Source organism: Tursiops truncatus, chromosome 12 (genome assembly GCF_011762595.2).
Source record: "Tursiops truncatus isolate mTurTru1 chromosome 12, mTurTru1.mat.Y, whole genome shotgun sequence".
NCBI lineage: Eukaryota > Metazoa > Chordata > Mammalia > Artiodactyla > Delphinidae > Tursiops > Tursiops truncatus.
In genome coordinates this window covers 87,473,282-87,760,761 of record NC_047045.1, presented here as the reverse complement: position 1 = coordinate 87,760,761, position 287,480 = coordinate 87,473,282, and the positions used below count along the sequence as shown (strand labels likewise).

At 50.1% G+C, this 287,480-nt stretch overlaps 4 protein-coding genes and 1 long non-coding RNA gene across 16 annotated transcripts; 3 read left to right on the top strand and 2 right to left on the bottom strand.

Annotated features, from left to right (window-relative positions):
- Positions 1 to 7,554: 7,554 nt before the first annotated feature.
- On the top strand, positions 7,555 to 23,342 carry LOC141275970 (uncharacterized). The gene is made up of 5 exons (XM_073789319.1): positions 7,555 to 7,578; positions 8,965 to 9,137; positions 9,362 to 9,658; positions 10,159 to 10,279; positions 23,082 to 23,342. Exons 1-5 carry the CDS (start codon positions 7,555 to 7,557, stop codon positions 23,178 to 23,180), a joined length of 714 nt encoding a protein of 237 aa, XP_073645420.1. The 3' UTR covers positions 23,181 to 23,342.
- A 6,599-nt stretch (positions 23,343 to 29,941) lies between these two features.
- Positions 29,942 to 46,097, top strand: FRMD1 (FERM domain containing 1). Its single transcript, XM_073789318.1, has 12 exons — positions 29,942 to 30,064; positions 34,145 to 34,235; positions 39,492 to 39,571; positions 39,866 to 39,942; positions 40,868 to 41,054; positions 41,158 to 41,313; positions 41,602 to 41,667; positions 42,087 to 42,155; positions 42,731 to 42,905; positions 43,434 to 43,808; positions 45,210 to 45,289; positions 45,876 to 46,097. Exons 1-12 carry the CDS (start codon positions 29,942 to 29,944, stop codon positions 46,095 to 46,097), a joined length of 1,701 nt encoding a protein of 566 aa, XP_073645419.1.
- A 10,616-nt stretch (positions 46,098 to 56,713) lies between these two features.
- Positions 56,714 to 73,371, bottom strand: KIF25 (kinesin family member 25). Its single transcript, XM_073789317.1, is given in 6 exon segments — positions 56,714 to 57,570; positions 58,824 to 58,965; positions 60,317 to 60,523; positions 65,652 to 65,852; positions 68,134 to 68,233; positions 73,132 to 73,371. Coding segments are annotated over 6 exon segments (1,032 nt in total). The 5' UTR covers positions 73,160 to 73,371; the 3' UTR covers positions 56,714 to 57,216.
- Positions 73,372 to 93,841: 20,470 nt separating this feature from the next.
- On the bottom strand, positions 93,842 to 232,694 carry AFDN (afadin, adherens junction formation factor). Of its 12 annotated transcripts, none has more exons than XM_033836593.2 (33): positions 232,312 to 232,694; positions 192,320 to 192,515; positions 189,039 to 189,154; positions 187,144 to 187,307; positions 184,504 to 184,664; positions 177,069 to 177,226; positions 170,212 to 170,323; positions 168,900 to 169,067; positions 161,764 to 161,858; positions 160,252 to 160,514; positions 151,040 to 151,109; positions 147,403 to 147,521; positions 144,575 to 144,636; positions 144,243 to 144,448; positions 142,261 to 142,281; positions 141,377 to 141,522; positions 140,954 to 141,048; positions 140,285 to 140,550; positions 138,148 to 138,291; positions 136,521 to 136,719; positions 132,562 to 132,665; positions 130,455 to 130,541; positions 118,222 to 118,287; positions 117,958 to 118,031; positions 117,465 to 117,583; positions 115,844 to 116,038; positions 115,168 to 115,259; positions 114,652 to 114,837; positions 111,545 to 112,471; positions 103,172 to 103,279; positions 99,898 to 100,171; positions 96,617 to 96,701; positions 93,842 to 95,793 (listed from the first exon to the last, which is right to left on the bottom strand). In XM_033836593.2, exons 1-33 carry the CDS (start codon positions 232,414 to 232,416, stop codon positions 95,640 to 95,642), a joined length of 5,337 nt encoding a protein of 1,778 aa, XP_033692484.1. In that variant the 5' UTR covers positions 232,417 to 232,694; the 3' UTR covers positions 93,842 to 95,639. The 12 variants fall into 12 exon arrangements, with proteins under 12 accessions (XP_033692484.1, XP_033692480.1, XP_073645943.1 ...); XM_033836589.2 differs by having other exon boundaries at positions 103,172 to 103,285; positions 232,312 to 232,693; XM_073789842.1 differs by having other exon boundaries at positions 103,172 to 103,285; positions 147,415 to 147,521; positions 232,312 to 232,693.
- Positions 232,695 to 232,714: 20 nt separating this feature from the next.
- LOC117307531 (uncharacterized) lies at positions 232,715 to 234,139 on the top strand. The gene is made up of 2 exons (XR_004521307.2): positions 232,715 to 232,882; positions 233,863 to 234,139. It is a non-coding gene; the product is annotated as an uncharacterized lncRNA (long non-coding RNA).
- The last annotated feature ends 53,341 nt before the right edge of the window (positions 234,140 to 287,480 follow it).

The following is a 287,480-nucleotide window of genomic DNA, read 5'->3' as shown; positions in this document are numbered from 1 at the left end:
AGCAAATTAATAGAAACCAGGAAAGGGGTCCTTGGAACCTCAGATGTATATCCCATGGGCCGGAAGCACAGGTGACGACCTGGGCTTGGAATTGGTGTCTAGAGTGGGACTGAGCCCTTACCTGGTGGGGTCTGACACCAGCTCCAGGTAGATGGTGCCGGATATGAGTTGAACTGCAGGACCCCCAGCTGGTGTTGGGGCATCGCTTGGTGGGGGGAGTTCCCCCAGGGACTGGGTGCAGCTCTTGCCGCTGTAAGCGATGCTATCTAGGTGTTCTCGTTACAGAGACTGCATTTTTCATGCTGAGTGTTTCCACTCGGGCCTTTTTATTTCTTGGTTTTATTTTGTACTGATAAATCTTCTTTATCTGCTTAGATGTAGTTAACATAGTTATTTCTAATCCTTGGCCAATCCACTTTAATAAGGCTGATTTACATGATAATCTTGTCTATTTCAGGGTAGTGACCGGCCCATGCTTCCGTGTGAATTTTAAAAGGCAAAACTCTTTTTTAGTAAACTTTGTCAGATGAGTATACTATTTATTTCTCAACAACTACTACAACACATAAAGTCAGCCTGTATAACTTGTACAAACAATTATTAAACATGAAATAATAAAAATTTAAGTTTTAATCACAATAATTAGAAACTCTATGGCACTAGGATATAATATTTATACAAACATGCCTTGCTTTTGGCTGAGAAAATTTTCAAAATGCATTTCATTACTTCCTGGCTTCAATATTGCATTTTACAACAGGTCCCTGATTTGACAGTTTTTTGTGACACTGTGGATCACAGGCAGTTTTAGGGACATTTTGAGAAGCTACACTTTCCACTAGCAAATGATACCGGCATAGTTGCGTATGTCCTGAGAGATTCGAAATTATTTAGAAATGTATCCAATAAATTACTGCTGCAAATCTATCTTAGGACTTGAATGGGAGTCATCCAGTTTTAGAAAACAACCTGAAATTCCTAGATTCTCATACACTGATCCCCCGCTGCACCCACCCGCCCCCAGCTGATATCACCTTCTTACCATGCTCAGCGGTAGATTCAGTGTAGACACGTTTTATGTGCTGGCAGAATTCAATTCCTCTAATTTTCAGATTTCATAAGGCATCTGGGAAACTGGAACGGCCATAAAATTATTTCAGTCTCAAAACTTTATTTCAAAATTATTATTGTCTCTAACACAGAAAATAAATTATTCTTACATTGTTTTACGTTTCAAAGATGGGCTGAATATAAGTTGCACAGGTAGAATGAGCATTCTTTTTTCTTTTCCTATTATTTTCTTTGTCGGCAAACTTGGCATCAACTGTCAAGAGGCTTTGTCATCTTTATTTTAACATTAATAATATGTCATTTTGTAAACATGATTGCTTTCTTTTTATTGAAATAATTTCTTAATCTTTCAATAACTTTCAGGGCACTGTGTGCATTGAAGTTTGGTTCTTGCATAATTTTGCTACAACATTACTTTTATTTAAAACATTTTTTCACATCAGTACAGAGCAAATACAATTAAAAGTGAGTGAAAAGGTATAATTTTGTTGTGTGCCGTATACTTTCAGTAATATCAATAATTTCCAAAGGAATGTTGGGCACTGCCTCTCACTGATTTCTTGGATATCTCACAAGTATCTCAGAAACAACACATCCTGAAGTTAAGTCCAGTCTCGACACCGTCACCCGCCTGCTTCCCTGCAGGGCATGGCAGCCCGTGTTCACGCATCCCTGACGCTGGGAAACAGCATCCTTGAATCCCTTCCGTTTTTACTTTCTGAATCCTTAGCAGGTCTGCTGACTCTGGCCTTTCCTAGGTTGGCTTCCTTTGACTGGAGGCTCTGGGTTCTCTAACCCTAGAGTCTACCGGATTTATGTATTGATTAACTAAGGCAGTGAATTCACTTACAGACCAGGGGGGAATTCCATTTTCTACAACACATCCAAGCAGGTTCCCCAGTGACTTTCCATCACGGACTCCGCCATTTTCCTCCTCGCTCTGCAAGGAGCTGTAACACACTCGGCAGCGTGTTTCCTGCCCATGTCCCCACTGCAGGGCACGACGAGCTCCAGCAGGTAGAGAGACATGCCAGGTAGTTTGCAAGGATGTCCATCTGGATGCCACTCCTAAATGGATAACATTCCTGAAGTTTTGAATTGTAGAGGCTAAGTATCCACATCTAGGCATTTGCTCCCTTCCAATACCAATTTCCCAGGGGTGCATTTCTGTAATCTTCTAAGTGCTGGATGGGAGGTTCGAGCTGGATTCCATCTGGTTTGTTGTCTGAGGTCAGTGAAACCCCAGACACTGGTCCCAATGTGATGTTAGTCTTTGTTCAATGAGGAGACGGTCTCTCCATCCTTTGTCAGCCCCACACTGGAGACGTGGAAAGCTTGGGTTCATCTCCCGCATGCCGTGCTTAAATTTCACTTTGAAGTCTTTCCCCTTGAACGCCGGCACCCACTGGTATCTGATGGTGCTGATAACGTCGCTGTTTCTAAGCTGGACGCTCACCCAGGCTCCTGGTGGCGCCAAGGGACAAGGTAGCCACACCGCAGACCACTGGAGCAAGAGCAGCCAGCACGGCCGCTGGGCTCCAGGGCATCGGATGTGGGAAACCTCGCGGCTCATCTCCCGGCTCAGGTGGGTTGGAAGCCAGATCTGTTCTGAAAATATTGCCAATTTCGTCTAGGAGAAACCAGGGCACCTAGTTCCTGGCATTTGTGTTGCCACCTCCTAGTTTAAGCCTAAAAATGGGGATTAAATCAAATCACCTGGGAAGCAGCTTTTATTTTGCTCGCCTCTACCCTGCCCTGCCTCACCTTTGACCCTTGTCCTGGTGAGAACACCCGCGGGTCAAGAGAAACACAGAATTAAAGAAGGAGAGATGGGGGATTGCTTTAGGTGTATGTTAGGGATTCAATTGTGTCCCCCCCAAAAAAAAGGTATGTTGACATCCTAACCCCTGAGACCTCAGAATGTGCCCAATTTGGAAACAGGGTGGCTGCAGACTTAATTAGTTAAGAGGAGGGAAGGCCCTAACCCAAGCGGGCTGGTGTCCCTAAGAGAAACGGAGAGAGACATGGGGAAGGACACACAGCCCACTCTCTTTCTCCATCGTCACATGGCCTTCTCCTCCCTGTCTGTGTGTCTGTCTTTGCATCTTTCCTCTTCTTACAAGGACCCCGGTCACGTGTGATCATGCACCGCCCCGCACCCCCCCCCCCACCCGCCCAGCATGACCTCATCTTAACTGAATACACCTGCAAGACTCTACTTGCATATAAGGCCACTTCATTGGCACCGAGGCTTAGGACATCAACATGTTTTTTGGGACACAATTCAGCCCACCAGTATCCTTCGTGACCCCATCCAGGGCTCCAAGTGTCCCCCCAGGGGGGCGGGTAAGCGCAGCTCCATTCTCCCCCCTCCCGCTGGCAGGAATCCTGTCCTGGCTGCTGCCCCCTGTGGTTTCCAGACCACCCAGAAGTCTTGCTGGAGTGTCTGCACCCCAAGAAACTCTCCGGCCCCTGCCCTGTCGGTCCTCCAAACCTCACACAGGCACAGCCTTCCGAAAGGTCGCCACCTTCCAATACATGTCGAGGTCCTTCACGGCGACAGAGAAGGGCCCAAATTCTGTGGGGAGCCAGCTGGAGAGGGTGTGGCGGGGCTGAATGCTTGAGCAAAAGGGACACTGGGGGCCTGGGGACCTAAGTGCTCGGCCCAGAGGGCCTTTCCAACAGAAACACACACGCTGTCATTTCAATACGTAACTGGGATTTTAAAAGCTAATAAGATACTTTGCATTTTTTTCATGCTAAGTCTTCCAAATGTGATGGTGTTTTATGCTTACTGTACATCTCACTTTGGACCAGTTCTATTTCAGGTGGTCAACAGCCACTCCTGGCTGGTGGCTGTCACGTTGTCCAGAGCTCCAAACGCTGCTCCAGCGCCGCCCGCTGAGCGGGGGGAGGACCTTAAGCTACGCCCACAGCACCTCTGCTGCTCCTGCTTCCACTTGGGGTGGGCTAGACTCCCTGAGCCGCTCTGGCCACTAGAATAAAGGGGGACGTGACAGGGTGTGCCTTCGGAGACTTGGTCCTAAAGGGGACTGGGACGTGGTCCTCATTGCCCTTGCTGTCCTTTTGGGAAGACACAAGCCCCCTTCAGAGGCCCACATGAGGCGCGGCGAGCTTGGCTATGAGCCAGGTGCGTGGGCCGTCCTGGAGGCGCACCTCCTGCCCAAGCAGGCCTTCGGGTGGCCCTTCCCCCAGCACCACTGCTTCCCAGCCGCTTTGTTCTTTAAATGGTGCACAGGGCCGCTTGCCTCTCTACCACCTGGAAAGATATCCTACGAATGAGAGAGAAGGGAAAGAATTTTGTCAAAGCGATGGTGAAGAGATCATGATTTTGACATTTTTTTAACTCTTAAGTCTTCAAGAATTCTCTTCTATGCCCGCCCTCCCTTTTAGTACTTATTTACATGGGCACACATCCTCGTCAGCCCACAGCACAGTCCCCTTTTGAAAATCTGTTTTGAGCAATTTTAGGTTTTCAGAAAAAATTGAGCAGAAAATACAGAGAATTTCCATATACCCGCCTCATCCTTCCTCCAATTTCCATATACCCACCTCATCCCTCCTCCAATTTCCATATACCCGCCTCATCCCTCCTCCAATTTCCATATACCCGCCTCATCCCTCCTCCAATTTCCATATACCCGCCTCATCCCTCCTCCAGTTTCCATATACCCGCCTCATCCCTCCTCCAGTTTCCATATACCCGCCTCATCCCTCCTCCAGTTTCCATATACCCGCCTCATCCCTCCTCCAGTTTCCATATACCCGCCTCATCCCTCCTCCAGTTTCCATATACCCGCCTCATCCCTCCTCCAGTTTCCATATACCCGCCTCATCCCTCCTCCAGTTTCCATATACCCGCCTCATCCCTCCTCCAGTTTCCATATACCCGCCTCATCCCTCCTCCAGTTTCCATATACCCGCCTCATCCCTCCTCCAGTTTCCATATACCCGCCTCATCCCTCCTCCAGTTTCCATATACCCGCCTCATCCCTCCTCCAGTTTCCATATACCCGCCTCATCCCTCCTCCAGTTTCCATATACCCGCCTCATCCCTCCTCCAGTTTCCATATACCCGCCTCATCCCTCCTCCAATTTCCATATACCCGCCTCATCCCTCCTCCAATTTCCATATACCCGCCTCATCCCTCCTCCAATTTCCATATACCCGCCTCATCCCTCCTCCAGTTTCCCCTATTACTACCGTCTTCTACTGAATCAGCACATTTGTTACAACTGATGAGCCAATGTCGATACATTGTTATTAACAGAAGTCCACGCATCGTTTGCTTCAGGTCACTCTTGGTGTGTACTTCCCACGGGTTTGGACAAACGTATAATGACACCGTTACGGTATCATGCAGAGTAGTTTCACTGCCCTAAAAATCCCCTGTGCTGTGCTTATCCCTCCCTCCCCCACCTCAGCCCCTGGCATCCCCTGATCTTTTCACTGCCTGCATAGTTTTGCCTTTTCCGTATAGTTGGAATCACACAGTACGTAGCTTTTCAGGTTGGCTTCTTTCATTTAGTCGTATGCATTTAAGGTTCCTTCATGTCTTTTCATGGCTTGACGGCCCACTTCTTCCGACTGCTGAATAATATTCCATTGTCCAGATGAACATAAATAAAACCAAGGTTTATTCTATTCACCTACGGAAGGACATCTTGGCTGCTTCCAAGTTTTGGCAATTATGAGTAAAGCTCTTATAAATATCCACGTGCAGGTTTCCTGTGCAGACGTAAGTTTTCAGTTCACTTGAGTAAATACCAAGGGATGTGATTGCTGGATCGTATGGTGAGAATATGTTCAGTTTTGTAAGAAACCCCCAGACTGTCTTCCAAACTGGCCGCACCATTTTGCGTTCCCACCAGCAACGTGTGAGAGTTCCTGTTGCTCCCCCTTTAAAAACAAAAGCAAATAAACAAAAAACATCTTCTTGATAACTGTTCTCTTTAAGAGGGAAAAATCATTTGGAAAGGCAGTGGAGCCACCAGGGTCCAAAGAGAGAAGTCTACATCCAGAGAAGCTTTTTGAAACAACAGAACAAAACAAGCCTGGTACCAGGCTTCTGGAAGAAGCCCACCCTGAAGCAGAACCAGCAGTTTGTGGGCCGGTTATTCAGGGAATCTGTAGAAACAGCTGATCAACAGTGAGATGGGCCCCGGGTGGAGCTGGAGCTCTGCGCCTTGAGGCAAGGACAGTTCTCCTCACCGGCATCCTTAGGCGAGGCTGCAGTGACAGAGCTGAAATTCTGTTCTATTTTTGCGGCTAAAAAACTGAGGATGGAGAAATCAACCGGCAATGTGTCTTGTTTCCTGGAACTAAAGCATTCCCTCTTCCAACAGGTTGTTGGGTGTTTTTCTTTGTTAATTCTTATCAAGTAAGAAATAATTTGATACTTATTATTTATTTGATACTTATTATTTGCAAATAATTCTTCTTATTACTGTTAAGAATTATTCATTAACAAAAAAGACAAGCCAAAAAACCCTAAAATCTTACTACTTTTGATGTGTATTCATGTATTTCCATCCAGACATTTTTCTCTGTAAATATATAATTAAAAAAAATTATTTTCCTTCCCTCCTCTCCAGGCTGGACATTTTATATCTTTTTCTAGGGAGAGAGAATCATTAAACTCTCAGCTAGAAAGGTTAACAGCCATTGCTCTTTAGCATATCATGTTTATCACATAGGAAATTGCCTTGGGCCTCGGAACTGCATCTCCAGGCTGGTGCTACGTTCCAGCAAGTGCACCAGGGCAGCACCAACTTGTTATTTTAGCACCTTCTAGGAAAATGAAACTGTGCATCTTAGACTGAACTTAGACTAAGTTCACTGTTGCCCAGTTATTGTGACACTGAAAAGGTCACAAAGTAAATTTTAATTTCCTTCGTTAATTATGTAAGATAATTGTCACCATGTGTAATAACTGCTCATGGATATTAACATTGAAACTTGGAATTATATGACAACTTTCACAAAACAACCTCAGACATAGAATTGCGTGCAGGGCGTCTTGTGACAATTTGGAGCTTATGAAGATGTAAAAGGAAGGGAAACATTGAGCTAATTCACTCAGAGAGGGGATCCCAGCCACCCCCTGCTACCCAGTGGAGCATCAGGAAGATGGATGCCCTTCAGCCCCATCTCTGCTGAGGACAGGGCAAAGGAGATGAGCAGATCAAGGCCTCCTGGAGACGGGTATGGACCGTGCAGATCTGGATGGCCAGCTAGGGATTCCAGACAGTGAGCCTGGGCAAATATGGGAGTTGTCACGGCTCCCCTACAAGCTTATAAACCAACACAGACAAAACCAGAAAGCACCCAGACAACGCACATATCCAGGCATCACGACACCTGGACTCCAAGCCTTCTTGAGGTTTCTGGAACATGCTGGTCTGTGCTGCCCTGTCCCCAGCACCAAGGTCTTCACCGTTCATGGCACCGTTCTTGGCACAATGGCAGAGGCCATCCTCATTGACGTGGGTCTTTGCTCTGTCACCGCTGCAGCTAGAAAGGAAGTGGAAGGGCTGGAGGGGTAAGTTAAGACCACCAGAGCTCCTCCCTGTGAGACAAAGGGCCCGGTGCTTTGCACATGTTTTACGTTGTTGATCTGTTCTATCTGCAGATTGTCTTGTTGGGTGGAAAAAAGGAGAGAGGCCAACGCTTCCTTAGCCCTTACATGCCAGGCACTTCTGAATGTTTTACAAATATTAACTCAATTAATCCTCAGACCCCTCTATGAGTAAGTACTATTATCATCCCCTTTTTAGGCAAAGAGAGGTTAAGTAGCCTAAGATCACATAGCAAGAAAGTGACAAAGCCAGGTTTTGGACCCCACAGTCCGGCTCCGGAATCTACGTGCTTAGCCACTGCGTAATACTTCCTCTGCCAGTTTTCACGTTGGGCTGATCCCATGAGATAGTAGATGAAGCTGTTTTGAAAGGTGTAAATGTAAGGGCAGAATTAAATAAGTGTAAGGGCACAATTTATAATGGTTTGCTAATAAATTCATTTATTCAACAAGTTTCTGCCTGCCGACGAACGAGACTCACCCGCTGAGTGTTGACTACATGGTGAAGGGCAGACGCAGCAGCAGGACACGGTGGATCTCTAGGCTGTGCAACGGGGGAAAGCCTTGGGCCCCCTTACCCGAGTTTTGATCTGTTCCAGCCCTCACTGTCCTGCTCTATAAAATAGGAAGATTGGTCCCTGTCTTGCAGAATTCAGCATACTATTGAGCACCCAGTAGATGGTTGGCATTATGAAAAATACCTTGTACCCAACTACAAGGCTCTCACCGTTGAGTGGGGGGGGGGGGGGGCACCTGAAAAATCACACTGCAACTGAGTCTGTGAAGTAATTGAGGTTTGCAGTGCTGAGAGCGTCCCAAGGAAGCCGTGAGTAAATGGAGCTGGGGACAGCTTTACCCCAGTTGTCGGTTTGAGTGTGACCCCCAGGTACGAACTTACTCACTGAACAAATAACCGTGAGCTGCCAGCCACTCTTCTAGGTGTTTGGGTCTCCGCAGCAAACAAACAGAAATACCTGCCCGGGTGGGGGGGACTTGATCAAAATAAAAGAGTAAATAAGGTAATATACTAGAAGCCGACACGAGCTATGAAGAAAAACAAAGCTGGGAATGGGTGAGGTTTAGGGTTCAGGACTGCTCCCTCGCAGCCCCTCCCAGGGCCCTGGGCCTACTTTTCTCTCGACATCATACCCCAGCCCTTCCTCGGGGTCCTGCGGCTGCATCAGCTTCGGGCCCCGCGGCACTGGAAACGGCGTGCATCCCTCCACGCGCGCGCCGGGCTCTCCCACTACCGCCTCGCGCGCGTCCCACTGGTGGGTTCTGGGTCCCCCCGCAGGTCACCAGGTCCCTGGGCACACCTCCGCTCGCCAGGCACCGCGCTCCGCGCTGGCTGGTGGAGGTCCGGCGGGACGTTTCCACCAGACACCACCGGTGCGCCCGGGCCCGTGCAAACGCCGGAGAATGGGACCCAAGGACCTTGCGACCCCGTGAGGCTGCACCCTCAGCAAGGTGCGACCCGGGATGATCAAGCCCCGCGGCCGGGCCGTCCAGCTGGTCCGGCGGGGAGGGAGGGCCGCGGTGGTGGGGGGTGAGGAAGGGCGGGGCTGGGAGAAAGGGGGAGAAGGCGGGGCGGGGGCGGGAGGAAGCGGGCAGTGGCTGGGGCGCCGGCCAATCCCGAGCCCGGGCACCTCCCCCTGGGGATCGTCCCCAACCGCCGGCCCCGCGGGTTCCAGCCTGACTGCAACCGAGCTGCGGCGACGTTCAGTCCGCCGCCCCGGGACCCCGACCTGGACCCTTGCCCAGACCCTCACCCCGACCCGGATCCGGACCCCGACCCCGAACCGGAGCCGGACCCGGAGCCAGGCCCGAAGCCAGACCCGGACCCTGACCCAGACCCGGACCCTCACCCCGACCCGGACCCCAACCCGAACCCAAATCCTGACCCCGATACGGACCCCGACGCCCACCCAGACCCCGACCCGGACCCGGAACCGTGAACCCTGTCTGGACCCCGACTTTGATCCCCGCAGGTGAGTGTGTCAGTCTCCGCGGCGGGGGGCACCCCCTTCCTGCGACCCCGGCCCCGGCCCCTGTCGGGGGTCCCGGGGGTCGCGGGCACCGGACCCGACGGCTGTCACCTCACCACCGTCGCCTTTCCTGGTTTACGCCTCTAGGTCCCACCCAGAGGCGAATGTCAGGACCCTCCCCCGGGCCTGCTATCGCCCCTGGGCGGCTTCTTACTTAGAGACCCGGTCCGGGCCCAGGCTCTGCGCGGAGCGGTCCGGCGCGTCCCGGCCAGCCCTTCTAGAAGAAGCCCCCGGCCCCCCTGGCACCCCCTGGACCCCCGGCCCCCTCCGGCACCCCCGCCCTGCACTCCTTCCGCGGCTTCTCGCAGCCCCATCACCACCACACCCACACCCCACGGTGGCCCGTGCTCCCGACTCAGTCCGGGGCTGCGGCGCTGGTCTGCATTGGCGGCGCGGCCTCCTTTATCCGCCCCCCGCACCCCCCCCCCCGACTCTCCATCCAGGTGCGGCCTGAAACGTGGGCTTTCTGAGCTCCTTTGGAGAGGGCGCGACTCTGAACGTTGCCTGAGGCTGACCTGGAGAAGCCTGGAGGACCTGCAAAAGCACCGAGAGGGAGACACCCAGGTGAGGGGTACCTGCCTGCCTGCAGGGTATGGGATTCCCAGGGGGACTGGAACTTCGCAGGTCACAGGGTCGGGCTGTTCTGGGTGATTTGTGTGTGGGGGGGGTGGCATTGGCGCAAGGCAACAAAACGACATTAGCTGTGAATCACCAAGTTGAGGGCATTCCTTGGTTCAGCTGCGTGGCCACAGCCCCTCTCTTCTTCCTCCCCAGAAAGGAAGGCTGGAGCAGAAAGCGGCTGGGGAGTGGGGAGGGGCTGCGGGGGAGGGGCTGAGGCCCGCGCTGGGGTCAGTGGGTGAGTGTGTCTTCTTCCACCTTCCGAGTTTCCTTGAAAGGCGAGCGGACTTCTCTAGGACGCTGCTGGTGGGGAGCTGGGCCTTTCCATCGGGAAGGGGGCTGCTGGCCACTTGGCCCTGAAACACCCCTGTCTCCGCTTTTCTGTGGAACCTCGGCCCCCTGCCTCCATCAAGTATGGACGAATGTGACTGAAGACAAAAAGGGCCCTGTGTCCCGCGCCCACCCACCCAGTCCCAGTGTCCTTCCAGCAGAGGCAGGCAGACAAAAGGAAGTGGGGGGAAGGCCCAGCCCAGGCCCCGCGGCTGTGCTTACCTGGGGGCCGGGGTGCGCAGGGCCAGCTGCGTGCTTGACACGAGGAGGCTCTGTAAGCCACGCCCCACGTAACATACTTGTGTCCAGTTCATTCCCCTTGGACTTTCAGGGATCTTCTGGTGACCAGGATGTGGTGACGCGAGGGCACAGAGGCCCCAGCCACCTGCTGACCTGGGTTAGGTTATTAAAGTGGTGACCTGGTGGCCCAGGTGGGCATTTTGTGGCAGCCCCTTCCCGGCCTCTGGGCACGGGCTGGATGGCTGGTGGGTATGTTGAGGTCCACGCCCCGACGGTGGGGCTGTAGGTGGGACGTGCGGGGCTGTGTGCGTGGCAGGGCCCTGTGGCCCCCAAGTGAAGAGTGGCTTTTCCGAGAGCAGCTGTCATCAGGTGCCGGTTCTCCCGGACTCCAGCCTGGCACCGAGCAGTCCCTGCAGTGAGCGGGAGACGTGAACCCGAACCTCAGGAAATCCTAGGCCTCCCAAGACCGGGAAGACAGGCCCACTAGAACCTCAATGTGTTTTTCAGCAGGACACGGCAGGGTTGGGTGGCCTGCCGGCTACTCAGAGGGCAGGGCCTGGTCGCCTGTCACCTCACCCCAGCCCCACTTTAGCCAGGACTGGTCTGCCCCACGGGGACTGTTTGGGGCACCCTGCCCTCCTCCTAACAGGGGCCTGCGGAGGGCCCCCATTTCCTCTCTTCTGGAAGCAGTAACTCCCCAGGAGCTTTAATCCGCCAGCCGTCGCTGCGCCATTTTACTCTCGAGAAGGGCGGGCTGAACGCCAGCCAGCCGTGTTGACAAGGTGCAGGCCTGCGGGTTTCCCGTCTCGGCCGCCTGATCCCGCCAGGAGGGCCGTTTGTGCATCTTCTTAGGCGTGGCTGCCCCCCCCCCCCCCCCCCCCCCCGCAGAGGTGGCTGGCACCGCACAGATGCGCCCTGTGCTCAGGGCGAGCAGAGCTGCTTCTTGACTCCTGGCCCATTGGTTTCGAGGCCTCAGCCTTTTCAGGAAGGTGGTTGGTTTGGAAAAGTACAAGACTTGCCTACACAGAATCGCTGGCTTCCTTAAAGTTTGAAGTGTCCCTGACGCAAAGACCGGGTACTTTGTACTTGACAAGAACTGTGCCTTGTTTTCGAAATGACTGGATTTTGAGGAGCTGGTCAGGTCTCTTCCGTGGCAGGACCGCGGGGCTGGGATGTTCTCAGATGACACCTGCTGTCTGAGGGTGGCTGTCACTCAGGAAAGTGTCGGGGTCACCTGAACCTTGTTCTCCCCTATCCGTAGAGCACACAGTGTGACCCAGGCACCTGGGCACGGCTGAGGGTGGGCGCCAGCAGGGAGGGAACGTCTCTGACTACGGGAACCTTGTATCTCCCTACACCCTGCACTCAGCCCCTCCCCAGTCCCTGCACCCTGCGCTCAGCCCCCTCCCCAGTCCCTGCACCCCTGCGCTCAGCCCCCTCCCCAGTCCCTGCACCCCTGGGCTCGGCCCCCTCCCCAGTCCCTGCACCCCTGCGCTCAGCCCCCTCCCCAGTCCCTGCACCCCTGGGCTCGGCCCCCTCCCCAGTCCTGCACCCCTGGGCTCGGCCCCCTCCCTAGTCCCTGCACCCTGGGCTCGGCCCCCTCCCCAGTCCATACGCCCCTGGGCTCGGCCCCCTCCCCAGTCCATACACCCCTGGGCTGGGTCCCCTCCCCAGTCCCTGCACGCCTGGGCTCGGCCCCCTCCCCAGTCCATACACCCCTGGGCTCGGCCCCCTCCCCAGTCCCTGCACTCCTGGGCTCGGCCCCCTCCCCAGTCCCTGCACCCCTGGGCTCGGCCCCCTCCCCAGTCCTGCACCCCTGGGCTGGGCACCTCTCACCCTGCAGTCCACACCCCCCTGTGCCCCTGCTGGGAGGCCCAGCGGGAGGCTGGTGGATCAGTCAGCGAGGCGACTCAGTGAGCAAGTGCGAGAGCGACTGTGGCCGTCACGACACAGATGTGTGGACTGGGGTGGGGAAAGGGGGCCGCGCGCCCTACACCAGTGTCAGCGCCCCAGGGACCCCGCCCTCTGCTCCCCACACAAGCCCAGACGCGGCCTGCGTGACCATGCTCCCTGTCCTGTCTACAGAGCACGACAGGGCCCAACACCTGAGGCTCCCTTCTCTAGGCACCCGTGGAGGGACCCCTGGCGGCAATGGGCAGCAGCCCCTCTGGGTGGGTCTGGGTGGCCGCTGGTTCCCGGGGCACCACCTGCACACACGGGCCTGACTGTGATGCTGACATTAAGCTTCTGTCATCACCAAGGGGGTCGTTATTCCAGTTACTTCGCTCGACAACATAATGGATCAGGAAGCAGAGAGGTTTACAGGGTGCCCGCAGGCCCCAGGGCCCCAAACCCTGGCGGAAGGACACCTAGAGTGTGATCCTGACAGCACGGCACACGCAGGAGGGAGGCTGAGCGCCGGCAGGATGAGCCCTGAGGCCGCGGTGCCTGCCTGTGCGCCTGGATGCCCAGGGGACCCTGCCCTTGGCCATTTCGTCCTCGTTCCCTGAGGCCACGGCCAAGACCCCTTGTCGGCGCCTCCCTCCCGGCCCCACCCAACAGGGAGAAAAGTCTGGGGGGAGCGGGTGAAAGTCAGTCCTTTCTTGGAGGGGATCTTCACAGGTGCATGCCCTGTGCCACGAGTCGAGCCCCTGCCAGGACACAGGGCTGAGCGGACCTGCCTCTGCTCTTGTAGAGGAAGCCACGGGTGACCCTGCAGCTTGTTCTCTGCTCCCGAGAGAGGGACGTGGCCCTGGGCTTCTCATGCGTGTGCACCGGGCAGCTGGCCCCAGGGGCAGCGAAGCAGCCGGTCACAGACCTGCCCTAGGAAGTATGGGGCGCAGCACGGGAGACCAGCCCGAGGACACGGCGGGCACAGAGGTCTGGCACACAGGAGTCCACGTGCCCGGGGAGATACAGGGTCGGTGCCAGGTGGCTGGCGGCCAGAGGCCAGTGGACGGTGGGAAGGGGCCTTGGCCTGAGGTAGCGCATCCCAGGCGGAGGGAACGGTACTCAGGACGGCGCAGAGGTGGGGTCCCCAAGGTGGGGGGACCCTGAGGTGGGGAGCCCGTGCGGGCCGTGGTGGGAAGGCCCCGTAGAATTCTGGACGCGGAGAAGGTGAGGGGCTGGGCAGGAGAGGAGGAGGTGGAGGACGACAGAGCCCGGCCGCTGCGCCAAGTCAGGGGGAGACGCCCTGAGGGGCAGGGGTGCCTTTGGAGGACTTGCCCTGGGCGGGCGGCAGGCGCATCCCACCCTGTTTCCAGACGTCTGTCTGGGCAGCTGTGAGGAGAGGGAGGGAGGGAGGGAGGGGCGGCAGGGGAGCAGGCTGCTCTGTTGGCCCAAGCGGGACACGTGGGCGGCACAGGCCAGGCTGGTGGGAGGAGAAAGGAGGGGAACGCCAGCGCGTGGCACAGGGCAGAGAGGAGGTGGGACGGGTCTGCTCCCCTGGACCCAGCAGGCGGGGTGCCCTGGAAGGGAGGGGGGCAGAGGACCGTGCAGGAGCCCCCGGCCTGCCCGCGTGTGTTCCGTGGGGCGGCACCAGGATGCAGGAATGTGGGTTTAGATAAATAGAATGGGTGTCGAACATGGGGGTTTAGTCGTGGCTCTCCGGGAGAGAGCTGCATTTTGAGGGGCTGGATCGCGACTGAGGGGCGGGCCAGGCGGCAGGGCTGCAGACCCAGGAAGAGCTGACGCAGCAACTCGAGTCGAAGGCCGTCTGGAGGAGAATGGCCTCCTCCAGGGACCTCAGTCTTTCCTCAAGGCCTTGGACCGCTTGCGTGCGGCCCGCCCACACTGCGGAGGCTCACTGGCTTTGCTTAAGTCAGCTGTTTAGACCATAACTTCACCCCAAAACCCCCTCCGAGCAGCCGGACACCGGCTACGGGGCCCAGCCAGGTGGACACATGAGGGCTGGGCAGCCACGAGGCCGCACGTGGTCCTCTAGGCTGGGCACGGGCCTGTGGGCCCCTTTCGGGTGCTGGGGCCCTGGGGCCTCAGGAGCGGCCAGCTAACTCGTGACTGGGACCCCGATAAGTAAAGGTTTCCCCCGAGCCCCAGCACACACTCCCAACGCGGGAACAGCGATTTCAGGGAGCGGCGCTCACCACGACCCACCCAGCTTTGCCCCTGGCCGGTTCGCAGGCTCGGGAGTTTCCCGGGTGGCATTTGAAGTTGGCTCCAAACGTGGAGGGCGGGAGAGACCAGGAAAGAGGCAGACACCCGGGCGGCAGGTGCAAGTTTACTAAGCAGGGACTTGGGTGCGACGCCCATCTCGGGCACCCCGCCCGCCAGAGTCTCAAGTTCACACGGAGGCCCTGACGGTCCGGCTGAGTTCACCTCCAGAGGGCCTCAGCCGCGGCTCTGACACCGCCTCTCCTGCGGGAACCGGCGGCAGAGCCTGCGTCCGAGGGCGGGTACGGAGCGTCTGGGTCCGGCTGGTGGTCAGCCGGGGTCACGTTCTCTCGATGGCCACCTTCACCGTGGGGCGTCCGCTGGAGGCCTCGCGCTTCCTCCGGGCCGACACGCGTGTGTGACCCCGATCACAGGTGAAACGCGCTCCTCCGGGGCCGTGGTCGATGAGCCGGTGCAGCCCTGGGGGCCGGCAGGCAGGGGCTGGGACTCGGGGCGGGGGCACCAGGCTGCTGGCCGAACCCCTCCCAGTGACCCCGCAGGCCACGTGCTGGGTGCAACATGAAAGGTGATGGAGACCCTTCGGGGGCCCCCGTGTAGGAAGCCTCTGCTTCCCCAGGAGGTGCCCCCCGCTGTGGGCCTCAGGCCACTGCTCCGTGAGGTTGGGCCCTGGACCCTCCCCAGTCTGGGGACCTCTGTGTCCTGGGCTGACCCTTGGCTTTGCCTTTGAACGCGCAGGGGTCCCGGGGCTCACCCTCCAGGCAGAGGGAGCACTGGGCAGCGCACACCTGCAGCAGGGTCAGGGCCCCAGGCCAGAGCGGCCCCTCCCCCCACGCACCCCCTCCCCCCCCGCCCCCGCCCCCGTAACCTGAGGAAGGTCTGGGAAGCTCGCAGGCAGCAGCCACTCCCCACACCAGCCAGGGCCCCCCCCCGCCCCCCGGGGTCCACACTGCGTCAGGCCTGCCCCGTGCGGCCTGGGCACGTCCTCGGGGCACATGAGGCCCCGTCGGCGGAGTGGACGCCCACTCATCTTGGTGCTGGAGCCCCCACTCAGGCATCTGTCCATCTTCCCGCATCCGCGCCTTTCCCAGAGCTCTTGCCAGGTGACTAGTTGACCAGATAAGCTGGTCGCTGACAGGGGCGCTCCCCTGGGCCCCCAGGACGGTCTGCCCCCGCGGCCTCCCTTGCCTCCTCCCAGGGCGCCTCTTCCCCAGAGCAAGCGTCTCTCACCCCGATGCTCCTTAGGTCTGAGCGGCTCTCTCTCAGCTTCGAGGGGTTTTTGCCGTCGGGATTCGTCCTTTGGGTTCTGGAAAGAGAGGACGTTTACTGGTGCTGGACCCTGAGACCGGGCTCTGGGGTGGGTGTCTGTGCCCCGCCCACACGTGGAGCGCCCTCAGAAAACACCCAGGGTTTGGAAAAAACATTCCTGCTCCCTGGGAAATAGGATCGGGCTGTCGGCTTCGGATAACTGGTCACCACACCCGCCATTTCCCGCCCACCACGGCTTTGCCCTTAAACCAGCGCCGTTTCATGAATAATGGTGCGTGTTTCAAACTGGAACTGTTGGTTTGCTGCTGTTGGTGTGAAGTTGGTGTGTATTTGAAATCGTTCTCGATTCTTTGCCATTAACAGCAACGTGGATGAGTAACGTCTTTGGAGACGCGCGCTATGCAGAGGCTCCCGCCCTGGCTCTTCCCTGGTCTCCCGGAAGCAGGCGCCAAGCGCGGCTTCTCCGCTGGGCCTGGGCTGCTGCAGGGCCGGGAGCTGGGTGTTCTGAGGCTCCATATGACAGGTGTCAGGACCCGCTGGGCCTGGGCTGCTGCAGGGCCGGGAGCTGGGTGTTCTGGGGCTCCATGTGACAGGTGTCAGGACCCGCTGGGCCTGGGCTGCTGCAGGGCCGGGAGCTGGGTGTTCTGGGGCTCCATGTGACAAGTGTCAGGACCCGCCCACTCTCAGCAGCAGGAGGACGAGCAGAAGAGCCGGGCGTCGGAGCCGCGAGCCCGGCGGGCTGGGCACCCCGTCTGTGGCCAGCCTGCCTGTACAGGCCCAGTGTCCTGGTGCCCAGGGGAACGGGCCCAAAGTCGCCTGGAGCTTGGGCCGGTCTGGCCTGAGGCTCAGCCTTTCCTCAATACCATGCTTTCCTAGCTGCGGGCTCAGGTTTTCGTTCCACTTCTCAGCCGTCCACAGCTCTCAGCAGGGGGCGCCGCTGCCTCGGCGGAAGGGTCCCCCCGGGGAGTCATGCAGCAGGGAGGGGCTGACGTGGGCGTCGCTGTGCCGCGTGCCGGGCGTTCTGCCTGCCTGCGGGAGCTCGGTCTGCGGTTTTCTTGCTGCTCAGGACCCCGTCTATAAGCTTCCACCCCTGGCCTGTAAACTCATAACGTGAAGTCGAGGAGAAGCAGGCGCCGTCCCCTTTCACTAGAGCCGTCTTGTTCATTCTCTCGGGAATTGCAGGACGCCTCATTTCCTGCTGCAGGGGCTGGGGAGGCTCTGCCCCTCTGTGCTCCTCGGGGAGGTCTGCACTCAGGACTTCTGTGGTCCAGAGCGAGCCAGGGCCCCTCAGAACACACGGAGGACCCGCCCGGGCATCCGGGCTGGGAGGCCCCTGGCCTGGCTAGCCCTGTGGAGGCAGGGTGAGAGCAGCACCGGCCAGGTGTCTCGGTTCTGGTCTCGGTGATTGGTTCTGTTCCTGGGCGCTTCTCTCGTCCCTTTTGTCTTACGGGACGGCGTACAGAAAAGCGTTTGCAAAAGTTTAAAGTGTAAATATACAGAAGTGAAATGTAAAATGCATTATATTTAAAGAAAGTATGAAAGTGCAAATGTGAGGCCTCAGCCAGGCTCCCCGGAGGTGGAACCTCGCTGGGAAGGGGCAGGAGGCGGTGACAGGCGAAGGTCAGGCTCTGCTGAGCAGGGAGCGGTTCAGGGACTCCTGAGTGGGAGGGGCTAGCTAGCTCGCCAAGGTCCCCTGCCAGCAAGTGGCTGGTGAGGACACGCGTCTGTAGAGCACACACACCTCTTACACTGAACGAGGGGCGCTGAGGTCACAGCACACGACACATGAGACAACAGCCTCGTTTCACTCCACCCGCCAACAAGAGGAGCTTATGTGTTGGATCCCCCGGCCCCAGAACTCAGCTTCCTAAGCGAAGAAGCAGAAAGTTCTGGAAGAGCAACACTTTAGGTGGCTGTTCCGAGTGTCTCATCATGAGGGAGGGTCCAGATCTCGTGAATTCCACTCCCAACACGTGCCCTTAACAGCATCTCCAAAGACTTCCAAAGACCTTTTGGCCTCTGAATGCCCTGGTGTGCTTCTCCGACCTGAGAACCCATTGGCGGTTCTGAGAAAAGCCTCAGTCCACCTTGGTTTACATTTCTCGGGTACTGCTGTGACCTTGAGCAGATGGAAACCTTGGGGTTGGTCCAGGGAACCTGAGCCACCTTGTAAAAGTCAGACAGACCTATAAACTTGGAAGGATCCTTGTCAGGGTCTACAGTGACACTTCCGCCTAGGAAATGGGCTTGGTCGTGGCCAAGTGTAATACCAAGTGCACTGGTCCACCGCCACTGACAGGGCTTCTCTTCAGGCCCGGAGAAGGGGGCGGGGGGTGGTATGTGGGATGGCCGGATGGCCATGACCTTGAGTTCTCAAGGAGGGGGGGCGTGTGATGGCCACGGCCTTGAGTTCTGAAGGGGACACAGGCCAAGGTCCAGGGGCTTGAAGGCCGAGGTAACTTTCAGGACTCCGGTCTCTCCTTGGTGGGAGGTGTGCGCCGTTCTCGGGCTTTGAGCTGGAGTGTGTGATCTGCCCCGTGTTTTAGCAAGAACTGGGGGCTGAGATGTTAAGAGCACAGGGCTGGGGGCTGAGAGAGGAGACTTTGGGAGCCCCTGCGCTCGTCCAGGCTAAAGATGAGAGGGGTGTGGACCAGGCAGTGGAGGGGGCGTGGCCGGAAGGTGCTGGGCGTGGTTTGATGATAAAACCGTGAGGATTTGCTACCGTCTGGACTTGGGGTGGGAGAAGAAAGAAACCAGGCCATTCCCAAGCCTGCTGTCCAGAGCAGAGGGCGGGAGGGACGGAGCGCGTGGCTGAGGGGCTGTTTTTGTTTCCCAGGGACTCGGGGGCACCTGGCAGCTCGTCTGTGGGCTCAGCAGACGCCTCCCGGATCAATGAAGGGATGGATTCCGCCAAGCACAGGGGTGACCTGCCCCACGCTGCCCGGCCGGCACCGCGTGTCCCGTGACCTTCTGTCTTGGCCGAGGTCCTCACGCCTGTTTCAGGGCAGAGTCCTGCTTTCAGATGAGCAGGGCCGCTGTGGCCAGGTCTGCGTTTGGGTCTCCGCGGCCCGCACGGGACCCTCAGAGGCCTCGGGCGGGTCTCCCCCGAGCGGGTGAGATGCGCTGCCCCGTGTGTAGAGGATTCAAAAGAAGCAATAAAACGCACTGGACAGGTCTGCTTTCCTGCCACCGTCCACGGCGAGTGTCAGCCGCACACCCGCTCCGTGTGGGGTGGGCCGTCCCCACCTCGCCCCTCTGCCCCGCGCCCGCCAGGTCTCTTAGCACAGGATCTGCGGAGGTGCGGAGACTCGGGGACCCCTCCCCACGTCACCCCGCTGCCAGTGGCCAGTCCGGGGTGGAACCCGTAGCCTGGCGCTGGTGTCAGCACCTTCCCTGCCCCGCGCGGCCTCCCAAGGGAGACAGCCCCAGCGTGTGGCCCTGGCACCTGGACAGCCTTTTGCCAAAATCCACTGTACTTTCCAAAGTGTGTCTTTCTGCTGAGCTGCAGCTCCAGTGTCCCTGTGCGTCAGAGCAGTGGGACAGCGTGGGCTCCCAGCGAGGGTAGGCGCTTACCCAGGAGAGCCGGCAGGCAGGCCTCGAGGGGCAGAAACGAGTCACCCAGCAGCAGACAGACAAATACGTCACAGGCACCTTGGTTCGGACCACTCACAAGTGGGAAGAAGTCAGCTTCGCTAGACGGGGTCGAAGGCAGGCGCTCCTGCAGCTGAGCTGCGTGCACGGCCGCCCACTGGCCAGGGCTGCAAGCGTGGGTACTGAGCTGCTCCCCAAAGCCCTTGCCCTCTGCTCCACACGGCCGGGCAAAGTGCCACCTGTGCACAGCCAGCTTCGCTCTTCTGGGCGTGTTGGGGGCATAGGGGCTCTAGTTCCTAAGTTCACAGTCATGGTAAGTTCAGCACAGAGAGGAGGCTTCGCTCTTCTGGGCGTGTTGGGGGCATAGGGGCTCTAGTTCCTAAGTTCACAGTCATGGTAAGTTCAGCACAGAGAGGAGGCTTCGCTCTTCTGGGCGTGTTGGGGGCATAGGGGCTCTAGTTCCTAAGTTCACAGTCATGGTAAGTTCAGCACAGAGAGGAGGCTTCGCTCTTCTGGGCGTGTTGGGGGCATAGGGGCTCTAGTTCCTAAGTTCACAGTCATGGCAATTCAGCACAGAGAGGAGGCTGGCGGGGAGGGAAATCCAAGAATCTGCTCTCGGGGCAGAAGGGGGAAACGGGAGCTGGGGGTGGGGCCTGGGCCACTGCCCAGCTGTAGTAACTGGCCGAGTCCTGTCCTTTCCTGCACTCCCTCCTCCCATCCTGGGTCGCCCCAGAGCAAGACTGAGGGTTGATGCAGGGCAACCCCAGGGCTCCTCTGCTGACCTTACGGAGCTGGTGACCGCGACAGGAGGTTACAGCTGGAGCACAGAACCCCGAGTCCCAAACTGGAACAAGCCCCAGTGTGCCCAGCCAAGTAACAGCTGCAGCCTTTGGACGAGCCCCCGGCTCCTCCAGCCTCAGTGCTCTTATCCCTGCAATGGGAACAAGGAAGTCCTTGCCCCCGGCTTGTCATAAGATGGGGGGGGGCCATCAGCGTGACTCAGAGCCAGCTCTCCCCAGGGACACCCCAGCCCTGCCGTCCTGCGGCGGCGGGGGTGGTTTCTGCAAACACCAAATTCTGTCCACCGCCAACACCCTCCGTCTGTCTGTGACCCACGCTCCCTGCCCCGTTCCCAATTTCCAAGTTTGTGCTCTGGGCGCACAATTTAAAGCCCGGTGCAGGAGGGGTGGAGGGCCCCAGCGGGTGACGGGGCCACCATCCCATCCACAGGGGAGACCCTACCAAAATGGAGGGGGTACGAGGACAGTGTCTTGCTTCACCCCTTTAAGTGACGTGACCCAAGGAGAGCCGACATTAGGGGGAAAGTAACTGAGGGCCTCAGGACCGCTCCCCCCACGCTGGCCCCAGCTGTCCCGTTCTATGCCTCCGAGGGGTTGGGCTTAGGGTTCCCCGTCTTGCTTGCTGGCAGGAGCCCCGCTGGTGTGCGCAGCTCTCACAGTGAGAGGTGAGATGAGACCCAACTCAGTGGTGGGAATGCAGGGATGAGATGGAAAATGGGGGTGGGGATGTGCTCCAGGGCGGCTCAGGGGACTGTGACCAGAGATGCTGGGACGGGCAGTCCCCCCAGCACCCGCTCCCCTGAAATAACACAGTCCCAGCTGGGGGGGGGGAGGGGAGGTCCGAGGCAGCTGCAGGAAGACGGGGGGCGGGGCCTTAGCAAGGAGGTGGGGGGTTGGGAGGATGACAGGAGGGCGCAGTGAGCACACCGCCACAGGCTCCATCCAGGACTGGGGCCCCGGCTGGGGGCGAGGTTCACCCCTAACAGCAGGGAGCCCTCTTTTCCTAACTGATGTGACCTTTACATTCTTCCTGATGTTCGAAGTTACCCCCATCCACCGCGCCAGGCGGAGATTTCGAGTGATACGCTGTTCTGGGGAGGTGGTGTCTGGAGGGGGAGGGGTGCTGGGCGCTGTTCTGGGGAGGTGGTATCTGGAGGGGGTGGGCGCTGGGCGGCTGGGAGCCATGGAAGGTCAGGGAGCAGGTTTGCTGGAGCAGCGGCAGCCCCCCTGCGTTTCCCACACCCCGTTGTCATGGTCTTCAGGGCCGGGCCACGCGTCCCTTGTTCTCTGCAGAAGACTCGAAACCTTCGCCGGAGTCCCTGCAAATGACAAGCGTCCTGCAGGACAGGCTTCCTGCCTCGGGCTCACATCAGCTTCCTCAGCACCCCGCCCAGCCTCGGAGCCCACGTACCGTCCCGCTGGGCCCCGCAGGCTTTCTGCGTTCATTCACAGGCACCGCTGACCACAGCCGTGTGTGCGTCGGTCCTGGGAGGACAGAGCCCCGTCCCCAGCCCCCTGCCCAGTGGGACCTTAGCTGTGGCCTCACTCCCAGCCTTAGCATCCAGCCCCCTAAGACCAGAGGCGGCTCTGCAGCCCCGTCTGCGCGTGCTCAGCGCGTGGCCGTGGTCTCTGCTGGAGGGTGACCGTCCCCCGAGTCAGCCCCGTAATGAGGTGGGAGCTGCGGAGGCGTATCTCATGGGGCTGCTCGCACCTCCTTCTTTCCGTGGACTCAAGCCCTTGGCAGGAGTGAGCTCGCCTCGACCTTGTGGTGGGCGCCACCCTGTCGCAGAGGCCCCGCTCCCCTCAGACGGGGAGAAATGAGGCTCTGGCCCCAGGGGCTGCCTCTCAGGTTCGAGACCTTGTGTCCCTGTGCCTTGCAGAGCTGGGTCCCGGGAGGCTGCTTTGTTTCTGCAGGGCTGTGCACTGTGGTGATCTAAAGGGCACAGTGACTGGAGCTGGGACTGACGCAGAGGGAGGGTGTGGCTCCTGTGTGTGGGGGAGCGTTTCCTGGGGGCGGGGGACGGGGATGGCTTCTTGGGGCCGGGACAAGCGCAGTCTGTTTCCGGGGAGCCTTGCTGATGCGGGGCACCGCACACACCTCCACCCACGCTCCCCCTTCCTGCGGGCTTCGTCCTCCTGCAGCCCACAGGAAGGGGCAGCGCGTTCAGGGCACGTTGTGAGCATTTGCTGCCTTGGGCTTTCTTAATCCAGGGGATATGAGGTTTTCACACTCGTGAAGCACAAACACAGCACGTGTCCCAGCCCAGGGTGCAGATTTAAGGAATCTTTGCTACACGCATCGCTCCGATATTTCCTACTCAGCTCCATTCCCGGCCCGGTGACGGTGGCAGCAGCAGTGTGACGGGCTTGTTTTAATCTGACGTCCGTAGGGGCTGGTGGTCCTGGGACAGGCTGTTTCCCGGGGGAAGAAGCAGAGGCCTGAAATAGAAGTTTCCTTCAAATCTTGCCAAGGCAAATTGAACACGTGAGCCAGCTGACCTCACCAGCCACCGTAGTCCTTTCTGGGGCTGCCGGCTGGCCCCCGCCTCACCTGCTGCTTGGGGTGAAGGTCCCCGGGCACCCCCTGTCCTCATCCCCTCCACAGGGCTTCAGGGCAAGTGTGGGAGACCCTGGCTTAGGGAGTCTTGAAAATAAAGTGTCACACGTAACACACGAGTTGATTTATATTAAAGACTAGGAAGGACTCGGGTTTCACGGAAGAGGTGTTTCACTCTGCTGCCCCCCCAGTGTGTCCCCATGGGGGCCGGGCGCTGGCGGACTTCCTGCTGCCAGCCCGCACCCTAGTGTGGGCGTCCAAACCTGCTGAGCCCGAACTCCGGGGCCCAAACGGGCCCCCAGCCATGTCCACGCCCTACACGGTCGGCCCTTACGTGTTCCCATGTCTCAGCAAATTCTTCCAGATCCATCTCTGCGCCCAGGGACGCGGGACAGGGCAGCCCCTCCCACGATCTGACAGTTTCACTGTCCTTCCCGCCGTGCTTCTCAGATGCCTTTACTGTTCGGGTTAATTCATTTATTTAATTTCTTGTTCAACTAGGTTGGCTAATTTTCTGACTTCATAGAATTTTGTTCGCTATGGTTCATTTCTCTGAAATAGAAACCATTCTAGAACACACGAGAAAGGCACTCGTCCTTGAGATGCGCTTCTCTGCCCCGAGCTCTCGTTTTCATGCCTCCTCTTCCTGGGAGCTGCGTGGGCACTAACAACGCAGGTGCCCCACAAACGGGCAGTGGACCCGGGAGCTTTGTCGCACTGGCATCAGGCCCAGGGAGCGAGCCCCGAGGCAGGCTCCCTCGCTCACAGCAGCTCCCCGCTGGACTGGGGACCGGCAGGAGCTGCGGTGCCAGGGCGAGTTACTGGGTGGCTTGGTTTTAGAGAGTTGCGTGAGAGGGACATGGGAGCACAGCCTGGGGGCAGCGGTCTCCGGTGAGTGCTGGGAGGTCCCTCCCCAGGGGCCGGGGGCCTGGTGCTCCTGTAGCTGTGGTGGGTCTGGCCCTCATCCCACTGTGTCCGCTAACGCGGTCCCTCGGCCCCCTTCCTTTCTTTGTCTGTCACCATCGTGTCCCTGGATCTTAGCCTGAGAGTAGGGCCCAGAGGCGCCCTGCGATGTGCCGTGTGAGGCCTGTGGGTGGCAGGTGAGCCCGGGAGCCCTGCTTCCAACTGCGTGGCGGGCGGGGGGCGGTGCCAGCACTTGCTGTTGGCAAATGAGTTCGCCAGGCGCTACTCCCCGCAGGGCGTCGCTTTGGAACCCTGGCCAGCTGTCAGCTGGAGGAAAAGCAGCTGGCGCACCAAGGGGTGGACGATGGGCTTGCACGCCGCCCCGCACCCTGCTCTTGGGCCCTGGGTTTTAATGGAGGTCAAGAGGTGGAGGGGGCGGCAGACGCAGCATGGCCCGCCCGCGTGGGCAGCAGGCAGCGCTCCAGCCGCCTAGCCTCTCCTCTGGGCCTGCTCTTCTCAGCCCCACAGGCACCCGGGCCCTGGACACCCGCGGGGCGACCCCTCCAGTGTCTCCGTCACCGGGCTGGCGCTGTGAGGGGTCCTCAGTTCCCGTCGCCCAGCAGAGGCACATCGGGGACCCCCCAGCGCTCCACACCCACCTGCAACTCCCGACGGCAGTCAGACCCCTGCGCTTCCCCAAATGCTGACGTCTGTCATTCCTGAGTGCGGGAGTCACCCTGGACGTGTCCGTGCGAATGAGCACTTGTCACGTGACTCTGGGGGGGTTCTTAGAGACGCTGTAGCCAGGGGCCCTGCGCAGCATTTGGTTCTCTGTGCCTCACGTTCCCTAAGGATAAAATGAGCAAAATACGCTGCATCTGGCCAACCGCCTTTTCAGGAAAGGTGACAATAAAAGAAGCACTTTAAGAAGCGGTGTGAGAACGGCCCAGGGCGGCTGGGCTGGGATGGGCGCTTCACTGAACGCCGGATGGGTCAGGCCGGAGGCGCACCAGAGGGGGCGGGCAAAGTGCAAGTGGGCGTAGCGGGGGGGCGGAAGGCAGGCGGGCCTCCCCTCCCCAACCGCTAACTAAGCAGCTCGACACCTGAACTCCCTAAAATGGGCCATTGCGGCCATCAGAACTGGCTCCGTAAAGGGCAGGCGAGGCACACGGGGAAGGGTCCACACGCGGTACTGACGGTGCAGGAGAGCCTGTCATCAGGGCACTCACACGTGCACACGCCCGTGTGCGCACGCACACGCACACACACACCTGCTGGAAGGGGCATTTTCGGCAGATGGTTGCATTGCATTCTGTGCCATTGACTGATGACTTTTTGTGGGTTTCTACTATTTTATAACATGTATTTTAGTAGCCTTATTGAGGTAGGATTTACATACTGTAAAATACGTTCATTTTCAGTGAACAATTGAGTGAGTTTTGGTAAACTTATGACTGTGCAGCCTCCACCATCTGACTGTGGCACGTCCCCACGCCGTGTGCAGGCTCCTCCCCCAGGCATCGCACACCTGCTTCCTGTCTCTGTGGATGTTGCCCCTTCTGGACATTTCATGGAATCATGTAAGATGTGTTCTTTGGGTCGGCATGACTGACGTTTGTCCACCTACCAGTATTGCTGAATGGTTTTCCTGTGTTGTTTTGTGACATCTGTTCCTTACGGGCTTATGGTTCAGAAGCTTCATTTCTAGAACATTCTTGGCAGGTCCATCTCATGCTAGAGGATGCTTTCTCTCATCCAGAGAAAGGCAGGCTGCACAGAGAAGGGGTCCCGGGGCAGCAGCCCTCAGGAGGGCCCAGTGCAGGGGTGGCCCTCCCCCCAGACCCGGAACCACAGACTCTCAGCAGGTGGCCGCTTCCCACCTGAGCACCCACCCGGCTCAGAAGACGCAAGTGGTTTTTTGTTTTGAATTTTATTTTATTTTTTAAATACAGCAGTTCTTATTAGTTAGCTATTTTATACCTATTAGTGTATATATGTCAATCCCAATCTCCCAATTCATCCCACCGCCCGCTTTCCCCCCTTGGCGTCCATATGTTTGTTCTCTACATCTGTGTCACTTTCTGCCCTGCAAACTGATTCATCTGTACCATTTTTCTAGGCTCCACATATATGAGTTAATATACAATTTTTGTTTTTCTCTTTCTGACTTACTTCACTCTGTATGACAGCCTCTAGCTCCATCCACATCTCTACAAATGACCCAATTTTGTTCCTTTTTATGGCTGAGTAGTATTCCATTGTATATACGTACCACATCTTCTTTATCCATTCGTCTGTCAATGGGCATTTAGGTTACTTCCATGACCTGGCTATTGTAAATAGAGCTGCAATGAACATTGGGGTGCATGTGTCTTTTTGAATTACGGTTTTCTCTGGGTATATGCCCAGTAGTAGGATTGCTGGGTCATATGGTAATTTTATTTTTAGTTTTTCAAGGAACCTCCATACTGTTCTCCATAGTGGCTGTATCAATTTACATTCCCACCAACAGTGCAAGAGGGTTCCCTTTTCTCCACACCCTCTCCAGCATTTACTGTTTGTAGATTTTCTGATGATGCCCATTCTAACTGGTGTGAGGTGATACCTCATTGTAGTTTTGATCTGCATTTCTCTAATAATTAGTGATGTTGAGCAGCTTTTCATGTGCTTCTTGGCCATCTGTGTATCTTCTTTGGAGAAATGTCTATTTAGATCTTCTGCCCATTTTTGGATTGGGTTGTTTGTTTTTTTAATGTTGAGCTGAGCTGCATGAGCTGTTTATATATTTTGGAGATTAACCCTTTGTCCGTTGATTCGTTTGCAAATATTTTCTCCCATTCTGAGGGTTGTCTTCTCATCTTGTTTATAGTTTCCTTTGCTGTGCAAAAGCTTTTAAGTTTCATTAGGTCCCATTTGTTTATTTTTGTTTTTATTTCCATTACTCTAGGAGGTGGGTCAAAAAAGATCTTGCTGTGATTTATGTCATACAGTGTTCTGCCTATGTTTTCCTCTAAGAGTTTTATAGTGTCCAGTCTTACATTTAGGTCTATAATCCATTTTGAGTTTATTTTTGTGTATGGTGTTAGGGAGTGTTCTAATGTCATTCTTTTACATGTAGCTGTCCAGTTTTCCCAGCACCACTTATTGAAGAGACTGTCTTTTCTCCATTGTATATCCTTGACTCCTTTGTCATAGATTAGTTGATCATAGGTGTGTGGGTTTATGTCTGTGCTTTCTATCCTGTTCCACTGATCTATATTTCTGTTTTTGTGCCAGTACCATACTGTCTGGATTACTGTAGCTTTGTAGTATAGTCTGAAGTCAGGGAGCCTGATTCCTCCAGCTCCGTTTTTTTCCCTCAAGATTGCTTTGGCTCTTCAGGGTCTTTTGTGTCTCCATACAAATTTTAAGATTTTTTGTTCTAGTTCTGTAAAAAATGCCAGTGGTAGTTTGATAGGGATTGCATTGAATAGATTGCTTTGGGTAGTATAGTCATTTTCACAGTATTGATTCTTCCAATCCAAAAACATAGTATATCTCTCCATCTGTTTGTGTCATCTTTGATTTCTTTCATCAGTGTCTTATAGTTTTCTGAGTATAGGTCTTTTACCTCCTTAGGTAGGTTTATTCCTAGGTATTTTATTCTTTTTGTTGCAATGGTGAATGGGAATGTTTCCTTAATTTCTCTTTCTGATCTTTCATTGTTAGTGTATAGGAATGCAAGAGATTTCTGTGCATTAATTTTGTATCCTGCTACTCTACCAAATACATTGATTAGCTCTAGTCGTTTTCTGGTGGCATCGTTAGGATTCTCTATGTATAGTGTCATGTCATCTGCAAACAGTGACAGTTTTACTTCTTTTTTTCCAATTTGTATTCCTTTTACTTGTTTTTCTTCTCTGGTTGCCATGGCTAGGACTTCCAAAACTATGTTGAATAAGAGTGGTGAGAGTGGACAACCTTGTCTTGCTCCTGATCTTAAAGGAAATGCTTTCAGTTTTTCACCATTGAGAATGATGTTGGCTGAAGACCCAAGTGTTTGAAGTGTGTTTATCTCACTCCCACCTTCCTGAGAAGCGAGAGGACAGGGGTCCCTGACTGGTGGGAGCGGGCCCCGGGGCACCTGGTGCAGACCCTCTGCAGCCCCTCCGGGAAGTGCACCCACTGCCCTGATACCTGATACATGATTCAAGGTGGAGCATTTATCAACAAGAAGCAGCCTTTCTTTTCCTTTTCGTCACTGGAGGTGTTTGGAGCTCCTTTGCCAACTGTCACCTACGACACAGCCAGCACCGAACAGGCAAGTGAGGCACCGTCACCCAGCGCTGGTCAGAGGAGCACAGCTGGGATGGAGCATCTCGCCCGTGGATCATTGAATGCCCAGCGGGGGCTGACGTCCGTCCCCGACACCTTCCTCGGGAGAAGCCCCACTTCCGTGTCCCTCCGTCCACCACCTCGGGGTTCCTCTGTGTGTGTGTGTGTGTGTGTGTGTGTGTGTGTGCCCACGCTTTCTGCAGCTGCCCGGTCACCTCACGTCCTCCCTGTTTGCTCCTTATAGCAGGAGCGCCAGGGACCTCTTGTCAGTGGGTCACAGGACATCTCGGCCAGTGAATCGAGCAACCAGGGTGCACGTGCAGGGGATCACGGGATACAGCATCTGTTTTCAGGCTCTTTGGCCATTTTAAAAATCATTAAGTTGCCGGTAAAAAGGACACACACATCTCGGAAGAGAATAATTTTGCATTCACCCTGGAGAGAAAAAGATAGGGCGGCAGCCTCTTCAGATTCACGTGTGACCCGTACAGCTGGGCGGGAATCACAGGCAGATAGAGCCAGCAAGAGGTTTCCTTCTCTCTATTGTGTTCCCCACCTTCCAGCCCCATAGGGCCAGACGTAGGGACAGCGGGAACCGAATTCCTTAGGACCTGCCCAGCTGCCCCTCGAGGAGCTTCCTGTGTTTGTCAAATAAAAGCCCCTTGGAGTCCCTCTCAAAGAGGGACAGCTCGGGACCCTTCCAGGCTCACCCCGTAACAGAAACACGGGGGTACCAGCCGGCCTGTGGGAGCAGAAACCGCGTTCAGGGGGCTACAGGGGCCCCGCCCTTTAACACTGCTCTTCCCCGCGGGTCAGAGCTCACGAGCTCAGCAGGTCACCGGCTCAGGGCCCGGCAGGAGGCTGTGACCTCGGCCCGAAGGGATCAGAGCGGGCCTTCAGGGAGACCTTGTTTGGGGACCAGTGTCCGCTACCTCATCTGCTACCTCGGGATTTGTTTCCAGACGCGAGCGGCAGGGGCTGTAGTGGGGACCGGGCGTGCCCAGTGCTCGCGGTGCCCCTCCAGTGCCCGCCACGGCAGCCCTGGGTCCGGGGTCTGTGCCACGGGCCTCGGGTGGCCCTACTCTCGGTCCCTGAAACGGAGAAGGCGGTACGTGGGGGAGTTGGCTTAGCTGCAGCCGGCAGTGCCAGCCTGGCGCGTTGTTTATTTGCATTCCAATCAACCTGCACGTAGCCGGCTACTTAGGACCCTGGACCTTGGCCCGGCTCCACTGCAGGCGGTTTCCCAGCCAGGAGCTCAGCAGGGTGCCTGTCCCCAGGGAGCCCGGAGCTGGGTGAGTCTGGGGGCGCAGGGCCGCACCTGTGTCCGGCCGGTGGAAGAGGGCCCACGCGTGGTGACACACGGTCCTGTGCCTCCGGTGCCGCGCCCCTGACGAGCTCTCTCCCGCAGGGCGGATGGAGGGCTCCTGGTCCTGAGACCCCATGTGCGGCTGGCGGAAGTGGCCCTGGGACGGCGAGATGCCCTCGGAGCGCAGGGACGTCCTGGTGCTACTCCCCACGCGGGAACGGCTGCGGCTGGCTGTGGGGGTGAGCGCGGAGGAGGGCCGGGTGGGCGACAGCGGGGGGCAGCAGGGGCCAGGGGTGAGCCAGGCCATGTGTGTGGGGTGGCCGTGGGGGTGAGCGTGGAGGAGGGCCGGCGGGCGACAGCGGGGGACAGCAGGGGCCAGGGGTGAGCCAGGCCATGTGTGTGGGGTGGCCGTGGGGGTGAGCGCAGAGGAGGGCCGGGTGGGCGACAGCGGGGGGCAGCAGGGGCCACAGGGTGAGCCAGGCCATGTGTGAGGGGTGGCCGTGGGGACCACATGGGGCCAGTGTGCCGGCGGGCCTGCCCCCTGGGACCGCACTGTGTTCTAATCACACCACTGCCCCCCAGCTTAGAGAAACGGACGCTGGCTCTGGCCACCTTTACACAGTGTGTGTCCCTCTCGGTCTGCAGCCCCCGGCTGTGGCCCAGGCCAGACACAGTCCGCAGCGTCCGGCGCCTGCGTGGGCAGATTTTGTTCCGAGGGGCCCATCCCTTCTGGAGCCTCTTCCCATGCCCCGGGCGGGGGTGGATCTGAGGGCAGCTGCGTCCTCGGCCTGGAATAAACACTAAAGCTGCTGAGGTCCTGCCTGGAGGGGCGAGGCCGCGGGTCTGTCCTCCCAAGAAGGTGGCTCCCGCCTTCCCTGGGAAGGGCAGCCCCGAAGCGCTGGGCTGGGGGCAGCGGAGCAGGGGTTCGCTCGACAGTGTCCGTGAGAGACCCTGCTTGGCCTCTACCTGATGGCCACGTGACTCAGGTTGTCCTTTCAGGGGAGATGTGAGTTGTCGCTTAGGCGTCCGTGGCTTCACTCCACACGCAGGATGACACGCAGGCGCAGGTGCAGGACGGAGGCTCTCTTTAGGAAGCGTGTGACTCCTGCAAGCTCCCACCAGACAGTGCAGCTGTTTGAAGTCAGAGCCATTAGCTAAGAAGCTCGTCACCGAGGTGGCGTGTGCCCGGCTTTGAATGCCACCTCGTCTGTGAGGACCAGTGCAGCCCTGGGGACGAAGCTCGCCTCTACCGCCTTCCCCAGGCCCCCGGCCACCCCGGGACAGCGGCTGCCACGCAGACGTCTTCAGGGCGCCCCGCAGGCCCGCCCCGCCTGCCCCTCCCTCCCTGTGAAGGAGCGCCCAGAACGAGAGAGGGGCTGCGCGCTGGCCCCGCACAGGGACTCCCAGCCCCGCAGAGACCCTCCCCGACGGGACCTCCCGGGGAGCGGGGGTACGGTGAGCCGGGGAGGGGAGCCCCCGTCTCTGTACAGCAGCTGTAGGGGTGCGTGGGGCCTGGCCTGAGCACAAATACCCGCGGGGACACACCAGACGAGCCGGCCGTGCTGTGGGTCCGCTGCTGTGCCCCACGGCAACTCAGAGCCTGCACCGCGGGCTGCCTGCGCCCCAGCTCCGGCCCTCGGGACACGGGGCGTCTAGTGGGTCCGTGCAGGGCCAGGTCACTTCCAGCCGGGATTTTGACGTCTTTCCACCTCATTCCAGTTGCCCGAGAGAAAGTGAAGTGGCCTGAGCCCTCCGGTGCCAGGCGGTCTCTGGAGCTCGGTTGTAGTGGCCCTTCCGGGCGTGTCTGAGCTGAGGTCGAGGTCTCTCTTCCCCATCGCGGCCCGGAGCAGCTCCTCCTGCGCTAACTGGTGCCCCCACGTGTCCGGCTCTGCCCCCTCCCTTAGCCCTCTCCACGCGCAGCCGGGGCCCTGCCCCCCGCTGGTCTGATCTCACAGACGGGAAACTGAGGCCCAGGGTTGGCGAGCACTTGGTGCCGAGCTGGGGCTGCAGCCCGGGCCGCCTGGTTCCAGAGCCTGTCTGCGTTCTCGCTGTAGGTGTAGCCCCCCGCCCGCAGGGGAGCAGAGCCAGGGGGGCGGGGGGCGGGTGCTCTGGAGCCCCAGGCCCCTTCTTGGAGGCACGCCGGGGAGGGGTCAGCCCTCCGATTTGGCCCGTGAAGGGAGTGTTCCTGATAGACGTTGCTGACTGTGAGAAATAAGTTCCTGTTTCTGCATCTCCTTTCTGGGAACGCGGGGTGCAGGGTGCGAGGGCGACGGAGAACTCGGGAAGCTAACGTCCACGTGGAAATGTCTATCTCATGTGTTCGGCCATCGCGGACGCTCGGGCTGTCTAGGGCCCAATCAGAGGAAGACGGAATCTCTGTCTGTCTTTCCTTCCTACTCTCACCTTGTCTGCCTGTCTTAGTTGAGTTGAGAGGCAACGGAAAGCGCCCATAAAGTGGGCGGGCCCCTGGGGGAGGGCGTAACCTCACTGAAGGATGACTGCGGTTTGTGAAACGCGGCACTTGAAGTGGGAGGGGTCTGGCGAAGAGCGCTGGACCCTGCGGGGCTGGTTTGGGGCTGCCTTTGGGAGGGGGCGGAAGGGGTCTGAAATGCCCCACGGCTCCCGGGAATGTCTTGCCTGTGTCCTGGGAATTTCTCCTCTGCTCAGGGACACACTTCTGTACTGGAGTCAAGGTCCCCAAGCCTCGGCGTCCCCATCCAGCGATGAGATGCTGGAGCTGATCGATGGGCTTCCCGGGGGTTCGCTGTGTCCTTAGAGGTGCCTTATGCCACGGGGAGGGTGAAGCAAGGGGACCTGGGGCGGGGTGGGGGAGGGGAGGTCCTGGGGCATTGGCCCTGCCCTATGTGAGCCTGGTTCCTCGGTGCAATTCACGGGAAGGTCTTCCTGAAGGACCGTGCAGCCGGAGCAGAGCTGAACCCTCTAGAAGGAGACGTGGATCCTGGCTGCGACGGGGCCCACGGAGCCAGCCTCCAGTGCCCGTGGCCTCGCCCTCCTGGCCCTGCCACGCGGAGCCCAGAGGAAGTTACTTCCGGGGTGTGCGCACTGGGCTAGCAGTGAGGGAGGAGCCCGTATTTAACTGTACCGCGTGCGTCTTCACACCAAGCATCAGGAAGCCACGGGCTGGGAAGCCTTGCTGCGAATACGCGTCACCGTCATCGCGGGCGGAGGGATTGTCCCTCACCAGATCAGACGGACGATGACAAGGCCAGCCTCCCGGGCACTGACCACTAAGAAGTGGGACTCCCCGAGTCACAGGAGCTCCGCCCGTCCCCAGGAAGCCTGCGACCCGCGTCCTCAGGCTGCCCGGCCGTCGCACTCCAGCCCCTCAGCTGCCCCCGGTAAATGGGTCTCCGTTCGGTGAACCCGAGCCTCCACCAGCCGGCCTCACACACACGGACACGGGCGCCAGACGGCAACGTAGGTCTGTGGGGACCAATCACCGGCCCAGGAAGCACAGAGGACAGAGGACCAGACCCACCAGGGAGCTGTGTCGGCCACGGGATAAAGGGCCTGTGTGCCCAACGAATCAACGGCGGGGAAGGTCCCGGGGTGGGGCCTTCCCTGAGTCTGGATTCAAATCAACAAAGCACGAAAACGCTGACGTTTGTGAGACAACCGGAAATTTGAACGTGTGGGACGGCTGCTATAAAGATGTTGTTAACGTTTTAGGTTATGAAGCATTTGTGGATAATGGAGAGCCGACTGGCTAAGACTTGTGGTGAGGGCGAGAGCCCGCCCTTCCATGTACACACACCGACGCGAGAGAGACCTCACTCGTGCAGGCGTGGACGCACACCCAGGACTGGGGCCGCGTGGGAGCGGGGAGGGGCAGGGAGGTGACGGCGCTGGGGCTGGGCCTGGGCCCTGCAGCCCGGCAGGAGGTCCCTGTGGGGCAGGACGGCTGCTGTGGCAGAACTAGGCCGTGGGGAGACATGGGCCTCCCCTGCAGCACACGCCCCTTTCAGGGGTGCCCAGACGCCAGCCCCGCTTTCAGGAGTCGCCTAGCGATGCTGGCTTCGGGTGAGGAGAGAGCCCAGTGGGGTTCCTGGGGGCACGGAGCCTCCCACACCCCGTCCTTGGAGGGAGCAGCCTCCTGTCCTGGGGTTGGGCACGCCGCCCCTGCCCTCGTGAGGGTCCCACCCTCTCACAGGCGGCCTGCTGTGTTGGGGGGACTTCTAGCCGTCAGCCTGGGGAGTGACCAGGGACCCCGAGCCCTGACCCTGCTGAGCGGGAAGCCCGCTGAGCCAGACCCCCTGCCCACCAGCCCGGCTCGGTGGACCCTCCTCTGGACCCCCGCCTCTTCCAGAGGTCGCCCTGCTCAGCGCCCTGAGCACCTCCGATCTCTATCGCAGGTGCAGGCTGCCGGGCACGAGCTCTTCCAGCAGGTGTGCGACCTGGCCGGCATCAGAGAAGCCCACTTCTTTGGCCTCAGTGTGATAAGAAGTAAGCAAGCGTCGCCCGACGACCCTGGGCCCCCCGGGCCCCTCCCAGGGCAGGGAGGGCGGGTGCTTGGGGCTGAGTCTGAAGGAGACCCCAGGCCTCCGCCTGGTGCTGCCTGGTGCCCACGTGTTCCGAGGGCACCAGCGTGTCTGGGCGATTCCCCCTCGCTGCACCGGAGCACAGGCGCGTGCACTCATGCTCGCACGTGCAGATATTTACATAGTTGCACATTGACACACATGCACACTCAGGCACACACACATGTTCAAGTATTCACGCGCACACGAGTACACAAACACACATAACCACACTCGTGCACAGTCTCACACATTTACATACTCAACACATTCACACGCGCGCACTCACGTACTCACACGCGTGCTGGCACGCTCATACCCTCACACACTTATTCACACCTACAGGCACACACTCACACGTATTTACACGCTGTCACACGGGTGCACACATGCACACACACACATATACACTTGCACACTCCCCTCCTCTGGAGAGAAAAGGTGAGCAGGCTGGAAGCTTGCTTTCTGGAAGCCCTGGGCCCTGCTGGTGTGCAGGGCCCAGTTCAGAGCCGGGGGTCAGATGGAGCTCCCGTGGACCCCTGGTGTGAGGAGGGGCAGTGCTGGCAGACGAGGTGGGGCGGCCGCCTTGTCCCCCCGTCCCAGGCTCCCTCCAGGCCCCCAGGCTGAGTGGACGAGCACAGGGCAGAGCAGGGGAGCTTGACCCTCCTCCTGGATCCCCCAGCCTGTGCACCCCAGGCAGGTGTCCAGGTGGGGGCCGAGTGAGATGGGGAGACCCCATGGGGACATGGGCTCTGAGGACCTGGCCTCTCCCTCGGCGGTCCGTGCAGCGTGTCCTGCAGACTCGTGAGCATTTCTCCGAGGGAAACAATCCTGCGGTGGCCCCCACGTGGTGACCCAGGCCTTCGTCCCACATGGGCTCCCTCGGCCCCAGCCACAGCTTGGGCCGCCTGACCTCTCCGGGCCCCGAGCACAGCGGTGGAGGCCCCAGGCTTGTCACCGGTGCGACTCCCGTCTCCGCCAGGCTCTCTTTGGAGCTTGTAATTTCGTCTCAGCGTGACTGAGAGCCGAGCCCTGGGACTTCTGGTGGCCGAGTGCCTAGGGACTTGGGGGGCGGGTGGGGGGCGCGGACCAAGCAGGGAAGAGAAGGAGGATGAGGTGGGGTCACAGGTCAAGGTCCCCATGGGAATTCCTGCCCTTAGACCTGGCCGTGCGCCCCCTGGCGTGGACTTGGGGTGTCCCGTGTGGGACCCCCAGGCTGGCCCGGGGGAGGTGGTAGAGCTCAGGACAACCGCCTTTTCTCCCGTCTGTCAGGAAATCGCTCCCCAGTTCCGGGTCCCGGACAGAATCGGGGACATCGGTGAGACGGTGCTGCAGGCAAGGGGCCCGGCGCCCAGCATGGGGTTCATGTCCTGGAGTAGCAGCTTTGGGTTAAATTTTAATATTAGTGGACTTTTCCCAGTTTGCAGGGAAAGCTCAGTTAATGGGTAGCTTTGCCCCAGTTTACGCTTCCGTCCAGAATCGCCGTCTTAGCCGTTGGCCGCGGCCGCCTTGTGCCTGGCCCTCGCAGACAGCCAGTCAGGACGCGATGCCTGGCCCTCGCAGACAGCCAGTTAGGACGCGAGCGTTTCTAAGAAGCTTGGTTTGTTTGGGGAGGAGAGGGTTGCCAGTGCCCATTCCTCAACAAGTCTGTCGTCTTGTTCTAGAAGTTTCCCGCTTCATGGAAATGAAGTCCCCATCGTTCCAGAGAGGGTCCTGGTGGGCCTGGTGGAGGCTGAGCGGGGGGCTGGGGTAGGTGGCGGGACCGGTCACTTCACGGCACAGGCCTCGTGGCATAGGACCGGGCACACGCGGGCAGTAAAGCAGAGAGAGGGCACGCACACGCGTGGTGACTTCGTGCGGGGACTCGTTGAGACCCGGAGCCCTGGGGGGAGGGGGTCACAGGCTCTGGGGGGCCCCGACCCCTGGGACGCGGTGGTTGGGTTCAGGGGTACCTCTTCCTCCTGAGCTTTGTCACTTGGGAGCCCGGGCCTCTGGAGCATCTGGAGGTGGCTTAGCTGAGGGCGTGTGCCACTCCGGGCCTCTCTGGTCCAGGACAGCCGCCAGCTCTTGGGTCCCCCCGCCAGGGCGTGAGGTGCAGTGCCGCCACCACCTGACCCTCCGAGGCCCCGCTGGGGTCTGGGTGTGGGACGTGCAGCAGGCGGGCTCAGACTCAGTGGGTGGGCACGTTGGGGGCTCCAGACGCGGAGTGAGGATGGACCTGAAGCCCGGCCACCGGCAGTAAAGCAATCGAGGGACGTCGGGAGAGGGGTGGCGGGCTGGCCGCCGGAGCAAGGAGGTCTCAGAGGGAGAAGCAGGAGGCCAGTGGCGTTCACAGGCCCACCCCAGTCTCCCTCTGCCCAGGACGGCGGGCCGCGCAGCCAGCCCCCCATCCGGCAGGTAGCCCTGCAGGATAGAAGAGAGACGCAATGCTCATTTTACTGAAACAGTACTTTGAGGATTTTCCGACATCCCTGGAAGTAGAGACAACAGCAGCAGTTGCCAACCTTTTGCCAAAGCTGCTCCATTGAACCCGGAATGTTCTGCTGATTATTTAAAATAAATCCCAGGCTTCGTGATATTCCATCCCTAAATACTCTTTACGCATCTCTTGAAAGAGAATATTTTCTTAAATAGCCACAATGCCATTTGTACACCCAACAGAATTAACAATTTCTTGATATTATTATTTTATTTTTTTTATTTATTTTTATTTTTTTTTGCGGTACGCGGGCCTCTCACTGCTGTGGCCTCTCCCGTTGCGGAGCACAGGCTCCGGACGTGCAGGCTCAGCGGCCATGGCTCACGGGCCCAGCCGCTCCGCAGCATGTGGGATCCTCCCGGACCAGGGCACGAACCCGCATCCCCTGCGTCGGCAGGCGGACTCTCAACCACTGCGCCACCAGGGAAGCCCCTCTTGATATTATTTAATATTCGCTTGATATTTAAATTTCCCAGTTGTTTCAGAAATGTCTGTTTATAGCTGCTTTGTAAGAATAAGGACCCAAATAGCATCCCCGCGTTGTGTTTTGTCACCTGGTCCCTAAACCTCTTAGGATCAGAACCAGCCTCTGCTCAGCCTGCACGGCCTCAGGTAACAGAGGCCTCAGACCAGGTGGCGTAAACGACAGAAACCTGTTTTCTCGCAGTCCAGAGGCTAGAGGTCTGAGATCCCAGGGTCAGTGGGGCCGTTCCTCCTGAGGCCTCTCTCCTCGGCATGTACTTGGCCATCTTCTCCCCTTGAACTCACGTGGCCAGCCCTCTGTGCAGATCTGTGTCTGAGCGCCTCTTGTTATGTGGACCCCAGTCCCGCCGGATCAGGATCCACCCTAATGACCTCATTTTAACTTAAGCACCTCTTAGAAGGCCCAGCTCTAAATACAGTCACGTTGTGAGGCCCTGGGGGTTTGGGCTCCAACATAAGAATTTGGGGACACATGCGGTTCCTGACACCCCTCCCCTTTTTCATGCCAGTGGCTCGCTGAGGCCGGTGCGTCCACTGTCCCACTGGCAGCCCCACACTCTAGGATCCCGTTTCCTCCCAGCATCACCTAAATTGGCTCTCACCCCACACTTCCCTGCCCCGGAAGTTGGCGGGACCGCCCAGTCACTCCACTCAGCCTTCTGGGTGGGACAGCGTCACACGTACCGCAGGGCTGGCCCTGGGCGTGTCCGTCACCGGACGCCACGTCTGGGCCCTACTTCTAGTGGTGCGAGATTGGCCCATGGGTTCAGGTGGGCAGTGCTGGAAGCCCACGTCCAGCGGGTGGGCTGCAGCTGGGGGGCTAGTGGGCGACTTTGAGAACACATTCGATCCGTTTCTAGCGCCTTTGTCGTCTAGGTTAGTGATGCTGTCGGGACTTTTCTTCTGGAGCTTGAACTTAAGCTGAAGGTGGTTTGTTTCTTTCTGTTCTTTATCATGAACTTGGCGGGGAGCTTGGAAGGAGCAGGCAGGTGATTTGGATAATCACATGCGGAAAAGGACCCTCGCAGCCCTTGCAAGTGGGGCTTGGCTTTTCACACCTGTTCCCACGTGCAGGCTCCTTCGACAGAACCCCGATCCTTTAACAGCGCCGCCAAGGTCAGACGGCACGCCATGGCTAAGCCTGTGGGCTCCAACCACCCTGGGGGAGCCTCCCAGCCACAGAGGATGGTCTAGATGAATGAAAAGCAGTGCTTGCTCAGAGCAGAGGTGGGCACGCTTCCTGTACAGGGCCAGGTAGTGAGTGTCTCTGGCTTTGGAGCACGAACGCAGCTACAGACGTTATGTAGCAGAGGAGCCCGGCTGTGCTCTGCTTGGCCCAGGGCCCTCCTTTGCTGACCCCGGGCTTCGAGGGTCCTTGGCCTGGGGACCCCTACCAGGGTTTTATTAGCCGTGTGACTGGCGTGCTTCCAAGCCTCTACAAGGCCCGGTTTCCTCCTCTGCAAAGTGAGCAGAGATAACAGCCAAGGTGTTGAGGATGCGGGGGTTGGCTCAGGGTCCCAAGCCCAGAGCCTGCACGCGGCAGGCACACCCCCTCCTGAGGCGGGGGCTGCTGAGTGGTGTGGCGGGCCCCGCCCTGGTCCCCTGGCACCGCCCCGTCTATACCCCGGAAGGCTGCCTCGTAGAGCTGGGAGGGGTCATGTTGTCCTGCTGTCCTCAGAGAGGGGCCTGCAGGTGGCGCAGTCGAGGCCCTGAGAGTCACGGGTTCTGGAGCTGAGCCTGACAGTAACGGAGGGAGGCCGGCCCGCCCCACGCTCCTCTCTAGAATAATCTCATTTTTCTCCAGCTCACAAAGGAAACACATGGTTGTAATAGTCCAAAAACACAGAGCGTAGAATTTGGAAAGAAGGGTCCCATGACCATTCCCAGCATTACCACGTTAATGTGACTTGACTTGAAGTTGGGGAGCTTGGTCCCAGGTTTACAGGCCTTTCCAGTTTCGAAGGACTCGGTCTACAGCTGGGAGAGGGGCTGTTGGGAGGAAGACCCTTCCGGACGGTCACGCTCCCGGCAAGGACCAGCTCCAGTGCCGTCGCGCTGTCAGTGTCTAAAGATTCCGCACTTTGGAAAACCCCCCGGTAAAGCCTGGACGTCAGGAGACACGCTCCTCAGCCTGCCACCCCAAGGAGGCCACCGCGTGTGACTGCTCGCACACGGGCCCCTCCCAGCACGCTCTGCTCCAGGCCCTGCTTCTCTCTGTAGACAGCGAGCACGTCTTCATGGATCTGGAGCAGAAGCTCAGCAAATACTTCTCAAAGGACTGGAAGAGAGAAAGGCATAGAGTGAGCCAAACTGCCAGGCGGGGGAGGGCAGGGTGGAGGGGCCCGGGAGGCCCAGCTGCTGGCCCCCGCCCCAGGTCCCGGCGCGGAGTCTGCTGGGTGCAGGGAAGCCAGCCCTGTGGGTGCAGGTGCAACGCCCTCCAGTGTTCTGGACATTTGCCCCGCAGTACAGACCTGAGCTGTGGCCTCCGGCTGGGTCTGAAGCGATGCAGATGGTGCTCCCTCCTGAGCACCAGCCGGGGTCAGCCCCCTCCCCCCAGGTCTCAGCACCGCCTTCTCTCACCCTTCCAGCCCCAGGGAAGCGGCAGGCCCGGGGCCCCCTTCGTGGCCTTCCTCAGGGTGCAGTACTACGTGGAAAACGGAAGGCTTATCAGGTAAAGTCGCTCGCTGGTTCTCTGGCACGTTCCCGGAAGGGTGACCACCTGTCAGGATGCGGTATCGCTGTTGCTTGGGGGGCAGAGGCGCAGCCATTCTTTTTAATTAACCAACATGTAAAGACTAGGGCAGAAACGAGAGTGTTTCGAACACAGGTATTTTATGCCCTAGGGTGGGGTTTCCCAGGTGTGTGCTGGAGGGTCTGCGGATTCCTCTGTAAGCGGGGCCTCCTCCTGCTCTGGTCTGCGCGCCCAGCTGCTGGTGCCCGTCCGGGTGGGAAAGGGCCCCAGGCTGGCACACCTGCAGGGCCTCCTTCTGAGTTCCTGGGCCTACTTTCCCGAGAGAACCCCACCAGAGCATGTGGGAAAATACAGATGCTGGGGCGCCCCCAGAGCGGGGGCGGGTAAGCGGGGCCCGTGTCCCAGGAGCCCCCTGAGCAGGTGCAAGTGGGCCGGGGTCCCCACAAGCCTCCCCAGGCAGAGAGCTGGTGGGGGGGAAGGTTCTGGAAAAGTCTCGGAGGGGCGAACAGGCAGGTTGCGGGGAGGGAGCGTGGCTGCCCCGTGCTGTGGGGCCAGTCGCTGGTGGTAGTGTTAGAAGATCTGAACTTGTTCTTCCCAGGGGCCCTGCTCCCTGTGTGTGTTGGGAAATTAGCAGAAGAAAGGGGCCTGTCTCTTAGGAGGCGGCTATAAACCAGGTCGGCCAGTCCTGGGTCCCAGGAGCCCTGCCCAAAGTCAGGCTCACCTGGCTTCTCAGCAGCAGGGGGGCGGCAGCACGTCCACCTGTACCTCCCCCGCTTCGGGGCCCTGAGGGTCCTGGGGCCCTGGGGCAACGAGACGGGGCGTGGTGGGCGGGGGGCGGTGACTGGCTGGGTGGGAGGCCGCGGGCTGCAGGGGGACGGCGCTCCCGAGCCCGCTCGCCCGCCAGCGACAGGACGGCCAGGCACCTGTACTACTGCCACCTGAAGGAGCGGGTGCTGCGGTCCCAGTGCGCCCACCGGGAGGAGGCCTACTTTCTGCTGGCTGCCTACGGGCTGCAGGCCGACCTGGGCAATTTCCGCGAGCCAGCACACTCGGGCCGCTACTTTGAGCCGCAGGCCTACTTCCCGCAGTGGGTGAGGCCCCTCTCTCCATCCTGGCCGCCACCCCCAGGGGCGGGGGGGACCCCGGGCTGGAGGGGGAGCAGGCTGGACAGATGGCTGGCGGCTCCCTCCTCAGATCATCACCAAGAGGGGCAGCGCCTACATCCTCAGGCACGCGCCCACCCTGCACCGTGAGCAGGGGGGCCTGAGCCCCAAGGAGGCCGTGCTGCGCTTCATCCGGGAGGCCTGCCGGCTGGAGGACGTGCCCGTCCATTTCTTCAGGCTGTACAAGGTCCAGCTGCGGGGACGCCGGGTGGGGGAGGGCGGCTCAGGCCTGGGACGCACCTCCCCAAGGGTCCACAGGGCGGCCGGGACCCCGACCCAGGACAGGAGGGACAGAGTCCCCACGGCTGTCCTAGGGCCGGGACCCCCAGCCAGCATCAGAGGGGAAATGGGAGGAGGCCCGGGGACCCCACCTCAGCCCTCAGGCACCCCTGGTCCACCAGCGAGGGTCTGCGAGGGGGGGGCCACAACCCCAGGCCAGGGGCTCTAGACCTTGCCAACGTCTGTGTCCTCTTAGGATAAGAAGGAGGACCGACCTACCATTGTCCTGGGACTGACCCTCAGAGGGGTGCAGGTCTATCAGGTGACTGGCAGGGGCCCTCCTCCCCCTCCCCTCCCCCTCCCCCTCCCCTCCCCTCCCCTCCCCCTCCTCCCCTCCCCTCCCCCTCCCCCTCCCCTCCCCTCCCCTCCCCTCCTCCCCTCCCCTCCCCCTCCCCCTCCCCTCCCCTCCCCCTCCCCTCCCCCTCCCCTCCCCCCCCTCCCCCTCCCCTCCCCCTCCTCCCCTCCCCTCCCCCTCCCCCTCCCCTCCCCCTCCTCCCCTCCCCCTCCCCTCCCCCTCCTCCCCTCCCCACCCCTCCCCTCCACCCCTCCCCTCCCTCCCCTCCCCATCCCCTCCCCATCCCCCTCCTCTTTCTCCTTAACGGCCCCTCCCCTCCCCCACGGGGGCTGGTCTTGCTGCTTCCCTCTGGCTGGCCCTGTGCACGCGGCCCTGCTGTCTTGCAGGAGGTGAACCGCGCTCCGCAGCTGCTCTACGACTTCCCCTGGCGCCACATCGGGAAGCTGGCCTTTCTGGTGCGTGTCTGATGGGGTCGGGGCTGGGGCCGGGGGTGTCTTAGCCCCCAGGAGCCCAGAGGAGCCTGGCAGACGCTTGTCCTTCGGGACGTTGACCAGGCATGTCAGGGCCCACGAGGTGCAGGCACAGCCCGAGGCCTGGGGAGTGTCCCGCGTGGAGACGGCCCCGCCCCCTGGAAGTGCCCTTCTGCCGGGCTGGGTGTCCTGGCTCTCGTCACCAGGAGGACTTCTGGCTCCTGGGTGGGGACAATAAAGGGGGGCGAGGAGGAGGCCGCAGACGCGCTCCATCCAGACACCCTGGGCCGGGCCTGGCGCTGGGCGGGTGGCAGGGACGGTGGGTCCTGGGTGCAGGCTGAACTCGAGGGCCCAACACGGCCGTGGGCCCACAGGGTCCACCTCCCCCGGCCCAGCGCGGTGGGCGCCGGGTTACAGCTGCCCTGAGGCCCCTCCCCCACTCGCACCCCCAGGAGAAATCTGGTGGCAGGACAGAAACAGGGGAGCCCCCAGCAGAGGGCCTGGCTGATGCCGTCCTCTGGCTTTCTTGGTATGTCACATCGCGTCTCTTCTCTGCTCAGGGCAAGAGGTTTGAGCTCTGGCCGGACGGGCTGCCCGCGGCCCGGAAGCTGGTGTACCGCACGGGCTGTTCCTGGCGCTCCCGCCACCTGCTGCACCTGCTCAGTAGCAGCCACCAGCTGCACCTGACCCTGCAGCCCGCGCTGCAGCGGCTGCGGCAGCTGGAGGAGGCCCAAGGTGGGGCCGTCCCCTCCGCGTCCACCCCTCCTCTGCGGTCTAGGTCGGACGCTGGGCGCGGCAGCCCGCGTCGCACCCTGTTTTCCCAGAGGGGGGCTTGGCAAGGGGGTGGTGGAGACCCCACTCCTCCAGCTCTCCTGGGGCCTGATTCTAAAGATGGGGGCCGGGGGGGAAGCGAGGCAAGGGCTGCAGTAACCCCCACGCGGTTCCTGGAGGCCCTGGCGATGCACGCGTGTGTGTGAGCGTGCAGTGCCCGTGTGCACATGTGTGCACACCTGCTTGCGGGGGCTGCTTGGGGCCCCTCGCCCTGAGACCTGGGAGCCCTAGGGCCGTGAGCACACGGGCAAGTGTTAGGAGCTTACCGGCTGCCTGGGCTGTGACAGCGGACACTCGGGGCCCTGACCTCTGGGTGGCAGTTCCCTCCCCCGACTCTGCATCTTCCTGGGCCTGGCGGTGGGCTGCACCCCTGGGCCTCTGTCGGCCACCTGCGGCTCCGTCTCCAGCGCTCCTCCCCCTCCCCCCGCACAGAGAAGAAGTGCTACCGGGAGTCCTGCGTCAGCGACGTGCTAGAGCTGGACCTGGACCTGGACCTGGCCAGCAGGGCGTCCCCCGGCTCCCCTGGCAGCGGGGACAATAGGGACGGAGGCTGGCGTCCCCCGCACCGCCTCTCGCTCCTCTCGTCTGGCAGCCACTGCAGCTCCCGCTCGTCGGGCATCGAGGCCGACTCCCAGCTGGCGGAGCCCGTGGAGCCCGGGGAGATGTCGGTGGATGAGCCCATCGTCGGGGCTGCCGCGCTCCACGGGGAGGAGCCGCCCAGCAGCTCCAGGACCAGCCAGAGCAGCCGTGGCACAGTTGGTGGTGGCAGAGGTGGGCCTGAGGGCGACACCCGGGACCAGGGGGAAGGTGAGTGTGTTGCTTGGCTAGATGCCGGCTGGGTCATCGCTGTGGGTGCCGGGAGAGGCTGGGGTGCTCGTCACCCTGATTCTGGGGACCTTGTTACACAGGGACCCCTCCACCACAGGGCCTGGGAGCAGAGAAGGGAGGACAGGGCCCTCCCTGCAAGACGCGGTGGGTGGTGGTCCTTCAATCCCCCTGCAGCTGGTAACTCCTAGGGAGCCTGGCCTGGCCAGCGTCCCTCATGTAAGATCCCATCGGAAAGCATTCAGCCACGTTTCTCTCTTGCTACCCACGGGGTCAGTAGAAGTCACATGACAGTCGGCCACTTATGAGCCATTCTAGGACCAAGCACCCACCCGGCTTAGCAAGAGCTCCTTGTCCCCAGGGATGCCTCCGCAGTAGGTCTGGGAGTGGAGGCCCTGAAGTGGTTCCTTGTCACCCCAGGAAGGTTACGCAGGCTCTGCTATTCCCTGAGCACCTGCAGCGTCTTTGAGAGTGGATGCAATGGGTAATCGTGGGGACCAGCCTCAGGGCCTGGCCACCCAGGTCCACCTAGAGTCACCCAAGGTTATGCAGGGACACCCAGCATCACCCACGTCCACCCAGAGTCATTCAGGGTCACCCAGTGCTACCCAGGGTCACCTAGAGTCACCCAAGATCACCCAGGGCCAATCAGAGTCATTCAGGGTCACCTAAGGTCACCCAGAATCATTCAGGATCACCCAGTGCTACCCAGGGTCGCCTAGAGTCACCCAAGATCACCTAGGGCCAACCAGAGTCATTCAGGGTTACCCAAGGTCAGCCAAGATCACACAGTGTCAGGTGGTTTTGGTCAACCTGCCGTGTCCACCTTTACATTCTGAGCGATAAAGGACAGATCGGTCTCCATCTCTGAGGTTTTGCCCAAGTGTGTGGTCTGCAATCTGGAATGAGCAATAATAATGATAAGATGCTGTTTGCCCAGTAAGCACCTGCTTTGATTAGACATCAGAGCACTTGGACAACTAAAGCAGCCCAGTGCGGAAGGACAGGGCAGTGTGAGCTGGGAGGGAGGGGGCAGGGAGTGGGTGGGGTCCTGGGGGACCATGCAGGGAGAAGGCTGGGATAGGCGGAGACCACCTAAGGGGAGGAGCCCAGGTCGCCCACAGAAACCATCGCTCCTCGAAAGGGCTCCGACACCTCACGTGGAGAAGACACGTGATAGTCTGGGGTTCCAGATGACCTGCAGGGAGGAGGCCAAGGTCACAGCCCACCTCTCTGTGACCCCGAGGCCTGAGAGGAGGGGTGCGGGAACCATAGAGGCACCCAGTCTCATCTCAGAGTTTGGGGCCCTGGGGTGGGCTGCCCTCTGCAGGGAGCAGGCGGGTGTCCCCGGGCCCTGCTCACGTGCCCTCGCCCTCCTCGCAGCCTCTCCCCAGCAGCCCTTGGCCGCGGTGCGGGTCACACTGGTGAGCACGACGGGCCCGAGCGCTGAGGCCCTGCACCAGGTAGGTCCCCACGTGGGCCAGGCGGTCTCTCCCTGTTCTGCATCGCGCCTCGTCAGGTCAGGGGCCCTAGGCCCGCCCGAGGGTCCCCGGGAGACTCGTCGGGCAGTGGGGGACCGGTGAGGCTTTAGGGAGGGAGGCGGGTCGGGAGCTGGGTCCTCTGCGTCTGAGAGCTGAGAGTTCGGCCTGCCGTGCGGTGCGGCCCCCGGCCCCGCCCCCTTCCCAGGCGGTGGGCGGTGTGAACAAGGCCCGCACAGCTCGGGCCCCAGGAGTGCGGGGCTCTGGGGGGCTGCGCCCCGGCCCCCAGGAGCAGGAGGGGGGCCAAAGCCAGTGGCCCTGGGAGGTGGGGCAGAGGAAGCGGGGGCTGGAGGCGCCGGGCCTTGCTTAGGGCGGACCTGGGGGAGCCCCAGTGGGCGGGTGGTGACCCTGGAAAGAGAGTGAATGTTAGGGTGCGATTTGACTCAGAGGGAGGCGGGCGGGCGGGGGCCCGGCAGGAGGTGGGAGTTCAGCGGGGGCGGGGGCGGGGGGGGGAGAGAAGGGAGGGGAGGGTGAGGCGGCTGCAGGACGGCCTCCTGGTCTCTCCCTGCAGGTGCTGGAGGCCCGGGCAGCAGCCGGCCCCGCGGCCCCGCACAGCCGCAGCGTGGACGACGCGCGCCCCGCCCCGCGTCCCGCCCCGCGCCGCGCCCCGCGCCCCGCCCCGCGCAGCTGCCCCCTCCGCCGCGCGCTGGACCCCGGGCCGAGGAGGTCCGTGAACTCCCGCTCCCTGGACCTGCTCGGAGAAGACCACCACCCTGAGGAGTTTGTGGTGTAGACGCCTCGGGGCGCCGCTTCACCCCCGCAGGGCCCCGTCCGCGCCGCACGGCTCCGCCCACTTGGGACTCTGTCCCTGCAGCGCCGCTCCATCCACGCGGGGCTCCGTCCATCTCTCCATCCACGTCTCGCCGGCCCTCTCTGCCCTGGAGGCTCCCACCTACCACCGCCAGGCTGAACGGGGCCTCTGGCACCGCCCCTTTTACCTGGCGGCTTTGCACCTTCACCTGTCTGAGGGGTGGAGCCAGCTCTGTCAGGCCTGGAGGTGCCGACGAGGTCTCACTTTCCCTGCTGCTCGGACTATGGCCGGTCCGAGCATCTTCCGAGGTCCGCGGCTCCAGTCTCTGCGCAGTGGCGCGTGGGCCGCGCTGCCTCTAACGCTCGAGGGAAGGTGTCTCAGCTCAGGGGTCCCCAACCGCCTGGCCGCGGCCTGTTTGGGGCCGGGCCGCACAGCATGCCCTCCGGAGCTCGCATTACCGCCTGAACCATCATTCCCCCCACCGGCCACCCCGCCTGTGGAAAGATTGTCTTCCACCAAACCGGTCCCTCATGCCAAAAAGTTTGGGGACCAATGTCCTAGCTGCTCTCGGACATTGGAGAGACCTCTGGGGTTCCCCTGCCACCAACTCCTCGATAGATGGTGAGACCAAGAACAGCAAGCTTCCTGGGAGTCCTTGAGCTCACGGTCACCGTCGTTGTCACTGCACTGGCCACAGGTTCCCCAGACCACCCTCTCTGCAGCCCCTGCTGTTCACAGCCCTGGGCCCGCTGGACAGAGGTGCCTCTGTGAGCCGTGGGCCCAGCTGCGTCACCCCAGACCCTCAGCAGAGCCCACCTTGTCCGCCGTGTGTACACAGAGGCACCGGGCCTGGAACCGCACAGCCACGTGGACACTGGTCCTGTGGAGCTGGTGGCAGGAAGTGGGAGGGGCAGGCTAAGGAGGAAGCCGTGATCTACTCTCACTCACAGAAGGAAGGCTCCAGAAGAAAGCCCGCCAGCGCAGAGCCTGAGTTTTCTCCTTCCCATCACAAGTCAGGCTGTGAAGGTGGTCCTTCCCCACCTCCTGCCCCAGTATCCACCCAGCCCGGAGGGCGTCTGGGCACCAGGGAGCCGTGGCATCTAGTCAGCACTGGTCACCCCCCGCCCACCGGCCATTCATTGCCCCTTCCCCTCCCCGAGTCAGAAGACTGGATGGGAGGTGGGGACAGGGATGGGTCCGGACCGCCAACACCCCTCGTCTGGGGCAGGAGACCCCTTCCGAGCGTCGCCACCTCTCCAGCTGGCGGCTCCACAGGTGGCTGAATGGCTGAGTGGAGTTTCACAGCGATTTCTGGAAAAGCATATTGAGGGACTTTGACCTTCGCTGGGGGCCGTACTGGCCGGTGATTAAGAGGCCAGTGAGCAGGCCGAGTGTCCCACTTGGGGCTGGACCCGCCGGGGTCGGGGCGCCCGGAGGGTGGGCTGTAGTTAACGCTGTGCTTTCCCGTCCAAGTCAGGGCAGCTGCCCCAGGGCTGAGACATGGCCCCCACCGCCTCCAGGGCCCTACGTGCAGGGGGCCTTCTCGAACCGTCCACCTCATGGACAGGGCAGAGTGGCTGCGCTGAGCCCAGACGGCAGAGGGAGCTGGCCTCAGGCTGGCGCTCTGTGTCCCCAGAGGGAAAAGCAGGGCTGGTGCCGTGTCTCACCTATCTCCTGACCCCAGCTGGGCCCTGCATTCCTTGCTCTGGAACAGGTGGGACTCCACGGGTAACACCACCCTCCCAGCCTGAGGCTGGTGACAGGCACGTGGCGTGGTGTGGCTTAATTCACCTGTGCGTCCCTCTGGCCCTCCCCCCCTTGCACACCTGCTGCCCTCTGTCTGGATGCACTGACCCGTGTGTCACTGTCAGATAGTCCCAGACGCTGTGCCCGAGACACCATCGTCCCCTCCCTGTTCTGCTCACTCCTTGAGGACCCCACAAGGGCCGTGTTTTGGGGACGGGGTGGAGCCTGAGCCCAGGGGGCGGGGTCTGCAGCCTGGCCTTAACCCGGCCTCTTGGTCCTTACTGTGAAAGGAAATCGCGCTCGTGCTCACACCGCGCATGTGTAATGAAGAGCTGCACACACGTCCGTGTGTCTGCACCTGGGCAGCCTGCGCCGGGGGCGGGGCGCCGGGAGGCTGGGCGGTGCGGCCACACGAGTACTAGATTCTCGCCGTGAGGGTTCCTGGACGCCGAGAGCTTCACCTCGTGAAGAACCACGGTGTCCTAGCGCTGCGTGGACGGAGGAGCTTGGAGGGGAGACCAGCCCCCGCCCTTGGAGTTCATATTTGTCTAAGTCGTTTTTTAAAGAAGCATGGTGGGGGCGGCTGAAGGGCGGTGCTGCCGTGGGGCACGGGCCGGCAGGGTGGCCAGGGGTCGGTCGAGGTGGCCTCATCTGCTCAGTCTTTCCCTCATTAAGCAGACGTCACCGAGTCAGGTCACGTGCCAGCACGGGGTGGACGCCAGACGGGGGCAGCACCCCCCAGCACGGAGCGCGGTGAGGGCCAGGGTCGGCCGTGGCAGTGCTGGACCTCCCGGGCCGCCCTTCAGAGTCCCCTGTGCAGGAGGTGCCCACATGCCCAGCTGGGCCTCCCCGAAACAGGGCTCCCGAGGACACCTAGCCTGTGTCCACAAGAGCAGGCGGCGAGGGAGGTGTGGTCCTGGAGGACGGGGTTGGGCCTCCAGAGCTGTTGCGGGCCTGAGCCCTTGCTTTTCCGTGAGTTTCCGAGGTCACACTGAGTCGGGTCCCCATGGTAAGAACTGAGGCTGCATCTGCCCTGGTCTAGGGTCCTTTAAAGGAACTTTTGGGAGCAAGAGCCCAGCCTAACGGACTGCTTTGCGGTCCCACACACACCCATACGTGTGCACACGCAAGCACACGCGTGCACACGAACGTGGGCAGAAGTGGTGAGTGGGCGCGGAGCGGTGGAGGGAAGCTCTCACCGGGTGCCCACTCGGAGCCCCTCGCGGGGACTCGGAGCTCCGGTGTCTGAGCGCCGGCTCCCGCGCCCGCGCGTCCCGTGGCTGCCACGAGAGGGCGCTGGCGGCGCGCTGTGGCTCCGGGGCGGCAGGGACCTGGGTGCGTCCCGCCCCCGCGCGGCTCAGGGGCGGCTCTGGAAGGCGGGGGCGTGGCCTCGGGGTTGCGGGCGGGGCCGCTCAGGCTGCGTGGCTTCCGACCTCGAACGCGGGCTGCGCCTGCGTCTATCACCCCTGATCCAACCCACCCCGACTTGAGGGTGGCCGGCGCCACGGGTCGAGAGAGGCTGCGCGCAGCCCGTGTCCTTGGCGGAAGAGGCGGCAGGGACCGCTGGCTGACCCCGGAAACCACCCGAGCCCTGTTCCTATTTCTGCGCTCCCTCTGGGCCTTGCGGAGACACGGCAAACGGCCGCGTGTCCGCTCAGCGCCGGGGCTCCGCGGTGGCTGGGCGGCGCCGCGCCCCGGTCTGCAGCCCCGCCCCCTGCGGCCTCCCTCCCCGTCCTGCCGGCCGGGAGGCCGATGGCCGGCAGAGGGGGCCCGTCCCCAGGAGAGGAAGGAGGCTTCTGTGCAGCAGCGGGAAAGCCGCCTCTTCATCTTGCGTGGGTGGGGACCCAAGGCCTTCCGGGCAAGGCAGATGCTGCAGACACCCCGGAAAACGGGTGTTAGCCAGCAGGGGCTGCAGTTGTGAGGGGTCACTCAGGACTGACCCACCTTCGCCCCGGGGGTCGTGTGGCCCCCAGGGCTGCGGGGGGCGCCCCGAAACGTCTCCCTCCACACTCGTCAGGGCTGAGAGGCAAGACCCCCAGGTTCCCTCTGGACGCTGGAGGGCGGGCGGGCAGATGGCTCAGGAACGAGTAGGCCGGACATGACCACCGGCTGCCCCGTGAGGCCGGAGGTCACGCCAGCAGGTCCAGTTCCCGAGAACCCCGAGGGCTTGTTCAGGGCCAGCCACCCGCTGCTGGGCCCTGGGAACCTGCATGTGGACCAGCGTGGCCCATCTGCCCCGGGGACTCTGGGGCCAGAGAAGCACCGCAGCCCAACCTGGCGGCAGGTGTTTGGGGGCCTCACCCTCTCGGTCATGGGCCAGGACTCCAGGGTACGTGTCCAGCCGGCCACCTCCGCTCTGTGAAGCCTTCTCTGCCCAACGGCCCTGGCTCCCTCTTGGGAGACAGAATCCGGGTTCAGGGTGTCCTTTCTCCAGGAAAGGCTGATGCCCCAAGAAGGGCTGCATGGGCTTTGAGACGCGGAAGAGAGGACCGCGTCCCTCAGCTGTGTCCGGGGACCCTGGGGGCAGGCCCCGCCCGGGGCTCCTGCGGTGGGGACTCTGCGGCCCAGGCACGGAGGAGACGGGCAGGGCGAGCTGACCGCCAGGCCATGGGCATTGGGCTTTGGGCCCCATCGGCATGTTCACATGGGGACACCGTTTGGAAAAATGTGCAGGACTGGGACTTTTTGACCGTCAGTGGTTAAGCTGGCTGTCCACCCACCGTGCACCCCGTCACCCTCCCCGTGGGCGGAGCCGGCGGGCACTCGGGCCCCAGCCAAGGGGGAAGTGGGGTTTGGTGGGAGATACCCGGAGGGTTCACAGTCACGGACAGCTGGACGGGGACAGCAGTGGCCTGCGGGAGGACCCCTGCGGTCAGAGGTCACGTCTTGTGGGGACCTTGACCCCCCAGTGCCGGAAGCACGCGGCAGCAAAGCTGGCACCGCGGGGGCGGGGGTGGCAGGGAAGCCCACGGCTCACGGACATCCCAGGCCCTCCCGTGGCTGTGAAGGGCACAAGCCGCAGACACCAGCGTCAGGGGAAACTGAGAGAAAGCAGGGTGAACTCCTCGGTCAAGGACGTGGTCGAGGACGCAGCCAGGAGAGGCTGCGGGTGCTGTCGGATGAAGTGGTGGAAGCGCCTCGCGGAATCCTGTGGTTATTAGTGCAATTCGCATGCTTTGAAAAGTTTAACGTTGTGACTTGACGGTGTTGACGTTGTTCTCTAGGTATGTGTCTGCTACCTCCTTTAGAGTGCGTCACCTTATTTTTTTTCCCTTGCGGGAGGGTCCCCGTCACCGTCAGTTTATATAAGATTCAGGCCGCAGGCCCAGCCCACCCAGGCCCGCCAGGGGCTCTGCCCGAGGACCTCTGGTCACAGATGGGAACGTGTCCCTGCGCCCCCTCTGCTCTCTGCTTCCTCCCGGGGGGCGTGGGGCTCCCGTGAATGCAAACCCAGCTTTCCTCCGAGAGCAGATGTAGGAACACGTTAATCGTTAATACGCCTCGGCCACCTGAAAAGGCCACTGTCCCCCGGGGAATCTCGTGGGCATGGCTGGAGGCTTTGAGGGGGAGGGGGGCAGCCGGCAGAGGGAGGTGCGGGGTGAGTGTAGCCCAAGGGCTTGGGCCGTCCGCGGCGGGCAGCTCGGCCTGGCGATGGTTAGCAAGTCCGGGAAGCAGGTTCCCCAGAGTGGCAACAAGTCCCCGAAGACGGCCAGCTCCCTCCCTCATCTGTCCTTGTACGAGGCCTGTCCCGGGACAGCAGGGCAGGGGCACCTGGGTCTACCTGAGAGGTTCTGGTCCACACACCTGCCCCTGCTGCTGCTGTGTGGACGGGGGCGCAGACATGGGGGCCACATCTAACCCCCAACTGGTTATGGAGTCTTCGAGGGCGGGGCTTTGCCCCATGTACGGAGCAGCCCGGTGCTCCCACAGGGCGCAGCGTCGTGCAGTGGGCTTCCCAGGGGTGGCCCCGTGACTGAGTGAGCGAGTGGACATGGGCGACACGCCTGGTGCAGGTGCCCAGGGCGCCCAGGGGGCGGTGCCGGCTCCCTCTGGGCCCCACGAGCCCTGCCTCCGGCCCAGCCCGGGCCTCCCCCGGAGGGAGGGTGTGGGCAGCTGCCCGCGTGCCTGGACCGCGGGACCCCTGGAAGCTGGACAGCGTGCTGGCGCCCCACAGGGACGCCACGGTGAGCCTGAGACCCCACGTCTGCCTCCTCCGCAAATGAAGTGTTTTCTGTTTCTGCCAACAGGGCAGAGTCAGAGAGCTGTCCTGTGCTCTGTCCTGAGGCTGGCCAGCGGCCACTCTGAGGGCTGGGATGCCAGCGGCCACGACGATGTGTTGGCACAGCCCTGGCCGGCCCCCAGGAGCCCTGCCCTTGGCCGGTGGCAGCTCTCCCCCCTCCTCCTCATGCCCCTGTCACTGTCTGTCAGGGTGTGGCCCGCTGTTCCAACCATGAGGCTCGTGGTGGCCCAGGCCTGGGCGACCAGTGACTGTCTCAAGGGACGTCCTCAGCGGGCGTCCGGCGCGGCAGGCAGCGTCTCCCGGGTGCTGTTCTCACCGCAGGAGGACACGGGGCTGTGGGGGGACAGGGGACGTGGAGCAGGGAGAACTGGTCACACGCACGGGAGAGAGGTGGGGCACTGTACCCGCCACAGCCGCCGCCACCTGCTTCTCCCCGAAGAACAGCCAAGCGGGGGCGGTGGGCGCGTGGGCCCGGGGGACGAACAGAGGCACGATCGGATGGTCACACGGAGTCTGGCCCAGGGCCCAGTGCCTAGAGCAGCGGCCACTGTCCCTCAGGGCAGAGCCCATCTCACACGGCCGGGCACCATGGGAGCATGGCGGGCGGCTCCTCTGGCCTCGCAGCCCTCAGGGCTGTGACCTGTCCCTGGCTCTCTGGGCACCCGTGTCCCCCAGCTCCCTCTTCTAGGCCGAAATAGACGCAGGAGCTGACAGTGGTCCTGCCCAGCTGCTGCGGTCTGCGCCTGTCCTGTGGAGAAACTCGGTTACTGCTGTCCTGCTGTATTGCGGCTTCGAATCCGCCCCAAAGGCCTCGTCCCACTGACGGGGTTCCTAAGCTTGGCAAGCAGGGGAGGGGCAGTTTGAGAGCGGAGCTCGCCACAGTCCCATCCACCTGCTTTCGGGCCAGCCCTTTAAGCCCTCGGGGGGCGACGGCGCCGTGGCAGTCTCAGGTTGTCACCACGAGGGGGCTGGCCTAGGATTACGCAGCGCGCAGACGGGTCCTGTTCCGCGAACACATCCCTCACACCCGCAGGATCTGCCGACACGCCGGCGGGCACTCCCAGGTGAGGACCGTGCGTGCGCTGAGCCTGGGCCCCCACCCTGCTCCCCGCCACGTCACGCGGGATCGCCCCTGCTGCTCTAACGCCCCTCTTCGCAGGAACGCGAAAGTCACGTGAGTCAAGGGGAGCGGAAACTGATTTGTTTGTCACGTTAGGGAGTTTTCACCATTTTAGAAGATTCTGCCTCCACTGGCTACGCTGCTCACGATATCTGAGCTGTGAATACGAAACACTTCTGTGCTCTGCTGCTTCCGCAGCTGCCACGTTCGTGCAGGTGTCACACACAACAGGTCCACTTAGCCCTTCTGTTTAAGTCGTCTCCCATCTCTCTGCTGATCCGTCTATCGTGGGTCTAATTGTGTGGTTGATGGTGTGTGATTCCTCCACGCAGCGCCCCTCCCACCCCCAGCGCTGGCCCCTCGGGTCCCCGGGGAGCCGTGTCCCGGCGGCTGGGACTCGGGGAGCAGCCCACGGCTCCTGCATCGCGCGGCTGCCCCCCTCCCGTCGTGGGCACCTAGAAGGCACACTCGGGAGGTGGGTGCCCTGGAGGGGTGCAGAGTGCCCAGCCCGAGACACTGGCGGCCACTGTGGAGCGGAGGCCCTCCTCTGGGCTGGGACCAGCGTGTCCCGTCCTTCCTGGAAGGGCTGGCTGTGCCTGGGCGTTGACCCGGACCCACTGCGACCCACTCCCCGAGCTGTGCACAGAATCTCCGCCAGGGTCCTCAGCTCTTCGCTTCGTCTTTGGGTGTTATCGCTTTCATTTCTGCGTGTAGAAAAGATCTAAACCATTCTGATCTAAATCAGAATGCACATCTTCCGCGCGGCTCTGGGATTCCTCTTGCCCGGAGCGTGGCAGCCCTTGCGGGGTCTTCCCACCCGGGCAACCCCCTCTCCCGCTCATCTTCCTCCCTCCCCGACAGGGCCAGGCCAGGGCCAGGCCTCACGGACCAGGCTCCCAGAGGCTGGGGTCACGCCCTCTGTGAGACCGGTGACGAGACCCTGGTCCTCTCTCGGGGACGCCCGCGTGTTCCCTGCTGCGGAGCTACAGTCTCTTCCTGCTGGGACACGGGTGGCCACACCGCACTAAGCAGCTGAGGCCTCCACGCTCACCTGCCCGCAGGGCCCTGCACCGGGCAGCTCCCTCCTGAGCACCGTCCTCTCTGGGCACGTGCCAAACCCTCGGAGCAATGGGGTGATGTGGGGAGAGCCACGTGGACGGTCCACCCTTGTGGACGGCCCTCCGCAGCCTGGCGGGCCTGTAGCAATGCTCAGATGCTCTGAGAAGCAGTGGAAAGTCCGTTACTGCACTGACAGCCCGCTCAGCCGCCGGCGGCAACGGGGCTGCACCTGTCCCAGGAGGGATGTGGGGACAGCCAGGACCACAGCCAGGAACAACGACGGGGTGTGTTTCCCACGTTCGCAGCTGCCGGGCTTCAGGGGGATAAAGCTGCCCCGCTCTCCTCTCCAAGTCCGCAGGGCCCCCCAGTTCTGTCCGCAGGCCCCAGGGTTGAGGGCCGGGGTCCCCCCTCGAGTCTCCATCATGCTCGGCCCCCTGACATGGGCTCGAACAGGTCCTCGTGAGGGGGAATAAGGACACACAGTCACCTGCTCTTTGCGGGGTGCGTGCACCCGGCACCCCATTACACCCCATCTGTGCCGAACGAGGGGACAGGTTCCCTGTCCCTCCTGCCAGCAGCCGGCCAGCCCCTGGGACCCACCCGTGGGCCCTGCCCAAGTCCTCTTCCCCAAAGGCGGCTCCTCAGATGCACCTGCCTCCCCCAGCCTCCTGCTGCCTCAGTGATCTGTCCAGACATGGGCCGGCTTTACAGGCTTCAAATTCAGCGTGTTTATTTTCACAGCACATGCATTATAGGCAATGCCAGGAAGCACATTTTAAGGGAGAAAAGCCCACGTCCACCTCTCCTTCACCTGAGTTTTCTGGGGGCTGGACGGCCTCGGTCAGCTTGCCACGCTCACTTGGGCTCCAAGCCCCAGGCTCTGCAGCGTCTCAGCCACGTGCCTCTGGCCTGGGCCACGCCCACGATCTCCCAGTAACTTTGCATCAGCTCCTTGAAAAAAGAAGTGACGACACACAGTTGGAAAGATTCTAATGCAAAAGTGGCATCTCTAAAGTCCTGCGAAGCCCAGGTCGCGGCCATACCCGCCATCTCCGTACACACCGGCTCAGGAGGGGTGAGCCCGGCCCCCAGCAGCGCCAGCCCAGGCGCCCCAGGGGCTCCCCACGGAGTGCCCCTGCAGCTTAGGGGGCAGAGGCCCCCGGCTGCACCTGGTGGGGCTGGGGTCCCGCTTTGTGCTTCACAGGGCCCTCGGCCTCCTCCGGGCCCTTGGCAAGGAGCACCGGGGCTTCTCCCCACAGTGGAATCCAGCTCTTGCTTTCCTCAAGGGCCAGCAGTAGGGTGAACAGTTTGGGAGGAAGACCAAAGACAGGGGAAGGGCAGGCGCGGAGGGAACCCGAGGCGGAAACAGCAGCCCGGCCATGGGGACTAGAGTGTGGGCTGCAGGCGCCCGGCCCTGCATCCCCTCCCCCTCAGCCATGCACGTCCTGGGCTGAGCACGGGCCCTGGGAGCAGCCCCCCTCTCATCCTGTGGACAGAGCGAGAGGGAGACCCCGAGACCAGGGACAGAAGGGGCCCTGGAGCGTCACCTCAGTCATCCCAGGACGGGCTGCAGCTCCAAACAGAGCAATCTGTCCCCTCCCCTGCGTTTCTACCCCTCCCCTGTGTGTTTCCATCCCCTGCCCCATGTTTATCCCCCATGGCAGGAGCTCCATTAGCCTCCCATGACCGGTGTCTCCCAAGGAAAGACAAGCCACTTAACTGTTGTCAAATGCGGTAGGAGACGCTGGGGGTGCCCACCCTGCCCCTCCCGTCCCGAGCTCCCTGCGGGGTGGGCGGCCTGAGCTAGGCCAGGGCTGCCTTGAGGAAAGTCTGACAGAGAAGCTCAGCTCAGGAACCTGCCTGCCGGGACAGACAGCCTGGTGCAGGACAGAGCCCCCATCGAGTTCCTCCCCATCGGCTCAGAGCTTGAGCTGGTGAGGGCCAACGTCGGCAGGTCACCTCGATCCCCAAACCCACAGCCTGATGCTTCAACGGCCCCGAGGGTCACCCACACTTCTTCTAACTCAGTCAGGTCTCTGGCACCTGCAACCAGGAGTCCAGCCTCCACATGGCCAGCCAGTGCACACAGCCCAGAGCAGGGGCGTCCGTGCAAGTGCAGTGCAGTCCCACAGCTCAGAGACCCCCTGCGTGTGCCACACCCCTAGGAACTTGGAACCCAGCCGGAGGGGCTGGTGGTGCCCACACTCCACAAACCACCCAGGGCCAGACAACACTGAGAAGAGCGACAGTGTTCTCAACAGCACTGCAAATCCTGAGGAAGGGCCGGCAGTGACCCCGAGCGCCGGGAAGCCCCCCGGAGGTGTGGCCGGGAGGGGCGAGCCCGGGGCGAGGGGCAGCGGGGCAGCAGTTCCCCTCTTTGGGGCACCGATGGGGACGGCAGTGCCGAGCGCGTCCTGGAGCAGGTGCGTGAGCCCGCTGTTCCTGTTGGGACGTGGCCTCTGCCTGCCGACAGCACCCCCAGGATGTCTGCGAGGGCTGCCAGGTTCCAGTTCCTGCACAAAGTCTCCCTCAGGGCTGATCCCATCGCTCCAGACACCCTGGCAAAGTGCAGAGACCTCGCCACACACAGGATTTACATGAATTCAGGGCGACATCAAGATGAATCAGAAAAGCAAAATGGAGGCTTCTCGGGAAGAGCAGGTGGAGGAGACCCTGCGTCCCCTTGGTGTCCCCCTCTGACACCCACGCAGCGCCAGCAGGGGAAGCTTTTAGGGGAACCGGGCTCCTCGCCCCGCAGGTCGCCCGCAGGGAGCAGTGTTTGGATTGACGCACAGGGTCTCGGTGCTGAGACGGCACCAGGAGGATGGGGCTGGAGTTTAGAGGGCATCTGGGAGGGGACAGCGGGCCTGGGACCCCCGTCCGCTCACGGTCAGGACCCCTGGTCCCCAGGCCACCCAGGGGAAGGCTTCCCGCTCTCACCCGCGCTCACTGCCCGCCAGGCCCACGAGCCGCAGCTTGGCGCGCACAAGCTCCCCGTGGCTGGCGGGGCCCAGGGACCCCCGCCCGAGTCCTTGGGTCCTCGGCGACACAGAAGCGGTTCTGCGGGACGTGCTCGGGCTCCTCCCGGTGGCCGGCAACCACCAGGGTGCGGGGCAGAGGAGCCCGTGGGCAGTGACCGACTTGACCGCGGGTCTTCTGCCGGGGAGTGACCAGTGACAGGAGACGGTCCCCAAGCTCCCCTCAGCCTGCCACCCGCTGAGGCCCCTCCAGCTCCGTCCCAGAGGCCAACACCTCGCACAGAGCAAGACCCTGGTTGGCTTCATCCCTTCCTCTTAAAGGCTGACAGGAAAGGGGCCCAGTGACCCTGAGGGGATCCTCTGGGTAAAATAGGAAAGAACAGGCAGGAGAGAGCATTTTTCACTGTTGAAAGCTGAACTAGTGCCTAAGTAGTTCCAAGAAAATGAGCTAAGGTTTGTTAGAAAGACTTGGTAATGACATTAATTAGAATCCCGGTGGAAAAATCTATTATCTTATAGAAACAAATTCTACAATTTCTGTTTTAATAATACACCACAAAACTTCTGAGAAAGTCTTCTTCATGTTGATGTACATATCAGTTTCATTGTGTGTTATTCCTAAACAGACTTTTTTAAAAGATTTTTTACACAAACCCTGAATAGTGTAACCCTATGTAGAAAGCAAAGAAAACACACTTACGTTTAGAAAGAACATGAAAGCGGCTCTGGGCCCACTGCCTGGGGGCGCCCAGCCTTTTCATCTGTGGACCAGACGTGTGGGCACCAACAGCCAGGGCTCCCTCAGCAGCACTGTCCGCCCGGCGCTCCCTGGGGGCAAGGTCGGTCCTAGGACTGGTTAGTGCGGGTCCGGCTGGTGGGCAGTTAGTAATCCGGGCATCGCCTTCCCCTCTCTGCCCACTTGCCTGGGCCATGAGTTTCAAGTGACCTCGAGACAAGATGGGTCAGGAACGTAGCCCACACTGGCCTGAGACTGGGGTGAGGATGCCCTTTCTAGGGTGAACCCCCTGGGCCCTGGGCTTCTTTGTTACCGAGTGTAGGCCCTAGACCAGTAGCTCTCCACGGCGGCTCTGGGCCCGTGAGCTTGGAGAAGTGCACATCCCTCGGCCTCGCCCCAGCCCTGGGGCTGCGATCACGGTGTGGGGTGAGGGGGTGTCTGTGTTTCCACAAACCCCGCAGGTGACCCCGTGTGCGCTCCCCGAGACTTACCGACCAATGATGACCTACAGACCTGGCGACACGTACATGATTGTCTTACACAGCTGGAATCACTTTATATACTGGTGTGTAACTTTCTAAGCCCAAATCACAATTACAGCGTCATTCATGCTGAATGGATCACATTCCAAGGTAAAAATATGCCATTTCCTTCTTATTTAACAAAGCGCCCTCCTTCCTCCCACCCCACACCCCCTTTCTTCTCAGCCTGGGGTCCCTGTGGCTCTTGGGTTTGGGTTCCAGACCCTCCGAATATGTGGCTGCAGTTCCTCCCCAGGGCTCTGTGCGATGCCCAGAGCCTACAGGTGCGCGGATTCTGTCCTTCGCACGTGGCTTTCGCACGTCTGCGTCCGGGCGCCGACGGCCGCTCGCCGCTGCTGCGGGGGAAGCGGCTGTGGTAGAGGCACCGCGGTCAGCAGGTGAGATCTGGAGAAGTCGGCAGGCGCTGCGGTGGCCGCCCGCGCGGCCGAGCTGCGGACCCCGCCACGAGCGTCACGAGCCCCACCGCACTGCGGGCGGACCCCGAGGGTGCCCAGAGCACACGAACGTCCCCGAGGGACCGGGGAGGCCGCCTGCACGCCAACCTCTAACTCTCCGCACAGAGACCTCGCATACAAGCTAAGCGTACCCAGCTCAAGAAGGCAGCACATCGCAGACAAAATTAAACATCATGAATCAGATTTTTACTGCTGTGAGGCCTGACTGCCTTACTGTGCCTCTAACTGCCTCACCCTGGAATAATCTGCTGTTTTGGAACCAAATGGAGGTTCCCAGCCTTTTCAACATCAAGTGTTCTTTCAGGTACGGCACCCTCAAGAGCCTCAAGACTTTAACATACTCTGTGTATCAAATCAAACTTATGAAAGAAAAATTTAATTTACTTTCCTATTTTAATTCATGAGATTTGACAGCTAAGTAGAACTTTTGATCTGCAGGAGACAATATTTTGATCATGTTGTCTATTAATCAAAAGCTGACAGTTTTGGATAACTTGTGTAAACTTACCGTGATTTCCTTTAGGCTTTTTCAAGTGTTAGAAATAGCTTGCAGACCCTTCCCTCAATAACTTCGAGACCACAGGACGCGGGCAGCATGACGCTGACCCTTTATCCCTTCTCCTCCCTGTGTGGTCAGTCAGGTGACCCCCCGCTTGGAGCAAAGCTGATTCACGAACATGGGTTTAAGAATGCAGAGCTCTGGGGCTCCCCTGGTGGCGCAGTGGTTGGGAGTCCGCCTGCCGATGCAGGGGACACGGGTTCATGCCCTGGTCCGGGAAGATCCCACATGCCGCGGAGCGGCTGGGCCCGTGAGCCGTGGCCGCTGAGCCTGCACGTCCGGAGCCTGTGCTCCGCGACGGGAGAGGCCACGACAGTGAGAGGCCCGCGTACCGCAAAAAAAATAAAGAAAGAAAGAATACAGAGCTCTGCGGAGAAGATCTAATTAAGGTGAGGAGCTGTGCTTCCTTAGTGTATTCGGTAAAATACTGACATGGCAAGTGGTGCCCAAGGATACTGTGCTTAACTGAGTGACCTCGGGCAAGTCCTGTGACTTCTCCACACCTGTTCCCTCAGCTGAGCTGCGGGGATAACACCTGTCCCGTCAACTCTTAATGAAGATATTCTAAAGGATTAATTAATTTGTTTTCATTGTGATTTTAAAGATCACTTCTAAAGCAAACTGAAAATTGTGAACCACACACTAAGCAGTGAAACACAATGGACCATCTCTCGGGGACAGCACCGACTTGGACAACGCGGCCGGTTCTCCGTGGGGCCCCTTGCAGGTGCCGTTGTTCCCAGAGCTCGGCACCTGGACTACTCACTCGTAGGTCAGCCCAGAGACCTCCTTCCCCTCCTGGGTTGTCGGCACCTGTGGCTCCGACCCAGACGCCTCTCGACACCTGTCGTTGGCCAGGAGGTCAAAAATGTCATTGTTATAAACTTGCACTATGGAAACTTCCACCTTGGGGCTCCTTGACGGATCTTCTGAAATCAGCCTGGAGGAGGGGCAGGGAGGGACACACAAGAGACTAAACCGTCAGAGGAGCTTAGCTAACCCCGTGGAGAAAGCGGTTAGAGAATGATTTCAATGAGAGACAGTCCTGGAAAATGGGCAGCAAAACTCATGATTCATGACCACAGGGCAGCATCTCACTAATCAAGATGACGGAGGAAGAAGGGAATGTCCTCCTTAAATTGCAGAGAAAAATAACTGTCTTGGGAACACAGACAGTTTTATCTGAGTTGTATCTAAATCAATGATTCCAGCATTCGGTTTCTAATCACATTCTATAAAGATGCTTGAAGAGCCCACAGCCTTGATTCAGAAGTCACCACACCCGAGTTTAATCCCACCCAGAAGCCCAAAGCAAGCTGCAGAGGCTTTGAGCACTGGGCCAGCAACCGGGCTTGTTTATTTTAAAATCTGTTCTGTTTCAGGGGAGATCGAGTCCATGGAACTGAGTCAGTTCCACTGGTATAGCGCCTTCCAGCTAAGCCCTGACCATGACCTCTCTAAAACCCACCCAGGCTCTTAAGAAAACAACCACACATCTTATTTTGTTTTAGGTTTTAAAGTACTACCTGCAGATTGCAGATCAGCTTAAAAATAAAGTCACTACACACTTAGAGCAAAACCCCAGAGGCCTACCCCAGGGAGAAGTGACCCTGACCCTGGGTTTCCTCCCTGACGCCCACGTCCCTGCTTTGTCCCTTTGACAGACAACCCAGTCACCAAGGAACAAACAATTTCATCTTGGACACTTGCCCAGCAAAGCCAGTCTGATTCTGACTACTGTGCTTTTCCTTGTCCATAAAGACATTCTGAGCACTGGCCTGGACGTGTCCTAGTCAACCATTGCTGGGTTGGGTTTTTCACCAGCATCCACAAGAGAGCTATGGATAAAATGAGCCATTAATGTCTTCTAATGATAATTAAGAAAATTAGGGGCTTCCCTGGTGGTGCAGTGGTTAAGAATCCGCCTGCCAATGCAGGGGACACGGGTTCAAGCCCTGGTCCGGGAAGATCCCAGATGCCGCAGAGCAACTAAGCCCGTTCGCCACAACTACTGAGCCTGTGCTCTAGAGCCCACGAGCCACAACTACTGAGCCTGTGCGCGACAACTACTGAAGACTGCGCGCCTAGAGCCCGTGCTCCACAACAAGAGAAGCTACCGCAATGAGAAACCCGTGCACCACAACGAAGAGTAGCCCCTGCTCGCCACAACTAGAGAAAGCCCGCGCGCAGCAGTGGAGACCCAGTGTGGTCAAAAATAAATAAATAAATTGTAAAAAAAACGAAGATCAAAAAGACGACAATGAAAGAAAAATAAGCTAAATTCTCTGATGAAAATAATTGCTAGCAAAGAGTTCAGATTGGGGTTGTTCTCAGCACTGGGGTTTGCTGAGGACACTAAGAACATCTGTCTGAAAAGTGAAAAACCAAGGTGCGCTAAGCTAAAGATTGTACACCCCCTCCGCCACACGTCAGGAAAAACGCACACAGACCCCCTCTTAGCACTCAGCTCCATCCCTCCGAGGGGCCCCAAACCTGAATTACATTTCTTATCTATGCAATACCGGGGAGCTAATTGGAAAGATTTTTCTTCCATTAAATTAAGTACTTGATTTGTTTAATGCGTTGATTCATTCGTCACACAAGTATCACTCAGTTACTGGCTAGATTCTGGGAACAATGGTAAAACTAGTCTTCATTCTTGGCTTTGAAGAAACGAAGTGTTTAGTAGGCAAACGATTCCTATATAGTGTGATACATTTTATATAAAATACGCAGAAGCTCCCATGAGACGCAGGACAGGCGCTGAGCCCAGAGTCAGGGTGTGGGGAGGTGGCGGGTCCATCACAGCCCCCGCCAACGAGCACCCCCTCAGCCACTTTCGTCCTGTTCACCTATTCCCGCCCGGGTCTTCCTGGGTCCTGGTTATTTGTCTGTTTCTGTTCTAGACACCTTGAGGGCTGAATAGGGTCCCGTGTGCCTGCAGCGGTGTCCAGCAGGTAGAAAAGCCTTGTAAATGCCGCGGGTAAGAACGACAGCCGAGGCCACTGGAGAAGAGGCAGGCCAGCAGCTGGGTTCCCGAGGACGCAGGAGAGGGTGTTAGGCAGAAAGAACCCCAACTAGAATTTTGCTTTATTGGAAATGGCAGGGGAATACCTTCCTTTGGTCCCCTTAGCAATTTAAGAGTCACCTTTTTTAAGGTAAAGCGTTCATATAAACATCCTCTGATACCGATGCCCGAGGTTATTACGATTTTGTGCTGCATCCTGAGTTGGGCACAAACTCACCCGCGAAGACGGCTGCACGCGTTCCTTTCTGGATCTTGTCCACTTGTGATTAGAAAACAAAGAGGTAGAAAATTTTCCACGTTTGGACTATCATTCTCATTTTGCAAACGATGACAGTGAGGCCTAGGGAGGTAAGCCTCGCCCGTGGCCACCCACTCGGAAGAACAGAGTCACAATCCCGTCTGAAGGCTCCTAGCGCTGTAAGACCCCGAGCTCTGTGGGAGCACCTGTCACTATAATCTAAGTTATCGCTTCATGCCCAAGACTGAAAACATGAATAAACCCGCTGTAGAAACGAGGTGACTTAATAACGTGTCAGTGTGACGTCCCTATTTGGTGAAGCTGTGTGTCCATCTCTAACAGGCTGACTGTCCAAGTGTGGTCCTAATGGATCTCTTTCCGGACGCCTTCAGCAGCCTCTGTCCTGCCCTGAGTTCTTGGCCTCTGTTTGCTGCCCTCGTGGACAAGCTCCAGAACCAAATACACGTGACCTGTACGTTATTCGTCTGCAAATCCAGCTTCGTCCGGAACAGACTGGAAGCAGGTGCACAGCTCACACCAGGGATTCAATGAAGCCAAGCCCTGCTTTGCCTGCCCCCCGGGGGCCCCAGCACAAGACACGAAGACGGCAGCCGTGTGAGGCTCAGGGGGAGGGTTCTCTAACTCCCCGCTCTTCTGGCCGCGTTTCTGACCTGGGCTCTTCTTCCTATCGCCTCACCTCTCTGTTTCTGGGCCTTGAAAGTGTGCTTAGCGGGGAGGTCGGTTACCGGTCAACGCTTTGATACCCGGCACCAGCCACGCTGCTTCCACCGGGCTGGATGGCTGTGAGCGCTACCAGCACACCTGGCAACCTGGCAACCTGGCAACCTGGCAACCTGCCGCCGCTCGGATCAGGTGCCTTAAATGTGGGTAAGATGAGGGCCGGGGAGACGGGCGGAGCGCTTCTCCCAGGCCCCTCTCCGTGGCGGACACAGCACCCTTGTCTCACCCACTACCTGTCTCTCCCGTGTCCCTCTTCCATGACATCCAGGAAAGCCACCCGCTGCTGCAGCAGTCCCGCCACATCCTCCCATGCTGCTACCCAACTTCCAGCAAGCGTGGCTGTGGCCAGCCGAGGGGTCCCTGGAGAGGGACTGGGTGACACCCTTGGAAAATGCCAGTGGCTCTGCAGAGAAGTTCTGACTCACGCCGAAGCCTCTGTGTCTTGAACCTGAAACGGAACCAAACGCTTCACGTGGTGCCATGTCCCCAGAGGAGGGCTTCGTCCCTAAGTGAGCGACCCCTGCGTCTGGGAGGGCCGCTCTGTTGCCCACAAGCGTCCTGCCCGTGGAACTCGGGTCTGGCCCTCTGCCTTCTCGGGCCGACGAGACAGGCAGGGTCCCCCGGGCTGGCCTCGTCCCAGGCCTTCCCCATGCGTTCTGGTGGCCACGCTGAGCACAGCCCTCGAGGGCCTTGTGGCCTCAGGGACTTTCAGGATGCTTGTTACCGCAGCAGCAGCTCACCAGTGCTGACGGGTTTGATCTCCTAGGAAACAATCTGATTCTGAAAATCACAGGAGACAATTGGAGAACAAGAACTACCAAAAATTGGGGAATATTTCACAGAGGTCTTTTCTCAGAAGGGGTTAGAAGAAGTAAATTAACAAATACATCTTTCACATGCACTAATAATGAAAGAATATTGGTTTGAAGAGGAACCAAAATATCAGGCTTTTGTGGGACTTCTTAGGTTTTGGCTCCGATTTTAAGACACAAAAGGACGACGTAAGAAGATATGGAGACAAAAGCCGAATTCCAGGGGTTATAGGAGCACAGAGGGCCAGCGGGCTCCACTGAACACCTGCCACAGGAGATGCCTTCCCTCCAGGGGCTGACAGGCTCTAGGGACATACGGCACGCACATGGGGTGAGCCACAGCTCTTAGGAAACGGTGAGAAAAGTGAAGATGAGCTGGGGCTTCCCTGGCGGCGCAGTGGTTAGGAACCCGCCTGCCAATTCAGGGGACATGGGTTCGAGTCCTGGTCCAGGAAGATCCCACATGCTGCAGAGCAACTAAGCCTGTGTACCACAACTACTGAGCCTGAGAGCCACAATTACTGAGCCCACGTGCCACAACTGCTGAGCCTGCATGCCACAACTACTGAGCCTGAGAGACACAATTACTGAGCACGCACACTTAGAGCCTGTGCTCCCCAACAAGAGAAGCCTCTGCAATGAGAAGGTTGTGCACCGCAGCCAAGAGTAGCCCCCGCTCGCCACAACTAGAGAAAGCCTGTGCACAGCAACGAAGACCCAACGCAGCAAAAAATAAATGAATTAGTTAATTTTTTTAAAAAAGTGAAGATGAGTATCTCACACCGGGACTCCCCAAGGGCGGGAGGTCAGTGACCAACGGGAGGAGACATTGGCACCACGGCCTCCTGGACCACACGGGGCAACTGTTACTGGTTTTCTCTAGCAGTGACTGTAGTGGGAAAATCGTGACAACAGCAGGGGACGTGCCTCTGTGGCTCCTGGGGCCGTGTTAGTGGCACAGGAGACTCTTCAACGCACGTTCGCTGTCACCCCACAAAGAGGACCAGGTGTGTCTGCTCTGCCCAGGCAGGAAGAAGGGCAAACCCACGGGTTTTCACTCTGTCCCCTCCCTGCTCTCTTGCACCCTCCACCCTCCCTTGACCGGGGAAGCCGTCTAACTAGAGATCTCCTCGAGAAGTGTTGTCTCACTGATAGAATTTCGACATAAATGTGTCATAAGCATTTCTAGCATTTGTGGTAATAACGCCCAGAAGTGAACGCTCGGCAGTTCTGAACGTGTCCTGCTGGAGGTGGGACGTGGTCTCCCACACACTGTCACCCTCAGCACCTGCGTCTACTGTATCTCTGTTCATCCTCACTGCCCGCCCGGTACCTGAAGAGTCCTCCAGCGGCTCTGGGGATGATGTCCGAGTCGCCGAAGGATTCCGACAGTGGGGCCGGCTCCTCCCTGGAACGCGGGCCCAGCGTGGTGAAGCTCTTCCCACTTCCTGCCTGTCCGTAAGCCAAGATGCAAACATTGTACCTAAAATGCAAGCCAGACTTCAGGACAGAAAGACACACAGTGGGCCTGGTGCCATGACTGGACTCTGAGACGAGTGCCACGCGGATGAACACCTGAACACACTTCCCTTTGAAGCCTCTGTTCCTCCGTTCCCGAGAAACCGGGCCTTCGTTTAAGACAACTGTCTTTTGCATAATCCACCCTTGTGGTTATTTGGTTACACGTTGGATTAAATCATATTCACGTTTACACACGCACAGGCAGCTCAGCGATACCTGGTTCTCGCAGGTGTCTCCACAGTTCCTCGTGGGAGACCACGGCTGGCGCTCGTGCCCTCAGAGCCTGCCCGAGGATGCCATCCCGAGCCAGGCCCTCCTCCTAAATTCCACTCATTCGAACTTCTGGAGTTGCCTGAAGTAAGCTCATGTTCATAAAATCAGACCAACTGAAGTGTGTATGAAATGATATAAAAGTTTGCGTATTTTCTTTTGATGTCCTAAGAATAGTTTTCCCCATGACATTTATGATCGCCAGCGTTGCTGACCGCAGTTGAACTTAAGGTTGTGAAGTATTCTTACACTTCGTTTCTCCACGGGCCTTGGGGTTTCACTTCACCCTCTCAGTGCCAGGCCGGCCTGCCCACCACAGTCCTACAGCTCGGGGTGATTTGGGGGCAGCTCACTTCACAGAAGACAAGAACAATGAAGGATCCGTCAGTGTTCTTCCACTTGCGCCATTAGCCCAAGACGTCAAGGAGAAGACGGGAAACATCTGAAGTACGTTTACGGTACACGCTTACATGCTTGGCCGTGAAGGTGCGGGTGATCCTGGCCCACAAGTGGCTGCAGCTAAGCCCCGACCCCCTTTCGTGTCTCCTGGGAGATTAAACATCCAAGCACAGGCCCCACCCGAAGAGGTTCTGGTTCCTTGGATCAACCTGTAATCAGACCCCTCCCCTGCTGCGGTGAAACAAAGGCTGTGGCTCTGATAAACGACTTCGAAGAGTTCTGATGGGCTCTGACCTTGAACAGTGACACGAAGAGCCCTAGGGATCCTGGAGGCCTCCGCCTCCAAGGTTGACTGTTCCCTGAAAAGACGATGGAAACCACATGTGAGCGCGAGAACTGATCAAAGCCCTCTCTGCTACCATCCTGTGTTTTTTTTCTTCCAGAACTGAAGACTCTCCAGGTATGTATAACATGACCCCACAGCATTCCACATCTCTCACACCTTCCCTGAGAGATGCATGTGTATTTGGCGGGGGAGCGGGGGGATGCCTTTGACGGCAGTGGATAAATGAGCTCTTAAAGGGATCTTTCAAACCACTAAGGAATGCAGAGAGGAATGAACTGGCCCAGGACTTCAAATATGCCATCTGTTTCATATTTATCATGGAAAAGGCAACTCAGGCAAAGACCATTTTAACCACGATGCCAGTTTTTATTTCTGGAATCTGCTTAATTAGATGCGTACTTAGGAAAAGAGAGAGAGAGAGAGACTCCTATCATTTTCACTGGAAGAAATTTTGTCAGATGGACGTTAAAAACCCCAATATTCCAGAGGAGGGGCCTGGTAGGTGTGTGCAGTTGACAACACGCGGTTTCTGTGCTGACCCGACCTCTGGGTTCGCGAGCCTTCCCTGCACCCCATGATGTCAGATGCTGCGGCGCTGTGGTTGGATCCAGCCCTATAATTACAGCTCCCATTTTGTTGGATTTGGCTGTGCTGGACAAACACAGATGCATCTCCTTCGGGACGCTTGATGTCAACTTCTCCGCCAAACCGAGATTCTTCAAAATGCCCTGAAGTGGAAAGTGTTGGCTTATCGTGTGTCAGTTAAGTCAACAGAGCCGTGCACTTTACTGCTGAAAAGTGACCCTTATTCCTAGGTCATGGCCACTGCCTTGGAAACCAGTAGTAGTTTCCATGGGGAAAGGCTCCTTCCCACAGGGACAAGCCCCTTGATCTACTGTCAACATTGTTAACAGACTTTAGAAAAGCCTGAAATGTACAAAGGATCCCGGGAGAGAAGAAGGCTGCTGCGTCTCAGTCTTAAGGCGGCAGGTGATACAACTGAATGGTCATCTGGACCCAAGGCACACGTGTTCCTTTAACAATTATTCCTCAGATCGTGTTTACACCTCCTCCCAGGAGAAGGGCCATGGAGGCTGGGCTGGGGTCTGCTCTATACACACATAAAAGGCTCAGACGCTCCTGTTCAACTCTCGCGTGTAGCATGAATGAACTCCACTTACATTTACATGTAGCTGTGTTAAGTGACCTCAGAAATATTTTAACTCACCCATCTCAGGACGTCAGAAGGGGACACACGTCCTCTAACACCATGTTCTGAAGTTCTGCTCGACCATAAACTCTGAGAGGCAAAGGGAAAATGATGCATTCTTGGGAGAAAAAGAGATATACGTTACTATCCAAATACAGAAACCTGAGAAACAAAATAACCTTATGTGCTTCTCACGTGAACCCCAACACCGTCAAGAGTCATACATTTTGAAACAATGAAAGATTAATTTTATTACTTTTCAAGCTAACAGAGGTTAAGAAAGAATAAAAATTGTTTCCTCTGCTGTAAAAATGTAATAAGCGTAAGCAAAGTTACAAATGCTTGCAAAGCAGAAAGAAAAAGCAAGCAAGAAAAAAAGAAAGGATACCATATAATTACCCCATAGCTAAATGAGTTCCACTTAAGTGGGTCCAACAACAAGGATGTAAAAATCATACTCCGGCAATATTTGATATGTAATACTGAAGTTTTATGTTCAAGCTCTTAAAAATATTGTTCTCCTAGGCCCCAGGTTGGTTCAGGCAAGCATTAATACACAAAATGGGACTGGAATGCTGGCTATGACAGGGACAGTCTGTGTGTTTATAAACATGTACAGATAAACCCAAGTAGGAAGTGGCTTCCGGAAACTGTAGCTCATTGCAGCATGAAACAAGATGGGAACAACGCCCCAAGGGCAGAGGCAGCGATGGGCCGCCCATTGCTGACAAAGCCCCGGTGTGTCATGTGTGAATCGAATATACTTAGATTTTAAGCTTAGTTTTCTGAAATACAGGTTTTTACTTAACTGGAACCAAACTTTTCTTTCATTTTCAAAATGTGTCCTAATGCTCAGCTGAGCCAGATCATGTCTAGAAGCAGGACTGATGTTAAACTTGAAGGGCCTTCCTTATAAAATGCTGCTTATTATACATGATAAGGAGGGCTTTTTTTTTTTTTTTTTTTTTTTTTTGCCACACCACACGACATGTGGGATCTTAGTTCCCAACCAGGGATCGAACCCGTGCCCCCTGCAGTGGAAGCGTGGAATCCTAACCACCAGCCTTCCAGGGAAGTCGCCGAGGAGGACATTTAGAACAAGAGGAACAGGGCTGAACTCTTAAATTAACTTTTCACCGAAAAAGTCCCACCAAAATACAAAAGCAGGAAGAACAGTGAAGGAGTCCAATCTGTGCACCACCAGCTCCTACAATCACCGACTGTCCCCAACCTCACCTAACAGCCACACCTCAGCCCGGAGCCCTTTGAAACTGACCTCAGGTCCAGCTTGTCCATAAATGTTCTGTTTACGGGATGATGACGCCTAAAAATCATCACAGTGTTACCATTGTCACGCTTTTACAAATTAACAGTAATTCCTTTATATCATCCAAGATGAGGGTAGCGTACACATTTCTCCAGTTCTCTAATAAGTTTATTTTTCCTGTCAGTTTTTTTAATTAATTTAATTTATTTTATTTTACTTTATTTACTTTATTTTTGGCTGTGCTGGGTCTTCGTTGCGGTGCGCGGGCTTCTCATTGCGGTGGCTTCTCTTGTTGCGGAGCACGGGCTCTAGGCGCGTGGGCTTCAGTAGTTGTGGCACGTGGGCTCAGTAGTTGTGGCTCGCGGGCTCTAGAGCGCAGGCTCAGTAGTTGTGGTGCACGGGGCTTAGTTGCTCCGCGGTATGTGGGATCTTCCCGAACCAGGGCTTGAACCCGTGTCCCCTGCATTGGCAGGCGGATTCTTAACCACTGCGCCACCAGGGAAGCCCTTCCTGTCAGTTTTTAAGAATCATTGCAGCTGGTTGAATGTCTTCATAGATATTCAGGGGTAGCAAACTTTTTCTGAATAGTAAATATTTTAGGCTTTATGAACATCTTACTTAAAGAGACACTGGAGCCTTTCTCACCAACAGGAGGAAAAGGTGGCAAGCCTGCCACTGCACAGCTACTCACCATGGTACCAAGTCCTCGTTAGCTAACTTGGGACACGAGGAGCACAAAGCAGATGGAACCGCTGACTGCTTAGAGGTGATACGGCCCGACATCTAGGCAAGCCAAAGCCAAAGGATGAAGAAAATCACCAAATCAACAGCAGAATTTAGCAAAGTAGCAGGTTGTACAATTCATGTACAAACCCAATAGCATTCATATATACGAACAAAATGAGCTCCCTGATACAATGGGAGAAAGACTGTATACATGATAGGAAACAAGAAAATAGAAAAGCAAGGTGTAGATCTTAATAAGAAATGTCTAAATCCTTTATGAAGAAAACCATAAGCCACTCCTGAAAGACACATAATTCAACTCAATGAATGAAAAGACACGCAGCGCCATGTCCTTGGATATGAAGTCCCAACATGAAGACGTTCGTTTTTCCAAAGTTAGCTTATAAATTGAGCTGAACGCCCCCCAAGTACCACATATACTATCAGGTTTTTTCTGAAGCTAGACAATTTGATTATAAAACTTATTTAGCAAAATCAAAGAGCAGAATAGAGAGGAAAACCCTGGGGGAAGAGCAGTGGGACGTGGAGTTGTGGTGAAGCCCATGCTTCGGGGAGAATGGTCAGGGCACGTGGTGAATAGACAGACCCTGGGGCAGAAGAGAAAATTCAGAAACAGATACAACTGCAAAGAGCAATGTACTCTCTGATAAAGGGGACATCCCAGGTTAGGGGAGAAGACGTGATTTAATGGGTGGTACTGAGGTAACTGGATAGACACATGAAGAAATAAAACTGGAACCATTCCTCATACGGTTCATTCCAAATGGGTCATGAGATTTGATTAATGTAAGAAACCCGGCCACTGCAACTACTGAGGCACACGGGTATATTTGTCTATTACCCGGCAGCCTTTGTAACTACAATTATGTCAAAGGGGAATAAGAGACTTTTGCATGGCTGAAAGATATCAGAAGCAAAGAAAAAGATACAAGTGACAAACTAGGGGAAACAGCTGCAGCTTCAATCACTGACAAAAGGTTGATTTCCCTAAAAATACAGAAGAAAAAATGTAGAGTATAATAGAAAGAGTATCCCTTATATTCCTTAAATTTCTTATATATTCCTTCTATTAGAAATCCTTTCTATGTTTTTATAGGAAAACAGCTAGAGATATGAAGAGCTCACAGAAAAAAAGAAATGCCCCTAACTCAACCACGGGCAAGGACGTGGGGTCTGACTCGGAAGGGAAGCCATGGAGAGATGTCGCTTCTCGCCACAGCCGGCAGCCACCCCGAGGCCGACAACGCGCCCCCAGGGGAGCGATGGGGAAGCGGGTTCTGACAGGTGAGCTAAGCAGGTAGAGGAAAGGCAGGCCCAGGTGGCCGGGGGAGGCCGGCCCTTTCTCTCCTTCTCTCCCTGGCTGCTCTCGCTCAGCTGGCGGTGGAGACCCAGTGGCCAGCGCACCTGCATCTCTGCGCTCAGCCCCGCGTCCTGTGCTCCCCGGCACGGTCCCCACATGCAGCTCTGACCGTGGGGCCTATCTTCGCCTTACCTGTGCCCGTCGTACCTAATAGGGTGTCTTGCCCATAACCGGGGGTCAGTCAACGCTTGAACTTGAACAACTACACATAGAAATGACTACAAATATGTTGGTAGGTACATCCCGGCATAACCACACACAGTAAGAGAACACAGCCGAGAGGCCTCCAGCTGCCTGATACGCAAATTACACTCAAAACAATAGAAGTGACCTATTTTCCCCATTGCATTCTGGGTCAATTCCTGTTACTTTCAGTTTGTTTTTTTAAAAACAATACTATTTTATTCTGCTTACGAGACCACTTTCTTCTGACCATGGGGCCATTTGTAGCTTCCCAAGTGGTAAAGCCCGTGCTTTCCCCTGCAGCCACGTTTACTTTTAAAAAGGAGTTTAGTGCTGAAACTGTTGAGATTTTCCTTCAGAACTGAAATAAAATATTGTGACATTTACTAGTTCCATAAAAAGCTGTTAGAAAATAAACAGCGTTGTGGTTTGCTAAGACCCACATGCCCCACCACCTGTACAGTCAGCTGATCCTGCCTCCCGAGACCAGAATCAGCCCTGAGTGCAGAGTTAAATCTCAGCTTTTCCTCTCACCTAGTTGTGCAGCACGTTACACACGTTCCTTCCTTTCTCTTCGGGCTCAGCCCAAGCTCCACAGCGAGGACCCTCCCCTTCAACCTGAACCCTGTGTATGGCCACTGAGACGCCAACCAAGGAGGATGTTCCCGTCTCAGCTGACGGAGCTGGTGCCCCCTCCCCGATCCCCAGACGGGGCGGGTGACCACTGGCAACTTCCCCGCCTGCAGCGGCCCCGCCGCCGTCTCCTCCTCTGTTGAGAGCTCGGTCACGGGCAGCTGTGGGAGTGGATGCTGCCACATTTGGACACTGCAGGGTCTCCTGGTGCTAAGTGCTGGTATCCCCAGAGAGGTGATCCTTTGCCGTCTCAGCGTCAGAGGTCAGATGCTCCGGGAGTCATTCCTCGGCCGCACGCGCTTGTTGACTCAGCCTCGACTTCTGAAGCATCTCGATTGGTCCCTCTTCTCCACACCTGCTAAGGGACTAGTTCATCCACCACCCAGGCCGATGCAACGGCCCCTGACCATCCCCCAGCTGGTCACTCTGTCCCAAGACTACAGCCCTTCTAGCGTACTCTAGACATTGCTCCCATAGAGGTATTTCCAAAATGTAAATTAAACAAGGAGGGAGTGAATGAAATCACTGGGGCTGGAGAGAGAGGTCTGAGGAGGAACGAGTGATGCAGAGCGTGTCACCGTGGGGCCACTTAGGTCCTGATGGCAAGTGACGCACTGGATATGTCCCGGGAGGTCCTCTGCTGGCATAATGAACACCCTGAGTCCCTTCAGTAGGGCGGATGGGGGTGGACACCAGTCACGGCGGCCTCAGCAGTGAGGGGGAGGTAAGCTCGGTGACGGGGGCCTCCGACCAAGGCAGAGCCGCCGAGATGGCCTCCGCTGATGGACGCAGGGAGGCGTGGGTGCCTGGGTTCTAACCCGCTTACCAGGGGAGTCACTGACTGACTGAGACATTGTCTCTCCATGGAGGCCTCGTCGGACGCCGGAATCTGTTTCAGGAGGTGTAATTCCGATATAACGCCAGCGATGTCCCCTACAGCAGAAGGAGCTCTTACATCCTTTCCGCTCCCAGACTCTGGAGGAAGGTTGGGGAGAGCTCAGACACTCACCAGGACCGAGGCTCTGACGCAGGTGAGAGGCCCGGGCCCAACGGCGGGCGCCTGGCCCTGGAGTCTGTCCGCCAGCCGGTCCCGCCCGCCCCCCCCCCCCCCGGGGCATAATTTCCTTTTTCTGTTGCCTGACTGTGTTGCCGCTCCTTTAACATCAGGCCAAAATGTAACCCTAAGGACGAGCTGCCCGGAACACACACCCCGGAGGGTTTTACTGATGTCCTCAAACGCCTACGTTTTAACCATAAAGAAAAACAAGCAAAAACTGCTAAGGTTTACAGTGTCTCACCCAAAAGCTCCAGGGACACCATGTGAGGAACATACAAAGCCATGAAAACAAGCCTGAATCCAGAATCTCCCTACGACCGTTTAGAATGTCATCCCACAGTATGATGACTAGATTTTAAACAGCGTCTGAGATGATTCCAAGAGCAGAGCTTAATTTTCCAAACACAGCTTCAACGTTCTCCCTGCCTGTGCACATCCCACAAACAAACAAGAGTCTTTCCCTTGGCCTTTTAGAGTGACTCCCTTTTATCACAGTCCTCAGGCTTTTGACCGCTAGAGATCCTTCCTTTCCGGATGCACCTGGGCTGTGCAGAGCCGTGGGGCCGGACACCGGGCTTGGTCTCCAGATCTCACAGCCTCCGCCTCACGGAACGGCCCAGATGGGGTAAGACGACAGGGGTGCCTGGCTCAGAGCCAGTGATCAATGACAGTTATTTCCCTTACGTCGAGCTGCTTTATCGTCTATTTTCTTATTTGTATCCAACTCCCTAGGAAGCTTTCAAAGCATCTGGGGCATAAAATTCTTTGCCATCAACTCAGTCGTCAAGTTTTAGAGCTAAAAGTAAACTTTAATCCAAATCCCACATTCTCCAGAAAGAAATCTGAGGCCAAGCGGAGGTAAGTGAACCACATTCAGAAGGAAAGCCCAGGCCTCCGGTTCCCCTACAGGTTCTCCCCAACCCCTGGTGCCTCTCTCAGGCCGTCTCAGCGTTTTCTGAGCCTCGGAAACCTCCCTCACCAAGGTCGGTGGGCCTCAGTCACGCCCTGGTCCACGTGCAGCAGGGAAGGTTAGCCTCCACCTGCCCGGGGGCGGGGCGGAGCGGAGCGCTGTGTGACGTCACAGCAGATATCGGAGTTCTCCGCTGCAGTCAGCACTCAGCACCACCTTTGGGGGTGCACATCCTTCTCCTGAGATGGGCCCTGAGTTTGCAGACCTAGAGCGATGATCCTGTCCTGGAGGGGATGTCGAGTACCAGGGCCCCAAGAAGACGGCCTCCAACGCGTCACCGCGCCTTTGCCGGGCACCTGCACCGGTACGGATACGTCTCCGCAAAGCCAAGCTGAGTATAAAAACTCAGTCCCCCCAGAATACAGCTAAAACCAACCAATGACTTCTTGCGAGCAAATACAGACAGGTCCATACCGGGTGATGGATTCAGAGAAGTCTGGACATCATTAAAATAGATACGCAGGCACAGACTTTGAACCACCCTAAATCTCCACGTTAAGAAACAGAGCGACCAGATGGTAAAACCAAAGATCCACGCTATTTACTATAAAAGCGAGTGACCTGCAGACCCCGAGCAGGTGGGGAGGTGGTGGCTGGACGTGAGGTCGCCCACAAGAGCAGCAGCGTTGTCCCCGAGACGGCAGTGCCCCCGGGGCGGGACTTGGAGCAGCTCCCGTTGGGCAGAGACGGACGATTCGGGCGCCAGGACTACTGCTGTGGACGAAAACCCACCGATACGCTTCAATCCACAAGATCACATGACGCTCAGCGAAAACCTTCACTGGTGCCACTGCAGGAAGCCAGGAGCCTCCTCCTTGTTTGGAAGATGGCGCGTCGTCCCGCTGTCCCGGGGTGACGGTGCTGCTGGAGGACCAGAGTGTGGGGAAAGCAGCTCTTTCAGAGGTTCCAGGAAGCGGTTCCAACACCACATCAGCACGTTTTGCATCCTTGCTGTTGACGCCACCACCAGAGCCACCACCTTCCCCCTCGGGATTGAACCCGGTCTGGCCAAGCCTCGGGGTCAACCTGCCACTCTGCAATGCACAGAGGACAGAGGAACATGCTGGGCGGCGGCAAGGACACGTCGTCAGCATCACGCGGACGGTGCGAAACTCCCAGGTCCTGGGCCCCGACTGCTCCACAGACAAAACATAGGGAAGAGAGGAGAGGCGCGAACCAAGGGCCAAGAAGACTTAACGACTCAACCTGAAAGCGGGCGGGACTGAACCACGGTGTTTGGGGACGTGCCCTCGGGCAGCAGACCATAAGGATCTGAAACTGGGCACGTCTGACCAGGTCCACGCAGTCTCCACCCCGTTGCCCAGCAGCCAGGCCAGGTCACACACGTCCTCCTGGCCAGAACTGGCTCATGCGGCGTCCAATGCCCATGTGGGCCTTCCCACCACAAGCACAAGGCAGCGGACAGGTGCTTCCATGCTGCAGGACAGCGGCAGGAGCGGGACCCCTCCCGGGTTGGCCATGAGAACAGACACCGAACCGAAGCAATTTGCACAGGACCTGTGACCACAGAGCGAAGGGCACAGAGCAGGGTGTGGGGGGGGGGGGGCAGCTGGGTTGTCCGTCTTGGTCTGTAGGCCTTTTCCACATGTCCCGTGAGTGTGGAACCTTCCGGAAGCCTGTTCCTAGTCTGTGCTCTGAATTCCAGTGGGTGATCCATCTGTCGATCTATCGGCTGCTCTGCGTGTCCGCTGTCGCCCTGTGCACCTCAGCTCGGAACGACGGGCAACCTGCCGCTGGGGTTGTTTACGTCTTTCTTCCTCTCGCTTGTGAATTTCTGCCTAACGGGCAAATCCACTTCACTAGTTGGTTCTCGTCTTTGGGAACACGATGTCTGTCACCTCACAGCTGCTACGTGTAGGACGGGCGGCTGGGGCTCTGCCCGGAGCACCCCTTTCACTCATGGCTGGCTCCGCACTTGCATCCCCGTGGGCCTCAGGGCCAGGAAAGTGACACCCACTCCCTACCTACCCACATCCACCTCTGCTCACAGCTGCCTGGCTTCAGTGGTAAGGCAAATACCACACGTACGGTACCTCTCACCAAGTGCCGAAGGACGCTAGTACATCTCTTATGATGACTCAGAGTAAAGAGGCTCGGCGTCGCGCTGATGCCGCCAGGAGGGTTCGTTCCAAGCACATCGCTCACGACACTCATGCACGGCACACGACAAGCTTCTTTTTAAATTAACTTACGTAGCAATAGTAAGTAATACTGTTTTACTGCTAAACTAATGAGAGAACACAAGGGATGATGTCCATTTCCTACTGGAGTTTTTTTTAAGCAGCTGGAAGAATAGATTTTTTAATATTTTTGTGTGTTACTAACACATGTTATTATGTAGCTCCTGGTTCCTTCTGCTTTCACAGTGTGGTGGTGACCGAGAGGGGACCCTGCGCAAGGGTTCCTGCGCGTCCAGATGTCCTCCCATACCCTCTGAGATCAGGAACATGGTCAGGGGAAGGTCCGCTCTCACAGCTCCACGGGCGTGTGTGTGTGCGTGGATCACGGTAACGAGGGCTGAGCGGCATTCCATTGTGTATGTAGACAGATGCCACGTCTTCTTTATCCGTTCCCCTGCTGATGGACACTCAGGCCGCTTCCACGTCTTGACTATTGTAAATGATGCCGCTATGAACATTGGGGTGCAGGTATGTTTTCAAACGAGGCTTTTGTTTTCTCCATACCCAGGAGTGGAATTGCTGGATCATACAGTATCTAATATAATATTGTAAGTCAACTATACTTCGATTTTTTAGAAAGGTAAGAAGGGAAAATGATTCTCAAAAATAGATGCCGCTAGATTTCCACAGTGGCTGAGAGGGGACAAGACACCACCGGGCTGGCCCAGGGACCGTGGTGTCCACGTGGTTGGGCCATCCCCTAAGGCTGAGCAGGGCCTCCTAGAAGCTTCCCGACTGCAGCTGCGTGCAGGCTCCCCTGTTCTTCAAGCTCCCCGGGTAAGGAACCGCCACAGATTGCTTCAGAACTGGCACAAAACCTCTTCGCTAATTCCAATTCTGCTACCAACTAGTTATGTGACCTTGAGCAAGTCGTTCATCTTTTTAAAGTCTCGTTGTCTGCCGTCGGTCAAACGCGCTGGTGTGGAGGCTAGTCCTAGAGGGGCCTTACAATTATATGATTCTTTGAGTCTGCGGATCTAAAATTTGGGTTAAATTCTTTCATAAAACAAGAAAATATTAGGAACTTTCGCTACAGTAAAGGAAAACACATGATGAAAGAGAAGATCATTTCCCGAAACAAACCGGTATAAAACAAGCCCACGCCACGTGTACACAGAGCACCGCGCAGAAGACTCGGCAGAAATTTCTGGAAGAATAGCAGCATCCTTCCCTGAACACAGGTGATGAGGGACAGATCCTCTCCGTCAACCTGATTTAAAGATGTAAAACAACCCATCAGTAGGAGAAGAAAATGTAAATACAGAGAATCAGTTTGAAGTAAACTGATGGAAACTGAAACAACTTCTTCCTTAAATCCTTGTAATACCTTAAAAAAAAATCCAAGTCTTTCTCTGCCCACAGTCTGTAAAAGCCATACTTTGTTTTATAACAATTTTCAATTCCTCAAAATGGTTCATATTTGAGAAACCAAATCCTGATTCTAGCAAAGCCCCTTCTAGACGTAGAGCTTTACAGTAGGAAAGAGCAAAGCTTCAACTGTCCTGGAGAAGTGACGTGACAAGAGTTACATATTCGGCCCGTGACTCGGGTCTCGTTTCCATGGAGATCTCTCTGTCACGGTGCGGATGAGACACGCCAGGGCCCTGGGACGAGCCGTGGTATACTCGTTTGGTATGATTTCAAATCCACTTGCTGATGGCAAAAATGAAACTGTTTTTAAGAGTGAAGTTGTTTTGATCCCAGAATGAAGTTGCTTCTAGAAGTGAGGCGTTTTGCCGTAAGGATGAGGTGAGCTGTGTCAGGATGCTGTCCTGTCATCTTGTCACTCATCCAGCAGCCGAGGGGCCCCTGCGGGCGATTCTTCTCCATAAGAAGAGAGGAGGCAGCATCGTTGAGGAGGGGACACTTGGGACCATCCGAGTGTGTCCCTTCTGGGCAGGCGGACTTTCGCTGACCCAGCCCCGGAAGACCTCGGGGCACTAGCTCCCACCGAGGTGAAGGCTGGGTCCAGCCACGTGCTCCAGCCACGGGGACTCTGGGTTTGCGTCAGCGCCTGGATCGGCGTGTGGTTGGTGAGGTCGCCCCTCCCCAGAGCCAGCTTCTAGAAAGGCTCACTTCAATCTGCACTTTCTTTCATCCCCCTTACCTGGAACAACGTGTGGTCAATCTGTCATTTGTTTGTAGGGTGTTACTCCCTTACTGGCTTTTTAAGAGACATTATCCTGTGTGCTATGGGCTTATGAAATTATTTTCATTCCCACAGTGAACCTGGGTTAAGTAAATTATTGGCAAAGACAATCTCAGTCTCTGAGGATCACCTGGAGGGACAATCGAGAATTCGTTCTAGAAAGTTTATGTCTGAGACCCGAATGAGCCATCCCAAAGGCTCTCACACAAGCCAGGAATCTGTTCTTCCACAGCGGATTATCAAACAGGCAGGTGCAAACTAAATGAGAAGCGCAGATGGGTAACACTGACGACAGTCCCTGAGAACTAGGGCAGGACCCGGACTCCCAGCTGAGACTGATTTTACTCATAGGCTGAATCCAAAACGCTTCAGTGTGGAATTCGATTGCTCATCGAGATGAAGTGCTGTGCTACACGCCCAGTACAAACGCAAGCTCTCTTTAGACTTTTGGAAATAAAAACAACGTGGGAGCCAAGAGCTACAGTGTCACAAAACAGTTCACTTGCGTTCTCAGCAGATTTAATGACATGAAGTCTTTTAACAAACAAGTCAATTAAAGTTAAAAAAAAACTTGGATTCTGCTGATTTTCTACAACATAATCCAAAATGCCCCAATCAAAAGAAATTTTCTGATCATGATGGGTAAGTATTTTTTTAAACCCTCAAACTTCTGAATTTGAAGATTCCGTGGAAATTGTACAGGGACGGGAGGGCCCATCAGGATAATGAAGATGTAACCAAGCACAGCAACAGGGATGAGCCTCCACCTCGTGCTGGGGGCAGATAGGGGAGGGGGGAGGGGCGAGGGGAAGGGAAGGGGGAGGGGTGGGAAGGGAAGGGGGAGGGGTGGGGAAGGGAAGGGGGAGGGGTGGGGAAGGGAGGCGGGAGGGGTGGGGACGGGGGAGGGGTGGGGCCGATACCCTCCCACTGAAAGCTCCTCGCCTTGACCAGGATGCCCTCAGAGCTCGGAACATGTAGAAAAGGCAGTAACTTAACCACAGATACTCAGTGTCTTCACCTACGGAGGAGGTAGTAAGACGGTCCCCAGGACCCGCTCTAACCCAGACTCCTAATCATGAGGATAAATTGGTTTCCTTCTGCTCACCGCAATAATCCTGGTACTGAAGGAAACATGCGGGCATAAAATGATGGAAGAAAACGTACTTAAAACAAGGAATTTTTAAAGCGCTCGTTTTATAAGGAAGTTTACAATCAGCTACAACAATTTTCACGGCTTCCTTCTAAAAAATAAAGCCATCAATCCATTAACTGAAACTACTTTAAAAAGAGTTGCTGAAGTTAACGATGTGTCACCATAATAACTGATTCAGAGGACAGGCCTTGTGGACAAGGGCAGGGATTTAGAGGAATCAATACACGACAAAAACACCTTCAAAACGGTCCCTGTCCTCTAGGGGGCCTGGGACTTCCACATTCAACGAAAATGATCAATAGTAACTAAAACGTTAGCATTTTGTATGCTTTCCAAATTATTTTGTGACCGTCATAATAAAGCTAGAATTAAGTACAAGCCCAACATCTTTTAAAACTTTTACTTATGGAGATTTTCAAATAGATACAAAAATGGATGAAGCAGGATAATGAACCCTCAGCCAGCGTCTTTAACTTGTGGCCAATCTTGTTTTACACATATTCCCACTCAACCCGCCTCCCTGTTGTCTAGCGTATTTTTAATTAAATGTCAGACAGCATATCATTTAATTTCAGTCTGTATATCTAACGGATAGGACCTTTTTTAAAAATATAACCACCAGGCCATTAATCTTACCGTATAAAGTTAAAACCATCCAATACATGTGAATTCTTCCTTGGTTGTCTCCAAAATGTCTTGGTAGTGGCTCCTTCAAACCAGGTTCAAAGGAGGCCCCACCACGGTGGTCCTGGGCCTCGTAAGCCCCTGTCCTGCAGCACCCTCATGCCTTCACTCCCACCTTCTGACGTTATTCACCCATTAGAGGAAGCAGGTCATTCGTCCTGCGAAACGTCCCCATTCTGACTTGGCGGATCGTGGATGGACGCTGAGATTGACCGAAAGCTGCAGCCTCGGTTACGGAGGCCGTGGGTGGCCTACGGCCGCCACCTCCAGCCCCTAATGACCGCGAGGTTTGCTTCCAGAGAAACCAGAGTGCTTAGGGGGTCCAGAGGCCCCCCGCACCGTAAAGATCCCGTCAGCCCCAGTGGTCTAACACCTGTTGATGACCGTTACCTAGAGTCATTAGGGGTTTCAGATCGTGATTTTCTAATTTTATCATCTACTCTGAGTTTATTCACCAGACTCTCCTAATAAAGAAGAATTTCCCCTCATCAATGCAGAAGAGGCATCACAATGTTTACTTCTTTATCATTTTTTAGAATAAAGGCCTGATGCTCTAGCCCTCTCCCAAGGTGATCCATGAGATTTTAAAATAATAATAACTGTGAACTGAAGGCTTTCACAGGAGTGTGTATTTCCGTCTGCTTCAGGCACTGCCTAAGCTCCATTATTCTATCCGACGTCTGGGGGTGCCCCGCTAAGTTGATTCTGCATCCTCTGACACGACCCCACTGTCCTGACACTTCACTTCCTGTCCAGCACAGCCCTTCTGGCACCCGAGGACCCGTGCCCCCTCAAGGAGCCCCCCCCCCCACTGCCCTGTACCTAGAGACCACAGTCTGGGTCCCCGCTGCCACTCCTAGGCCTTTTCTAGAGACAAAGATAAGAAACAGGTGGGTTTTAAAGGGAAAACACAATCATGAGTTCATAGTAGAAATGCCTGTTTCAAATTTAAAACTACTAAGGTCATACTTAACTTTATTAGTTTGATACTTGTGTTTCTTTTCTTATGCTACAAATTTTAGGACTCACTCACACGTGCACTGATTGATTTGGGGGCTGGAAAATTAATGAAAGCGAAGTGAGTTTCCTCACGCTGAGCTACAAGTGAGAAACCTTATGTGTTCACGTGGGGAAGTGCACCCGATGCCGCATTAATTTCCCGTCTGATAGAAATCAAGGAACAGAAGCAGTCTTCATTAACTAAGAAAGCATGGATAAAGGAGGAAATTCTTTTACATTCATTCAGCCTCTGAATCCCTCTCAATGGTGGGGATATTTGAACCATCCAATAGGAAGCTTCCAAACACAATGTGTTAGGAAACTTCACTCACGCCATCCACTGCATAGACGCTCCTCCAGACACAGAGCTGAGGGGGTGAGACAACATTTAAAATACACATGACGATGGAATTCTTTCTGAAGTCCTCTGCTTCTCCAGCACTGGGGTTTATTTCCTGCTCCCTCCCTTCTGTTCCCCGACACCTTCTCGCACCCAGGTATCCATTTTTCTATCCTTTTCCTACCTTCATCTCTCCTCCCTCCTTTTTACCTTCCCTCGGCATTTTTTCTCTCTACCTCTGCTTTGTTTCGTATTTTTGTATTCCCTAGTTGTGTTGTGTGATACGTGCGTCTATATGTAAATACCTGCCAAACGTACAGCCTGAGGTTAGAAGCTTGGGGGCGACGGAGACAGAAGGAAAATCATACCAAGGTCTACGCCTTCAGGAGCTCAGGTATTTGAAGGCAATCATGAATCCGGAAAGAGGCAACATGTTTCAAAACTAAAATTAGGGACTTCCCTGGCGGTCCAGTGATGAAGATGCTGCGCTTCCACTGCAGGGGGCAAGGGTTCGACCCCTGGCTGGGGAACTAAGATCCTGCATGCCACACAGTGTGGCCAAAAAAAAAAAAAATCCACTAAAATTAAATGAATGTAAATATATAGGAGCACAAAAGATAGTTCACAAAGCCTCTTGTGAATCTGTGTGAACTTGATCAGCCCGGGGCAGCGCCGTCCGACAGAGCTTTCTTGTGGTGATGGAAACGTACCACGTGAACTGTCCAGCAGCGCACCTGAGATGCGGCCAGTGCAACTGAGAAAATACACATCTAACTGTATTTAACTTTTATTCATTTAAAGTCACAAAACTACATGTGGCCGGAAGCTACCTCATCAGGCAGCACAGAAGTAGATTAACAATGTGACGAGGCGCTCTGTGAACACCGCTCCCAAAGCACTTTCGCGGACACATCACATTTTAGGACCACTGACCGCGGGACTGCACAGCTGTGCTAGGCGTGTCCTATCATCAGGACCAGTCAACGAGGATGCTAAGGACTAAGGTGGCAAAATATAAGTCCTGAAGGAGGGGCTTCCCGGGTGGCGCAGTGGTTGGGAGTCCGCCTGCCGATGCAGGGGACACGGGTTCGTGCCCCGGTCCGGGAAGATCCCACGTGCCGTGGAGCGGCTGGGCCCGTGAGCCATGGCCGCTGAGCCTGCGCGTCCGGAGCCTGTGCTCCGCAACGGGAGAGGCCACAACAGTGAGAGGCCCGCGTACCGCAAAAAAAAAAAAAAAAAAAAAAAAGTTCATCCTTAAATTTGTTCATGTGGTACACTCGGTTGGGTGTATCAAGACGATACCTTTTAACAGCATCCTGGGCTAAATCTCTCAGGCATTTCAGAAGGTTTCTGAGATGTGGTACCTTTGCTCATTATCCGGACCCTCCGAGGGGCTCGTCTCAGCGCTGAGACGTTACAGAGACGGAAACAAAGAATCAGAACCGGGCTGAACCTCCATCCAGCACAGAGATGAAGCCGCACCTTCCTGCATTCTGGGGACTAAGAAAGCGGAGGCTTATGTTATCTTAGGAATGAATTCATGGCAAGATCGTGTTGAGTTAGCCACACAGATGTGGCTCTGTTTCCACCAGGCAGTGCCTGGGTCGCTCTGACGGCGAGGAAGTTACTGCCCCCGGGCGAGCTGTGATTCACTGCCCCACAGTTCTTCCCGGGACTGCGCTGACATCTTTCACCCGTTGCCCTCCGACAACTGCAGGAGCCTCTACCTCTTCCACAGCCCAGCTTGTCGGAAACTGCTCAGCGACCTCCAGACACCACACTCTCCGCTCACCCCAGCGGCCCTCACTGCTCTGGGCCGCGTCCACCATCGTCCTGAAACGGCTAAAATCAACCCAGCCTGTTTGTATCTTTCCTGAAGCATCATGTCCGGGGTGAGAAGCGCGTCTCTAGCTGCGGGTAACGGCGAGGAGAGGAAGGAGGCTTCCCCCCTCTCTGGCACTCACACATCCTTCTGTCCATGCAGCTGGGCAAGCCACTAGCTCGCTCGGCAGCCACGGACGTGAAGGACCAGTGCCAGCAGGGTCGCCACAGACACCCTACGCCTCTGGTGCCCAGGGAGCTCTGGACCCACTCAAGGGAGCCGTCAGCTCCTGCCCCGTCCCTCAGGCTATGGACACGTTCCCGGGAAAGCAGGAGAAATAGTAGCAGGAAGGCAAACCTGCCAGAAGCCTCCACTACCCCAAGCCGGAAACCGGAGTGTGCGGACGGACGCCTGCGCGGACTCACAGGACAGCAGAGACTTAGGGAAAGGAGGGGGAGGGACAAGGCAAGGGAAGCTGGGAGAAAGTGGATGGACGGGTGACGCCCGGTGACCTGGGAGGTTATTACCCTGTGGAGTGACGGGTGCCACCTCCCAGGAGGGGACGGCCAGAAGCCGGTGGGAGAAGCCTGGAAGGCGAGGGACAGCGACCCCAGAGGGAGCTTGTCATCTGGGCTTTTGCCGCAGTTGGCGAGAGGGTCCACTGGCGACAACAGCGCAGATGGTGGTGACGACGTCAGTCCCAACATGTTCATTTCTACTTAAAAACTGACTGCAGCTGCAGTGCCACCGTTGCTGGCGGGACCGCATTCTCTCTCTTGCACCTGTGCACTTGGCATTTTGGGGACAAGTCAGTAGAGGCTGCCGCTCTAACCTGTTGAGCTATTTTGATATTCAACATATTTGCTATCTATTCCTTTCAAACTTGTCTCTTCAAACATAATCAACCTGCCTTTTTATTTCCATCAAGTCACATGTAATTAGGACCCAAACAATCAGGGGCAGAGCCCAGAGGACGTCCCTAGGAGCCTCACCCTGTTGTCACCTGTGCCTGGATCGCTGGCCGGGTGGACGGGGGCTCCTTGCGGGAAGGGATTGTGTTCCCCACGTGTCGCCCACCAGCAGAGCATCGTGCGGCCACGTCGGCTCCCGCTGCCACTGCTTGGTCACGCCGTGCGGGAGCGCTCCAGACGCCCCGCCTGTGCCCGCCGCGCTGCCGCAGGGGCAGGGCCACCCCGAGTTAGAGCAGCTCCCAGATGGGTCCCCAGCCCCCTTCCACCACTCCCCGCACCCAGTGCGCCGGGGGCCAGGCCCTCGGCACCCAGGCTACTTGAAATGCAACGTGTCAGCCTCGTAGCAGGACATGCGTCTCCGGACGGTGGCCCGTGGACGCTCCCCCCATCCTCACAACCCGCCCCATGGTGTGGACGGGGAAACATGCACGCGGAGGATTCCTGGGGCGCCACCGGGTGGGGGGCGGTTACACCTGCGGGCGTGAGGTCCGGGAGTTTCAGGTCACGATGCATCCTGGGGGAGCGGCGCGGGGCTCTCAGAGCGAAGGCAGAGCGGAGTCCACGGAGCCAGAGCCCTCACACGTAGGGGACCCTTGCGCACAGGGTCCGGACCAGCCGCAGCTCAAGGTCATGAAGGCCTTCCTGACATCACCCAGAGAAAAGGAGCATCGCTCTCGGTGGGGCGCAGGGAGACCCAAGCCGGGGAGGCCGGGACTCAGTCCCGCCTGTGAGCTGGGCCGGCGCTCGGGGCTGAAGGAGCTGGGTGCCCGCGCTCCAGGCTGGCTGGCGGCCCTGCGGGGCCCCTGCCTCCGCGTGAAGCACACTGCCTTTGGTCAGGGTCCCCGTCGTACGTAGCTAGCAGCGCCTTGTGGGGGAGCCGTGCTGCCGGACACTCTCAGAAAGACGGTTCCGACGCTCAGCCCGGTAACTCCTGAAAAGCCCCGAGAAGAGGAATGAAGCTCCTGTATGTCTTGTTTCAGCTTCTACAAAACAAGAACGTGCACGACTGGGGCGTCCCTGGTGGCGCAGCGGTTGAGAGTCCGCCTGCCAATGCAGGGGACACGGGTTCGTGGCCCGGTCCGGGAAGATCCCACATGCCGCGGAGCGGCTGGGCCCGTGGGCCATGGCCGCTGAGCCTGCGCGTCCGGAGCCTGTGCTCCGCAACGGGAGAGGCCACAGCAGCGAGAGGCCCGCGTACCGCAAAAAAAAAAAAAAAAAAACAAAAGAACGTGCACGACTAATACAATGCCTATGATTACTAATCATCACAGCATAACCACAAAGCTTCTGTAGGATAAGGACACAGCCTTAACACAATCAGACATGAATTTATCATGAACTAACTCTATGCAAAGTTGACGTCCTCAATCACAGACACACGCCGTTGCCAGCCAAGGGTTTCAGTGACGTACGTGCCTGGGCTCACTTCAGACGTTCTGAGCCACGAGATCCGGGCTTTGCGCTTCACAAAGCAGCACATGTGACTTTACATGCTTACACAGTTGGCGTATTTAAGAATATCAAGTCTGTCACCCGTGTCCGTAGGAAGCACAGCTCGTCCCATGGTGAAGAGCTCGCCTAGGACGTTTTTCCACCTGCTGTTTACTTCCTGTGATGCCCGCCCTCCCCTCCTGGGAACAAAGCTCTAATCTACTATGCAGACCAGCCCCTGGAAGCCAACTGATCACAAGCCATGGGGAGAACAATGCACGCCCGGGATATAAACGTGCGCAACGGCATTCCAGGCTCATAAACATGCCGTTTCCAGAGACCTTTGGGAACAACGCGACAATGCAACACAATAGCACCCTACGCGGAAGGTACGCTTTCTTCTTCCTGAAATTACTTGAAGGAATTTTGGCTTGAGGACAGGTCCATGGAATGACAGAACGGAGATGCTACTGTTTAATACCAAACACTCAACTCGTGGAACCTTAACTGAACTGAAACAGCTGTTCTTTGTCTCTTTTGTTAAGTCTTTTCTTGCTATGAAATGGAGATCACTTTAGTATGTTTGGGAAACGTTTTCATAAAACATCAAAATTAAACTGAATTAAAGTATTTTTACTATACGGAATGCAGGTAAAGTTATATCCTTTATTCAGAGATGGATTCATTTTACCCGGGTGGAAGAGAATGGAGAATTCATTCTGTATAAACCCGTTCTAAATACACTAAAGCAGTTCAGGCGGGGCAGGGCTGGGAACCCGGAACAAATCACCCCTAAGGGCACATTAATCCTGTTTACAGATGGTGTTTCCATTGTTGTAATAATTATCTTTTTTTTTTGTGCTTCTAATCTTTACCCTGGTCACATTGTTTGTAACAAAAGGTGAAAAATGCTCTAAACGCATCCACCTTGGAGACCTTCCAGCGGATCCGTGGCTACTTTTCCAGCTTCTTCCAGAAGCCACGGTCTTTAAGAGGAGCTGCTTTCTTTGACGACCCCTGGATCGACACAGACAAACCAGTTTTCTACCATTTGACGCAGAAATGAAAACGAGAGCAACCGCGATGTGTGAAGCTCAAGGACCAGGTAAACGCAGCGATCCGTCTCACGGCCAAATGCATTTTCCTTTCCTATTTTTGCTCAGGACCCCAATCGTGTTTTGAGGCTTAGTCTTCTATGTAGTTTCAGAAAGAACTCCCAAAGTGAACTCCAGCTACAATCGATTATAAAAATGGTAACAATTTTATAATGTAATCAACAAGGCCAGATCAGTCCCTTGGAATGGAAAATCTATATCTAATACGCGGAGGGGCTTTACCTCCTAAAATTAAGGCTTCTTTTAATTCCATAAGAGTAGATCTACTGGGATAAACCATAATGGAAAAGAATATTTTTAAAAGAAGAATGTATATATATATATATGTATAACTGAATCACTTTGCTGTGCAGCAGAAACTAACACAAAATTGTAAATCAACTAGACTTCAATAAAAATAAATAAACACAGAGTAGATGTATTCTGACAGGCATGACTTACACAATTCACCAGAAAAGAATCACTCTCACTACTGAACAGCAACATTCATGGTGGAAATGAAGACTGACTTCCAGAGAAATTCTTCCTACCTGGGCAGCGCAGTAGAGCTGGGCCAAGGTCGAGCGCGTGCGTCTCCGCCCATGAGGCTGCTCCCTGTGAAGAATGGTGCCGAGCCAGCGGACGACTTCTAGCCCAGGTCCATGTTCACAAAGATCACTCCAGGTGTCTTGTGGGGAGGACAGGAGGGAAGGGGCAGACTGCTCAGACTACGGACAGAGGTCCGTCCATGGTGGCCTGGACGTCAGACTATCACAGTGGGGACAGATCGATGGATCAAACCCTCGGGACGGGACAGGAATGAGGCTCTGGCCTGAGCCGCTGGTGGGGAGATGCCACGAGGTACTGGGGCAAAGGTAATGAGCTTGGGATTTTGCCTCATTTTGTTTGGTTCCCAGTCTATTTATTTAGGTGTTTATGCTCTCACACTACATCCTTATAAGCCAGTAAACATTACAAACAGTTTTTTCCCCAGAACTGCAACCACATGTTCCCATACAGTGAAAACACCTGGTTGAACTACCAATACCACCCACCATCATGTCATCACCTGCATAATAAGACAGAGTTACCATGTACCCAGCACTGAGATGCACAGCTCAAAAGCCACATGAAATACGGGATGTGCACTCACTTCACTAGCGGGAACCCACTTCTTATCTTCGGGCGGGGCAGAGGGCAGAGACATCTGGGGGGTGATGGGGGGGAGGGACACCATGTGACACTGTCCATGGGGGCAGGTGGGGGACACGCAAAATAATGCCAGCGGCAGGGGGAGGCCAGCACAGAGGGCCCAAGGCACATGCTTGGAACAGTGGACATGGAATCGTGAAGGTGGAGCCAGGACCGAGCTAGGACAGGGACCAGACGCTGACCCCTGTGCCAAGGGACGGGTCTCAGCAGCTGAGCAGCCGGGGTTACGGGGTTACGGGGTGGGAGGCTGGTCCCAGCAGGAAGGGCATGCCCACCCCGGTGCTCCAGGGTCGCAAGCTGACACAGGTGTCCTGACCTTGGAGAGGCAGGAAGCCCGACTGTGCAACAGGAGGCCGGCGTCTCTGCCGGGAGGAGGGGATGCTTGGCAGCGGCTGGGTGAGCAGAGATGGGAGAAGATTTCGGAGGCGTCCCATGGGGGGCGCACACCAGGGAGAGGCAGGAATCAGGCTGGATGAGTACAAACACCGTCACTCGGGCAAAGGGTCCTGGACTTATTTTAGGCAAGTGTGAAACTGAAAACAGGAGTATTAGTCCCGGGCAGGAAGAGCCACCCTGGGGACGTCGGTGGGCAGGAAGGGCTGCAGTAACCGGCGACATTATCTTAGGGTCAGGACGACAGCTGTCCCCGGGCTGCACGGTTGGGGGTGAAAATGAGAACACCGTTTCAAGGCAGAGTCCTCAGTGCTGGACACGCCATCCACACACACCCCGTCCGCTCCCACCGCGGTTCAGAGGGGCTGAGGCAACGGTGTTGGAAGTTGGGAGGGTGCAGGGGGTGTGGGCCACAAACACGAAGACTTTGTTATTTAATTATCAAAAAAGAATACAGGGACTTACAATACAAACGCCCCAAATGTTGCAGACTTCATCTGGCATTCTATAGCTAATGGTCTTAAACATAAAACAAACATTTTTCTTGGTCTCAGTGATGCTTGGAAAACTGGTTGGCTTATCTCATTTTTCTAGAGAGAAAAAAACGGATGCCCGGGAAGATGAGAAATGAAATTTGACCTCTTATGATGGTTATCGGTGTATCTCTAGAAGTTTGCAAGTGACTAGAATTAGGTTTTTCAAGATGGCATGCAACTCGTGCAAAGACTGACAACCATGACAGCTGGGGTCTTGGGCTCCCGAATGCCCACTCCACGCAGAGTCTGTGGACTCCACCCGGGTCTCCATGCTCAGGGTCACCTCTGCCTCTGGACTGCTTGTTCTTTGCAGAGTTTTCAGAACGACTTGGAGGCACTCCTGGGAAGCCAGAGGTCCTGGCACCGTCTGCCCTCAGCCCCCGCGCAGGCCCTGGCCCTGCGCCTGCCCCAATGTTCCCCGCAGCCGCAGGAGGCTGTGCTCCCTGAAGACGAATCCCAGTGCCAGCAGGAAAATGTTTCTCCCTTGTCCTGTGTCTTCAGTTTGGGGCAGGACAGAGCATTCAGGTGAGAGGTAGGAAGGAGAAGTCTCTGGAAAATCCCTCCGGTCTCTGAGCAGAGTCTCAAATGGTAGGCGGGATTTTGGTATAGTGATATGCCAGGAGTAACTTTATTCCGCCGGGGAGGAAAAAATACCGAGTTCTGTACAAATTTTATTTTTTGGCTGCGAGGCATGTGGGACCTTAGTTCCCTGACGAGGGATCAAACCCACGCCCCCTGCAGTGCGAGCGCGGAGTCCTAACCACTGGACCGCCAGGGAAGCCCCTGTGCAAATTTAAAACTGTCACCTTCAAAGGAGTAATAAGCCTTGAGAGTATATATTAATTTCTGGCAGATAAGTTGTCATTGTTTTGCATATTTAAGAACTTCCAAAGTCTGTGCCAGTTGTTGCCATCAACTGGTTATGCTGGAACCGTTTGCTAATGTTCTCTTAGTTTACATCAGCAGCTCAGGAAGCAACTGCACTGCAGCGTCTAGAAGTGTGAAGTCGGGCAGCCAGGACCAGCCCAGGGCTGCGGGTCCCCCTTCTGCTGACTTGCCCTGTGGGCCTCACACTGTGGCCCAGACCACCAGCCAACGGTGTGAGCTGAACTCCTGGCCTCGGTTACCCTGTGTGTCCAAAAACAATTTGCCTAATGTAACGCAAAAGCTGGATTCAGATAAACAGAGAAAACCCTTTGACGTGAAGTTATTAATAACAGTCAACACCAGTGGCAAGCACTTAGGAGCGCCCATCCGTGTCTTAGCACGTGACCTGGTCACTGGGCTGCTCGAGCATGTCCACCTGCTTCCATCAGCACCGGTCCTTGGAGCCGGGTGACCCGCAGGCGCTCAGCATGGCCGGTCCACACCGAGACATGCTGAGTGCAAAACACACTCCGGATCGCCGGGGCTGCACGAGGAGAATATGGAACGGCTCAGGGATCCATCCTGCACTTCTTGGATATATTGGGCAAAATAAGGTATTTCACCCATTTTCTAAGTGGCTACTAGAAAATTTAAAGTTTCCTAAGTGGTTGGCATCGTGTTTTACTGCACCCTCCTTTATCTTAGGACGCGGGAACAGGGTCACAGAGCTGAGCTGCCAGCCTCAGTGCAGAACCAGGTCCCGTCTCCCACCCAGCGCCCCGGGGCCGGGTCCTCACGGCTCCCTCGCCCCACACTCGCGTCTTTGTGCTGCAGCCGGTGCCGACGGGGAGGCGCCTCGGTCCCCGTGGGCGCACAGCTCACGGCGTCGTCAAGGCGATGACTAGGCAGTGACGGCCTGTCACGTGACGGATGGCAGGCAGCGGTCGTGAGCAGCGTGGACCAAGCACAGACACTTCTGTGTGTCTCCTGGCTCCACCGACAGAGGGACACTCTCCTCGATGTGGGGAGCGGGGGTAAGTCCGATCCAGCTCCTGCTGTCTGTGCAGCGACACTCCATCGCCCGAGCCCCCCCCACCGTCCCTGCTGCATCTGGATCTGAGCCCCGGCTGCACGGTCACCCCTGTGCTGCAGCGGCTCCGGAGCAAAATGCTTCCACCGCTGCCTGGCGCCGCTACGTGGTATCACCAGCCCGAGGGGTCTGCTCCCCACCGCCAGCCCCGCCGAGGGGCGTCTCTCTGCTACTGGGGCCAGACTCCGTCGGTGCCGTCCCTGCCGGGTGCCAACCGGCAAAGTGCCCGCGAGACGGAGGCTCCGTCCTGGCCACCCGAGGGTGGGACCCCCGTCCACAGGCCACTCTTCCTCCTGAGTTCCTGGCGTTGACTGGACTCCACTAGTGTCTTTGGTTGCCACAGGAGATGGGGACCCTGAGAGGAGACCTGAGTGGACGATTCAGGGGGAAGTCAAGCGGCACCCAGTTTCTTCTGAGCCATCACTTTAATTGTATTAAAGATCAATTAAACAACTGGAAAGAATGAGCAAGAAACACCACAAACGGCCCGGAGAGACGCGTTCACTGAAATACGTCAAACTCTACGTCCCAAGATTGGGAGGCTTTGGGACAGTTTCCATGACTGTCAGTATCTTCAAGTACTCGAGTAACGACAGGTAAAGAACAGAAATCAGGGCGGCCGACACGGAGGCCCCGATCCCCGGCTACGCCTCACTCCTTGTCCTGGACACGCCGCGCGGAGCGTGTCACACCTGCTCAACTCAGGCTGTCCCAGTGTTTGGGCCCGTCCCCATGGAAGAAAAACGTGGGGGAGACAGGACTTCTTCCAGGCTGCACAATTAACCTAGTGTTTTTCAGGTCTCTCCTTTCTTTGCTGCTAGATTACTTAACGTTTCATACTATGTTTTAAAAATCCCAGTTTGAAGCTGGAACCATTGTCACCAGTTTAGATTTAGGCCATTTGCACCTGTCTTCTCCATAAAGAATAAAATACAAGCTTGACAAGAGCAGTGAAAAATGACGCTTAACCCACCGACGACACGTGACGATACCGCTGTGGCCCTGCAGACAGGCTGCCCACGCTCCCCGGTGGTACCTCCACGGACTCTGCCGACTTACTCCCGGACCTCAGCCGTGGCCCCGCCCCCGGCCCCTCCTCTTTCCCACCTCCATCAGCAGCCCATCGTCCACTTGGGTCATTCAAGCTAGAAACCCGCTGTGGGCAAGCCCCAGACGTGCGTGGTCCCCGTCACCCCACAGACGCCGCCTGCCCTTTCTCCCCACGGCGGCCAGAGCCGCCCTCAGGAGGGCGCTGGCTTCCTCCCTCACCTGCTCAGAGCCAGCAGGAAGCTGCGTGTCCAGCCCGCGCCCCCTGGCCCCCTGGCACCGCTCCGCCTGGGCTCGGGCGCCCTGGCCCGTTGCTCTGAGGGCAGCAGCCTTGCCTCAGTTTCCCCTTCTGCCTGTAACAGTCTTGTCTCCCAAAGGGAGGGCTGTTTTCTCAGTCTACCATCTCCGTGATTTCAACTGGGTCCTTCTAGTAAACCACCTAAGTGCCCTGGACATCTTCTTCATGCAAATTCATAGTTACTATGTTTATGTAAATGAACCAGGTATTTCTGTCGTCCAAGACCTGCTTTGGGACACCCGGGTGACCAGCGACTCACAGGTAGGCACTCATAAGGCGTATTTGTTGCTTTTATATCCCGACTTCAAGTCGAATACATATCTCTGGGGTTACATGACTTCTCTGAATAAACTGCGTGAATATAGGCATGAGAACTGGTCACTTTTTGTACCTATCTCCCTTCTGCAAGCCATTCCACCTCACTTTTGCCAGGGCCTGATGTTACCCTGAATGTGTGACTAAACCTTTGAAATCAGCTTTCCACAGGCAAAGCAGAGGAATCCACTGTCCCCCGGCCACACTGGAAAGCTGTCTGGTGCTCGCTGGCCCAGCGGACAGACCCCTGGGGTGCAGAGTCATTACTGCCAGTAAAAGCAGCAGAACCGTGGCCCCGGAAGGAAACGGAATCAGTATTAACACCGTCTCTTTTAATTAAGTTTTCGTCCTCCCGACTTCAAGTACCTTTTTGGGCCTTAAAATACACTAAAAGTGAACACTTACAGTCCCAACATGTTAACAGCCGGTGCTACGAGAAGGTCTCCTGAGTTTCTACCACCGAGATGCCCCTTCCTTTGGGAAAGTCTTTCCTGAAACCCGACAGCCCCGCTCAGAGGCCATGGTGAAGGTGGATGGGACAGGCAGGCGACCACGAGCCCCCGGTGGGCGGGCCCTTGCCCTCAAGCACGTGGCACAGGCATCCGGTTCACACACACGGGCAACGGTGGGACGGCGTAACCGAGCAGCAGCCTCGGTGCCCAGCAGGACAGAGCAGCCGAGGCGCAAGGCGAGTCCTGGACGCCCGCAGGCTGGGCACTGGAGCCGCGGCCAAGGGGACCTGGACCCTCCATCCGTCCGTCTGTGCGATCGGGATGGAGAACGTCCGCCCGACTGACACGGGACGGGACTGATGCCCGGTGGACGGATGAGTGGACGGGAGTGGGAGACGGGAGGGGGACTGATAGCACAAAGGCAATCTTTTCAGCACTGTCAAAATCATAGCAAATACACTTAAATACATACAAAGTTTATTAAAAATAGGTTGCCAATGAAATACAGTAGAAATGGAAAACTACAGCAGTTCTGATGTCTTCTCCATAGTAATGCACAGTTATGACACGCACTTCTACACATATTCACATTTGACCTAATCGTCCAAGGACGGCCAAATCCACGTGTACGAGTTTACAACCACACATACCGATATCCCTGCGTGTACATATTTACATGTACTTGCATGTACTTAGGTGTATTTGTTGTTTTTCTATATATTAACAGAATCATAGTTCACCTGCATCTTTTTCTTTAAAGAAGGCGTGGATTTAGTCCCCATAAGGCTGCCAGTGCTCTCAAGACGTCTGGGAGGAGCAAGCATGCAAATCCTTCATAAACACTTAGAACCACTTTACTCTCTTACGTAACAAGGGAGCTGGTAAAGCACACTTCCAGGGAAGAACCTGACAGACACAGAAACTATTTACACTCGCGTTTCCATGACTTGCCGTATAGCTCTCGTGAAAGTGCGCGTATTCTCCTCACACACCTCCTGGCAAGAGAACAACGTGGTGCAGAAGAACCATCGAGACCCGCAGCGGGGCTCGTCAAATAGAACATCTGCTCTTAGTCACAAAGTAAGTTACTGCTTGAACATCACATAATGTAAAACAAAGTGAGGTCCGTTTCCCCAACACCAGCCACGTATTCACAGCTGCAGCAGTGACAGTGGTAACTAATAATTCCATACATGAACATTAAATAACTCTATCAGAATGTAAACGAAGAGCCTGAACCGCCATACGAACTTCTCTTACAGTGTTTAAGTTACAGACGCCAAGTGCGATCGAGCCCCCTCCTCTCCCTGGCAGCAGATCCATGTAAATCCAGTCCTTTCTCAAATTTTCAGTTTCCGAGTTGTGCTCAAGTGTCACCTACTAAGCTCTCACTCTTCTTAGATATTTTTGTTCCTATTCATGTCAACACTGTTCCGTAAAGATGTCCTCTTTTATAGATTCCCTTGGAATATTTCAAACAGTTAACTTTCTAACGTAACCGCCACCTTCAAAGTCACCGATGACTTACTGGTATAATAATCATCTGATATTTATAAAAATAAAATTTCCTAAGCTTAAATCCTCAAAGTTTTCTTCTTGGAGAAACCTGTTTTAATCAAATACTAGAGCTGAGCCGGAGGGCTGTCCCTGTAGGGCGCAGAATGGGGCATCTTACTTGGAGGACGCTTGGGTCTGGGCTGCTTCCTGGCTGCAGGGACAGGAGGACGCCAGCGGGGACTCCTCAGCACACAAGCGCGTCTCCGCGTGGTCCCTCCTGGAAGGGGAAACCTGACTCTCGGCAAAAGAGACTGCAGGTGCCGCTACACAGTGCAAACGACAGCCTGGGGAGTTCAAGCTTCTCTGTCTGATAAGCAAACATGAGGTTTCAGAGAAAGAACAGAAACAGGATTTCTTCGTGCTCCCTGGGGGAAGACAGGGGAGAAGAAGCATCTCATTATCCTCTGCTGCCCTTCATTCTGCCCCCTTTCAGGCCCAGACTCTAAAAGAGAAACTAAGAGAGAAAGTTATCTTCGTGGGCGTCAGATAATGAAGAAAGCAGCCAGGGTCTAAATTGCAGAAATGACACTCTCTTGGTAAAATAAAATGGAATTTCTTAGCGCTGGAACGCTTCCAAATGCCAACGCTTCTAGAAACAGGAATCACCAGTGGCTTGGGAAGGTGGCCCGCCCCATCCTCCGGGCAGGCGCAGCCCGGAAGCACAGCGAGAGGCCTGGGCTGGACACAGGGCCGTCCTCACTTCGTGTTCAGCTCGTTCTCCAGCTCCGTTAATTTGCGAGAGGCTTTCACTTTGTTGGAGACGTCGTGGCCTTGGGAGAAGAGGCGCTGGCGCTCTCTGAACGTCAGGTTTTCAGGGGCTCCAGGACCCCCAGCTACATCCGCGTCTCGGCTGCATTGGAAGGAAATGCAAAGGGTTACTCTTCAAAATAGAAACAACCCGTCAACGAGTAGCTAAGTTTACATAATGCGCAATTAAGTAAAAGTTAGAACAAAGACTCATTCTTTGTTAAATTTTCTCATACTCCTGCCTGTGGGCTGTATTTAAACCCGTGCAGAAAAAGGGCAAAATGTTCTCCTTACTAAAATGTTAACTTTCTCCAGTCACACCCAACTCTCAAAAGGCCAGCAACTTCAGTTTCAGCAAGCAGATGCTGCTCAGTAGTTGAGGTGAACTAAAGAGGGTCGTTTTCAAACCCAGCATTTTAATGAATCCTACATGTATCCGAGAGGCATCTATCAACATACTAACTTCATAAAAAGTTATAGTAAGATGCTAAAGGTTTTCTGGATTAGTTCAACGTCAATGACTTAAGAACTGTTTGGGCATCCGCCGTTCTGACTAAAACCTAGTTGAGGACGTTCGCTGAAGCCTGAGGGGGCGGCCTTTCGCGGTCCATCAGGACACCTGGGCTTTTTGCCCTGGACTCTGCGACCTTCTTTGGTGGAAGCGAACAGCAATGTGTCCAGCTGCTTCTAAAGTTCTGACCAGAAAGCCTGGTACCTACGCACCGTCTGAAGCAGAACTATGTTAGCAACACAAGATAAAACAAAGCCTCTGTGCCCACACAGTTCTGTACAATGAGAAACACCTGAGCTGACCACGAAGTCTGACATTTCAGCCCAGCCTCATAAACGGTGGTGCAAGAAAAAAGTCCTTGAGGACGAGACACTCGTCCAGCACAAGTTCAGTTCTAGCAAGTTCTAGCAAATACCTTTTAGACAGTTTCTCTCTCGGATCGCGATAAACGTCATGGGCCCCGATCAGTGTTCCAGCAGATCCCACGTAAGAGTTTGGTCCTTTCCCATAAAAGGAAAAGTCAAAGTTAAAGTACTTGCATTAGTTCCCAAACTTCACTCATGATGACGGTGCAGTGCTCATGACGTCTTTAAGTCCTGAATAAAGCAGCCAAAGGCTCTTCAAATCAGTAAAAGATCCAACAACTGGACATTCACATCCCTCGGTGGCCTGAGCAACCCAGTCAGGACCCTCACAAGGCGCTAAGTGCCTGGCCTGCTGCCTTTTACTATTAGAGAGGAAACCAGCATAAGCCTCAGGGGCTAACAGCCGGAAAGTTCAAATCAGGTAAAATGTGTAAGTATCATGAATTCACGATAAAAATCCACAGAAGACTGACTCAAGTGGGGAGACGGCAACATTTTTCAGACACTCCTGACACGAAGAATTTTCTTACAAAATCACCAACAGCAAACGTAACCCGAAGATGAAGAAGTAATGCTCCTCTTTTCAGGACAGCTACTGAATTGTTCCCCCACAAAATAAATGGCTAGAATTCTTAAAACTTTTGGAAAAAATGAGGTACCAAAACCCCCTAACGTTTGATACTAACGCTGTGTATACAAAATCACTGACAAGACAAAAAGGAGACCTGGATCAGCACGGGGTGGCCGTCAAGACACCTGCCCGGCCCGGCCGGTAACTGTGGGCGAGTGACGTGGGCCGGCCTGGTACCAGCACCACATGCTCGTCTACTGCAAAGGGCTGCTGAGGATCAAAAGGGAAGATGCACGTAAAAAGCTTCAGACGCATCCGAATGTAGGTAATAGTGCCGCTAAGGATGTACGATTAAATCGGCGCTAAGGTACTTCTGCTAACGGTTAACATCAGCAAGAAAATTTCACACTTTGAAAAATCTTTTGCTTATAACCTAGGGTGAAGGAATAAACGCTCAAAGTACTCAGCAAACACTGACAGTGTCGTGCACTGGGTTAAACAGGCCACAAAACTATCACAATATTTCAACACTAAAATTATCCTTTTCAGACAGGTTGCACAAAAATGAATGCTTATGTTTCTTTCTTCCCTTTATAAAAGGAGCGTGTGACGTGCAGCCATGTCTGATACGTCCAAGACGGAGCTCAGTCACTTCTGACGGGTCCCTGCACGCACCGCATCTTCCCTCACGAGTTAGCGCAGGCCGCCGGATCGTGGCCCGGGAAGTCACCCTCCGCCAAGACTCAAAAGATTAAAGAGAAACACATCTCTAACTTAAAGTAATCTGTTCCGGGCCTTTAGATAAATTATTTGCAGAGTGGAAAGCTTTCAATTTTAATTCTATATTTTTCCTTCATTTTGCCTTAAAAACGTTGTGTTTTATCTTTTGAGCTTTAAGAATACTTGCTTCTTCCCACTGGTAAAAATCAGTTCTTGAAAAATTTCAGAATTTTTAATCAGAATATCGAACAGTTTCGGCTGACTATATATGAAGTAACACTATACATTCTTTTTTTTTTCTTTCTTTCTTTTGCGGTACGCGGGCCTCTCACTGTTGTGGCCTCTCCCGCTGCGGAGCACAGGCTCCGGACGCGCATGCTCAGCGGCCATGGCTCACGGGCCCAGCCGCTCCGCGGCACGTGGGATCCTCCCGGACCGGGGCACGAACCCGTGTCCCCTGCATCGGCAGGCGGACTCTCAACCACTGTGTCACCAGAGAAGCCCAACACTACACATTCTTCAAATCATTTTCAAAGAGCTTTAGTGAAGAACATTTTTTAACACGTTGCTATGCTAAAATTTGACATCATCCATTCCAATCCGTACCCTAACCCTACTCCTCACAGCATCAGGGGAAGAACCGAGTCCAGGCCACAGAGGCTCATGGCAGAGGGGGGAGCTGAACAGGGTGAGACAGTGGGGGAGCTGGCGGACACGAGGGCAGAACGCAGACAGCTCTGCACTTTACGAGGAATCTTCAAGAAGCAGGAGCGACCAGACGCAGGGTGTAACCTGCTCCCATGCGGTACTTTTAGTGTGAAGTAGAAGGGTTAGTGATGTGACTGAAAGCCCAGATGGCTAGAAGTGACTCCGCACTACAATATCCCTCACCAAACCTATTTATCTGTGTCACGACACTCACAAAACAGCTAAGGTTCAGCCTGTAATCTGATGGCATCTTGCTTCAAAAATTGCTATTATCACACAGGTCTTTCAAGGTACCACATTCTAGATATTTGCAACAGAAATTTTACAAAAAGATTTAACGCTGGCTTCTAAGTGACTCGACCTAAGGATTATCTACTAAACCTTCCAAGTCAATCAGAGCTCTGACTCAGATGGCAAGAAAGATTCTAGTAAAACTCGTTTACCTACGAGTCACGGTTACTTCAGTTTGACTATTCAGTTCTTTTAGAACTGCCGGGAGCCCGATGCACGGACTCTGCAGAACCGAGAAGACTCAGTTAGAGCACGTTCACCGAGAAGACTCAGTTAGAGCACGTTCACCGCCAGCCTCCCAATGTTTAAAGTGGCCAGACCAGGCTGAAGCCTGCATCTTGATAACGCACAGCTGTGCTTTCAATCTAGCTTTCAGCGCTGTCTCCAAAGCTGATTAGGAACACGGGCCTGCAGCACCCGTGGGTGTGCTCTGCGGTCCACGGAGGGTCACGGCCAGAGGCAGCCGCACGCCGCCTGGGCCTGGCCAGCAGGGCCGGGACGTATGAGCGTGGGAGGGACGGGGAGGGACGGGGCCGGCTCGGGCAGGGGTCGCTTCACACCCACCCCGACAGGGCGGCTCAGCCGGCAACACGAAGTTCTGCGTGTGCTAAACAGCTGGAAGTACACAGGGGCCGACGGCACTAGCGACAGGAAGAAATTTAACTGTGGACACCGAGATGCTCGAGCGCGCACCCACTTATTGAGGTAGGGGACGCAGGCCGGGACCAACAGCGCTTCAAGCGATTAGGGGGACGGAGGAGGGCTGCCGCTGCCGGCTGACTGCGGAAACGGGACGGTTTCCAGTGCGGAGATCACTGCTGGCGCCCTGAGAGGGCCTGCCCCAGAGCAGGAACGCCGGCCTTCCGGCTGCGGTGGAGCAGGGAGAGCCCCGCTCCACGGCGGGCGGAGCGGAGGGGCTGCCGGACAGACGGCAGAAGCTCGGCTTGGTGGCAGGGGCGGGGGGTGGGATGGAGAGGAAGACGCCACCGCAGGCCGGCGCCGCGGCGGGGGGAGGGCCTGGCGCGGGAGGCGCATCCTGACCTGCCGGGCCGCCGTCCTCGTCGTCGTCCTCCTCGGTGTAAGCCACGAGCTTGGCGGTGTACAGGGAGTCGGGGGAGAGCACCTGCGCCTGCAGGTAGGAGGCGGTGCGCTGGGGCGGCGGCGGGGGCGCGGGGGCCGAGGGCTCGTAGCCCCGCGGGAGCGGAGGGCGGCCCAGGCCCAGCTCCTCGGGCTCCAGCAGCTGGCGCTCGGCCTCGTCGTGCTGTCGGCGGCGCTCGGCCTCCAGGCGGCTGTAATACCCCTCCTCCTGTCGCCTCTGTGGCAGTGGACAGAAGCGCGAGGTCAGCGGGCAGGAAGGGACGGGTCTGCCCTGGGTCCCCCAGCACCACGGCGGATGGACCCGGACACCGTCTTCCCTTGGGACTCGGTCTCCGACGCCAGACCGCGTGGGGACGGGGGAGGGAGGAATGAAGGAGCTGTCAGGGCCCCAGCCCCAGGTACCACGTGGCTGTCCCATCCCCAGCCGCTTCTCTCTCTCTCCTTCTGTTGCCGGTGGGACAGTAACTTACCTGTCACTCCTGACTTTAAAGACACAGGCACCCCAAAGCTAGGCTGCACCTGCCTTTCTAGAGCTGGCACTCCCCGAAGTGCAGCCCTGTGTGCTTTTCCACCGAACCCCAGTAAGCTCAGAAGAGCGGTCCTTCCTTCACAAGAAGGACGTGATTACGTCACCTGGCTGACTTCTAGGTATTCAGAGGGAAGCGACTAGGAAACCCCGAACTGTAAAAAAACATGACTCATCTTTCCAAGGTCACAACCAATACGCTTTCCACGGTTTTTAATTGGTATTTCAAATCTTAATAAACTCCCTGCCAGACAGAAAACTGAGAGAGCCAGGAAGCAAGATATTCAAATATATTTTGACACGGACTGTACATTTTTTTCTGACATATATCTGCACAAACTGCAGTTGACAGCGTTAACTTAACATTGAAAAACGTAACAGCACGGTTTTGTTAAAGATTGACAAAAGTTTCAGAACACAAGAAACAAGTGAAGAAGAAAAGAGCTGAAAGATCAAACAGTAATCTGCCTTAACTTGAGGAATGTTCAATGTACAATGTGCACAGAACGGAAGTACAGTGGACTTTAAATTCATTCAACGGAAGGGGACCAATTTTAGGGGCCTTGCTGGCATTAGGATTAAAGTTTTTAGTCCCCATTTCACTTTGCACACTGTGTCTTCTCCCTACTCCCTCCACACCACACACACACACACACACACACACACACACACACACACACACACACACACACACACACACACACACACACACACACACGAGTACACAGTGGGCAAAGCTTCACCTTCTGAGGGAGAAAACGCTAAGGACAGATGCCAGCCTCAATCCTGGCCCTGGGCCCCATTTCTCACTTCATCTTCTTACACTATGTTGAGACACCCTGAAGGAAAAACATTTTTACCTTATTTTCTACACAAAATGAGCGTTCTCTTAGAGTGGGGAATTAAATCTGGAATGACCTCCGCAGAGCTTAAGTGGAGTTGTGAGGAATCTTAGTATTATGTGAACAAAGCTCACTTGGTCACATTTTAGGGAAACCACCACATGTTCTTTCAGTTACACTAAGAGCAGGTGTACAGGCACATGAACCGAGAAGACTTCATTCTACCCAAAAGTGAACGGCACGTTTTCCTAGGACAGAGAAACCCATCAATTTTGCACATTCTCTACAAAAAATAGGTTATTCGGCTTCCTTTTACGCTGAGTGCTCAATTATAGAAGCAGTTACCCACACACAGGTGCACCTGACGTAATCGCGAGTTGTGAGAACACACACTGGAAAAAAGTCAAATAACCCAGGAATTTCCCAACGTGGAGAACACGGCCTGGCCGCCTCCCCGCGGGCACTACTCCCAGGTGGCCGAGGGCTCAGGCAGAGGTGGGACAGACAGCTGAGGGGCCCGGCCAGGAAAACACACCCTGCGAGCAGCCCCGGGACAGCAGCACGACAGACACTGTAAAACCCGGGTCTAGTAGCTCAAACTGTGGAAACCCCATTTCCTTAGATGCATTACTGACTTTGACAAGCTCGAGGGGAGCCTCACCATGAAACCCCAGACTCTGGGAACAGCGCACAAGCTCTTCAGGCACAGTTGACAGCACGATGACCGGAACGGCAAAGGCCAACAGACCGTAGACATGGCTCATTTCAGTGCAGGTGTGCCCACGTCATCTACCTGGCTCGCACTTAACCAAGTCATCCGTCATTTCCACTGTCTTACTCTCTGCCTGTCGCGTCCCCACAGACCCCATCACTACCAGAGCCCCCCAAGCTTCCTCCTGCAGGGTGCGCCGTGAGGGTGCTCGCTGGACTTTCCCCACCAGGAGCCATGACCTCAGAGCTCCCGCCTTCACAGAAGGGAAGTAACGGAAGGCCAGCTTCTCCCACACCTTGTCCAGGGACCGGCCAGCCCTGGAGAGACCCAGAAGCGAGCCCAGAGCCGCGGCGACGCGCCCACAGACGGCAGGGCCTGGAGGGCAGCATCACCAAGCGCCCATTTCTCAGGGGAGCTCGTGTGCTGTCATGTTAAAGGCAATTGAAAGGATTACCTGAATCTCAGAAACCCACATACGGAAACAAAGCAATAACTCGGGATATCTACCAGATTACACACTAAATTAAATGTCCTTGTATCGTGTTTTCTATAAGCCATTCGCTCTCTTCACCACTGACCAGAATTAAGTCATGAAATAACAGATTTGAAACCCTTAAGGTTAACAGAGTGACTTCCTAGTTTCCTGTCCTTCCCACGGCCCGACCTCCCTGTGAACAACTGGACACTTGTCACCTTCACAGTGACGAACTGGACCCCGTCCAGCAAAGACCAGAGCCCCGAGCACACAGAGGCCCCACAGTCCACAAGCTTGAGCGACAAGACTCGGAAGAGAGGGGGTGGGGGGAGAGCCAGGAGGAGAAGGGGGAGGGGGGACAGCCCGGAGGAAAAGGGGGAGGGGGGACAGCCAAGAGAAGGGGGAGGGGGGACAGCCAGGAGGCGAAGGGGGAGGGGGGACAGCCAGGAGGCGAAGGGGGAGGGGGACAGCCCGGAGGAGAAGGGGGAAGGGGGACAAGCAGGAGGAGAAGGGGGAGGGGGACAGCCCGGGGAAAAGGGGATGACAGCTCAGAGGACAGGGCCGGGGCCCGGCTGGCCGACCGGGCTCCAGTTTCAACGGCGGCCCCCTTGCGCGTCCCGGGCCCCTCAGCCGCGCACCCCTCGCCCTCAGAGCACCAGGACCTTTTCTTCGGCCTCGCGCCTGGCCCGCTGCTCCTCCTGCCGGGCCCGCTGCTCAGCCTCCCGGGTCCGTATCTCCTCCAGCTGCTGCTGCCGCCGCCGCTCCTCGTCCTGCAACTGAGGACAGGTCCCGTTCAGTGCGCGCCCGGAGCGTCCCAGCGCCAGACACAGGACGCGCACACGACACAAGCACACGCACGGCTGAGAACAGACACCAGGCGGAGGTCACGGCGGACACCAGAGCCCGCCACCTAACGACTCCGTCCCCACCGCTCCAGAGCTACGCTTCCATCGACTGTGGCTCAGAGGAGGAGGCATTTACCCTGGACGCTCACACGTGAAACAGCACAGTTCTTTCACTAGGACATACTCAGCTTAAGCAGCTCACGTGGGGGCAGAGAAGGCTCCAACGTACGGAGCCGTGAGACACACTGGCCCACCCCCTTCCTTCGCCCCGGTTCAGTTTCCACCGTGAAGGTCAAGAAAGACTCCGCACTCTCGCGGCCCGTGGCAGGTGACCTAGCCTCTGGATGGGGGTGGGGTGAGGCCCACGGGGCAGCAGAAGCTCCAGGGGGCCAGCGGCCGCCTCGTCTCAGGGACACGGCTTCTAGCTCTCCTCCCGCCCGTGCCTGTCCTGGCCCTTTGCCGTCCGTTCCCTCTGGGTCCCACCCCAGACGCCAAGAATTCCTGCCCAGTTCAGGGATCCCCCAAAGTCTGATTCACAGAATGTGAAGCTGAAATGTGGGAGGAACCTTACTGGAACTCTGTCCCGCTACATGTCTGTCAAGTAACTGTCCATCCTGTTCGAGCACCTTCAGTGTCTGGGGCCTACAGCCTGCCTCCCAGGACAGTGGTAACTACTAGTCCAAAAGCCTTCCTACTGTTCTAAAATTCATCCCCTCATCGCTGTCTGTCTTTCGTCCTTCAGGTTCTGCCTTTCTGACACAATACAAAACAAATTCAGTATCTGTCCTTCATACCATTCAGATACTTAAGGACACCTTCAAACACCTGAGAAGCTCGGCTTTCAGCTCCTGTACCCTCCTGCTCACACTCCTCTGCACACTACAGGTCGAAAACGCCTCAGGGAGCCGTGAATTAAAAGCGCATTTGACTAGCGGAGAACAGAGTAAGAGTCTCTTTTCGCCATGTCCGTAGGCTACTTTTGTAGTTACAGCCTAAGGTAACGGCGACTTGGAAAAGCTCGCATTCACCATTTACTTCTTCTCTGTTCCAGACCTGGGCGTGGCACAAGAGGTGACTCAAAATTTTACATTAAAGTAGCACTGAGGCCATCGAGTTCAACCTCTAACCACTGCAGGAACCCGACATAAAACCACTCAAGGTGTACTTCTGCATCTATATAATCACTAGTTACCCTATAGGTTATTCATAGCAAACCCAGAAAACGTTAACTTCTGGATCTGAACTGTTGGAGTGTATTTTTTTCCTAAACAAAAACAAAAACCGAACAACTTGACTCTTGCTTGGCTTCTGTGGAACAAAAACTGTATCTGGTGGGAAAGTAACTAACTTGTGTAATCACGCTTTTTCGTGTCAGTGAACAAACATAAAACATCTCAGAAAGAAATTAAAACTCCCTTCTCAACTACCTCTTTAGTATACTCTAGGTATAAGCCTAGAGGATGCTAGGGTAATTATTAGGTTTTGGAGGTCTTGTAGCGGTAGATGCTAATGATTAAGCAGCACGGAAACAGTCAGAAGTGCCCTGCTGCGTGGAAACGCAGAGGAAAGGACTTACCAGGAATCTTAGAGTCATCAGCACAAATTATGGGACACAGCACCCAAATAAAAATAACAAAATAAAAAAGCAATTGATCACATTAGACATCTACAGAAAAGTAATTTGTGGAAGAATGTAAAATTGCATGAATGCATCAGAAGTGTTTCTGTTACCCAATAAAGCAAAAACTAATTTCATTATGTTCTCTCAGTACTTTTTAGACCTAATGAAAAACAAGTTCTGAGCAAGAAAATCAGTACACACTGAATCAGCTCTTTTAAGTTAAACAGGATAATTTTAAGAAATCAGAGCAATTTCAATTCTCATAATTAAAGGTACAGAACTCTATCTTATAAATCTATCAACAGGCATTTTCTCTTAAAATCCTGACGGTGGTAAACGAGGAGCCTTTCCCTCGTGCTGTTTCACTGGTTTCTATAAAGGTAGCAAATGAACCAGTGTTGTTAGAACTAAGGCAGTTTCTTTCCACTCTTTGATAAGCTGTTTCAGGTATTTTCATTTTCAAAACACAGGCTGTTTTTGCTTTTCAAAAATATGCTGCTTTACTCAAAAAAAAAAAAAAAAGAGAGAGAAAAGAGAACCTCTTACTTTTCCCCACATAACAGAGCCGGGTGGTGCACCGAGGTGTACGGTTACGTCTCACAACAGTTAAAGAGCACTTCAACTTACGTTGGGAAGTTAATGGTTCTGAGAGCCAGTGCCTGACGGGGCCTGAACACTGTGAGGTTACATGAAATGCAGACAACCTCGCTGTTTCACATTAAAGGAACGGAAAGTCGCATGCTGTCGAAACAGTCTCGTAGGAAGTTCTACTTGGGGAAACTAGACTTGAACAGACACAGTAATCATTCTTACAGAGTGAGTCAAGACAGCCCAGACTGAAGCTACTCCAGCCAAGAACTAGGCTGGGATTCTGAAAGCAGCACGCAAGCCTGACCCGAGGCCTTGCGATACTGAGGCAGTCCGAAAAAAATAGTTAAAAAAATAGTACGTTGAGATCTGTGTATTTAGACTTTATACTTTTTTTGGGGAATCTTCCCGGACCGGGGCACGAACCCGTGTCCCCTGCGTCAGCAGGCAGACTCCCAACCACTGCGCCACCAGGGAAGCCCTATACTTTATACTTTTGTTCCACAAAAATACGGTAACTTATATCTTTAATTTCATGTTGAAATATCTGAATACAAAACGGGGCCAAAACATCCTTTACTTTTTGACATTTTCTCTGAAAAGCAACTGTAAGTCTGTTAAGCACATCACCCTTTCTCTCTGCAGGCCTTTTCTGCTTATGCTCCCACCCATTAAAAATACTCACCCTAAAACAACTTTAAGGCCCCCAGATAAAGAGGTCCCGATAGGCCACTTATTAGGACAGGACTCTGGCATCCTGTCCTAGCACACGCAGCTTCCTGCCGCGTCTCTTCTCGGGGCGGCGGGGGGGGGGGGGGGGGGGGGGGGGCGGGGGGGGGGGGCGGGCGGAATTTCCCTCTGGAGGGAGGGCCCTCCCCATCAGCAAATGGGAAGGGCTGCCACTGGACGACACCAGCTCTCGGCCCTCCGTCAGTGGGGCTCCCTGCCCCGGGTGCAGCCGTCCCCTTCTTTGTAACTGAAGGAACATGATTCTGTCCAGAGTTCTAAGGGGAGACCTACAGGTGCAGGCCTACTCCAGCAGCAGAGACAGGTAAGAAGCGTGGCTCACAGCAGCCCAGAGCAGACATCTGACGTTCGCCTAGGGCAGCTGTTCTCCCCCTGACACAACCACAGGAACTTGGTGTTCTACTCCCAAACGCACACATGCTGGTTTGAGTATGAACTTATTTCTCCTCCTTGAATAAAACTGACGCTTCCCGAAGGTGGGCTGTGTCTACCCTCCAGCCTCAACATCCTGGGCAGGGTCTCCCACCTGAACAGGCAGAGAACACTCTGCTGCCTTCTGAGACAGGCCCCTCCGCAGGTACAACTCTCCGTTAAGGTTCCTACTGATTCTTGCTTGAGGTTTCTACAAAGCGTCTAATTCAACTGCTTCCATACCGGAGATGCTCCGGAGGGCTACGGCCAATTTCTACATAAAGGCCAAACAAGAAGGCAGCCCACAGCGTCTCTGAAAACACCCCCTCCCTGCTCTACCCAAGGGGGAGGGATTCTTCCCGTGAGCTGTCGGGTCATCTGAGACGGAAGATGAACCACTCAACTGGCAGGAGATGAAGCTGCGACGGGCCAGCTGAGAGACTGCTGGTCTCGGAAGCGTCTCCTTGAAAGATGGTTCGCAGTAACCGTTTGATGAACAGCAGACGTTTTCGTGAAGCACAAAGAATACTAAATATGAACCCAGAATATCCTGGTCAGGATCTCTACGCTCAGTCTACGCGACACTGGGTACTAGGCCTGCCCTTCTCGTCTGCGCACGTTGCAGTTGTCACGGACGGGAGGGCCACAGAAGCGGTCACCCAGCCGCCTAGAGCAGTGAAGGCTGAGCTCCCCTCCTGTCTGCAGGGGGCAGGACCGGCTGCCCCTCAGAGGTCAGCAGGGCCAGCAGGCGCGGCCGCAGCGCCGGGTGGGCCCGGGAGGTGTCCTGCGGGCCGGGAGACCCGGGGCGCTTCTGGAGGGGCAGGGGGCCGCTGCAGGGTCGCGGGGCTTCTGCGACCTGCCGGGCGGCGGCAGCCGTGTGCAGGAGAGTCTGCAAAGGGAGCACGGGCCCGGGCGAGCGAGCCACTGTGCAGGTGGTCAGCTTCCCAGGAAGCTGGGAATCCCTCTGCAGGGAGGGGAGAGGCGCCACGGCAACCGCAGGCTCCCCAGACTGGGCGACTGGGAGAGTCGGGCGCGCCGGGGAAGCTGCAGGTGCAGCGGACGGCAGTTCGCCGTCCCGTCCCGTATGCAAGTGCACGGGAGGCTCGGGTCCGGGAGGAGGTAGGTGAGCGCAGGGGAGGGCGGCCCTGGGCCCACGTGGGGCGACGGGCACTCAGGGACCCGGGGACCAGAGCCGCCAGGGCAGCCTCACCTCCTCTCCAGCTCTCCGAAGCTCCCATTTCTCCCACGCGTCACCACAACTATCCCGGGACAAAGCCTAAGGAAAGGCCTTACAGACCGCACGGCGGGGCCCTGCACAAGCGGGCACACGCCTGTACCCGGTCCCCATCGCCCCCGGGGGGCCAGTGCCTAACAGCCCCCGGGACAAGGCAAGAGCTCAACCTCTGCTGGGGAATCAGCTAAGAAATGCTCGGAAACACGGTGCTTACCGCCAACATCAGCCCTCGAAATAATTGTCTTTTAAAGGAAGAAAACCCCGAACTACGCCTTTGAAATAAAAATCTTAGTGCACCCTTTACCCCTGGGTATTGTCACTCACCTGTCACCACCACGCTCCCCCCCCCGCCCCACTCAGGATTCTCTTGGGGCCTCAGTCGGCGCATCTCAAAGCTGAGGCCCCAGGCTGCCTGGCCTGCACGTGTGTGACAAGGACCTGGTACCTGAAGAGACGAGTGGGACTGACTGGTGTCTCCCACCCCCTTCCATACGGACACCTTAACACACAGAGAGGCAGGGAAAGAAGCAGATACTTCTCGTCTCTGTCTCATACGGAGAAAAACACAAAGCCCAGAAAACATGTCTCTCAGTCATCGAGGAGAGATGTTTTCAAGAGAGGTTTCCCTTTGCAGTGACGCTGCCATCACGCTACTTACATTGAAAAAAAGGACGAAACAAAACGAAAAAAGGAGGGCTGTTACCTGGTGAAAAGGCCATTAGCGTCAAACCTGGATTCAGAGACTTTTTTAAAAAGTACTGTCAGATACTGGCCTTGTATCATTTAAAAGCTGACTAACAAATGTGGACTTAGAGTCAGTATCGACACACCAGAGCATCAGTGTCTGGCAGCCGCGAGAGGTACCGCCCTCAAGCACGAGGGTGCTCAACGAGCAACTCAGTTTCCCCAATATGGACATAAACGCATCACAGTTACAGCAGAATGCGGCCCCAAGTATTTTTTGGCAATGAACTGGTATAGCCGATAAACTAAACTAAAATCATGTGGTGTTATTGAAGAAAACACAGACTAAACGTTTACTGGAAATTCCTCTTTCTCTGCCAATAGACAGTTACACCCTAGACGGTTACATCTTAAGTGGCAAACAATGTCAATACCAGTTGAACTGAGCTTCTAATAATGAATACTTAAAACGTATTTCTAATGTAACAAGAAAAAAACAGATTACTCACTGCAAAATTTCTCATTTGCCTATGTATTTATGAGTACGTAAGAATACAGAGTACGAATTTTATGACTAAAACTGAGTAAAGGTCAAAACCATAAACAAACAGTAAGTAACAGTTAAAAAGTAACAGAGAAAAAGCAAAGAATAACTAAATCTAAACACATTCAAAAGCATGCTTCTAGAGTCAGGGAACTACAGATCCTGATCTAGGACACCCCTGAGAACCAGATCTACTGAAAACATAAAACCACCACCACTAAAAGGAAAAAAAGGAAATCAAGACAGGAAAAAAGTACCCAAGGGAAAGAAACAAGAACATACCAAATCTAGAACAGAGATTGCTGGCATAGCAGTCTGCTGCAGGTAACAGAGAAGGAAAAAAAAAAGAAAGATGAAGTGTGAAAAAAAGGTTCAGTTTAGATCTGTATCCGCCACCAGCGTATCTGTGGTTCCCATGCTCCATCTGTGTTTGAAGGACAACCCAGTGAGAAAAGTACGGAAACTACAGACCAATTTCCAGTATTCAGAAATAGAAAAATGCCCGCATGGTATTAAATCCTTGAGCTTTATTATTAAGACACACAGCAACTAAAATGAGTAAAATTTCCCTTAGCTCTCTTATTTGGAGACTAACATATTAATCTTAAAATAAGTAATGATAAAACACAGATACTTTAAACTATCGTAATTCATACTAAAAGGCTTTGAAATATTCAGTGTTTTTTAATCACTTGGAAAAACTGAGAGACATTCAATAAAATTTTAGCCTTCAGAGGAAAGCATAATTATAGAAATACTGCAACGTGGTTTCTAACTTCTCCCTCAACAGTAAATATTAATGACGTCCACTTATTTACCATAAACATCAGCTTTAGATTCAGAGCTAAGGCTGCGTCAGAGGTAAGCCTTCTTGCCTCGCATTGTGGGGACAGAGCCCCAGGGCCACGGCCACAGCAGCCTCTCGGGGAGCCCACCTGCAGCGCGTCCACTAGGACCCGGGTGGAGCAGGGGTGGCGGCCGTGACAGGCACACAGCTAACCACCTACAGACGGGCCAGAGTGCTGACCAGAAAGTGGAAATAGTTCAAAGGATCCTTATGCGGAAAATAATCAGTCCTTCATCAAACAGCTGCTCTTTCAAACAAAACAGTATTGATGGTAAATACAGTTGTTTTTGAGGACGTTTACTACTGATGACTTGGAAACTACTAATAAAACAATGTACTGTTTACCATTTAGACCTTCACTTAAGAAATTTAAGTTTCCTCAGAGGAATTCCAGCTGAATTTTGGACCAAGTTACATATACGTCTGCTTGAGAACACAGAGCTAACAAGAAGTGTGTGCGGTGACATTCCAGGAAAATAATTCAGAGCAAAGTGAAAAGGCATCACAGTGCCGGCTCAAGGCACTCACTGCCGAGGGTCTAGGATTGAATTTCATCCTGAGCTGGAAAGATTCAAGGGTCTGACGGGACAGGAGACCCTTGGTTTAGGTCTCCAGTACAGATGACATCAGAGGTGGAATTAGAAACAAAATCCAAAAGACAGAAAGGACATGCCCTTTGCTGTTTTTTCTCAGAATACTGCATTATATCTGGAAAAAAAAAAATCACTGAAGTGCATTAACGTAAAATAGTCCCTAGCACTCACTGCAAGTTAATACCAGTAAATGCTTCTCTGTCAACAACTGTCCCGATACACAGGGTAACAGAGAATCTCAGATGCGGCACTTTAACAAGCGACTGCATTAAACGAATATAAATTTAAGTTTTCTTCTTTGACTTGACACAAAAGGAATAGAAGTTATTTTTATAACATGGAGAACCATGAATAAAATTCTAAGTTCTCACTCCCTTTAAGCTACCACTGAAATATAATTGCTTAGCACTTTAATAACACTCGAGAGTCTCTCTCTATCTGGGCCGTGACGCCGGCCCTGACCCTGAGCTGTGAACCGCCCCTCTGCTACCCCTGGGGAGCACGGACCATGGAGACCAGGCGCAGCCCGTCCCGGCATGAAGCTTCAGGGCACTGCACGCCTGCCTCCGTGTGCCGGCGACGGCGGCAGAGCGGGGCAGTTAACAGCCTGTCCGGCCCACAGAGCCTGAGAGACGTTTACTCTGCAGCCTTTGAAAGACACGTTGCCAACCCCTGATCACGGTGATCACCGGTTATTAACGCGTCTTCTTCACCCACGTGCCAGCCAGCCGGCCGCAGCCAGTGGGCGCCCCACAGCTGTCAAGCGCCGTCGGACCGCGTAGAACCAGCGCCTCTCCAGCACTCGTGCCCAGAGCATCTCGCCCCGGCGCCGCAGGACAGCAGCTCCGGCCACACCCACGCCCCGCGGAGGCTGGGAGCCCGTGCCGCGTGCCCGCCCACCCGCCCGCCCGGCCCCGTTACCCGCGCTCTGCGCTCGGCCTCCAGGCGCTGCATGAGCAGCACGGTGTCCACGTCGTCGTCCTCCTCCTCCTCGTCGTCCTCGTCCTTCTGCTTGGACTCCTGCAGCCGCTTCTGGAACTGCCACTCCAGCATGAGCTTGCGCAGGCGGTCGCTCTCCTCGGCCGAGCGCTCGGCCTTGCCCTGCAGCTCCTGGATCTCGCGGCTCAGCAGGTCCACGATGTGCAGCTGCTGCTGCTTCTCCAGCTTCTCCCGCGCGTCCCGCTTCCAGGGGTCGGGGGACAGGCTGTCCCCCGAGGCCAGCTCCTCCCTGCTGACCGTGATGTACTGCAAGTCCCGGCGCTCAATGGTGCGCGGCTGCTGCTGGGGCTGCAGCTCCCGGATGACGGTGTCCGGGGCGCGGGCAGGGGCGGGCGGGGCGGCGGGCGAGGGCGGCCCGGGGGGCGGGGGCCCGGGGGGCGGCGCCTGCGCCCGAAGCTGGCCCAGCCTGCGCTCTTGCTCCCGCCGCCGGCGCTCGCGCTCCTCCTCCAGGCGCGCCTTTTCCTTCTCGTACCAGCGCTGCTGCTCCTCCCGCTTCTTCCGCTCTGCAGCCGCCTGGCCGCCGGTGGGAGGCGGCGGGAGGGGCGAGTCCGCGGGGACTCCGTCCCCATCGCCGTAGTGCCCGGGGGGCGGGTCGGTCCGCACCGGCGGGGAGGCGGCTGGGGTCTTCCAGCGCCCAGGGCCGCTCTTGGTGAGCGTGGACGCGGGGGTGCCCGCCTTGGAAGGGGGGCCCAGGTGCTCCTGGCTGGAGGTGCTGGAGCCCAGCGAGGAGCCCTGGTTGAGCCACGCGTCGCCGCCGTCAGACCTGCGCTCCATCGCCGCCTCCACCCTCTGCCGCTCCAGGTGGTACGCGACATCCTCCCGGAGCTCCTCCTGGGACCGGGTCACGTGCTGGAAAAAGAAAACGGGAAACCGTTGTGTTTCAGCCACCGTCAGAAGTTACTGAAAGTACATAAACAGTTCAGCTCAGGAAGAAAGGAGTGTTAGGGAAAGTGTGCGGTGAGCGTACAGGACGGGCCGAGGCTGCCCGCACCCAGCGCTAATCCCGCGACGGTGCTTTCCCAGAGGACGTCTGTATCTGTTAGAAAGCTAAAGGGGAAAAGGGAAAGCGGCGCGGCCTGTCCACATCAATGGCCAAACAGCGAAATGCACGAACGCTCGGGCTCTCCACATCCGGCACCGTCCTTGTTCTGGGGCCTCACGGGCGTCTGCACTGCGGTGCCAGACACGGGGCTGACCTTGAGCAGAGGAATGTGCTTAGTCTTGTGTCGTGAAGAGCGACAAGAACTACTTCTCTGCAGTAAAATTCTAATTAGCATTCAGACTAATTATCAAATCCTAGCCACGTGATCCATCCGCGACTTCCTGAGTCCCGCCAGCTGACCACGGGCCCACAGGCCCACGAGCGCACAGACAGAGCCGGGCGCGGCGAGGAGGGATGAGCCTGTACCCGAGTCTCAGAAAGGCGGCGGGATGATCTGAGGGACACACCCGCTGCACGTGTACGAGACAGAGTGAGCACACCTGCTTCCGCGGCTAGTCTTGTGCGTGGAAGAGGCATGTCTGAAAGTAGCGTGATGCGACAGAAAATGATTTTTTTTTTTTTTAAGATGCTGGGGGTAGGAGTTTAGTAATTAATTAATTTTTGGCTGTGTTGGGTTTTCGTTTTTGTGCGAGGGCTTTCTCTAGTGGCAAGCGGGGGCTACTCTTCATTGCGGTGCATGGGCCTCTCACTGTCGCGGCCTCTCTTGTTGCGGAGCACAGGCTCCAGACGCACAGGCTCAGTAGTTGTGGCTCACGGGCCTAGTTGCTCCGCAGCAGGTGGGATCCTCCCAGACCAGGGCTCGAACCCGTGTCCCCTGCATTAGCAGGCAGATTCTCAACCGCTGAGCCACCAGGGAAGCCCCCAGAAAATGATCTGCTATGACGTCCCAGCCAAACAGTTTTCTTTCCAGCCCTATTAATGAGTAGAAATTGAAGACACAAATCTGGAAAATAAACTGTTTCCCTTTTCTCAAAAGGCACACCAAGAACAAAAAAATGAAATATATCACTTGAAACACCAGCAGCCTGCTAGAAAAATGGAACATGTACTTCCCACATTTTCTACAGCTTTGCTGTGTGCGCAGAAGCACAGCTCTCTGACTACTGGGCGCACGACCTGCAGCTCACATGAAAGCACGACCAGACTGCCTGCTGCGTGTGGACGGCGCTTCTCGAGTACAAAGCTTTGGAGCTGGTGCATCCAGACCACACGCCTGCTAGCCCTCGCAGCCCAGTGACAACAGGGTCACCCTTCGCTTTCCTCGAGGACTCACTTCGCTGCTGGTGCCCACTCACCGCGCCCCCCCGCGATAAGTCCTGTCCAATTCTTGGTCATTTCACCATCCATGTAAGTGACCCTTCAGCTCCCTGGCCCTCCTCCGGTGCTTATTACCCACGCTGGGAGGCCGAGGCAAACAGCACTCACAGGCCGTAGGCATGCAGGTCCCTGGCGCTGTCCAACCCCCGTGCCTCGACGCATGGAAGGAGGTCTGCCTCAGGGCGAACAGAACCGCCAGGCGACTCGTGCCCGGCCCGTCAGACGGGGCTCCTCCCGGCCTCGCTCACGCTGCCCCTGCCGAGGCGACCCTCCTCGGGCCTCGTACCCCCAGCTCAGAACCCAGCTCACGTGATTACGGTCCAGGTGAGCGTCCCACCCCAGCTTCAGCTTCAGCTTCACGGGCGGGACCACGGCCGTCTCAGCCTTCCCGGGGCTTGGAACAGCCGCCGGTGCGCGCCGAGTGCCGGGGACGCCTCCTGCTTCCCCCCGCCCCACTCCAGGATCAGTGAGCCTCGCCTACAGGCCCTAGTGAAGCCTTCAGCAAGAGAGCAGAGAACCACCTTTCACGCGCAGTATTCTCTCCTATGCCCTCTTTTCCTCAGGTGACCACGAAACCCGAGAGAAACAAAGAGAGGACCAGCAGTGCTGCTCTGCAGAAAATGGCAGCTGTGCCCCGGAAATCCCTCCGTTTTCCCGCAAGCTGGTCCCCTCGAGGGCCAAGGACGTGTCGGGACCCCGCCCCGCTCACCTGGACTGCAGTACTGGAGTGGCTGCTGTCCGTGTGCATGTGGGGCTTCTCCTCGTAACGGGGCCACTGGTCCTGAGGAGGAGCCGTGCGGTCCTGAGACTTGGAGGCCGGGAAGGTGAAGTACTCCCTGGTGTAGGTCTGCGTCGGGATGGGGTAGGCCTCGGCTCGGGGAGGAGGGGTCTGCTCCTGCAGACGGGCAGAGGGAAGGCAGCTGAGCTTTCCGCAGTCCGCACCGCGGACCGATCCAATTTCCAAGGCCCGCTTTTAAAGCAGGGTCCGTGTATTTTACGAACGGTGTTAAAATTTAAAGTGTTGGATCCTGGACTGAGAATAATTAAAAACATTTTATTTTGCCCCGACTTACTAACTGAAAGCTCATTTACCCATTATATTAAAAATTCAAAACCCAAACACTCAGGAACCAGAAACCGTGAGAATATTTTCCTAGATAACTCAGGCCCCCTGGGGGAACCCAAGGGTCTGCTGTCGGAGCATCTGTGTGCTCACGTCTCAGACCTCAGCGCAGAGGTTTCCAGTGGAGACGGACGTTATCTTGGCCGCTGTCCCAGAGGTATAGGCGCCTTTCCCGCCGGGACTAGGGGGCTCATCTGTTGGTGGAAAACAGGAAAGAAAGCTAATGTTAAATAAACAAGCCCGACGTAACATCGCGAGAGCTCTTTACAGGCAGTAACCTCGCGCCGGGCACCTGCACGCCGCCAGCGACGTGTCGAGAGCACAGACACAGAAACAAGGCGCGTGGAGGTGAGGGCTCACCTCGCCCACTCCCGCCTCCTGAATCATCAAGAGCCCGGAGCCACGAAGCTGTATCTGCGAACCTGGTATCTGGGGCATGTCTCCTCCCAGGAAGCTGCTGCTTCCTGCTGACAACCCTTTAACACCATGAAGACTGTCTGCTGCCCCACGGGGCATCCAGCAACCTGTGCTCCCCCCTCATCAGTGTACCTGCCCGGAGCATCCAGGAATCGAAGTTCCCGGACTAGTTTTTACTTCCTGTTAGCACCTTAGCTGTAGCATCTTTCATGAAAAACACATCCCAGCTGGCTAATCTACGCAGGTAATAATGTTCTTTTAATGCGCAGCAAAGCCGGGGCGCCCTCCTCCCTCTGGCTGTGAGCGGGCACGTGGCGGGGCGCGCGTCTCGACGGGAGAAGGGCCGCGAGGCTCCTCTTACTTGCGACGTTGGGGCTGGAGCGGTGGTCAGCCCTGTTTTTCATCAGCCTGTCGTCGCCAGGCAGCTTCTTTGGTTCGCTGTATTCTGCCCAAGGCATCTGAGGGCTCTCCGGGGACCCGTTTTGAGCTGAATTGTTATAGAGCTCAAAACCCTCACTCTTTGGTCGGGGTTTACCTGATCCACGACGATCTGAAACTGAAATCAAAACACCTTCAAGATCTGTTCCTTTGTTCAAGATCTTATCTGAAACACCGTTTAGTCTTAAAGGAAAGGTGAAGCTACAAATACTGAAAACTCCACGAGTAAGAATCTGTTTTTACCAGAAGAAATGAGGGGATTTTTCTATAAAAGTAAAATCTTTCTGAAGAATCTCTAGGCAGTTTTCAAAGGAAGCAACATTTAAGGGTCACTGACGAGAGAAACTACTCCTTCAAAGCTCATTTTCTCACTAGCCTACCTGCTTAGGCAACAGGATTACTGTTAAAGTGACTCTTCTGGCTGAAACATCAACTCGCTTCCCTCAGTTTTTAAAACGTGTATTAATTCCTTTAGTCACCCAGGGTTGCTGTCCTCATCGGGAACCGCTGGGTCACTGCTGTGATTACTCACTCTTTACTTTCTAGCTTTCCTGTCCTCTCACTCCACGGCCCTGACCTATTATTTATTCCAACAGTTTCCCCCGTTGGTCCTAAACTCATCACCTAGTCTGCTTCTTTCAAATGACTATAAACTAAGGCATCAGACAACCATATGTTAAGCACCATGTCATGAAAAAAGCACAACCACGGTGCCGTGTGGAGGCCTGTGTCTGTCTGCCAGGCTCTCAGTGCTTCGGCTGCAGTCGCTACCAGGCATGGGCTCCGGGCTCGCCCGGGCACCGGCTCTGGGGATGTACACAGCCAGCCACGGACGCACGAAGTATGTGGGGATTTCACAGACGATGGGCATCACCATGGTTTTCCCCTGGTTTCTCAGCTAATTCTTTACAAAGCCCCACATTTATACTGATTTTATTCTGAGGTTTTTGATGTACTACAAAACCACGGTTCCCACCAACGAATTATTCATTCAAAAACTGAGCTTTTTAGTTAAAGTGAACTCTCTACATAACAGTCATGCCCTATCTCAGAGCATGCAAGACTGAAACAACTATTCGTACACACGCGTGTAAACATTCCTTCGGGAGAGGATTCTACTTGTTCTTTGAAGGCTTTATATCCCGCGTGTGTTTGTCTGTCAAAGATGAAAAGTCATTCCTCCACTTACTACCGACCAAGTGCCCCGAGTGCCGCTGGCATGTGGAACGTGCGGGGTCCCCTGCGGTCACCAGGCGTGTGCACGTTGTCAGTGGCTCTTGCCGGGGGGGGGGCCCTAATAAACTACCACCACCATAGCGCGACTGGCCCCCGCAGCCCATGATCTAGTAATCCTGGGCACCGCGCTCAGCCTCGCGTCTTTCTTTAAAACCGGGGTAGTAACGACAACAGGGCCTATTCCACAGGGTCTGTGAGTATTAGACGAGGCCACGACTGGAAAAAGCCTGGCACACGGCAGGTGATCAGTAAGCATGAGCTACGACTGGCAGCAGTCAATGGGGGCGGCGGCGACCCACAGTCCTTACTTCTCTGCATCATGGGCGACGGCTGATTGAGCAGGGTAGCGAGACCGTGATAAATGGCTCCTTGCTTTGCTACTTCCAGCGTCACCACGGAGCTTGTCCTTGTCATCAGTTCTGCCGCCCTGGGAAGAGAGCATCACGGCTGTAAGAGAAGTGATTCAGGCACCCGTCCTGTCCCCACGGCAGCTTGCGGTCAGGGCGAGGCCAGCACGCCCGCCGGCCTCACCCGCCAGCCTGAGTCAAGTTCTGACAGACTCCCTCCCTCTGACTATCAATAAGAACAGTAGATGACTTCCAGAAACTTCAGCAAGTGCTAAGAGTCAAAGAAACGTATTCAGACTAAAATACATAATTTTCATGTACACTAAGACTTTTACACTTAGAGAGGAAGGGCATAGTTTTTAGCATGGTTTTTCGTCTTCCAATTCCAAAATTTAATATGAAATATCCCTAAAAAGTGCTCTTCTTAAGCTTTAAACAGATAAAGAAACGATACCTTTCTTGAGAGAGTCCTACCAGACTCCGTCCATCCACGCTGAGGAGCTGGTCACCTGCAGCCAGCCGCCCGTCCTGGACACACCCGGAAGGCATGCGGACAGGAGAGGAGGGGGGGACAGCAGAGGGAGAAGGGGGGAGAGGAAGCCAACGGTAAGTACGCTCAGACTTGGGTTTTCCACAGACTAAAACAGCCGGAACATCGCATGTCGTCTGTTAAACACACGGCGCACTGAGAGCTGGCCGCTTTAAGAGTCATACCCACCACGTCAGCAGCACCTCCTTTTACAACAGACTTGACGTAGATTCCAAGTTTGTCTTGACCAGCACCCTAAACAAAAACAAGGTGGAAAACACCGTACTGAAAATACACAGTAAGAAACGTAAAAATAAAACATGCATACAGATGACTGTAAGTAAAGTCTCAGCTATTGTTTTTACATGAAAATTAGAATTGCGAAAACTATATTAATAGAATCAACACTCCGGTAAATATAAAGAAACTAACAGGAAATGCACCCACTTTGTCTTTCCAAATTAAGAAAAACTACTTCTGAAAAATCAGTCAATCACCAGCCAGCTGGCGAGGTGACCACGACCGACCTGCAGTCCTGCAGGCAGAGGTGAGTCCTGGCGGTACAAGTGTACGTGGGCCACGCTCGCAGCAAGCACTGCTGCTCACCTCGATACAAGAGCAGCTCACCAGAGGGTTTCTGCGTTCCAAAGCTTACCCACCTCCCCTTACACCCGTAAAGTTTAAAATCTAAAACAAGGAAAACCTTCTTGTGGCAAACAAGAAGAGGGACTTAGGGAGAGACAATTATGCAGAAAATACTCTACACTGCTGCAATTTAAGGATCACGCATTGTAACCCTAAGGAAGTCCTGAACTACAAGCACCAGCCCGCGCAGCACGCGCGCGTGCACTAGCCTCACTGCACGCTACATCACGGACGGGCGAGGAACCTCTGTGAGGCGGATGGAAGAAATAGATACAATTGCCTTACAGAATCGCCAGTGTTCTATTTGGACGTTACAACTCCAACGTAACATCTGAATTTCAGGTAATTTATTAGGGCCACCAAAGGAAGCATTCATACGTATGAGACGTCATTTGGATGTCACTACCAATATTCTACAACTGAGAACGTGTTTCTCAGCTCGAACCTCAGTACTTATGAAATATTGTATCACAAAAGCAAAAACATAAGGTATCACAGAAAGGTATAAAGATAGTTCAACCAATGACTTAATTGACACCCATTTTCTACAACACTCTGGAACTCCCAAATTTCCACTTGAAAACTTAGTTTTCCCTTTAGTTGACAGAACAGGGTGAAAGAGGGCAGTCTGCCCAACCTCCCGCCTCAGGGAAAACCCAGCAGAGGTGCCGCTTTGTGAGCCTAAGAGCACCTACCACTTACCTCTTTCTGAAGACCATACACACGGCCTCAACACAACAGCTCCACTCCAGGTTTCCTGGGGTTACATTATCTGGGAGCTGATTCTACAAAAGCTCTACACACGGTAAGTAAAACCCGTTTTCTCCTCAGCAGCTCCTGACCCTCTGGCTGAGGTTTCCCGACTGTTCCCCTCAAGACCCCTCTCCGTTTCTGTCTGTCTATACGTCGACATCCACCACGCTGCCTCATTACACGTCTCCTGCCCGGTCCAGACACCCAACCACATGCCCCGAGGACTCAGCTGGCCCTGCTGCCTCACGTAAAAAATTACTGGGATACTGGGGAAATACTGTACTTTTCTGCGTACATTTGAAATTTCACACACACACGTGTGTGTACATGTGTGTATATATAGTCACTCAATAAACGGGAACTTTCTGAATTTTAGCCTATCGCTTAGCAAAGAAGCAGTAAATACAGCTCTCATCTGACTTCCCTTGTGCCAATATGGTTGCCTTGAACCTGAGGCCTAAGATGATCCGTGGGACACTACTTCCAGGGCAGCCCCCCTGCCCCATCTGTTAAAGTGGGCACCCCTCCTATATTACCTAATTAAATGACTCCTTCAAATAACATTCTATACTTCGATGTAATCTATGATTAATTACCTAATTGGGCTGTTTGAATAACAGCTGCATTCATTCCGCAAATAGTCACTGAATGCCTGTACCACCCTAAGCTCTCTGGGTACGTGAATGAACAAAACAGACACCTCCCCACGTCCCCACCCCCAAAGGAGCTCATATTCTAGAGTAGTTTTCTTTGCGGATGTCAGATAATATTTCTGACCGGGGTACTGAAAATCCCTCTTTCTCTTTTTCTGCAAACGCTGCGTGATTATTTCCTTGTAACAAGGCCAGCGTTTGGGGGAAAGGTTCTAAACGCATAGTTACTTTTTTCTTCTGCTCTCTATTTGACTGACTATTAGACTTCAAAATCCCAGTTTTTAGTGTGAGTGGACACACTACATTTTCACAAGCATTATTTTTTGGGAATGCAATACTGTCCTTGTAATTTAGATAATAAAAATTGTACTTTTAATAAGATAGTCAATCACTACTACCTTTGACAAAAGAAATCTCTAGCAGTAATACCAGTAAGACAGTATTTTTAGTAACTGATGTAAACAAAATACCAAATACATATTTGGATATTTTAAAACAATAAATCAAGCCCTCCTCCCCATTTCTGGTATGAAAGATTATTATTAATAAAGAAAAAAATCTCATTTATTTGGACAAATTAAAGTGATAAGAAAACTTTAATCTTTTTAAAGTCACAAAATAGAAAGTACAAGAAAACCATGAAAATGCTGTTCTGCTTCCTCTGGATAAACCAAGAACTCGCAAACGCGCTTTTCGCTGCATACCCGTCAGGGCCTCTGTTAGTCACAGCTTTCCCTCCAGGAAGGTGCCCCGGCTGCACGTCCACGATAAACTGTAGCTTCACTACATTATTACTTCCTGTCTTCAACCTCTTCCTTTAGACCAGTAATCACACGCCTGCGGGTAACTACCGGGCTCTAGGATCTCACGACCGCCCTGTATTTTAGACAACTAATACGCAGGCTTGAATTCAGCAGACTCCACATGAGCTGCAAGTAGCACGGAAACAACCCCAAAGCCTCATGTTTTTAAACAGATAATTTATTCCGCGTTACATGCAATACGAAATTTAATAAGTCTAAGTTCTAAGTATTCAAGTAACCGATCCTGTAATAGATATTTAACAGCATCATTTAAAAATTTTTTTTATTGAAGTCACATCTTTAAACAAGCATTAGTTTACATTATAAATTTCAGAAAAATTCTGGCAAAATGAGGAAAACCCTCCTTATGACTCGCCCGCTGGCCCCCTCTACCCAACCTGCCTCACAAAATTCCCCTTCCGGAAGCGCACGCCTCCAACAAAGCTCTCCTGACCCGACAGGCCACCAGCTATCTGTCAGCGGGCGCCCAAGTTCAAGTTCAAGCACACCACGCCCACCTGACTGCCCTGCACATCCCCCCTCCCACCCCCGGCTGCCAGGTCCTTGCTTTTATTTATGGTGTTCTCACCACACAACGACTTTCGGATGCAACGGCTCTGCCAAAGTCCTTTCATCACTGGACCCCTAGGCCCACCTGCCGGCCCGCTCACCCTGCCAAGGCCAGGCAGGATGCGACCTCTCGCTGGCTCATGTTCCCATGGGATTTCCTGTGTTCCCTCAGACGGTTACAGGCGGCTCCTCCCCTAGCTCCCTGCCAGGGCCGCTTCCCAAAATCCCTGCAGTCAGGCTACAACAACGGGGTCAACTCCTTATTTTAAAAACCCTCTCTGGGGAAATCCAGAATCTTACTGAATGAATACGTTGGCAGGCTAAGAAGCAGCTGATATGTGCGTTATCTGGGAGCTGGCAACACAGCACTGCGGAGCTACTGGTGTAAAAAGTTAGAAACCTCAAGCATTTCTGAGACACTCGGACCCACCGCTGTCAGGCAGCAGGTGACGAGGAAGGCACGGCGCTGAAGAACTGCTGGACTTACTGCCTCGCATGACGGGAAGTTACCTAAATTCTAAGTCACAGCCGCTCCTTTTAGTTCCAAGTAAGTTCAATTTATGCTTCCTTGTCACAAGGAAGAAACGAGAGGTCATGATTATTAGAGACCTCAATTCAGAAGACCACGAGCATCTAAAAGCTCTACTGAAGGTTCGTCATAAAAACTGACTTTAGTTAAAAGTCATCAACAAAGCACCATGATAAAAGATGATCTTTTAAAAAGACTCTTGGGGGTAGGGAGATACATAAGTAATATTCGAAGACAGGGGTCCCCAACAGCCGGGCCGCACAGCAGGAGGTGAGCTGCGGGCGAGCGAGGGAAGCTTCATAATCCGCTCCGGATCCCCCCATTGCTCTGATCCACCCCCACCGCTCACATCACCGCCTGGGCCACCCCCCCAGTCCGTGGAAAAACTGTCTGCCACGAAACCGGTCCCTGGTGCCAAAAAGGTTGGGGACCGCTGCTCTAACAGGTATCCAAACTTTGGTTGGCATTTGAATCTTCCAAATGTGGTCTCAACCTCGCACTATTTACCTAGTGAATATTCCTTACTTAACAGAGCACTCTGCCTACACGTCTGTCAGCGTGTCCCTTTCTGCAGACTGCCTGTCTCTATGGGGAGGCCCTTCCCTCTTTCCAGGCTGGATCTCTCCCATCTCTCCTTATCTGAATCTTATCTGTACTTCGTGGGTAGCTCATGACTATAAACTGGCCATAAAAATCTGTAAATGCAACTGCTGTAAAGATAAATTACAGTTCCACCGGTAACTACTTTAGAAAAACAAAATCAAAGATGAATATACCACCTGGAGATGAAAGAACTCTACGGAATTTCTTACACTCTCTCTCTCTCTCTCCCCCTCTCTCTCTCTATAAAATCGCCATGGATAGTTTAGTTACTTTCCACCCAAAGACCGCAATCTTTGAGCAACGCTGAGGTGATCCAAGGCCTCACTCTGGCCAGAGCAGCCCTGGCTGGAACGGCCCCCGTGACTGGGGAGACGGGGAGCTGGTGAGCTGTGTGGGTCCCTACCCACTACCATCTGTACTGGGAACAGGTCAGCTCTTGGAAAAGACGTAATCGTTCCTTAACATTACAGAGCACTCTGCCTCCCACCCCATTTCATCTGAATAAAAATAAAAACGTTATAGACTATGATAAAAAAAATGAATAAAGCAAAATTTATTAATTCCAGAAATATTAAACCACTTATGTCTCATTTCTACACAATAATGCACACACTAGCCCAGTAAGACTGAACTTTAAAAAAACTTACTCGACATATTCTATTAAGTTCCTCTTTTATTTACATACGCCCAAAATTAAAATTCATTTTACGGTAATTCTACTTTTCTAATTAAGAAATGAAAACGGAGTCCACAAGTTATACCTTTTTGCTGCTACGTATCAAGGCATCACATCTGTCATTAGAAGAACGTAAAGATGAGGGGCCTAAGCACTGACCAAAGGCCAACAAGAGGAATATACGCAGAGAGCTTTCCAGACGCTCGCTGGTGAAGGTACGTTAGGCGCGTCTGGCGCGGCAGCCACGAGGTCCAGGGGCTGCTGGGCGCTGGGATGCGGCTCGTCCAGACCGAAATGTGTAGCTCAGTGCAAAGCGCCCCAACTTCAAAGACTGAGTGCGCAGAAGAAGAATCTAAACTGTCTCACTAACGACCGACACGGCTACACGTTGAAATCATAACTACATAAAAGAAGACACACTATTAAAGTTAATTCCAGATTCTTTTATTTTTTTACATGTAGCTAATAGAAGATTCTGAATTACCTACACGGCCCACGTATTCTATTCTATTGGACATCACTGCTCTAAAACTATAAGCTTTTCATGGCATATCTATGTTATTAGTAACCAAAGATACTAGCAATAATCTATAATCATGCAGATAACTGTGTAAAAACAAGGTCTAACTGCAACACAATATATACGCTAACATTACACACCCTGATTTCCAACGATGAGAAGAGAACCACAGTATAATAAGTAAATATATAAAGTATTTTAAGAATTACTTGCCTAAAGTTGTCTAAACCGGCATTTGAAAAGATATTATTGTATTTTTGGTCCATGTTATTTGTAAAATTAAAATGAACAGAATAAGCATAACCATTTGGAACTACCCATTCCTCACCTGACAAATCAAATTCCTTTTTAAAAACTGCCTTCTGGGAAGCAGTGATGTGTTCCAAAGGCATCAGGAATTACGGATTTCACCAGACACAACTTTGGAATTAAATATTAAAAGTCCATTTAAAAAAATCAAAACCACACTTTCCCTTCCAGAGGCACTGATGAGGGTAACACGCAGTACAGCACTCGAGCTGTTTGGCATTTGTGGCCTTTAACGTAATTTTCGGGAGGTTAGAGAATGGGGACCACACACACTAGCCAGGGGCACAAAAGAAGGCAGAGGGCTAGATCCTCAGTCCTGAAAAAAGCAGTTAAAGTGAAATAACAAAGGTCACTCCTGTGTGGTCTCAGTATTTAACCTTAAAGTGCATCCTGGAGCTGTTTCCTTTCCCTTAAAAGGGAGAGAAGGAGGCTTGAGGAGAAGGAGTCTGAGGGGAGGAGGAGAGAAGGAAAGGGCAGAGGTTGAAGGGGGTGAAGCAACACCACACCTGGAATTTACCTGCAGAATAGGTACACGAGAGAACGGCGGTCAGCTGACAAAAATGATGCCCAAACAGAACGACAGACAGCAGAAGCCGCACTGCGCTTTCCCCAGAACTAAAGAAACACGCACCTGTCAGTCAGCTGCCTGATGTATCCGATGAGAACCGGCTACAAGTTTAGAAAAGGCTGCTCCTAAATATCTTGTTTGCTCTAAATCTTCTAAGGCACCTTGGGAAAGACTGAAGCACAGGTGCTCTCACCTCCCGCTCAGAGAGACTCAATCAGAAGGAACCCCGCTTCAAACATTCCAGCTGCCATGTCTGAGTGAGTGTGGGAGTGTGATATGAGTTACAGCATAAAAACATCATTAAAACACAATCCCCCGCCCCGCCGAAAAAAAAAAAAAAGGCAGCAGCAGGAGGAAGACAGACTGGCCAGCCACAGCGGCATGGGTTCAGCCTATTGTTCCCGGCGTGGAAACAGCCTGCACCCTCGCGAAAGGCTTTCAAACAATCAGTGGGCTGGGCTGACCTGAGAGCCAGGAGTATTTAAAACTCATCAGGCAGATTCAGTACAATGCTCTGCCCACCCGCCCCTTCCTCAGTGTTCGGAGCTGCTTTAGTTCTAGGCAGACAAGAGTTCTGATTCATAAACTACTAAAATTCAGACTAGAGTTTTTAAAACATTGTCAGGCTCTCTCTTTTTGGTAGCCATTACCTTAGTTCTGAAACAATCAGTTTTCAAACTCATACCTGAGACACTCTCCACCCTAGCAGCCTGGACGGCACTGGCGTGGTAAGTGCCCTTTCTGCCAGAGACGCACGCTCCAGGGTCAGCTCTGCCCATCTTCTACCGTTTGCATAAAGCACAAACAAACAACACTGTGTCATCTATCTTTTCACTCTCCGTAAAGTAAAGGAAGCAAACCGCACTGATTCTGAACTGGGCCCTACAGATGGGCTGCAGGAGGCCTTGGAGCCCGGAAGCGTGGGCGCACGACCCAGGGTGCAAGGAGCGTTCTCCAGGGCGCGAGGAGGGTTCTCCAGGGCGAAGGGGCAGCTTCCCCAGGAGCCTCAGAGCGTCTGTGGCTCAAGAGTGAGACAAGGAAGGTGACCCGTCGGTTCCTGCACGGCTCAGGCAGGTGCCCCGGGGCTGTCTGGGCCTCGCCAGACTGGACTGCTCCACAGCCAATCCCTCCACCCGGGGACCCTACAAATACCGTCGTTCTCTACGTGTACCAACCACCACGTGAAAAGAGGGCTCTGCTTTACATTATTTTAATACTGTAATTGAATTCAGTTATTTCAGTGGACCCAAGAACTTTGCACGTAGGCCACTACTGTAAATGTATAGGTAAAACATTGTTCTTTTATATAATTTACTATTAGGACAGAAATAGAAAACATTGTTTCCAAATTCATAAGCCAACAGCCATGCAGGGCACTCGGTCGTTTCGCACAACTTAACGGAAAGTTATTCCCGGCATGTCCACGGGAGAAATTGCAGTCACCTGGTACTTTGGAATTGATCTTAAAAGGGAACTGAGAATTTCCCAACTCATTTCTTTGACTAGGTCTTTCCCACCTGGTCCCAATAAGGTCACTAAGGAACACAAGGGTGAAGGTCTCAAATTCCTTAAAGGACTAAACTGTAGTTCACACTCGCTTTGTAAGTGGTGAAAAGGCAGTATGATCAATAAACAGTGCTTTTAGCCTCTCCTTTTTAAGGCACAGGAATTTTATTTTGTGTTTTAAGCTAAGATTTAAAACCTTGTAAACCGTATATAGTCAAAGCACAAACTAAGATTCAATTAACCATTCATTTTTAAATAAAATAGTAAAATATCCTAAGTACCTTTCAAATTGTCACTTTTATGCTCACTTTTAGAAAAACCAGGTTTTGGAGAAAGCCTGCAGTAAAAAGCACCTAAAGCGGCCCAGAAGAAGTTGCACTGTGGAGATTCCTGCATGTCCTGGGCAAATTCTACAGCAGCAGCTTCCACTGTTTCAAGCAACTTTCACTATACTACAACCGGCAGGAGTAGATTAATGGTTTTTCTTGTATAAAAAGTACACAGAAGCCTTAGAGCTTCACGAACCTCAGGAATCCATAGTGCTCAGCTACACAGCAGTAAATATCTGGGTGTGTAATCACGAGCTCCCTTACACGGCTGCTGCACGGGCGAGTGAACCCCGGACAGGTTGAAGCACGTTACCCTGGAGGGAAAGCAGCCTCTAAAGAGAACATCCGCGTCCACCACGGCCCCGAAAAGACTCACCACAGACTCTGCTCTCCCGACAACAGAGAGCCACATTTTGGCCTCTCGGGCACCAGCTTCTCCAGCTGAAACACAACTGTCTACTTCCCCCGGTGGTAACAGCGGCACACAGCTGGCCTCTCAGGGCTCGCCACCACGAAGCTGAGCTGGACGCCACAACCCGGACGGCACTGAGCAACCGCAGCCAGACCGATGCAACACTCGGACTCTTACGTAACCGGGCAAGCTCAGAGTTTCATTTACTTTGTACTTTATTAAACTTTAAAAAGAGCTAGAAAAATGAAAAGGAGGGAACGGTTGCTATTTAAAAAATCCAAATTAAACAGGAAGCACCGTGCCGGCCCTCAGCTGAGTGAGAAGTAGCGCCCCAAACGTCCCCAAAGCAGGGTTTCACAGAGTGGACAGCGCACGACGGTTCCAAGGCATCTGGATCCCATAAAACAGCCGCAGCCTGGAAGGGGCGTCGGCGGGCTGACATCAGAACCCTGCCCAGGCTCACGGCCGCGAGGCCACATGCTAATTAGGAAGAAGTAAAGAAGAACGGAGCCGAACACAAAGGCCGCAGGAGCTCACGGAAAAGACCAAATCACACAGACGCAAGCAAGGGTGACGGGGGTAAAATTCAACACGGCGGCCGCGGGCTCTTCTGTGTCTAACAGGAACAAAATGACAGGTGACGGCACTGTGTGATCCTCAGGGACCAGCTGGAAACGCCCCACAGGCTCCTCTCCCCGAGACTCGAGGTGCGGGCACACTGAGCGTGTGGCGGGAAGCGCTCTGCTCCGGGCGCCCACCACGGAGGACGCAGAGCTCTGCGAGCACCCCGGCTGCCCGCGCTCGCCGCACGGCCTTGGACTCTCCCGAGGCCACCTGCGCTGTCATGAGGGCCGGCACAGCCCTAGCCGGGCATCAGGCACAGAGCGCCGTTTCAGCAACGTGGGCCCATCACAGGACTTGTTCACTCCTGCTCAACATTCCTTTGTGAGCACCAGAGAGACTACAGCTCTGCTGGAGAAAAAGCCATGGAGTCCACAGGTGAACTGCTGGAGTCGTGTCTCATTGTAAGAACAGACATTGACACACTTTTTCATGCCTGAAAACGGCACGCCATCTGGTTACTAGAGCTTGCTCTTACCCCCTTAGAGCACCCTATGCCTCTGACCCTCCCTCCGAGTTCCACACTCGGGTATCCGGCGATGCATGCGATAACGTGCTCACTTGCCCAGCTCAACAGGCATCCACCCAGCTCTCAAATCTAACACGCTCAAAACTGAGCTCTCGATTCTCTCCCTGCCAAAACGTGCTCCTTTTCAGGAGCTCCACCTTCAGTAAACACGCCCACACGCCCAGCTGCTGAAGACAGACCCGGGATACACTGATATTTCTCTCTTCCACTCACTACACACACCCCGTTCAACAGCCAAGGTGAAAGCTGCCATTCAACGAATACACATCAGCGCCCAAGATGCACCGGAAGCTGGCAGCCCTGCAGCGGCGGACGCGCCGGGGCCCGGCAGGCGCACCGGAAGCTGGCAGCCCTGCAGCGGCGGACACGCCGGGGCCCGGCAGGCGCACCGGAAGCTGGCAGCCCTGCAGCGGCGGACGCGCTGGGGCCCGGCTGCCTGCAGGGGTGTCTGTCCCAGCGACGCCACACTGGTCCACAAGTAAACGTGCTGCTGTGGCTGCCCGGCCTCTGTCTCTGCCGCCACCTCCTTCCCCCGCTGAGCGGACACTCCTCCCACTTGCAAAACCAGGCGTAGCTCCCTCACTAGTCCCTGGCTGCACTTCTGAGCCCCCCGGACCACGCTCTCCAAGGCAGGAGGAATAAACTCTCAGGACTGCACTCTGACGCCACCACGTCTTACGTGAGCCCTTCAGTGGCTACTCCCTCTAAAGCCTGAACTGCAGCAAGCCCGCGGGCTTCTTGGAATCAGCGTCCTGGGGACCCGGCCACTCGCCTCACTGACCACTGCCCTGCCCGCTTTCCCGCTGTGACCACACGCCCGCGGAGCGGAGCGTCTGCCCGCCTGGGCCCCACGGGGGCCTGCAGACCCTGCTGCCCGGCGTCCGGCCTCGCCTGCTCTCGGGCCGCCTCCAAGGGCTCCCCTTGCCTCCGCGCGCTGGCCCCGGGGCCGCAAAGCCTGTGCCCGCCCCTCCGCCAGGTTTCACGGCTCACCCTCCGAGGTCCAGCGCACGAGGCATCTCCTCGGGGGCCTTCGCTGACCCCGACTCCGCGCTGGCAGGGAGAGGGCTTCCTGCGGCTGCTCTTCACCGACCCCGGCCACGCACCTGGCGCGGCGGAGCCCTGGGGCTAGCGCCCTTCGCTCCTGCCTCTCGCCGGCAACCGCAGGCACGGGGACAAGGCTGGACGGCGACTCCCAGCCTGGCTCCTTGTCCTAGCTGCCCACGGACACCTGGCAGCCGGGCGAGGCCAGAGGCCGGCCAGGGGGGGTTTGGGGGGCGCTCATGCGGTGCCTCACTGTTCGCTACACTCAGGACTCGGGCCAGAGGGAAGGGCCCAGAGACACTTAAGTAGATCCTACTTAAACCTACAGAAGACAGGTAGCTTTGTACTGAAAGAGATCAGGAGAATTTCAAATCTCAAGTAAGACACGTATCTGAAATAAGATTTTTATATACATATATACATGTAAAAATCAGAAAATGCGGGCGTTACATTTTTCCTGTATACTGGAGTATGGTGGGGTAATTTTTATCCTAATAACTTTTTTCCCGCCCTGAAAATGGGCATTTGGCTCGCTGAGCAAAGAGGAGAACAGTCTGCGGCCTGTACCTTCCCGCTCACATCCCCCAGCGTTCTGAGCTGTGGGCCCACCTGATCACGACAGGCGGGAAACATGGCCCACGAGCGGGACCGCATTGGAAGGGGTGAGCGTGAGTCCTGGCCTGCGAGGCTCTGGCCTGGCTCCTTGGCCTCCTTGGGTGAGCCCAGGTGATGCTGTGCCCCAGACCACACCTGCCTTCCACGTGCTGATGCAGAGGCTCAGCTCCTCTGGCTGCTTCAGTCCCGGCGCTGTGCTGCCTCCTGCACACCAAGGCCCTACAATCTCGGCTGCACCATGTCCCTTCTTCCTTCCAAACCCTTTCGTTTCTCTGAGAAACAGAACACCCCACCTGTCAACGGAGAGTCTTCAAAATGAGCGAAGGCCCTCTTTCCCCTCCGCTCTCCCCAGACAGGGCCGGGCCGTGCGGTGCTCCCTTGCTGCAGTGCCCGTGTGGTGCGTGCACGCGGCTCGCGGCCTCTAGGACCCCTGCTGCCAGGAGCTGCAGCCAGCGGGGGCCAGGGACCCGGGGGCCCGCTGCACACGGACACGGGAGCAGGGTGTCGGGTCCCCCCCGCCCTGGCCCCCCGGGAGCACCGCCTGCCCAGCTTGGGGAGCTCGCACCCTGGCCCGTCCGCGGAGTCGTCACCCCGGGAACGCAGCGAGCCCGGGGCTCCATTCCCACGCCTTCGCCCCCTCCCAGACGCAGAACTGGACGCGCAGCTCGGCCCCGACAGCTGCTGGTCCAAGGCCTCACGAATGAAGGCTGGCAGCCCGGCCACCACCTGTGCCGTCCTACCTTTGCTGCGACAATGCTGAGGCCCATCCCGTTCTGCTTTTTGAGGGTCACCGTGATTACTTCCGGTTCTTTCCTCAGAGGCTGAGCCTAAGAGATGGAAACAGAACTTTACCACAGGCCTGAAACGCAAGGACCGCCACTCGGTCACTCGTTTTCTCTCCGGTAGTGGGGAGAGGAAACCAACGGAGAGTGGAAAAGGAAACGGTAAAAATCAACGAACACAGATACTCCTCCTGGAGTGACCTGGAAAAGTAAATACCAATAGTCTTGACTCCAGAGCCTTAAAGATGAATCATCACAGATGCTATTTAAATGTTATCTAAAGAACTTAATTTATAAAATAAAACTAACCTTGCATTACTATCACATGAGAAAAGCCTGATCATAAAATTAAATTTTTACTTTATTATCTTTCAGCGCCAATTACTAGGTGTTTTTTAAAAAAGAAATTTACACTTACTTTACACTGTCTATGGGGAGGACTGCAAAAACAGTGACGACAAAGATGATCTCACATCTCTGTCTCTTAAGAAAATTCAACAGCAAAAATACAGCAGCCACAGGCTTCAGACAGTGGGACCCAAAGTTCTGCATGATTCTGTGAAGCCCGTGGCTGGGGAATAAGTTACCGACCAATGAGACAGGCCAGTTTTTGAACAGATCCACCAACACATGAGCAAGTAAAATTAGCCACTGAAGTTCCATGTCCTGTACATGTCCTACCGCACGTGAAAGAGCCAACAAAAGTAAAGAAGAGACTCCCAGGGCCCACACTGACAGAATTCAATCAGTTAAACACGTAAGTATGCAGGTACGTGGCCAAGAAGTGGTGACTGTACACATGGCTTGTTAATTCGGAACCAAAGTCTGGATGATAATATTTTAAGGGAAATAAATAAGATTAGGTGACAAAGCTTTTTAAAATGTCAAGACCTGAAATCTTCTCAGGGATCCACGAATAAACTAGAAAGTTGAAAAGAATCAGTGATTCCATCTAAGGCACTTGTTTTTCTGTGACGTCTGGGAATTAGAAATTGCTGCTGCTGTTACTTGCTATGAGCTAAACAACAGCTAGTAAAGAGTATTAGCGGCACATTCACTGTATCGGTACTTAAATGTGATCTACTTGGTGTAACAGCAATCACCAACTAATTCAGTTTTTGGAGATGCTCAAATCTAAAGTTTGCTACTAAGCAAAAATAATGACTTTGAATTTAATATACAAAACACATCACACTGTTCACCTTACATTCAGTGTTGTCACCTTACATACTCTGGTTTTCTTAGAAATCAGGTAAGTACTAGGCACAATGTTTCGAGTAAGGAATAAGTTAGGACACCACAAGGAAGTTTCTAAAGCTTCAGTAGACTTGTGGCTGTTTTGCATAGACGAGAATCCCTGAAGCTTGGCCCGGGCACACTGGTGTCAGGGCCAGGGGACTGACTGCCACGTCCGTCGCACGTAGCACACGGACCCTGCCCACAGTCACCTGCCCAACGTGTGGTCACTCTGCTTGGCTCCCCTGAACCCTTACGTGGCTTAAGAGGCAATTACATTTAAGGTAACGTTTAAGGTAAATGGAATGGAACAAAAGAGTTCTAAAAGGAAAAATTTCATTTGTTTGTGTTTTTCCTGGAATGACTTGCTAGTGTACGTAGCATATGACAACTCTGGTCTGGCACCACTTTCTAAGACAAGGAAAAGCACCCTTTCTTGTTTAAATCTCTGTGGGAAGCAAGGCAGAATTCTCCCTAAAATCTATGAGGCTAGTGAATGCCGGGATGACCGCTCTTTCAGAAAGATACAAAATATTAGTAAATGATTTGGCACACATTTAAGACAAGGCAGAACTGACTAGAAAAAACAAAATACTTTTACCAAAGAAAACTTTTCTAATAAAACCCATTGAGACTACCATATTAATATATATTTTAAATAGGTATTATGGTTGATGTAACTGTGGGTATAAGTATGCCTTATTTTTAAAAGTACCATTTGTTTATAGACAAAACTATACAGACATGGCCTGAAAATAAAGAAAATATTTTCAAATCGTAAGGCACCCGCTTCTTTTCCTTGTCCGTCTGTCATTGTCACGATACTTGCCAGTTCCGTGTTCTCCCGCGTAAGGTGACTCTCATAATCTGCACCTTCAAAATATATCGTCCATGTGCCTGGCGAGCGCGGGTGAGGAATTAACCTGCAAAATCCTGCGGAGAAAACAGGCAAACTGTTAAGAATGCAAAGCACACGTCGGACCCATAATCTTCAACAAGGGAAGCAACCGAAAGCAGCAACTGCATGACGCCTAATGACATTTATTTTCCTGAATTACTTTTACTCTCTCTGAAAACGGCATCATCAGACATTTAAAACTGCGTATTTGCTTCGGTCCAATGGAATTTCAGCACCAAGCAGAGAAGTGAAATTGGTCTCCCCTCTTCTTTATTCCAAAGACTTTTTCTCTTACATCGATGAAAAATTACAGAAGTGCACGGAAATTGCTTCCTTGCAGACTGGCCTGCTCTGCTCAACTAAGAGCTCCTCAGTCACGCTGAGAATCTCTAACACAGGAAAGGAAAGAGGGGCCAGAGAACGGCACCAGCACAGACGTCTGCGCACAGGCTCACGCGCTGGGGCAAACGATTGATTCCACTCGTGTAGCAATTCTGGGGTAGGACTGGCCTCTTTCTCATCACTCTTTGCCCACATTTTCTGACAAGTCACACTCACTTAAATTTCTTCCAAACGAAAATTTAGAATCATTTTATACTGTTTTAAAGAATATCTCTGATATGTTCATCAGGGACAAATGACATCTTTACAACACTAAGCCTACGTCATTCCTCATTTGTCAGATCTTACAGAGTTTCTCAGAGATTTCGTGACAAAGTCAGATCACGCAGGCCCTGCACAATTCTTCTTTTCTCCAAAGTGGTCTTATTAGCAGCAGCTCACAATTACGAAGAGCACACTGCTTGCCAGACACGCCCTGGTCCCCACGACCTGGGTGCTGGGGGGGTGGGGGTGGGGGGGCTGTTATCTTTGGACAGTTATGAGGTTGTTTGTGGCAGAGGGAAAAGAAGACATCACAAATATACTCAATTAAAATACGGGCACAAATTATTTTTACTTAGTTTTAGTCCTTTTTTTCCAAAAAAAAATCACTGTTTCAATCCAGTTTCATTGAAATATTACTACAATTTACTTCTCTTTCCCATGCTTTAGGGAATCATAATTCTCACGGTTTTGAAACGTCAACAGTTGTAATTTTCTAATTTTTTAAACATCAGGTTTGCATGTCTGGACCATATGCACACAGACAGTTTACTTTCTCAGCATCAGGAACGCACCTCAGGTCAGGTATGAGTCTGTGCTGGTTTTATAGCTTCTCTCATAGAATCGTATCACACGAAAAAGCCAAAGGAACATACATTGAGAGCACACAGCAGTTCTTTCTTTGGCTTACAAAAAAACTGAGCATGAAGAATTAAAACCGCTGACGTCATAGAAGAAAACACCCAGTTCTCTGTAAGTCTTATTTAAAAGTGGCTTTGTACTTGGCTACATTATCATCTAAGATGTACGAAAAGAGCGTGGGGCCGCCTAGACCGTGAGGAAATACACGTACGCCCCACAACGAATCATTCGGGAAAGCCTAAGGGGAAATCACGGAAAAAATGGCATCGTGCAGTCAGGATGGGGCTGCCCCCGGGCTGGCCAAGCCCCTCTCCGCAGTACCTACTGTGGAGCCGGCAGCTGGGTACCCAGCACGCCTAGCACGTCCCACGGGGGCTGGTGAGTCAGCCTCCGCAGGCTTATTCACAAGGCCCTGAAGAGCAGCTCTGCCGGCACGTGGCCCCGAAGGCCCTCTGCCCGGCACTGAGCAGGCGGAGAGCAGGGACAACCGCCAGCCCGTCCTGCTGGACGCACACAGACGGCTCACACACTGGCACCAAGTGTCACCGAAGACGGGGAGAACCACGGAGGGGGAAGGTGGCAGCAGTGTGAGGGAGAGGCTGAGTCCACAGGCAAAGGGGTGATGGCTGGAAATTTCAGAAAAACAGGGCCACTGCCGGGAGTCAGACAGCGGGGAGAGGAGTGGACGCGGGGAGCGACCACATGGACACACAGCACACGGTCCAGTACTGGGAACACGGCTCGTGTGCTTGCAGGTAGGGGGCCAGGACTGGCAGGAGATGGTGCCACGCCCAACTGCAGGCGACGGGGACGTTCAGAGCAGGAGAGCAGGAACCAGCCTGGCGGTGAAGGTGCAGGGCTGCTGCGTGAGTGTCAGGGAGCCCACGGGAGCAGGGAGGACACCCCAAAGCAGCCCCACGGCCCCAGAGCGGCTGCCCTGGCCACCACTTCCCTACCAGGCCCCCGCTCAGGCCACTGTGGCTCAGGGACTCCCGCTGCCCGACTGAAGCTCTCTCAGACGTGCCTGCAGCCCGCACCCCTCCCTTCCGCCCCGCTTGTCCCAGAGTCAGGGCTGAACTGAGGGCTCTGCCAGCCCACCGCTGCCCCCGCCCCTTCATCCTGCACACACACCGATGCTTTAAGAACCACATCCCACCCTGCCTGTGCTTCTCCCAGGACAGCACCAAGAGCTCAGTCAGCGCTCCGGGGAGGGTTACAGACACGTCTGCCAGCTGCTGTACAAACACATTTCGTTACAAGCAGCAGCCTTTATAAAATGAATTTTTTAAAACGATCAAAACCTTTGAAGACGTAAAGACCTATTGTGGTGACTGGAACATTCACTGAAGTTAAAAGTCACACTAAGTTTATATATTTATATATCTACGGACCTTAATTTAAGCAAAAAAAAAATAATAGAAAAGTTAACTCCTAAATTTTGCTTCTCTTCTGCTACTCATCTGAGCTCCACATTACGCAAAAGCAGCAGACGAGAAGTGAAATCCGGTCTAATTTAAAAGCTCGTGGCTCAGGTGTAACTGTGGTAGGCAGACCTCATTTTATCGCACTTTGCAAAGACTGTTTCCCACAGATGGGAAGGTCTGTGGCAGCCCTGCACCAGGCAAGGCTGTCGACGCCACTTTCCCCACAGCATCTGCTCACTTCAGGTCTGCGTGTCACATTCTGGGAATTCTTGCACTCTTTCAAGCTTTTCCATTATTATCGTGTGTGTCACGGTGGCCTGTGATCGATCTGTGACGACTCAGACTTGCTGAGGCTTGGACGGTGACCAGCATTTCTCAGCGATAAGGTACTTTTTTATCGAAGGCCCGTCCATTGCTTTTCAGACGTACTACTTCTGCACGCCTAACAGACGGATTACAGCACGGTGTGAACATAACCTCTGCACACGTGCTGGGAACCAGAGCTCCACGCGCCTTGCTTTCCTGCGGCATCCTCTTCATCGCCGTGGCCTGCAACCAGACCCACGGCGCCTCCGAGGTGGGCCTGTGTCTTCCTCGGAACACATCGACAAGAGGGTGGACAGAGGGCACAGAGTAAAAGCGGGAAGCGAGCTGCGCTGTGCCGGTGCATCGGCACACACGCGTGTGCGAGCTTGGCATCGTGACGTGCACGGGCTCGCCCCGTGCCACAGTGCCAGGGGCTCCACACTCAGCCACCTGCTCAATCCTCAAGACAGCCCCGTGGGGTGGCACCGTCGACACGCCCACTGCACGGGGGAGGTCAAAGGCGACAGTGGGGTCAGAGCTCCGGCCGTCTGGTTCTAACGCTGGTGCTGTTCTTGCCTGCTCTGCTCTGGGGGCACCAACACTTACGGTTCGCGCTAACGGGGCAGATGGAGCTCCCAGGCTCTCACAGAACCCAGGAGGGAGGGGCAGCCAAGGTCCCTCCTGCTGTAACCTGACACCAGGCAAGCTCGCGGGTAGCCGGGGCAACACCCAGGACCCCATGGTCTGCAGGCCTCTGAGCCCACGTCCCCACGGGACGCTCCCTTCCAAGCCGCTGGACCCCCAGCTTTTCCAGCACATAGGGCGCACACAATGCGGGTGGGTTGACACACACGAGCGCAAGGCTCGCCTGCATGCGGGCCAGCTCGGATGCCAGGTGTGGGCACCGCCACCCACCTCTCTGGCACAAAGGGTCCAGAAACTCCTGTAAGCCGTTTGGGATGTTTCTGACAACGTCGCAGGAGTAGCCGTCCTCGGGCAGAAGGAACGGCAGCTGCAGGTCGGGGTCCTCCTCCAGCTGCACCTCCCGCCCGTCACTGCGTGCCAGCTCGTCGGCTGTGTTCTCCGCCACAGCCACCACATGCTCCATCAGGTCCTGGTTGGAAAACAGACACAGAGCTAAGGACACGCTCGGTGACGGGCGCAGCTGACCAGCAGCTGTCAGAAAAACGTCTAAGCACGCGTAGCGTGGCTACATACACACGCGCAGGGAGAGTGAAGTCTATCGACAATTCAAATCAGTCTGTAAAGCAATAAAACACTAGTACAGCACACACTCTTAATATGTCAGCTTCCATATTAATTATTAATTTCCAAAGACCTGTAGTTTTAAACAGAAAGAAATACTTCGACCACAAGAAAACGGTCTTTTTCCCTTCTCAAAAATAGTTTTTTCCTTGCACAATTTTTTAACATCCATTTGCTAATAACCTTATTTTTATACTTAACGACATCGGAAAAATCTCACACAATGTTAAATGTAAAAAAAATCAGGACAAAAATATCTATTCCCGGCTTACGCAGGTTATTGCCTTATTATGGGTTTATGGGTGATTCTTGTTTAAAAACTTTCCGTTAGTGAGATAACGTACACACAGGACAGTTCACAACTCCTAACTGTACAGCTGAGCACACGAACGCTCCGCCCCCACCAACCAGCCCGCTCGGGGGACCGAACCACACCCACTGCGAAGCTGCCCTCACTGCCCTGCCCTCCGCCCCAAAGTCTCGGCCACCCAGGCTTCTAAGCCGCGTCCTCCTGTGCCCCCAAGCCCATGCAAAGGGAAGCCCAGCGTGTAGAGCGGGTGCGTGACTTCCTGCGTTGCTGTGCAGCCGCGCCAGGCTCCTCTACCGGACTGCGACACGGTCTATTTGGGGACAGGTAGTAGCTTCCAGGTTGGGGCGATTCTGTACCTGTCTTCTGTAGGCATAACCCCACACTGGAGATCAAGCCATCCATCCAATTAGGTTACTTCTCTGCCGAATTCTCAGGGCACATGCAGCATTCCTCTCTATAGAGAGCCAGCTGCAGCACGTACTGTTTCCTGTGCTTCTCACCCTCTGTCCCTTCTAGGAGGCATCCCAAAATAGCAGACTCTGTTCTGGACAAGAACCTGGGTTTTACCAGGCAGACACCTCTGCACAGGTTGGGGAGCCCCTGCGGCTATTGCTGCGTGAACACAAGGATGGCACTCGGGGTCTCGGGTCACAGCGCTGCGCCCGAGAACTCAGATGTCAGGGCAACTTCCTCACTCCCCGCCCCGGCTTTCCAACCATTTTCCAACAACCTCAATCCCCGAATTAAATCCCTTTCTACTTAACATGCTTATGTAGTTTCCACTTCTTGCACCGACCTCTAACTCATACAGACATCAATAGCAAAAGTGACCTCGTGAGACGACCAAGTGAATGATCTTACTCACTAAAGAAATAAGAGAACTGATTACATAAATTTTCCTTTTTCTCCACATTTCCCTGTGCAGACACGGCCCGCATGGAGTGGCAGTGTGGTGCTGTCACTTACTGTAGGGACAAAAGGCTCATCGGGTGCACAGTGGTAGTTCTGAAGTAAGGCTTGAAGCTGCAGCGAATTTAACTTGAAGCAGGTACTGTTTATATTTGGGATGTCATCGGGTGCGTACTTATCCATCGTGAGCAAAGTGGTTGCCTAATTTGGAATGAGCAACATGAAAGATCATGATTTAAAAGTATTTCATAAATATTCCCCTTTACATAACATTTGTAAAACTGCAATAACTTGCTAATTTGATTTTGAAATGCAAGGTGTTTTTAAGAAAATACAGTTCCATTAACATTACCTATATGTGTTAAACTGAACTCAAAGCATCGTAAAGGTTTTTAGATGAACTGTTTTATTAAAATATATATTTATAATGAGACTCAATAATTTATGTTCAGAGAGCATTTAAAACTTCTTAGAGGGCTTCCCTGGTGGTGCAGTGGTTAAGAATCCGCCTGCTGATGCAGGGGACGCGGGTTCGTGCCCCGGTGTGGGAAGATCCCACATCTTCCCACAGAGCGGCTGGGCCCGTGAGCCATGGCCGCTGAGCCTGTGCGTCCGGAGCCTGTGCTCCGCAACGGGAGAGGCCACAACAGTGAGAGGCCCACATACCGCAAAAACAAACAAAAACAAAAACAACAAAAACTTCTTAGAAACTTCAACATTTATATAACCACTAAGATCACCAATTACTAAGGTCTGAGTAAAATACCACTGTAATGACTTCTTTTTTAAAAGATTTATTTATTATTTATTTGTTTAATTTATTTATTTTTCGCTGCATCAGGCCTTAGTTGCAGCACGTGGGATCTTCGCTGAGGCACGCGGGATCTTCCGTTGTGATGGGCAGGCTTCTCTAGTTGTGGTGCGCGGGCTCCAGGGCGCGTGGGCTCTGTAGTTTGTGGCACGCGGGCTCTCTAGCTGAGGAGCACAAGCTTAGCAGTTGCGGCGTGCAGGCTTAGTTGCCCCGCGGCATGTGGGACCCCAGTTCCCGGACCAGGGATCAAACCCACGTCCCCTGCACTGTAAGGTGGATTCTTTCCCACTGGACCACCAGGGAAGTCCCTGTAATGACTTTTTAAATAACTCGCTGATTCAATGAAAGTAAGAGGGCAGAAACCTCTTTCGAAACTAAATCTTTTTAAGAGACTGAGAAAAAAATACAAAATTATACACTGTAATAATACACTGTAATAATACACTGTAATAATATTAAAAAAATGTCCTAGGGTATGAGGCTCTAGATACTCATTTCCTTAACTGCAAAACACCAGCTCCTAGTCTTAATACCTAGGAAGTTCCTAGAACTGGTTAAGCCATTAGGACATGGCTCTGCTGTACTCCTTTGTTCCTTTCCTCTTCTCCTGCTCTGTTCCTGGTGACCTGATGATTTTCTGCAGTGGTGTGCTTAGATCCCTTTCTCTTTATCTGTGTATCTGCTATAGGTCTTTGCTCTGCAGTCACCTGGCTTTGTATTCCTAAAGAGGCAGTCACCATCCATTTTCAAACTGGACTTTATCTTTCAGTAAGGAGCTTCATGAAATATACCTTACTATTCTCAATTTAAAAAACCCTTTAAGGTATTTATTCTACTGAGTACCACCTATTATGGGCTGTACTGTGTCCTCCAAAATTCATATGGGGAAGTCCTAACCCTGTTTACCTCAGAACGTCACTTTATTTGGAGACACGATTCTAACAGAAGGAATCAAGTTAAATCAGGTCAGTAGGTCTGGCGTCTTCATAAAAGGCGGACGTTTGGACACAGGTGTGCGTCCAGGAAGACAAAGGCAGAGGCGGGGACGGGTGGTGTGTCCACAAGCCCGGGGACACCAAAGACTGCCAAGAGCCAGCAGAGCCTACAGAGGCCTGGAGCAGAGTCTCCCTCGCAGGAACCAACGTGCCCTGGCCTTGACCTCAGACTTCTGGCCTCCAGACACAATACATTTCTGCTGTTTAAGCCACCACATTTGTGCACTTTGTTCAAGCAACCCAGGCAAACTAATAAACCTACGTGTACATGTGAAAAACCCCAGAAGGAGGGTGCTGAGCTCTGCGGAGTCCACGTTCCCCCCGTGGTAGAACCAGAGACGTGTACGACAGCGCCACTGAGCAGGGCAGCGGGGCTGGGACCACCCACCTGCACAATCCTGCTGAGGTGGCAGTCGGCCGCCAGCTCCAGGCCCTGCTTCTCCGCCCAGGCCTCCACGTGCCCGAGCTGCTGGCGGATGATGGCGCCCCAGTAGTGGGAGCACAGCCCCGACTCGGGGTCGGTCACCAGCCTGTTGAACAGCCACATGTTGATGAAGTGGAAGAGCTGGGAGAAGAGCTGGATGGTCAGCGCGGCATTGACCCGGCAGCGGCGCAGCAGCGACATGGCCCCCGTGAGCGTGTGCAGCACGTCGTCTGTGCAGAGAGACGGCACTGCGTCACCGAGAGCGCTCCGGAATTAGCGGTAAACACGCGTGACGTCCGTTCAACCTCTTTAGAACAGCAATCTCACCCCAACAGGGAGCAGTGACGTGGTCTCGAACTACCAATACGTAGCGGTATGAACTGTATCTACTTAAGTTCACCCGGACAGACCTCTGGGAAAGTCTGATGTCGCACCAGCAGGATGCGACAAGGTAACTCTTCTTAAACAAGACACGTGGTGATCACAATTTATTAGTTAAGGATGCCAGATCCAATAGGATGTCTCATTACTTTCATAATACCTCCCTCTCACATACAGCAAATATTAAAATGAAGCTAAACAAACAGGAGAAGGAGGGAAGGAGGGGACGAAGGAGAAAAAGAGAAGCCTAACCTATTTTGGGTCTCTGCAGACTGTTCTCTTCGGGGTCGTCCAGAAAGGCTGGCATGTAATTATTCAGTTCTGACTGAAGACAGTGAACCAGGTATCTGAAAATAAGTAAACAATTTTAATAATCTCAGAAGGACGCCCTGCTATCATCAGACATAATATCACGAGAGAAACAATTCGTACTGTTTAGAAATATCGTTCATGTAAAAAATATATGTAAGAGTTCTACTCTCAGGATTCTTGAAACATAGCTAAGTGAATTAAATTTATTAAATCAACGCATTTTGCATATAGTTATTTATGCTTCTTGATATCCATCTTCAATTAGGGTAAATAAAACCCCTGAAAATTAGTTTTGAAAGTTTAACCAGAAAACATGATTCACATCTTTACAGGACAGCATCACCTCCGGACACACGCTCTTACTTAAAGGCCATCTGGACCAAGTGTGCCAGGACATCCTGGGCATCCAGCGTGATTCGACTGAGATCTCGGTCCTGCTTTACGAAGTTGAGCAGCTCAGATGCATTCGCCATCCAGAAGGCAAGCGCCCCTGCGATATTCTTCTGTTTCTGCAGGCAGAACACGTTTCCATAGCAACCACAGGACAAACAACAACAACAAAAATAAGAAGGAATGCTCTTGAAAAGCTGCTGAAGATAGACCAGTACCTTCCCATCTTCACCAAGGTATTTACCACAGATACCAGATACGTGCAGAGGAATTTGGGTACATACATAGCAATGGAAAGTAAAGACCCACTGCGACTTCTTAGGATTCACGTATAGACACACGGATCTAGTGAGCTACAATTTATGGAATCAGTGGGGGGACGGAGGTATCGAATAATACACCACCAAATTGGAGATTGTGCATTATCTGGTAATCTGTGAAGTATACACACGTGTATCCATGGTTACCCAACAGCCACCCTGATACTCAAAGTCACTGGCTTGGACACCAAGCAACTCGGTATCAAGTACTGATCTATCGTGTCATCTCCCGACCACATGTGCAGGCCAGGCAACCTCAGATGAGATCCAAAGAATAGGAACCAAGGATAAACAATAAAGAGAAGAAACAGAACTTTTGTCATTTCATATCCACACTGAAGTGCATTAAGCAAAAGTTATGAAATGCTGATAAAGGCTGCACAGTCCAAAAAGGGTTTTAGTACTGCATGTTCCAGCTGCCAAATGAGTGTTATGAGCCTCGGTCCGGTTGTTGTTGTACTTTGACATGGAAGCAGCATGAGAAACTCAGCTAAGCCAACACAGCCAGGAGGATCGGCTCCCAGCAGTATGTCCTACCTGATCAACCTGGTCTACTTCCTGGAGAAAAACAGACGCGGGGAAACCAAGCAGAACGAGAGAAAGAAACTTGTAAACAATCATGATAGTTAAAAAAAAAAAAAAATCAAAACACTAACATGAAGGTACGACATGAGGGTACGACATTTAGTTACGCTATTCCCACGTTACACACTCATTTACAGTCTGAGGCAGCTCTGGAAGCCCAGGGCGTAAACGATTAGTTTCACGTTCTTAAAACTGGCACAGTAACGAAGGGAATTCCTAGAGTTTATCTATAAAGAAGATGTTACAATAAACAAATGAATACACTGATCTCTTTAAAAGATTTACAAAGAAAAGGACTTCTTAACATCTCGTAACAGCGTTGCGTGTTTGAGACGACTTAAACGTACATAACTTGAGCGTCTATTCTCCTGGACCAGTTAATAAGAATGAAAAACAAGAAAGACCAGCAAAAACAGTAAGAGCTGAGAACTTAAAAATGTATTAAAGGTGCATTATTTCTATACTAGAAAGGAGTAACTTGTTTTTTGAAAGTAGGTTTTTACAAAAAATGAAAGAATTTAAATTATTCCATAATTACTCTCTAAAAATTGAAGATTTTTAGATCTCCAATCACATACTGAACCTAAATCTGAAGTCTGAAAGGCTTGTCCTGATAATGGTGATTTCACTGCCTAGTTAAGAAAAGTCCATCAAAAGTAGTTTGCTGATGGGAGTCTGATAATTTGAAATTCAAACGCGATGGAAGACAGACAATGGCTCTGAATGACAACTGGAAAGGAAATCCACATCTGTCTATAAAATAATAAGAGAGTAACAAAATGGTATCCAAATAGAACGACTTTCCTTTTTATCTGTTTCCTCACTTGGGTAGAAGACTCATAACCTCCTCAAATTCACAGGCTAACCACTCAAACATAAAAGAAACCCTTCTTGCAAATGTCTGGCCTTTTAAAACAGTTCTGAGGGAATTAAAAGACTAGTCTGCCTCAAACTAGTCTTTTCTAGTTTGAAAAGTATCCTGACAGGAGAAAAACAATCAAACCATCTAGCCATGCTATGTAACATTATATACCTAGAGTTTCACAGCTGAGTAATAAATAGTGTTGACAAGTGATTTAGGAACACTTTTTAAAAAAATCTGTAAATTTACTTTTAAGGACTTTAAACCTCCAAGTTATCTAAAAGTCTGGAAAACGATTATGCCAATTTTATCAACTACAGACAAGACAGTACTAAAGGAAACAAACCATTCTGCCACGAAAATATCCTAATTTCCCGAAAACTTTAAAACTGGTTTATGAAAGAATTTGAATCTGATTTTCATCGTAAGTGAGAAATGTCACGATGTCCATTATACCTACACAAGTTTGCTATCAAAAAACCCAGATGCTAACTACCAACATCCTAGTAGGCTCATTATAAAAGAACAAGTCCTTTTTCATAACCATTAAAAAATTCTAAGGAGGTGTCAGGAACTGATGGGGCGGGTAATGGAGAGAAACCGCTCGGTGGGTGAGGGGTCTGTCTGGAGTGATGGAAAAGCTATGGAACCAAGTTCAGGAGGCTGCACAACACTGTGAATGTACTGATGCTACCCAACTACTCACTTTAAAATGGTTCATTTTATGTTACGTGAATTTCACCTCAGTAATTTATTATTATTTTTTAAATTCTCAATGCCTTCTCACAACTAGTGTAATTTCAAGGGTCTTTTTCATGATCATTATGTTACCATGTACAGTCTCTCTTCCCTTAGTTTAAATTTTGGAGGGAAGAAACAGAAAAGAAGTTTACATTTCTTTTCAACTTTTAAAGCTACACAATTTCTAATCCTACTTATGTAACTTTCGTTTTAGAAAAAATTAAGACGAAGTCAAACATGGAAACAAATCTGAAATGTTAAAAAAACTAACTTAACTGATTTAAAAATTATAAACACGGTCATTGAACTGGCTTTGCAGGCTGGCGCTTACCTGAATGACCCCTTCCATCATGCTCACCATCTTGTTGACAATGGCAATCACTTTGTGCGTCCGTTCTGCGGGACTGACGTCGGGTCTGTACTGGCTGGACAATACATACCGACACGCCATATATAACACGTATGTAGGTGACAACTTAAAATGGACTGTAGAGCTATTAGTGTAATTTATAATGGCAGATAAAAATGAATCTTCAGCTGTGAAAAGATTTCAAAAAAGAAGAAGAAGAAAAAAAAAAAAGAACAAAAAAACCCCATGAAAATCAGATGGAGAAAAATGGAACAAGAAGTAATTCACTACCAATGGAATCTGAAATTACTCACAACTTTCCCTGAATTCAATGCTTGCAGGCAGTATTAGGTCAGGCCCAGGAGCGTCCTGAGTTCTGAAAGAGGAAAATGGCCATTTCTTAAAATCCGGTCACATTAGCTAATAACATCACCGACAACCAGTGCAGATTTCTGCAACTATTTCTTAAATGTCTATATATAAAATTTTTTCAAATAACACACAGCCCGATGACTGGTTTTCACGTGGAACCTGTTCAAACGTTCAAATGAGTGAACTGGGAGTGACCACGTCCCAGCTCCTCACAGAGGTCAGGTCCTTGAAGTATCTGCTTCCCTCAGGAGAACAGATCTGACCCTGTTTCTTTATTATTGATGAAGACGTCGCGTGGAGCAGAGAGATCAGGCTGCCAGGCACCTGCTACCGCGATGGCTCAAGTGACAATGAAGAGACACTGCTGGGAGACACAGAGAAAATCTAAACCACACTGAGCTTGAAACTGAGCTCTCACACAGGAAAAAGAAAAGTGTCCTAAGAGCTAGACATCGCCTTTCTCTCCCAATAGAGGTTAGACACGTGACCCCTGCCATTCCAGGTCCCCTTGACCACTCAGTGTTAGCATTTGTCCCCACGCACGGTGACCACGCTGTAGGATGACTAACACGGCTGACTACAGATCTGCAGGTACAGACGGGCGAACTAAAGTGATTCCTTTCCAACAACAAATGTTCTGGTCCCTCCATCCTCATCTCCACGCACCAAAAGATGAATAAGGAGAAATATAATGTGAGTTCATTCAAACTATCATAAACATGAAAAGTAAAAACAAAAAAACCTTCTTTTCACCAAATTACATGCTTCAAAGTTTATTATCCAGTCTATGATTTATTAATTTGGATTTAACTCAATAATTTAGGTATAAAAATGCTCTTAGAAACAGAAGTAATTCAAAAGCTCAATTATTTTAATGTCTTTCTTATGCTGCCGTATTTGTAAACATCTGAAAATGTAGCTAAGCAGTTATTTTCAATTTAATACCCATAACGTGAACCTGGATAAATTTTTACCAAATTTTTTTAATGCTTCATCACTTCAACACATCTATTAAAAATAAGGAATTTAAATTCTCATTGAAAAAAATTTTAAAATGTGTCAGTGGTACTTTAAAAGTCTTTTCCATCATTCATAATTGTTTTCTTGACTAAGGTTAGTATTTAATCGCTCATGAAAGCCACTTAGATTTTTATGACCGTACCAGTGTAGAAGAACTGCTTATACTAACAATGTATTATATACACGAAAAACAGAGACTGAAAATGGGAAGAACCATCTGTTTCCATCACTGTCCTCATATCAACAAAGCAACACATATTTATATCCAGTAAAACTTAAACAAGTCTTGGCAAAACAAAAGAATATGACCTTGCAAAAAACTTAACTAAAATATATGCTCACAGGAAAAAATAATTTCTGACATATAATTAATCATCATATGGCTATTCTGACACTATATTATCATATATTTATTAATGTATTAATAAGTTAGTAAGTATATACTTATTAATTTTGCATACCCTAAAAACATTATCCTAATCAATCTTCCCCTCCCCTAATGATGATTTGCTTATTCAAGTATTTATGGGCTAAGAACTATGATACACACCTCTTGATCACCTTATAAGCAAATGAGGTTAACTCCTTATAATACTAATTCACCGTTCTGAACATCTAATTCTAGAATATACTACCAAAAACAAGTCCGGACACAGAAAGTAGGCTATTTATTATTACATCTAAAAAAAATTCTCCATGTATAATGATTCATATTGTAATTGTAAAAAAATTCACAAAAAAGTACTGAATAATAACCAAAAGCCCATAATAAAAATGAGGTAAAAACTTGAGATTCCCAGATGAGTCCACAGATTTAATTACTACGATGAACGCTATTAAAATCTTATAATGTACAGTGCCCTCTGCTGCAAGACGGAAAACTTAAGAACTGTATCAGTCGCTTGTCGCCTGTCACCAAATGTAAGCGACCTGCCTCAGCTAATGCCTTGGTTACTGGATCTGCGAAAGGGAACGGTCAGCATGGCCTCATCAAAAGTCTGAAAAGCACCAAAGACGAGCGCTCCCGGCTCCACTGCTGATAACGAGAGCGTTCACACCCAGCTCCCCCATTTCTGTGCGAGGAGGGCTCACCACCTACAATGAACCACCATGCTTTCCTACACCGAAACAATTTTAGAAGCCACAAGGAAGCAGAATTCTGACTTAAGGTGAGATATATTTAAAAATCTTAAGAAAAGGAAATAACAAAAGGTCTATGCTCTCTGTTCAAAAAAACTAGGCAAGACCAGTGCCAGCAGAGAAAAAGACTCATCTCCGTCTCTCAACGGGGAGCCGTCAGGGCGTGAGGCAGCGGGATGCGCTCCGTGACTCTGAGACACTCAACCTCAACCTCATTCTTGGCTCTGTGTATTTTTAAACACGTGAGGATTTCCTCTGGAAATGGGTCAAATGATTAGTCTTATCTAAATATCAAAATGATCAAATATTAAAATCCTCCAAAAATTCCCTTTCTCCCTGTTTTTACCAAGTAGCACATTTAACATGGAAACATCTTAATTCAAACTGCCTCCCGTTTCACCTGGATGAGGCCGTGGCATGTAAGCGAGGGATGTAACTGTTGATGAAGCTTTTTTTTTTCAATTCAGTAACATGAAAAGGAAATAACCTTAAAGTACTGCTAACACTCTAAAAATGTCAGCCAAACCTCTGGAGTGAGTAACCTTTAACCCAAACCCTCTCCAGGTGTACTTTCACTCCTTTCACAATTCCAAAGGCACCCATTTCCCACCTGCTTTCTTGCCTGCGGTAGTCCAGCTGCTGTTCCACTCTGACCATGGGCTTCACCATCCCTCGCTCGGCGGTGCTGGCGGCAGACAGCCCCCTGTCGCCGTCCAGCCTGGAGGAGCTCTAAGTCCAGGGGAAACACAGGGCGTTTAAACACAGCACGCGGACCAACCACGCTTCACACTCAGTCAGCGTCGCGGGGGAGGCGGGGGGGGGGGGCCGCAGAGGGACAGGAGAGGCCAGGAGGGGCCCAGCAGTGCCGAGGATGCCACGTCCGCGGCAGTGTGCCCAAGAGCACAGTCACTGAGAGAATAACAGCACACACGGCCACTTTCCCCGTCTGGCTCTAAAACACAGGCATGCAGGCGTGGGGCACACACACCAGGGCCCTGCAGAAAGTCCAGTAATAGCAGCGACCTGACTCCACGGAGTTCTCTTGGGTCAGGACACAGTGGACAGGGTATGTGCACAACGCGAAGAGGCGGCTCTCTGTTTACTTGTGAGTTTTAAGGAAGGATGTAAGAATTCACTCATCACAGCTCAAAACCTAGTGAAGGGTTCAGTACCGAAACTGGCTTGCTTCCTGCCCTTAATCAACACAGGGAAAAGACACCTATGAAGCAACCCCACACAGTCGATGTAAGTCCCTCCAAGCAGTGCCCAGTCCTAGCCAGCCTGTGGCTGACAGAGGGATGAGTTACTGATGTTCAGAAAACAATCAGAACAGAATCAATAAATTTAGGTAAAAAATCCATTGCAGCAAAAAATTTATGTAAGACTTCTTGCTACATCCCTTACTGTAGAAACTGAGCACAGATAAGTAAATAAAAATCATCCTGGCCTTACCTACCAGAATTAACCTTGTGCAGCATGTATCTTTCCATTCTTTATATCTCCCATAAATGACATTACACAGCCTACACTCTGTAAAAGATACTTTTTCTAATGCTGTAGACATCTCGTAATATTATTTTTATGTTACAGAATTGTAATGGCTGTATTAACATTCTGTTGTCTATTCGTCAAGGTTCATTAAACCAATTTTTATTAGGTTGTTTAAAATGTTCATCAGTATAAAGTGTCAGGATAGCTGTGCTTGTTTGTGTGTGTATAAACACACACACACACACACACACATATTCACACACAGTAATTAATTACTTTGTTAAGGTATGGCTACAGAAATAAAATTGCTTGGTCAGTGGATGGCGACATGTAGACTACAAAAAGTTGTTATAAATGAATAATGGTAAGGCAATGAACAAATAAACTGATATGTTTATACACTAACATGTTACAAAACCACTTTAGCTGTTTTCAAATGATTTTTAGAACAAATGCTCACAAAACAGCTGAAGGAAGCAGGAAAGAAAGGTGTGTGTCTGTGTAGAGAAGGATTTAATCATGTTAAAATACACATGAACACACACACGCATAGGAGTTCAGAAAAGGATCTACCAAAATTTTACCAAAAGCCAACCACGAACTGTTTTCAGTTTTTTTTACACGTTTTCTCAATTTAGCCAAGTTTTCTATATTGACTATGCGTTTTTATAAGAAGCAAAATTTTTTATAAAGATGGTTATTATATTGGGTTCTGAGAGTACTTATTCATTAAATTGCTTAGAAGATCTTTACTGAGACTTTTACGTACTACCAGGCATTTTTCTAAGCAGCAGAAGTGCAGCAGTGAGCACACAAGCCCTACTACCCTCACAAGCTCACACTCCACAGTCAATCGACAAACAAGTAGCGTACGGTGTCAAGGGCTGCACAAAGAATGTCACGTACGGTGTGCACTAGTGCCAGGGCGCTCAAGGAAGACTCCTTCATGGAGGAGACTGCAGAGGAAGCCCGAGGTAAGAAGGGGCTCGCTGGGGGACAACCAGTGGAAAGAGCGTTCCACGAGAAGCAGGCCCACCCGGCCTTTGGGTGGGAAGGGGGTGGGCGTCCCGGGAACAGAAGCAGTGGTGGCACATGCTGAGCTGAGAGGGAAGGGGGCCGGGCCCCAGGAGCTGTGTGACACAGAGCGACGACCGTGTGACAGCGGGACAAGAAACCACCCAGAGGCTTCGGAAGCAGGGCAGTAGCAACGTCTAATTCACGTCTTTAATACCTCGGTTCAGCTGCCGGGAGGAGAATGACGGGCCAGGGAAGAGCAGAGGAGGGGCTGCCGTCTAAGAAGCTCTGCGGTCCCTCCGCCACAGGACGGCTGCAGCCTCAGCCAGACTCTCCCGGGGACGACAGACAAAGGCGGGTCAGAGGGCAGGGGCCGTGCCGGCGGGACCTGCCGATGACCGGGTGAGGGCGTGACCAGGTGAGGGGACGAGGGGGGCCAGGGTGGCCCGCGACAGGTTTCTGTCGAGCGATGCCGAGGACGCTGGAGGATGGGACGTCAGGCCCCGAGGTGGGGAAGGGTGAGGGAGAGAAGGTGCGTGAGAAAGAAAGTCTCCGTTTGTCCCAGCTGCGTTGAATGTGACGGGTGCTGCAGAGTCTGGGGGGCTGGCGCCCAAGACGGGAGTGGCGCGCACAAAGGGCATCCAACTGTCTTAGGTCAGCTGGGAACAGGTACCAACGGAAGAAGGGGGCCCGAGGTCTGAAGCCTTGGCCCCCAATTTCAGAATCAGGTGGGGGGGGGACGGGGACCCACCAATCAGACTGAGGAGGAAGGTGCCGTGAGACGGGGGCGAGAGAGGCCCTGGGGCGGAGGGCGTGCCCTCGCTGGGTGGTGCTGGCACCGCGGAGACGGACCACACGGGACCTGGAACCGGGGGCGTCGGTGCCCGGGACAGGCGCGGCCCTACGGCGGGAAAGGAGATGGAGTGCAGGCCGTGGACACGGCCACCGCCGATGATCCCTGCCAGAAACCATGCTGAGAACACGAGTAGGAAACGGGCAGTAGCTGGAGAGGACAGGAAGGAAGGGTTTTAAAAATCTGTCCCGGTGCCCGAAGATGAGCCCCACGCGAGCAGCTCCTGCCCCCGAGCCGGGCCCGTGAACGGCGCAGTGGAAGGCGCAAGGCCTGGGAGCTCAGCGCTTCTCGTGAGGCACTAAGACGTCCGCCGCCCCCGTGGAGAGAGATGGGCGAGGGGTCCCGGCCACCAGCCGTCCCACACAAGGAGCCACCAGCAAGACCAGCAGAGCAGACTGAGCCCAAACCGCCCTGCACAGCTACGAAGAAACAAAACAGCTGCTGCTTCAGTCCCCGAGTCTGGGTGTGGGGTGTGACCCAGCAGACGGGAACCAGAACGAGGACAGAAGTAAACCAACTGTGCAAGAGAGAGAGCACAGCGCCCACGGGCGTGAAGCGGCAGGTGGGAGCCGGGACCCAGGCTGAGGTAAGAAGGGCAGGAGTCCGCTATCTGCGGGGGTGGCCTGAGCGAGAAAGGCTGGCCACACAGAGGACAGGCCTAGGACACACTGCTTGGGAGAGAGAGCACAGCCTCCCGGCCTTAGCGGAAAAGACGGTCTGCTGCTCACGTATCACCACGAGAGACACGAGTGGTTAGGACACCCACACGCAGGCCACTATTAAAGTCTGTCTGTACAATACTTTTACGAGGATGTCATCAGTAGTTCATCAAAGACGTCCTGTTATGCGAAACAAACACAGTCCTGTCAGGTAAGAGACAATCACCCACCTTGCTCGCTGGTAATGCTGTCCCACTATGAACATCTCCTCCCAAATCAAAAGTTGTCTCCTGAACAATTCTGTTGAGACAGAAAAAGAAATACATAGAATTAGTAACTCTCCAATGGTAAGAGGTAGTCTCTTCTTTATAACACAAAAGGAACAGCTAGCTAAATATCCCTACTGCCAGAATATGAGCTTAATGAATTAAAAAACTACTGTGACTTTATGAACTTTTCCTACCAATGTATACTGAATACTCTTGAGATCAGATTTTTGTTTTTGACTCTCTACTTTGAAAGGTAAGAAAGTGAGCCTTCCTTCTCCACCTCCCATTTTTATTGTTTATTATCATTTTTCTTTTTCTTTTTTTTTAACATCTTTATTGGGGTATAATTGCTTTACAATGGTGTGTTAGTTTCTGCTTTATAACAAAGTGAATCAGTTATACATATACATATGTTCCCATATCTCTTCCCTCTTGCGTCTCCCTCCCTCCCACCCTCCCTATCCCACCCCTCCAGGCGGTCACAAAGCACCGAGCTGATCTCCCTGTGCTATGCGGCTGCTTCCCACTAGCTATCTACCTTACGTTTGGTAGTGTATATATGTCCATGCCTCTCTCTCGCTTTGTCACAGCTCACCCTTCCCCCTCCCCATATCCTCAAGTCCGTTCTCCAGTAGGTCTGTGTCTTTATTCCTGTCTTACCCCTAGGTTCTTCATGACATTTTTTTCCCTTAAATTCCATATATATGTGTTAGCATACGGTATTTGTCTTTCTCTTTCTGACTTACTTCACTCTGTATGACAGACTCTAGGTCTATCCACCTCATTACAAATAGCTCAATTTCGTCTCTTTTTATGGCTGAGTAATATTCCACTGTATATATGTGCCACATCTTCTTTATCCATTCATCCGATGATGGGCACTTAGGTTGTTTCCATCTCCGGGCTATTGTAAATAGAGCTGCAATGAACATTTTGGTACATGACTCTTTTCGAATTATGCTTTTCTCAGGGTATATGCCCAGTAGTGGGATTGCTGGGTCATATGGTAGTTCTATTTGTAGTTTTTTAAGGAACCTCCATACTGTTCTCCATAGTGGCTGTACCAATTCACATTCCCATCAGCAGTGCAGGAGTGGTCCCTTTTCTCCACACCCTCTCCAGCATTTATTGTTTCTAGATTTTTTGGTGATGGCCATTCTGACTGGTATGAGATGGTATCTCTTTCTGGTTTTGATTTGCCTATCTCTGATGATTAGTGATGTTGAGCATTCTTTCATGTGTTTGTTGGCAGTCTGTAAATCTTCTTTGGAAAAATGTCTATTTAGGTCTTCTGCCCATCTTTGGATTGGGTTGCTTGTTTTTTTTGTTATTGAGCTGCATGAGCTGCTTGTATATTTTGGAGATTAATCCTTTGTCAGTTGCTTCATTTGCAACTATTTTCTCCCGTTATGAGGGTTGTCTTTTGGTCTTGTTTATGGTTTCCTTTGCTGTGCAAAAGCTTTTAAGTTTCATTAGGTCCCATTTGTTTATTTTTGTTTTTATTTCCATTTCTCTAGGAGGTGGGTCAAAAAGGATCTTGCTGTGATTTATGTCACAGAGTGTTCTGTCTATGTTTTCCTCTAAGAGTTTGATAGTTTCTGGCCTTACGTTTAGGTCTTTAATCCATTTTGAGCTTATTTTTGTGTATGGTGTTAGGGAGTGATCTAATCTCATACTTTTACATGTACCTGTCCAGTTTTCCCAGCACCACTTATTGAAGAGGCTGTCCTTTCTCCACTGTACATTCCTGCCTCCTTTATCAAAGATAAGGTGACCATGTGTGCGTGGGTTTGTCTCTGGGCTTTCTATCCTGTTCCATTGATCTATCTTTCTGTTTTTGTGCCAGTACCATACTGTCTTGATTACTGTAGCTTTGTAGTATAGTCTGAGGTCAGGGAGCCTGATTCCTCCAGCTCCGTTTTTCGTGCTCAAGATTGCTTTGGCTATTCGGGGTCTTTTGTGTTTCCATACAAATTGTGAAATTTTTTGTTCTAGTTCTGTGAAAAATGCCAGTGGTAGTTTGATAGGGATTGCACTGAATCTGTACATTGCTTTGGGTAGTAGAGTCATTTTCACAATGTTGATTCTTCCGATCCAAGAACATGGTATATCTCTCCATCTATTTGTATCATCTTTAATTTCTTTCATCAGTGTCTTATAATTTTCTGCATACAGGTCTTTTGTCTCCTTAGGTAGGTTTATTCCTAGATTATTTTATTCTTTTTGTTGCAATGGTAAATGGGACTGTTTTCTTGATTTCACTTTCAGATTTTTCATCATTAGTGTATAGGAATGCAAGAGATTTCTGTGCATTAATTTTGTATCCTGCAACTTTACCAAATTCATTGATTAGCTCTAGTAGTTTCCTGGTAGCATCTTTAGGATTCTCTATGTATAGTATCATGTCACCTGCAGACAGTGACAGCTTTACTTCTTCTTTTCCGATTTGAATTCCTTTGATTTCCTTTTCTTCTCTGATTGCTGTGGCTAAAACTTCCAAAACTATATTGAATAAGAGTGGTGAGAGTGGGCAACCTTGTCTTGTTCCTGATCTTAGTGGAAATGCTTTCAGTGTTTCACCATTGAGGATGATGTTGGCTGTGGGTTTGTCATATATGACCTTTATTATGTTGAGGAAAGTTCCCTCTATGCCTACTTTCTGCAGAGTTTTTATCATAAATGGGTGTTGAATTTTGTCAAAAGCTTTCTCTGCATCTATTGAGATGATCATATGGTTTTTCTCCTTCAATTTGTTAATATGGTTTATCACATTGATTGATTTGCGTATATTTAAGAATCCTTGCATTCCTGGAATAAACCCCACTTGATCATGGTGTATGATCCTTTTAATGTGCTGTTGGATCCTGTTTGCTAGTATTTTGTTGAGGATTTTTGCATCTATGTTCATCAGTGATATCGGCCTGTAGTTTTCTTTCTTTGTGACATCCTTGTCTGGTTTTGGTATCAAGGTGATGGTGGCCTCGTAGAATGAATTTGGGAGTGTTCCTCCCTCTGCTATATTTTGGAAGAGTTTGAGAAGGATAGGTGTTAGCTCTTCTCTAAATGTTTGATAGAATTCGCCTGTGAAGCCATCTGGTCCTGGGCTTTTGTTTGTTGGAAGATTTTTAATCACAGTCACAATTTCAGTGCTTGTGATTGGTCTGTTCATATTTTCTCTTTCTTCCTGGTTCAGTCTTGGCAGGTTTTGCATTTCTAAGTATTTGTCCATTTCTTCCAGGTTGTCCATTTTATTGGCATAGAGTTGCTTGTAGTAATCTCTCATGATCTTTTGTATTTCTGTAGTGTCAGTTGTTACTTCTCCTTTTTCATTTCTAATTCTATTGACTTGAGTCTTCTCCCTTTTTTGAGATCAGTTTTTTGAAAACTAATAACAAAAAATTGAAAGGAAGCATAAAGGAAAACAGAGAAAGCTGTTCCGTCAGTGAGTCTCTCTAGGTGGCAAATGGCATGTGTGGGCTCAGGGAAGGCCGGGGTGTGTGAACACAGCGCCGACACCTGAGGCGCCAGGAGCCCACGTGTGGGCTCAGGGAAGGCTGGGGTGGGGTGGGGGGGTGGAGTGGGCATGAAGACAAGGCACAGGCCCAGCTGACTCCTGCCTGAAAGCCAAGCTGATGGTTTTTTAAAAGCTCACGGATACCACCATTAGGCTACAAATAAAGAAATGGAGAAATTTTTGATAATGTCAATAATTAGATCCAGAGTAATTCTAAACAGTTTTTAAGAATATCTCAAAAATACCAAAACTGTTAAACTTATCATTATGAAAAATTAGTTGAGAATATAAACGAAATCTCATTTCAAAGAGTCAATAATCTGAGGCAAGCTACAGCTCTTTGGCAGAAATGAAGGGTGAATGCAATCCATTTATTCCAGTTCACGAGAGAGGCCCAACCGAAGGGGAGAAAGAGCCCTAAAACATCTGTTGAGAGGCTCATACACCATGATCAAGTGTGATTTATTCCAGGGATGCACACAGATGGTTCAACAGCCACAAATCCACCAACGCGGCACACCACGGTCATCTCCACATATGCAGAACAAGATCTGACAAAATTCAACAGCCATTTGTGATAAAAACTCTCCACAAAGAGGGCACAAAAGAAACATCCCTCATCATCACAAAGGCCACGTATGACAAACCTAAGTCAACATCACACTCAACAGCGAAGAACTGAAAGCATTTCCTCTAAGATCAGGAACAAGACAAGGACGCCTACTCTCACCAATTTTATTCAACAAAGCCAGAGCAATTAGGCAAGAAAAAGAAATAAGAACCATCTAAATCAGAAAATAAGGGAAACTGTCACTATTTGCAGATGACAAGATGTTATATACAGAAAACCCTAAAGACTCCACTAAAAAAATGTGTTAGAATAACACATTAACACACATAACACATTAACACATCTAACACATTATGTGTTAGAATAAGCCAATTTGTTATTCAAAACCAATAACAAAAATATGTTGTGTTTCTATACACAAGTAATAAAATATCAGAGACATTAAGAAAATAATCCCATTTACAGCCGCATCAAAAAGAATAAAACACCTAAAAATAAATTTAACCAAGGAGGTGAAAGACCAGTACACTGAAAACTCCAAGACACTGATAAAAGAAACTGAAGAAGATACAAATAAATGGAAGATATTTGTTATTTTGTGCTCATGGACTGGAAGAATGGATATTGTTAAAATGTCCATACCACCCAAGGCAATCTATACATTCATTGGAATCCCTATCAAAATTCCAATGGCATTTTTCACAAAAATAGAACAATTCTAAAATTTCTATGGAACCACAAAAGATCCCAAGTAGTGAAAGCAACCTTGAGACAGAACAAAGAAAAAGAACAAGTCACTCCCTGATTTCAAACTATATTATTGTACAAAGCTGTAGTAATCAGAACAGAATGGTATCAGCCTAAAAACAGACACACAGATCAATGGAACAGGATAGAGAGCCCAGAAATAAACCCACACATATATGGTCAATTAATCTATGACAAAGGAGCCAAGAATATACAATGACAGAGAACATACAGGACAGTCTCTTCAATAAAAAGTGTTGGGAACACTGGACAGCCACGTGCAAAAGAATGAGAATGGATCACCATCTTACACCAAACACAAAGATTAACTCAAAATGGATCAAAGGCTTGAGTAAGATCTGAAACCATAAACTCCCAGAAGAAAATATAGGCAGTAAGCTCCTTGACACTAGTCTTGGTGATGAGTTTTTGCATCTGACAAAAAAGGCAACAAAAGCAAAATAAACAAGTGGGACTGCAGCAAACTAAAAGCTTCTGCACAGCAAAGGAAACCACCGACAAAATGAAGAAGCAATGTGTGCAAGGGGAGAAAATATTTGCAAACCATATATCTGATAACGGGTTAATATCCAAAATATATAAAGACTTCATACAACTCAGTAACAACATCGCCTCCCAAAACAAAAAACAATTAACAAGCGGGCAGAGGATCTGAATAAACATTTTCTAAAGACATACAGATCACCAACAAGTACATGACAAGATGCTCGACGTCACTAATCACCAGGGAAACGCAAATCAAAACCGCAAGGAGGCATCACCTCACACCTACCAGAATGGCCATCATCAAAAGGACAAGAGGTATGTGTTGGTGAGGGTGTGGAGAAAAGGGAACACTCGTGCACTGTTGGTGGGAATGGAGATCGGTGCAGCCACTATGGAGACCGGTAACGGAGGTTCCTCAACAATTAACACAAGAGCTACCGTATGACCCAGCAATCCCACTTCCGGGTGTATATCCGAAGACAATGAGAACACTGACTTGATATGATATCCTCACCTCACGTTCACTGCAGTCTCACTCACAACAGCCAAGACATGGGAGCAGCCTAAGTGTCCACTGATGGTAGAATGGATAAGGATGATATAGTGGGAGTGTGTGTGTGTGGGCGCGCGCGTGCGCGCACGCCTGTGTCTGTGTACACACGCTCACAGGAATATTATTCAACCATAAAAATGAAGGAAATCTTGCCATTTGTGACAACATGAATGGAATGTGAAGAAACTGTGCTCACTGGAATGTCAGAGAAAGACAATTACCATATGATCTCACTTACATGTGGAACTTAGAACAACAAGACAGCCATAAAAGGAATGAAATTTTGCCATTTGCAGCAACATGGATGGACTTGGAGGGCATTATGCTAAGTCAAGTCAGACAGAGAAAGACAAATCCTACAGATACCACCCGAAAAATACAACAGACTAGTGAATACAAGAAAAAAGAAGCAGACTCACAGACACAGAGAACAAACTAGTGGTTACGACGGGGGTGGGGAGAAGGGCAGTACAGGGGCTGTGGGATGGGAGGCGTAAACCGCCGGGTGTACCACGGGCTCAAGAATATGTTGTACGACGTGGGGAGCAGAGCCAATATTTTGTAATAACTGTAAATGGGAAGTGACCTTTGAAAACTGTATATAAAAAAACAGTAACAACAAAAAAACCAAACTCACAGATACAAACATTGGTGGACACCAGAGGCAGGGGTGTCCGGATGGTGGGGGGAAGGCCAAAATGGGTCAAAAGGTACAGGCTTCCAGTTTTAAAATAATTAAGTCCTGGGGAGGTAATGCACAGCACAGTGACTACATTTCCTGAGACTGTGCTGCATAACTGAAAGCTGCTAAGAGGAGATCTAAAGTTCTCATCACAGGAAAAAACTGCATAACTACGTGTGGCGATGGACGTAACTAGACTTACTGTGATCATTTCACAATACATACAAATACTGAATCACTATGTCACACGCCTGAACTAATACGCCAATTATAGCTCATTAAGAAATATACATACATGTGTGAAAAAAAGGAATACCTGAGTTATCTACCTAGAAGTCTGCATAATGGTTTAACATGAGAACAGTATTAATTTTTATAAAAAAGGAAAGTCCGTTCTACTTTATGGATGTACGTGTAAGTACTGGTATATTCAACCACTAAGCAGTTTTGACTAGTTTTGCAGGAAAAAGATGTAATAAAAATGAAATGTCACAGCAGCCCTACCCCTCAGTGAGATGTTCTCCATGTCCTTACACGAACTCTGCTTTCAGCCAGAGACAAGACAAGAATCAACAACCGCAGGCCTCCAGAGCAGGAACCATTAAGGCAAAAAGCAGTAGGAGACGGATGTTCTCACCCAGGAAAACATCGCCCACAAAACTGAAGCGCCGACTGCAAGAGTGGGACAGAGACAGTTTGTAGAACTGTGTTTATGACAGTAACACTACCAACTAACACCATCAAAATAAATATGATACAAAACCTAGAAGTAAAGCCCAGTTGCAAATAAGAGGCAGTAATCGTAGGCACTGCTGATAGACGATACACACCACACCAGAAGAACTGCTCACACGGTAAGTTCTCTGGAGAAACTTCCGAGGAATAAGCGTGAGGCTATTAAGCAGGCGGGCTTTACCCTGTCCAGTTGTCTGGTTCTGAAAGGAAGAAATGGGGCAAAGGAAAGCTGCTAATTAACATGGAAACCCTTTCAGCAAGACCATCTGCTGAAGAGAAGAGCCAGTGGGAAGGTCACGACAAGAGACAGGAAATGGGGAGACGGCTGATAAACAAATACAACCTGAAGAAAGGAATTTAAACAACCTGGTCCTGCCAGACACAGTAGGGAAGGACGGGTTTATCGCGCGCCCAGTTTAAAGATGGAGACAGGGACCTTCCTGTGAAGAACAGATCCACGCCGGTTCTTTCGGGGACGAAGGGCTCGGTCACTTGCTGAACCCTGGCACTGGAAGGCGAGACGCTGGGACGTCAGATCCCCACACCCGCACGGCAGTCCCTACATCCACCCTGCTGACGCGAACATGCGCGAACCACAGAGCGTCCATCCGGGAGTGGTGTTACGTCTTATCTGCACCAACCGCGACCGCCCTTCACCCTTCTCCACCGCCAGGATTCAATGTGGACAGAGTGAGAAGAGAGGCCAAGACGTCCTCAACTGCCTGGCAGCAGCCGTCAGGGTAGAACTCCTAGTGCCGACAGTGAGCTAGCGAAGGGCCAGCACGAGGGAACGGGAACGATCCCCACGTGGCCCCAGGTGGAAGCTCTGCGCGGTTTCACGCAGGAAACCACGGCACAGGAACGAGGAGCGCCACCCCTGGGATGCTACGTCTGTGCTCTCAGCAGGGCCGGGGAGAAGCTACTGCCCCTGTCTTCCCAAGATCCACACCCTAGCAACCTGTAAGACGGGTAATAGTCACCGGGCAGTATATTCATGAACAAAATGTTATCAAAAAGGAAGTCCTATTCCCTTCCCCTCAGAGAAGTTTTCCCAGACGGTAAGGAGTTTCCTTTTCCAGCACCAGGCCCACGTTGCAAGTCCTCAGACAGGCACTAGGTGGAGCCAAATACCTTGAATTCCTTAACAAAGAACAACGTGCTTCACTACTAGTAACAGAGAAGGCACACCTCAACAAAAGCACCTCGGTGATGTAAGGCTCATAACACACAACACCATAATTCAAATAAAGTGTTGTTTTAAAGTATCAGCTAGGGCTTCCCTGGTGGCGCAGTGGTTAAGAATCCACCTGCCGATGCAGGGGACACGAGTTCGAGCCCTGCCCTGGTCCGGGAAGATCCCACATGCCACGGAGCAGCTAAGCCCACGTGCCACAACTCTTGAGCCTGTGCTCTAGAGCCCGCGAGCCACAACTACTGAGCCCGCGCGCCATAACTACTGAAGCCCGCACACGTGACGCCCATACTCCTTAACGAGAAGCTACCGCAGTGAGAAGACCGCGCACCGCAACGAAGAGTAGCCCCCGCTCACGGCAACTAGAGAAAAGCTCGCGCGCAGCAACGAAGACCCAACGCAGCCAAAAATAAATAAATTTATTTTTAAAAAAGTATTAGGTAAAAAACAAAATTTAAAAGTAAAAACCAACCACAACTTCCAATTTCAAGATGAAGTCAAGACATTTCTTTCTTCTTCTTCTTCTCTGAAACCAACCCAAATCAACAAGAACCTGAACCACAAACCACAGACTTTGAAAAGACAATAAAACACATAACCTATGGCGAATTCACTTCATTTTCAGCACGATCACAACACTCTGGAATTCTTAAAGTGACGGATGCTCCTTACCCAGGCCTCTGTCTGGGACCCTTCGCCATCAGGCCTCCATCCACGGATCTCTTGGGCAGAGCGTGGTCCTGGCTGGGGTCCACGAACTTAAACACATGGGACACCCCAAACTGCACCTTCATCCCGCTGTGCAGCATCGTCGTCTCCGAGATGCGCTGCCCGTCCACGTAGGTCTCGGCATCCATGCTCCTCGGCGTGACCGTGACCACTCCATCCATGTTTGTGAGGTCACAGTGATGGGGCTCGATTCCTGAACCAAACAACTGAAAGGAAGGAAAATCAAAGGAACGTCCATCACCAACTACAGAGGATTTAAAGACTGAATTTTAAGACTGTAAGTCCCTCTTTTATGATAAATATAATCTAATAAACTCTGGATTTTTGGTGCTTTCAGGGAATTTTCCCTTAATTTATTAATTAAATAAACACTGTCAAAATAACTTGAATATTTTCACCATCCAGCAGCTTGATTTAAGGGGTACCACAACTCTGCATTAAAAAGCATATGGGGGCTTCCCTGGTGGCTCGGTGGTTAAGAATCCGCCTGCCAGTGCAGGGGTCACGGGTTCGAGCCCTGGTCCAGGAAGATCCCACATGCTGTGGAGCAACTAAGCCCGAGAGCCACAACTACTGAGCCTGCGTTCTAGAGCCCACGAGTCACAACTACTGAGCCCATGTGCCACAACTACTGAGCCCGCATGCCACAACTACTGAAGCCCATGAGCCTAGAGCCCGTGCTCCGCAACAAGAGAAGCTACTGCACTGAGAAGCCTGCGCACCACAACAAGGGTAGCCCCTGCTCACCGCAACTAGAGAAAAGCCCGCGAGCAGCAAAGAAGACCCAACGCAGCCAAAAATAAATAAACAAATTTATTAAAAAATAAACAAAACGTGGTCATCTTGAATATTAGACAATTAATGGGTAAATCTACACAGACCATCAGGGCTACAAATCCCTGTTCACCTGTTTTACTGCTGTGCTGAGGACGGGGTTAGAACTGGAAATGACATTAGTCATCGGGCCCCTCATGCCACAACTGAGAAGTGAGAATACAGAGAAGGGACATCTGCCCACGCCCAAGCCCCAGGAGGCGAGCAGCCCTGCCCTTCCCAACGCACAGGCACGCTAAGCTCTGCTCTAATCCAGCCTGAGCACTGTGGCTCAGCTAACATTTTAACTATACTTCACTGAATGCCTCCTACTGCGTGTGCGACCCAGTGACAGGCAATTCCACTTACGTTATCCCCCTTAATCTCGTAATCTTGAAACAACCTATAAAACCATCACCATCTTTTGGAGAAAAGCAACAGCCCTGGAGGTCTGGGGGGGAGTGGGACAGACACTCACACTCTGCTCTGTTCACGATGAAGCAGAGAGACGTGACCCAGAGCAAGCAAGCTGCTTCCATTAAATACAAAGGCTTTCCCTCCCTTCCACTCACCCGCGGCGCGGCAGGCCCACACGCTGCCCTGTGACCCACCGAAGCGGCAGAGAGGCAGCCGGACACGCACCTGGATGGAGCCGTCGTCGAACTTCTCTGTCCCAACCTCAGTGACACTCAGCTGAAGGCGGTAGAGCTTTGGCTTGTCTCTGGAGTCGGAACCATCTGCGACGAGAGAAGGACAGGGCTTCACTAGCCAAGTCGCATGTGCTCATCATGTTATTTGAAACAAACAAGCAAACAACAGGTTACCTTTGAAGCAACACTACTGTTCTCAATTCTCAGGATTTCTGTTCAAAGAACTCCCCAAATTTATATCATGCAACTTAAGTAACTGAATACACAAAATTCAAAGTAAGATACGCACATCAGCTTCTGTTTAAAATATAATTCAAGGTACTAACACTGTCATTCATACCGACGTTTTCTTATCACAGAAAAAAATGTTTCCCCACCACACGGTCCTGGACTTGTGTCTGACTCTAAAGACAGGGAGACCCTCCTTCCAGACCAGACCTCCTCACAGACCGCCAGGCACAGCGGAGCTACCGATGGAAGGAGTGTGACCTCCCAGCTCACCCCGGACCTTCTGAAGAAGACAGGGAGACGCTCCTTCCAGACCGGACCTCCTCACAGACCGCCGGGGCTACCGGTGGAAGGAGTGTGACCTCCCAGGGCACCCCGGACCTTCTGAAGAAGACAGGGAGACGCTCCTTCCAGGCCGGACCTCCTCACAGACCGCCAGGCACAGCGGAGCTACCGATGGAAGGAGTGTGACCTCCCAGCTCACCCTGGACCTTCGGGACCAGACCGACCCCAGAGATGAGGCCCCAGCGCGTGTCCCCACATGATTCTGACGGCCACCCCTGGCAGGAAGCTCCAGTTAAGAACTGCCGTGAAAAGTGCTCACGTCCACGGAGTGGAGCTGGGGTGAAGGACAAAGGGAGAGCCTGGGTTTTACTTCTGTGTCATTTCATACTTCCGGGAACTGCTGAGATGTTTCCCTTGCCTGCCATCACTTTGTCTGACGGGCTGGCTTTGGGGGACCACAAGAGCCGCGGCCCCTGCCCACTGACCCCCGGATGGGCTCCTCCTCTCCTCGCCTGCCAACCCAACCCACCTAACACAGAGGGTCATTCTGATCTCAGCGCTATCGCACCGGGGGACACGGGCCTCGGCACTCACGCGCCAGGACACGGTCCCAGGGCCGTGACGGCAGCAGCCTCGCTGTGCCCATGCTGTGCAGGCCCCGCTGCCCCAGAGCCTCAGCGACTTCAGAATCGCTCACCGAGCTGCAGTTAAGATCTCTAGTCCCCAGGATCAGGAGTGTAAACACTGCAGTGTACACAGAGTGCAGACTGCTAAAATCTTAGTGCAGTGTGGTCTCAACTCTCACAGACCGAAGACGCCAGGAACATGGGTGTGCAAGCTGTTAGAACGGTTGCTCATTTGAGAGTGCACAAGATCACACACTAACCACAGGTCTGCAGCGATCTCTGGGACCTGGGTGAAGGTAAGACGAGACTGAAGCAGCATTCGAGAGACACACGTCTCACAGGCACTGAACGCCGGGCCCCGGGTCTGCGTCGCTCCACAGCTCATCCTCATCAGATCTGCTGGCAGCTGAAGCCTCGTTTAAACAACTTTATTTCAACTCCAAGCACTGATCCAAAACGGGGCCTCCGAGTCACGCGGGGCTTTCCCTGGACAGGACTCAGTTCCCTTCTAGACCTGCAGAGCCCAAATCCCTGAGGGATGCTTACCACTCTGCTGGCTGTAAACACCACAGGCAGCCTAAGGACGGTCCTTGTCAAGAAGCACCCTCTCCGGCACCCACCGCACCAAGAGCCACTTCGTCTCAAGCCCACTGGCCATGTCCGGTGAGGGTCTCTGCTTCCTCACCTCTCCCACCCGAGCTCCCAGGCGGCTAGGTCTTTAGAACAATCTCTCCACACCTGGTGCTCAGTGCAGCGTGCGCTCAATAAAGCGTTAACGTATTAACAGTGAAGAGTTATTAACTAAAAATGCGGAGAACAGAATAATGCGACACGGTCTCGCACAGAATTATACGAATGAATTATAAAGAAAGCAAAAGAAGCAAAGAAGTGATCAAGAACAACTGTTTCAATCACAATGTTTAAAAACCAGAAGAACATGAAAAATATGTCTGTTTAGGGGTGAAAGAAAAATCCACATTCGCTTTCTTCTGAATTTTGAATGCTTCTGAAGGGTACCTTGTGAGCTAATAAATGGGTATTATATACTTTTCTGCATCAACATTTACATCCACAAATTTAGAAATATAAAAAGAAAGGGAGAGATACAAACGTTCTCAGTCTCTCCTTTCTCTGTGACAGAAATCTATCGACAGACGGATCAGAAATAAACCTTCCCAATCCCTTCTTTCTTTCTGCTTCACAGTAATAATAGAAAACAAAGATACCTTTACAGGTATATCCTGAATAACCTAAACAGTGGCCACTCACGTGGCAGATAAAACAGAGTTCTGGGACCTCGGGCAGAACCCAGAAACGGAGGCGAGTAACGTTCACAATGTAACTGACAGCTTCTTGGAGATCCAAGGCCCCTCCTCAGTAAGAGCACAGTCACCTCACAGGCAGTAACAAACGTGTAAAACTGTGGCTTAAAACAAAAACCTTAAAATTTTATCCCCTTCCACAACAGGGATTCTACAAATGCTCTATTTCTGGCTTAAGTACCGGAGCACATCTCTCCTCACTTGAGAGCTACAATGGATCCGCAGTGCCTCTGAAGGCGGAGATAAATCTTCCGAAGTAACCCTACCACACAGACGAGTGCTTCTTCCAGAGGCTTTAAATGCTTTTTAGAAATATTTCATACTTTTGCCTTAAAGATACGTACCACGTTCATATGGTGCAAAATTCAAAAGGCACAAAAAGGACCCGGTGAACCCGCACCCTTCCCCACCCGGCCCCTGCCTAGTCCTGCCCCACCCAGAAGCAAATCTTCAGAGTCTATTTTGTGCGTATATAATTACACCTCCCGATACTCATGTTCTTCCTTCTCCTGGCTTGCACAAGCGTTAGAATACCATTTGGGGTTACCAAACGGAATATGCAACAACCAGTCAAATGTCCAACGTTTGGGACGCACTTAAAATAGATGACTCTGAGCAAAGCCTGAGAACGTTTTTCAGGACACTTCTGGTGTCACTGCACAGCATGTCTACACATCCAGGCCTGCTTCTGCCTCTGGGCAGCTGGGTGGACGACGGCCTGGGGCGTCTCTTGGCTGCCCGCTTGCGAACAGAGGGCGGGGGACTCACGCGTTTAAGGAGTGCTGACCAGCGCTTCCGTGTCCCAGGCGCCGCGCGGACGCCAGAGGTCTGCGGTGAGAAAGTAAGCTCATGTCCTGGCCCCCAGAGAGCTTCCGTTCGCTTACGTTTTAGCGAACCAGTACAACAGGGAAGAAACTGTTTTCGGTACATACCAGGTAAAAGAGGAAACGTATTCGTCTCTCTGTTTGCTCCATTCTTTTACAGTGTGAAAGTAACCAACACGTGAAAACATTAAGGAATCCTTTTCAGGAATAAAATAACAACAGAAACCTGTCTTAGACTCTACTTACGTATTATATCAAAATAGGTACTAAATATCCCTTGTTTCCATTTTTCTTTAAAAGAATAAAAAACTAAAACTCCAAGTTTGGTTAATATCCAATGAAAACCTGTATGATCAGTTTGGAGAAAATTCAACAAACTGATAAGATGCCGAAAGGCTGAGTCAACTTTATATACAAGAAAGTTTTGATTGTTACATCGACATGTAAAAAATGACACTTGAAATATAAAAACAGACAAAGGAAGTATTTCCATGTACTATTTAAGATGACAGATGCTAATGCACAAAATCTGAGAAACAAGTTCCAAGTAAGAAGGTCCAGCTGCGCCAACCAGAAATGATCTCAAGCAGGAGGGCAGGCCGAGGCCAAGGACACCCTAAACCTGCTCACGATGGCAGCGAGCGCCTCGCGAGAACGATACAGACACGAGCGGCACTAAGTGGGTGGCGGCCTCTTCCTTCTCAGCCTCCTGGCGTCACCGGACACGTGGCCCCGATCGGCGCTCCCTCCCCCACCCACCACCCCCATTTCTCCTTCTGTCCTCCTCCCCCACCCCCATCCGCACCTCCTCCCCCCCCGTGTCTCCCCCTCTTCCTCCTGGGGGCGCACAGGGTCGAAGGACAGGAAAACAGCTCTCTCCCTCCTTTAGTCCAAATTCCCACTTAAAACTTAGCCTGAACAAAGACACCGGACATTTCTGCAAAATAAGCTGCTATTAAATGAAATGAATCCTGGATACGGAAGAGTTAACTAGATAGAGATAAAATGAAAGTACATGAAACTCTTAAGAAAAGTTATTTATATTAATTGAAAAGCCAACACATCCAGCATCTGGTCAGTTACCGCTGTTCTGCCCGCGAGGTTGTTAGTGCTCGAGATGAGACAGTAGCAGGAAGCGCGCCAGCCGTAGCAGGCAAAGCGACCCCTTCTCCCTGGGGCGCGCACACACGCGCGGGACCCGGGTGAAGGCAGCAGCGGCGGACGGAGGCCATGCAGACGCATGCAGGGGAGAGAAGGAGAGGGTGAGCTGCAGGGAGGCGACTGTCCAGGGGGAAAGGCACGTCCCGCCCCAGCCCTGGGCTGGAGGACACGGCAGCCATGCTCCGCGCGGCGTGGGCACATTGCTGAGGGGGACACTGAGTTGACAGGGAGTCCCCGAGCAGCAGGGGAGCAGCTGTCTGTCCGTGACAGGGAGACCCACCCCACCCCTTCCCTGCGGAGCACAGCCCAACCCAGAGCAAGGGACGAAAACGACTTCTACCCCCGTCCCTCCAAAAGACAGTGGAAGCACCCGCCCACATCTCAAAAGCCTCCAACGACACCTACAGGACCTCGGCCCAACCCCGAGGACACGTGCTTGGCTGACAACGTGTCCAGGGAAACAGTCGCTCGTAACAAGTCAGCATCCACGAACACAGGGAAACTAAGTCCATTTCACTCCGCGTGCTGACTGGGCTCGGTCAGCAGCGACACCTTAAGAAGACAGCGTGACCTGGTGAAGAGAACAGCTCTGGAGTGAGACAGACCCCGGCCGGCAACCGGGCCTTCCCGCATCCCCCCCACCGTCACCTGCTCACCTGCGAGTGCTGCGCGGAGCTGAACTTCAGGCACCTGCGGAGCGCTGCAGCTCTCCAGCAGGCAGCCCAGGCGCTCGGGCGCGTCAGACTCACGGGGGCCCCGGCTGCCCAGCTATTCGGACCACGAGTCTCTCTGGAAGCCACCTGAGTCACCTGTGTACCTACTGCACGGCCTAAAGCAGCAGCTCGGTAAACGCTGGCTAAAGTGGCAGAGGGCCGTGAAGGAAGCCATGTTTTAACAAGCATCTGATAGATGCTGTCGCCAGTACTGGGTAACCAGTAGGACACAGCTAGCGTTTATCTCGGATCCATCAGTTTCTTACACCGACAAAAAATTTCTCTCTGTTTTATTACCCGGGAGGCCGTAAGGATGAAGCAAGCAGTCAGAACGCCAATTCCCACTAGAATCTACGTTCCCACGGCCAGGCTTAATCCGCTTTGCTGGTGTGCTCCCATCTCCAAGGTCCAGAACAGTGTCTGACACATAGTAAGCAGTCAGTAAGTACTTGTCAAAGAAGTAAATGGATGAATTCTCATCCTGTCTCTGCTGCCCACCAAGTCAACTTTCCACTATTCATTTGAAAATCATCCTACGTCAGGCGCTACTCATCAACTCTCTCTGGGTTAAGACTCCTGTTCTCAAAAATCCTGAATGGCAGACCCAATGCCCAAAGATGATCCTAGAAACTTCTAAGTTCAAAAACAGATGGCTGTCTTCCAGTCGCCGTTCACTGCCTCGGACCACTGAGCACCAAGCCCTCACCACTAATCATGTCTGCAAACCACTGTGAGAAAACCAAAGTTTCATGAACTTTTCAGCTGGAGAACTGAGAGGCAAGGCAACACTCACATCTTCCTCATAAACAGCTAATCAATTTAAAGAAACCTTCAAACATAATTAAGCATAAAAACCACTACCTGCAGCACACGGCCACGGACTACTAATTATGGAGTATCAGTCAAAACAACAGCATTTTCCCTGTACCAATATAACACAACCCAGTTGTGCCATGGAGACCCCTGGACCACAAGTGCCACATCGAATCATCAGTTATAATCCTGTAAACAAAAATGCATACTCAGGAATCAAAGAGAAAAACATAATTGCCGCCCAAGGAAACACAGATTATCTACATAACCAGTCTGTTTTTAGCTCACTTTTTCTATAATTACTTACTGAGCTCTATTTAAAAAGCAGTTCTGGGTGGGAGGGACAATACTCTGTTCTTCACAGCATTTTACAATAAAGGTCACATACCATCATTTTAACCAAATAAATAAGAAATGATACAGTTCAGCTGAACAGTAAACAAACGTGTCACACATATATTAAATATGCGTACAAATACGTACACTGCATACGACGCGCGTGTATCAAGCATTTCCTTAAGAATGTCAATGTATGTCTCTACCTGATGCTAAGTCCTAACAACAGCTTTAGCTTAAGAGAGGAGAGCTCAACAAACGAAATAGTTAGAAGGCTAACGTGAACACAAACTTAGTCTATTATAATTTTAAAACTAAGCAAATGTCGCTCCTCTTACAGGTGGACTTCTTAGGTGTAATTAAATTTACAAATATTCTTTTGACACTGTTCATACATGAAGCAACAGTGTGATAAATACACACACACCTGCCTCCATGACGTCTGTCCTAAGAGGACTACATTTCAGCTTCTCATTTTTAGTAGTTAAGTATTTTACAGGGTTATTTTGGAAAAAAAAGTTAAAAGGGAGTAAATCATTTAAACTTCTTAAATTCTCTATATTCACTAAAATTCTGTTTTTCAGTATTTATTTCTGTGCAGGTGAAGTTTATTTTTAATGCATATACATATAGATATACATATCCTATAACCTTAATTAAGGGTTTTTGTTTTTTTTAATGAATACCATCTTATGATGGTTACTTTTTTAAATAAATGATCTTAAAAAGGTTGTCAGTCAAAAGAAAGACCAATTAAAATAACATTCATTAAAAAGAACAACATGTAAAGCTGAGAATGTACACTGGTAACACCTCTCACCTGGGCTCAGCTCTACGAGGTAGGGCAGTTTCTCCGGTGGGAGTGCAGCGCCGTAGCCAGACCCATCAACTCGCTCCTTCCCGTGCAGCGGCTTCCCATCCATGTGCTTCTGGCTTTTCTTTGGGATGTAGTCTGGTGGCCTCCTCTTCAGCTGAAAGACTAAAATCCCTAGAACAGTAACACTGTAAATTAGCAACCAGACTCAAGTGAGTGTAGACGGCCAGCTGACTGGCAATCAACTGTTCAAAGATTTATCAAGAAAATGTAATTTAATAACATCTCCCAGGGAATAATTAAGCAAAAGCTTTACCCAATTTACACTTTCCCTCAACAGAGGAAATACTACTCTCTTGACATGTTCTTGAAAACTCTAGCAAGCAATTTCCAAAAATTATTTTAAATTAACCCCCTCCCAAGCATATCACATGCATGAAAGACAACACTCCAGTTTCAGAATAAATGAATGTTTCTATTGGTAAAGAACCCTATGATCAATAAATACACTCATACACACATGTAATAACACATGCACACACAAACACACATGCATTCTTAGTTAACCTGATCTTATTTAATTCAACTGAATTAACTCAGAATTCAAAGCAATCTGACTTTAATAAAGTTTAGCTTTATACTGTCGAGAAAAGGTACTAAGCAAGTGTATGTTTAAAACTCGCGGTCTACACGCAAATGTGACTGGCAGTCAGTTTTTATGTCTTTATTAACGCAAAGGCCCTCCACAGAGCGACAGGTAGCTTAAGATGTGTATCTGAAAGCAAGAAAACTCTATTTCATAAAAAACATACCTTTAAACCCTCACTGCTTTGACGTAATTAGGAGAAATCGTTTCGATAGTGAAAAGTCTGGATTCATTATATGAAATGACTAAATTACTAGACGGTATTTAGGGTTGAAGGCTATTTTCCCTATCACAACAAATCTGTCCAAACATCACCAGTCCATCTGGTCGGCAGGGAAAGGATCCCGCTGCTGACAGACACCCACCTCCCACGTCCTGACACGGGGCTGAAGTCCAGCTTCTTCAGGACACGGTACTCCTGCTGCCACAAAACGGTCTGTGCCAGGTCTCCCACTAGACCCACCAGCAGAGAGCGGCCCTCGGGATGCGGGGACCCCCTAGGAACCACCCAGCAAGTCCAAGAAGGGGGCAGAAACCTGCACAGCAAACAGCCCTCAAAAGACTGCCACGCGCACCTTCCTACACCTTCCAGTAAGTTAAACGACTAATATTTCAAGTCGGAGTGTAACGCATCACAGAGGTAAGTCTTGGACAAATAAGATTACTCTTCACCTCGGTCATTCGGCCACTCCCTGAAGATCTGTAGAGGACACTCGTCGTCATCAAGGATGATTTCTTCAGCAGCTTTCTCATCAGAATGCTGGGCCCCAGGAGGAAGCACCACCTGGGAGGGAAGAACAATGAGCTGTGACTACACCCAATTAGCAGGTATGTAAAAGAAAGAACGTATTGTTTTTGAGGAAATAAAAAAGTCACTGTAGATAGAACTGAATTGGTCAAACACAATGAACAATTCTCAAAAACACTGACAGAAGTGACGGAAAATAGTTTCCAATTGAAAGCCTGGCCAGCCAGCCGGACCGTCTTCCTTCACCTGCTTCTCTGCTCTGCGCCCGGCTCCCCGGCCCATACTAGCCTGAGTCTGCTTTCTGACAAACTCTCTTTTGGAAAGACTGCACGCGACAGTCAACCTGTGCGTAGTGCCTTCGGGAAAGGGGACTGCAGGACCCAGCTTTCATAACCAAACGTTTTAGTGTGGAGTTTCATCTAACAGGTAACCTTTTAGGGTGTAACCATCACATAACCACACAAGAGATTAGCTTTCTTTTTCTTGTAGAAAATTCGTTTTTATGATTAAATTTTAATCAGATCATTTAGACGTATTACTGGGCCGTTCATTCAACAAATGCTTTAAGATACTGCATTCACCACACTCAAAAATCTGTAACACTGGATTACTCTTTATTCTATGTTTTACAGCAAACGACTTTTCTCAATCATTCGAGAAAACTCTCTGTAACTCAGAGAACAGAACCAGCGGCCACAGGGCTCTGTCTCCGACCCCCCGCTGACTTCTGCCCCACCGCTCGCACCAACTGAAACACGGTTACAGAAAACAGGAGAAGAGAAGCCAGGCACTGGCACCTGAGAATTATTTTCAGCCTGGAGTTCCTGTAATAACGTCACCCTAACAGACCTCACTCCCAATTAGATCATCGTGTGCATAGACCAGATGGGTTAGACTTCCACAGAACTGTAAAACTCTGCTCCGCACTGCTGCAAATTACCCCAAAAAGACAAGTTTATTACAACACACCCTTATGCTAAAGTAACCAACCTTTCCTCACAGCGTCTTGTATTACATGTAGTACAGTGGGCTTGGAACACACACTGCTTCAGGACCTGACCCTCACTCATCTCTTTAAGTCGCAGTCTTTGTCACGTATCCTCATAGATCCAGTCACACAGAACTTCTCCGAATTCTCGACTGGGCCACGAAACCTCATGCTTCCACGATCCCTTGTGCCTCAAAGGCCCGTCCCCAGCTTTCGGGTCTAGCTAGCGTGCCCTCTCACCTCCCAGCCCAAGTACAACTCCTCCAGGGAGCCTGCTCTGACCTCCGTTCTAATTTCGAGCTCCTTGCCTGCATTTCTTTCTCGGACTCTCTGTCTCCCTGTACTGTAACCTCTTGAAGGCAGCTCTTATTCTTGCATCCCAGCACAGTATCTAACAAATAAGAGGAACCTACATGTTTATTGACTAATTCACTGAGTAGGTATAACAGATGAATGAATGAATATGAAAGGGCTACATACTACATGATGGATGAGACGGCAAGGAAACAAAGGACTTCCATCTCAAGGCTAAAACAATAATCAACTCCTAATTTATCCTCCTGAAGCTTGCGAAAGAAAATGCGCAAGAACAGAGAGGAATAAAAACCAAAACTAGGCGACCCTCAAAAGAAATCATCAAGTGATCTCAAAAGGGACCGGCAGTAAAAGCCCAATAACTTCATGCCCTGGTTAAGGTGTTCTTTCACTTTCTGGTTTTCATCAGTAAAAATAACGGCAGAAATTAAAGAAAGGAAAAAAATGTTATAAAGTTCACTACCACATATCCTATCAAATGCACCTTTATGGAACTGAGAATTATTTAATAGATTTATATACACTTAGAAGTTAACACTGCCCTGGCGAACGCTTGCGCAATCCCAAGTGTTGGGCAGTGGTAGCTAAGCTCCTGCCCTTGGGCTCACAGCCTGACAGGGACCCAGCTGGAGAAGGGTCAGCCCTCTGTTTAGCAATGCAGACCCGATTTACACCGCTGTCTTACTGGTTTTATCCTAAGAACACTTTTTACAGCAGTTATTAACCAAAACTATGAGGAACGTGTACCAAAATCTACCATTAATCCATGGACACAATTATTCTTTAGGTGTAAATATATTTTCCATACATACACTAATGCTTGCTCCATCCTGCTATTTCTCCCAAGCAGGAAAGCAACGAAGCCATCATGACAACAGGGTCCCCCTGTCTCAAACTCACCTGCAGGAGGAAAACGCCCAGCGTGGCCTGAATCTCAGGTTCTTTCCCTTTGGAGAGAATGCGTGATTATCCCGATGACCTATCCTCCCAACCTCGCCCTCCCAGCCCCTCCCTCCTCAAAGTAAGGCGGGTTTTCAGTCTCTTTCTAATAAGACCAAAAGAAAGAAAAGGCGCAGCAAAAAGCAAATACTCACGAGCATCCATCTACCTTCCTCCACCCCACAGTGAAATGAGCTCTGCTGTCCTTCCTTCTGATTCTACATAACACAGGCTCAACGCAAGAAACTCAAATACAGAGAAGCATGAGGAGGAGGGGAAAAAACTCTGTGAGACAGTAAGTGTATTTTCCCGATCATGCTTTCTATAATTATGCTTTTTTTTTTTTTTTACATAAGAAGGTGCGTGGCTTGATCACATGTAACATTTTGAAGTCTCCTGTTCCTCTCCCTCCCCTCATGTAGGTAGTTAAGCTGGTGTGTATTCTTCCTATGCATGTACCTTTCTTGGTGCCCACGTATACATACACACAGAATTTTGTTGTTTGGTTTTATTGTATGGTGACTGTTTTTCCAAAAATAGGGTATTGTTTAAAATGTAAATACGTCTAAGTCAACTGGTATTGGTCTAACTCAAAATGTTTCATAATGACAAGGTATTCAAAGTATTCCTTAAGCGATGAGTATTTAGTTTATTGCTATAACACACAACACGGGAAAAAAGTTTTTACAGAAATACACTCAGGAATTTACTATTTGTTTATTTTGACGTTAAAACTAATATTTACCACCGTACTTCTAAAGAATATTTTCCATCTCAGACATCACTTCCACTCTGAAACAGGTGCCGCAGAGGACGGCTACACAGCGACCCCCAGACGCTCCTTCCCCGTCGCTGGGGACTCCCTTCTGCTGTGCTAGAGCCCGTTCTGCGACACCCTGTTTTTCTCCTGTTTTTCCCTTTCTTGGCCTACACCACGATTTTGCTGGAGAATGTCCTCCAGCACCTTACTGAGAGAGGCGGCGTGGGTGGTAGATTTTTGCCGTGTGTGTCTTAAAACGTCTTTATTCCAGCCGCCCGGCGCCTGACCGAGGGTATGGCTAGAAGTTGGTTCCCTCTGCATCAGGAAGTGCCGCCTCCCTGAATTCCAGAGTCCACGGCTACTGCTGAAGTGACTGCTGCAACTGTGCCCCCCAACCCTTGATACAAGCCCTGAACCTGCTTCTTTGCGATCATTACCCTCTCTTTTTCTCTAGTTTCCTGCACTTTCACTACACCCTGGTGTGGGCCTTTTTCAAAGCAACTGTCCCATTAGTTAGTGGGCCTTTTCAACCTAGAGACTCAGATCCTTCAGTCCTGGGAGATGGTCTAGCATTGCTTCTTTGGTAACGTCTATCTCTCCATTTCCTGTTGCTTTTTCTACCTGGTCCTCCTTGGGCTAAATGTTAAGATATTCTGCACCGATCATCTAAATTCCGGAGCCTCTCTCTTTTTGTCCTCCGGCAGATTTCCTCCACTTGCTCTTTCATCCCTCCACTGACATTCTGCCCCCACCCCTCATTTACCTGGGCTTTTCAATCCCTAGGAGCCCCCCGCACGCTTCTCCTCACTGTGCTCCGGATGCACCGTCCGCCGAGTCTCTCAGCTCTCCCACACTCCATCTGCTTTGTCTCTTGGATCTCCAGATTCTCTGATCTGTCTGTGTCGGTCTGTCTTTCATTTTAAAGGCATTTGCAAATGTCTACTGAGTCTGGGCCGTCCACTCACACTGACAACGAGTCACAGGAAAGCTGACGGTAACGGCGAGGACGGCTGCTGGACCAGACGTCCAAAGGTCAGTTTCCATACAGATCTTTCTTCTCTGACCAGAAAGTGCCTTCTGGGAGGAATCCTTCAATCTTCTGGGTACAGCCTTCCCCTCCATCCTCCTGCTTGTGGTAAAGACCCTGCTATGCCAGTCACCCCCAAAGCCAAGGCCTCCTCCCCCAGCGGTTTTACTCTGGCCTTCGGATGGAGAGACGACGCAGTAGCTGGATGGGAAGGCAGTCTGCTGGAGGCTACTACTGCTTATAAAAACTTTCCACCCAATTTGTTTTCAGCCCAATTTTCAATGCCGCCTCAGAACGTGCCAGAGCCCCTCATGCCGGAGTCCGCTAGGCGCTGGGAGACAGGCAGCTGCGCGCTTCCCCTCGGCTGTCCCCTCTGCAGGTCCAGCAACTTAGATACAACCCACCCGCTTCTTCAGACTCTCATCTACAACTGCTCTGCTGGCCCCTTCGCTCACTCTCTTTGTTCTCGTGCACTCCCACAGGGCTTTATCCTTTATTGTCATCTCAGTGGAATCAAAACATCTGTTTTCTCATCTATTTTCAAATGAAAATTGAACTTTATTCATAAAATTACACATCTACCAAATGGTTTTTCCAACCGAATATAAAGTCTCAGCTTTTCAGCAAAAAGAAAAAAGCCATAAAACTCAAGCAAGGCCTTTTATTTAATTCTCTCTGTAGCAACACTAGAAACCACTGCTGAGAGCTTACAGAAGACCACTCACTCTGTCCACAGCCTGGAAAACTGAACACTGTTAGCATTCGGATTCATGTGCAGAGTTAATGCAAACCCAGTCACAACTCCAGCAGGTTTTATGTCGAAATTGATAAGTTGATTCTAAAATTTATTTGTAAATGCAAATAACCTAGAATAACCAAAGCAATTTTTAAAAGCCAAAGGAGAAAGCAAAACTGGGACTTTATATGATTTTAAGACTCACCATAAATCCACAGTAATCAAAACAGTTTGGTGTTGGTGAAAAGATATAAGATATACAAATGAAACAGAAGATTCCAGAAATAGAACCAAACATATATGGCCAACTGATTTTCAACAAGGTGCCAATGCACTCAGTGGGAGAAAATAAAGTCTTTTTTTCTGTATCTGTACAGAAGAAAATGAGCATCGACCCTAATCTCACACCATACACAAATGTCACCTTGAAATGGAACACACAGACCCAAATGTAAGACCTAAAACTATGAAACTTCTAAAATAAAATATAGGTACAAGTGTCTGCAGCCTTGGAGGAAGCGAATTCTCATACAGAAAGTACAGAGCACTAAAAAGTTAACAAGCTGGACGTCAACAAAATAATAAATTGTTCCTCACTGAAAGATACCATCTTAAAAATGAAAAGCCAAGCCACAGACGGGGAAAAAAATATTCACAGTACATGTATCATACACAGGACTTGACATGTATACAGATAATCAGGGAAACTCAAATTTCCTCCACAATGAGATACAACTACACCCATCAGAATGCCTAATAGTTTAAATGATTGACCAAACCAAGCATGGGTGAGGGGCAGAGCAATGGCATCTCATATATGACTGTGGGGATGCAAATGGCATACTCAGGTGGGAAAGAGTTTCTTTAACAGTTACACATATGCCTCCTACGGAGCCATTCACTTGAGTATTTACTCAAGAAAAAAAGTACTTCTAAAAAAAAAAAAAAAAGTACTTCTATGAGAAGACCTGCACATGTATGCTCACAGCAGTTTTACTGTAAGAGCCCAAAACTGAAAACTGGAAACAACGCAAATTCTAACAGGTGAATGGATGAACAAAGTGTGACCTATCCATACAATGAAACACAAAAATACCACGAGGCACAAGGAAACTCCTGAAGGTGAAGGAAACGTTCACTGTGCTGCAGGCCCAAGCCGATGGTGTTATAAACTTTAAATACATGTAATACCTTGTACTTTAATTATTTCTCAATAATCTTGGCGAGGGCAAGAACTAAAACAAGTAACCACACTTCCATTATTTAATAATCAATTGCTAAGATGAGAGAAAGAAGGATATCTTCTTCAAAAAATCTACTTCCAATGAGATTTTGACAGAGAAATAATGGGTATAAAGAAGTTATTATATACTTGTGATTGACTTAAAGGTTAATAATTTTCCAAAAAGTTTGTCTTAGAAGAGAAAATCTGCTTGATTTTACTTAGCGTCACCAATTCAAATCTGAGGCATAAAATTTCACTGTATTTCTTGAGTACTGGGGTCAAAGACACACCCTTTATCTCCAAGAAATTACGGATGACTACTAAACCTATCAGCCAAATGTCGGTTGATGATGAACAGCAAACCAAGATTTATTTAAAGTTGGGTCGTTATGATACATCTTAGTAAAAACCCTAAGAAAAAAATCATTAAAGCAGATTTTACTAAAATAAAACTGTTACCTATAGATATGCAAAATAAAAACTGGAAGGATATACATCAAAATGTTAATAGCGCTTATCCTTTGGTATTAGAACTATAGAGGATTTTTTCTTCCATTTGCCTTTTTATACTTTTCTTAGTTTACAGCAGGAACACAGATTACTTTTGTAATGGAAAGGAGAATGTTGTTTCTTATATATATTTACACGTGGTTTCGTTTTACCAGATTCTAAGCGATACAGTGTGGAGAAATTCAGCCTAAGTTTAACTTCATTTAAAGAATATCTTTCCATTTAAATGCAAAGTTCTAACACGTGTAATATGGGTAAGTACCGACGTGGCAGGTACTCACGCGGGCGATGCAATAACCCTTAGGATTTTCTTTCTCCAGACCGTACTTCTCTAGAGCTTCAGCCACAGCGAAGTCTGCAGGATCTGTGGTAGACAGCAGGATCGTCTTGTAGGGAATATTTGGTTTTAAACTATCTGCATAAATTCTCAATGTTCCACCTGCAAAAAACATTGTGACATCTTTGATCACAACTTTTATTCCAATACCAGAGATCTGTATACGAATTCTATCCCCACTTCCTGGTAGGTGACACACACTGGCAGGGACATGCCGACCCAGTGATCCTGTGCTAGACAGGGTGAGTAGTTCTGTGTGACTCGGCTGCTTCTGTCCTCCCTTCAAGCCCGTGCAGTTTTTATAATGACGAACTGATTTCCACTGTGGGGAAAGGACAGAAAGGGAAGAAACCCCGGGGTTTCTTCCAAGTGCTGCTCCTGCTTTGACTGCCTTCTCACTTCCTTACCTACACAGCGTTAGACATCTGCTTTCCCCACTTCCGCTACTTCCTGACCAACAATCTGAAACTTAAAAACCCCAAACAATATTAATCCCACTAAATAACTCAGTTTTTTAAAAAAAGTGAACCAGAAATCAGGATGCTTCAGGTGCTGGAGTCCAAAGACATTTCATAAGGAACCTGTCCCCAAAGCACTGGGCTCCATTTACATTTCCAGGCGCTGCAAACCAGAGTGTCATTTCCAGCTGTGAACTCGTTCGGGAGGAAAAAAAGTCAACTAGAGCAGAGCAATTTGGAGCCTTAGCTTTTCATTTTGTCTGTATATTTCTTTTTAATGCAATCCTACATATGCTATTACTGACATTCTTGGTGTCATAATTTGCTTTTTACTTATGATCTAAGATTTTTAAGCCCTAAAATCTTAAGTCTAGCTGAAAGACTACTGGGGGCAGGTAGGCAACTCAGGCAAGGTGCCACATCCCCATGCTACGTGGGACCTCGGGGAGGCTTCCCGACTTCCTTTGCTCACCTCTACGTTAAAGAGCTAGATTAAACATCTGTGGATCTCTTGAAGCAAATTCTAAATCTCTATGACTCCTTTTTGCCCCTTCTGAATTCTAATGCAGTTACTCTGGCTACTGAATGTTTCTCACACCCTCTTTTTCAACAAGTCTGGCACACACTGCGTTATGACAACTTGACTACAATAAAATAATAACACTGGTCTTTTAAGAATAATCAGCAATGACACGGGGAGGGGGAAGGGTAAGCTGGGATGAAGTGAAAGAGTGGCACGGACATATATACACTACCAAATGTAAAACAGATAGCTAGTGGGAAGCAGCCACATAGCACAGGGAGATCAGCTTGGTGCTTTGTGACCACCTAGAGGGGTGGGATAGGGAGGGTGGGAGGGAGGGAGACGCAAGAGGGAAGAGATATGGGAACATATGTATATGGATAACTGGTTCACTTTGTTATGAAGCAGAAACTAACACACCACTGTAAAGCAATTATACTCCAATAAAGATGTTAAAAAAAAAAAAAAAAGAAGAACCAGCAAGCCCAGGCTGGTGTTAGAACGCGGACCTGCTGACACAGGCCAGGGGTCAGGCTATCTACAAACTCACAGGGATTATAAGGTCCCCCTACACTGCCCGTCCCAACGCTGAGGACACAGCATGAGCTGGTCATCGTCCTAGGCTCCAAACAGCTTGTAACCTGATTGCAGGGTCGAAATCAGGGGGAGAAAACAAACAAGACAACAACATGAAGACATAAAATATGACATCAGAAACACAAAGTGTAGGGGAGGGAAGTAAAAAATGCAGATCTTTTACAATGTGTTCGCACTTAAATGACTTCTAGTTTACCACAAGTAGATACAGATCAACATATATGAAACCCATGGCACCCACAAATCAAAAGCCTACAATAAACACACAAAAACTAGAAACAAAAAAACAGAGTACCACTAAAAAAAATCATCAAAATACAAGGGAAGAAACAGAAAGAAGACATGAACAGAGAAGTACAAAAACTAGCAGAAAACAAGTCCTAAAATGGCAGTGAGTACATAGCTATCAATAATCACTTCAAATGTCAATGGACTAAATGCTGCAGTCAAAGAACAGGATGGCTGATTGGATAAAAAACCAGAAGCACCTATGCGCCGCTTACGAGAAACTTACTTCAGAGCTAATGACCCATACAGACTGAAAGCGAGGGGAAAGAAAAAGATACTTATTTCATGCAAGCAGAAATGACAAGAAAATGGGGGTGGCAATACTCCTCTCAGACAAAACAGACTTTGGAGCAAAGTCTATAACAAAAGACAAAGACGGGCATTGCATAATGATAAAGGGATAAATACAAGAACACTCGGTTCATATATATGCACCCTATACATGAGCACCTAACTACATAAAGCAAATACTAGCAGACATAAAGGGAGGAACTGACAGTAACACAACAGTAGAGAGGACCTAAACTCCACTGACATCCACGGACAGATTAATAAGTAACGGACTGGATACAGTCTAATTTAAGAGGGTTTTAGTTTAAAAGCATAATACCATAGTATCATCACAACAGAAATACATACCTCCCAATTTCCTAAGGAAGGGGAGATAGAAGAAAAGCTAACATTTTAAAATTCTACCATCGACTAAAATCTGTTTGTATAAATACACATTTCAGTTCTAAAATTAAGGGAGGATGATTCCCCTATTCAGAAGATGAAGAAAGCGTGGCCCACGGAACACAAGGGTCCCTACCGGAACCCAGCTCCAGAGTCCATGTCCTAGCACTCCACAGCTCCAAGACTGCTGTCCACAAGAAAACTGAGGCAGAAGGGCTGACTCCCAAGGGCATTCTGAGGTCAATTATACTTGGAAGACATCAAGAAAGTAAATACGTCTGAGTGTTAAAAATACTTTATGAGCTCCGGGGCCAAGGCTTGTTACAAGTTATGACTTCTGATCCACTGTGAAGTGAGTCAGATCTCTTTAAGTACGTCATCAGAACTTGGGGAACCAACGCTCGGGCGAACAAGACAGGAAAATTACAGACTTGGCTGTTACTCTCAGGGAACCTTACCCACCCGTGACAACATTCTTCACCAACCTAAGCGCTAAGCTAACAGCCTCAGTAGGTTATAAGGATATAGTTTTCTAAGTTGTTTATTAAAAACCAACAGAACACTTGAACTTACTATATTTGACTGCATTAATATTAACCACAAACAGCTATTCTGCCAACAGTATCCAGTTTTTTAGGGTTTCCTAGGAGCTTGTACAGAAAAATGTTCCTTCCACCCAACCATCCCTGTAACAGACAAGCTCTACTCCAGTGGGTGTTTTGCCGTTTCTTCTCCTAATTCTCTGGAGGTTTTGTTCCTGTTTTCTTGGCCTACTTCTCAACAATGGCCGCGTATTACTGGTATACTTCCTACCTCCACCAAATCTCTTCCATGCCCATGATGTTGCATCCCAAGAACAGCTTGCTCCCGAACCTTTCTCTCCACCTGGCACCCTGACTAGCACTCAGCCATCGAGCTGGCAGCCTAAAGGCACCCCCCACACCACGCCGGCCCCTCCCAAGACACACAGACGAAGCCCGTCTTCTCCTCCGGATGCTCCTTCACCCAGACCCACATCCATCCTGCTCAAGGCAGGGCGGCATCCGGAGGGCCTCCTCTCCTCAGAAAACTCAGGCTGGCGCTGCTTCCCGATCATTCTCTCTTAACATCGCTCCCGCTTTTCTCTCTTCATGACCACTGTCCCCGACTGAGCTCAGAGACTCGGTCCTTCCGGGGCCACATGAGCCTTCGAAGAGGGACACCTGCTTCTGACCACAATTCCCTCAAATCAACCCTAGATTCTGCTCTCAGAGTAACTGCTCCAGATTGGAGGCCTGGGCTAACTGAAAGCGTTCTCAATCCCTAGCTTAAAACTTTCAGCAGTTTATTAACAGATCATACCAAATACTTCCATCAAAGGACCCCCAATAGCACAGGAAAATAAATATGGATCTCTGGGGACACAGGCTGAAGTTACCTGCAAAAAGCTTCCTGCTTAGGGCTTCCCTGGTGGCGCAGTGGTTGGGAGTCCGCCTGCCGATGCAGGGGACACGGGTTCGTGTCCCGGTCCGGGAGAATCCCACATGCCGCGGAGCGGCTGGGCCCGTGAGCCATGGCCGCTGAGCCTGTGCGTCCGGAGCCTGTGCTCCGCAACAGGAGAGGCCACAACAGTGAGAGGCCCGCGTTCCGCAAAAAAAAAAAGAAAAAAAAAGCTTCCTGCTTTATCTTAACAACATATATAATGTTACATCCTGACCCACATTAAAGACATACTTTTTATAAAAAGATTTTGTTAAGTTACTTATAAAAACTGACACTCTAAGCCAGCTCTCCTTAGTCTGACTCACATACCCCTGAGCCTATACTTGAATATTCCTCAAGGGGTCACTGAGGAAGTTACTTCCATAACGATGCCAGACTCCTTCCCGTGGTCGGAAGCGTGGTTAGCACGTGGCAGGTACCTCTGAGCATTCCTCTCGTCCTTCCTAAAACTTTTACTACATTTCTCCTTCCTCACCTCTGTAGTTTCTCCCTCCTTTCTCCTTACTTTCTTTTTTTTTTTTTTTTTTTTGTGGTACGCAGGCCTCTTACTGTTGTAGCCTCTCCCGTCGTGGAGCACAGGCTCACGGGCCCAGCCACTCCAAGGCATGTGGGATCTTCCCGGACCGGGGCACGAACCTGTGTCCCCTGCATCGGCAGGCGGACTCTCAACCACTGCGCCACCAGGGAAGCCCTCCTTACTTTCTTTTTCTTGTCTTTTTCAATTCCTGATTGAACAAGACAGAATATATACAAACAGATAATCATTTAGGTCTCAAAAGCCATCTATCAAATTATTTATAGAACTAATAAGTCTCTCAGTGTCCTAGTTTTTTTGAATCACTGATACTATAATTCCCATGAAACATATAATTGAGACTCAGTTCATACAGGCACTAAGGGTCAAAGCAAACCCGTGATGCTGGAGAGACAACCAGGTCTCAGGGCCGGCTCCCACCTTGGCTGGTGCTGTATGACACGCCCCCCTAACACAAAGCTCTGGGCAAGCTCACAAGAAATGGGGTCACCAGCAGTTTCTGTCAAGTGGGCAGAATCAAGCAACCATGCATTTCAGAACCATGGTCCACAGACTACCTCGTGAATGGAGGTAAGGTAAGAGAGACCACTAATAAAACAGAGAATAACGCTGCTCCCACAGGTGTGACGCGAGTGTGAGCACAGCTTCCCCTGACAGATCCCACCTGCTGCCACATAAACATATCGGATAATAAGAGGGTCTGGATAGGGACTAACACCCTTTGACTCAGCCTTGGAGCCGACAGAATGGGCCCACAATTAAGCAACCTTCCCAACCAAAACTGCTATAAACCCGGCTCCAGAGAAAAGCCGCCAGTCCCAGCACTCAGACCTTAAAACTCGTGCGTGAGCTAGCAGGAGCGCAGCGCTACAACAGAGCCGCAGAGGCGATGACTTACCAGGTCAGACATTCTTAGGAAAGGCTGGATCGACGATACAGCCTTCTAATACAAGGATTGTTTTTGAAACAAATGATTATGCTATTATTTTTTAACAAGTAAAACCACTTTACTTGCTGAGTATAATTAGAGGTTAATTACAAATAAAAGTTTTATATCAAATAGCTAAAAATACACAAAACCAATTTATAGCTCACAGAGTAGTCATGTGTTTTAACTTCTCGTTTTAACCTTTATTTCCCTCAGAAATACAGGGTGATCTCCAGGAAACATCACGGTGGGACATGTGTACAGGATGTTGCCTTTGATTCAAGGGGTCCACAGGGACAAAAAAGCTGGACTTCTCTAAACGTACCTTGTTTTGCAGATTTGACCTAGAAACTGTTAAACAACACTAAATTTTAAAGAAGCAAACCTTCAAAGTCGAAAGTAAAATAAAACAAACCTCAGCATAAATCCATGTGGGTATATAATCACATACACAGGAATCGAATATGCGATTTCAAACAGCACAGATTTCACAAGACGCTTAAATAAAATGTTTTCAGTATCATATTGGTATTAATAATAGCCCTATTTTGATTTTGGTATTATACCTGATTAATATAATTATGTTGTTAATAATTATTCTATTGTTCTTAGGAGGGAAGAATTTTACCTTTAGAGAAAAGACACCCAGATTTTCTAAAATCCAAGTAGTAAAAAACCACATATTTCCTAAGCTCTGTCCACTGAACAGGCTTAGAAGTAAAGACTAACCAGTAACAGAGAGTGCTCCTAGTAACCAGACACTTATCCCAGCAAAAGGAACAGGATTCCTCCGAGGAAGAGCTGACTCCTAGGCCGGGGCAGGAAAGCACGAGGTGAGCAGACATCCTATCCTCCAGGGAAGCTCTCGAGATCACTGGGCCATGTCACAGACCCGGGTGCCAGCTGGAAGACAGCCCCGCTGGCTCGAAGCCACCATTCAAGAATCAGACGACAATAACCGCAAAAGATGGACAAACATTGAGAAGCTTTACATCCATGAGCTTACTAAAATTTTACAAACCACTGCTCACCTGGGGATGACACTAAGGTGACTATTCCTGTCCCACCGCCTACCACCAAAAACCCTAACCCCGTACCTGTATCTAACCAAGGAAAGCAAGAGGAAAACAGCGGCAAACCGCACAGGATGCCGTCAGCAAAACCTACAAGACAGTCAACCTAGGGTTTTAAAACAAACCAACAAATAAGCAAACTGAGAGGTTAAGATACAAGAGAGGAGAGGGGATTTTAGAATGAAAGGCATAAAAGACAAATTAACCAATTGCAAATGCAACATTTAGGTTTTATTTGTATCCTGACTCAACTAAAGGAATTATCTGAGGCAAATCAGGAAAATCTGAACAGTGACTAGGTACCTGATGATTTTTAAGGAATTACTGTCAATTCTTTTCTATGTGATAGTGGTACTATGGTTTGCTTTATTTTTGTTTTTGCTTTTTTAGAATTGTTACCTTTCAGGAAAATATATCAAAATATTTATGGATGAGATAATGAGAAAGTTGGGATTTGATTCAAAAATAACACAGTCTGGGAATGAAAGCAATATATGTAGAAGCAGAGATGAAACGTGTTAATTATGGAAGCTTGCTTGGTAATAAACACATGGGAAGTTCATTATATCTCTATTCTTTTGTATATACTTGACATTTTCCAGAATTAAAAAAAAAAAGCCATACTGGGGATAAATACGTAACTAAACGTATTGAAGGCAGAACTGACTTTGTACCAGACACACATGGCACACGCTTGCTATGAACAGGTCACATCGCCCATTAACTTCACTTATTCAGGGCCTCATGCATATATAAAAAGGATTATGAAATGAATAGACTTTACAACAAATATAACAGAAAAACAATTCAAAGTCTGCACCTGAATCAGGCCGCCCATCTGAGCTCCGAAATTCCTGCATTCTCTTTTCCAGTTTTTGTTGTCTCCGTCGTTTCATAACCACCTCGGGATTAGAAATCGTTCGGGTAAAGCTAGTTTCAGGCATGTCTTTGTAAACCTCAGCAGCCAGTCGAGAATTTTCGCTGTAAGGAGAAAAAGGCAATAACAAGATTTTTTAAATTTTATATCAGAAACAATTATACTGAAATCATACAAAACTCAAAATGGCAGACGTTACTAGCCTACACAGTTCTGCCGCGTACCATTCACCACGTGTTAATTACTAGGGATAGAGAATACACTTCCTCTCAATACCAGCTGAAATACTGAACCAAGCAGAAATTTATAATTAAAATTTTATAGTGAGTTTACAGAACTTAATTATTGAGTATTCATTAATAAAGCTAGAATGTATAAATTATACATTTCAGTTCTTTCTACCACGGTTGTCTTAAAATAGACTAAATGAGGGATACAACATTCCAACCACTAGAAATAAAGGATTGAACATACTTTAGTAAAAATCTGTCTTCAAATTACAGTAATCTTGAAGAACTCAAACAGCCTGATTTTTTAACAACTAAGAGATTTACCACCATTCACTCTCTTGAAGCGAAAGTTTTAAAAGGAAATTGCTCCGTAAGTTCCTATAACGAGTCAACTGTATAGAATGATGAGTTGAAAACTAAATATTTAGGTAAGATTGATATGCTTGACTAAACTTTGATAAATATACTTTAAGGATGCCATTTTTAAAATCACAAAATAATTTCATTAAGTCAGTCAAGCTTCGAATCAATAAGTTAAACTTAACTCATTTTAAGTAGCTCATTTCCTTAACACAAATAGCTTATCCCCCTATAAACTAAATAAATAGAACAAACTGTAGCCTAAGTTCTAAACTCTCCTTTTCCTTGGTATTTTTCATATATGAACAATCTATGTATACAAGTTCTTTCTCTTGTATAAATACACTAAGTAGAGCCTTACTATGTAATACTATAGTCAAGAGTTCATGTGCATCCCATAGGCGTCTCTGCCTAACAGATTAATATCTAAATCCATTTGGATGCACTCTACAATGGGCTCAAATTCCACTCTAAAGTAAACTCCCTTCACTGACAAATGGTTAATATCCTCAAGACACACACAACACTTAGAATCAACCAAAAAATGGAAAAAAGACTTGAAGAGGTCACCGCAGCAGCAGCAGAATAGCAACGGTTAATAAACGTGCAGAGAGACATCTACCTTGTTAATGATACAGTAAGCTCGAGTTATTGAAGGTCTCGCATACTGCAGAGACCGTACTCTGCTCTGTTACACTCAGCAGTACTAAGGGTATGGAAACGAGAGGGCCCGTGGGCTGTGCAGACCTTTCCAGGGGCTGTCTGGCAACACAAGCATCCCAAGGGGTCTCTGAACCATTCTTCCAGAGCATTTCCTTAGGAAATATTCAGGAGTCCTCAAAATTGTAAAAACAAGGATATTCACCAGAGTATCGTTTATAATATCAAAAAAAACCCTGTAAACTCTCCACAAATACACGAAAAGGGCTGGTTTCGTGAATTATGGGAAAACTATACGATAGAATACTGCACAATCATTTAAATTATTTAATATGTATGTTTTTTGTGAACATATATATATTTTGACTGTGTATTTACGTGAAATACATATAATTTTAGTGGAAAAATGTCATGTGAAAAGTTCTGGTTTCGAAAGACTGATTATACTTGTTTAAAAACTCTCTACATAGATATATGAAGCGCATATATTTGTGTTGCATAAACAAACTACGGCTCTCTTTGGGTTCATACGTGACAAGAAGCTCCTTTTCCCTTTCTGGCAAATCTATCTACTCTGACTTTCTAAAATAAGCTGTAAACAGAACACTATGCCGTCAACTCTAAGGCAAGGAAGAGGCCTAAGAGAAACCACGATAAGAGAATGAACTGAACTGAAAACTGACAAGGCGACACTGAGGCCAGGAGACTCCAAGCGAGGAGGAAAGGCCAGCTTCTGCTCACGTGTCCTTTCTGTTACAACGAAACACAGCGGTTTCCCTTATTCCCTCAGCTCCGAGGTCAGAAGCTCAAATCCCTTCAGACAGGCAAAGACACCTGTGATGGGGCTGCTGTGCGAGAATAAGGAAGGGGGGCTGGCGGGGGCTGGAGTGAACCTGATGGTGCATTTGAACCTGAAAAGCGAACACCAGCTTTTCTCACTGGTCTTGCCAACCTCTGATCAGGTGTTAAGCGTACCTGAGGTGTCTAAGAATCCACTGCTGCCTTAAGGACCAAAACAACAGAAAGGAAAGGAGAGGCCAGGCAGAGACGAAGAACACCCTGCACCCAGTCTACCCAGGAACGGCAACACTGTTCATCAGTCCGCATCTTTAAGAAGAGCGCGCACAGCGAGACCAGCCCTGTGAGCGACGCGTGCAGCTCAGTCAGAGCCCCACCGGCTTCCCTCGACGCCGAGGACCCAGCACGAGCCCCAGTGCACTTACCTGAGGCGCACCCTCTTCGGCCTTTACTTGGTAATTTAATGAGGTCTGCTGCACGAAAAACACCGGGCTTAGAACACAAAGAACCAGGAATATTTCCAAAATGAACTTACGTGTCATCCCCATGGAAAGGTCTATCGTCTCGATCAGACGCCTGCCTCATTGCCTCTTTTTCTCGCTTCTTTTTCTCCTTCTTTTCTTTCTTTGAGAGCGTTCTCTTGAAGTTCTGGATAACACCTTCTTTTTCCTGCTTTTCAGGTCCGTTACTTTGAGCCTTCTGATAAAAGTAACATTATCACTACACTGGCTATGACACAGAATGACATAAAGCTATCCATGGCTTGGCTAACTTCACCCCCTACACTGCGGCCAGAAACAGAGCCACTGGGGCAGGGGAAGGTCTGGGGTGAGAAACGTTCTTTGTCTTGATGGGCCGACAGTTACGTGAGTGTACTGATCAAAACGTACACATTCAAGATCTCATTTCACCGTGTGTAAATTGTATCTTAATTCAAAACTATAACCAAGGAAGCAAACACACAAGAAAATCCAAACCCAGTTAGAAAACTGGGGTTGGAATCACACCAGCTTATTCATTATTTTTAATAAATAAAAATCCAAATAATTTACATGAAGTAACTTAAATAAAAGGAAACTAATGAAAATACGGAAATAACTAAGTGTTTGAATCATCGTCTACTTTAAATATGTTTTAACTTCAAAAGAAATGTTAAGAGTAGCCCTAATAAACTGGCTTTTATGAAGCAAAGTTATAAGTACTGTGTTTGTGCAAAAACTTCTAATTTCTTTTCCAGATCTTACTTGTTTCCTTATTCTTAATTTATAACTTGGCCTGCCAGCAGATGACACAGAGACAGATTATTTTTATGTGACTTAATAGGTTGGCTGGTAAAGAATCAAGAAAAATAAAAGATTATCTTATTGGGAAAGAAAACTGCCTTCTGCTTTGAGAGCGAGCATCTCCGCTTCCTTGCAAGCTACCCCAGCACCCTCCTGTCATCCCGACCCCAGAAGAGTTCTACTACACAGCAAACAGGATCTGTGGCTCCGTGAAAAGGTACATCAGCTGAAATCATGGTGCAGAAACAAAATAAAACATGGACAGACACACACACACACACACACGCACACACACACACACACACACAGACACACACACACACACACAAAGTATCCGTTCTTGTATCACATGTGTTCGCCACAACGGCAATAAAAGTCCCTGGAGCGCAGGAACAGGAACACAGAGGACATGACACAGACAATGTGAAAACTGCTGCCCTAAGTAAATAATGGTACTTTCCCCCCAGCCTGCTGGGGCACAAAATTAAATACAAGATTTTCCTCAAAATATTCTTAACCTCTGCATTTGCTATCACTTGTCAATACTGAATTCTAGTGTAAGAGGCCACTTGACTTAAAACAGAATTATAATTGTTTTAAAATTGTATCAATATTTCATAGTATTCCACATAAAAAGAACAGTAGCACAGGAATTCCAGACATCCTACTACCTGAGAAAGTTTTAGACTCACTCTATTTCATCATCCAAAGACACTCAAGGAAGTTTACTGATTTCTAACCTTACACATATAACATGAAAAAGGTCTTAAATATGCCTTATTAAGTTGTATCTAGAAGTTCACATATAAATAGGTTATTAAAGTTTTATTTTCCCTTCTGAGTCCTATTAAAACCTATTTTGACTTTATAATTTAGGGAAAAAAACCTGAAGCTGATTTGAACATTAAGTCTCTTAGGAACAAAAGCTTACATAACTCTTCTTTGAAAAGGAAGGAGTAATATTTTGGATTATTCAGTGACACAGAGGATGGAGCAGGGAGAAGCTGGGCTACTTTTAAATTATGTTCCAGGACGGGGGTAAAAGGGTAGTTCAGGAAGAGAAGCGAAACAGAGAATGAACCCCTCCAACACGACACGCGGTCAGACGCAGGCCAGGCACAGCACGGGCCAAGACCCAAGGCCTCACCTTAGCAGGCATGGCATCGTTCTCATTCTTAAGGACAAATCTGCCCTCTCGATCATCCTTATTCCAATTCAACTGCACAACAAGGGGTTTCTCGTCTATATCCAATCTTCTTTCTTCTTCACAACATGAAAAGAAAAAGAAATAAGCCGTGGTTAGCTAACGGCACTAGCCAATGCGACATTCTGATACACGATACATTTTATAGACAAACATACCTAATTCCCTTGATTATTTACGGGTAGGCTGAAGTGTAATTCACACTGTGAAGTTAGAGTTTCAATGACTAATTCAGTATTTTGGTGCTACTGTGTGTGTACTAGCACGTGTCCAATGCCAGACACGGACCAGGCACAGCTTCCTGGCAACATTTAGAATCTAACCCAGAAAATAAGAGAAATACACATGGACTAGAAAAAATTATAAGCAGGGCTTTGCCGTACGTTTGTTTCTATAAATCAAATTCCCTCACGTACAACTGGAAAATACAGAAATAATGTTAATATCACACAGAAGTTCCACTGATTCATGGGATTTTTCTTCTCATGTTAATGTTAAGATGCTGTCAAGAAACGGCACCACCGCCATCAGTCTTCACTCTCCCTCCTCCCCCTGTACCTCTGATTCTCGTCTCCAAAACGCACACTCCTCGACCCGCACAGCCCCTCCCACCATGAAGCACCAGCCTTTTCTCTGTCGATGAAGTGCTATGTTAAGTGACTACTTCCTCCCTTACTAGAAACCTAACAAGCCTCATGGCAGCCCACTGAGGGCCCTACACAGCCTGACCACCTACTAGAAGCCGAGAGCTGGCAAGGATTACCCAGGTAAACGCACACAGGATGCACCACAACACGGGCAGCAAAGACAGGAAGCAGTGAGACCAGAGGGGGTGAATGACATTGGTACAGGAAGCAAGTCAACGGGGCAAACTGAGAAGATAGTTTATAGAGGCTTTCAGTGAATATTATAGGTAAACAGCAGTGTTAATGATCAGAATACAGGAAAAAAATTCTAAGTCATTATTTTATCAACTGAAAATATGAGAAAAGAGTAGTAAGTCCCATATTGGATCAAGAAGTTCCAAATTCCTGCTGCAAAACCAAAATTACCAAGTTGTTCGTGTTGCAGAATCTTCACTAGATCAAAATCCCTCATGGCATGTTTTTTCGAGAACCAATCTTACGAACAATTAAGTCTAAATCATAAAACAAAAACAAGGTGAGCTGTTGTAAAGCATGCGTGCCTAACTACTGCATGCAAATATAATTAGGGCCCTGCTACAACTTTGTGACTTAAGGTATCTTCTGCCTTATGTTAGAAGAGCAGAATCCTTTTTACTTTTCCAGTTGATTTCACACAAGGAACCCTAACGCAGAGAAGGGCTGAGAGTGGCGTTTCCATGGTGCTGGGCCAGCGCTCTGGTTCACACAGCAGCTGCGGTGTCCAGCGGCTCACTGAGGAGCACGTTACATTTCCAGCGAAACGAGCTGCGCCTGCCGGATGCTGCAGGAGCTGCTGGTTCCCACCAGGTTGCGCACTGTCCCACCAGGGTCACGTCGGGCTTTCCACGGCGCTGTAGAAACAAGCACTGCCCGCAAACCAATGTGAACAGGAAAGGAGGGCACTGCCCCCACCCAGGAGCTGGGCAGGGCCCAGGAGGCACACGTGCCCCGTCAGGGAGCAACTGTGGTTAAGAACGGGATGAAATTTTCAGTTTCCCTTTCATCCGATCTGTGCTGTTTTTTCACACATCCACCAAGCTGTTAAAGCATGAATCCTGATGAACGCGTCTGAATCTATGCAGTAAAATGAACTGTTAGGTATTTCCTTTGGCCTAGAGATGCCACTAAAACAATTACTGACACACTAAGGGCTCCGTGACCCGAAAGAGATTGAGAACCTGCACGCCAGGGTCTGCTCCTCTCTGAGACGCTGGCGGGGTATGAAGGTGCAGGAGGACACGGCCAGGCCAGCCTAGTGGTCACTGCAGGGGCGGGGGAAGATGGTGAACACTTCCTTCTTTACACACCTTCCTTGTGTTTTCATCCCTTACAAGTAACATATTTTACTTTTTAATTAAAAACAAATCTAGCAAAGAAAGTTTAAAGAAAAAATGTTCTTTAAAAAAAATCAAACCCATTCCATTTTTAGATCTCAAATCCCAATCTTAGATAGCATTTCAAAGACCTCACTTGGCAGCATTCAAATGACCCAATGGTGCAGCGAGAAGAGGGCTGAAAGTGAGAAATACTTTCTTCCTCTTTGTAACCTATTTAAAAAGATTCTAAGGTAAAAGGAGAATTCAACCTCAAAAAAACGTCCAAAATTGAGACCATCCACTATTGTCAAATTCAGTTTGGGTATTATTTATGTAGGTGATACCCTAGTAACCTTAAACGAGTGATAAACAAGTACAGCCTACCTAATATAATACTGGTAGCATTTGGTGACACCTGAATTCCACACACTACAAAAATTTCAGCCCAATTTCAAATGTACAAAGAAAGCTGTACTTTTGAAGATAAGAAAAATAAATTATGTTCCAACAGGTTTTGTGGCTGAAACTTAAACAGGTATTCAAATTGGGCTTGTACTATATACAATCCTTTGTTTACTGCATTAACTGGAATTTGTTATTTTTTTTAAACAGGTGACTCAGTACTTCAAAAGCATTCATAAAAAATTTTATAAATTTCTACATTTCTAATCAGTTCAACTTCAATTGCCATGTGATATATAGGATACTTTCAGAAATTTCAAATCTTAAAACAAGGAGAAACTACTAACTACATAAGAGAGTTTCCTCAAGATGTCCTAATTGTTCCCAAAGAACGTTACTAAAAAAGAACGTTACTGTTTCACATTACAAAAGTATTACAGCAAGCATGATAAAACACTGGGTTTTACTCATAAAATACTGTACTCATAAAACACTGGGTTATCGTTAATTGTAATATTATAACCTATGCAGAAGAGTTACATGAAATACTTCTCCAAAATTAAGCAGCCTACTGTACCATGAATGTATGTGACAGACCTGCTGGAGAATTTCAATTATGAAACGCTATGCTACTTATCTTTGGAGAAGTGAGCACACGTAAAACTAATCTATTCATTCTAACTCCCAACAAATAAATGCACCTACTAGGAACTTATGAGGACATTTCGCAGACATACTCGAGTTTTGCCAACCCGTTAACTGCTTCCCCGGCCCCTCCAGAATAAGAAAGAGGGGGTCAGCAGTAAAGCAGGGCCCCCAAGCCCCGTCTGTGTCCACTGACCTCCGCTGACATGCACTTCGTACAGGGAGTACTTGGGTGATGACAACATCCGCATGTCAGGGCGGAATTTCTCAGCGAGCGTTTCCAGCACGTCCTGAGTGGTGGCGGTACTAGAGACCCGGATACATTTTGTTGCAAAGTTCCCAGCAGCTTTATCTTGAAAATAAAATCTCATCACTCCATGGAACTCCAAATCCTAAAAGGAAAACAAATGATACATTTTTGGAAAAACATCCTAAAATGATGTCTTCAAATTTACTTATGTGACTTGGGACAAGTTATTTACAATCTGTCTCCTTCTTACGTGTCTCAAGTATAAGGTAACGGCTGTGGAGCACCTGACGTCAGAGCCGTCAGCAAACGCCAGGCACACCTGGACAGGCATCGTTTTATCACGTCTTTATAACAACCCAGTGAAGCAGATACTATGACCAAACCCAATTCTCAAGATTTGGTCTTTAAAACTCACGGAGTCTGAGTATCTTGCTCAAGCAGTTGGTTATGCAGCAAATCCAGAATTAAACCCAGATCCACTGAACTTTGAAGTCCATACGCCTATCTGCCCGAGGTGCCAGCCCATCCCGAGATTACAAAGCCTAAATGAAGAGACTGTTCTAAAAGCAGAGGGGAGATGTTAACCCCAATCCTACCATGAATGTGAAGAAATGGAAACTCAACGTTCGCGGAATGTAACTGTAAGTAATTTTCACTATGAACTACTTGCCCCAAATCAACAGACACAATTTAGATTTTTCTTAAAACCTTACTTCTAGAGAAAAATTCGACAGAATGTCAACCAAAGACTACTTCAAGCAGGCTGAAGCCCATGTGACTGTGGAAGGCTCCTTCCCATGGCTTCCTTTTTTTTTTTCTTTTCAATCAATTACGAGATGGTTATTCAGGCCCTTTGCTATCACTGTAAAAATAAGACTCAGCAGTTCACATCCCACAGACTGGGAACCATCGCATCAAAGAGAATCCGTGTTTGTTTGGCAGGTTACACTTTATCTGGGGATGTAAGAGAGTGAGGTCCAGGGTTCCCGTGCACCCCATTACTCCCATGAACACAGAACAAAGCACAGCTCCCCACCAACTCCTGAGGAGCACTTGTGACCCGACCCCGAGGTTCTGTGCTCAGCCTCCTGCAGCAAAAAGCCTCGGCCGGGCTGCTCTTCAACGGCCGCCTTTCTCTCCCCGCCACGTCTGACACATGGAGTCTCTCCACCTCCAAATGTATCCAGAATCCATCCAAAACCTTGTCAAAACCCAGTCGGAGAAATCAGTCCTCGCTTTCTTCCTCGCAGTGGCTTTCGCTCTCAGACGTCAAGTTTCTCCTGCAGCTCAGAGACCATCACAGTCAAGCTTCTGCCCATGTCCCAGTCCAGTAGCCTAACCTTCACTGAAAATTATGAACTGGGAAGTATTTATCTGAAGAAAAGGCAGGCAAATCGAATATTATTGATAGAATGGGGTTAATGGTGTAACCATTCGAAAGTTAAACCGGAAAAACGAGACTATAAGGCACGTTTCTAGCAACGAAGCTTTTACTGTGCTCGCCCAGACCCTGCCCACTGGGCCACCCGCCCTCCCTGTTCCCCCTGCCCCGGGGAGAAACACAGGTAAGTGAGCATGTGTGTCAGAAGAACACCACTGAACCACAGACTCTGGGATGAAGCAGGACCACGGTTACGGGGTGAGAGCTGAGAAAGCTTAATGAATTAGGAGTCTTCTTTGTCTGGCCTGGGTCAAGCAGCAAAAAAAATTAGGCTGATATCCTTTAAAAATAAATATCTCCATCTCCATGTTAGTCTGGCAACCCTAAAGGCCGTAAGTAAGGATGCACGGGAGAGATGCCCTCAACTCAGAATCTGTACGCAGGTTCGGGTCAACGCCAGGAACAGCCAAGGCTTCCTCAGCACGCATCTGCCCCAGGCACGGTGCTCAACACTCTCCACATGGCTCCCCTGGCCCCAGCCCCGGGAAGTCACTCAGGGACCCCCATTCCAGGTTTCACTCTTCCTGCCGACCAACCTCCTCCACAGGCCCCTGAGGCAGCACTTCAGAAAACAACACTTCGTCTGGAAACCTGGTCACACACTGAAGTTTTTATTATGGGAGTCACATTTTTATCCCAGAATTCCGCTCCTTTCACCACCGCCGCCCTGAAATCATCTTTACGCTGCACCCAGCAGTCTCCTCTGAAGGCCCACCCTTACACCTCTCTAGATTACCCTCCGTAGCACTCAATCGTTTTGATAACTGGGTTGTTCTAAATACATCATTTGTGATGAGAATAAAACAGCTAGATACACCTACAGGTCCCGAAAGACACGAAAGCACCAGCTTCTCTGAGAACGGCCAACAAGTAATTCCCAACTACCAGACATTGAAGGAACAGAGGCAGCATCTGTGGCTGAGAGGGGCTGCCCACCCCAGCTGGGCAAGAACAAAGGAAAGCATCTAGAACTAGATGGAGGCAAGCCTGGAGACAGCCCCCCGTATCCTTGGTCACCCTCATCAAAGTCCCTCACGTACAGATTACTACCCTTTATAGGTACAAAGAAAACTACAAATATTAACCCTCCATTATTGATGTGTTTCAGCTACTGATCTTACATAAAATGTTGAGATAAAAGATTTTTTTTTAAATAGAGTAAACCCAGGGTTACAGATACAGGTCTCCAGCAAGCAACAGCTGTCTACAGAGAAGTAATAATATTTCTATTGATGTTTTTAAAGAAAAAATTCTCCAGGTCTGTCGAGCCTAAATAAAGTAGCCAATAAAAACGACCTTTGATTTGATTTCATTTGCACTAAATAAGTATTAATAAATAACTATTAATTAGTTTGCCTGGTGACCTTGACATCACACAGAACATGTGAGTAGAGTCGTCACTGGGGTGGTCCCTTAATGAATGAACACATTAGCGTTCTGTTCGATCATTCAGCTAATTTTGGCTGGTGTGAGTAAGTCCACAGAATTTTATCAAACCTAAGAAGACTGCTAAAATCAAGTTCCTGAACCTAAAAACTGGGCATGTAGTGACCAAACTAACAGTAATAACTAACTAATATATATGAGGGTCTACCACGTGCCAGATACTGACGGTTCAGCATTTAATTCCCCAAACTAAGGGTTAGGTACTACCATCAGCCCCACTGCACAGGGGAAAAAAGAAAAAGGAGGTCCAGAGAGGCTAAGCACATGAGCTACAATCACACAGCCACCAAGTGGCGGGCTGCAGGCACCAGAGGAGCCCCAGAAGAAACAAGTGGACAGCTGAGTAACTGAGAGCGAAGGTTCAGAGGGGCTGGAGACCTGGACAGCACGTGCTCAGCTGCAGGTGCCCTCATGGCCCCCACTCCCCACAGAGCCCAGCCCGGCGCAGGGGGACACCCGGGGGAGGCACAGCAGGGCACAGGAGAGCAGGCACCCCTGAGGGAGTCTTCATCACCCACGTGAGCTCGGATGCCCTCAACTATAAAGTGGAGGCGCCAGCAGTGCCTGGGCCCCTTCCTAAGGTGACTTCCTCTCGGCCGCTCCACAGACGGCAGCTCTTCTGAGATGAGGAGCTTTCATTCACAGTCCAGGTCCTCCCTCGGTCTCCAATGCTTCACACATAAAAATCAAAACACATTTGAGTCAAAACTTCCAGCAACAATGTCTGATGCCTCCAGCTATGGTTGTCTGTTCTCACCTGATCAGAACTCTGAAAAACAAAACTTTACACTTGCAATCAGTAGCCAGCTGGAATTCTGATGCTGCTGCAGCCAACACGGCCGTAATTTTATAAAGGCAAACATTTCCTTAAAAAAGACTCCTCCCCTCCTTAGTGCTGGTTACACCTATCACCCAAGATAAAACAGCATTTAAAATAAAAGCACTGGGACGTCCCTGGTGGCGCAGTGGTTAAGAATCCACCTGCCAATGCAGGGGACACGGGTTCAATCCCTGGTCTAGGAAGATCCCACATGCCACGGAGCAACTAAGCCCGTGAGCCACAACTACTGAGCCCGCGAGCCACAACTACTGAGCCTGCGAGCCACAACTACTGAGGCTGCGAGCCACAACTACTGAGCCCGCGAGCCAGAACTACTGAAGCCCGCACACCTAGAGCCCGTGACCCACAACTACTGAGCCTACATGCCACAACAACTGAAACCCGGGCACCTAGAGCCCATGCTCCGCAACAGGAGAAGCCACCGCCATGAGAAGCCCGCGCACTGCAACAAAGAGTAGCCCCCGCTCGCCGCAACTAGAGAAAGCCCTCATGCAGCAACGAAGACGCAACGCGGCTAAGAATAAATCAATCAATAAAAGACTTGACCTTAAAAAAAAAAATCTTTAAAATAAAAGCACTGCTGCAGGGCCTCCCTTATCTGGGTGAAGTGCTGCCTGCTGGCAGCGAGTTTTCAGGGAGAAACTTCTGTCTGGAGCCGGCGGGACAGTAACCAAGCCCCTCTCGTCACCTGCGTACTGCATGTCCACCACAGCAGCTCAGTGCAGAGGGAAGGAAAAGACAACATAACCATCACTTGGTTCCTTTCCTTGACTTACTTTTCCTGACAGGAAAACACCTTTCTTTTTTTCCTGAAGGTATATACTCACCTTTACATAAAGTGAGAAACACGATCACTGACGAATTCTACAACAGAAATGCAACACTGCTTGGGGCTGTGTTAACCACTCTGAAACAAAAGCATTTTCATGTTTATCAGAAAGAATGCAACAGACAAAAAAAAGAGAGAGAGAGAAGGCTTCTTATGAAATTACACACTAAAGAGCCAAAGCAAGGAACCACGAGTTAAAGATGGAGACTTGCTTTTCAATATTTTATCAATATCTCATTAGTGAATGAAACTGATAACCAATCGGCCTTCTTATCCAAACGAGCAGAAACTCACCACAGCAACCCCCAATCTCCTCTGGCTCAAGCTAATCAGAACGACTTGCTCTAAAGCTTAAACAGGGCAACCAGGCTCCACTCACGTTTCTTCTCCTCACTTTCAGCAGTTATTTGAAATCCACGTCTTAGCCTGTAGCACAACAATGCTACCTGCAAACAGGTAATCAGCTTCCCAACCCCCATGGAGGGCACAGCCACTGACAGGACCACCACTTTATCACACACACACACACACACACACACACACACACACACACACACACACACACACACACACACACACACACACACACACACACACACACACACACCACTACATAAACCATCAACAGCACAACCGCCATCTGACTCACGTTGTTAAAAACAGAAGTAACATTTCAATGTCAACAGGTTAGGTAGAGAATGGAAGAAATACTTGAATATGGGTTTCTGCAATCTTACTTGTATAAACACTATCTTTTAAACTTGTATGAACTATTTTTTAAACCAGTACTTCAAGAATACTTTTTAAAATTATATGCATTTCATTACCTAAAACTTTTGCAAGACAAATACTCCTGAAAGCTTAAAAGAACTATCTGGAAAGTACCTTCACCCACTTCTGCCCATGGCAATCATTTCTGTTTCATCACCCGGCCTCCGCAGGGCTCCGTCACTCTGTGTGACATAAACTGGCCTACAGGCACACCTCACTGTACTGCACTTCACAGATGCTGCGGTTTTTACAAATTGAAGATCTGAGGCAACCCTGCGCTGTCAGATGATGAATGGTTAGCAATTTTTAGCAATAAACTCTTTTTTAATGAAGGTATGTACATTGTTTTTTCAGACATAATGCTACTGTGCACTTAACAGACTACAGGATCATGTAAACATAACTTTCATATGCAACCGGAAACCAACACAAATCCGTGTGCCTCGCTTTACTGTGGCATCTGGAACGGAACACACCGTGTCTGCAGCGAGCCTGAGTCGTCATCTGAGAGCAGCTGCTCTGACCCAGCAATCCTCACCCAGCAACAGTTTATACCTGCACACGTCTAACTGGTCTTTATAATAAAATGACTCCAATACATCTTTCTGTCTGAAAATAAAGGCAGAATCTCTAACACATCACAATGCACACCTGTTGGATGCGAGCCAACTACTGTTCTCCTAACATCTTGAGGCTAGGTTACCAAAGCTGAGGAAGACCAAGTTCACTGAAAATGGGAAAAAGTCATCTTTCAGGATAAAAGTTCTCTGGACTAAAAAACTGATCGAAAACACACACGTCCCACAGAGAGAACACACACAGATCGCCCCTTTAATGAACTCTAGCAAAAATCCATCCAGTATCCAACCATGTCAACATTATAAATAAGACAATTCTCTGCCAGAAAACACAGGCTGCCATGAAAACCAATCGGCCAACGTTTTTTTTTTTTAAAGGCCACAGTAATCACTGCCAACATCATCTACTTAACACCTGCCCGCTCACAACACAGAACGACGAGCCATGAAGTCTGCCAGCTCCCAGGCAAGTTCCATCTGTGCTTCCCTGTGATCCTCCATCGGACCCGGAACTCTACCCGCCCTCAGTCAGCATTATAACGGGATCAAAAGGTCAACGTCTTCCCCACGGTCCTCTGAGAATTTTTAATCTGTATCTGAATACCTACCACACAACATACATTGGGGAAGCGAAAGATATGACGACTTGAAGAACACATTAAACCCACATGAGCGAAGAGCAACAATCACAAATGTGATTAAAGACCATCTTTATTTCTACTGTAACCTTTAAGTACTGCACTTGTACAAATGTAAAGTGCAGCACAGAGGTAAACAAAACAGCCCTCAAAGCCACCTCTCTAGGCGGGGGTCTACCCAACTTTGCCATGGATCCTTCGGCAGTCTGGCGAAGCCTATGCAACTCTTCTCAGAATAAAAATGATAAATGGGGCTTCCCTGGTGGCGCAGTGATTGAGAGTCCGCCTGCCGATGCAGGGGACGCGGGTTCGTGCCCCGGTCCGGGAGGATCCCACATGCCGCGGAGCGGCTGGGCCCGTGAGCCATGGCCACTGAGCCTGCGCGTCCGGAGCCTGTGCTCCGCAACGGGAGAGGCCACGACAGTGAAGGGCCCACGTACCGAAAAAAAAAAATGTTAAATGCATAAAATAAAATACAAAGGATTGCAAAGTGAACAATTACATTAAAATACAATTATTAAAATATTTTTAAAACCTGTGACATAGTAATATGAGTATTCTTTATTAACATTAAATAAGGCCTAGATTTTATTTTATGCATTTAAAATTTTAGAACTCCAATTTTGAAGTAGATATGAGATTAAACTCATAAATGAAGAAAATGCTAAATTTCAGTTAGAGGCTAATAAAATTTACTGAAAATTAAGATGTACTTATTTTCTCATCCACGTTGAAAGATCCCATGGGATGTATTCATAGACCTCAAGTTAAGAACGCCGTGGAACATCTCCAGTGATAACAAACGCACCATCCAGCCAAGCAATGGATGCTTTCTTTGTGCAGCTCGACAGCTAGAAAGAACCGCCTTATACAAAAGCAAGATTCATCTCACGTCGCTTTGCCAACTGCTTAACTTTGCCTGTTGGTATCATTTAGACCTGTGTCCAAACCGTGGTTTATGAATGATCATTCTTTTCCATTCACTGATGACGTGAAGCAGGGCAGAGTAGATTTCCCAGGCACCATGCGCTCTGGGCTAGGAGACTTCAGCTCCAGGCGCGGTCCTGTGCACGCCCTGGGCTCCTAGGAAAAAGGCAGTTCTTTCTTACTACCGGTCACGGTAAATGGGTTTAGATGGAGAAAAGGGCTTCTGACGTTTTGGGCTGGATTGATTCCTTGCTGTGGGAGCTGTGCTGTGCTCTGCGGGCTGCCTAGAACATCCCTGGCCTCTATCTACCGGATGCCAGCAGCACCCACCCAGCTGTGACAACCAAAATTGCCTCCAGATACCTGCACAGACTCCCCAGGGGATAAAACTGTCCCGGTGGGGACCCAAGACTCAGAATAAGCCTGGAACCTCTTCAACATCACATTCTAATTCCCATTCAACCAAGTCTTCTCCTACCTGGGACATAATCTCAGATCCACTTACTATTGTGTTCACTTCTCTCCTGAACACATTCATGTTCTAGCCTCTGAGCCTCAAATAGTTTCCAGACTTGATCACAGAACTCCAGGTGTGTCTAACCAGCTGCAAATATACTGCTAATGCTAATATCATACCTGTAATTAATGCAATTTAAGATGACATTAGCTTGTTGGAGAGCACCTAATACTGCTGTTTCACAGGAGGTTCCAGTAAAATGACAAGTCTTGAGTCACTGCCCCATTAGTCCACCCAGGAACCTTTCTCCAGCTTGGCACTAATTTGTTAAGCAACAGCCTTTGGGTAAAACTAATCACCCGGTTCCTAATTCATCTCACTGCACTTAGATCCAGCCCTTAAACAGAAGAACAGGATGAAAGACACTGTTGAATTCCTTGATTAAAGTCCAGACACATCATGACTAATGCATTTCCTTGATCTACAAATCTGGCAGCCCTACTCTCTCTCTCTCACTCAGGCATACACACAAAATGACATCACTGTATCCACTGAGTCAGGCTGGTTCCTGTGAATGGGATTACATAGCTTTCCAACCCCAAGATTCAGCTTCCTTTTCAGTCCTACCACAATCACAGAGAGCATTTCTATGAATAGTTTAAGTTCATCTCTACAGTGTTAGTGTAAATAGTTTACACATTGCTTTTAAAACTTGTGTAATAAATAAATATCCTCATGGAAACCCACACTTTAAAAATTATAGATGTCATCATAAGGCAATTTAAGAAATGTTAATAAACTTGTCTACATAAAAATAAACTTGATGGGACTTCCCTGGTGGCACAGTGGTTAAGAATCCGCCTGCCAATGCAGGGGACATGGGTTCAAGCCCTGGTCCAGGAAGATTCCCACATGCCGTGGAGCAACTAAGCCCGTGCACCACAACTACTGAGCTTGCGCTCTAGAGCCCGCGAGCCACAACTACTGAGCCCGCGCACCTAGAGCCCACGCTCTGCAACAAGAGAAGCCACTGCAATGAGAAGCCTGCGCACCACAACGAAGAGTAGCCCCTGCTCACCGCACCTAGAGAAAGCCCACACGCAGCAACGAAGACCCAACGCAGCCAAAAATAAAAATGAATTTAAAAAAAACCCAACAACTTGAATTTAGCAAAAAAAAAAAAGGCACACAATAAGTGAAGTCCAAAGACCAGTGACACACTGGGGAAAAAGCATTTCGAACTTACATGACAGAAAGAAATATAATGTAGTATATAAAAAGTCTCTAAAATTTGAGAAGAAAAACATAAATAACCCATTTTAAAATGGGTAAAAAAAGCCTCAACAGTTACTTCACAAAGAAGTGAATATGACTCAAGTATAAAAAAGGGTGAACCACCTCATTAATGATAAAACTTCAATACTTTAAAATAAGATAACAAGGGCTTCCCTGGTGGCGCAGTGGTTGAGAGTCCGCCTGCTGATGGAGGGGACACAGGTTCGTGCCTCGGTCCGGGAGGATCCCACATGCCGCGGAGCGGCTGGGCCCGTGAGCCATGGCCGCTGAGCCTGAGCGTCCGGAGCCTGTGCTCCGCAACAGGAGAGGCCACGACAGTGAGAGGCCCGCGTACCGCAAAAAAAAAAAAGATAATAAGATGCCGTTTCTCAATCAAATTGGTAAAAATCTGAAAGTTTGACAACATCCTCTATTAGTGGGGCTGGCAAAACAAGGTACACCAAGGAGCAGAACTGTGGCAATATTTGGCTAAATGAGATACACATGTACCTTTTGACACAGCAATTCTACTTTTGTGGATCTATTCCAAAGATACACTAGCAAAGTTATTCACTGTAGCACCATTTATAACAGCAAAAGTTTGGAAATGCTGCAGCAAGGTATGCTGGTTGAATAAACTCTGGTCCTTTCATATAATGGAATAAAATGCTGCCACTACAAGAAATGAGGAAACTCTTCACCCTGTGACATGGCACGGATCACAAGTACACAGTTAAGTGAAAAAAGCAAGGAACAAAACAGTGTATATGGTAAGCATCTTTTATGTGAAAGGGCAAGAAACACACACATACACCCCTGATCATATCTGCACGAAGAAACCTTCCCTAAAGTGGATAAACCAAAATGTAATAAAAGATGGAAGCAAAGCCTTTCTAAATCCACTTTATTATACAGCTTCAACTCTGGACCCATTTAATTATTTTAAAAATTAAAACTTAAACGAAAAGTAAACACTAAAAATTTAAAACAAACAGAAATTAACATCTAACTATATATGAAGTTGGTCACATTGCCATATAGAAAAAAGACTCATTTTCAAGTGACCTTAGAAAAGTGTTTTGACTTTACATTCCTAGTAGACTCTATTCTAAGGATAATTATTTTGCGAAAAAATATTAATCTTTATTCAGAAGCCCTATTGTTAATAATAATATTAGTACCATTATGCCTAATACAAGAACTACATGATAGAATGAAGCAAACAAGTACTGTGTTAATATAGTTACAAACACACAATTTTCAATGTAAGAGAAAAGAGACTTTTAAAAATCAAAGTAATTACATATAAACCCAGTAGGGCCAAATCTGAACTGGAAACATCAGTAGGAACTCATGGATTTTTTTTCCCCACAGAAAAGTATCTTCTAGCTCTTACCACTGAAATGGTCACGAAGCAAAAGACAAGCTGTAGAAATAAGCACCTCTGGCACCTAGACCGTTGTCTCTAAATACTACTCTCCACTAAAAGGAACCCAGGCTCCCTGGAGAAATGGTTTAATCCAGGTATAGGTCACAAAATGGACAAGATGAGTTTGGGACACCTTGTTATGCCAGAAAACAAGGAAGTTCTCAAAAAAAACTTCTCAAAAAAAAAAAAAAAACCCTCTAGCCAAACAAAAGGTGCACCTGGCCAAACCCAGACAATTTGAATACCGGCAAGAAGAATGGCTGCAACTCACAGAGACACAGAATCCATGAAAATCCTCAAGTTTATAATGACAGTAAACAGAAATGAGAAAACCCAAACAAAACCAAAATCACTGTTACCACTGGAGGCGACAAGGGCACCAACTCCTCAGTCGGAAAATAAGCAGTTAAAGTCAAAGAATTAATAATTCCTTTTGCTTTCCTGTAGCTTAAAGGAGGAAGATGTGCTTCTGTTTTTTAAAGAATTCCCGCCAATAAATGTGAAAGAAATGACAGAATTCCGATCGCGATTTTTCAACCCTTACTTGATTTAGGCGAAGACTGGCACTGGCCGAGCCAAGGACGGGAAGGCTGAGGGGACCCGGCACTGAGGGTGCAGAGGCGCAGGCTGGCCCAGCTCCTCCTCCGCTACCAGCACGGGGCCCGGGACACACACGGCACGGCTTACGAGGCCCTGCTGGATACCGTCACGGCTTTGAAGCTACAGAAACAAGTCACACTCCACCGCCCACCCTTGGAGAAAAGAAAGGGCCCGTCCAGAACAGGGACGTCCTACAGGAAAAATGAGCACTTTTTCTCAGCAAGTCTGACGTGAAATAAAAATGGGGGTGGGAGGGGGGTTAGAATGCTCTAGGTTAAAAGAAACATAAGAGAACTAAATATAACGTGTGGACCCTGTTTGGATCCTGATTCAAATAAATTAACTGTAAAAACACATGCTCGAGGGAGACAGGGAAATCTGAGTGTCGTCTAGATACTAGAAAAGAAGGAATTATGGTTAATTTTGTTGATGGAGCTACCGTATTTACGGTTAAGTTGTTTTGAGATACACACTGAAGTAGAGGGGAAATAACGTTAGTTTTTAGGATTAGCTTTAAAACACTTCAGCTAAAAACAACAACAGAAAATAATGAACTAAGAATGACAAAATTTTGAAAATTCTGAAGTCTGGGGGGTGGATATAAGTGAGTTGTATCTATGTTTGAAATTTTTCCTACGAAAAATATGAAAATAAGTTGTAAGTACAAACTAAATAGTATTAAATATAAACCTGTTTTCATAAAAAGAGACTCTGGGAAAAAATCCGAAGCAATTTGATACCGCAGACAGGTAAGGAATTAACACCAGAGGCCAAACATCTTTCGCTCACACTGAGCAGCCAGTGTGTGGTGGAAAGAAGGTGAGGCAGAGCCTCAGGAATGGCCAGACAGCGGTTAAAAGTCCCAGTGCTTTCACCTAAGGCGCTTGCAGCTCTGGGTAAGACATCTGAGTCTCTCATTTCCTACCTATAAAATGGAGAAGCCACTGTTTATTTCACAGAGTTTTGTGATTACTGTGTTATTTATGGCATAAAACACACCTGCCACAAAAAAGGCACTAAATGATAAATGTCATTTCCCATCTACAAGTTCTCAAGTGTTCATATACTTACATGAGAACTAGTTTGCAAGGTATATAATCCTATCTCTAGCAAAAAAAAAAAAATATATATATATGTATATATACACACACACACACAAATATACACACAAAGGCAAAAAACTGAGCACATATTAAAAGTCTATATGCATGTATATGAAAAATACAAAATACTAAGCTTTGCAGAAAAAACCACACTGTACAACATTCATAGTTCTATTTCTGAAATTCACTGTCCAAAAGTTATCAATCATTTCCAATGCTCTGACTGACTGTAACCAAATCAACACATATAAAATGCTGAAATGTCTTCTTGTTCAAAGAAAATAACCATGTCCCTGAACTCAACCTCAATATTATAATATCCAAAAGAAAATCCAGAAAGATAAATGAGGAAATTGTCTTTTAAAACCTGCTTCTTATATCTGCACTGAGTCTTAAGTATGTGAAATATTAAAAGGAAGTTTCTAAATTTGAACAAGGGTCATGCACCACACAAATTATATACAGAAACTGGTAGACTATCATTGACTGTATTTACAGTAACTTTCATATCAAAGTAAATACTCAAACTATAACAACTGATTCAAAGAAGCTTCCTATAATCAAAATGCTTCCATCTGAATCCTTTTAATATACTAAAAATTGAATTCATAGTACTCAACCTATTTTGATTAAAAAAAAAAACTCAAGCAACTTACCTAAATTAAAAATATGTTCAAATCTCTACTGTAGTATATACTGCATGAGTAAAAAATACATTTTGAAACACAGGCAGTTTTTTGAGTCCTTCCATTTCTTAAGGCCTTTCATATCTTACATATAAGACACTTTAAAGGGGGTTGGAACAAGGTAGAAAGAACAAATTAGAAACAAAATAATTTTTGGATAGAGGGTGCAAAAGCAGTGACGTGAACATTACTGCCTTCTAGTTGGGGTTTTATAAAGAAAACAAAAGACTTTGTTTTGGTACAAGCGTCTGACATTCTCTCCCCTGCTACGATGAGGGACCCTGAACTGCATATCTGGTGCCAACCAGTACCTCCAGACTGTACTTCCTGTTTCACTCTTCATTATCAAATGACCACAGGAGATTGGAATGTCGCTTGGTACCGGGTAAGAGAAAAACAAAAAGGTAATCTGCATAAACTAGTGCAGAGACTTTGGAAAGGAAGCATATTGTTTACAAGTACTTTTTATTTTTTTAATTTTTTTTATACAGCAGGTTCTCATCAGTTATCCATTTTATACATATAAGTGTATATATGTCAATCCCAATCTCCCAATTCATCCCACCAACACCACTTTCCCCCCTTTGTCACCAAACATTTGTTCTCTACATCTGTGTCTCTATTTCTGCCCTGCAAACCGGTTCACCTGTACCATTCTTCTAGGTTCCACATATATGCGTTAATATATATTTGTTTTTCTCTTTCTGACTTACTTCACTCTGTATGACGGTCTCTAGAACCAACCATGTCTCTACAAATGACCCAATTTCATTGCTCTTTATGGCTGAGTATTATTCCATTGTATATATGTACCACATCTTCTTTACCCATTTGTCTGTCGATGGGCATTTAGGTTGCCTCCATGTCCTGGCTATTGTAAATACTGCTGCAGTGAACATCGGGATGCATGTGTCTTTTTTGAATTATGGTTTTCTATGGGTATATGCCCAGTAGTGAGATTGCTGGGTTATATGGTAATTCTATGTTTAGTTTTTTACGGAACCTCCATGCTGTTCTCCATAGTGGCTGTATCAATTTACATTCCCACCAACAGTGCAAGATGGTTCCTTTTTCTCCACACCCTCTCCAGCATTTGTTGCTTGTAGATTTTCTGATGATGCCCATTCTAACTGGTGTGAGGTGATACCTCACTGTAGTTTTGATTTGCATTTCTCTACTAATTAGTGATGTTGAGCAGCTTTTCATGTGCTTCTTGGCCATCTGTATGTCTTCTTTGGAGAAATGTCTATTTAGGACTTCTGCCCATTTTTCGATTGGGTTGTTTGTTTCCTTAATATTGAGCTGCATGAGCTGTTTATATATTTTGGAGACTAATCCTTTGTCTGTTGATTCGTTTGCAAACATTTTCTCCCATTCTGAGGGTTGTCTTTTCGTCTTGTTTGTAGTTTCCTTTGCTGTGCAAAAGCTTTTAAGTTTCATTAGGTCCCATTTGTTTATTTTTGTTTTTATTTCCATTACTCTAGGAGGTGGATCCAAAAAAATCTTGCTGTGATTTATGTCACAGAGTGTTCTTCCTATGTTTTCCTCTAAGAGTTTTATAGTGTTCGGTCTTACATTTAGGTCTCTGGTCCATTTTGAGTTTATTTTTGAATGGTGTTACGGAGTGTGCTAATTTCATTCTTTTACATGTAGCTGTCCAGTTTTCCCAGCACCGCTTATTGAAGAGATTGTCTTTTCTCCATTGTATATCCTTGCCTCCTTTGTCATAGATTAGTTGACCATAGGTGCGTGGGTTTATCTCTGGGCTTTCTATCCTGTTCCATTGATCTATCTTTCTGTTTTTGTGCCAGCACCATATTGTTTTGATTACTGTAGCTTTGTAGTAGAGTCTGAAGTCAGGGAGTCTGATTCCTCCAGCTCCGTTTTTTTCCCCTAAGACTGCTTTGGCTATTCGGGGTCTTTTGTGTCTCCATAAAAATTTTAAGATTTCTTGTTCTAGTTCTGTGAAAAATGCCATTGGTAATTTGATAGGGACTGCACTGAATCTGTAGGTTGCTTTGGGTAGTAGAGTCATTTTCGCAATATTGATTCTTCCAATCCAAGAACATGGTATATCTCTCCATCTGTTGGTATCATCTTTAATTTCTTTCATCAGTGTCTTACACTTTTCTGCATACAGGTCTTTTGTCTCCCTAGGTAGGTTTATTCCTAGGTATTTTATTCTTTTTGTTGCAATGGTAAATGGGAGTGTTTCCTTACTTTCTCTTTCATATTTTTCATCATTAGTATATAGGAATGCAAGAGATTTCTGCACATTAATTTTGTATCCTGCAACTTTACCAAATTCATTGATTAGCTCTAGTAGTTTTCTGGTGGCATCTTTAGGATTCTCTACGTATAGTATCATGTCATCTGCAAACAGTGACAGTTTTACTTCTTCTTTTCCAATTTGTATTCCTTTTATTTCTTTTTCTTCTCTGATGGCCATGGCTAGGAGTTCCAAAACTATGTTGGATAACAGTGGTGAGAGTGGACATCCTTGACTTGTTCTTGATCTTAAAGGAAATGCCTTCAGTTTTTCACCATTGAGAAGGGTGTTTGCTGTGGTCTGTCATATATGGCCTTTATTATGTTGAGGTAGGTTCCCTCTGTGCCCACTTTCCGGAGAGTTTTTAATCATAAATGGGGTGCTGAATTTTGTCAAAAGCTTTTTCTGCATCTATTGAGATGATCATATGGTTTTTATTCTTCAGTTTGTTAATATGGTGTATCACATTGATTGATTTGCGTATATTGAAGAATCCTTGCATCCCTGGGATAAATCCCACTTGATCGTGGTGTATGATCCTTCTAATGTGTTGTTGGATTCTGTTTGCTAGTATTTTGTTGAGGATTTTTGCATCTATATTCATCAGTGATGTTGGTCCGTAATTTTCTTCTTTTGTAGTATCTTTGGTTTTGGTATCAGGGTGATGGTGGCCTCACAGAATGAGTTTGGAAGTGTTCCTTCCTCTGCAATTTTTTGGAAAAGTCTGAGAAGGATGGGTGTTAGCTCTTCTCTAAACGTTTGACAGAATTCATCCGTGAAGCCATCTGGTTCTGGACTTTTGTTTGTTGGAAGATTTTTAATCACAGTTTCAATTTCATTACTTGTGATTGGTCTGTTCACATTTTCCATCTCTTCCTGGTTCAGTCTCAGAAGGTTATACCTTTCTGAGAATTTGTCCATTTCTTCCAGGTTGTCCATTTTATTGGCACAGAGTTGCTTGTAGCAGTCTCTCAGGATGCTTTTTATTTCTGCAGTGTCTGTTGTAACTTTTCCTTTTTCATTTCTTTCTTTCTTTCTTTCTTTTTTTTTTTTTGCAGTACACGGGCCTCCCACCGCTGCGGCCCCTCCCATTGCGGAGCACAGGCTCCGGAAGCACAGGCCCAGCGGCCATGGCTCACGGGCCCAGCCACTCCGCGGCATGTGGGATCTTCCCGGACCGGGGCATGAACCCGTGTCCCCTGCATCGGCAGGTGGACTCCCAACCACTGCGCCACCAGGGAAGCCCTCCTTTTTCATTTCTAATTTTATTGATTTGAGTCCTCTCCCTGTTTTTCTTGATGAGTCTGGCTAATGCTTTATCAATTTTGTTTATCTTCTCAAAGAACCAACTTTCAGTCATTGATCTTTGCTACTGTTTTCTTTGCTTCTGTTTCATTTATTTCTGCTCTGATCTTTATGATTTCTTTACTAAGAAATGGGTTTGGTTTGTTCTTCTTTCTCTAGTTCCTTTATGTGTAAGGCTAGATTGTTTATTTGAGATCTCTCTTGTTTCTTGAGGTAGGCTTGGATTGCTATAAACTTCCCTCTTAGAACTGCTTTTGCTGCATCCCATAGGTTTTGGATCGCTGTGTTTTCATTGTTATTTGTCTCTAGATATTTTCTGATTTCCTCTTTGATTTCTTCAGTGATCTCTTGGTTATTTAGTAACGTATTGTTTAGCCTCCATGTGTTTGTGTTTCTTATGTGTTTTTCCCTGTAATTGATTTCTAATCTCATAGCGTTGTGGTCAGAACACATGCTTGATGTGATTTCAATTTTCTTAAATTTACTGACATTTGATCTGTGACCCAAGATGTGATCTATCCTGGAGAATGTTCCATGTGCACTTGAGAAGAAAATGTAGTCTGCTGTTTTTGGATGGAATGTCCTATAAATATCAATTAAATCTATCTGGTCTATTGTGTCATTTAAAGCTTGTGTTTCCTTATTAATTTTCTGTTTGGATGATCTGTCCATTGGTGTAAGTCAGGTGTTAAAGTCCCCCACTATTACTGTGTTACTGTCAATTTCCTCTTTTACAGCTGTTAGCAGTTGCCTTATGTATTGAGATGCTCCTCTGTTGGGTGCATATTTACTTATAATTGTTATGTCTTCTTCTTGGATTGATCCCTTGATCATTATGTAGTGTCCTTCCTTGTCTCTTGTAACATTCTTTATTTTAAAGTCTATTTTATCTGATATGAGTATAGCTACTCCAGCTTTCTTTTGATTTCCATTTGCATGGAATATCTTCTTCCATCCCCTCACTTTCAGTCTGTATGTGTCCCTAGGTCTGAAGTGGGTGTCTTGTAGACAGCATATATATGGGTCTTGTTTTTGTATCCATTCAGCGAGCCTGTGTCTTTTGGTTGGAGCATTTAATCCATTCACGTTTAAGGTAACTATCAATATGTTTGTTCCTATTACCATTTTCTCAATTGTTTTGGATTTGGTTTTGTAGGTCCTTTTCTTCTCTTGTGTTTCCCACTTAGAGAAGTTCCTTTAGCATTTGTTGTAGAGCTGGTTTGGTGGTGATGAATTCTCTTAGCTTTTGCTTGTCTGTAAAGATTTTGATTTCTCCATCAAATCTAAATCCTTGTTGCATGAAGTAATCTTGGTTGTAGGTTCTTCCCTTTCATCACTTTAAATATGTCATGCCACTCCCTTCTGGCTTGTAGAGCTTCTGCTGAGAAATCAGCTGTTAACCTTATGGGAGTTCCCTTATATGTTATTTGTCGTTTTTCCCGTGCTGCTTCCAATAATTTTTCTTTGTCTTTAATTTTTGCCAGTTTGATTACTATGTGTCTTGGCATGTTTCTCCTTGGGTTTATCCTGTATGAGACTTGCTGCACTTCCTGGACTTGGGTGGCTATTTCCTTTCCCATGTTCGGGAAGTTTTCGACTATAATCTCTTCAAATATTTTCTCGGGTTCTTTCTCTCTCTCTTCTCCTTCTGGGACCCCTATAATGCGAACGCTGTTGCGTTCAATGTTGTCCCAGAGGTCTCTCAGGCTGTCTTCATTTCTTTTCATTCTTTTTTCTTTATTCTGTTCCCCAGCAGTGAATTCCACCATTCTTTCTTCCAGGTCACTTATCCGTTCATCTGCCTCAGTTATTCTGCTATTGATTCCTTCTAGCGTATTTTTCATTTCAGTTATTGTATTGTTCATCTCCGTTTGTTCTTTAATTCTTCTAGGTCTTTGTTAAACATTTCTTGCATCTTCTCCATCTTTGCCTCCATTCTTTTTCTGAGGTCTTGGATCATCTTCACTACCATTATTCTGAATTCTTTTTCTGGAACGTTGCCTATCTCCAGTTCATTTAGTTGTTTTTCTGGGGTTTTATCTTGTTCCTACATCTGGTACATAGCCCTCTGCCTTTTCATCTCGTCTATCTTCCTCTGAATGTGGTTTTAGTTCCACAGGCTGCAGGATTGCAGTTCTTCTTGCGTCTGCTGTCTGCCCTCTGGTAGATGAGGCTATCTAAGCGGCTTGTGCAAGTTTCCTGGTGGGAGGGGCTGGTGGTGGGTAGAGCTGGGTGTTTCCCTGGTGGGCGCAGCTCAGTAAAACTTTAATCCGCTTGTCTGCTGATGGGTGGGGCTGTGTTCCCTCCCTGTTGGTTGTTTGGCCTGAGGCAACCCAACACTGCAGCCTACCTGGGCTCTGTGGTGGGGCTAATGGCGACTCTGGGAGGGCTCACGCCAAGGAGTACTTCCCAGAATTTCTGCTGCCAGTGTCCTTGTCCTCACGGCGAGCCAGAGCCACCCTATGCCTCTGCAGGAAACCCCCCAACACTAGCAGGCAGGTCCGGTTCAGTCTCCTATGGGGTCACTGCTCCTTCCCCTGGGTCCCGATGCACACACTACTTTGCGTGTGCCCTCCAAGAGTGGGGTCTCTGTTTCCCCCAGTCCTGTCAAAGTCCTGCAATCAAATCCCACTAGCCTTCAACGTCTGATTCTCTGGGAATTCCTCCTGTTGCCGGACCCCCAGGTTGGGAAGCCTGATGTGGGGCTCAGAACCTTCACTCTAGTGGGTGGACTTCTGTGGTGTAAGTGTTCTCCAGTCTGTGAGTCACCCACCCAGCAGTTATGGGATTTGATTTTATTGTGATTGCGCCCCTCCTAACGTCTCTTTGTGGCTTCTCCTTTGTCTTTGGATGTGGGGTATCTTTTTTGGGGAGTTCCAGTGTCTTCCTGTCGATGACTGTTCAGCAGTTAGTTGTGATTCCGGTGCTCTCGCAAGAGGGAGTGAGCGCACGTCCTTCTACTCCGCCATCTTGAACCAACCTCTGAACTCCTGCTGAAGGCAAAGTCTAGGAGGACTTCTAACAGCACTAATCTAGCAAAGACATTTAGAAGGCAAAGCGACACTGATGAGAAGAGCTCACTGTTCAACTGAGGAGTTTTCTTAACATAACTGCAAACGAGAATTTTCATGAAAAGAAGCAATCACTGAAGCAGATTCTCACTCTGCTCACCAAAATAACACTTCCAACTTCTATTCCAGAACTGTCCACACTGAAAATAAACATTCCAAGTATGTGGGATAGTTAACTATAAAACATATATATGAATAAACTAAACAGTACATATTCTGGGATAAATTCTTCAGATAATTAATGGACTACGTTGTAGGCATGAACTCAAAGACAAAGATACAGAGAGATGAGAAAAAAGTGTTAGCTTCTGTAAATGGAAGCCTCAAAAACCACTGATTCTATTTTTATATATAAAGTTATACTGTATCTTTTGAAGAAGGTATTACCACTTCTAGACAAAATCAGAAACAGTAACAAATAAGAGTTTTTTTCAATCTAAGATATGGAATACAGAATCAACCTAAAACATACAATGGGGCCCCACAAATAACCTCAACTGATACAAGGCCAGGCAAACAGACCTGAGTTTCCGTCCTGAGATGAACAAGGAGGACAGTCTGCTGGAGCAAAGAAAGCAAAACACGGAAAGGAAGAAAAATCCAGGTAATAATGATGACAGAACCATACAAACAGAAGAGCGCCTGACTCACGTAGGTATGCACCCTAAGAGTCTCCTTGGTTCAGAAGTAAAGTAGCGACCTTGAACTAAGTGCTTTCTTTACATCACCTACTTCAACCCTAACAGCAGCCCTATGAGGTGGGTGCCATTATCTCCCTGTCTTACAGATCCTCACGTGAGCCTTAGAAAAACGAAGGCACTTGACCATGATCACACCGCTAACACCAATGGGCCAGAATTCTTACTCAGGAAAATCTCAAACCAGAGGCCATACTTCTAAGCACCATGTGAAGCTATCTCTGACCTTGTTGTATAAAAGAAGGCTGTAACCCTCCCCACTTCCAGCCACATGCAGACTAAGCAATCGGTAAGCATCCCACTACACGACAGAGAACACAAGTGTGTCAGCATTTTCTGACACACAATGAGTTTATAAAGAGACGTCCAAAAGGGAAGGCCAGAAAAACCAGCACTGAAGCACTGGGCTATAATGGGGGTGGAGGGTCGGGGGAGTCCCATATTGCAAAGAAATTCTAATTAGACTAAATACCTGAATGTACAAAGTTCAACTGTAAAACGTTCAGAATAGAACATGGAGCATATTCATCAAACAAGAGGGAAGAGGTCTAACAGAAGTTTAAGGAGAAGACCGATGAACCCAACTACATTTTAAAGCTTTTAAGTCTACGTGATAAGACATTATAAACAATAAAAAACCATAAACAAAAATATATTGGCAAATATATAATGTACAAAAGATGAGTATTCAGGATTTATAAAGGTTTCCTACAAATCAAGTAGAAAAATACAAACAGCTCACTGAAAAAGATAAGGACAAAATATATATAAATAGGTAATTCAAAGAGAAAATCAGAACGACCATAGACGTAAGAAAACATGTTCACTCACGGAAATCAGGTTAATGTAAGTAATAATTATTATTTCATATATTCCAGCTTACAAAAACATCTGAATATACTGAGGACGTGAGGAATTCTGAGGTCTGAAATGTCAACTGGTGTAACCATCTCAAAGACCAATTTGGCAGAACCTGGTAAATTAGAAACTGTGTATGGCCTCTGACCGAGAAATTACACCTCTAGATATCCTCCTAAACACTGTCGTTAGCACAGAAGGAAACACGGACAAGGGTGTTCTGTAAATCCTCCTTTGTAACACGGGACAGCTATGAACAACCTGATCGTCCCTAGACAGGAGCAGAGATAATGGACAGAGGAATACTACACAACAGTTCAAACACACAAACTATTCTCTACCGTCTTCAGGTCAGTAGTTATCTCTGGAGGTCGAAAGGGAGAAGGAACTATAACTACTAAGTCCTTGAATTTTCTGAGCCTCATTCAACTGAGAGAGATGTAGGTAATAATAGTAATACATCCCTTGTTGATTCGGGAATTAAATGGAGGGACAGGTTGGCTGTGCATCTAAACCACTGCTCGGCGTGTAATATGTCAGAGGCGTGGCCGCGACAGTCACTCATACAGGAGATGGGCCGGGAGGAGCGCGGGACCCCCCAAAGCGCTACCCCCACGGCAGAGGACCCCCCAGGATGCCAACTGTGGTAGAACCATGAACCTCCTAGCCAGAGCTCTTCAGGACAAGGGTTCCCTACAATTTTCCAGTGATAATTCTCCAGGAATGGAAATGGAAGAAAAGGGAAGGAACTGTCTAGAAGGAGGACAAAATAAAAACCATCACCACAGGTCAGATTTCCAAAGCTGGGACACCAGCCAGTTCAAAGGTAAAGCTCACTTCACAGTAACGTTTTTACGCTGTATTAAAAATGTAAATATTCAGTAACACGGGAATAACAATCTATAATAAACGTTTCAAAAAGAAATGAAAACTGTAATTTAGTAACCGAAAAAGACTCAGAACACACCTTAAGCCTAGGGGGTAGAACATTTTTATCTCCAGTTAAATCATCACCATCATCACCCCCTCCTCCTCTTCTTGTCCCCGAACTCTAGGCGATGGGGGAAGAATAACAAACAAAACCGTCTCTGTTCTCACGGAACTTAGAATCGAACAGGAGGAGATCACAACAATGACAGATGGTGATACAAGAATTAAGTAAGGCAGAGGGACCAAAAGTCACTGGGGGATGTAAGTGGAAGGGGGACTTGAACAAAAGCTGAGCTGTAGGGAAGGAACATTCCCAGCAGAGAAAACGAGAGCAAGACCCCAAGCAGAAGCCTGGTGGGCACATCTGAGAAACGGCGAGACCACTGCTGCTAGAGCAGAATGAGACGGGAAAATGCAGCATTAGACCTCCTCAGAAAACAGCATCGTGCTGGGCTTTGGAGGCTGAGCTACACTCTGAGTAACAGTAAAGCCACTTGAGAGCCTGAACAGAAAACTGTATGATTAACTTACGGTTTAGAAGTGCATCTCTGCATGGGAAACAGACTGTGAGGGGGGCAAAGGTAGACAGCGGGAGGGAAAAAAAAAAGCAAGAGGTTACTGGAGCAGCCCAGGCGAGGGAGGAGGCCCTCCTGGACTGGGCCAGCAGCAGGCAGCGGGGATGCCGAGGACAGGCGAGACGATGATGATGCCTGGAAGGCAGAGCAGCCAGGTTCTGCCGCGGCTGATGGAACGGGAGGTCTGCGAGCTGGAACGGGGGCAAGGCTGGGGCGCAAGGTGAGAGCCAAGCGGAGGGCCAGCTGGTGCTCAGGCGGGGAGGCCGCAGGGGATGCAAGTGTGCGCGGAGTGGGGAGTCAGCACTGGGGCCGGACACGTCCCTTCTGGGCAGTGACCACACCTGCAGATACAAACTGGGCCGTGCCGGCACCTGAAGCCCTGAGAAGGAAAGAGCTCCTGTGGGGCAGAGGGGAGGTCACAGCCAGACCTGGGCGCTCCTCCCCGCGGCAAAGGAGAGCTGACCAGACCCGGAGGCCAAGTGCAGATGGAGTTGGGCAGGGGGCAAGTCAGAGGGGCGCGAGGTGGTGACGCATCCGGCGGTTTGAAGGTCACTGGTTTGGGTGAGGTCGAGGGTTGAGCGACTTAGGGTGAAAAGCAATGACAAAGTTCTAAAATTTAACTTTCATCTTTAAAATCAGGCAATTTAAACTGATAGCAAAGTACAGCTGTACTTCATGGTTTTCTTCTTTTATAGGTGGCTGTTCACATCAACCAAATAACCAAACCAGCAAAATAATCATGTAATTACTGACTGTCTTAACAAGGCAGAATCGCTCGGCAGAGTTAAACAACATTTGGTACACACACACACACACACACACACACACACACACACACACACGCAGTTCTAATGATGACTTTTACAATGAGTGATTCCCCTGAAAATGCCATTTACTAGGCATCCAATACGCTACCTCTCCCCCAAATCACATAGAAGATTCTAAAAGATAACACCAGGAAACAAAACCACCTGTTTTTTTTTAATGCTAATCATCATTTTTTAACATATTAATTTCTTTACTGTGATATTTATAGAAATAACATAAACTGAAAAAATACATACCATATCACTAAAACAAATCAAATCAATGAGAAGTTTTAAGTAGTCAGATAACCTTAACTATTTACAACTAACAATAAAGCTAATTTCTGCAAAGCTCGTGACTTAGCTTTGAACTTCTAAAGTTCATATTTTGGTTTTTGGAAAAGGTTTTAAGTTCATTTGCTGCTAAAAAGGAAAAACATACCCCTAAAGTTCATTCTGAGAATCTTCTCAATGCAGAAATAAATAAAATCGTTAAAGTAAAATTAATTTAGCATTTTATAGTTATATTGTAAACTAGGGACACAAAGCAAAACTCCAAACTAGTTCAACATTTAAAGACCTTAGAAACAAACCTATCTATGTGTAAGCCTCCTTCTGATACTATAAAGTCTGGTGGTGGAGAGTTTAATAGAGTTGAGCCTGATCTAAGAAAAAAAGGCTGTCCACGCGCTTACAAAATATGGTAATTACTAAATGTAAAAGGAAAGAGATAGAAGCTCTCAGCTGTAACTCAAGCTAAGACAGCTACAATTTTAAAAACAGGTGCTCCCTTGATCTTTTAGCTACTTTTCAAGTACATAAAAACAAAGAAAGAAATGAGCAGTAAAATACATTCACTTACGGATATAAAATTAGAAGACCAAAATGACTAAGTAAAAAAAATGTTTTTAATACAGGGTAAAACATCAATATGCATTTGTACAAATTGAAAAGATTAAAACAAACATCGCCACAGAAAAAGGGATACTTCACCTAAAAAGTATAATGGCCAGTGACTTCGTGAAAGACACTCCACCTGAACAATGAACAAGGAAATGTGAAGTTTGAAACCGATGACCTTTTAACTGTCAGACTGAAAAACTGGTTCTCAATATACAGCGTTAGGTAAAGGGTCATACCCACAACCGTGGGGGTATGAACTGCAACAGCCTTTTAAGGTAAGAATTTGGCAAAGTCTATCAAAATGTTCTGTGATGTAAATTCTGCTTCTGGAAATCTATTTTATAGAAATACGACTACAGAAAGAGATGTTAGCAAAATGTTCACAGGAGCATTACCGAAACACTGTATTGCAGAGCATGAATAGTATGACTAGTACGCGGAATATTAATTACATAGCTATCAAAAATTAAGAGAATTTTATATAGGTGTTATAAAGGTGTCTATAGCTTCCTTTTGAGTAAAAATAAGTCAGTTACTACTCACCTAAAAGTCTTACTTAATTTTAATTCTTCAACAGCCACTATCGCAAGGAGGTTCTGCTCCTGGGGCCAGTCAGACACTGAACCGTCAACAAAATGTAACCACAGAAGGTTCTAACTAGAGATCACAGCTCTAGGTAAAAAGCAGCGGCGTTTTTCTGGAAAGAATCTATCCTTTCTTACGATGTGCTGTCAAGTCGTTAGTCTCTGCAACGAGCTACGCGTGTTTCGGAAATTCCCTAATTCCTAGCGAAAAAGCACACGTCAGGCCCCCGTCTTCTTGCAGAGACCCCACAGCAACTCCGAGACACGCGCGGCGCAGGAGAGGAGGAGAGAAGGCGGCACAGGGGAAGCGGCCACCAGGACACCAGCCCTCCCACGAACCACCGCCCCGCGGCTCCCATGACCCAGCAACACCAGCAACATGTGCCCGTATCCACGCAAGCGCGCCGTCTACGGTCAATGTCTTAAGTAAATGTGCTGTGTCAGCTCCGCTCCACACCAACCTGCCCGCTAGACCTCAGGATAATGGTCCCATACTTAATTACAGGTCTTTTCTGAATTACAGAAATAAGGAGGGCTTCCCTGGTGGTGCAGTGGTTGAGACTCCGCCTGCCAATGCAGGGGACACGGGTTCAAGCCCTGATCCAGGAAGATCCCACATGCCGCGGAGCAGCTAAGCCCGTGCGCCACAACTACTGAGCCCGCACGCCTAGAGCCCGTGCTCCGCTACAAGAGAAGCCACCGCAATGAGAAGCCGGCCCACCGCAACGAAGAGCAGCCCCCGCTCACCGCAACTAGAGAAAGCCCGCACGCAGCTATGGAGACCCAACGCAGCCAAAAATAAGTAAGTAAAATAAATAAATAAATAAATAAAATTTATTAAAAAGAGACGTTTCTACATGTTAAAAAAAAATTAAGTAGAGGATAGAGTCCAACGTTAAAATACTTACAACGCCAAGAAAGAAGAGCCAAATGGAGTCACCCAGGGGAAATCAGGGAAGGTGAAAATGCACAAATACCACTGCAAAGAAAAAGGGGGGGCAAATAAAGTTTTCTGTGGGCCTGCAATGGGCAACTGGTTCTGGCAATTAGGAAACCAAGGCTACCTCGAGAAAAGCAGTTTAGCAGGCCAGGAGGATTGGAAGCAAGAAGGCAGGGATGAGATGAGTTACAAGGTAGCTGCAGATCACAGAACAGAAAGCTCAGCACGAGACACCTTCGCTCCAAACCTTCCCCCGGCTGGACAGCAACATGCTCTTCTCCTGTACTGGACTTGGATGGCCTCCGGCTTTCCGTACGCTCGACCTCAGAGAGTTTGGTTGTCAAGCTTTCCGACCTAGGTCCTTTCTCTCCTGAGGCTCACCCAGCCTTGGCTACCTTCCAGCCACACCCTTCTCCCCCGTCCCCTTCCTCTTAGCTGTCTATGTAGGAAACTTCTACCCGGACATTCATAAGCACCTCACATTCAATACATCTCAAAGACAACCTTTTACTTCCCCACCCAAACCTAATCTACCACTTGTATTTTTTTTTTAACTCCGCCTAAGGGTACCACCACCTACCTAGTAGCTAAGTACAAACCTGAGATGATCCTGGACAACTTTTTCTCTTCAACAATCTCCTTGCCACTCTCCAAGTCCCAACTGTACCTCCTCAGGTTTCATCCTCTCCTTCCACGTGAACTGCGGCCTTGATCCCACAGACACACCTGCCGTAAACCCTGTCAGCCTCCTGCCTCCAGGCCCGCTCTCCCCTTGCCCCGTAGACTCTGACGCCAGCGAGGCCAGGTGCGCTCAACTGCAAACTTCATCGCCTTCTTTCATCTGCAGCGTTCTCACCTTGGCTTACAAGGCCCGCAAGAAACCAGCCCTGTTAACACCTGCAGCTCCATAGCCAGCAGCTGGCACCTTGGAGGCCAGCGGGCACACTCATACATCCAGACACACACGGACACACACTAGGCCATGCTGCAAAAACAAATGAACTCAAGAGCTCAGGGGCCACAACTCCAAAGTTCCATTTCTCTCTCGCGATCACTCTGTTCCACCAGGCTTCTTCATCAGCCCCAGCCTGGGACACACTAATTCATGGAGGAGGGAAGAGCAGTAACAGAAGCGTGCATCTGGGACCTAAAGCTGCTGCTCAGAGTGGCGTGTCACTGGCCAAAGCAAGCCACGTGGTCAAGCCTGTGCCAAGAAGGCAAAGCCCTACGATCCTCTTTCAGGGAGGAGCAGAAAGTACCGAGGAACAAGCCAGCCTGCAGGTCACCAACGCACCTGCATGTTCACGGGCGCAAAAAGAGACTCAACCAGATTGAATACTTTTAAATAAGTTTTCCACCTTTTCTACAAATTCCTCAGGACTCAGAGTAAACATTTCTTAAAATGAACTCAGTGCAGCTTTGCTGACCTGCCCTCTAGGGGAGGTGCAGTGCCCACCTGCTCCCCTGGTCCCCACGTGCTCCCCGGCCCCCAGGTGCTCCCCTGGCCTCCACACCTGTTTACTCTGCCCGCCCACGTGCTCCCCCGGCCTCCACACCTGTTTACTGTGCCCACCCACGTGCTCCCCGGGCCTCCACAGCTATTTACTGTGCCCACCCACGTGCTCCCCCGGCCTCCACACCTGTTTACTGTGCCCACCCACGTGCTCCCCCGGCCCCCACGTGCTCCCCTGACTCCTCCAAACCAGCACGCAGATGTCTCCCTTGATCACCGCCGCCCCACAGGTATCAGATGAACACATATTTGCTGCACTAGCAACGCTCTTTGCCAGGAACACCCTCCCCCGATCCACAGGGAAAATTCCCCATCATCTCAAGACCCATGTCAACAGTCTCTGAGGAGGCCCCCGCCCCTCAGCATCCCAGCGGAGCACTCACCACGCTACTGCCGTGCCCTTCAGTCTACCTGCCACACTAGGACGGGAGCTACGTGGGAAAAGGATCGGGGTCCACTAAGCTTTGCAGGCTCAGCACTTACGCAGCGACTGGCACGCAGTAGGTGACCACTGAGTGAGCGCCCATGGATATGCGGCGGCAGAGAGGGTCACGGGAACCGCGTGGGAGGGCCAGGGCTCTACCTCAGGCCCAGGCGCTGTCGGCACTGCGCGCCACAGCTTAAGCTTTCTTCTTAGGGCACAATGGGGCCATTATTCCGAGTCTTGTTTCCCTTCCCTCCCTCAGATAGAGCAGTTCAGCTTTCTCTCGTGTAGGCCCAGGCCCTATAAACAAAGCCTAAAACATGGAGGCACTCAATAAATATTAGTCTGAATGAATGAACACTGCACTAGCCTATGACAAACCCAAAAGAAGCGTTTAAATGCCATGGTTTTAACAGGGCTAAGCCACTAGAAAAAGAAACAAAAACAAATTGCCACAGAAGCAATTTCTCACAGCACTCAGGCCCTGAAGTAAGTGCATAACCATTTCCAAAATCTTTGCTCACACGTTCATAGAAGCAAACAAGAATTATCACTGTACTTAACATAAAGTCTGTAATGTTTCTCAAGAATCGAGCTGTTGACGCCAATCCCATGCGTTTGTAACTACACTAAAGATAAACTGTCTACAAGCGTCATTGCACCAATGAAATGGAAACATTCCTGAAGCACTGGAAACGTGTTCAGAAGCCGCGCAAACCACAAACAAGTAATATTTAATAGTTTAGGCGCCACTCAGTAAAAAAATTAATGATAACTTTGAAGTTAAATTATATTTTGCGCTAGAATATGAACCACAGCATCTAAAGGCAAATGCAACATCAAACTGATACAAGTAAGGAAAATATGATGGGTGACAACGTGAAGTTACATGCATCTAATCACCCTGTAACGCTAGTTCAGCGAGTACACTTAGTCTGCTGTCATCACAAACTGGGTATGCTAACGCGTGGTTCCCATAATCAAATACTCAGCCCTTGGCTCATGAAAGAAAAGTACACTTAACTTCCCACCGAGAAACTTCCTCCACGCTTTACTATTTCTTTCAAGAAGAGAAAACGTAGGCTCATGACAGAGAAGTGAGTATGATCTCGAAGGTCCACTATACTGTTCGCCAAAACAGCCGTTTTTGCCTGTAATTCTCCCTTCCAGTTTGGGAAAGGCAAATATTTACTCAGTAGCCCTTAGTTAGAATCGTCAGTAACCAACAAGGAATTAGCTCTGGAAGACTCTGTTGAAACTCCAATGTCACCTGGGGGGAAATTGCTAGGTAATATGTAAACAACACTTCATGAAGTTAAATTAACTGAGCCCTGGCAGTTTTGCTTGTCCTTTCATTTGAGGCACAGACCAGGAAAGGGCCAGGGCCACAGCCAGATCCAGAGTAAAGTCTGGAAGAAAGGCAGTGAAGGAGGCCATCAAGAGGAAAGGGGAGGAAGTACACCGGGGTGGGCAGACAGCTGGACTCCAATCACCGCCCTGCTGCCAGAAGAGCGCCCCGAACCCAGGGAGGCAGGGCCTACCTCTCCTTCCCTGGGGCACAGGAAGGCTATCAGCGAAGCTACCAAATTCTTGGTCACTGTGCAGGATACAAGGTATCCAACAGTCTGCGTACAGTTAGAAAATAAAATACGGCTGCACCACGTTGACTACAAAACACAGAATCACCTGTCTCCAAGATAAACGATATAATAGGGCTTTAAAAAGTCAAGATGAAAATCCATACACTCATGTATATATAAGATACGCATACGCATGCACATACGGTCTCACTGTGTCATGCCTGTGGTTCTTCCTTAAAATTAAGCTCTAAATTGTTCCGTTTCTAAATTGCAGTGATCTTAACTCGCCAAGTTGTCATCGTGGTTACAGGAAGGCTCTAGAGCCAGACTACCCGGGTTCCGATCACTGCTCCCAGCTTTACCAGTTCTATGCCCTAGAGCAAGTTATTTGACCTCCCTGTGCCTTGGTTTCTTCAACCAAAACAGACTCTAGCAAAAGTACCCACCTCGCAGGATTGCTGTAAAAACTAAGAGAGAATACATGCAAAGCATTTACACTAACGTCATGCGTACAGACACTATACAGTCACGAAATGTTAAGTATTATAACTGTTATCAGAATAACCCACGAAGCTTTTAAAAACTGGATTCCTGACAGACCTGGCTGATCAGATAATCTAAATAACATGATGAATAACATAACATGATTCAGTACTGGTTAAAATGCAAATAATTAATAACCAAATGCAACGAAATATACACGTATACTTCAAGTGCTTCCAAATATTCTAAAATAAGCACATAATCTCCATAATGGAAAAACGCAAATGCATTAACTCCTTGATGCCTAAGAACATTTTCAAGAATACGCTTCAAAAGTAAACCATAAAAGAACATCATAAAGGCTTTTTAGTGCTTTTCCAGATTCACTGGTCTTAATTTTACTGTCCCTGATATTCCCAAAATAACAATTTCATGAAGGTAATAAAAAATTATTTTTAAAACCCGAAATCAACAAGTTTGGCACAAAAACACCTTAACTGTACTATGAACTCAACAAGGTCACCTTTGCCAAACTAGAATTAAAAACGCATTTCAAAATATTCGAGGTCCTAAATATGAAATGTGGTGAAAACACTGTCCCTGGCGCTCTGGGCAGGCTCCTCCTCTGAAGAAGCAGAGCTCAGCTGATCTACAAAGGAATCATTCGCAAATTCACTTATTCAGCAATTCAGATTTCTTATCTGTATTTTATTACTCTGGTAAATTAAAACAAGATGTCTATTAATAAACATGTCTCACGAAGTGGTTAAAAACAGTGCACCATCAAAATAATTTAGTAATACTATCAGTAGAAAGGAAATGGTCACCAAAGTTTCAAAATGAACTTACACCTAGCCATGAATGAAGAACACAACATATCTGCTGCAAAAAAAGCTGCCACTGAGTAGCTACATTAATCTTAAGTGTTGCTAATCTTTAACACAAATTCAGTATTCTAATATTTTGTTTTTACCATATGCATTTTAAAAAGTAATATGTTCACCTATTATTTATAAGCATTACAATTCCATATCGTGCATGGCGAGTTTTAAAATATAAATACTACCTGTGTTGTCTGTCTCTCTCTCGGGAGATATATTAAAGCTAAGGGAAAATACAAACTGTTTGCTGGTTAAAAACAGTAGGAAAAAAACATCTTTATGGGATTCCCTGGTGGCGCAGTGGTTAAGAATCCACCTGCCAATGCAGGGGACATGGGTTCGAGCCCTGGTGCGGGAAGATCCCACGTGCCGTGGAGCAACTAAGCCCGTGAGCCACAACTACTGAGCCCGCGCACCTAGAGCCCGTGCTGTGCAACAAATGAAGCCACTGCAATGAGAAGCCTGCACGGCAACGAAGAGTAGCCCCCGCTCGCCACAACCAGAGAAAGCCCGCGCGCAGCGACGAAGACCCGACGCAGCCAAATATAAATAGATAAAATAAAATTTAAAAACAACAACAAAAAAAATCCTTACACAGTCAGTGGTTGGCATAATGCAGAGCTGATGTTTGGGAAGGAGAGACTGGAAAGGGCAGACAAGCACCTGAAGACATGAGCCCACGTCAACGACACACCCACCAACCACGCTACCTGCCACTGTTCCGGCCCAGGAGGGAGTGGCCCAGGTCACAGCCTGAGTGAATCAGAGTAATAAAACTTCACAGTCACTGCTTTAGCTGGGTTATGGTCAGTACCCTTCAACAGCAAAAATGTAAAAATGCTTGCATCTTATTACTGATAACTAAGAATTAAAATAGGTATTTATAAACAAAAATTAAGCAAATATATATGTCAAATAAATTAATATATGTTAAAATATACCTTTCTATCATAATGAGTCTTATGTTCACACTTCAAATGTTCCATGTTAATCTTATAGCCCTAGTTGGAAAATACCATGAATACAGACTTTAATATCCACCTGAGAATATATTTTAAAAATCAGCCCAAACCAAAACTCTTAAAACCAATCACTAAGTATTCTAGGTAGCAGCTCACAAACTGTAATCCAGGAATCCCTGGGGTCCCCCCTCAGACCCTCTCAGGTCAACTGTCAGGTCAAAACTCTTTTCCTACGAATACTCAGGCAGTATCAGCCTCTCTCACCACGTTGGCATTTAAACTGACGGCACAAAGTAATGACAGGTAAATCTGACAGCACGTTACCACAAGTCGAGGCAGCAGCAGCAAACTGGACTAATGGCCCACGTATTTCTCACTGCTATTCATTCACACCTATAAAAAGGCCAGTTTCACTTGGGCTCTTGAGTATATCTGTTCAATATTCTATTTGCCAAAATACGAAGTGCACATAGAGAAGTTCCATTTATCAGAGTCCGATGGCTCTCAAGAAAAAGCGCGTGTGCGACCGCGCAAACGTTGTGCGCTGAGCGAGCCGCTTGTTTCACGGAACACCACTCCCACCTGGAAGAGCTGCTGACAAACTACAGTTATTCGGGTGTGGATGTGGGGCCTTTCCTTAGGAACAAAGGAAGCGAGAGCCCCTTCCTTCAAGTGCTGCTGTGGCAGGGCTGCCGGCAATAGAATCTGAGCTTTGACAGAACACCAGGCGTTTTGAAAATGTGTCTCCACCACTGAGCTTGAGAGCTTCCCAGTACTTAAGAGTTTTCTAGTCAGTGATGATATTAACAATGGGATCGTTTTATATTGTTTAAAGAAATTTACCAACATGTGGAAAACCCACACAGCTCAGTGAACCAGTATTTTCCAAACGGTCAATGCACGGCGGCACAAAACCACGCATGCGTACAAGACCCATTCCGAGTGCAAAACAGACAAATGGATCTTAATGTAACAGAATATGAAAAATACTTAACACAATCTTCCAAAGGAGAATTGTGTACCAGAAGTGAAAATACTTAGGTTCAAACCAGAAATCTTCATATAACTGATTCTTACTTTTATTACCAATGTCTCTTAAAAATAATCACCCCAATAATCCCCCCAAGTACTTGCCAACACAAAAATTCATTAAAGTGAAAAATCTAATGTAACGTAAACTAAGAACCCATTAAGGAGCTCATGTAAAATCATGGTATATTGTAAACTTACGTCAAACCACGGTAGATTTCACAAGCATTTCTCTACAAGTCTGGAGCACTCAGAAATTTATTCAGATAATATCAATACCTACCTAAAAATAATGTATTTGAAAGACACCTTCCCAAGGTACACATTTTATACCAAGTATGAATACAGGAAGAGTCACGCATGTTAAGAATACACTGGTTTTTAAACATCTGACCGTGTCCAACGGTGACTGTATTGCTGCTCACGTTTCATTTTCTCTACTCAACATATGGAACTAGACCAGATTCAAAGCAAGAGGGGAGGAAACTGGCAACCTCCAGCCTCAGTACCAAAAGCTGGTAACAGCAGCACAAAAAGAAATTATAAGATAGAAATTCTGTTAGTTCTCCTGCAAAAATCAGGAAATAGAAAGTATAATAAGTAAGTCACCATGGAAAGTACCACTATTAGCAAACAAGGGTAAAGAGAAGGTACAGTGTTGGGGCTTCCCTGGTGGCGCAGCGGTTGAGAGTCTGCCTGCCAATGCAGGGGACACGGGTTCGTGCCCCGGTCCGGGAGGATCCCACATGCCACAGAGCGGCTGGGCCCGTGAGCCATGGCCGCTGAGCCTGCGCGTACCGCAAAAAAAAAAAAAAAAAAAAGAGAGAGAGGGTACATTCTTTAAAGGAACAAATGGTTTAAATTTGCCAAAACCAAAGTCTGATTTTCCTTTAACAGAACATGTGTGAAATCAAGCAACAGAGAACTGTAAGCTATGATTCAGAATAAAACACACCAGCTAGACTGCTCTTAACCAATAAAATACCCAAACAATAGTAACGAATGAGCATTTTTTTCTTGGGTCCTATTTTTGGGGGTCAAACTCTCTTCTACTCTGAATAACAGTGAAACTCTCAGGGGGAGTTTTAGGAAGCTGGGCGAGACTTCTCCTTTGGAAGCACCTGTCCCACTGTTTGTACTGCCCGACAGTAGCAGAACCAGATTCAACAGTGACATGTCCTCTTCCAGTTTACTCCGTCCAACCGAAATGGAAAATGGCTTTCTTTAAAAACACAAAGAAGTGAATGATCCTGTCCAGCGTGCCGAGATCAAATGGGCACGAACAGCACTAGTAAAGTCAGGGAATGGAAAAAACAAACAATTTAAGCAAGTTCATCTTGTTCACGCCGAAGAGTGAACCTCCCTCACGCCTGTCATCCTGGTGTGATCAGTCGTCACAGCAGTGCCCCACAGGTCAACCCAACTATGACGCAGTGACCGCCCTGAGAAAGCAAAGCATGCTGTGTGTAGCCAACCTAAAAACACGACGACGCAAACAACAGCGACAGAAGTTCACACCTTATTTTCTGTAAGTGACACAACTGACTTCTTCCTTAACATTAAACTTCTTTTGAGTGAAAACACAGAAATTTTGGCTATTTTCCAGTCATCGTAAACTATTCAATCTCGGTTCCTGTAAATAATTTCATTCATGACACACAATCGTAAAATCCAGATCATCCTTATTGTTTGGGGTCCACTGATACTGGGAAAATACTTTCCCGGCTTCCACGTGAACTCCTGATACTTCTCTATGAACTTACTTTAACTTTATAAAGCACGTTCACTTTCTGAATTACATGTATTATGGTTCTGGTCAATCACCTATGCCAAAATGATAAGTGAGCTTTTATATTTTTATTGTTGTAGAACAAAATCTCAACCAGATGACTTGAGACAGACAGGCCAATACCCCCGCCCACCGGCCCTCAGCCTGCTTTATTTAGACCCCATCCATGACCCCAAATATAAGGAAAAGCTCCAGCTCGTGCACAGCTCCTGCATAAAGATGGTCCACCTTGACAGCACGCCCACACCTACCGTCACCTCATACCTGTGGGGCCCTGACTGGGAGCCACCAATGGATTCCCAGGGCCTGCCAGCCTGTCAGTGTCAGCCAACGCCTGGGACACGCCCAGACCTGGTAAGTGGGGTCTGTGGGATCTGGCTCACTGCTTAGTATCTAACTTACAAACGTAAGTATAGGTCACCGTCCTAGGCATCGTCTAGGTGAACGAGCGTATCCGAAATACAGTCAGCCAGGAAGCTAATAGCAACAGCAAACTTCTGAACCAAAATCAACAGGCTCTACCTAACCTGAAAATAATGTTCAATTAAGAGGTCAGTTTAATTTCCATAAATATTATTCATATATACATTTTATGTATAATAAAGGAAAGCAAGCTAATATCAAAGTAACTGCTATATTATTTATTAGCATTTTCTGATATTACACCCAAGTTCAAGTCTGGTAAAACTGTTTATAAACAAATTAATCTACGCCACCAGAATAATGACCAACCACTAATAATAATGCTTTATACACTACAACTGCTCAATTAAATCCTTAATGACATAACCCTAAACCTTGTTCTCTTCAACACCCCACCAACTTGGTACCATATCCTGATCTTCTGCAAATCAAACTTTTTCATGAATATGAAAGAACCACTTTTGCTATTCTACTATTAACCACAATCAAAAATTGATAGTTCTAGAAAAGCCTACACTTACAACACTTACGTTCCATTAAGTCTATAAATTGCATAAAGTAAAATCATTTTTCATTGTCAGGAGCACAGCAAAGTGAAGCTAGTCAAGATGCCGCTTCAGTTACAAGGTAAGGAAACAACGTGACACAGAGCCTGGATCTCATACCCACAAGCACACACCCACAAACATAAACTGCAACCAATTATTACAGGAAAAAAAAGTAAAGTTTTTTTTTTTTGCGGTACGCGGGCCTCTCCCTGTCGTGGCCTCTCCCGTTGCGGAGCACAGGCTCTGGACGCGCATGCTCAGCGGTCATGACTCACGGCTCCGCGGCATGTGGGATCTTCCCGGACCGGGGCACGAACCCGTGTCCCCTGCATCCCCTGCATCGGCAGGTGAACTCTCAACCACCGCGCCACGAGGGAAGCCCTAAAGATTTTTTTAAAAGGAGCAGAGATACCTATAAATACTAAAAACACATCACTGGCAACTGCCTATCTCATTATACATTACTCACCAGAAATACAGACCTTCTAAAGTACCAACGTTTAATAATACAACTGTTGTTTTCAAACTAGTTTCGAATATAGTTAAGTTGTATGATAAAGCATAGTTACAACCTAAGCATTAGTCTGAAATAGAGATTTAGCTCTAAATTATGCAATTACTACTACTTCATCTGAAGACTGCCTACTCCACCTCCGCTGACAAACTTCAAGTTATTTTTTACACACACCTCTGGGTAATGTGAATCACCACATTACTTCTCAAGATTAATCAGAATATTAAAATAGAACATATTTACCTTTAATAAAGAATATATGGGTATCCACACAAATTCTAGGTTACTTTTTTCCCATCAATGCAAAATAAAGGCAATGAATTCAATAAGTAATAAAACAAATGACTTTAAGAAATGTCTCATGAAGTGGTCAACTACCTAGCATGGTTTTTGCATTTAGGTGTAAACTTTATGCAAAAGAGTAAGACTTGAAAAGATAAATCTTTAAGATCCTAAAAGACAATTTCACTAAGTTTTAAAAAAGCATGTATCTTATTTTGTCAAGAATAAAGGTACACACGAAGGAAGCCATATTCAGTATTCTTTCCACAAAATATTTGCTGAGCACCTACCATGTGACAGCCATAAAACTGTTTAAAACAATAAAACTCTAAGCTCCTGCCTTCATGCAATCAGAGAGGGATTCAGACAAACCAACGGCTATAATAACAAAACTGGGATAAGTTAAACAACAGAACACCAAAAAACAACACGGAGACCTTTGGGTAACTAGAGAAGCCCTCATCTGAGGAGGTAATGAGATTAGGAACAAGAACTCTGCCATAATAAATAATCAGAAATCCCTAAAGGAAATAAAGACTTAACATCAAAAATAAGAAAAGGACAGACAGGACTAAAAAGCTCTCAGAAGCATTTATTATGAGTTATAGTTTCCCATAGTAATCAAGATATTAATTCAGCTTAATATCAATCTCCTGGTGAGAAAACATCAACTTTAAGTTTAGATCATCAAGTCTCATTTTAAATTCCAAAAGGACCTGGGATCCAGAGAGAGGAAGGGGTTGAAAAATACACAATGATAAAATATAACTTGCTTTTTCTTTGGAAGCCCTTTAACACACAAAGGTGAATATGAAGCAAACTTAACCAAGTTGATTTTAAAACATATTCTAATGTTCTTTAAAAGTGAATGTAACACAAAAAGCCAAGTTTATCATCTTCCTAAACACAGACAGTGGTTATCCAAGGCTGCCTGAAACCAATCACAGGTGATCTATAGTTATATAATTTGATAACAGATATTGATCACTGTAACCCCCAAAAAAGCAATCAAAAGAAAACAAACCACAACTAAACTCTCATATATGTACATAAGAAAAGATTATCCAAATATATACATATAAGGCTTAAATCATATTCCTACAAATCAAATTCTGCAGTAAATTTGCTCAACATTTACTGACCATAATAAAGGCCAATATAATGGTTACATTCTTGTAGAAAACTAAGAACAATGACTTGTGATGGACAAATAGAGTAACAATTCATTATTTCTCAGATAGTAAAAAACTGCAGACGACAAAGTTTAGATAAAGCGAATCGAAACTGTTGGCCTTGAAATAGTGATTTAGAGAATTATTAACTTTAGTTTTTACCTACATCATAATGAAAAATACATGCTAAATGCAAAGCTTAAACTTCCAAGACCACAATAAACTTAATAGTATGCAAAGGTTCTCCAGAAAACAAAAAGTAAAGTGTGAACTAGGTATTAGATAATATAAGAGCTAAGAAAATAACATACAGGTGTTTTAAAAAACCAACTTATTTCATTATGAAGAGCTTTCTAACATAATCCTGGAGAATCATTTCTAAAAACTGGAATGTTCAGATATACGTGGGGAGGAAAAACTACTAAATGAAATATATAATCATTCCCCAGAAATGTCCTTTAACTTTTGCTTTGCTTCAACACGTGTGCACAGCAACTTTTCACCCACAGAATAACTAGGAAAAGAGTAGCTCTCCAAATGAGAGGCCAGTTTTACTTTAATAACTACTCGTATACCTAAAAAAATAGAGAAAAAGTTTCAATCGAGTGCTTAAAAATAGAATTAATAAAATCAATTAACTAATCTGTTTTTGATTCAGGATTTTTTAAAATGCCAATGCAATTTAAAATCCCAAAGAGTAAACTGAATTACCTATTACTAAACTGAAAAAATATTCCTTTTCACAACCAGACTTGGGAAATCTCTGAAAAATATATATATATAAATAGGTCCATCCAAACAGAAAAAAACAACTATCTACCAAAATAATATTTTACATCCGAATTTTTAAAGCCAGAGATAAGAAAAATGAACTCATTATTCTGAAAGACAACATAATCCTGAAGGCCAAATTACTGCAGTCACCTTTCAAAAGATGTGCTAATAAGCCTATGAACACTTAACTACATATTATCAATTCGCTTACTAGCACCTAACCCATAAAATCATTAGAGAAGACGAGCTGTGAATCAGGAGTAACCCAGCGTCGGTGTTCAAATTGGCAACCTGAACCTAATAATTTATATTAGTGTTCAACTAAGGAGTAAGATGAATGGCTCTGCCCAGGAAGACAGAAGAAATGGATCTTTCCCACCACAGGCAAAATCAAGACGCTGAAAAGGTGAAGGTCAAGTTTACTCAGAAATATAAACTGGAGTTTAATGATAGGGATTAAATTTCATGAGAATGTTCAAATTTGCCAAACAGTATTGCTGCCCAAAAGCTGGCATTTTAGTAAATAATACTAACTTTGAACTACCTACTACAACAAATCAGAAACAGATGCTATTAAAATAATTTCCTAAGAGGACGTAAATCCTCTGTAAGGTGTATTTCGTGTGGCTAAAGTCTGTGCAACTACAGCCTGAGCGCTAGCTGGGATGAATCGGTTTTCAGGGTCCCTCCCTGACCCTCACCTCCACTCCCATCCCCCACCTCCCCCAGACCGGCGGATGGGGACCAAACCTATTTTTTTTGTTGTTTTTTTAACTGTTGGGAACTCTTTCAGCAGCTTTGCTATAAACAACTACCATTGTCCCAGGCCGAGAGCAAGAGAGATTTCCTCCTTTTCCAGGAGCACGCCCAGGACCAGCCACCACCCCCGCCCCCGCCCAGCCCCTCCCCCAGTCCCTCCCCCTCCCTCGATCTCCCCCCCCCCCGGTCCGGGCACCCTCCCCCAGCCCAGCCCCCCTCCCCCTCCCTCGATCGTCCCCCACCCCCACCCCCAGCCCAGGTCCTCTGCCCCACCCCCTCCCTCGATCTTCCCCCCGCCCGGTCCGGGCCCCCTCCCCCAGCCCAGGTCTCCTCCCCCCCCTCCCTCCCCTCCCCCTCCCCCTCTCCAGCCTGGGTCACCGCGGACGCGCGCACGGCCGGCGCGGGGAGGGGCGCCCTCCCGTCCACCTGAGCGCAGGCAGCGAATGGGAGGAAACCTTCTTTCCACGGGAGTTCAATTCCGGGCCGCGTTATCAGCAGAGCCGCACAATTGGAACAACTATCCCGATATTTACTTTACGCTCCCGGCCGCCAACCCCCAAGTTCCAAACCCACCGCGGCGGCCGCGGTCACATGCTCGCGCGTCCCGGTGACAAAGGTCCGCGGGCCCGGGCCGAGCGCCGCGACCCCGGCTGCGGGCGGGGAGACCCGCGAAAGACGTCCCCGCCACGCCCGCCTCCCCCGCCCCCCGCCGGGGCACAGGTGACCGCGCTCCGCCCGCGCCCGGCGCGGCCACCCCGGGTGCGGGGGCGCGGCCGGCGCGGGAGGGGGTCCCGGGGGGCGGAAGGGCGTCGCCGGGGAGGGGGGGACCCCGGCCGGCTGCGTACCTCGGTGGGCTGGCTGATCTCGAACAGGTCCAGCCGGTTGGCGTTCCAGTGCTGGATGATGTCGGCCAGCTTCCGCCGCTCCTCGTCGCGGCCGCCCGCCGACATCCTCCGGCCGCGCTCGCCCGCCCGCCCGGGCCGCCGCGGGGTCGGGGCCGGGTCGGGGTCGGGCGGGGGGCCACGCGCCTAGGTCTGCGGGCCCGGCTCGGGGCTCGGCCCCGCCGGCCGGCGCCCCGCGCTCCCGGCTCCGCGCGCCCGGTTCCGCGCTCCCGGCTCCGCGGCCGCGTCCGGCCGCCTCAGCTCTCGAGCTCTTGGGCTCCGCGGGCTCCTCAACCGCCTCCACCGGCCCCGCTCCCCGCCGCAGCCGCCTGCCCGCCCCGCGTCAGCCCGCCGGCCGGTGTGTGCCCCGAGCGCCCGCCCCCACGCGCCACCGCCCCGCCCGCCGTGCGCGCCCCCGCGCCCGCGCGCCCGCGCCCGCACCTCCGGCCTCCGCTAGGTGATGCTGCGCCCGCCTGCGCGCCGCGCCGCCCGCCGGGCGGGGCTGGGTTCCGACGGTCGGTACCGGGTCCGACTGGTGAGCCAGGTTCGGACCGTATCGGGTTCGAGCGGACGGTACCGGGTCAGACGGGCGGGCGGCCGGGTTCGGACGGTACCGGGTTCAGACGGGCGGTACCAGGTCCGACCGGTGGGCGGGGTTCGGATGGGCGGTACTGGTCCGACTAGGGGGCCAGGTTCGGACGGTGGGTTCAGACGGGCGGGCTGGGTTCGTATGGTACCGTGTGGGGACGGGTGGTATCGGATCCAGCTAGTGGGCGGAGTTCGGACGGGCGCTGCCGGGTCAGACGAGCGGGCCAGGTTCGGCTGGGCGCGCTGGGCCGTGGAGGCCGCAGGACTGGGACTCGCAGAGCCCCTCTGGGCGCTGATCGCACGGGGCCCCGCAGCGCCCCATGCCCGTGTGGGCTCTGGGGTGACTCCCGTCTGCTGGGCCTTCCTTCCGAGGGGGGGCGCGTCTGTCGTGGCGCTGCGGGTCCCCCCGCCCCGGGGCTGGGCCCCCACGTCGGTGTTGGTCCCACGGTGTCCGGTCGGAGCGGCCTCCTGGCTGCGTGTGGATCAGAAAACACGTCTTCTTGCAGGACCAGGTTGCAGCCTTAGGTGACGGGGTCCCTCGAGGTGCCCCCGGGCGCGGGGAGATGCTGCCTTTCCACAGCGCTAGAGCCTCCGAGTGTCCCGGTGCCTCTGCAGACCTAACATTCATTTCAGCAGCAAGTTTCGTCCATTTTAGGAATATTTATTTCATTAGGTGTTTTCTCTTTAATTCTCCTCCCCCCCCGTCGCCCCCCGCCAAAAAAAAAAAAAAACAAATTTGGCAGCAGAACACCTGCCAGCAGACATTTATTTCCCCCGTGCAGTGCTGGGCCAGGTGAAGTCAGTCTCCTGTGTTATCTGTGATGTGTTGCAACAAAAACCTTCATCTCTGAAATACCACAGCTAAGTGATGAAAACAGTGAGCTACATTTGACAAAGCCTCTTTATTCTTGTCATTGTCTTTTCCAGTGTGAGATGATTTTTCCCTCCACCAGTTGGATTTCTTCTCTTCTGGGAAAGACGAGAATTCTACCATCCCTGCTGGGTTCTGTCTTCAGCTCTCTTTTCTGCGGCACTAGTACAGTTCAGCTTCATAAGGAGGCTTTTCAGCAGAGAAGCCTGCGGGGTTGAACCAGTGCCATGGGGGAATGAATTCTTCAATAGATCTCCAGCCTCCTTTCTCAAAATTAAAATGTGGTGACTTGCGGAAAAGCATATGTATATAAACGACACATCTGTGTTCTGACATTCTGTTCCTTTATGCTTTTCAGTTCCTGTGCTTCTTTATAGACTCAAGTTGTTTTTTGTTTTGGGATTTTGTTTGTTTGTTTGTTGTGGTGAACACCACAGTGTCCATACAGCTCAGAACTGTCCAGCTAAGTTCCACACATGCTGTGCGGGTCATCAGCTATAGTGTCAGCTGAATTATAACAGTAAGAACTTTATTCCTGACTATGCTATTAGCAAGAATGACTTGGCTCTTAGAGCAAAGAATTAGTTTGCAAAGCCAGCAATTAGTTTGCTGGTGTCTGAAGTAAGTACATGTAGAAAATTTAGTATTGCTAGAAAATAAGTATGGGCTCCCTGCAGTGTTGTTTTTGTAATAAACGTGTGTAGCATACATGAAATGCCTACAGTTTGATGCAGGACATGTAGAAGGCTCTAAATCAATGTTAGTTATTACTGTTTTTCTGACTCATTAAAAATCCCCATTGGCATTGTGTGAGTGGCGGATGAGTATACAGTTCATAGTAGGTCCCAACCAACATTAGTTTCTTGACAAAGGTTTAAAAGCAAGGTGAGACCCATAGAGTACATATGATTACTAACTCATGAAGACTCTTAGAACTGGTACATTTAGGCCATGAAAACCTTCAAGCTCACAAATTCTTCTACTAATTGTAAGAAGTATACTGAGCCATATGTTAATTTTGTAAGTACACGTGCTATCCATCTTCTATTCTCATGGCACTGCTGAGTTCTGATACGTTTCAGAAATCATATTTAAGTGCTATTCAAGAGATACTGTATAAAAATTAAGTCACGTGGGATTTTTTTATTAAACCTGCCATGTAGACAGAGGAACTAAGGTGTGGGGTGAGAGACCAGACCGAAGGTAAACAGAGCTTCATTGGGTGAGGTTTAAATCAGATTTTTTAATCTGAGTACCCATTTTAAAAATTTTATTTTGCAGTGTATATATTTACCTTTTGGTTTTCTTTTTCTAAGTATTATTTTATTTTTAGCTACACTATTAAGAGCTCCTGTTTAAGTCAGCACTGATCTACAAATAGTTCTAAATATCTCTAAAACTTAAACCTACTTAACACCTTGCAGTATCTTGTAATGGGGATAAATATATAAGAACAAATAAATAATGAAAAATTTTTAATTCTGGTTAAGCTTTGAACATTTAAAAATATTTTTGGAAACATTATGAAACCCAGCTTCTGAGACCAACCAAATGGAATAAACTTATTCCTGCTGCAGTTTTCACAGGCTCTGGAAAATAGAAAATGCCAGGGAAAAGATCAGGAACTTAATCCATCTCAGAAGAAAAAAATGGTACAAATATATTAACAGTATTTCACTATATTAGCTATATTTAATGACCTATAGGTCATTTTCTAGCTGCCAATAAATTTCATATTTCAGTAAATTAACCAAATTTTAAAATATTTCATCCTGTAATTGACAAAGCATCTCATAAGCTTTTTATTAGCTATATCAATTCAGAGGATGGTCTTTAAACAAAAAGTAAAGGGATATAATAAAGGTTCAAACTGAAGAATTTCTAGGGTAGACTACCTTCCACAGTAGCTTAAGCAAGTGAAAGTTAATTTAGTTAGCTAATCTAGAAAGTTAAATAACCAAACTCTTCCTTTGCCTAACCCATGACTAAAGAGGTCAGTGTGGCTAATTTAGTTTAAAAAAGAGAGAGAGAGAAATTCCAGAGGATAAAGTCTCAAGAAATAAGTAGGGTATGTGCTACTTTATTGGATAAATGGAGAAATGTATCTTTAAACTCTTCTTCATTATATTCCAATGTTCCTGATAATTAGTTAAATTTTAGATTACCTAATAGAATTCTCAGGAAACAAGATTTCAGAGAAAGAAGAGATTAAAAAGCCCTTAAAATAGGAAATTTATCTTGTTTAAAAAATTAGATATTACTAATGCAGAAAGACTTCTGTGGTTAAATGTGTTCTCTAGCATTTTATAACCTAAGATAATGCTGAAAAAAAAAACCAAATCTAAAACAGTTAAATAAGATATTTACACTGAATACAAAGAAAATAGCCCATGTGTGTCTGTCTGTATATGTGTGTCCATATGTGTTGCGAGTGTCCCTGTGTTCAGTGTGTGTGTGTGTGTGTTAGCGGGAGAATCACAGCCCGTGAACATGGCTCACGCCCCTTGCAATGTGTTGGAAAGCTGCTTCGCGCACCTTGTTTGTGTCCACAGCCCCAGGTGTCGGGACCCAGACTCTGTCTCTGCTCCCACTGCTGAGTGTCCCACAGAGCTTCACGTGCAGTGGTGTCAGGCACATCACCCCAACTGGGTGAGCATGGCGTGCTGAGGGGCCACTAGCGCACAGCGTCCACGGCTGCTGGCAGCTCCCGGTGGACCGCTGCTCAAGTGAGGGGTCTTCACAAGGGCAGTTTCCTCAGCGTGGAGGCCTTGGGAGTTTTCCATCAGCCTTTCTCTTTTCTCGTGACAATAGTCCCCAAAACTGGGGCTAGACGAGGAAAGTGTTTCCCTCATTCCTGAAATTGAGGCCTCGAGTTCCTGAGCAGCCTTTATAGGACTCTATCGACTGGCTGCCGCTGACAGGACAAAAGCCAAACAATGTAGGCATCATTAGGGAAACCAGGTTCTAAGATGAGCTAAATGTAATAAAACTGACTCCCGGCCCAATTTTCACAGACTCCAGAAAATAGGATCAGGAAAAAGGTCAGGAACTTAATAGACCTAAGAAGACAAATGGTACAAATATATCAACTGTTCTCTGTGTCTCATGCCCTTTCTTGCTAGAAAACGGGTATTTATATATATATATATATATATATATATATATATACACATATATATACAATACTTGTAATATATTATTTATATAAATATAAGAATATAAATTTTATATAATTGTGTGATATATAATATATGCTGAGGTATAGCATATACGTAATGTTTTCCTGGAAGCATTTTTAAATGCAAACTCCCATTAAATTGTACTTAAACAAATAAAAACATACCATTAAATGCTTTACCAGCAGTAAAACTAAGAGAAACCAGAGAAGAAAGTGTTGACAAGTGTCTTGTCCGTGGGAAACCCAGGAGTGGGACATCCCCAGACTTCCCCCAAGCCAAATCTCTTCTTCATCCACCAGCATCTCTGGAAATCCGAAATACCACATTTCAGGTGTTTGCTTTTGGAATTGCAGTGCAACTTACGCACTTTTGAAAGTGCCGCTGACGTTTGCAATAATTCCATGAGAAGCGAAAAGCTTGGGTAAGGCTCCTGTCATGATGGTTTGTAGGTCTGTGCTCTGAGGCTCCCGTGCCACACATATACCTGCTCTAAATACACACGAGTGAAAGACGAAAAAGAAGGAGAAAATGTAAGTTCAGAGGGCTCTTGAAACAACGTGACCAGCTCTGAGGACTGGTGTCCAGACACAAGTGCACAGTGGTGAGAGGGGCCGGAGGAGCCGTCCTGACAAACCCAGGGGCCCAAACCCGGTTGGTGCTGCCAGAAGCTGGGCTCCTGTCGGGTCGTGGGCACCAGAGTGCTCACGGGAGGAGAGAAAACCTTCATACAGCCTCTGGCCTGGAGCTGAGCTGAGCCCTGCAGTGGCTACATCTGGGATGCCTCCGGTCGAGATAACACGACTCGCTCCAGGAGCAGGGCCCCCAGTGGACCAGGTCAAGGCCTTCGTTAGCCAGAGGCAGGGGTGAGCAAAGGGGCACAGCAAGAGAGACCATGGGAGAGAGTCCCCCACCTAGGATGAGCTGACAAGCCCAATATGCCAATACCCACGTGTAAACCGAATGCTAAGGGACCATCAAAAGCAGCAATCTAAAGATGAACTCACTCCAGACAAAATAATAGAACAGTCTAGAAAAAGCTTTAAATGTTTAGGGACCTTAAGGGAATATATGATGGAATAAATCCATAAAAAGGGATCAGAAATTGTGAAATAAGGAACTCACAGAAATAAAACAAGAATGTATTTTTAAAGAACGAATTAGAGGGCTTCCCTGGTGGCGCAGTGGTTGAGAGTCTGCCTGCCGATGCAGGGGACACAGGTTCGTGCCTCGGTCCGGGAAGATCCCACGTGCCGCGGAGCGGCTGGGCCCGTGAGCCATGGCCGCTGGGCCTGCGCGTCCAGAGCCTGTGCTCCGCAACAGGACAGGCCCGCATACTGCAAAAAATAAAAATTAAAAAAAAAGAACCAATTAGAAATCCTAGAAATGATCCATTTAGGGGTTGACATAAAAAGCACAATAGAAGGAAGAAAAGTGCTGAGAAACACCTCTGGAAGGTAGAATGGAAAGAAAGATTTTTAAAAAATAAGAGTCTGGGGCTTCCCTGGTGGCGCAGTGGTTGAGAGTCCGCCTGCCGATGCAGGGGACACGGGTTCGTGCCCCGGTCCGGGAAGATCCCACATGCCGCAGAGCGGCTGGGCCCGTGAGCCATGGCCGCTGAGCCTGCACGCCTGGAGCCTGTGCTCCGCAACGGGAGAGGCCACAACAGTGAGAGGCCCGCGTACCGCAAAAAAAATAATAATAAAAAAAATAAGAGTCTGTAAGAGACAAGAATAGTCTGGGAGAGGTCAGTCTCATCTCATCAGAATTCCAGGGGAACAGAGGGAATGGCAGAGAAGCATAATTAAAGCAATAAAAGCTGGGAAATTTCCAGAATGTGAGAAACAAGAGTCTTCAGATTAAAAGCGCTTTCAAACGTGGATCAGGATGAATGAGACTAAATACACACCTGGACACAAAGTAGGGAAACTATAGGGTAAAAGGTCAAAGTGGAAATGTTACAAGTTACCTGGGAATGGACTGAAAACGGAGGGGAAAGTGGAGTGTCAAAGAGTGGACCCAGAAAACAGTCCCTGGTTTTGGGGGAGCAAACCGTATCTGAGAACACTTACTTCTAGCCACTTGCTCACTTCTCTATATTCTAAATGCCCTATTTCAGTCGAACCATTTCCACACTTTGGCGTGCGTGGGTGAGTGATCTTCAGCAATACCACAAAGATGTAGGTGAGCGCACACGGTACGAAACACAGGCAACCTCTGCATTAGGGCTGTGTGGTCGGATCAGAATTTCCTGGGGAGTTTTTTTTGCAACTTCCTTATTATAGAAGCATCTCAGTGATACATGCAGGCATAATGAGAAACCCCTCCTCCGTCCCCACGCATCACCCAGCTCCAGCAGTTACCACAAGCCTGCTTCATGGACCCGCTGCCCTCTTCCCTCATCCCTGATGAGGGAAGACATTGTGTTGTTTCATTAGTGTTTAATTAAAACAAAAAACAGACATTGTGTTGTTTCATTAGTGTTTCAGATGTATCTTCAGAAGACTAGGACTATTAAAATATATATTCCCCTCCTGTTATTATACCTTGAAAACAAACAATAAGACTCAATAACTACTGACTCTGTTCTCATTTCAGAGGACTTTTTAAACCTATGTGTTTCCTCAGCCCAAAATCCCAGACACAGAACCAGAATGCGGAGCGAGTCCAGGAGTCTGTATATCTGAAGTCTCCCTAAGTGATTCTGAGAGTCAGGGCTGATAATCGCTGGCTCAGATGACTGTTTAGGTCCTTTCTGACCTTGAGACTATGACTTTTCCAATGTCACACATCTGCGGTCACACCTCTCCTTTCTCCTGGGTGAGGCTGGTTCCATTATATCACTGAACTAGCATGGAAGTCAATTTTATGCCTGTGATCAGAGGCGTTAGAATGAGAAAGCAGCTTTGGGGAAGGAGTCAGATTCTGCAGTGTGAGATCCATCCCTTCCACGAATCGTAGGACAGTGAGGGGGGTCCTTGTAGCTCTCGGAGGCTCAGTTTCTCAAGCAAAAAATAGCCTTCTTGATGGCAATGACCTGAACAGCCCACCTAACGGAGGCTTCAACAAGGTTTAAGTTAAAGTAAGCACGTGAATGTATTCTCCAAGTGTCCGTGGGTGTAGAAATGTCTTCAGTTTAGATTTGAATATTGGCACTGCAGGGGATAAAAAGGTACATGAGAAAAAGGAAAGTCCAGAAAAGCTTTTTTTTTTTTTAATGGACTTGGATGGGAGTAAAACAGTACAGAAGTATTCATGCTTATGTATGTGGAAAAAAGAAAAATCATCAAATATTAACTTTTTATGCATATTTTAATTATTCAAAGACACTGCATTAGAACTTCTATTTGCTCAGAATGGCGCCGTAAGCCTTGGGCGGGTTTCAAGCCATAGAATTAAGGAATTGACATCATCTGCCTGTATTCTTGTTGGGGTTTTTTGCTACAATTGTTCTCACTGCAACACTGGATTTGGTACGTTACGTACTGTAACATTTTAAACTTCTAGGTGTAGGGGAAATAGGTGCTCCTCTCTTCTCTCCTAAGTTACTAAGCCGCCTTTCCAGCCGTTTTCCATCTGCAGGGTTCACGGTGTCTTGCTGCCGTTCCCTTCCCCCCTCCCCCCCGTCACATGGCTGCTCTGAAGGCCTGGCTTAGGCGCGTGTCACTCTGATCTTAGTGTTGTCCCTGACTCTTCCTCCTCTTTCATTTTCCATATCCTACTGGGCTCCCATCCTAGCAGTTCTTTCTATGACTATATACCCTCCTGTTGGGTTCTTTGCTGCATCCTCTCCTCAGTTCAAACTGTCCCCATCTTCCCAGCACACTCCTCTGATCATGTCTCTGTTCACCCTGAAAAAACCCTAGCACTCAGCCCAGTTCACTTTTCAGCTCAGTTTCCTACTGTTCCACGTGTGAGTTCCAAGCAGATCGTCCCCCTCCCATCTGACGAGCATGCCTCTGCCCACTGCCTGCCAGCCTTGTTCATCTCCCTCCCTCCACTGGGAATGCCCCATTCAGACCCCCCGGTTGAAATCCCAACCATCTCCCTTAGACGTTAGCTCTGTGGACTGGTTTCGATTTCCCTCTCCTAAGCACACAGAATGTCACCTTGCACGTGTGATGTCAGCTATGGCCACGTGACTTGTTTTGGTCAATGAAATGGTGTAGACGCAAATGGTGTATGTCTCTTCTGGGTGGAAGACCCAGTGAGTGACCACCCAGCCCTGTCTTCCCTGGCTGCAGTGACCGAGTCCCCGTAGGAGTGAAGGTGCCGTAAAATCGATCAGCCGGTCTCAGCCCCGGCTGACCCTGCAGAGTCCCTGGGCCCCGCAGTGGGCGTTAAGCGCTGAAATGTGGGGCCAGTGATTACTAGGGCACAATGTGGCCTGTCTTCAGTACCGCCGACTTCCAGACCCAGGCCCACGCCCTCGCAGAAGTGCTCCCCGCTGACCACAACTGCAGGCCCCTCCTCCCGGTGGACCCGTGCAGGTGGTCTGTACCTCTGTTAGCAATCGTAACCCGGTGTGATGGAGACCACGGGCTCAGAGTCGCACAGACCCCTCGTTGAATGTCAAACTGCTGTTGGCCACTAATGCCCAATTCTCTTTCTGAAACCCAGTTTTCTTGTCTAAATAATTGGCAGGATGCCTCAGAATTGTGAAAAATGAATGAACTACAATCCTGCAATCATATAGATGCAGTGTTCCCTAAATGGGAAACCTTTACATTGACATCGTTTTCTCTTCTTGGTATAGAAAACGCACTAACCTTAAAGTAATTTCAGAGAGTAAGATTTTATTTTTATCTCTCTGTGATGTATAGAATAATTACAAGACTGCACAGATAAATTTTTCTGCCCAATATTTTCACCAGTTTGATTATTTTTTACCAGCTTGATTTTTTTAAAAATAAGGCACAGATATTGATACATATTTATTTTTTAAGGTAGTTACCAAGACAAAACATAACTATGTAAATAATTTGATTATATTATTACACAATAATATTATCTTTTAAAAATAAATTTTAGATTGAGTTTTCACAAGAAAAATCAATTTAAAGAACCAATTTTCAGGGCTTCCCTGGTTGCTGAGTCATTAAGAATCACCTGCCAATGCAGGGGACACAGGTTCAAGCCCTGGTCCGGGAAGATCCCACATGCCGTGGAGCAACTAAGCCCTTGCGCCACAACTACTGAGCCTGCGCTCTAGAGCCCGCGAGCCACAACTACTGAGCCGGCGTGCCACAACTCCTGAAGCCCACGCGCCTAGAGCCCGTGCTCTGCAGCAAGAGAAGCCACCGCAATGAGAAACCCGTGCACCACAACAAAGAGTAGCCCCCGCTCGCCGCAACTAGAGAAAGCTCACACGCAGCAATGAAGACCCAATGCAGCCAAAAATAAACGAAATTAATTTATTAAAAAAAAACCAATTATCAGAAAAGATGAAAATCATAGACTGAAAAATTTTAGTTGTTCATATAATGGGTCCAGTTTCCTTTGACCTGAGTATCTATTTTGAAAAGTATGACAATTTTTGGTTTCAAGGGTTTGTTTGTTTAATGAAGACTTACTTAAATATCAAGGTCAAAATGAATAAATATAGAGTAACTCGCATTTTAGATTAGATTGAAGCAATTTGTTGTTTAGATACGAAATTCTTTAAAATAATTATATATTAATACGTCCCAAGACCATGACTTTTTCACTAGGCTAGCAGGAAGCCACAGCGCGGTCAGGAATATATGACTAACTAAACAGTATTAGGATTAGGTACTATGTAGTTTGAGTATTTCATGGTTGTAATTCCCATGAGAAGCTTAAGATATCGTTAGCATCTTTTAAAACATTAATCTCAGCAGCTAGTTATGAGAGAACTTTCTATGATTCTGCCCTTTCATTTGCACTGGGATTCCAGAAACAAGACTCTTTTGGCTTAATAACAAGAGTTTTTTCAAGAAGCACACAGTTTATTAATTTCCCACACAGTTATTAAATAAAGAAGACAGGATTACAGTTTGAGTTTCAATTTATAAATATAGTAAACTGGCAATAGAGTAAAAAATAAACTTCTAGGGGGCTCTGTAGCCAAGAGTATATATATAACAAAGTATCCAGCAGATATATACCCAATTACAAGTAAGAGTTATGTTCTACCTAGAAACTATTTGTCAAAATTTAGTAAATTCATGAAGAGATGCCCATTCAAAGACAAATGCCAAAAAATTATTTTCTTTAGTTTAATAATTTGGTTTACTTGTTGCAAGGCAATTATAAGGAGTGGCGAGGCAGGGTGAATTCCCGCTTTAAAAAGGTACATTCTAAGTACTTTCAGTCTTGTACAATTTTCTACACAAATCTACACCGTCACAAGCAGCCCCTATTCTGAGATCACGTAGACTGCAGATTAATGTGAACGAATGTTAATATTTTAAGCCAGCAGTTGGCAAACTACAAGCCTGTGGGCCAGATTCAGCCTGCTTTCCGTTTTTGTATGACCCACGAACTAAGAATGCTTTCACATTTTTAAATGGTTAAGAAAAAATAAAAATGAGAGGTGACGTGAAACAAAATATTCATTCAGAAACCTAGATATATGGTATTAGCTAATAAAGAGATATTAAGTTACGGAAGTAAAAGGGGAGGAAAGTATTCACTTCTCATCAGATGGGACTTGATTTCACTATACTTGCCTTGCTGAAACCAAGAAGACATCCGGTTCACAGCTGTTCTTGGAGGGCAGTGATAATTAGCCCAGGGAAAGTGTTCTAGTCCAAAATGAGATTCTCGGGGTTTTCTACTGGCAAGCCAGGTGTCCAATATTTGGGGATATTTATAATTATAATGCATTCTGAAAGATCCAGCAACTGCCGACTACACCATTGATTGAAAAAAAATCCTTCTATTCCTGTGCATGCTGCCACCCTTGCCGTAAATCAGGTGTCCATATGTGTGAGTCTGTTTCTGAACTAGTTATTCTGTTTCTTTGGTCTTTGTGTCCATCGTTACACAAAAAAACTGCCTTAAATCTGAAAAAGACTATATATATATATATATATATATATGTATACACACACATATATATAACTGAATCACTGTGCTGTCCACCTGAAACTAACATGACATTATAAATCAACTATACTTCAATTTAAAAAAACTGCCTTAGTTACTGAAACTTTATAATAAATTTTGACATCTGATAGACTAAGTCCTTCCACTGTGTTCTTTTTACTAGAAGCCATCTTGGCTCTTCTTGAGCCTTTGTGTTCCCAAGTAAATTTTAGAATCAACTGTCAATTACCACAAAAAAATCTAGCTGAGATTTTTATTGGGGTGGCATTGAATTTACAGATTAATTTGAGTAAAACTGATATAATAAAAACATTTCTAATCCATGTACATGGTATACCCCCCATTTAATTAGATCATATTTACTTTTTCGCAATGATGTTGTATAGTTTTTTCTGTGTGGTTCTTGTTCAACTTTTTTTAGATTTAGTCCTAAATATTTGATTTTTTTATGGTATTGTAAATGATATGTTTCCAGCTGTTTTCCAGCTGTTCTATTGCTTGTACGTAGAAATACATTTGATTTTTAAAATAGTGACTTGTGTTTAATGACTTTGCTAAGTTCATTTATTCATTCTAATAATTTTTGTTTTCTACATGCACAATCATATATCTGCAAACAATGGCAGCTTTGTTACTGCTTTTCCAACATTTATATTTTTATTCCACTGGCTAGAACTGATAGTTTAATGATGAATAGTGTTGGTGACACCAAACATTCTTGTTTACTTCCTAATCTCAGGTGGAAAAGTTTCAAAATTTCACTATTAAATATGTTTTCAAATTCTCTTTACCATGATGGTGACGTTTCACTTTATTCCTACCTTCAAAAAATATCTGTTATTGTAATAATGAAATATAAGTTTATCCCTGGATGCTGAGAGATTTTCCTTTCAAATCATAAGTGGATTAAATGATTTCACATGGTTTTTCTTTATCAAGTCTATGATCACATAATTTTTCTTTTTAGAAAAAATAATGTTAATATGCTACTCCCAGGAATGAACCCCAAATTTTGTGACGTGTTATCCTTTTTATACTTTGCTATATTTGATTTGCTAATACTTTATTTATAAATTTTAGATCCATATGCATGAGGAATTTTAGCCTATCACTTTAGTTTCTTATAATGTCCGTTTAGATTTTGAGGTCAAACTTATGTTAGTCTCATAAAAATTACTTGGAAGTGTCCCCCTTTTTCTCTTTGATCTTCCCTACCCCTCTTTAAACATTTGGATTTGACTTAGGCCTGGAGTTCTGTTTTGAGATGGAAGGTGGCGGTGGGGAGTGAGGTGGGGATGTTTTGAATTCAGATGTATGTGCTGAGATTTCTGTTTCACTAACCCTTTCAAGGAGCTGAGTCTCAGCTTTATTTATTAGCATCAGTCATCTAAGAGGGACGTGAATTCTGGGAAACGTTGAGTATCTGGTTGAGAACACAAAGAGACTCAAATTATTGGAATGGAAGTTGGGCTTTATTGATATTTTTCAGAACGTTCAGCAAATTTTTTAAAATACTCACTTTATTGAAATATAATTCACATACCATAAAATTCACCTTTACAAGTGTGTAGTTCAGTGGGTTTTTGGATATATTCACAGAGCTGTGCGACCATCACCGCTAATATCAGAACATCCTTCCGCCCCAAACCTATTGGCAGTCAGTCTTCACTTTGCCTAACCCCACAACCCAGGTAAACCACTAATCTTTCTGTTTCTACTTTTACGCCTATTTTCGACATTTCATTTAAAAGGTGTCATACAACCTGCGGTCTTTTGTGACGGGCTTCTTTCACTTCACTTAGCATGTTTTCAAGGGTCATCCTGTTGCAGAATAACTTTGTTTTAAAATGAAAAAACTCACCATACAAATCCTATAATATGATCAAAATGTAACCATTACTACTACAGTATTAGACTTAGTTATCCCTGCCCAGTGTGCTTCCTAAGGTGTTCATATTTATAATTAATTTTATAGATTAACACATTCTCGCCTTAGTTCATTTTGCTGAAAGGAAAAAAAAAATCAAGTTGCAGGATAAGTTTGTACAATTAATATTTCGAAAATGCATTCTTAGTCAATGAAAAAATCTTCCTAAGTTATTAAATATAACTTAAAAATCGGCTAATGTATTTTGTATGATATAATTATTAAATTGAAAGCTTTAGTCAAAAATAGAGTATAACATATCTTGCTTTTCTATACAAATTAAGAATGTAAAACTTCACAGCTAATCTGAGAAGCTTTAATTTGGAAACATTTATGTCTGAGGTTTCATGAGTTGTCAAGATTCTACTCAAGTCTGGAAGAAAATATATACAACACATACACCTGGGGAGGGGAGAAAATGAGGATTACAGTGGATCACAAGGCAGTATCTTGACTGTGGTGATATTTTCATGGGTGTGTACATATGTGAAAACTAAAAAAATTATACTCTTTAAATATGTGCATCTTATTTTATGTTAATTATACCTCAATAAAGCTGGCAGAAAGATTCTGCACTATCTGAAAACCAAATCATGTTATATGTCTAGTAAATGTCATGCACTTGGTCAAAGTGGTTTCCTGTGTGGTTTTCACTTCCTGAAGTAGTTAGATTTAGGCAAAAATCTGGCCACTTTTTTCTTTCTGATCCTTTTTAAGACCATCTAATTTGGGCAATTTCGCTGCTTCTCTTTTTTTAATGGGCACATATAGCACAAACGTTTTAGAAGTAAATCAGTAGACAATATTGGGAATAAACCATACATTTCAATTGTATAAAATCTTCCTCTGTGTCTAGAAAAGAATTATAATCTTTAAATTTAAATACAATTTTTTTAAAAAGTGTTTTCTGGTAAGAGATCCCTGCAGAAATGCACACATAACAATGACTTAGAAAATCTGTTTATAGACCAGAATAATTTTTTCAATTGGGTTACCGAACTATCGAGAAATATAATATTATTGGCTTTACAAGAAAAAAAATTGCGCGGTGTGCCCAAATTCAGGTGCCACACCATGTAGCATTAAAAATGGCCTGGTCTGAAGAGTCAAAGATTTAAGGGGACACAGAGATCCCTGCTTTGCCTTGCTTTCCAAAGGTGGGACCAAACCCAGTAAGGATGTGCCCTGTCCCTGCTACAATTCTGATTCTCCTGCTGGCTTACTTTCTGTAATTCATGTTCTGCATGTGAAAAATGCAGAATGGTAGTGCTAGGCTGTGAGGCCTGTTTAAAAGGATTGATGGTAATAGGTCTGTCGTTGAGAAGTCTACATACTCAAGGAGCTAGGTGGGAGATTCAGGAGTGTGTGGTATAATGTCTTTTTGTATTAACGAACTGCTGTCTCATGCGGAAGGATGCTGTCCGGCTGTCTGATAGATATGACCTCAGGGATCAGACCCACTTGCACTGGGATCCTGATGCTTCAGCTTAAGCTTGGTGACCCTGAGCAGGTTGGATGCCTCCTCCAGCGTTTAATTTACAAATCTGTAATAACTGGAAGAAGATTGCCCACAGTCAGGAGATGACTGTCCACGGGTCTCTTGTGAGCAGACGCACTGACAGCTTTTGTTACAACGATCTTCCCCAGGTTGGGAGTAAGGCAAACAGTCTGGGGAGACGGAGTGTCTTCCTCCCTCTAATCTGCAAGGGACAGGTTCATTCGCTGTTGTTTGTAATAGGGATAATGTCTCCCTCTGGGGCAGGGGGCAGGTCGTTTGCAACCGATCATAAAAGACTGGGGGCTCCTAGGCGTGGAATTGATCCGCTGGGACACAAACCCAGGATGTGCTGCATCACCCTTGTGGGACTTGGGGGTCAAGGGGGACAGAGGTAGGCGTGGAACTCATGCTGCCTGCTGTGCTGGGAGCAGTAGAGGCCTCTCTGAGCTGGGAGGCTTGTGTCTTCTGCCAGCATCCTTGGCACTGTGCCAGGCTACCCCGTCAGCTCGCACAGAGGGTGAAGTCTCGCGCACTGCCTGTCGCTGACACCCACCTTCGGGTTACTGTGAGGATGGGAAGAGGCACCAGATCACCTTGGCAAATGCTAGTCTCTCAAAAAGATGCTTCCTTCCTCTCTGACACCAAGATTTGGTTTTGTTGACTGTAAATAGTTGTCAACTCATCATTCCTTTCCCTCAGGTTTCAGTTGGTACCTGTGATTAGATTCAAGTTTCACGTCCTAATTATACCTATGAACAACCAGCGTTTTTCTCTCAGCTCAAGTCAGCTGTTCAGATGTCTCCAAGGATAGACCAAGGCTCTCATGTTCAGGTGGTCCCCGAGTATCTGGCATGGGGTGCCTATTTTAAGTGTTATCCATCGAATGTACACCTTATACCGTACAGCATGTTTGTAAGAAAAAATGCAACCAAAGAATGTCCGCCGCGCATTAATTCTGTCTTGTTGTGTTTTCCTATTGTAGTTTACAGGAAACAGAAGAGTAGGCTACGAGTAGATTATAAAAAGGAAAATGAGAAATCATTCTCACTGAGAGGTACCAGGTGCTCGCTCAGGCTTGTGTGACACGGGACTAACTGTGGAGCGCTCCCTGCTGACAGCCTCACACACACTGTGGCGATCTCTCCTGTTTCTAGTTCTTAACTGAAGATCGGACAGACTCCTCTAACTTCTGTGGCCTCATCCGTGCCTGCTGGGCCTCTGCCCGTATTGGATATCGATCATAGGCCACGCTACTACACCCACAAGAGTTACAGCGTTTAGAAATTCTTACCAGAGCTTCTCGTAAAACTTTCACAAGGAAATCATGAAATATTAAACCACGTGAGTTAGCATTTCTTTGTCAAAACATTTTATTGCAACTTCTGTTTAAGGAAAGCATCCAAACCACCAAATTCTGCTTGTGTTTAGTTTCATTGAACGATGTCTTTATAAAGTGTTTCTGGAGAGTTTTCTTTCAAGACCCACTCCCAGAACATGTGCCCTTGGATGTGATTTGCAGTTTGTTGGAGAAGATTTGAGTTTCCTTTTTAGTCTGTGACACATTTCCACATCCAAATGTCTTGTTTACATTTATGATGTTTATGGCTATAGCTGGGGAATGCTCAATGCTAACACAGAACGCATCTGAGAGCAGCCGTTTAACATGCTGTCTGGGCGAGAATAGGCCAGAAGTGCCTGACAGAGGCAGCCTGGGGTCAGCCCGACCCCTGCCCTGAGTCCAGACGCTGTGCACACATTGCTGTTTTCCCCTCACTCGGCTTGCACGTGTGTACCCTCCTCCACACAGACAGTCCCGCCACGGCCACATCCCTGCGCTCTCACTGCTCCCATCCCGGCATCAGGCCCCGCGGCGTCCACGTGAGGACTGGCTGTCTTACGGATGCTTTAGGAGTAGGATTCTATTAAGCTCAAGGCCTGACCTGATGAGGGTCCTTGCAAACGTATCAACGGTGGAGGACGGGATGAAGCAGTTCATAATTCTGTGAATTCATACTTTCTGGCTATCCTCCATCTGCCTTCCCTGGCACCTGCCCTGGGCCCCAGGAGGCTGACCTCTCCCCTGACTGAGTGTGACACTAGGGAACACAGGCTGGAGGCTGTGGGGGAAAAGAGAGCGTGGGGTCTCTCCTGCCCCTGCTACCTCACTTTCTGCCACTCTCAGGGTCCAGCATCACTGGTCCCTCCCCTCCTGTCTGGGGGCAACAGTTCCCCTGTGGCTTAGTTCTGAGATGTCTAGAAGCTTCACTCTATATACACATATATATATACATATGTTTTATTGAGATATAATTCACATGCCATGCGAGTCACCCATTTAAAGTAGACCATTCAATGGTTTGGGCTACATTCAGAGTCGTGCAGCTGTCACCAGCATCAGTTTTAGAACATCTTCATCAGCCCAGAAGAAACCTGGCACCTGCCAGCAGTCACTGTTGCAGCCCCCGGCCCCTGGGCCTCTGGTCTTAGGTGAGCACGGATCCACTCTCTGCCTCTGTAGATGCCCACACTGAACATTTCACAGAAAAGGACGCCTCCAACTTTCACCCCTCCCTCTGTGTTCCCATAACCCTGCCCACATCTGTCTAAATAGCCCCTCCATGAACTCTCTTCTGTTAAACCCTCTGGGTTAGAGTCGCTTTGATCTGCCACAAGATACCCGCCAGGCAGGGAGGCAATGACACTGCTGCTCAGGGAAGTGCTGTGGCCACATGGCTCCATCCCAGAGCCCCCGCCCGCAGAGGCCAAGCTCAGGGCCCTGGAAAGCCTGGAAGCTCCGCAGGTTTCCTTTGCTCCTTGAAAAGTGTGAAGACGCCCAGCACCTGGTCCCTGTCACTCTCCCAGGCACCTTTTATTTTATTTTATTTATTTATCGTGCGGTACGCGGGCCTCTCACTGTTGTGGCCTCTCCCGCTGCAGAGCACAGGCTCCGGACGCGCAGGCTCAGCGGCCATGGCTCACGGGCCCAGCCGCTCCGTGGCATGTGGGATCTTCCCGGACCGGGGCACGAACCCGCGTCCCCCGCATCGGCAGGCGGACTCTCAACCACTGCGTCACCAGGGAAGCCCTCCCGGGCGCCTTTTAGTTGCATCTTCTGACGCCCTTTAACTCTCCCCACGTCCCCATCTTGCCAGTACACCGCCTTTTGCACAGCAAAAGGCTGGCTCTGGTCACACAGCAAACAAATCCAAGTTTGCCGGGAGAGGAGCAAAGATAGAACCCAGTGGGCGGAGCCACGGCCTCGACAGGCTGGGGCATCTGCGGGCTGACAGCTTTTCTGCTGAGAGTGGAGTGAGGAGAACAGTCTGGATGAATCCCTGGGGGGATCCGGCCTTGAGGGCAGCTGGAAGAAGGGAAGTGCACACAGGAGGCTGAGGAAGAGTCAGGCGGATACAGGAAGCAGTTCGGGAAGGATCAGGACAGGGCCCTTAGGGGGGCATGGTTCTTGGGGGGCTGTGGGGGTGGCAGCCTGCTCGCAGGTTTACCAGTTTAGGAAGTCGTGGGCGACCAGCAAGGGCAGCTTCTTTAGGGGTCAGGTTTGGTGAATTTTATTTCCTTACTAGCTGGGGGGCAGGTAATCAAATTTCAGCTTTTTGGAGAGTGATGGGACGTGAGGAAGTCGAAACAGGAAGTGCTATTTATCAAGAAGGTTGGTGGTAAAGGCGGCGGAACGGGGAGAGCAGAGCCCACGGATTTTGAATGAGACACAGTACAATACGTTGGTGATGGCGACGGGGCAGCATCAGAGGAGAGGAAAATGTTCAGGACCAAGTGGACCGCGACGAGGAGACAGAGAGGATATGAGCAGAGCGTCTGCCCTCCGTAGCTGCCGCTCTGGCGGAAACCCTTCTGCGTTCGCTCCCAGCCGGGGTGGGCGGGTAGCAGGGGCTTTCTAACAACAACAGCAAATCTCAGTTTTGATATTTTCTCTAGTCTCTTTATCCTGATTCCTCTCCCTGTCCTGAGCTTTTCTTCGCTCTAACTACTTAGCCATGATGTGTCTTAGCCCACAAGATGAGATCTGAAATCTATTAAAGAAAAATACAGCAGACGCGGGAGGAAGAAGAGAAACTATGAAAAGCAAATACAAAAGATTAAGGTAATTGAAGTCTGGAACCATTGAATGTGGGTACGAAGACCCCTCCCTAATTCAGTGTCTCTAAATGACATAATTGTCCAAAATTTGACTCTCCTAACAAAGGCACTGAATCACACACGTGCAAAAAGTTTAAACTGTTATGTGTTTAAGAATGCAAGAAGAAGTTTCACATATTACAAACCATCTAAAATAGTTTTTAAAAGTATTAGCCCTTAAGGGAGTGAGTTTCCATTATTTCGAAAAATAGATTGCATGAAACAGTTCACTCTCGAATAACACCAACCAAATAAAGTGTCAGTAATAAATGTTCACAAAACATAACAAAATGTTCACAAAAGGGGCAGGAAGGAAGCAGCTGGCTGTTTGGGTGGCGGAGCCTGTGGCATCGGAGCCCTGGGGCTGCAGTGCCCGTGCCTGGAAGCCGCCGTCCAGCCTTCACGAGCTGGACCCCCGGGGTTCCCTGAACTAGCCAGTTTCTCTTTTTAAAGAAAAAACATTTTTTTACATGGACGACTACTTGCCAACTTGAACAACTTTAAACTTGGTTCATTTTGTTACTAAATTAAATTTAGTTGTTTTTGGCAAGTGTATTCATTCTTAGTAGTTTTGCCTTTCAATTTTCCTCTGTAGACTAGTAGGTATAAAGAAAAATGTTTGCAGCTTGGAACCCTGCCCTGACCCCAAATGCAAGGAGCTTTCAGCGAGGACGTCGTGACGTGAGATCCTCCCCTCCTCAAGCTGTCCTCTCCAGCCCCATTCCGTAGCTGCTTTCTTCTGCTCTGCTTTCTCTCACTTTTGTTTCTGGTGGGTGTATGCTCTGGTCTAGAACATAAATGTTTCAAGCCCCAGAGGCACACCTCCTCTCCTCCGTCCTCAGGGCCCTTTACATGACACTAAGCGTGCAGTGGGTGTCTAATGAATACTCAAAGACACGATCTGATTGACTTATAGAACGCTGGCCTGAAAATGAGGAAAGCTGGTGTGTTTTGAGCTACGACGTACCATTTCCATGACCTTCGGCACACTGCTTATTGTCTCCATTTCACTAAGAGCTGACTGAGAATTCTTAACTGAACCAGAAGAAGGCACCCAGTGATGGAATGAGAAGATGTTATGGTGGCAGCAGTGTGGCCAGGGCAGCAGTCAGCAGGGCTCTGAGAGCTGATATGGGGTTGCCCTGCCCTCACTGGAGACCCCCGGTGTCACTGAGAGTCACAAAAACTGTACCCCAATTCCCTGGGGTGCTAGGGCATCAGAAAGGGTTGGCCCACTGAGAAGGAGGTATCAGGAGACAGTCAGTGTGCCACTGTCCTTCTGTGTCTGACACAGGCCTCTCTTGTTTCCTCTTTGCGGCTAAGACAGCCTCATCCCTGTCACAAAAGGAAGTTTCAAAAGAGTGAAGGTTACCATTAGAATTTGAATTACCAGGAAATGGGGCAGAACTTGATGCAGCACATTCCAAAGATGGGGAAAAATCTAGTTATTAATTTGAGTCGTTCTCCTCAAGAACAAATTCACATGCTGAACAATTTGGACAAATGAAGGGTGAAGATTAACTAATTGTATCCCAACAGCACACTCACTCAGAACCGGACTGAATAAACCCTATCATAAAAGGGGACTTTTCAGAACCACAGATAAAATTTGAGTTCTATTTCGCTTGGATGGTAAAAATCACTAGACCTCCGGAAATTTCATTTAACCTCAGAAAGTGTTCCCTCTTTATCAAGTCATGGGATGGCTTTATTTATTAGTCAATCCTACATTCTTCTGTAACCTTTTCTTGAGAGAGAAAGCCCCGCATTCGGTACTGAACATCACAGGGCACTGTACCTTTCCCCTGTCTCATCAGGACCCTTGGTGCCACCCATCAGGCATTGTTTCTATTTCCATTTCAGAGACGGAAGCTCAGGTGCCCAGCGTTGGAGCCGCCCGTGGACCTGGACCCAGTGATGTGACCCCAAACTGAGGCCTGGCCTGAGGGGCGTCAGGACACGGCGATGGTGAAGGTTATCTCTTAACCGCAGAGGCGAGGTTGTTTCTGCTTTGTAAGACTGCGAGTCCTTTCTGGCTTGTCCTTTGGGAACAGCCTAGAATCTTCCCACCATGTTAACATCACAGAACAGCACAGCTGAGAAGAGCTCCGAGACAATTTCAGCCCACCGCTTCTTCTACTGCCAAATCAGCAGTAATAGTGGATGAAATGCCATTAAAAAAGCAACAGTTAGGGGCTTCCCTGGTGGCGCAGTGGTTGAGAGTCCGCCTGCCGATGCAGGGGACACGGGTTCGTGGCCCGGTCCGGGAAGATCCCACATGCCGCGGAGCGGCTGGGCCCGTGAGCCATGGCCGCTGAGCCTGCGCGTCCGGAGCCTGTGCTCCGTAACGGGAGAGGCCACAGCAGCGAGAGGCCCGCGTACCGCAAAAAAAAAAAAAAAAAAAGCAACAGTAGTTTTTTCCCAGCAACTTCTTCCGAGGTGGGGGCTGTCTTGGGCCCCTCTGTGTGACAGGGCGTTCTTCCTGGGGTCCCGGCCATCTCTTCACACTTATAGCAACCCTTACGACTGTTTACGTGATTGTATCACCACCACATTGCAGTCTCTTGAAAAACGGAGAGCGGCCTCCAGAATTTTCGGCAGTCTGCGTTCTTCAGTCATTTCAGGAATTTTCCAGAAAGGATGAATTAAAAGTCTTCTCTTCTGTCGTTGTCATGTAACAAGAATAACACCGTTTTGCATGCAACACAGCGCAGGGACCACTATTACAGAACACATTTCACTTCTCCCTTCACAATGGGGAAGCGTGCATTAACTTCACAGTGGAATTGCCTCTTTCTGGATTCACGACCTTGGGACACCTCCTCCTGAACGTTTTTCCATCTGCTCTGACCTCCACCACCTTTGTCTAGAGGCTCAGGATCGTCGCTCCGTTCCTGCCAGCAGCCTGAAGACGCTGCATCTCACAGGTGATAACTGCCTGGTCCTCAAGCGTCGAAACCTCCTTGTAAAAGGGACGCAACAGCTCTGCTGTCGGGGCCGATTGAATGGACACCTATGGAGGGTAAACAGTAGGCGCTTAATAAGTGCCTGTTCTCCTCATTTCTCAGAGCAGAACTTCCCCACTTGATTTTTCATCTTCCTCTTCTCCCTCTACCTGGATGGTAACAACTCCTGTGAAACTTCATTTTCTTAACTAAAGAAACTAAAGAAATGCATGTGATTTAGTTTTTCAGTCCCTGGAAGGAGCATTTGGAATGGACGCGCATGGTGAGATGGGGCCAGAGCAGAGCTGGGGAGGAGCTGCAGTCCCACGCCCTCCCTTCCCAGTGACCGGGAGGCAGGGTCCCGCAGGGCCAGGGGGTGGATGCTGGGGGTGGGACGGTGTTCCAGGAGGAGTGGGTGGCGGGGAGAGTGGGGACCTCCTCGTCCCTTTTGTAGTCGACCCCTGCCCCATTTATGAGCGGGTGGCGGGGACAGTGGGGACCTCCTCGTCCCTTTTGTCGTCGACCCCTGCCCCATTTATAACAATGATGGCTGACACTGGGACCGTGCGTGCTGACCGGAAACAATCCTCTGGGACACCCCCCGGGGGCACCTGGCCGGCCGTCTCGGCCGGGGCCCGCCCGTGTGCTGGGCCGCGCAGCCTGGCCTCTGCGAGGGTGGGTGCGGTCCTGGGTGGCAGCACAGCTGAGGTGCTGGGCGTCCTCCCGCCTGCTGTCCGGGCTCATTCCTGCCCCAGTTTGGAATTGCTCAGTCATCTCCTGATCGCATGGGATGGGGCTGTCTGCCAGGGCCTCTGTGCCCGGCTGCGAACGCATCCTTTCTCTGTGTTGCAAGGGGAGCCGGATGACCTCTCCGCCTGCCAGCCGTCCACGGGCCTCGGCTGGGCTTGTGAAAGAGGCAGGCTCACAGCTGGACCGGCTCCAGGCTGCTGGGCAGGGCTGCTGGACAAGGATGCTGGACAAGGGCTTGCTTCTGAATATTCTACCACACTGGGCCCGTCCACGAGAAGCGGCCAGCACCCTGCCCGCCTGGCCACTGGTGGCATGTGTAGGAGGTGCCCGCAGGCCGTGAGGCGCAGGGCTGGGCTGGCTGAGCTCCTGCCGTTGCCCTGGCAAGACCACAAGGGCCCCTCTTCTCAGACAGGGCCTGGGGGTGCTGAGAGACGGGACCCCCTGTTCCAGGCAGGGCCCCTGCCGGATGCCTGTCTGCTGTCCCCGCCCGTCCAGAGCAGCTGTGAGGTTTCCGAGCTCCTACTACAGAGGCTTGGGCCGCCTTTGTCGCGATTTCTTCTTTTCGTCCTCAATCAGGCCAAGGTGCACGATGCCGTCAGGAAAGGGGTCAGTGCTGTTGATTCCAACTCATCAGGGCTGTGGCCGCCACTGAGCGGCACTGTCAAGACCACCAAATCCTGTCGATACGGAGGGTAGGCTTGGTGGTTTGGGGGACCAGGAGCTAAGAAGGGTCTCGGCTGGGAGCCTCTGAAAGCAGGCGGTTTCTCTGAGAGGTGAGTTAGGGAGCAGAGTGGGGCACGGCAAGGGGAACAGGGGCAAGGACTGGCAGCAGAGATGTCACCGCTGCAGACACAGCCCTACGTGGGACGCACCCGTGGGACACGTCCAAAGCGAGACCCTCGCCCTCCGCTCCCTCGTCTGGGGCTGTCTCTGCATGCAGGGAGCCCCCCAGCTTCTGAGCGGCCCCGGCACAGAAAAGTGGGGAGACGCGGGCTGCCCCAGCACTGTGGCTGGCGACGAGAAACGGCCAGTAGGAGTGACCTTGGCCCCAGAGGAGCGATCTGCAAGTAGTTTGCTCCAGCTGTTTGCTTCATGAACTGTCTGAACATGGAGGAGAGTCTCTGATTTAATGGTTGCAGAATCTGGAACTGTGTGCGTCGTTCTGGGCGTGGGGAAACCGCAGAGGGGTCCAGCTGCAGCTGCCCAGTTAACCACCTGTTGGAAAAACGGAGGTCTGCTCTGCCTTCTCTATCCCCTGTTTCTCTTCTCTACCCCCCTCCTTCCTTCCACTCTTTCCCCTTCAAAAATGCTTTTATGCATAACCTGTGCACACCAGCACAGCACCAGAAACTTCCACATGCCGGAGTCTGTCACTTGTCTAGATGGTAGCGATCAAAGTTGCTTCAACCAGGGATCACCTCTCTCTCTCTCGCTCAATCTCTCTCTCACTTGTCTACGTATCTATCTATGTATCTAGCTCTGTATCTGTGTACCTAGCTCTGTAACTATGTATCTATCTAGCTATGTGTTTCTCTCTCTCTCTCTGCATCCATCTATCAGCTATCTGACTTTAGCTCTGGGAATCTTTATACTTTTGTATCCAGCAATGAGCCGCTGTCTGTCTGCTTAGCTCTGCGATGACAGTGAATCTGTGTAGGGCCGTAAATGTTTGGGGGAACAGGAATAAACCCTCTTTGCTGAGTGCGGTAGGAAATACTAAAGCTGTATGAGGGGGCCGTGGCCTGAAGGTGCTGGGACAGTGAGCCTTCCATGTCCCGGGACCTTCCGGTCACAGGGCTGCTGTCCCCCCGGGCTGCCCCCTAGGGTGCCAGGGCTGGGGGCCGGTCCACACACGCCCGAGTGTTTTCTAGGTCACGATGGGCGAGACAGGTTTCTCAGGGAGCTGTGAGTGGGGACAACTGCAGAGGCTGCGGTGACCGTGGGTTCAGAGGGAGAGTTTTGCTGCATACGCGGGAAGGGACGTGCTCCGGGTGCTGAATTATAGAGCCACACGGAGGGCGTTTGCCTCCCCTGGCTTCTGTGTAGCTACAATTTACTTACCATCTGATGTTTGTTGGGCAGAGAATCTGTGTCAGGCAGAGCACGTGATGGTCGCAAAGCAGCGGGGGCAACCATCTGCCCCCCAGGGACCCCCAAAATCACATGGAAAAGTAGCATGAGATGTGCAGTGAAAATACAGAGTTCCGTGACCGAGAACGCAGGGAGTGTGTGTTGATGGGCATCAAGGATCTCGGGGTAGCCTATGCTTTGGCAGTTGTCAGATACGGACGGTTTTTAAGGAGAATGAGCTGATTTAGGGGGAGGGACCAAGACGGATGGAGGGTCTCAGAGCCCCCCAGGCTGCCTCGGGTGCTGGAGAAAGTCTACTAGGATCACGGTGGTCATACTTGGCATCTAATCGGACCTTTTAGAGTTTGCACCGAAAACCCAACAACAGGGCTGCTTTGAAATTCTGAGACGTCAAAAGTGAGGACTTTGGTCACATTCTTATCAAAAATTACTTTGAGTATCGTCAGAAAAGGAAAGAAAGTTGTGGCCTCGGATGAGGCCATAAAACACGTATGTACAGCGCTCACGTGTGCTTATTTTCAAAGGGTTAAAGGAAAATATATGAAACACACACGTTTGCTGGCTGGGCCGCACACCTGGGCGGCCCAGGAGGGACGTGGTCCGTGGCCCTGGACTGCCTGGCGCCTTATTAAATGGGACCGTCGGGAAAAGAGGCACAGTTTGTTTCAACAGGTTTTTGCATTTTAGGCATGTAAATCCTGCCGTTAAACATGCATTTGCGTCTGAACGCTCTGTGGAAAGCAGCCCTTCTGAGAACCGTGGGCACCCCGTCCGTCAGCAGATGCCTTCGGGGTCTCCTGATCTGTGTGACCCACGCCCTCTTTCCCATTGCTTTTTAAAAATTCTTTCACCCCTTATGGAAATATGACATATAGAAAAGTGTACTTAAATCCTCCGCGTGGTGAATTTCACAGACCCGGCACCCCTTCACCGTCAGGGCAGATCCACCCCGCACCCTTGGACGCCAGGGCCTCCTTGGCCACTTCCAGGCCCTGTCACCCACCCTATCCCCACAAACACTGTGCCGACTTCTGAAAGGTTTTTGTTTGTTTTGCTATTTTTTGCGCTTTCCATAGACAGCTTTTCATTACTTTTTAACTGTATATTTTTCTGTTCTTCAATTTTACTGTAAAACACACTAGAGATGAAGTGGAGATTGCTTGGAAGTGGAGATAAAGGCAGGATACAGTGTCAGCTGAATGCATGTTCTTACTGCAAACCCCAGAGGAATCATATTGTGAAGACTCAGCCCTAAAGCCCGCGTGCCCGAGAAGGGCGGGAAGGACCAGGTTGAGGCGACTCTGTCGTAACCAAGAAACAGCCCACAGGGGTCAAGGTGAGATAGCGTCCTGACGTTTTAATTTAAGCAGAACAAAGTCAGCATCTTTCAAAACAGGCGTCTCAAGAGCTCAGACCTGCACAGTTCCCAGCTCTGGTTAGTGCAAGAAGGGATCTGGCCCGACCCACGTGGTAGGGCTGTGTCACGGGGGAAGCTGTCACCCACGAGCTCCTGAGGATGAAGGTCGCGTCCTCGTGTCCAGCTGCCCGCGGGTTCCTGCAGGGCCTCAGGGACCGACAGCTCCTGGGAATGAGTGAAAACTCAGGCGCACTCCCACTCCTTCCTGTGAAACCCTGCTTGCAGCCTCGTCGACCAGTGGTGGACGTGGCCAGGAAACAGCACCTTCCCTCTGTCCCAGCTCTTTTTTTTTTTTTTTTTTTAGTTAATTTACAATGTTGTGTTAGTTTCTGGTGTACAGAAAAGTGATTCGTTTATGTGTACATAAATATATATTCATTAGTAATATATATATTATTTTTCAGATTCTTTTCCATTATAGGTACTTACAAGACATTGACTATAGTTCCCTTGCTATACCTTGCTGTTTATCCACTTTATGTACAGCAGTTTGTATCTGCTAATCCTAAGCTCCTACTTCATCCCTCCTCACTCCGTTTCCCCTTTGGTAATCGTAAGTTTGTTTTCTATGTCTGTGAGTCTGTTTCTGTTTTGTAAATGAGTTCATTTGTGTCACCTCTGTCCCTGCCCTGATACTCGGCTCAGACCTCCTCTGAGGAAAGGGTTACCAGACAGAGCAAAGGAAACACAGTGGGCTGGGCAATCTGGTCATCAGATGCACCATGAAGAATTTCAGTATCATCTAGTATATAACAGCACACTAGCAGAGCAGGGCAGTATACAGCACAGGCGAATATAACAGCACACTAGCACTGCAGGGTAGTATACAGCACAGGCTAAATCTAGCTGCATCTAAGAAATTACCCGTGGTTTCTCTGAAATCCGAGGTGACAGAGGAGCCTGTCATTTATCCACGGCCCTGCGTGGACCCTGCTCCATCCACAGCCCAGGCTGGGCGGGGCTGATGGTGGGTCCCTGAGGGTGGGAGGGAAGGGCTGCTCTTCCTTGTTTGATTCCTTGACCTTTTGTTAAGGTGGTGATCAAGGAAAGCCTTCATTCCCTTGGGTGAAGCAGGCCTGCTGCAGAGGTGACAGGTCAGGGCGGGGATGGGAGATGGCATCTTCCTGAAGACAATGGGGTGTGAGGGGGGTCCTGGTGCCGGTGGGGCCAGGCGGGTGTCCCGAGGCTCTGACTGGGGGGAGGGACAGAGGATGGAGGGCGAGGTTGCGTCCCCCTGGGCCAGGGGCAGAGATAGGAGCCTTGACCTCAGGACCTGCTTTGTCCACAGGACGCCAGACAAGTCTACGTGGCGTTTGAAGTCACCACCAGTTAGTCTGCTGAGGCTGCTGTGACAGAGTACCAAAGACCGGGGGCCTTAAACCGCAGGAATTCGCCCCTCACAGCTCTGCAGGCGGGAGTCCAAGATCCAGGTGCCGGCAGGGTAGGCATCCCTCTGCGGTCCGGGGGTCCCTTGGGTGCAGGGGGCCGCCACCCCCCACCACCTCCCCGCACATGTGACGTCTTCTTTGTGCCAATAAGCAGGGAGAGAGCGAGAGAGGTCTGATGTCTCTTCTTATGGGGACGTGGATCCCGTCATGTCAGGGTGCCACATCTTTATGACCTCACGCAACCCTCATTACTCCCTTCTAGGCCCTATTCCCAAATACAGGCATACTGGGATTTAGGGCTTAAACGTAGAAATTTGGGGGGCACAAAATTCAGCCCACAGCAACTATTGAGTAGGGATCTCCGAATTACTCCTGAAAATTTTCAAGAGCCTTCTCATAAGTCCTGTGGTACACACTCCCTTGCTTTAGAGACTTGATATCTTGTTGGAGAGACAAGACTAAACCATCTAAAATAAATAACAAACTCAACAAAATAGCACAAAGGAGCTTCACTGAATGTCTTCAGGGTCCGGGTTCAGAACTATACTTTATTGTTAGGATGTTTTATAGTTTGCAGTTCACAGTCTAGACCCCCAGCATACAAGCCCTTTTATATAACATTTTACATTTATTCACTTACATCTTTGTACAATTTATTGAGTTTACCAATAATAAAGTTGCATTTCTCTTCAGATATGTTATAATTCAGATTCTTAATGAACTAGATGGGCCTTACTCCTGTAATTATAAATTAATGAGGTTTGATTACAATTTGCTTTAATCGTGTATGAAAGTAGATAATCAGGGAAAAAGCAGGAATTCTCTAAACCAAGCCACTCTACAATCATGAAGATCGTCTAGTTGAGGCTTCCCTATTTTGTAGATGTGTAAACGAAAGAGGATTTGGCGAGAACTTTGCTGAGTGTCCCTCGTTCCTGCCTCAGTGTTTAGTATCAAGTGTCTCCCCGTGTGTTCCAGGCACGGTGCGGGAGCGGATGAGAGGGGGGCCTGGCCTGTGTCTTCACACTCGGAGCCCAGGGCTGCGGCTCGTGCTTCCCTCGGGCTGTTCTAACCTCCCAGCAGGCCGGCCCTCCCTCAACCCCAGCCAGAGGAGACCCTGCCCTGACGGCTGGCTGCACTCAACTGGTCTCGCCATTGACCTTGGCCATTAGCAGGATCTCCTGGAAACATTCAGGACGATCAGCCTTGCATCTGTGGGAGCAGCCGGCACTCTGCGTCCCCAGGGCCAGACAAGAAACACGTCGATCCTCACCTGCGGGGCCTCATCACTGCTGGGTGTTCGATTTCCTGCCAGAGAATAAAATCGCCTCAGACACAAGGGCCCTGGACACTGGCCTCCACGCTTCCATCGTGTGCCCCTCCAGCACAGAGCACGCACGTCCTTCCCAGTTATAATTTATGAGAAATCAGAGAGTCCAAGGTAAAAACACAAGGTGAAATACCTGCAAGGGGCGACCCCTCTGATGCAGATGAGGCGGCCTGGAGCCTGGAGTGTGGGAACGCTGCCCCCGCCTGCCTCTGACCTGGCAGCCGGGGGACCTGCTTGGAGCCCATTTCCTTGGGAGGAAGATTAACTGACACGGCATGGGCCCGAGATTCCAGCAGCGTGTGTCCCTAGTTATATACGTTTTCTCCTACGAAGCACATTACTTTAGGAGGTTTAAAAATGAAACGTTAAAGTTTCCACGTAAAGAGGGAAAAAAGAGAAAATTAAATTTCATGCAAAGAGAAAAATTTGTTGATCAGATTACGATAAATGCCACATAATCACGTGGCGGCCCCTTCCTGAAAGGCTGAGTGACCTCCCCTGCCAACGATGGCCACGATCGCCATCTGCTTTGGTGGGGATGCCCCGTGATGGGGACAGCTCTGCCCCCCAGGAGGTCAGGGTCTGGAAGGAGGGGATCTCATACACAAGTTGTAATAACGGGTAGAGAAGTATACGTGTTTGCAGAGAAATACGCTTACCCTAAGAGTCCATAGCATAGGTCAGTTATGTACCAAGTTACGAATTCTGCCTTGTTTTTTATTTGTTTTGAAGACATGAGTTTATTTTAACCTCAGGAAGACTCTGTTACCACTAGAAGCCAGCAGAGAACAGGGCCGAGCCACTGGATCAGGGAATGTTTTGGGGCCGAGGTGGCCTGTGACTGACACGGGAGGGCCTGCGGGGAAAGGCTGGCCGAGCGGCGTGCGGCCCGCACAGGAGACAACTCTGAGGGGCAGAGGCCCCCGCCGGGCAGTGCCGGCTGGGACGTGGTCTGTGAAAACACACGCTTTTACCCAGGTTCCAACGACCCACTGGTGCCCACAGCACTTGAGCGTGTGCAGGCCAGGTAAGCCCTTCACCTGCTGGTGGATTCTGGCTTAGAACAACCTCCCAGCGTGTGTTCCTTTGGGCCCTAAACACACCTGCTGGGAGCTGAGGACATTAGCACCTCCGTGACTTCGGGGTTTGTAAGATTCTAGTCTGCGGTGCAAGTTACCGTCAGGAATTTGAACCTCGTGCCTTCTGAGCACCGGGTACACGATGTGCTTGGTAAGGATCTACGGCTTTGCACCTGAGATTTCGAGCTTAACCGGGTGCTGGATGAGGACAGGTGAGGGAGGCATCGATGTGGAGAAGAGGTCACAGCCGGAATGCAGAGGACAAAGAAATGACAGCAGACTGCACTCAGGGAAGCTTTGATTCTCAGGTTTTAAGTGATGGGTTGGATTTTGATAGAAAGAGAACACAAATTAATTTGAAATAATTTTTAAACAATTAGAACTTGGTTGATTATAAGTTGTTAGTCACTCAGTAAGTATGCTCTTTATGCTGTTACCGAGGATGTCTGGTATTTTCACCACCCTGGGAAGCAGGCTCTGTCAACATTTCAAAGCATGTCTCATCCCAGATTAAAGACTTTATTTTACATTTTAAAAATAGACCCCTTTTCAAATTACAAATGTAATGAATACTCATTATTGAGAATTTGGGAAAAATAATGTTTTAAGCCAAAATAAAATTGCCTGTTAATTCCACCATCTAGGGAAAAAAACACTATACTTTGTGGATTTTGTTTCAATCTTTTTTCTACGCGATAGAGCTGGGATAATACAGCATACTGGTGATTCTTGGTGGAGGGGTATACATTAGAATCAATGAGTGAACTTTTAATAAATACAGAGACACAGGTAACTCTGACACACGTTGCTGGGGAAATCATTGTGATCTGAGCCTGCTTTTTTCTCTTAACTTTGTCGTAAGCGTTTTCCAGGGTCAACAGATACTTTCTAAAATCACGTTTATTTAAATGGCTGTATAGTTTTCTACCAAACAGGAAAAAACATAGTTAATTCCTCCCGTCTCCTGTTTTTGAACATTTAGGACCCATTATTGTTTTTTTTCTTTTGTTGTTTCGTTTTTTTACTAAATTTATTTATTTATTTTTGGCTGCGTTGGGTCTTTGTTGCCGCACGCGGTCTTTCTCTAGTTGCGGCGAGTGGGGGCTACTCTTTGTCGCAGTGCACGGGCTTCCCATTGCGGTGGCTTCTCCTGTTGCAGAGCACAGGCTCTAGGCATGCAGGCTTCAATAGTTGTGGCATGCGGGCTCAGTAGTTGTGGCTCGTGGGCTCTAGAGTACAGGCTCAGTAGTTGTGGCGCACGGGCTTAGTTGCTCTGCAGCATGTGGGATCTTCCTGGACCAGGGCTTGAACCCGTGTTCCCTGCATTGGCAGGCAGATTCTTAACCACTGCGCCACCAGGAAGTCCTATGCATTATTGTTAATAATGCCGCACAAACATCCTTTTATCCAAAACTTTGCAAATTTCCAATTCTTCCTTGGATTCACAGAACTGGAATAAACAGGTTATAGCGTCTGAAATTGTTAAGTCTCTTGGTAAATTTACATTCCCTCTACCTGTGTTTGAGAGTATCTGGTGTATCAGATCTTCACCAAAAAAGACCCTTGTCAAAACATAATAAAAACCAGATAAAACAATATTTTCAATGACAAACAGATTTCTCATTGCTTTGACAGACTCTTCTTTGAAGTTTAGAGAAGTTGAATACTATTTGATGTATTTGTGATACATTTTTAATGAATTGCCAATTAAGTCCCTGTCCCCATTTTTGTCATGGGGACGACCTTTTACCTATTGATTTTTAAAATAATCAAATATGTTAGAAATATTAATGCTTTTTCTTAATGTATAATACAAATGTTTTCTTCCAATTTTCATTTGCTTTTAATTTTGTTAATTGAGACTTTGACAGATAACGATATTACATTTTTAGGTAAAAAAATCTGTCACAGTTTTGTTTATGGGTTCTTTCTTTGCTTTTGTGTGTTAAAAAGAAACAGCCTTTCTGGGAGTTCCCTGGCGGTCCAGTGGTTAGGACTCGGTGCTTCCACTGCTGTGGCCTGGGTTTAATCTCTGGTTGGGGAACTAGGGTCCTGCAAGCCGTGAGGGGCGGCCAAAACAGAAACAAAAACAGCCCTTCTCCAGCAAAAGATCACATAAATACCCAGTGACGTTTTCTTTTTTTACATCTGACTTCTCATAGTTATTATATATAAATATATTATTACGTACTATGTAATTATTACATAATATAGTTATTATATGATATATAGTTACTATATTTATATAATCTCTTCACAGTTATTCATGAAATGACGTTCTTTCTGAGACGTTTTTGAGTAACTGATGTGCCCTGAGTAGTGAAAGTGAAGGAAATTGGCCTTTGGAGCAGTGTGGTCCAGGACCTGCACCAACCTCACTAATGTTCATATGCCTGGTACAGGCAGGCTGAAAGTTCAGTGCACGCAAATATTTTGCAAATAAAATTTGTTAAAGGTTTCAGTTCTGAGCAAGGCCTTAGTGAGGTTAGGAGAGTGGGAAAAAATTGGAGTGGGGTGTATATTTTGAGCATTAGATTCAAAGTAGTGTAGATTATTTCAGAGGGTCATTTTGGCTGTGGACTGGAAGGAACTCTTCAAGGTAAGAAGTAACTGTGATCAGTCTCTGCAGTTATAAACTGACATTCCACAGAAGAGCAGAACCTGCTGGGGTATTGGCAGACACTCCTGCTGCTGGGACAGGTGCTGGTCGGACTGGGCGGCGGAAACTCCTGCTGGAGATGACCCTGAGCGCAGCTGCGTGGTGACACAGGCGGGGTGCTATCTGAAAAGCTCACCCCGAGTTATCCTTTGTTATTAGGGAACGCAGGGCTTTTTCTTTCTCTCCTTCTTTTGAAAGCCTAAATTACTTGGCTTGTTTGTCCTTCTGGCGCCAACAAGTGGGCTTTGCTGGGGACACTGCATGAAGCCACGTCTGTTTACCAGGAACCGTGGTTACCTGTTGGGATCTGGGAAGTTAGCTGGTGTGTCTGATCTCATGGATACAGGACCCACTCAAAAATTAAATGTAGATGAATATTTTTAAACATTCACAGGTGAAACACTGAAAGCATCAATTAGAATAACTTTGAAAGCTCTCAAGCCAGTGGTCGGTGGAAGGTCCAGTTCGGGAGATGGATGTTCATGCTGGTGTCTTGGCCACGGGCCGGGCTCAGAAGGAAGGCAAACCCACGTTATCACACAAACACCTGATTTCATAAAATTCGGCCTGAAAATGGAAGGCAAGGAAAATGTATCGGGGAGAAAAGCCTATTTATCTTACAATAATTATGATGTCATAGAGAAATATCAAGAGAGTAATTTGGTAGAATTCCTAACTCAGGACCGATTTGAAAATACTCTCTCTTTTCATAAAGTTGGAGTAGTTAAGGAAGCTGATTTTCATTATCAGATTTTATGTAAACCTCTAGGCTTCTTACTGGATTTAACTCATTTTTCCATCAACTATTTTTAAAGGTAAGTTTAATTTTCAAAAACAGAAAGCTCTCCTTTCTGATCCAGCATTAACATTAGCAAATACATTCATCTCTGAAGTGTTCTCTTCCTTATGCTTTCAGAGGAAATGTACAATAGAGGTGTAAGTGAATTATTTCTTTAAAAGGGCAAAAACATTCCCTGGTGTGCAGAAGAAAAAAAAATAGGTGAAATCACTATTAGGTACGGTAGCTTTTATTTGACTTGAAATAGAACACGCTGGTGCATCCTTTTGAGTTTATAAAATGTGTCCAAAGACGAGCTGTTTTGAAAAAAGCGGCTCTGTTTTCCCCTTCAGGCAAAAATGGCTCCTGGCCGTGGAGAGAGAATCATACAGTGAATTAATTTATGTTTCATTTCTATCCCGATTTTGCTCTGGTTCCTGCACAGATGGGAACTGTGGGTTCCTGAAACCAGAACAGCCCACATCACTGAATCTTAGAGTTCAGAGCATCTGAAAGAACCTTCTTCCTCTCCCCTCCCCTCCCCTCCCTCTCCCTCCCCTCCCCTCACGCCTTCCTTCCTTCCTTTTTTCTTTCCGATCAGTACTTACTGAGCACCTATTACCTACCAGTCTCTGGGTTAATCTCTGAGGATCCCAGACACAGTTTTTACCTGCAAAGAATTTACCATTTGGTGGAGGAGAACCAGACGAATAAACAGAGAATAGAATTCAGTGTGACAGTCTCGGCTACACCCTGATTCGTTTCAGTTGAGAAAAACTATCTGTTCCAAACGACAGTCATCTCTCCCTTCATTTATTCATTCACGCGTGCTCGCTTGCACTCGTTCAGAGGCAATTTCTAGAGGGTGTAGGAGGATTTTTCAAAAGGTGGCCACACCTATCTATTTAGCTCACCTCACATACTCTTCCTGAAACTTGTCATGGAATTGACCTTCCTTCCTGGGGAGGTAAGGGCCAATGTTTCCTCCCTCTGAGTCCCTGTGGGGTCTGGTTAGTGTCCCATCCAGTGATTTTGGTGGAGGTAAGGCTGTGTGACTTTGAGGCTAGGTCATCGAAAGCCGCAAGCTTCTGCCCAGCTCTGTCTCTCTGTTGGACCCCACCCTGGGAACCCAGCTGCCATGTTGTGAGGGAGCCCAGGCCACCTGAAGAGGCCACGTGTGGGTGGGTGGTCCAGCTACCAGGCCCCCAGCTGACACCAGCATCTGCTGACTGATGGGAGTGAGAGAGCCTCCAGCCAATTCCAACCCCAGCTGTCACGGAGCAGGGACAAGGCGTCTCACTGTGACCTGACCCAGAGAAGCAGGAGACAGCGTCATGATCATTGCTGTCTTTAAACCACCGCATTTTGGGGTAATCTGTCATGGGGCAACAGATCACGAATACCAAAGAGTTATAACAGTTTTTAAATAGTTCATCTTCAGAAAGCTTAGATTTTAGTTGTAGGTAGAAGATACACTTGTGAAATGGTTAATGAACAGGCGTATGACTAACTTAAATGAATAATTCAGAAAACACTTGCCTTTCGTGCTCAAAGGCGGGAGATGGAAGTCAGCCAGTCCTTGGGGAAGGATTTTGGAGCGTGATTTTGGAGTCCTGGGAATTCCCTGCAGACACAAGGAAACCTGATTAAAGCTTGAGTTACGGCATGACAGGGCTTTTAGGGAATTGCTGTCCTTTTAGCCATAGTGGGGGACAAAGGAGGGGAGCTCATATTTATGAATGATAGGTGCTTTACATATATTCACTCCTTTAATTTTCACAGCTGTCTGATGGGTAAGTATTTTGACCCCTAGTTTACTGATGAGCAAAACCGAAGTTGATAAAGTTTTGCTAATTTTCACCAGGTTACACAGCTAATAACAGAGCTGGTGTTATAATACAGGTCTGACTGACATAAACTCTTTTTTGAAGGTGTTGTGAGAAATGGAATTATCAGGTAACAGTGAGAGGGGTCAGGTTGTGGAGGGCGTTGGGAGTGAGATAACGAGTAGAATGTAATAGTCCAGGCCACTGGTTCTCAAAGTGTGGTCCGTGGGGCCCTGGGGAGCCCTAACGTCCTCTCAGGTCTGCAAGGTCAAAACTGTTTCATAATAGTACTCCATGTAAATATAAAGGTGAAAATAAAACTATATTCGTAGCAAGAATATAAATGTCATTTGCCTTTGTCCCCGTGTGGACAGGTGTCCTGACGCAGAACTCCTGGTGTCTCAGGACCACCCAGGACGGCTGCTCCCTGTGTGGGTGGTCGCTGGATTCTCCATACTAAGCACTTCGGTGAGAAAATTGCCAATTTCACTTAAGAAAGTGAAGCAGCCAAAATGAACCTCATTACGTCTCAACCATCGAGATCTTACATATCTTTAAAATTTTCTACGCAATGAAATGGGACAGGCGTGCACAGCCTTCTCCAGAAGCCGACGCATCATGGGCGGGTGACTTGAGGGCTGTCTGAGCTGCCAGCTGAACTCTCCACTCTTCCGTGGAACATCTTCTTTTACTTGAAAGAACAAATGTCAGAATAACTTGGGTACTTGGCAGACATCTGCCAGAAAATGAATGAAGTGAGCCTTCATTCAAGGGAAATCACTGACAGTGTTTCTTGGCAAGGACAGAATTTGAGGCTTGGGGTGAAAATTAGAAATGAGAAAGGGCAATGGAGAAAGAGGACCACAGGTGAGACCTATTTCCAAGGCAGAGATGATAAAACTTGAAGAGTAGTTGCCCCGATAAGGGGAAGGAGGGATATGCCTCTGGAAGTTGAAACTTGTAATGGTTAATTTTGTGGGTCGACTTGGCGAGGCTATGATGACCAGTTGTTTGTTCAAACACCCTCCAGATGCTGCTGTGGACGCGTTGCGTAGATGTGATGAACCTTTAAATCAGCCAGCTTTGAGTAAAGCAGGTGACTCTCGGAATGTGTTGGGCTTCATCCAATCAGCCTTAAGCGCAAAGACTGTGATTTCCTGAAGAAGGAGGAACTCTGCCTCCAGACTGTCTTCAGGCTCAAGACTGTAACATCAACTTTGACCTGAATCTCCAGGCTGTTGACCTGCCCTGTAGATTCCAGACCTGCCAGCCCCCCAGGTCTGGGAGCCAATTCCTAAGATCTCTCTCTCTATATATATGTATGTGTTTCCTCTTGGTTTTTCTTCTCCGGGGAACTTTTTCTTTTTTTTTTTGGCCGTGTTGCACAGCATGCAGGATCTTAATTCCCCGATCAGGGATTGAACCCCTGCCCTCTGCGGTGGAAATGCAGAGTCTTAACCGCTGGACCGCCAGGGAAGTCCCCCTGGGGAATCTTGACTAACACAAAACTGAATTACAAAAATAAAACTTTGGAATCATTCATATCATTAGACAAGCTGTGGGCGATGCCTTAAGGGACAGATCACCACGGCACTGACCGGGGAGAGTGATTTGAGGTCTGTCGGCCACCAGCAGGGCTTTGCCGGGTGTTTGTTCAAAAAGCAGGTTGTCAAGCCCAGCCCAGACCTTTCCTTTTCTTATTAAGGTTTGAGAAGCACGACCGCAGCACAGACGTTCAGAGCCTAGATTTTGGAGTCGGACTTGGAAACTCAGCCCTTCGCCGGCTGGTTGTCCAACCTCAGCTGAGTTACTACCTTGCGATGCTCAGTCTCGCCACCTAAGGAACGGAGAAGAGGACACCTCGTGTTGGGAGGGCGAAATGACGTTGGATGACTTGTGCATCTAGAGCTGCTTCTGTGGCCCGTGCAGCAATTTTTTGTTTGTACGACCCTCTGGTATCGGGGGTGGGGAGCTGTGGAGCAGGGATCTGCCCCCAGGGAACCCGCCCGCCTACACTGGCGTTTGCCAGCTCTGGTCCATTGAGCCCGTGCAGTGCCGAGTCCACCTGCTCAGTGATTCAGTCCTTCACCCACTTATTCACCCACCAAGCATTTGACGGGGGCCTGGTTCATGAAGCTGCAGAGTTATTTTCTGGAACGCATCACACATCTCCTCTACACATGTGGCCAAAGAGCTTGGCCACCTACTTTGCTTTGATGGGCCCGTTGACGTGTGTGCAAGGAGGGAACACCGGAAGGGGGTTAAATCTCGCGATGTCTGATCCTCTCCGTTCTCTTAGTTTATATGTGTATATGTTTGGCTGCGTCGCACGGCATGCGGGATCTTAGGTCCCCGACAAGGGATTGAACCCGCACCCCCTGCACTGGGAGCACGGAGTCTCAATCCCTGGACCAGCAGGGGAGTCCCTGCCCATTCTCTTTGAACAGTGATGGCCGAGATCCCTGATCTTGAAACCCGAGTGCCGTGCTGGCGCCGAGCAGGCACAGGGCGCACGGGTAGAGATTCAGAATCCATGCACGACCACCTGGCTTTCAGTGGCGCCTCCAAGTTTCATCCGTGGGCATAAAAGAAAGTGAGTCTCTTGAAATAGCGCAATTGCTGGTACCGCAGCTGTTCAGACGCAGAGACCCAGCCTCTCTCTTCTGAATACGCGCCTCCGCGAGCAGGTGGCTACTGGGACAGCTAACGTGGGCACTTTGCCTCTCAAGACGTAAAGAAGGGCGGACAGAGGGAGCAGGCCTGCAAGTGGAAGCACCGGTGACTCACCAGCCCCCCAGGGAAACGTGACGCGTACAAGCCACGGACAGCTGAAGCCCGGGCACCGTGCCCTGGCCGAGGAGGAGAAGGTGTGTATTTCAACCCTTGGATATATTTGTGTTTGTAAGACGATGCCTTACGCATCGTTGGGGAGGCTCGACTGAATCTTAGGGGACGGTTAGGCAGCAAGAAACTGCAACCTGGAAGAGAAGTAGAAACTCGGAACGTGACGATCCTTCCTTCCAGAAGCTGGTCCCCCCAACCTGTCTGTTTATCGACACCATAGGGACACGCCTGTCACTCCAGGCCCAGCTCAGATGCGCCTTCTCCACAGCACCGTCTCCAGGCCATTTTAGCCTCAGATGCTGCTTTTCTTCCTTCTGTAGTAACGTGATCCCTGCCACTCGTGTGGTATTAATCACTCACTGCCTTATACTAAGAGTCACTCTTTTTATTGCTCATATCTTTCTACTTCTGATGCACTTCGGGCTCTTTTCAGCCAAGCACCCGCCTCGTTATCTAGAAAGTTTGCTGCACTGCAGGGGCCTCTAATAGCTGGTCCAGGAGTTGGAGGAAAGGGAGGCTGTGCAATTGGGGGTGAGGACTCGTGGGCTTCGGAGTAGACAGGCCGGCCCCGCGGCCCGGCCTTGGCCTTGCTTTGGAGCACGGTCCTGAGCAGGCTTCTCGGCTGTCCTGAGCTGTTGCCCAGGCTGTAATGTGGGGACTCCAGCACACACCTGGCCTGCCATGTGGGGAGGTGACAGGCATGCAGTGCTCTGCACACGGCACGGTGGGCACTGCTGGGAAGAGTTGGGGCGGGAAGCCAGCAGAGGCCGGGGAAGTGACCACACCAAAGCCTGGCAGGGCCAGGGGCCGGGGGCAGACAGGACGAATCGGGCGTCACCTGCGCGCTGGATGCAGACGGCACGGAAAGGCCCCAGAACCAGACGAGCGAGTTGGTGAGCCGCGTGGCCGGTAATTGCGAGGCGTGTACATTCCTGAGCGCAGGAGAGGCTGGATGGAGGGCCGGGCACCTGGGGGATGAGTCTGGCTGTGGCTTTGGAGCGGGAGATCCTGGAGGGGCGGGAGGCGCTGGGGCTCGGGCTGTAAACTGCCTGGACCGGTGGGGGGCCGGGCGCAGCAGGGAGAGGAGTTCGAGGAGGAACGGGGCCGGGGTCCAGGCTGCTGGAGCCCCCGCTGCCGCTGGAGACCCATGTGGGGCTGTCGGTTTTCTGCAGCCACGGAGCTAGGGCGGTGGTGATAGAGAGGGGACGGGGGTCTTTCCACAAGGGAGGATGGTGTGATTCTGTGCAGCTGAGCACAGCCCTGGGGGCCGGGTTGGTGCTGACGCCGTGAGGACCTGTCGGTCTGCTGCGCATGGACGATGGGGCCGCATGGCAGGCTGTGAACATAACTCCTCCTTATCCAGTGCTCAGGAACAGAGGTGAAAGGCCACTGGGAAGCGAACATGGTCCTGAATATATTACAAGAACTGCTTCCTATTCAGAAGCAGCTGTCATTGGGCCAGGGAAGTGAATGATGCCGTTCTCGATAGAACTGGGGACAGTCACACCACTCCTACCTGTGGCCAAACTGATGTGCGTACGCGGCGCACCAGTTAAAGCACGTGCCAGCCCACCAGGCGGCGTGCGCTGTTTGAGCTGCGTATTTAGATGGACGGGCCGAGAAAGCCGGCGCTTCTTTGCTGGGCGCACAGCTGCTGACCTCGTTCACCTGCGTTTATTTAAGGTGGATACTTTTACATCTTGACCTGGAGCGGAATTTGGCTCATTTCCATTTACCTGGAAACGCCCTCCCCCGTATTTTTTTTTCTATTTCCCACCCATCAGCGTGGGTCCCTTTACCATTATCCATAGCAAGAGCACGATAATATATTAAAATGACATCCCGACACGTCCCTGGAGACAGCGATGTCCAGCAACGGCCCCTCCTCCTCTGCCAGGGTCCTCAGTAGCAGACCCGGTGGAACCCCGGAGCCTGTGGAACCGCTAGAGACCAGGGAGTGTGTGGGCACGGGCTGAAGGTGGCGGCCACTGCAGGAGGGCATCCGCACTCCCAGGCCCATGGTCCATGTGGTCTGCTGATGCGTGGGTGGGTGATGCTGTCCTGGAGGTCGTGGTGACTGCAGGTCTGACGTTGACCCCGGAGCCCCAGTCTCAACGCCTGAAACCTCCTCTAAGCCTGATAACGCCCTGCTCCCCACTCGCCTTCAAAGAATAGTTATAGCAACTCTCCCACTTCTATCAAGAATCCTTCCCAGTTTAGAAAACCGTATTCTCTGGATTTCGCAAAGCAGACTTTCTCACTCCAGTGTAAACAAAACAATCTCATTCTCTATTTGTGGGCCAAGCTGAGAACTAAGTAATTGGGAACAGAAATATGTCTGGCTTAGATACCATGTGTCTAAATATTTAGGCAGTCAAAAGAGACAGCAAGAAAGTCCAAATCTGTGTAATAATTGTCGTGTTCATCAATCCTATGGGAAGATTAGTCAGCAAATTACAGAGTTAACTGATAACGGCTTCACTATTTAATCTCCCACATACCTTCTCTTTGGATGCTGGGAAAATGTCCACGTGGAAGCAACAGAAGAAACAGAACATTTATTTAAAAAATACTTGAATTGGATTGTCAGACCCCCAGTTAGAAGAAAATTGACTGAAGTCAGGCCTTTAAAGGAGAAAGCAAAGGAATGAATCATCAAGTTTGCCATCGACCCTAAAGCACGTGGATAGGAAGCGTCGGGAGGATGAACTATGACAGGAAGGCTCGTGTCCGGACAGATGGACACCAAACGCCAAGTGAGTGCCACTGAGAACGAGCGTCTGGGAGAAAAGTCCAAGCAGCGTCCGGAGCGCTGGGCAGGCACTGCACGGCAAGAGCAGTTGATGGTCACTTAGGGCCGAGGACGAACCAGGCACTTCGTATACGTTTTCTCATTTCATCCTCAAAACATTCAAAGAAGAAAACTGGATAAAGGTACTTGAGAATTTTCGTTGGTCCATTTCCTAAAACTGTTGATCTAGTGTGCTGGGGTGGCTAAAACAGCCCGAACTACGTGGTGAACGATGCAGACCCTTCCCTAGAACAGGACGTGCAGTCTGGCCACGCACCCGGAGAGGCGTGATGGAGGCAAGGCCCATCACACGTTAACGCCCTGATGACCACAGAGCACGCGGTGCACGCAGGGCTCTGTTCTGGAATCTGGGGGTGGTGTGAGGACAGATGATTGTAGCCAACTCTGCTCTTCTAGTTGGATGAAAAAGCCATCTGCACATCCTCAAGGACAGCCCTTGACCATGATTTAACAATCATCTGGCTGGGACCAAGCTAGCATGCCCAGATATGGCCACGCAGGAACCTGTTCTCAAGAAGAAACTGCCGGGGAAAATACTGAAATATCTCCCCAGTGGTTGGTAAATAGCTTAACAGTATCTGTGATAGTGGTAATATTTCATAATGATATAAATTCTCATGTAAACTCATGATGGCCACGTAAACTTGCTACAGCCATTATGACTTCTAAAGATAAATGGGCTTCCTATTTCACTGTTTTCTGAGAAAATTTTTTTTTTTTATTTTTTTATTTTTTGCTGTACGTAGGCCTCTCACTGTTGTGGCCTCTCCTGTTTCGGAGCACAGGCTCCGGACGCGCAGGCTCAGCGGCCATGGCTCACGGGCCCAGCCGCTCCGCCGCATGTGGGATCTTCCCGGACTGGGGCACGAACCCGTGTCCCCTGCATCAGCAGGCGGACTCTCAACCACTGCGCCACCAGGGAAGCCCTCTGAGAAACTTTTGCTTTTACTGCAATGGTGCATTGAACTTCTTATGTAAGTAGTAACTGCAGATTTATAATAAAATATTATAAACACCGCTCTATTTAGGTGTGTTAATGCTCCCTTTAAATCTCATACGCATGCATCTTCTGAGTCTTCAGAACAAAGAAGAAATGATGTTAATGAGATCTGCCGCCTGGACTATCTTCTGATACCATGTAAGCACCAGGCTAGCTTGGAGCAGGGTTTGATATTATGCAAGAATGCACTAGAAAAGCTCTATTCCTGGAATTAAAAACAGGCTGATTATTTCAACAAAACTTGAGTGGCCTATTGATACTGATATAAATACCAATGCAGATGGTGCCAACGTCTATTAGAAGTGAAAATGCTAATCACCTACGTATTTCAGCACAAGGATAAACTTGTTCTGCTAAAGGCGTAGTTTATGTAAAGAATATTTGTGATGTTAATGTGGAAAACTTAAAGAATATCATAATTCAGTTTCATGTAATAAATATTTAAAATAATAAAAGCATAAAATTTTTATTAAAGGGTATCAATAATCAAATAAAAAACACTGAGAAAGTACTATCATAATCTTTCACACCACCTACTCTGTGGCTAAAATGAATCAGGCATTTCAGACATGAAATATTTACTAGAACGTCAAAAAAAATAACATTGATGTAAGTGGGTCATTGTAACCTAGATTTTCGACACTGCTAACTGAAAATGGGCATCTATTGAAATGTGAAAACAACTTTTAGAGAAACTTACAAACCAAGCCGGCAAAATTTCCATCACTGTTGGTCATGCTTCATCTCTTTCACTTAAGAATGTTGTAAACATTTATTTGAAGTGCAGAATCAGAGCTTTGAAGATAGTTTCATGGTTTGGTTGATTTTGTGGTTCTGGAAGGGGTGGACGTAGCTACACATCAATCATTATTATTAGTGCTTGAAAAAATAATTTTGGTGGAAAATCTTCCTATAGAGAACATATTGGGTACGTATAATCAGCCGTGTATTACAATTACATTGTAATGTAGTTTAATTGTAATTAATTGGAGAGAGAAAGTGTGTCACTCTGGCTAAATTTTTATTTAGCCAAAATTTCCAAATGTTTTAATTTAGATCGTCTAAAATGACCACATTCAATTATATCTGGATGATATAATAAAATATGTAAATTGATCACCTTATAGCTTTTCTCAAAAAGTTTCATATTTGTTTCATATACCAAGGAAACAGCAGAGAGAATTATAAATACTACATCTGAAGAACTAGGAATAGAAATGAAGGAAATTAGAAGGATATTTGAATCTGAATGGGTACTCTGTACAGCTAGAGGTATTACAGCATTTAAAAAGAGTATCAAGGTAAGTTCAGCCTCTCTAATAAAATTAGTGAACTGGGAGAGGATAAACGTTTAAATATTGGCTTTAAGGCACACTACTCTCCAACAAAGGTGTCAGTATTTTCTTTAGCATTAAGAAAGACATTTCAGTTATTAAGGCAAGGATGAAGAAAGCTTTCAGACATATATTCCTGAAGGTGGGAACTTCCCTGAGAATTCTATTTAAAATTTCAAAGCAGTCCCCACTGTCCCCAGAACTCCTGAACCCTCTTCCCTGCTCTATTTTTCCCCCATAGCTCGTATCATCTTTAAACAGGTATCATTTTCTTTTTTTGCTATGTTTATTATTTATTTTCTTTCCTCTACTCTGTAAGCCCCTTCAGGGCAGAGATTTTTGTTAATTTTATTGTCGATTTTGATCACTGATGTATCCCATGTGCCTAAAACGTCACTTGCCCCTGGTGGGTGCTCCACAAATATTTCTTCAGTGAACGAACACAGAAAACAAATAAATGAAACTATGAAGGAAAAGTAGAAGATTATATTCAAGGGAAGAAATAAGATATGAAATTTGAAATGAAAGCATACAGTAGCTGTTCCAAGAGGAAAAACTACCAGCTTGCCTCATAAATTAAGTGAAAATGCACTTGTGGTTTAATGAAAAAAGGGAAAAAATAAAATGAAATGTTAAGGTTTTTAAATTTTGGAATTCTGAAACTAGGTCAGATGACATGTGTGAAGTCCCGTGGAGAAAGAAAATTCAGCCAGCTAGTGAATATGAAAATCCAAGAACCAGTTTTCAAGATTTAGTTTAATAGCAGAGATATTGAACACGCGAAAATGTCAGACAGTGTTCTTAGAGCTGGAATATTTACACAGAATGGATGTTAGTGTTGCAAACGCTCACACAGGCTTCTGTCCTATGAACCATGTCAAAGATGTTACAAGAACTAAAGTCGCCTAACGACAGTGTAATTAAAAGGGAAGCCAGAAGGATTTGGGGGTTCCCATGTCAATTGTGGCTCAGTCAGAGGCATCTTATAGGGACAGCTCTGTCAAATAAAAGTCACACCCAAGTTTTTAGATGTCTGTTTTTTTTCTTTTAAAAAAAAATTTATTTATTTATTTATTTTTGGCTGTGTTGGGTCTTCATTGCTGCGCACGGGCTTTCTCTATTTGCGGCGCACGGGGGCTGCTCTTCGCTGCAGTGCGCGGGCTTCTCGTTGCGGTGGCTTCTCTTTGTTGCGGAGCACGGGCTCTAGGCACACGGGCTTCGGTAGCTGTAGCACACGGGCTTAGTAGTTGTGGCTCGTGGGCTCTAGAGCGCAGGCTCAGTAGTTGTGGCACACAGGCTCAGTAGTTGCGGCACGTGGGCTCGGTAGTCGTGGCTCGCGGGCTCTAGAGCGCAGCCTCAGTAGTTGTGGCGCACGGGCTTTGCTGCGCTGCGGCATGTGGGATCTTCCTGGACCAGGGCTTGAACCCCTGTCCCCTGCACTGGCAGGCAGATTCTTAACCACTGCGCCACCAGGGAAGTCCTAGGTGTCTGTTGATGATTTGGAAATTATTAGGTTGGATAAACAATTTGTGCTACAATTCCTACATCTTGGTAAATGGTTTCACATATAAAAGTGTTGACGTGATAATTATGTAGTTTAGAGAATGAAGGGGAAGATATTGTACCATTTTAAAGCATACATTGGTTTACATATTAAATTGGTTTACCGTTCAGTTAACTGTTTTGATGCTCCCCCACTGCAGAGTGTCTAAATGGACGGGACCAGGAGGAATGGTTTATAACAATTGATGGGCAGGCCTTCATCCTTTCTGAAGATGCTCCATGCTCAGGGACCCCCTGCGTGCCTGTGAGGGGCCGGATGAACGACAGAGCCCACGGAGGGTACCAGAACAATGAGGAGGCTGAAGTCGTTGCTCTGGGATGTTCAGGCTTGAGGTGAGGGTGGTATCTGCGGTGGTCAGGATTTGAGCACCCGGAGAGGAGAGCAGGGGCTGGTCCTGTGAATGGGGTCGGGGGCAGGGAAGCTGGGGCTGCTGGAGCATTGGCCCAGAGGGCGTGCAGACGACACTCTCGGGACCGGGGCCCCGGCTTGAAGGAGTGCTGTGTACCACGAGGCTGGGTGGGCAGAGAAGAACGAAGACCACGCTCGGGGGCTTGGATCTGGTCTCGTAGGCAGAGAGACTGGGGGAGGAGGGGCGATGTGTAAAAGAGGTGCTGGGAACGTGGGGTCTGGGTGGAGAGGCTCTGCGGAAATGAGGAAAGGGGCAGGGGCGCTTGTGCCGAAGAGAACAGGTCTTCAGAAGCTGCGGGAAGAGAGGTTGGGTGGAGGAGGGACCACGGCCTTCCTGGCTGTCCCACCACGGAAGCTCCATTCTCACCTCCGTGATGGGCATCCTGCACACCTCGGTCCCGACCCCGGGGGACAATCCCTGTCTTCTGAGAGAGTCGTATTCTCGGGTAACAGGATGCAAAGCCACAGTTCTGGGTGTCGGCGCCCTCTTCCTCTCTAGGGACAACATTTGGACGCTTCCACCTCCCACTGGGAAGCGCTGTCCTGGCGGGACCATCGGGGGCTTTGCTGGAGTCGGATGGAGGGCGAGGAAGGGCGGCTGAACGTCAAGTGTGGGCGGGACAGTCGGGGTGTCCTTCCTGGGAGGGCATCGCGTCCTTCCTCTCCAGCGGGGTCGTCGTTGGAGCCTGGCCCGTCTGTGGACTTCGGTTAGAAGACCTGCTCTGGGGTCCTGGCGGCTCGCCTCTTCCTGTGCATGGCTCGGCTCGGCCACCAGGCGCTCCCCGTGAGCCTGGGGACAGGTGACACGAGCCCGTGGGTGGTTATCAGGCGCAAACGCGGGGACTCACTGTTTTAGGGCAAAATGTTTCACTGAAATGGAGGAAACGTGTCTCATGCATATGTAGGAATGATGCTGTGCGGGGGAGCCACGCCAGACACATTTCTTATGTTACAACCCACGTGTTAAAATGAGCCTAATTCTGCATTTCTCGAGTCTACATTTGGTCATTCATTCTGTTTCTTCAGCTAAAACTTGGTCCCTGTAAAAAACTAAGTAGAACCTTGATGTACGATTCTGATGATCACAGAGAGGGATTGAGCGCTGAGAGATGTTACCTCCTGAAAACGAAGGCGATTTTACAGAAAATGAGAGCAGCGCCGTCTCCCCGAGGAGCCTTTCAATACATCCAAGTGCTAATTATAGAGTCACAACCTGAGGAAGAAGAGAGAGGAATCTGGAAAACCCCCATGTGTGTTGTTAGACGATTCTGACAAACTAGAGAGGAAATAACTGGCCACGAAGGTGCTGGGGTCAAGGACGAAGCCGCCAAGATGAAGCCAGCGTCTCTCACGCCTGCATCACCCCCGGGCCTGTGGGGACGCTTCCCCAGGCCTGTTCCCTCGAACGCTCCGCGCAACCCCACACGGTTAGTTGAATGCCGGAGAGCCTTTCACAACACCGTCAGGGACCACTTTGGAGAAAAGTCCAGGGAGCTCTGGGCGGCTGACGTGTGCTGGCCGGGCCCCCTGTGGTCCTTTCTGCGTGAATGATGCCACCCCCGCCCCTTGACGGGACCAAGGATGTGCGCCCAGGTGGGGTCTGCTCAGGAGGGAGACCACAGGCCCCAGGGTGACTTGCTGTGAAGGTCAGGTGGCTGGTGACTAAGCAACCCCGTCAGACCTGTTCTGGGAAGTCGCGCCTTCCCTCCAGGCCGGCCCCTGTGTGTCGGCCTCTTCACGGGGCCGGCCGAGCACAGCCCCGTCTCAGAAGAGAGACCCCACCGGCGGGAGGGCCCGGAGCCATCTCTAGCTCCCTGCTACCCTGGCGATAACTGCCAGGATCCGGGAGCGCCTGGGGATGGCGCGGCCTGCAGGCTGACGAGCCGACGGAGGCAAGGTCCTCAGACGCGCCCGCGGGGAGCACGCTGGTCACTCAGCCGGCGGCTACCACTAAAGAAAATAAACAAGATGGCTGCTGGATCCACGGGCACTGTGTGCGTAAAGACCACACTACCGTGGGGAAGGTGGTGTCCTCCCCAGTGCACAGGTCAAGACCTGAGTTCCCGGGCGGTGAAGCAGCTGGTTCAGGCCGCTTAGGCTAACTTCGAAGAACGTGAACCCAGCAAAGCTGGAAGTACCAACCTGCCCGCCTCCAATGGGCCTGGTGGGAACCTCGTCAACTCCACCGGCCCGGGTGGGAAAGCAAGGGTGTGTTCACGGGGGTCTACACGTGTGCCACAGGTGCCAGTGACGCTCAGGCCACAGCCGGGTCACTGGGGAAAGTTTGCTTAAGATGAGTTACAATCTGAGGTTGTGGACATCAGATTGATGGACCCAGGTCACCAAAAATGGTAGTTAAATCAGTGAGATGGAGATCAAATCTGTCCACTGCAGAGCAGGCGGTTCCTGGGCCTCCCTGGGCGGGTGGGGAGGGGGGGTTGGAGTGGGAGAGCTGGGGATGAACACGCGGTTCATGAACGAATGGCAGAGTCGGATTTGAGGAGGACGTCCCGGCGGCTTCGCGGGGTGCCCGTCCAGGTGCTTGCCCCCCACCGAGGGACGTGTCCCGTTTCTCACCGGCCTGCGTCGGGTGGGGACTCAGAAGCATGTTCCCTGTGTCCTCACAACCCTCGGGCCCTCGGTCTGTGGCTGGAGGAACACAGGAGGAGGACGGGACCCCCCTCCAGCCCCCCTCCCCCGCCAGAAGCGCAGAAACCTGGCCGAGGTCGGGCAATCAGGAAGCCCCCGCCCACCTGAGCGCCATTTCCCTCCTGGAATCCGCGCTTACCCTGAAGAGCCCCGTCCAACCCCAGTGAAAATTCCCATAGAAAAGTTTCATTCAACTTGACTGGGTTTTCATGCACAAACTATGCCTCTTAATCGAGGCCAAGGTGTACTTTTCAGTCTTGTTTTCTGTCCCGGCTGCTACCGCGTGATTTGGAGCCCGGAGGACGAGATTTTCCTCCCAGAGACTGATTTTATGATTAAGTCAAATGTCACGGGCCGGTGAATTTCTTTGAAGATGGCTACGTTTGAGGTAACTAACATAGAATTAGAAATCCACTGGGATGGAGCATAAATCCAACCGGGAGTTCTGCCAGGATTCAAAGCACATCATCTTAGAAATCTATTTTGGCAGCAGTATGCTCCGCTCTGCTCCCTGCCTGCAGCTGAGTAACAAAAAATGCAAGAACCTCAGCAGGCAGATTCTTTCCATGTCAAGCTGCTGATCCACGTGGCACAGGAGCGGTCTCACCCTGTGCTTCCCCTCCACGTGGAGAGGCGAGGTCAGCTGCTTCCTCTCCATCCTTCAGGTTGAGTTCAGATGCCGCCTCTTCCAGGAAGGCTGTCCTTCCCAGACCTGCGGACGCCCTGGCGTCCATCACAAGCCTTACAGTCCACGTGCAGTTGGAGCTGCTCCACAGCCTTGCCAGGTAGGCACAATTTTCCTAATATTCTCTCTTTTTCTGGCCACGCCACGAGGCTTGTGGATCTTAGTTCCCCGACCAGGGATTGAACCCATGCCCCCTGCCGTGGAAGCGCGGACTCCTAACCACTGGACTGCCAGGGAAGTCCCATATCCTATTATTTCCATTTTATGCCCGAGGCACTAAAGTAATGGGGAAGGTAACTCTAGCAAGGCTGCACGACTCGGAAGCGCAAAGTTGGCTCGCCGACCTGCTCTGTGTGCCTCCTGATGCAGGCTTACTTTTTTTAAAAATTTTATTGAAGTCTAGTTGATTTACATGTTGTGTTTAATTTCTGCTGTACAGCAAAGTGACCCAGCCACACATATCTGTATTCTTTTCCATTATGGTTTATCACTGGATATTGAATAGAGTTCCCTGTGCTCTACAGTAGGACCTTGTTGTTTATCCATCCTATATGTAATAGCTTGCATCTGCTAATCCCAAACTCCCAATCCATCCCTCCCTCACCCCCTCCCCCTTGGCAACCACAAGTCTCTTCTCTGTCTGTGAGTCTGTTTTTGTTTCTTAGATATGTTTATTTGGGTAGTATTTTAGATTCCACATACAAGTGATATCACATGGTATTTGGCTTTCTCTTTCTGACTTACTTCGCTTAGTATGATAATCTCTAGGTCCCTCCATGTTGCTGCAAATGGCGTAATTTCATTCTTTTTATGGCTGAGTAATACTCCACTGCATGTGTGTACCACATCTTCTTTATCCACTCATCTGTCGGTGGGCATTTAGGTTGTTTCCATGTCTTGGCTATTGTAAGTAGTGCTGAGTGCAGGCTTATTTTATACTAGTGGGTTTCAACGTTGTTTCAAGGCATGGAATTCTCTCTTCAGATAAGGTTGGAATGGAAATCCAATGTATCAGTCCGGGAGCAGAGGAGCTCTGGTGAGCTGGGGGTGGGTGGAGCTCCGGAAGCAAGCCCTCCCTCTCTTCCGTTGCAGTTCCTTGTGGAAACCCCAGGGTTTGAACCCCTTTCGACAGCACCGAGCTGAAGGTCCTGGGGTGGCAGGGGAGGTGTGGCTCGGGGCTCAGCAGCTCATGGCTGAAACCGGCCCAATGAGGTTGACGCAGCTCTACCCGCTTGGAAGCTGGGTTCTAGTCACATTCTTGACTGCTCTGGGGCGAGTGTTGTGGACCACTCCCGACTGGCCAGGGGGGCGGTCTGCATCCTTTATTCAGTCTTAATGTCCCTCACTCTCAAGAAGTAGGGGAATCATCTTGCTGTTGTCATCCACAGTTGTGCACATAAAACTGAATATTTAAGACCTTAAGAACAGAATCTGAGTTTTATAAATGGTTTATTAAAGCGCTGGGGTGCAGGAGTGCCATGAACCTCTCCGCTCTGCCTCAGGCTCCGTACCAGGCACGAGCGGAGTCCGTCTCAGAGCGCTGCTCTGAGCACAAAGTGAGCGGCTGCAGCTAAAGGCTTTAGAACAGAGTCCGGTGCCCAGTGGGCACTTTTATTAGGGAGGCTGCAACGACCCACAGAGTGCAACACCCCCAAGGTGTCAGTTTCTGCTCCTTCTACACGTCCACTGGGCATCAGCCGTGAGTCCTCTGGGTTTGCATTATCCTCTTCTGGGCCCAGGATGCCAGAACCGGTGGCCAGAGGAAAGGGATTTGAGTGCGGGGGCGTCTCATGGTACCAGTGAGCAGCGTTAGCTGCCGTCTCTGCGCTGGATCAACGTGAGCTGTTGTTCAGAAAAGCATAGCTAAGCAAGCGTTCACCGAACGGGAGAATGAGGGTCTGGAGATGCGTAATATATAATATGGATGTGATAAAGAGTGACCTTGGTTTTTTGGGGTATTTTTTGGTTCTTTTTTTTGCAGTATGCGGGCCTCTCACTGTTGTGGCCTCTCCCATTGCGGAGCACAGGCTCCGGACGCGCAGGCTCAGCAGCCATGGCTCACGGGCCCAGCCGCTCCGCGGCATGTGGGATCTTCCCGGACCGGGGCACGAACCCACGTCCCCTGCATCGGCAGGCGGACTCTCAACCACTGCGCCACCAGGGAAGCCCATAACGACCTTGTTTTAAAATCAGAAGGAAAAGCAAGATTACTTTTCATTTCTCTCATTCTAATGTTTGTCCTTCAACTTTGTCCCGTGGGTAGCAACATTACAGAAGCTTCAGGTTGGTCAAGGCCAGGACAAAGAAACGAAAGGTGAGCATAGCTTTACAGAACTCAATTTTAAGATTGTGTTTATGGGCTGTATTGAAAGCCCCCAACGACCGTGCGTATTATCTGTTGATCAAAGCTGCTTCCTCTCTTTTGCACCAGATGGAAACACAAAGGCTCCATCATGAGCTGGCCCTCACGCTGTCTCCTGGCAGTCGCTTGTGTGCTGACATTTGAATTTACGCTGGTGGTAACAAGATTGAGAAATAGCTCATAGTTCATCGTTATATTTACAACAGAGCTTGTCCCGAGAATGGGAGTTTCACTTGTCATAGAATACGATGCGAAGATTGTGGAAAATGAGATGTGTTTTGTTATAATTTCACCAATCAATGCAGTCGACCCCTTAGGTCACTCTGGTCCTGGTAATTGATGACAAAATGTGTAAATAGTTTCCTTCCATAAATGAAGTTCATGCTTCGGCAAAAATGCAGTGTCGTCCAGAACTAAGGTGAAGCTTGGGGGCTGAGAAGAAAGGCTTTCCTGGGGGAGTGTAAGGATGGTGTGAAGTGCGGAGATAACAGGTAGAATGAGGGTGAGGATGGACCTAGAGGGGGGTCAATAGGGAAGACACCTGGGGGAGTTTCCTCCTGGGCCGCAGAAGAATGCTCACCAAACCTCAGCCTCTGTTTCGTGTTTTCTCCATGTGTGTAGACTAATACGTGTGATAATACAGACAATAGGCATGTCATCTCCTTTTCCTCCCTTTGTCATCTTGTTTGGACTCCTGCCTAACCAGTATCCTATAAGACTTGTTAGTGATAGATACATATATAGGTGGTTGGATGGACAGAGAGACGGACAGATGAATGGATGGCTGGATGGGTGGATGGATGGACAGGCAAACAGATGGAAAGATGGATTAACGGATGGATAAATGGACAGGGGGATGGATGGTTGAATGGAGGGATGGATGGTGGGAAGGATGGATGGTAGGAAGGATGGATATACAGATGGATGGATGGCTGTGTGGACAGGTGGACAGCTGACTGGATGGGTGGGCAGATGGATGGTCGGGTGGATGGACGGACGGCTGGACACAGGGTAGACAGCCGTAACCTAGTGTTTTGGCTTAAGGGAGGCAGTGTAGCCTGGAGGTTAAGAGCAAGCCCTGTGCAGCCACACTGCCTGTGTCTAATTCCCAGGGACCAATATACTCACCATGGCCTTGGGGGGCTTTGTAACTGCCCAGTCTCCTCAACTGTGGAATGTGAATAAAAACAGGGCTGTGGTGAGGATTAAGTGAGGTAATACACGAAAGCACGTGGAACGGCCTGCTGTCCCTTTACGCTGATTAACTTAAGTGGCAGAGCCTCCCAGCCCGTCGACTTCTTTGCGTTAGCTGTGCTGGAGAAAAACTGTGCGAACTCCACTCAGGGAACAGATCGCAGTGACTCTGGACGGAGGGGTTGGGAAACCAGGGATGGAGCCCAAGCTTCTCCTAGTTTCAAAACATTCCTCACCTTTGATCTTGGCACTTGAAGGCTGTCGGGAAGCCCGCGGAGCCTGTGGTCTCTGGCGGAGGGTGAAGGGGCTTCAGGGAACCCTCCAGCTGCTGTTCCCACCTGGGCGACTGGCTCCCACCCTGCGTCCTGAGGCTCCGGCTCGGCACATGACAGGCTCTGCTCACCCGCTGTCGCTTCGCCCTGCATTCATCCATTCCCCCTCTCACGGATCCTTGCTCAGCACCTACTGTGTACAAGGTGCACCTCCACCCTCACCCCCCGTCAGGTCTTTTCCATAAAACCACCTCCTCCCCGCTCCGCTCTGTGTGGTCGTGACGCTCTCCAGGCATTCAGGTTGGGTTTGGCAGGCGTGAGTGGGGGACCCTCTCCCCCCAGAACCACGGGGGCAGCAACCGGTAGGTGACCACCGGGGGCTCAGTCCCCTTCCTTCTCTCTCCTCCTTGACTCCAATCTCAATTTCTTCCCTTCATGCGAGCCCTTCACTGCAGAGCTGGGAGAACCTTCCCCAGGGCTGTAGGGAGTGAGATGGGCCATTACAGCACCAGGAGAGAAACTTGGACGTCCTACTGACACCTCAAGTCAGAGGATGGTTACCTTTGGGAGTGTGGTTCTCCGGTTATTTGCTCTGTGTGTGTGTGTGTGTGTAGGGGGTTGTGTAGGACTGTGCTGAGGGATAGAATAGTGAATAGAACAGGGTTGTTTGGACCACTCAGGGTCTCCAGGATGAGGATGACCTTGTCTGGATCTGAAGCAGAGGGGCAGCTGAATGTGGAGAGGGACCCAGGGGGGCAGCAGTGAAATATTCCTGCCGGCTTGGAAATAGGAAAAGTAAATTGCACATTAAAATGAAAATGATCTGTAAAATCACAATGAATGAATCAGAGCAGAGCCATAAATATAATGAATGGGGACGCGGTTTCTCCACCGACTGCAGGCCCAACTGTGCCCAGAACAGCCTCTGTCACACACTCCACTGTCACCCCAGGGCCTCAGAGGCCCAGCCGTCTCTTGGCTGTATCACTGCATCCCGCATGCCAGGGGCTCCTTGTAATGGGGCCGGGCTGGGTAGGTGGGGACTCCTTGTAATGGGGCCGTTAAATGTCTCCAGAGAGCTTTTCAAAACGCACAAGCCTACCTGCATTGCAAGTGTCTCTATTTTGAACAAATCAGCCAGCTGACCCGCGGGAGCCCTGCCTCTACTTTCATCTGGGAACTGCTGTGGATCACGCTTCTGGGATCGGATGGGCGGCCATGCTGCACTGAAGGCCAGACCCTTCCCTGAGCACCTGGCCCACCCCGCGGCTGCCCTGGGCTGGGAGCAGCAATTCCACCCTCCCTGGCCGGCCTCGGCCCGATCTCCCTCTTTCCTGGTCTTTCCAACTCGCGCAGGAATGTGCTGTTATTTCTCTCGTCTCAGGAAAAAAGCCCCAAATTCCTCTTGGCCCCAGTTCCCTGAATCTCCCGTCGGCAAACTTCTTAACGCGCTGTCTCTGTCTGACGTTTATCTCCGTCTGACGTCAGAAATCCCCTCGTGCTGTCCTGCAGACCTGGTCCGCCCCACTGCTCTGTCACGGTCTTCTCCACGTTGCTTGACCCAAGGCGTAATCCCCGTCTTTTGAACTTGAATCCCGTCAACGTCTGCCCGTCAGATCTCCCCCCGTCTGGGGCCTCCGGGCTCCTTCCCACCTCATCAGGTTCCTCCTCGGCCTCCCCTTCTGGCTGGTCCCCGACATCTGACCCTGGTGCGCTTGGCCCCGCTCTCCATCCTCGTCTCTCTCTGCGCGGGGGGCAGCGGGGGGGTCTCCTCTCCCCGATTTGAGCATCATCTCTGTGCCGCTGACCCTCAAGCCAAGCTCCAGGGCAGCCCCTTCTTCGAAATGCAGACTCACCTGGGCGGCTGGGTCCTGGGTCCCTCCGCTTAGATGCCTGGTGGGCGTCTCAGGACGCATGTCCTGTCCCTCCCCAGCCTGCCCCCCGCGCCCTGCCCGCCTCGGCTGGGGTGAGCCCGTGTTCCTGTTGCACAGGCCACCCTGGGCGCTAGCCCGCAACCTGACCTCCCATCCCTCACACCCAAGCATCAGCAAGTGTGTTCGCTCCGGCTTCAAAGTACACCCAGAACCGAACCACTTGCGGGCTCTTGTACGGGTGATTGTATTTAATCTTTGAAAAATTCTTTAGGCCTGTTCCTAAGTTTTCAGCTGAAGAAAGAGGCCAAGGAGGCCCGTGGTGGCCCACATCCCAAGGGTGGTGGGCGGAGACCGTCTGTGTCTGCACTGTTCCCCCTCTGTCTGCATCCTCACCTGGCTCAGATGGGGACAGGAGAGGAGTTCCCCAAGGTGAAGAGTCCCGAGCTGGGGCTCTGTGTGGGCGTGTGAGAGTCGGGGTGGGGAAGCTGCGAGGCCTCCTCCCACCTGCAGTCCCTCTGTGTCCCCTCCCCCCGCAGGCCATGGGGGCTCCGGAGGGTGGGCAGCAGCTTGGACCCCAGCGGCCCCAGTC

What these genes read in the sequence shown, in the direction of transcription:
- LOC141275970 (XM_073789319.1), top strand. Translation starts at nt 7,555, where the DNA reads ATGGCAGAGGCCATCCTCATTGAC. An exon ending in GAGGCTGCACCCTCAGCAAG is followed by an intron (nt 9,138 to 9,361) that starts GTGCGACCCGGG and finishes CGCGGGTTCCAG; the next exon opens with CCTGACTGCAACCGAGCTGC. An exon ending in CCCGACTTTGATCCCCGCAG is followed by an intron (nt 9,659 to 10,158) that starts GTGAGTGTGTCA and finishes CTCTCCATCCAG; the next exon opens with GTGCGGCCTGAAACGTGGGC.
- AFDN (XM_033836589.2), bottom strand. Translation starts at nt 232,416, where the DNA reads ATGTCGGCGGGCGGCCGCGACGAGGAGCGGCGGAAGCTGGCCGACATC. An exon ending in TCGACGACGGCTCCATCCAG is followed by an intron (nt 160,515 to 161,763) that starts GTGCGTGTCCGG and finishes CCTTCCTTTCAG; the next exon opens with TTGTTTGGTTCAGGAATCGA. An exon ending in GGCGCGAGGCCGAAGAAAAG is followed by an intron (nt 100,172 to 103,171) that starts GTCCTGGTGCTC and finishes CCACTGCCACAG; the next exon opens with AGGCGACAGGAGGAGGGGTA.
- FRMD1 (XM_073789318.1), top strand. Translation starts at nt 29,942, where the DNA reads ATGCCCTCGGAGCGCAGGGACGTCCTGGTGCTACTCCCCACGCGGGAA. An exon ending in TGGCCTCAGTGTGATAAGAA is followed by an intron (nt 34,236 to 39,491) that starts GTAAGCAAGCGT and finishes TTCTCTCTGTAG; the next exon opens with ACAGCGAGCACGTCTTCATG. An exon ending in GAAAACGGAAGGCTTATCAG is followed by an intron (nt 39,943 to 40,867) that starts GTAAAGTCGCTC and finishes CTCGCCCGCCAG; the next exon opens with CGACAGGACGGCCAGGCACC.